The sequence below is a fragment of the Pseudonaja textilis genome, chromosome 1 (genome assembly GCF_049901715.1).
Source record: "Pseudonaja textilis isolate UNSWEBS1 chromosome 1, rPseTex1.2, whole genome shotgun sequence".
Taxonomy (NCBI): domain Eukaryota; kingdom Metazoa; phylum Chordata; class Lepidosauria; order Squamata; family Elapidae; genus Pseudonaja; species Pseudonaja textilis.
The window spans coordinates 7,256,060-7,524,021 of record NC_141990.1 but is presented as its reverse complement, the minus strand read 5'-3'; the positions used below and the strand labels follow the sequence as shown (position 1 = coordinate 7,524,021).

Below are 267,962 nucleotides of genomic sequence, written 5' to 3'. Positions count from 1 at the left end.
GCAACCTTCCAATATTTGAAGGGTTGCAACAGAGAAGAGAGGGTCAATCTATTCTCCAAAACATTGGTTGCCAACCAGTGGACCAGGGATCACTGATGGTCTGCAAGAAAATTTTGGGGGTCCTCAGAGAAATGTCACCCCCAATCCAGGCTGCGTGAGAACACAAGGCTGAGCCACCCACATGGCCCGTGGAAACACAAGGCTTGCGTTGCTTGCATTGTGAACAACATGAGGTAGTGAGGGAAGGGAGGAAAAGGTGGAGGGGGGGAACTTGCCCCCAGCACCCCACTGGCCACTTCTTTCTTCTGCTTTTGGCTGCACATAAGGAAAGCAGCAAAAGTCTTTCTTTCTCTCCCCCAAACTCCGCCAGAAATGAGTCTTTGGGACCCTGCAAGGCATTCTGCTCCAAGAGGCTGCGCCAGCGTGACAAGTCTCGCAAAGACTCATTTCTGGCAGAGTTTGGGGGAAGAGAAAGAAAGACTTCTGCTGCTTCTGCTGCTTTCCTTGAAGCCAAAAGTCTCCTGCCCCCTCACCCCACCCCCCCAAAGGAGCTGCAGACGGTATCCTGCGATCCCAAATAAAGAATGATTGATCGGTAGGAAAACAGGGTGGGAATTTTCCTGCAGACTTTTTGGGGGGATTTTCCCACGGCCTCTGCGCCTTGAGATTTAAAATTATGACTTTGATGGTCCCTGAGGTCCAAAAGGTTGGCGACCCCTGGTTTAAAACACCTGAAGGCAGGAAGCAATGGATAGAACCTAACCAAGGAGACAGCAAACCTAGAATTAAGGAGAAATTTCCTGACAGTGAGACCAATTTATCAGTGGAACGACTCGCCTCCAGAAATTGTGGGGGCTCCAACACTGGAAGTTTTTAAGATTGGACAATCTTTTGTCTTTAGTGGTAAAGTGGGCTGGACTAGAAGACCTCCAAAGTCCTTTCATTTATGAATAAAATAGCCAACTTTTCGTCCCACCCTCCCAGGGACTCTGAGTGAAATTTGGACTGAGCTGCCAGAAAATGTTCCCAAGTAACTGGCCAAATTTGAGATGAATTTATCCAGTTTAACATCAGTTCCAACTGTATTGATTCAGAAATATATTTTATAGTGTTCAAATTCCCCTCATTTGTGACTGTTTTGTGACTGCAAGTTATTTCATAAGACTTCCATAGACTGTCCGTTATCCAGGGTGCCTCGTCTTAACTTAACCTGGCCACTTTTATCCATGTTTACTCACAAGGAAGTTTCATGGTGTGAAATGTACTGGTGTGATTATGTTTGAAGATTGCAGCCTAAATTCCTGAGAAGTGTGTTTCGATTTTTTAAACAAAAAAAAAAGCTTATCTTGATATGCCAGTATTGTTTAGATAGTTAGAAGAAAGGCTTGGCTTGTATTCCTTGGATTGAGAAAAGTAATTCTTGAATAAATAATTAATCTTGTCAATAGTAACTTGGCAAAAACACAAAAGTATATTATAAGTATCTGCAAATATGTTTAAATTAGAAAGGAGGATGCAAAAATCTGGGCACAGAACTGGAGGAAGTTGAGAGTAAAAAGAGGAGAATTGAGTTAACTTCTGCCTTAATATGAATAGAAATGTTTCTTTCTTAGGGTTTAATACAATATATCATATAGCAATATCATGTCATCTTATATTATTTTGGGCCTCCTACTCAAGCAGGGGGTTGGACTAGATGACCCCCAAGACCCCTTCCAACTCTGTTATTCTATGATTCTATGTAAAGGTAGCCAATCGATATAGTATCACTTTATCTATTTGCCTAATTTATTTGCATTCTTGTTTGCTTTTTATTTTATTTTGTTCAAAGTAGCTCAAGAAAGTCCAGGAAATTAACAACAAAAACATTTCCAATTCAGCATAAAAATGCAAAAGGACAATATCGCAATTAGGACTTGAACTATGCACAATGCAGTAAAAGTCCTAGAACTGTATAAAACATTTGACATTGCCCCTAAGACAGTTTAAACTTAGCAAACCAAAATTAAGGAATGATAAGATGTCATATCATACGCCGTTGCCTCTGAGTCCCTTGTTGATATTTGTCAGGTAAACAGCAATTTGTCAATAATGTTAAGTTTAATGGTGAGGACTAGTTTCCAGTGAATGTGAAAGATTCATTTCTGGAGTCCTACCAGGCTTTTCAAACTAACAGAAGAGAGAGAGAAAAAACCACACCTTATCAACTTTTCCTCCTGGCTTATAAACTTTCTAAGGGCTGTAAAAACATTGTAAATGAACCTTGTCATTCAGATTCAGAGATCTAAACAAACATTAACTAGTGAAGATAAAAACGGAAAGATTATTAAAAGCCAATTAACAACTTAAGGACAGGTTCATAAACATGGAGATCAGAAAGTTTCCGTTTTGGAGAAAGACAAGACAACATTCAAATTAAAAATATTTTAAATAATGGCAAAAAGCAAGCAACGTTAAATAAAAATAGCATAGACCAAAGCTATCCTTAGTGTAGGATTTTGTTTTCATGGATACTCCTGACAGGCTTAAAGCAGTATTTCTTATTAAGATATTGTGTTTAGCTCCCAGAATTCCCCAGCCAGTAAGTGCACACATATTAGAATAGAATAGAATAGAATAGAATAGAATAGAATAACAGAGTTGGAAGGAACCTTGGAGGTCTTCTAGTCCAACCCCCTGCCTAGGCAGGAAACCCTACATCACTTCAGACAAATGGTTATCCATTATCTGGAGGCAAATTGTTCCATTGATTAATTGTTCTGTCAGGAAATTTCTCCTTAGTTCTGGGGAATTCTGGGAGTTGAAATATATGGACTTTAAATCATGCTGACTGGGGAATTCTGGGAATTGAAGTCCACACATCTTAAAGTGTGGTGCTTGGGGAATTCTGAGAGCTGAAGTCGAGCTGACATAACTTAAACATGCTTTCTGGGCAATTCTGGGAAATGAGGTTCACACAACTTAAACCATGCTGGCTGGGGAATTCTGGGAGTTGAAGTTTACATACTGATAGCTTAAACCATGCTGGCTGGGGAATTCTGGGAGCTGAAGTCTACATAACTTAAATATGCTTGCTGGGCAATTCTGGGGCTTGAAGTCCACATAATTTAAACCTGCTTGCTGAGGAATTCTGGGAGTTGAAGTCTACATAACTTAAAAATCTCAAGGCTAAGAATGGAGTATCCAGCCACGATTCCCTCACTGACATTATTAACAGCTTTTCCTTCTATGGATTTACCATTTTTTTAAAAAAACAGGGGGGGGGGGGCTGTTAAATGTTGCAAATTCCATGTCTTAATAAAGGACCACACTTTTCTTTTTAATCCACTCCAAAGCTCCAGCTATTTCCATTCTTCCGGTGAACGGTAATAAAATCTCCCCTTTCATTTGTCCAACATTTTCTCCCTCCTGAGAAAGAAGCTTCATTTTTTTTTCTACTCTGCCCCTGCAAAACCATTTCTAATTCTTCTTCTTAAGGTATTAAGATTCAGAAACTGACCAGCAGTGAGTAGCTGCACAATGCTGTGAAGCTGATGAAAGTCTGGCTGATATAACAAGAGTGATTCAGAAGAGTTATGGGTATTTCTCTTTAAGGCTGGAGGGTAAAGTTCCCTTTAAGAGGTGTGTATATAAAGGCAGCCGTTAGAGGGTATGGTTCTCTTTCCTTGTAGCCAGTATTCAGTGCAGAAGCTCTCCGTGTTATCGGAAGAAGAAAGCCTGCTTGTAAAGGTATTTTGCTACCACGAGTATATTGTCTGTATCTACCTGTTTGTATATTAAACCACTGTTAACATCTAACAGTGTGTGCTGTGTGTTGCTCCTTGGTTGTCTGTGTGCTGTGTGTTGTTCCTTGGTTGTCTCATAAAGGTTGTCAAACTGCCAAACACTCTGACATTTCTCTTGCTGATGTTTCGGAGCTGACGTTCTTTGTGACGTGGTGAAGAAATAAAATAATACTTGATGTCTTTCTTCCTCCATCCTTCTAGAGCCAATCTGAAAAACCCGCTTGGGAAGCGATACAGAAAGTCCTCAACCTATTTAATCATTCATTTAGTGACCGTTCAAAGTTACAACAGCACTGAAAAAAAGTGACTTGTGACCGTTTTTCACACTTAGAACCACTGTAGCATCCCCACGGTAACGTGATCGAAAGTCAGACTCTTGGCAACTGACTTGTATTTATAACGGTCGTAGTGTCCCGTGATCCCTTTTTGCGACCTTCTGACAATCAGAGTTCAATGGGGAAGTCAGATTTGCTTAACAACCCTGTGACTAACTTCACTACTGCCATGATACACTTCACAGCTGTCTCGCTTAGCAACCAAAAGGGCATAAAAGGAATCCAAATTCACCTCACAGCTGTCTTGCTTAGCAACGAAAAGGGCATAAAAGGAGGCAAAATTCACTTAACTGTCTTGCTTAGCAACTGAAAGGGCGTAAAAGGAGGCAAAAATCACCTCACAGCTGTCTCACTTAGCGACCAAAAGGGTGTAAAGGAGGCAAAATTCACTTCACAGCTGTCTTGCATAGCAACCGAAATTTTGGGCTCCATTGTGTCATAAGTCAAGAATGACCTGTCTTTCGTAGTTTCTTTTTCTTTTAAAAATATTTTTTTACTAGACATGTTAAAGAAACCACCTAAACAAATGAAAAGGGAGGGGGGGAAAGATAAAAGAGTAACACATACGAATAAACCAGGGCTTAAGAGAGTTCATGGTTTATACGTATATCATTAATTGATTGTGAATAACTGAATATTGGTTTAAAAGAGAGAAAATTGCTCTTAGCAAAGCATAAATCTCAGGAACTAGGATTAACATGGTTACAAAATGTGGAAGACCAAAAAAGAACCACGCTCTGCTCAAGGGACTATAATTCGACAAAATACAAAACATCTGCACACACAATTGGCTATCTTGATCTTAAATTAGGGCAACACCAGCCTTATCCCTCTTGGGAATTGCATTGAATATCTCTTGCCTCTCAGGAAGTCTTGAAAGTCTATTTCCGTTTATCAAACTGAGTTGGAACAGCGGCTAAAAATACAGAAGAAAAATTTGGCCTGGAACTCATCCGAGCCACTTAGCTTTTATTCAAAGCACATGAGTGTTCTTGTCCCTTTGCCTGGGTGTCTGTAATGACTCAGGAATTATATCCCAGAACTGCCCTTCATTTTATATTTGGAAGATTTGCATCTAAATTCATCCTGCTCCCCCCATTCTTTAGCAACCTGGGTCCTCAGCTCCATAAACCTGGAAGGTAACCTTGACAAGTTAAGATCACTTTAGAATTAGAATAACAGAGTTGGAAGGGACCTTGGAGGTCTTCTAGTCCAACCCCCTTCCTAGGCAGGAAAACCCTACACCACTTCAGACAAATGGATATATCCAATCTCTTCCTAAAAGTGTCCAGTGTTGGAGCATTCACAAGGTCTGGAGGCAAGTTGTTCCACTGATTAATTGTTCTCACTGTCAGTAATTTTCTCCTTAGTTTTAGGTTGCTTCTCTCCTTGATTAGTTTCTACCCATTGCTTCTTGTCCTGCCTTCAAGGTCGTTGGAGAATAGGTTGACTCCCTCTCCTTTGTGGCAGCCCCACAAATATTGGAAGACTGCTATCATGTCACCCCCAGTTCTTCTTTTCATTGTCTAGACATACCCAATTCCAGCAACTGTTCTTTATATGTTTTAGCCTCCAGTCCCCAAATCCTCTTTGTTGCTCTTATCTGCACTCTTTCCAGAGTCTCAACATCTTTTTTATACTGTGGTGACCAAAACTGGATGCATTATTCCACGTGTGGCCTTACCAAAGCATTATAAAGGGGTTTTAACACTTCACGTGATCTTGATTCTATCCCTCTGCTAATGCCCTTTAAAAGGTATGGATTTCAACTTACTGAAATAGTGAGAATTTCCCACTATTCTGATTGCATACTTTAAATACTGATTACAGATTACATACTGATAAATGCCTTAAGCGCAATCCCAAAACAACCGGAGCAAAGGTGGTATTCAGCAGGTTCTGACCAGTTCTGGAGAACCGGTAGCGGAAAATTGGAGTAGTTCGGAGAACCGGCAAATCCCACCTCTGACTGGAGATTTTACAGTATCCTTCCCCTGCCATGCCCATGAAGTCACGCCCACAGAACCAGTAGTAAAAAGATTTGAATCCCACCACTGAAGTGGAGCAACACTTAAACGCCATCGGCATGGACAAAATCACCCCCAAAATCGTCTTTTTGCAATTGCAAAAGGCAGGACTACTTAGAACAGCTTACAACCTGCGACAATATCTTTAACACATCGAACAACATTCGCTTATCTCAGTGAGGACCTCGCTTAGGTGGATGAAAATGCCAGATCCAGACTAAACATCTGGCCGACTGTGTTATCAACCATAATAATAATAAAATATGCTACCCAACTCCCAATAACTGTTGGAAGACCCTCAAATTCCCGGGAATAATTCATGAAACCTATGAACTCAACTTCCACTACTTTTCCTTCCCAATAACCCTGTGAAGTAGGTTGAGGGGGAAATGAGCGATCCATGATTCCTCTGGAAAACGTTTTGATCCTGTAACTAGAAGCCTCCAACTGAAATCACCCTTGACATTTGAAGCCAGGTCTCCTTCATCATTCACCTCAGTTATGTGGTACTCGTAACTTTGGCATATATTCCCTTCCACATTCTCAATGTAGAAGTTTGAAGATTTTCAGACTCTGTATTCCTACAAAAACCAGGATGGTGGGTTGAGCTCTGACCTCAGTGTCTGTCTAGTTATATGAGAGAGAGAGAGAGAGAGAGAGAGAGAGAGAGAGAGAGAGAGAGAGAGAGAGAGAGAGAGAGAGAGAGAGTTCAAACTTCTTCTCAATCCAAGAAAAAGAAGCAATGGATGGAAACTAATCAAGGAGAGAAGCAACCTAGAACTAAGGAGGAATTTCCTGGCGGTGATAACAATGGATCAGTGGGACCACTTGCCTCCAGAGGTTGTAAATGCTCCAACACTGGAAGTTTTAAAGAAGAGATTGGATAACTGTTTGTCTGAAGTGGTGTAGGGTTTCCTGCCTAAGCAGGGGGTTGGACTAGAAGATCTCCAGGGTCCCTCCCAACTCTATTTTTCTGTTATCCACTCTTTGCCAAGGATGTTAAGCTACGATTCCTACTGTTCCTAGCCTATCTTGACTAGAAGTGCAGAAAGTTTGGTGGCCTTCAGGTGCAGATGCGACTGAGTCAGCCTAAGACGGAAGAAAGAACTACTTGAGGATTAAAAATTATCTAACCAGGTTGCGGGTGCAAAGGTCGCCCACTCTTCTCATGGTGTTTACATGCTGCACGTAGTAATTTGAGTTAATGTGTGAGTGAGGGGTTGCCCCTCCCATCAACCTTTCCCCTATGCTGTATCGAGCATGACCTTGAACTCTGGTTGGAATCTTTCCATGAATTAGATGCTTCCAGCAAAGGGCTAAGCTGGGTCACCATGACATAAAGAAGATATTGAGACTCTAGAACAGGGGACTTCAAACTTGACAGCTTTAAGACTTGTGGACTTCAACTCCCAGAATTCCTCCTCCAGTCATGTTAGCTCAGGAATTCTGGGAGTTGAAGCCCATGAGTCTTAAACTTGCCAAGTTTGAAGACTCCCACTCTAGAAAGAGTGCAGAGAAGAGCAACAAAGACGATTAGAGGACTGGAAGCTAAAATCTATGAGGAATGGCTGCAGGAAATGGGCATGTGTAGTTTCATGAATAAAGGATTAGAGGTGATATGATAATAGTGTTCCAATATTTGAGGGGTTGCCACAAAGAAGAGGGGATCAAACTATTCTCCAAAGCCCCAAAGGCAGGACAAGAAGTAATGGATGGAGTCTAATCAAGGAGAAAAGCAACCTAGAACTAAGGAGAAATTTCCTGACAGCGCGAATAATTAACCATTGGACCTTATACTATTCTGAAGAAATGAGTGTCCAATCTTTTCTTGAAAACCATCAGTGATGGGGCACCCACAACTTCTGCAGGCAAGCTATTCCATTATTTAATATTCCATTATTTAATATTCCATTATTATTTAATATTCCAATATTCCATTCTTTAATAAATTTCTCCTTAGTTCCAGGTTGCTTCTCTCCTTGATTAGTTTCCACCCGTTGCTTCTTTTTTCTGCCTTCAGGTGCTTTGGAGAATAGCTTGACTCCCTCTTCTTTGGGGCAGCCCCTGAGAGATTGGAAGACTGCTATCATGTCACCCCTGATCCTTCCTTTCATCATACTAGACATGCCCAATTCCTGCTCATCATGTTTTAGCCTCCAGTCCCCTAATCCTCTTTGTTGCTCTTCTCTGCACTCTTTCCAGAGTCTCAACATCTTTTTTACATTGTGGTGAGCAGAACTGGATGCAGTATTCCAAGTGTGGCCTTCCCAAGGCCTTATAAAGCGGTACTAACACATGATCTTGATTCTATCCCTCCGTTAATGCAGTCTAGAACTGCGTTGGCTTTTTTCTCAGCTGCAGCACACGGCTGGCTCCTATTCAAGGGATTGTCCACTAGGACTCCGAGATCCCTTTCCCAGTTACTATTATTGAGCAAGGTACCACATATACACAGGGGTGGGCCTCTGTGGGTTTGCAGGGGTCCGGGAGAGCCTCCAGCTAAGATTCTGTGCAGTTTGGAGAATCTCCAAATCCCACTCATGGCTGACCTCGCCCGTCCCTCCCCTCCCTGGAGTCCCAAGCAGCCCGTTTTAGATGCAAGTAAGTGCAGGGCGCACGTGGAGGCTCAGGGATGGTGAAAAACAGGCCTCCCGGAAGTTTAACAAGGGCGGAAATGGGCCCGTTTCCAGCTTCCAGAGAGCCTGGACCCCAGGGAGGCCATTTTCGCCCTCCCAGAGGCTTGAGAAAAACCTCCGGAGCCCGGGAAGGGCAAAAACACCCCCCACACCATGGTGCAGGAGGCTGACTAGGCCATGCCCACCATGGCCACACCCACCCATCATCTGGGCAGAGAACCCATTGCTAACATTTTGGGAGCCCACCCCTGCCTGTGCATTTGGTTAATGTTTTGTTAATGTTAAAGTCAGCTTTGCTTAACCCCCATGCGACTAACTTAATCCCTGCGGCGATTCCTTTAACAACCGTAGCCAGGAAGGTTGTAAAATGGGGGCAAAGCTCACTTAACGACGGTCTCATTCTGCAAGAGAATTTGGGGGTTCAATCGGGGTCGAAGGCTATCCGTGCAGGACCACGTTTCACCGGATTTGCATGCCTGTGAAATCCCGCTTGCAGAGGTTCACGTTCGCGGAGTTGGCTGCCAAAAACCAAGAGAAGCTCATTTTGTAACGTGACCTTGCAACGGGGCAGCCGATTCCAGCCCAGCTGTGCTGGGACGCTGCAAGGAAGGGGTCAGTAAACATACAGAACAAGATTTATTGCCTTAGCAGGTTGCTGTAAACAGAGCCAGGCGCTCTCCACCTTTCCCGAGGCGTCTTTTGTTTCTTAAAGACACCCCATTGTGGAGTACAAAGGACATCCCACATCCAGCACGAAGCTTCTCTCGCCCCCCCCCCCTCCAAATGCACGTGGGGCATTTTTTAAGCAGCAAGCAGGGGTCTGCAGCTGAATTTAGGAGCCTGGAGGCTAAAACATATAAAGAACGGTTGCAGGAATGGGGCATGTCTTCTAGTTTAATGAAAAGAAAGACTAAGGTGGGACATGATAGGAGTCTTCCAATATCTCAGGGGCTGCCACAAAAAAAAAGGGAGTCAAATCACCATGTTTCCCCCCAAATAAGACCCTGTCTTATATTTTTTTTTCCACCAAAAAAGGCACCAGGTTTTATTTTCGGGGGATGTCATCCACTGACTAACCTTACATGCGCCGGTCACCCTTGGCCTCCTTTTCGCTGTCAGAGGCCTTCAGGAAGTTTCTCTTCTCATGTAAACACCATGAGAAGAAATGGGCTGGCAAGGGAGGTGTCAGGGTGTGCGAGGCCTAACTAACAACTCTGCAAAGGTAAGTAGTAGGGCAGCTCCAACCCCCATCCCCACCCAAGCTTAATTTTTACCCGTGCACCCTGGAGTGGGTGGGATCTTAATCAGGTCTTATTTTGGGGAGTAGGGCTTATATTGGGCACAAGTGTAAAAATCAAGCTAGGACTTACTTACAGGGTAGCTCGTATTTTGGGGGAAACGGGTATTCTCCAAAGCACCTGAAGGCAGGACAAGAAACAATGGATGGAAACTAACCAAGGAGAGAAGCAAGCTAAAACTCAGGAGAAATTTCCTGACAGTGAGAACAATAAACCAATGGAACAGCTGGCCTCCAGAGGTTGCAGATGCTCCAACACTGGAATTCTTTAAGAAGAGATTAGACAACCATCTGCCTGTTTTCCTGCTTGAGCAAGTTGTTGGATCAGAAGACCTCCAAAGTCCCTTCCACCTCTCTTATGCCGAATGGTTAGAAATCAACCAAATACAAGATAATGTAAAGGAACAAGGAATTAATTTGACTCTCTGTGTTGGAACGGAACAATACAGGTAGTCCTTGACGTACAACCATATTGGGGATTGGAACTTCAGTGACCAAAGTGAGGTGGTTGTTAAACAGCCTGATTTCATGATGGTTTTTTTTTTGCCATGATTGCTAAACCAGTCTAGCTTTGACCTTGCTTGTTAGAAGTCCTGTGTGAAGGCCATCTATGAACACAGCTTAGCCCAATGATTTTCAAAGTTGGCAACTTTAAGAAGTCCCGAAAGTGCTTTTTCAGGAGGCAACTGGACTTCCTTGTTTTTCTTTGAAGACATTTTACTTCTCATCCAAGAGGCTTCTTCAGCTCTGACTGGATGGTGGGGAATGGAAGGATTTATATTCCTTGCAGACAGCTGGTCATTTGCATCCTTTTTAGAGAGACTTTGAGGCCACTTGGAGGTTTATTTGTGTCCTCAGGGACACCTGAGCAAATGGTTCCTGAAGTGTGCCATTTTTTTCTCTGGAGTAGCATTATGCTATTGTAAATGCAACTTGCATTATTATTATTTTTAAATAAAGATTTATTATACATTTTGTATTACAGCTTCAATTTTACAACCACAATATACCGGTTCTATCAACATTGTACATTATGCATTCTATTATAGGTCCTATGTTCAACCATTTAACATTTCTTTATACAATACCATATTTATCTTTCTTATTCCTATAGTTTTAACCAGAGTTTCTATATATTTCTAACTATCATTTATACTCATATTGTTTCTAGTACTTTGATCGTCTTTCATTGTAGTTTTCTAATCTTTGCAACTCTTATCTAACCAATTGAACCACAGGTCCCGAATGGAATAATATTCTGATTCTCCTTTATCTTTAATGTCCAACGTCAACCTGTCCGTTTCAGTGCCGCTTACATTATTAAGCACTTAAAAACTGAATATATTTTTTTAATAAAGAGTTTTATAAATGACCTTTTTCCTCCTCTAACCTTATGCCAAATCCCTGATAGAATTGCACGTGGGCTTTGTGCCTAATTTAAATAACATCCCTCCCTGCATTGTATTCTCCAGGAGGAACCTGGGAAGGGAAGGTTATTCTAGGAAATGGCTTGTGGGGCCAGGACAGGGACTCTAGCTGCAATTCAAGGCTTGTGGCTTGCCATGGTTCCCTCAAGGTTAATAGGAGGAAGGAAACTCGGGTGGGGGGGAGGGAACTCCCTAGAGTCCCTGGGATATTCTTGGGGAATCCGATCTCATGTGATGATTTCCACAGAAAGCCACCAAATGGCTGATATATAAATATTTGATGGCCATTCAGAAAGGCCTTATCTCGAAGCCCAGATTGTAATCAAACTGGGGGGGGGGAGGGGGGGGAAGTCTGCAAAACTGGAAGGTGTAGGGATGCAAGAATTGAAACATATACAGTGAAGCAGAGTTGGCCAACCTTGGCAAATGGAAGAGGTTGAAGAGGTATAGTCTACCGAAGAGAAGGACTAAGGGTGACATGATAGCAGTCTTCCAGTACTTGAGGGGCTGTCACAGAGAAGAGGGGGTGTCAACCAATTCTCCAAAGCACCTGAGCGCAGGACAAGAAACCATGGGTAGAAGACTATGAAAGGAAGAAGCAACCTAGAAATAAGGAGAAATTTGCCGTGAGAGCAATTAACCAGTAGAACGACTTGCCACCAGAACTTGTGAATGCTCCAACACTGGAAGTTTTCCAAAAGATGTTGGATAACTATTTGTCTGAAGTGGTATAGGATTTCCTGCCTGAGCAGGAGGCTGGATTAGAAGACCTTCAATCAGGGGTGGGATTCAACCGGTTCAGTCCAGTTTGGGGCAAACCAGATGTTAAATTTACATTTGGCTCATCAAACTGGTAGCCATGCCCACCCTGCTCCTTCCTTCCCAGGAGTTTCCACACAGTCCGTTTTGGATGCAGGTAAGTGCAGGATCCGCACGGAGGTTCTGGGAGGGTAAAAAATGGACCAAACCAGAAGTTCTGGAAGTCCAGAAACCGGCCTGTTTCTGGAGGCCCTCCAGAGATCATCTGGAGCCCAGGGGAGGCTGTTTTTGCCTTCCCAGAGGCCCGAGAGAAGCCTCCGGACTCTGGGAAAGGTGAAAAACAGCCCTTCTGGAAATTCCAATAGGCCACACCCACTCAGCAACTGGGCAGAATACAGCTCATCAGTCTGGAACCCACATTACATATCTGATATTAACACAGTAGAGAAAGTCGAGAAATATTTCACAAGAAGAGTTCTCCACTCCTCCATTCGTTGCAGAATACCTTATGCCACCAGATTTGAAATTCTAGACCTAGAAAACCTAGAACTAGGCCACCTTGGGTCCGATCTAAGTATAGTATATAAAATCATACATTGCAATGTCCTGTCAATGAATACTTTAGCTTCAACCATAACAACACAAGAGCAAACAATAGAGGCAAACTCAAGATTGATCGCACCAAACTTGATTGCAGGATATACGACTTCAGCAACAGAGTGGTCAATGTCTGGAATACTCTACGTGACTCTGTGGTTTCTTCCCCAAACCCCAAAAACTTTAACCTTAGACTGTCTACTATTGATCTCACCCCTTTCCTAAGAGGTCTGTAGGGGGAGTGCATAAGCGCACCAAGGTGTCTACCGTCCCTGTCTTATTTTCAGGGAAACACAGTAGGTTGAATCTCTCAATCAGTTTCCATCCATTAGCAATAGCACTTAGATTTATATACCGCTTTATACTGCTTTCCAGCCCTCTCTAAGCGGTTTACAGAGTCAGCCTATTGCCCCTAGCAACTTGTGTTCTCCTTTTACCCACCTCGGAAGGATGGAAAGCTGAGTCAGCCTTGAACCTAGTGGGATTCGATCTGCCAAATTGCAGTGGGAGTAGCTTGCGGTACTGCACTCTAACCACTGAGCCACCAAGTCTCTCAGTTTCCATCCATTGTTCTTCATCTGACCTTTTCAGGGGCTGACCTTGGGGTGATTTAAAAAAAAAAATCCATCTGAGCTGATGGCTTGTGGCCAAAGACTCCTCTCGGTCTGGCCTGGCTGAGGGAAAGCATCCTTCATCCTGTTCGCTCACCGAGCCAGCCCAGACGTCTCAGTATTCCACTTGATCTTCCATTGTTACCATGTTCACTGACAGGGACACACACACACACACACCCCTTGGGGGTGGGAATGGAGGAGCCAGGGAAGTTTCCTTGCATTGTTGCAGTGCGACAACAAAGAACAGATAGTCCAACTCAACGAACGGAGTCTCCAAGTGGGAATCCATCCCTCCGTGCTTGCTCTCAGTGACCTTGGCTTTAGTTTTTGGTCATAATTCGAGAACTACAGATAGTCCTTAACTTACATTAACCCCCTCACATCCTGGACATAAACTGTTTCAACTCCTACCCTCAAAACGATGCTATAGAGCAGTGGTTGCCAACCAGTGGGCCAGGGACCACTAGTGGTCCACGAGAAAATTTTGGTGGTCCACAGAGAAATGTCACCCCCAAAGCAATTAATCCAGGCTATGCAGGAATACAAGTCTGCGCCGTCCACATGGCCCGCGGGAACATAAGGCTTGCGTCGTTTGCATTGTGAACAACACAAAGCAGTGAAGGGAGGGGGGAAGGGTGGATTTGCCCCACGTGCCCCACATGCCTGTCCTGGCCACTGGGCTCCTTTTTTCCTCTTCTTTCTTCTTCTGCTTTTGGCTGCACACAAGGAAAGCAGCAAAAGTCTTTCTTTCTCTTCCCCAAACTCCACCAGAAATGAGTCTTTGGGAGCGTGCAAGACAACCTGCTCCAAGAGGCTGTGCTGGCATGACAAGACTCACAAAGACTCATTTCTGGTGGAGTTTGGGGAGAGAAAGAAAGACTTCTGCTGCTTCTGATGCTTTCCTTGCATTAAGCTAAAAGTCAGTCAGTCTCTCTCTCTCTCTCTCTCTCTCTCTCTCCCTCCCTGAGAACAGAGCTGGAGATGGTATCCTGTGATCCCAAATAAAGAACGATCAATCAGTAAGAAAACAGGGTGGGGGATTTTCCTGCAGACTTTTGGGGGGATTTTCCCAGGTTGTCTGGTCTGTGGGGTTTAAAATTATGAGTTTGGTGGTCCCTGAGGTCCAAAAGGTTGGCGACCCCCGCTATAGAGCACTGCACACCAGACAACTAGAAACAAGGACAGTTTTTTTCCTGAACAACACTCTGCTAAACAAATAATTCCCTCAACACTGTCCACTGTCCAAAGTCTGCAGTACTATTACTATTAATCTTCTCATCACTCCTTATCAACCATCCCCTCCCACTTGTGATTGTAGGACTGTAACTTTGTCGCTTGTATCCTTACGATTTATATTGACTGTATGATTTGATTGCTTATTGTACCCTATGACTATTATTAAGTGTTGTACCTGATGATTCTTGACTCTTGTTGAATGTATCTTTTCTTTTATGTATACTGAGAGTGTTTGCACCAAGACAAATTCCTTGTGTATCCAATCACACTTGGCCAGTAAAGAATTCTATCAATCTATCTACCATTCGTTTAGTGGCCAAACTTACATTGGCACTGTAAAAAGTAGCTTAATTTGTGACTTGTTCTGAATTTCGTTAATATCAGTGGCAACAGTTTATAAAGATTTTCGTTAATATCAATGGCAATCTGCAATCAGATAAAATATATATTATTTCCACAGCAAGGAAGGTAAAGCAGAAATGGTTAAATTGATTGCTTTATTCAAAGAGGAGAATATATTGTAATAGTTTTTTTATTTGGATTTTGTGCTTGGGATGGGGAAAAAAAAAGAAACTTTGACTTTGGTTTTGCCGATTAGATAGCTTTGTTGTTATAGAAATGGCTAGCTAGGTACTCATGTGTAAAAGTAAAAAATATTGAGATTGTAATGTTATCTTGTACTGTGCCAAAAAGAGTCTGAAGTCAATACTCCCCCTCCCCCATACCTTATATATTCCCCTCTTTCTTTCTTTCCCTTAATTTCCTGTTTTCTTTGTCTTTGAATTTATACATTGATAAAACTTGTACATTGAAGTAGTATTTCCTGCCTAAGCAGGAGGTTGGACTAGATAGAAACACTCCAAGGTCCCTTCCAACTCCAATAACATTCTCTTCTCTTCTCTTCTCTTCTCTTCTCTTCTCTTCTCTTCTCTTCTCTTCTCTTCTCTTCTCTTCTCTTCTCTTCTCTTCTCTTCTCTTCCATTCTTCTCTTCCATTCCATTCCATTCCATTCCATTCCATATCTTCTCTTCCTTCTCTTCCATATCTTCTCTTCTCTTCTCTTCTCTTCTCTTCTCTTCTCTTCTCTTCTCTTCTCTTCTCTTCCTTCCTTCCCTTCCCTTCCTTCCTTTCCTTCAATTCCATATCTTCTCTTCTCTTCTCTTCTCTTCTCTTCTCTTCTCTTCTCTTCTCTTCTCTTCTCTTCTCTTCTCTTCTCTTCCTTCCCCTTCCCTTCCCTTCCTTTCCTTCAATTCCATATCTTCTCTTCTCTTCTCTTCTCTTCTCTTCTCTTCTCTTCTCTCTCTTCTCTTCTCTTCTCTTCTCTTCTCTTCTCTTCCTCTTCTCTTCCATTCCATTCCATTCCATTCCATATCTTGTCTTCCCTTCCCTTCCCTTCCCTTCCATATCTTCTCTTCTCTTCTCTTCTCTTCTCTTCTCTTCTCTTCTCTTCTCTTCTCTTCTCTTCCCCTCCCATTCCATTCCTTTCCAATAATAGAAATGAATCTGAAAAAAAGTGCCCTATGTTATGACCATTTTCCACATTTACAACTGTTGCAGCATCCCCATAGTTACATGATCAAAATTCAGATGCTTGGCAACTGACCCATACTTATGACAGTTGCAGAGTCCCAGGGTCATGTGTTCCTCTTTTGCGACCTTCTGCCAAGCAAAGTCAATGGGGAAACCAGATTCACTTAACAACCATGTTACTAAATTAACAACTGCCACAACAAAAGGTGATAAAACGGGGCAAAACTCACTTCACAGCTATCTCACTTAGCAACAGAAATTTTGGGCTCAATTGTGGTCATAAGTCGAGGACTACCTGTTGTGGGTGCTTCATCACTGAAGGTTTTTAAGAAGAGACTGAAGAGCCACTTGTCTGAAATGGTGTAGGATTTCCTGCCAGAGCAGAGGGCTGGACTAGAAGACCTTCAGGGTCCCTTCCAGCTCTATTATATTCTAAATTCTAAACCTTTTCTTTTAAACCCGTATGCTTCAAACATAGCATTCTTTTTCTTCCAATTTTGATCACATTTCATAATATAAAATGCAATTAAAAATAAAGATAGTAGGGAAATCGGGAAAGTAAAAAAGGGGAAAGAGAAGTATGGGTTAAGGGGGAGGAAAGAAGGAAAGAGAGTTAACTTCCAACTTTTTTCAACGTCATACAATAAAAATAGCACGGTACAGTTTCAACTTTCTAGTTTTATGTACTTAGTGTCCTAGCCATTTCTAGAACAATGGGCTTATCTAATCGGCAAATCCCAAAGTCAAACTTTCTTTTTTTTTTTCTGTCTCCAGCACAAAGACTAGAAGTGGCTTCCAAATAGCAAACTTTGCAACTTTAAGATGGATGGATTTCAACTCTCAGAATTCCTTACCCAGCGTGCTTTAGGATGGGTGAATCAGCATGAATTCAGATCTGTGGGGTTACTGCCTTGGGAATTCTGGGAGTTGAAGTCTACCCACCTTGACGCATGCTGGTTGGGGAATTCTGGGAGTGGAAGTCCATCCATCTTAAAGCGTGCAGGTTGGGGAATTCTGGGAGTGAAAGTTTATCCATCTTGAAGCACGCTGGTTGGAGAATTCTGGGAGTGGAAATGCACCCCTTTAAAGCATGCGGGTTGAGGAATTCTGGGAGTGGAAATCCACCCATCTTAAAGCATGCTGGTTGGGGAATCCTTGGAGTGGAAATCCACCCCTCTTAAAGCATGTTGGTTGGGGAATCCTGGGTGTTATATATTTGCATACTTACCTAGGATGGGTTGGTCCATGGCGGCGGGAGATTTGAAGAGCCATCATTGGCCACGAGCCGCGAGCAGCCGGCTATAAAAAAGGCTGCTGCGGTTTCTCTGCATTCAGATCTTAAAAGAAAATAAAAAGAGAAAAAAGTCAACTGCGTCTCGAGTCTCTTTTCTCACAATGCAACACTGGCGACGAAGGTGGGATACTGAGACCAAGGAGCCCAGTTGAGCACGTAGCAACGAGGACCAAGTGAGACGAAATGGCCGGGAACAACTCGCCATCCACTCCATTCAACCCAACAACCGAGGACTGGGAATCCTACATCGACTGATTCCTCATGTTCCTATAAGGGAGCGACCTCCAAGGAGTATCCGAAAATAGAGAGCCGTTTTCCTCAACCATTGCGGTCCCGCAGTATTCAAAATGGCAAAGGCATTAGTGGCACCCACCGATGTAAACACGATGGCGTGGACGGACCTAGAGAAATTACTGCGAGCCCACTAAGTACCTACCATTTCGTGACTCATAAAAAGACACAAATTTTATTGGTGCGATCAAAAGGAAGATGAGAGCATCGGAGATTTTGTTGCAGCACAAAGAGACATTGGCGGAGCATGCAAATTTCTAAACATGGATGAAGCCATGAGGGACCGTGTGGTCCTCGGATTAAAGGACCGTACACTACAGGGTCGACTACTAAAAAGACCTAAGATAACACTGAAGGAGGCAATAGAAGAAGCCACCGCACCGGAAGTCACACAGAAATCGGCAGCCACCATGTGACAAATGAATAAATTACCAAAGGAAACCCAAAAAGACACTAGTCAAACACACAATAAGACACCAGAGGAAACAAAAAACACACCACCACAATGCACCATGAGGACACCAAATCCCTATCAGAAGATGAAGAGGAAGAAGAAGAGGTAAATCAACTCTGGTCAGAAAAAGGTAGGCGGGAGCGAAATGAAAGAAGGTCAGAATTCCGTTGTGCCGGGTGTGGAGGAAACCATTCACGTTCCAAATGCCGTTTCTTCGATGCTGTTTGCAGATATTGTGAATGGCAGGGACACATAGCTAGGCCATGCACGTTCAGAACAGGGGACCTAGTATATGCAAAGAACCTCACGGGTTCCACCCCTCTTAAAGCATGCAGGTTGGGGAATCCTGGGAGTGGAAACGCAAAGCATCACCATTCAACAAACCAAGGTGGTATTCAGCAGGTTCTGACCAATTCTGGACAACCAGCAGTGGAAATTCTGAGTAGTTCGGAGAACCAGCCAATCCACCTCTGACTGGCCCCGCCCCCATCTATTCTCTGCCTCCCAAGTCCCAGCTGATCGGCTGGGTCTTCTTTGGTTGCCCTGCACAGGAGAACGGAGCTGGAAAGCAGGTTAGTGGGGTAGGGAGGAAAGGGGGATTTTGCAAAATCCTTCCCCTGCCACGCCCACCAAGCCACACCACGCCCACCAAGCCACGCCCACAGAACCAGTAGTAAAAAAAAAAAAATGAATACCACCACTGAAAAAGACAATGTTGAGATTCTGGAAAGAGTGCAGAGAAAAGCAACAAGGATGATAAAAGGAGCCTAGAAGCTAAAACAAGAAGAATGGTTGCAGGAATTGGGTGTGTCTAGTTTAATGAAAAGAAGGACTAGGGGAGACATGATAGCAGCCTTCCAATATCTCAGGGGCTGCCCCAAAGAAGAGGAAGGCAAGCTGTTCTCCAAAGCACCTGAGGGCAGGACAAGAAGCAACGGAGGGAAACCAATCAAGGAGAGAAGCAACCTAGAACTAGGGAGACATTTCCTGAAAGTGAGAACAATTAATCAGTGGAACAGCTTCCCTCCAGAAGTTATGGCTGCTCCAACACTGGAAATTTTAAAGAAGAGATTGGACAACCATTTGTCTGGAATGACATAGAGCGTCCTGCTTGAGCAGGGGTTGGACTAGAAGACCTTCAATGTCCCTTCCAACTCTGTTATTCTGTATTCTTCCCAGCCCAAACCTCTTGACGTGATGCTCCATTAATCCAAAGGGAGATGTTTGAAAAATATCCATTTCTGAGCTGAGTAGATCTGGAAACTTTTACAACTGAAGAACTAACAGCAGGGGAGGGGAAAAAAACAAATTTGCCCTTGTCAATATGATTTTTTTCCCCCCCCCAAGCCATCCTCTGAAATTTGCAACTCTCAGCACAAGTTGACACCAGCCTCAAAACCTCTTCGAATGTCACAAGCTCTGGAAAAGAAACTCCTCCTGTTCACCTTAGATTTCCACCTGCCTGGGTGCTGACGCGGCAGGAAAAAGGTTACAGGAGGGGAATGGAGATTTAGAATTTCTGCTGACGGGGGAAAAAGTTTTGCTTGCTGGCTTTAATGATCTCCAGCAAGCTTTCCAAGACAGAAGGAAGACAAGAATTCACTGAATTTGCACACAGGCCTGCACAGATAAATGGACTGTCTGTGGAGATTCTCAGTCGTCCGGGACATGGTTGTCCCAAAGGTGCTTTTTCAAGAGGCAACTGAACTTTCTGGTTATCCTTTGAAGATATTTTACTTCTCATCCAAGAAGCTTCAGCTCTGACCGGATGGTGGGGAATGGAAGGATTTATATTCCTTGCAGACAGCTGGACATTTGCATCCTTTTTAGAGAGTCCTTGAGGCCACTTGGAGGTTTATCTGTGTCCTTAGGGTCACCTGAGTAGTGCAAATAAATATGGAACCTCCTTGGAACTGTTGATAGGACTGTGTTGTGGATTGGAGTTAGATGATGTCGTATCCCTCTCCCTCTGTTCAATTTGGGCATAGATGGCCTCTTTGACCCTCTTTCAAACCAGCGGTCCCCTCTGCCCAAAATGTGGACTTTGCTGTCCTCAAAAGAGTGGCCTTTGTCTTTTAAATGCAGATGGTCTGTTGAATCTTGCCCTGATGCGTTTCTTCTTCTATATCACACACAAACCTCCAAGCGGTCTCAACGACTCACTAAAAAGACGTTGCAAATGACCTGCTGTTTGCAAGGAGTAAAAATCCTTCCATTCCCCACCATCCAGTCAGAGCTGAAGAAGCTTCTTGGAGGAGAAGCAAAACATCTTCAAAGGATAACAAGAAAGCCCAGTGGCTTCTCGAAAAAACTAACCACCTTTAAGACAGACAAATGAACTGTTTCCTGCCAAAGAAGAAGAAAGGTGTGTTTTTTCGGGGGATGTACAGGTAGACCTCAACTTACGACCACAGTTGAGCCCAAAATTTCTGTTACTAAGTGAAACATTTGTTAAATGAGTTTTGCCTCATTTTATGACTTTTCTTGCCACAGTTGTGAAGTGAATCACTGCACTTGTTAAGTTAGGAAATCAGCTGTTAAGTGTAACTGTCTTCCTGATTGACTTTGCTTGTTTACTTTAGTTTACTTTATTGTCATTGCACCTCGTACAATTAAATTAAATACCATCTTCATTGTACATTATAACTATGAAAATAAACACAAACACGCATCCTTCACCTTCTGTACATTGAATTGAAAATGCTTGATATTGGATTAATGTTGCCCTGTACAGTAGAATTCAATGTAGTTACTGCCCTGGGATAAAAGCTGTTTTTCAGCCTATTTGTCCTTGTTTTTATTATTATCCTGTACCGGCTGCCGGATGGTAATAGTTCAAAAAAAGGGTTCCCAGGATGAGATGGATCTTTAAGGATGTTTTGAACTTCCTTAAGGCAGCGGGAGCTATGAAGCTCTTCCAAAGAGGGGAGAGGGCAACCAATGATCTTCTGGGCAATGACATTAACCCTCTTGAGTACTATCCTAATGATGAATGAATGAATGAATGAATGAATGAATGAATTCTTTATTGGCCAAGTGTGATTAGACCCACAAGGAATTTATCTTGGTGCATGTGGTCTCAGTATACATAAAAAGAAAAGATACATTCATCAAGAATCATCAGATACAACACTTAATATAGTCATAGAGTACAAATAGGCAATCAAATATATTAGGAAATGGTCAATTTTGTTTCCGATCTGCCACTGTGCAATTGGCAAACCATACAGAGGTGCAGTATGTTAAAATGCTCTCTATGGTGCAGCGGTAGAAGGTCACCAGCAGTTTTTCATTCAGTTGTTGTTTCCTGAGAAGTCTAGGGTAGTATAATCTCTGCTGAGCCCTTTTGACCAGGGCTGCAATGTGAGCACCCCAGGTCAGCTCTTCTTTTAGGGTAACACCATAAAAGAAGCTTGCAAAAGGGCATCCTGTGACCCCAGGGACACTGTGACCATCAAAACTATGAATCATATGCCAAGCGCCTGAATTTTGACCATGTAACCATGAAGATGCTGCAATAGTGTTCTAAGTGTGAAAAACCCATCATACGACGCTTTATTCAGGGTCAATTGTAACTTCAAACCAGGGGTGAGATGCTACCGGTTCAGCCCGGTTCTATAGAACCGGTAGCTCTGAAGAGCAGCAGACACCAAACTGGTTCGGTGTCTGCTGCTCTGTTTGGCCCGCCTGTTCGCCTGGGCTCTTGGCTGTTCTTTATTTCCTGTTTTTTCAACCTCAGCTGGTATTTGCGGCACAGCTGAGGTTGAAAAAGCAGGAAAGAGGAGGAGTTTGAAATGCTGCTCACCCATGCGCAGTGCTTGTCAGCTGTCCAGGCGGCACCGCTGAGGTTTTTTGGAAATGGTCTACACATGCGTGTAAAGCGCACTCTCACCAGGGGTGGGATTCTACCTGCCAGAGGACCAGCAAATCGCACCACTGGCTGAGCCCGCCGCGCCCTGTCCACTCACTCCTTACCTGGCATGCGAGCCATCAAACTTGCCTGCTTCCATTTTTCCCCCTGACCATCAGCTGTTATGCTGTGCTGGGAGATTTAGATTAGCTAGAAAGCAGGAAATCATTGGATTTCTTGCTTTCTAGCTAATCTAAAAGCAGAGCTGAACCTTCCTTAGGACCAAAGCTTCTATTTTTCAGTGCAGACTCAGGTAGCCGATGGCAGGTAGATAGATCTCTAAGTGAATCTGTGATTCTGTGGGCAACTCAATCTGCCTGCCTGCTTTTCCTGCTTTTGGGTAAAAGTTGCTCTTTTTAAATAAAACATTCAATATTTACATACATAGTGTGTTGTGAATTAATTTTGTGAGTTTGCTTTCTAGCAAATTATATGAGTTTGCTTGCAAGCAAATTTTATGTGACAGACTCAGGTAGCTGACTGCAGAAAGATAGATCTCTGAATGAATTTGTGATTCTGTGAGCAACTCAATCTACCTGCCTACTTTGCCTGATTTTGGGTAAAAGTTGCTCTTTTTTTAATAAAAAATTCAATATTTACATAAATATTTATATTTTCATACAAGCCATGCCCAGCCAGTCACATGATCACCAAGCCACACCCACAAATTAGGCCACACCCACAGAGCCAGTTGCTAATAAATTTGAATCCCACCCCTGCTTCAAATTATCACTAAACAAACTAGGTCAAGAACTACCTCTACTAGCCATTTCTATAACAACAAAGACATTTAATCACCTCATCTCAGCAGTTTTGCAATTTCCCAAGGATTTTGTGATGTTTTTTTCATCCCGGTTCAAATTTGCTCAGTTGTTTGAGTTCAGGGCTGGCCAGCTGCTACCTGATAATGTTCCCCAGGATGTTTTAATTTCTTTCCTAGTTCCTTCCTGGTTTATATATTGGCAGATATCTTTTTAGTTATTAACGTATTCTTTCTGAGCAAAGTGGCCTCAGGCTGTCAGGATTATGGTTAAGAGTCACTGGTATTTATTTAAACTTTGCAATTGGCTAATCGTGTAGTTAAGGAAGCAGTTTGACTGCTTCCTGTAATAATAGAGGAAAAGCCTGCAATTTGATTTTATGCTATTAAATCAGTGTTGATGCTCAGCAATCACAAGAACAGATTTTCTGCAGGAGGATCTGTCCTGCAATCCATTTTTTTTCAGATATTGCAACAGTGCCCCCATCACTGTTGGGTCCATCCACCTCTCAGCTAGTCATCCTCTTAACTATTGTTGGAAGAAATTATCCTTCTAGGTTCAGTTCCAAGTGGGGAAGAAACATGGAGGCTGTTTGGAAAGATGGTTTAATGGTGGACAGGATCACATGCCTTGGAGCTCCTGAGTGAAAAAGACGATCACATGCTTCAAGATGTTGGGTGAAGGAAAAGAAGGGCCAAGATGCTGAGAGACCCTTAGTTATATACCCTCTGCTGGGATTTGAATTTGAGCTTGTATTCTGATTGGTTGTCAGACTCCCATGGGGCCACGCAGGGGCAACTCTGTAGGCTGTCCTGAGTCCCAGGCTTGGTTGAGTCTTGCTGGATGATGATGTAATGAAAGGGCTTTGGGCAATTCCTATTATAGCTCTACCTGGAGTAGATTTTTGTTATGTAAAATAGGCTGGCCAGGCCAGAGTAATGGCCCATTAGCCAAGGTGGGGGGAGAGGCTGAGTTTCTGCCGCTTTGGTGAGTTTCTGCTTCTGAGTTTCTACTCTTTTTAGGGGAAATATTCTGCCTTTTTAATATTTCCTAGGATATTTTATTTTTCTAGGAGAGGGGTGGGTGATAACTTCCTACACTATCTTCAACTTTGCAAATTGCCAGTCCATGACTTTAGAGAAACTATTCCTTAATTCCTATAATTCTTTCTTTCTTTTTCTTTCTCTTTCTTTCTTTCTTTCTTTCTTTCTTTCTTTCTTTCTTTCTTTCTTTCTTCCTTCCTTCCTTCCTTCCTTCCTTTCTCCCTCTGTCCCACCCTTCTTCCTTCCTTCCTTACTCCCTCTGTCCCTCCTTCCTTCTTTCTTCCTTTCTTACTCGTCCTTCCTTTCCTTCCTTCCTTTCTCCTTCTGTCCCACCTTTCTTTCTTTCTTTCTTTCTTTCTTTCTTTCTTTCTTTCTTTCTTTCTTTCTTTCTTTCTTTCTTTCTTTCTTTCTTCCTTCCTTCCTTCCTTCCTTCCTTCCTTCCTTCCTCTTCCTTCCTCTTCCTTCCTTCCTTTTCCCCCTCTGTCCCTCCCTCTTACTTTTTCTTTTTCTCTTTCTTCTTTCCTTCTTTCCTTTCACCCTCTGTCCCTCCCTCCTTTTTCTGTTCTTTTCTTTCCCTCTTTTCTTCCTTCCTTTTTTCTTTCTTTTCTCTCTCTCTCTCTCTCTCTTTCTTTCTTTCTTTCTTCTCTTTCAAATATCATTTTACTGCAGCAATCATTTAGATTGTAATTTCAGACTGCTTTCCAGGGACTTTTTTCAACATTAAAAAAAAAAATTTCCAAAGTGAAACTGCACAATAAAGGGGGGGAAAAGAAACAAATCAACAGTGTGAACACCCCAATACTTTATGAAGAGATTGGACAACGATTTGTCTGAAATGGTTCAGGGTTTCTGCTTGAGCAAGAGGTTGGATTAGAAGGCCTACCCTGTTTCTTCCAATTCTATTATTCTCTCCTAGCATTCTGTTATTTTTACTGTTTTTCCCTTATTGTTTTATTTCTCATTTCATTTCATATTGTATATTTTGTCTGAATTTGATGTTTCCTCTTAATTTATGCTGTTCCATTTTTATAACTACAGAGGGTGAATTTTTGCATCCCTAAGAGCAGGGGTGGGATTCAAACACTTTAACAACCGGTTCTGTGGGCGTGGCTTAGGTGGTGGGCGTGGCTTGGTGGTCATGTTATTGGCTGAGAATGGCCAACTCAATATCACTCACATCGAGGCACGCATCTCCTCGCCTGGCCTCTCATGACTGTGGGGATGCTGCAACAGTCGTAAGTGTGAAAAACGGTCATAAGTCACTTTTTTCAGTGCCATTGTAACTTTGAATGATCACTTGACACAAGCAAAGTACCAACAAAGGAGGGGGAAAAAACTTCCTGAGACAGGAAGTCTAGTCCTGCCAAGAATGTAATAAGGGTTAACGGAGAGGCAGTTTCTGTAAGCAACACCAGAATGTTTCCTTCCTGCCTTCCTTACAGGATTAGGCCAGTAATTTCTTCTAACAACCGGTTCTCCGAACTGCTTAGAATGTTAACAACTGGTTCTAGCGAACAGGTGCGAACCGGTAGAATCCCACCCCTGCCTAGGAGGGATGATAGCATTCTAAATCAATTAGTACATTGTTTCAAAACATTGTGTTTTGAAAATGATACCTGTTCTCTGTTATCACTCATTTTAGGAATAATATGATTAAACTAATGAAGGCTATTTGTCTTTTGCAGAAGGGAAAAACTGGTGTTATGCCTCACAACTGTGTAAAGTCCCGGACTGCAAAGGTAACTTTACAAACCAACAGTTCACTGTTCACTGTAAAACAAGAACTAGGGGCAAAGTGTGGAGAAAAAATGCCGTTCATTATATTTCCTATTCTGTAGTGTCACTATTATGGGAAGCTATGCAAAGAAACGCTGATTGCAACTAATGGTAATAAAAAACACAGAAATCTTGGAGAGCTTCTGGCCTGCTTTGCTGCCATGCCAGTCTTGCCCTGAAAGGACCCTCTGATTGCAAAGTTAAATAGCTTTCATACTTTTTCCCAATAGCCTGACTATAAGGTAAAAGGTAAAGGAGTCCCTGTGAATTTTACTCTGCTAGTGATTGCTGGAGGGCTCTGCTTCAAGGCCATTGAATCAGCACTGTCCGAAGACAATTCTGTGATCATGTGACCAGCATGACATCACCGGAGTGCTGTTCCCTTCCCACCAAAGTGGTACCTATTTATCTACTCACATTTGCATGCTTTCGAATTGCTAGGTTGGCAGGAGCTGAGGTGAGGATGGGAGCTCACCCCATCGTGTGGTGCTTGGGTCTCAAACCTGGGTTGCCAGCTCTCCAGCCCAAAAGCCCAGACCTTAACCTGCTTAAACCCCCACACACACACTTGAGCAAGGGTTGAATTAGAAGAAAACTAAAAAAAAAAAAGATGTTGAGACTTTAGAAAAAGTGCAGAGAAGAGCAACGAAGATGATTTGGGGACTGGAGATTAAAACATATGAAGAACAGTTGCAGGAACTGGGCTTGGCTAATCTAGTAAAGAGAAGGACCAGGGGAGAAACGATAGCAGTGTTCCAATATTTGAGGGGCTTCCCCAGAGAGAAAGGGGTCAAGCTATTTTCCAAAGCACCCAAAGGCCAGACAAGGAACAATGGATGGAAACTGATCAAGGAGAGATGAATGGATAACTGTAAAGGAACAGACAAAAAAATGTTAAGTACTATGAATTGTATTGAGATAAGATAAACAAAATATAATTAAGAAAGATAAAAGAGGGAAGAAGTTATACAGAAAATTGAAAATGGTAATAAGATATGGATTGACATATAAAGTAAATATTGTTTTTGAATTTGTGTCTGTGCGAAGAGTTTTAACCCGGGATTAAGCAGCTTTCAGAAATGAGGTTTTTATGTTCTATATTATGTATGTTTTGTCTATTGTTTTTTTTTTAAGGCAAAAATTTTGATTAGTAAGAAATAGGGATAGGATATGAAGATGAGCAGATAATGTAAATGCACATATTACATTTGGCACGGTTTATTGGTTCTTCCAGAAAGATTTTTTATGTCAATATGCCTTGACTGTTTGTATGTTTTGTAAAGTTAACAAAATTTGTTTTTTAAAAAAATGAATAGCAGATAAACTAGAAAAGTAACGTTATTGAATAAGAGTAAATGAGATAAATTAGAAAAATGTGATATAAAATAATGTTTTACCTGCTTTGTAAAGATCTATGATGGAAAGCGGGTTTTTTTTTTTAGTGTTTAATGATGTTTTGTCTTGTTTGTTTCTTGTTAAAATTAATAAAATTTGTTTCAAAAAAAAAAAGGAGAGATTCAACCTGGAAATGAGGAGAAATTTTCTGACAGTGAGAACAATCAACCAATGGAACAAAAGTTGTCTTCAGAATTGCGGGAGCTTCATTACTGGAGGCTTTTAAGAAGAGACTGGACAGCCATCTGTCAGAAATGATGTAGGGTCCCCTGCTTGGGCGGGGAGGTTGGACTAGATGACCTACAAGGTCCCTTCCAACTCTGTTAATTTGGAAAAAAAAGACCTCCAAGATCCCTTTCAATTCTGTTATTGGGTTTTCCCAATGCCTTTTTTAAGGGTGTTTTAGATTATAGCTCAGGAAGTCCTAAAGACTTTAACTGTAAACCATAGTTTGCAGAAATCATGGTTATATTGGTCTTGATCCAATTTCTGTCCCATTCTAAAGCTTTTTTTCTCCTCTCTCTCCTGCAGAGCCTCGTCTATGGGCAAAGGTAGACTCAGAATGTGGGAATGACAAACAATCTCCGATTAATATTCTCACCCGGCAGGTAACCTACAACGAATCTCTGAAAGCGTTTAACTTTATAAACTACAACGTCAAATCCAATGGCAAATGGACCATGGAAAACAATGGACACACAGGTGAGGAGCAGGAATCACTCATACAAGTCATACAAGTATCCCTCACAATGGGAGAATAAGTGGATGAAAGGTCTAAAATTTACACAAAATTATAAATTAAAAGAAAACTTTTATAATATAATGTATTGTTGGTATTTAACACCAGGCCTCATCAGGGTTGTGTTTGACCTTGTGGGGGTCTGGGATGGGTGTGGCCAATTGGGTGGGTGCAGGGTTGGGATTCAAAATTTTTAACAACCGGTTCTATGGGTGTGGCTTAGTTGGTGGGTGTGGCTTGGTGGTCATGTTATTGGGTAGGCGTGGCCAACTCAATATCACTCACATCGAGGAACACATCTCCTCACCTGGCCTCTCATGACTGTGGGGATGCTGTAACAGTCGTAAGTGTGAAAAATGGTCATGTCATTTTTTTCAGTGCCATTGTAACTTTGAATGGTCACTCCACACAAGCAAAGGTCACTCCACACAATGGTCACTCCACACAAGCAAAGTACTAGCAAAGGAGGGGGGGAAAACTCCAGAGACAGGAAGTCTAGTCCTGCCAAGAATGTAATAAGAGTTAACAGAGAGGCAGTTTCTGTAAGCAACACCAGAATGTTTCCTTCCTGCCTTCCTTACAGGATTAGGCCACTATTTTCTTCTAACAGCCGATTCTCCGAACTGCTTAGAATGTTAACAACCAGTTCTAGCGAGTAGGTGCAAACTGGTAGAATCCCACCCCTGGGTGGGCTGGCCAGTTTGACGTCACTCATGTTAGGACTCTGAGCTCCGTTTCCGGCTGCAACGGCCTCCTGCAACTCTCTGCCAACAAAATGGAGCTAGTAAGGGCCGCTGGCAGAGGCACTGAGGACCGGTCCTTCACTGTTTTCAGAGTGGCCGCATGGGAGAGATCCAGGGGTGGGATTCTACCGGTTCGGACCGGTTCAGGTGAACTGGATGTTAAATTTGCATCTGGTTCACCAAACCAATATTTGAACTGACCGGCTGGCCTTGCCCACCTCTCCCCTCTCCTCCCAGGAGTCTCCATGCAGTCCATTTTCGATGGAGGTAAGTGCAGAGTCCACGTGGAGGCTCTGAGAGGGGGAAAACGGGCCTTCCGGGAGTCCAGAAACAAGCCTGTTTCTGGCTTCCAGAAGACCCTCAGAGCCTGAGGGAGGCCGTTTTGCCCTCCCAGAGGCCTGAAGGAAGCTTCTGGATCCTTGGGAAGGCAAAAGATGGCCGTCCCGGATGTTCCAGTAAGCCATGCCACCATGGCCACACCCACCCAACAACTGGGCAGCGAACCAGTTACTGGGATTTTTGAATCCCACCCCTGTGCAAGACCCCCCCAGCAGTTTTACTTCCCAATGACCCTCAATTGACATTACCTCCTCATCACAACCCATCACAAGATGTTCAGGGTCGGCATGGAGGCTCTGGGAAGGGGAAAAATGACCCTGCTGGAAGTACCAGAAGTCCAGTAAAGGCCTGTTTCCAGCTTCTGCAGGGTCTCCAGAGCCCAGGGGAGGCCATTTTTGCCCTCCCAGAGGTCTGAGGGAAGCCTCCGGAGCCTGGGGAGGGCGAAAAATGGCCCTCTCAGAGGTTCCAATATGGCCACGCCCACTCAGCAAAACGGTTGCTGGGATTTTTGAATTCCACCCCTGGCCAGATCTAAGCACCTTGCAGGCCAAATCCAGCCCGACACCCCTGAGATAAGTTGTCCAGAATGTATACAGGTATTTCAAATGACTGTTGGAAATGCAAATGTAAAGAAGGGACTTTTAATCATTTATGGTGGACATGTGACAAAGCAAAGAAATATTGGAGTAGGAGGATTCATAGTAGTGGTGGGATTCAAATTTCTTTACTACCAGTTCCATGGGCGTGGCTTGGTGGGCGTATCAGGGGAAGGATACTGTAAAATCTCTAGTCAGAGGTGGTATTTGCCAGTTCTCCGAACTACTCAAAATTTCTGCTACCAGTTCTCCAGAACTGGTCAGAACCTTCTGAATACCACTTCTGGTTCATAGTCTAATATACAAGATACTTAAAGTGAATATAAAGATAAAACTAGAAACTTTTCTTTCGGGTCTAATGGAAAAAAGACTAGGAGAAATTTTGGGGGGAACTTTGATATGTTGATGGCAGCGAGATTACTTTTTTGCACAAAAATGGAAGCACACTTCATGGATGAATAGTTGCCAAAGTTAATGGAATTAGCAGAGATAGCCAAATTGGTTGCTTTGATCCCAGAAAAAAATACAATTGCTATTGTTTCTACTTGGAAACCGCTTCTGGGCTTTATGCTCGAGGTGGGGGGAAAAAATGTAACTTTGATTTTGGGTTTTCCGATGGGATAGGTTTGTCATTGTAGAAATGGCTAGCTTATATTATTATGTAAAAGTAAAAATGTTGAGGTTTGATGCTATTATTTTATTCTATTGCCCCAAAGTCAATGCCTTTTTAAAATATTTTTTTCTCCTCTTTTCTATGCTTTTTCCTTCCCTTTCCCTTCCCCTCATTTTCCTATTATTTTCTTTTGTATTTTTGCATTTTCTAACTTATGAAATATGTGGACAAGTAAGTACAGATAGTTTCTCTACCTACAACCATTTGTTTACTTGTTCAAAGCTACAACAGCACCAGTTGTGGGATTCAAAATTTTTTTTACTACCGGTTCTGTGGAAGTGGCTTGGTGGGCGTGGCAGGGGAAGGATACTGTAAAATCCCCGTGTGGCAAGAAAATCCACGGAACCAATGTTTTGCTTGGCAACAAAAAATGGGGAGGGCTCCATTTTTGTGGAGGATTTGAGGACTACGCTGTACTGAATCTATTTTTTTTCGCCCTTGGCAGTCATCGTCCAGCTGGATCCATCGAGGAAGGTAGAACTTGGGGGTCTGAACGGAAGATACAAGGTGGTGCAGTTTCATTTCCACTGGGGCAGCGAGGTAGGGAAGACGCAGAGTCCTGGATCCGAACACAGCATTGACGGAGAGAGGTACCCCATGGAGGTAAAAGCACTCAGGAACATCCCATCCCCAAACTCTGGCATCAGGAAACATGTGTTTAAAATATATAAGGTGAAGGTAAAGGTAAAGGTAAAGGTAAAGGTTCCCCTTGCACATATGTGCTAGTTATTTCCGGCTCTAGCGGGCGGTGTGTTCATCTCCGTTACAAAGCTGAAGAGCCAGCGCTGTCCGAAGACGTCTCTGTGGTCATGTGGCCGACATGACTAAACACCCGAAAGCGCACGGAACGCTGTTCCCTTCCCACCAAAGCTGGTCCCTATTTTTCTACTTGCATTTTTATATGCTTCAGATCTGCAAGGTTGATGAAAGCTGGGACCAGTAACGGGAGCTCACTCCGTTACGTGGCGCTAGGGATTCGAACTGCCGAACTTTTCTGATTGACAAGCTCAGTGTTTTAGCCACTGAGCAATTGTCAACGTATGACTACAATAAGAACCAGAATTTCCCATTGCTAGACAAGATGATTGCTACTTGAGCTGTTCCTGATTTTACAACCTTTTCCCCCCATGGTTCTTAAGGGAAATACTGCAGTCATTAAGTGAATCATGCAGTCGTTAAATGCATCCATCTTCCCGTGTTGACATTGACTGGTGGAAAACAGCTGGGAGAGTCGGAAATGAGGATGGTGTGACCCCGGGGTGCTTCAACTGTTGTAAATTCAGGCCAGTTGCCAAGTGCCCAAATTTGATTGTGGGGATGCTACAAACCTCACTCCCTCTAGCACTGACGATGTTACCTAGTTGGGTAATGAAACATCTGCAAGAAAACAGACAAGCTCAGAGAGCACCAAGGACCCCACATCATTCTTCTTCTTCTTCTTCTTCTTCTTCTTCTTCTTCTTCTTCTTCTTCTTCTTCTTCTTCTTCTTCTTCTTCTTCTTCTTCTTCTTCTTCTTCTTCTTCTTCTTCTTCTTCTTCTCCTCCTCCTCCTCCTCCTCCTCCTCCTCCTCCTCCGTTCCACAAACCCCATTCCCTTCTATCACTTCTTGATGTTACCCTAGTTGAGTAAAACATCTGCAAGAAAACAACCAAATTCAGATCCTAATCCACATCAATGCTAATCTACAAATGTTCTCTTTTATTATTAAAAAAAAGTGTCTTTTAACCCACTGTGACTTGAGTAATAAAGGGACTCTTGAGTCAATCCAGCCTGTGACTTTCTTACAGCTTCACATTGTCCACATTAAGGAGGAATTTGGCAACATAGAATCAGCGAGCGAAGAAAAAGGCGTAGCAGTGTTGGGATTTTTTATAAAGGTATGGAATAGATTTGAGTTCCATTTCATTTTTTTTTTTTACCAAACTTCAAAATTGAGAACAAACTCACTTGGGCCAGTCTCGTCCAGTGCCTTCCCACTGTATTGAAGGATAAGACCCATAATCCACACCCATCGTGGTTTTGCTGAGCCATCTTCCTACATAGGGCAGGTTGCATCTATAGATCAGACCTCTTTGGAGACCCCTGTGGTGGATGAGACCCCCATTACCTCTGAAAGCCCTCTTTCAATTTGGTCTCAGAGCACAGTTTTTTAACCTTGGCAATTTTGAGCTATGAAAACTTCAGCTCCCAGAACTCCCCAGCCCGCTAAGGAATTCTGGGAGTTGAAGTCCACACAGCTCAAAAGCTACCGAAGTTTGAAGCACTGTTCTAGAGTCCTTTCTCCTGGACAACCAAATGTTTCGGCTCCTCTTTTTTGCAATGTTTAACAGCTGTTTTTCATTGTGTTCTCCCAAAGGAGGAGGGGAAAAGAACAGCAGGACATAGAAAGACAGAGGAGGAGGAAAGAAGGAAGAGAGGGAGGGAGGGAGGAGGGAGGAGGGAGGGAGGAAGGAAGAAGGAAGGAAGGAAGGAAGGAAGGAAGGAAGGAAGGAAGGAAGGAAGGAAGGAAGGAAGGAAAGCTTTTCTTAAACTGGACACACACCTTTTTGTATTTGCTTCAAACAACAAATAGAGCTAGTAATAGCACTTAGATTTATATACCGCTTCATAGAACTTTTACAGCCCTCTCTGAACCATTTTACAAAGTAAGTCAGCAACTTTCTCCCAACAATCTGAGTCCTCATTTTTCCCACCTTGGAAGGATGAGTCGACCTTCAGCCGGTCACGTTTGAACTCCTGACAGTGGGTAGAGTTTGCCTACAATAGCAATAGCACTTATATACCGCTTCACAGTGCTTTACAGCCCACTCTAAGCAGTTTATAGAATCAGTATATTGCCATCAACAATCTGGGTCCTCATTTTACTGACCTCAGAAGGATGGAAGGCTGAGTCAACCTTGAGCTGGTCAAAAATGTTCCAGGTTCGATTCTTAATATGACTTTGCTCTGTTACAGGCTGGCAAAACGAACCCAAACTATGAACCGCTCATTTCAAATTTAGAAAAGATTGGGGCTAAAGGTAAGGAGATGAGACCTAATGCAACTGTGAATTTATTTCAGTTTAATCATTGGATGTAATTCATTGGATTTTAAAGGCCACTCAGCTCCAGATGAGACTCTGAGCAGCTTACAATTAAAATTTCTGTCGTGCCCCTGGTGGAGACTGACTCTGAGGAAGAGGAGGAACAGCCAACAGGGAGTGGGAGTGTGGCTCCGGAGGTGGTGGAGGAGGCTGGGGAAGGGCAGAGGCCGGCTGGGCAATCAGAGGAGGATCCAGGCCCATCCCCTATCCATCCTAGGGCACGCAGGGAGGAGAGGATCAGGGAAAAGCGAGGTCTACTCAGGAGGAGATTACCATGATCCTCCTCCTAGCTTGCAGGTGGGAGCCATGTATATAAGTTTGCAACTGCGCAGTCAGAATTGCTGGAGTCAAAGTTTAGTGTTCACCTTGAAAGAGGCTTATCTTTGCTGGCGTTCTTCCCATGGACTCTCCTCGGTTATCTTCCTGGAATGTATGATTAATTATCTTGGCTTGCTTCAGAACTCTCGTCAATGCGGTTTGTTTTGGTTTTCTGTTTGCCCCATTATTTACTTTTGTGACTTTAAACTGTGCCTAATAAAACAATGAAGTTAAGTTGAAGGCTTTACCGGACTTTAATATATGTTTTGGGTTTGGGGTTATTTTGAGAGACTACGGGTCATCACAATTTTTGTTGCTAAGCAAGACAGTTAGTGAAGTGAGTTTTGCCCCATTTTATGACCTTTCTTGTCACAGTTAAGTGAATCACTGCCAGTTGTTAAGTTAGTAACATGGTTGTTAAGTGAATCAGGCTTTGCTTTGTCAGAAGGTTGCAAAGGGGGATCACGCAACTGTCATAAATAGGAGTCAGTTGCCAAGCATCTGAATTTGGATCATGTGACCACAGGGATGTTGCAATGGTTGTGAGTGTGAAAAATGATCATGTCATCTTTTTCAATGCTCTTGTAACTTTTTTAAAAAAATTATTTATTATTTAATTAATTAATTAATTTTTATTTGTCAATTGCTTACAAGATAATAGGTATAAGTAAAAACATAGTTATGAATACATGGATACATATAAGAAAAATAAAAATAAATAAAAGAAACAATAGGACAGGGACGGTAGGCACATTGGTGCGCTTATGCACACCCCCTACAGACCTCTTAGGAAAGGGGTGAGGTCAATAGTAGACAGTCTAAGGTTAAAGTTTTTGGGGTTTGGGAAAACCCCAGACAGAGTCAGATAGAATATTCCAGATATTGACCACTTTCAAACGGTTCACCAAACAAAATGTTGTTAGTGAAGGATTACCTGTAACTCATCGTATCAACTTGTAAAGCATCCCTATGACTGTTATCGAAGTTGCCATCAATGGGGAGGGTGGGGAGGAAATTTGGAGGAGCAATGTGGCAATGTTAAAACCAGAAGGACATCCCAGCACTTATCTTACAAAGATTGTTCTGTGTGTGAAAATCTTTAATTGGAGAACATGATTGATGACACCCAGCCTCTGAATGTTCTTAATTGAAGAATATGATTTATGACACACCCAGGGGGGATGGGGGGACAGTCACAGGGGACTGTAAATTATGTATGCCAGAGTTGGCTTAATACAGGTTAATGCTGGACATGTTACTCCTAATAAATCTTTTGGTTTCTTTTGAAGCTTGGTTTGAGGTTCATGATTCAATGAGGGCAATCCCCGGAATCCTGACACAAAGAATATCTGATATACAAATCATTCTCTTCATTAAGCTGTTGCTTTGAGCTCTGAGCTTGGCGATTTGGTTGCAAACGTTTCATCACCGTTCGAGGCGACGACGTCCATGCGTTTTGAGTCGTGCTCGTCGGTCATCTGTCTAAATACCTTATATGAGATACAAATTAGTCTGAATGTTGCCAGCCAACAGCCAGACAATCAAACCATCCGAAATCAGATTCAGAAATACCTGAAAAAAACAAGGTTCAGACTAATTCGCATCTCACGCAAAGGTATTTAAAGACCTGTGCTCTGACAGACGAGCACAACTCAAAGTGCACGGACAACGTCTCCTCGAATGGTGACGAAACATTTGCAACCAAATCGCCCAGCTCGGAGCTCAAAGCAACAGCCGAACTAACCCACCCGAGCTACTAATATATTCAAACACATTTCAATTGTCTCCATCATTTATTCAGGGGGAAAAGTTGACATTCCAGCTTTGGCCCTGGAATCCCTGATCCCGGACAAGAAGGATCTCACCAACTTCTATCGCTACACCGGCTCTCTGACCACCCCCGGTTGCAATGAGGAGGTGGTCTGGACCTTGTTTGAGAAACCCATTGAACTTGGGGGGGAACAGGTAGGTGACACGGGATAAGAAACACCTGGGGAGTCCTCAAAGTGGACTCCAAACAAAGCAACGGGGCCAAACAAAGCAACAGGGTGCAGCCGTGTGTGTGGGCCTCCTTGCTTTGTTGCATCATAACTTCTGCCTCTTTTGGGCTGTGCTTGTGTTAGCTCAGTGCATGCACCAATGAGGTTGGCTTGGATAGGGTAGGTTCTACTCAGGGGTAGGATGCAAAAGTTTCTAACAACTGGTTCTGTGGGCGAGGCTTAGTTGGTGGGCGTGACTTGGTGGTCATGTTATTGGCTGGGTGTGGCCAACTCAATATCACTCACATCGAGGCACGCATCTCCTCGCCTGGCCTCTCATGACTGTGGGGATGCTGCAACAGCCGTGAAAAACGGTCATAAGTCACTTTTTTCAGTGCCATTGTAATTTTGAATGGTCACTCCACACAAGCAAAGTACCAGCAAAGGAGGAAAAGAAACTCCAGAGAAGTTCCAGAGAGAGGAAGTCTAGTCCTGCCAAGAATGTAATAAGGGTTAACGGAGAGGCAGTTTCTGTAAGCAACTCCAGAATGTTTCCTTCCTGCCTTCCTTACAGGATTAGGCCAGTAATTTCTTCTAACAACTGGTTCTCCGAACTGCTTAGAATGTTAACAACCGTTTGTAGTGAATAGGTGCGAACTGATAGAATCCCACCCCTGGTTCTACTATGTAGGATCCTGATGGGGCAATGCTGTTTAGGGCTCTGTCCACCCTACAGATACCGTGGTCTCAGGTTTTCAGCTGTGGGTTCATTTTTGTGTCAGTAATTTTTTGCCTCTATGTTTTGGACAATGCTGTGGGTTTTGAAAGGTTGTTAACTTCCTTGAATGCTGGCAGAGAACAGGAAGGAAGGAAGAGGAAAGGAATGTGTGTATGTGTGAAAGAGAGAAAGAATGGAGAAGGGAAAGGAGGGAGGGAGGGAAGGAAGGAAGGAAGGGAGGGAGGGAAAGAAAGGAAAGGAAAGGAAAAGGAAGGAAGGAAGGAGGGAGGGAAGAAGGAATGAAAGAGGAAGGAGGGAGGGAGGGAGGAAGGAAATAGAGGAAAGAAAAAGGAAGGAAGGAGGGGAAGGGAGTGAGGAAGGAAGGAAGGAAGGAAGGAAGGAAGGAAGGAAGGAAGGAAAAGGAAGGAAGGGAAAGGAAGGAGGAAGGAAGGAAGGAAGAAGGGAGGAGAGAAGGAAGAAAAAGGAAGGAAGTAGGAAGGAAGGAAGGAAGGAGGAAGGAAGAGGAGTGAGGAAGGAAGGAGGAAGGAAGGAAGGAAGGAAGGAAAGAAAGGAAAGGAAAGGGGAGGAAGGAAGGAAGAAGGGAGGAGGGAGAGAAGGAAGAAAAAAGGAAGGAAGTAGAGGGAAGGAGTGAGGGAGAGGGAGGGAGGAGGAAGGAAATAGAGGAAGAGAAAAGGAAGGAAGGAGGGGGAGGGAGGGAGGAAGGAAGGAAGGAAGGAAGAGAAAGAAAGGAAAGGGGGAGGAAGGGAGGAAGAAGGGAAGGAGGAGGGAGGGAGGAAGAAGGAAAAGGAAGGAGGAGGGGAGGAGGGAGGGAGGGAGGGGAGGGAGGGAGAGGAAGGAAGGGAGGAGGAAAATAGAGGAAAGAAAAAGGAAGGAAGGAGGAGGGGAGGGAAGGGAGGGAGTGGAGGGAGGGAGAGGAAGGAAGGGAAAGAAAGGAAAGGAAAGGGAGGGGAGGAGGAAGGGAGGAAGGGAGGGAGGGAGGAAGGAGGAGGAAAAGGAAAAAAGGGAAGGAAGGAAGAGGGAGGGAGGGAGAGGGAGAGGGAGAGGAAGGAAGGGAAAGAAAGGAAAGGGGGAGGGAGGAAGGGAGGGAGGGAGAGGAAGGGAGGGAGGGAGGAAATAGAGGAAAGAAAAAGGAAGGAAGGAAGAGGGAGGGAGGGAAAGAAAGGAAAGGGGGAGAAAGGAAGGAAGGGAGGGAGGGAGAGGAAGGGAGGAAGGGAGGGAGGAAATAGAGGAAAGAAAAGGAAGGAAGGAGGAGGGAGGGAGGGAGAGGGAGAGGAAGGAAGGAAGGAATAAAAGAAAGAAAGAAGGCATATTAATAGTTTGGCACCTTATTGTTCACTCAACAGAAGCTCCTCTATTTATATTGACTTGGAAAGATAGAAAATTAATACTTGTCTGTCTTACTGGTTCATAGATCCAAAAGTTCTGGGAAAAGGTGTATTTCGACAGTGAGAAGAAACTTCCCATGGTGGACAATTTTCGACCAGTTCAGCCTCTAGGCGCCCGAATTGTCGAAAAATCAAACTCAAACCTCCTCCTGCCTCTGAGGAAGGCGCTCTTGCTGGTCCCAACCGCCGCGTTGCTGGCCTTCGCTTGGATCTCCTGAAGAGCCAGAGCTGGAACATTCGAACCGTTCGCATTGAACGGCCCTTGGCATCTCAGCAGCCGCAGTCTGGAATCTCTTTCACAGGGACGGCCAGGATTTCATAGCAGAGACAGATTTTGGGATGATGCTCTGCTGCGTTAGGTCGATCCAATGTGCCGTGCATGAATTATTCTCGTGCAAAAATCAGGCCATGCGAAGGATGCATGCTTCTTCACAATAATTTTAAGCGACCGAACTTAAGAATATTCTTCTCACCTTGTTCCCATTCTCCAATTATAAATCTCTGTTGGGGTAGAAAGTTGGTTTCTTTTTCTCCTCCATATTTTCTCCTCCTCTCTCTTCTCACCCTTCTCAATCTTCTCCTTTCCTCTTCCTTCTTCCTTTCCTCCTCCTCCTCCATTTTCTCCTTCTCTCTCTTTTCCCCCTGCTCAATTTTTTCTCCTTCTCCTTCTCTCCTCCTCCTTCCTCTTCTCTTCCTCCATATTTTCTCCTTCTTTCTCTTCTCCCCCTGTTCAATTTTTCCTCCTTCTCCTTCCCTCCTCCTTCCTCCTCCTCCTTTCTTCTCTCTCTCCTTCTTTTTCTCTTTCTTCTCCATCTCTTATTCTGTCTCTTCTCCCCTTCTCTGTCTTTTCCTCCTCTTTCTCCTCCTTTCTTCCTTCTCTTCTCTTTTCCTTCTTTTCTTTCTCCTTTCTTTTGCCACTGGATCTCGGAGAAATTTTGTCCGTGCGTAGATTTGTATTATTTAGAGAATACCCTCTATTAACCAATATTCACACGCTTGTTTCAAGTCATAAGCCTGCCAGCAGTGGTAGCCATGAGAAGCATTAATTCAGCCTCATGATTTTGCACCTTGACATTTGAAAACCAAAGTGTGAGTATTTTTACAAATTACCATCAGAGGCAAAAACCGGATTTTTCAGGCAGGCCAAAACTGGCACCCTTCTCAACTGGAATGCCAACTTCAAATTGCCATGACTTCCTCATGAGAACTAGTTCCTTAGCCCAAAGGCTGCAATGTTGAAAGCTTTTCCAACAGTGATACAAAAAATTCTCATGGGTTTAAAATCAAATACAACACAGTTCGCCGATCGTCATCAATAGATTTAAATTAAAAATGCTGCAAAAACAACTTAGTCTCCAAGTAGACAGGAATAAGAATATTAAACTTAAATTATTATAAAGATTGGTTGCATGGTCAACCAGGCGTTCAGACTAGAACAGGGGTCTCCAACCTTGGCAACTTTAAGCCTGGTGGACTTCAACTCCCAGAATTCTGCAACCAGCAAAGCATAGGTAGTCCTCTGGGAGTTGAAGTCCTCCAGGCTTAAAGTTGCCAAGGTTGGAGACCCCTGGACTAGAATGTTTATCCATCTACCAGTCCTAACTAATATTATTTTCATTTTGGTCAGTTTGCTGGCTCAACCTGGATACCATTATACCTGGGTTTTATTACTGGATTCATAATGGAATAGTTTCTACAAGATCTGTATTTACAAAGTATTTTTCCAGGGTGATATGGGTGTCCTTTGTGTACCTGTCTCGCTGTGTATCTGTTTGTTTGTGTTTATGTGTGCATGTCCATGGATATGTGCCAGAAATGACTTGGGGGGCTGCATATGTTCTATGAGACCCCCTGGCCTCTATGTTGATTCCTGCATGCCAGAATTTTATTCTTTCAGGATTTCTGCAATGCAGTTAAGCTTTTTTTCCTTACTGGAAGACAAAAATGGTTACATGGGAAGTAAACATTGAACGTAGAATAGAATAACAGAGTTGGAAGGGACCAGGGGTGGGATTCAAATTTTTAAACAACCGGTTCTGTGGGTGTGGGTTAATTGGTGGGCGTGATTTGATGGTCATGTTCTTGGCTGGGCGTGGCCAACTCAACATCACTCACATCGAGGCACGCATCTCCTCGCCTGGCCTCGCATGACTGTGGGGATGCTACAACAGTCGTAAGTGTGAAAAAGGGTCATAAGTCACTTTTTTCAGTGCCATTGTAACTTTGAATGGCCACTCCACACAAACAAAGTACCAGCAAAGGAGGGGGAAAAAAGCTCCAGAGAAGTTCCTGAGACAGGAAGTCTAGTCCTGCCAAGAATGTAATCAGGGTTAACGGAGAGGCAGTTTCTGTAAGCAACACCAGAATGTTTCCTTCCTGCCTTCCTTACAGGATTAGGCCAGTCATTTCTTCTAACAACCGGTTCTCCGAACTGCTTAGAATGTTAACAACCGGTTCTAGCGAATAGGTGCGAACCGGTAGAATCCCACCCCTGAAGGGACCTTGGAGGTCTTCCAGTCCAACCCCCTGCTTAGGCAGGAAACCCTATACCACTTCAGACAAATGGTTATCCAATCTCTTCCTAAAAACCTCCAGTGTTGGAGCATCCACAACTTCTGGAGGCAAAGTTGTTCCACTGGTTAATTGTTCTCACTGTCAGGAAATTTCTCACTAGTTCTAGGCTGCTTCTCTCCTTGATTAGTTTCCACCCATCACTTCTTGTTCTGCCTTCTGGTGCTTTGGAAAGTAGGTTGACTCCCTCTTCTTTGTGGCAACCCCTCAGATATTGGAAGGCTGCTATCATGTCACCCCTAATCCTTCTCTTCATCAAACTAGATATACCCAATTCCAGCAACTGTTCTTTCTATGTTTTGGCTTCCAGTCCCCTAATCATCTTTGTTGCTGTTTTCTGTATTCTTTCCGGAATCTCAACCTCTTTTTTACATCATGGCAACCCAAACTGGATGCAGTATTCCAAGTGCGGCCTTCCCGAGGCATTATAATCTTCACGTGATCTTTGGAGAAAACTTCCAAGCAGAGCATGGCTGAGAAAGTTAAAATGGCACCTATGACAGTGTGTGATTGAACAGCTGCCTTTTTTTATATATCAATCAATCAATCAGAGCTGAAAAGGACCTTGGAGGTCTTCTAGTCCAACCCCCTGCTCAAGCAGGAGACCCTATACCCATTCAGACAAGTGATATTTTTTTTTCAGTGGTATTGAGCTAGACTGGGCTTTTATGTCCGTCATCTTGAAATTCCTGAGAATATTCCTGCTTCTAATCAATACAGGTAGTCCCCACCTTATGACCACAACTGAGCCCAAATTTTCTTGTTGCAAAGTGAGACGTTGATAAAACCTATTTTGCTCCATTTGATGACCTTCCTTGCCATAACTGTTAAATGAATGGCTGCAGTTGGTAAGCTAGGAACGTGGTTATTAAGGGAATCTGGCTTCCTTTGCTTATTAGACTGTCGCAAAAAGTCACATGACCCCGAGACCCTGCAATATGAGTCAATTCCCAAGCGTCTGAATTTTGGTCACATGACTGGGGGATGCTGTGTGACCCCTATGGCAGCATAGAAGGGCAAAACATCACCATCTAGCGGACATCGAGATGTTTGCAGCCCAAATCTCTTGGCCCTACTTATGAAAACTTTCAAGATATTTCTGTTCTAGCCCAAAACCCTGAGAATGTTGCTAAAATGGCATTCCGAAAGCAAGTGAGGAAGACTCTCACCCCATTCCTAGGGAGGAGGACAAAGTTAAAATTCATCACTAACAGGATGTCTCTTTTTTTTTTGTAAAAAAATTATTTGGGTTTTTTAAAAAAATATATTAAAAAATAAAACATCGTTTTTTTAGAGAACAACATGTTTCCAGGTTGTCACATCTCCATACAGATATAATCTTAATTACATACTCATCTTTCTATATTCAATTTCATATCTTATCATTACTTTATAGATTGCATTATTTTTTTTCTTCATTTACTTTCCTCCGCTTTATTTAACAACTTCTCGTTCATTTCTAATTTTATGACATATCCTTTTCCAAATTTCCATATCTTCATAGTAATTATACTTGTACTTTTATCTGTCCTGTTTACAATTTCATTGTATATTCTTTTTTTCCCATCATCATCCCGAAAAGAGAAAGAAAAAAATTCCCTCCCCTTCTGGAAGTAATGGGATATCTCTAAACAGGAGAATTAAGCCTCCGCAAATATTTTGATTGCAAACATGATCGCCAACATCCGATGACAGTTATGGCCCAAGAAGAAGAAGATATTTTGAAGCCACGTTCTCACCCAACTTCCAAAGAGGCTGAAAATCCAAACATTTTCCACTTCTATGTTCCCTCTTGAAGAAATGATACTCCTTGGATTCTTGTCTGAAGTGAAGGACTCAATAAATCTTTATTTTCTAGCATCCTAGAGAGCAAATACAAGGACTTCCATCTTTCACACATGTAGAAGAGAGATGTTTTATCAAAACCCACCTGCTACTTGTTCTGGAACCAAAACAATCCACTGTGGAGATAAAAGCATCCCTGAAGTTTTGACCATAGTCTCACAGCCATCACCATTTCCAAGGAGGCATTCCTTATAAAATGAGATATAGGAAGACATTTTTTCCAAAGATGGCTTGGAAGTATCTCCATGAAGAAAATAGTTCTTCTTACCGTTTCTTCTTCTTTTGTTGTTTAATCACTAAATTGCGTCTGACTCTTTGTAATCCCACGGACTGTGGGATGCTGGGCCCTTCTATCCTCCACTGTCTTCTAGGCTTTGTCCAAATTCATGTTCATTGAATGGATGACACCATCTAACCATCTCATCCTCTGCCCTCTCCTCCTTCTTCTACCTTCCATCTTTCCCAACCTCACGGTCTTCTCTGATGAGTCCTCTCTTCTCATTAGGTGGACAAAATATTTGAGCTTCAGCTTCAAGATCTGCCCTTCCCAGAGGTGGGTATTCAGCAGGTTCTGACCAGTTCTGGAGAACCGGTAGTGGAAATTTTGAGTAGTTTGGAGAAATGGCCAATCCCACCTCTGACTGGCCCCGCCCCCATCTCTTGTCTGCCTCCTGAGTCCCAGCTGATTGGCTGGGTCTTCTTTGTTTGCCCTGCACAGGAAGATGGAGCTGGAAAGCAGGTTAGTGGGGTGGGGAGGGAATGGGGATTTTGCAGTATCCTTCCCCTGCCAAACCCACTAAGCCACACCCACAAAACCGGTAGTAAAAAAATTTGAATCCCACCACTGGGCCCTTCTGAAGGACAGTCAGTGTTGGTTTCCTTTAGGATTGACTGCCGTCCAAGGGACTCACGAGAGTGTTCTCCAGCACCACAATTTGAAAGTATCAATTCTTCAGCTCTCAGAGTGGTGCAGTGGCCTAAACATGGAGCTCTCGTCTCACAATCAGGAGGCTGTGAGTTCGATCCCAGGTAGAGGCAGATATTTCTCTCTCTGGGCACACTGAGAATGCATCTGCTGAACAAAACTCTGCATTGGCAACAGGAAGGGCATCTGGCCAGTAAATATTCAGCTCCATTCAGTTACCCAGAGTCCACCCCGCAAGGGATTATAGGATCATTAAAAGAAGATGATGAATTCTTTGGCTCTCAGCCTTCCTTATGATCTGACTCTCACAGCTGCACATGATTCCTGGGAAAACCATAGCTCTGACATTTCTTCTTTAGACATTTTTTTAACCAACTGAAACATTCCTGAGCTTAACTGACTAAAAGTTTGCTGGAGTCCAGTTGCTAAATTACTAGTGATGGTTTCTTGGCCCTTCTGATTGCTGTTATAATTTTTTTATTATATTTTTTAATTGATATTTAGCTGGCATTCATTAACACACGCTTTTAATGGAAATAATTTGGGGTGACCCGTGTTGAATGCAAAGATTGCCAGCCTCTCTTTGCACTAACCATGGGCAGCTTTGGGCCTCTCAGTGCATTTTCTGTAGCCAGAAATTAACATTTCTCTCCTGTGTCCCAGAAATGCCAATTGGGGATTGACACGGAATGGTTGATGACAGTTATGACCTGAATATTTTATATACAGTATGCTGTCTCCTTCTCTAGAGATTTAAAAAACACTGCAACTGAATTATTTTCTTACTTGCAATAAATTGAATCGCAAAGAGCTTATGGAAAAATGCAAAAGTAAAATAAGGGAAAGAAGCAACATGTATGTTTAGAGTTTATATATTGTGGATGAATATACAAAACCTCACATGTATTTTTATATTATTTAAGAGCTTTTCTTCTGGGATGAGCATTCAAATGAATTTTAAAAAATGCAAGAGAATTTTGCTGTCTGTATTTTTATTTTTGGAACTATTTAAATTGTACGCAATATATATATTCTTAAATGCCCAAAATATATGGTGAGAGAGAGAGAAAAGAGAAAATAGATAAATAGATAGATAGATAGAAGATAGATAGATAGATAGATAGATGGATGGATGGATGGATGGATGGATGGATGGATAGATAGATAGATAGATAGATAGAGAGAGAGATAGGTAGATAGATAGATGATAGGATGGATGGATGGATGGATGGATGGATGGATGGATGGATGGATGGACAGATGGATAGATGGATAGATAGATAGATAGATAGATAGATAGATAGATAGATGATAGATAGAAAGATAGATGATAGATTGATAGATTGATAGATTGATAGATTGATTGATAGATAGATAGATAGAGATGATAGATAGATAGATAGATAGATGATAGATAGATAATAGATAGATAGATAGATAGATAGATAGATAGATACATGAAAGATAGATGAGCGATAAGAGACAGAGAGACACAGACAGAGAGAGAAACAGAGACACAGAGAAACAGAGAGAGAGATAAAGAGCGCCTGATTGGCTGGGGAATTCTGGGAGCTGAAGTCCACACAGCTTAGAGTCCCTAAGGTTGAGAAACACAGTCCAGCACAGAGACCCCCAACCTTTTGGGCATCAGGGACTGGTTCTGTGGAGAGAGGTTGTTTCGCAGACCCGAGGAGATGTGGCTTTGTGTGCTACCTGTATCCTGCGGATGGAGCTTCACTTGTTTGTCCGGTGGCTTGGTTTCTGGCATGCTGCAGACTAGTGCCAGTCCACAGACCAGAATCTGGGGACCCCTGACTTAGTAGATAGAGATAGAATAAGTTCAGAAAATGACACTACCATTTTTTTCTATCCAACTTTGCATACCCAACTACATCCAATTGTTGGAAGAAATATCCTTCTGGGTTCAGTTCCAAGTGGGGAAGAAAGACACTGGAAACATGGAGGCTGTTTGGAAAGATGGTTTAATGGTGGTCAGGATCAAATGCCTTGGAGCTCCTGAGCGAAGAAATGGGGAGGAGATACTGAGAGTCCCTGGGTTGTATGCCCTCTCTGAGCTTTGGACTTCCTGGGATACAGGAAGAGTATCCTGATTGGTTGCTGTCAGAGGTCCTAGCTAGCTTTGTAGGTTGTCCGTGTGCTAAGTTTGGTTGAAATTTGATGGGTGGTTGCAATGAAGGGCAATGAAATGGCTCTGCCTAAAGGAGGTTGACCTTTGTTATGTAGAATAACCTTAATGGCCCATTGACAAAGGTGCAGGGGGGCTGAGTTTCTGCCTCTCTGAGTTTCTACTTCTCTTTTAGGGAAAATATTCTGCCTTTTTAGTATATCCTAAAATATTTCATTTTTCTAGGAGAGGGATGGGTTATAACATCCAACACCAGATACAACTAGAGACCTGGGACTATGGAAAACCTCTCAGCTGAAAAAAATGGGTCAGCAAAGTTGATGCTGCCTGTGGACTTTTGGCTCAAGGCAGCCACAAACATATGCAACTCTTTGGCGAGAGGTTGTGTTTAGACAGAGCGCCATGGGCAGCCAAAGGATGGCAGATGGTCTGTTTATTTTATCAGAAATAAACTTCCTTTTCTGGGTCCTTCAAACAGCGCCAACACAAGTCTTTGGAGACATCAGAGAGTGGTATGTGTGCAAGGGAGTGTGCATCCATTTCCTGTAGGTGTTCCCTCAAAGGATTTCCACATTGATATAGAAGATATAGAAGATAATTTGTCTCATCTGCCATCATCAGAATTTCATCTGCCATCATCAGGCTTCTGTATTGTGTTCATCTGTGAGTCAGACTTTCACAGCTGTTTATGTGAAATGGCTGTGAAAGTCTGACTCACGGACGAACACAATACAGAAGCCTGATACCCAAACAAAGCTGAATACCACACACACACACAAACACACACATATATATAGGAGATATATATATATAGGAGAAGCACCAAGCCGAAGACACAAGCCTGAAGATGATGAATGAGGCTTCATCAAAACGTCGCCTAGATACTTCCAATTTTATGCAGGAGAAAACCCGAATAACCAAAGAACCACATACAAATACCCGCGAAAACCTCAGAAAACAAATTATATATATCCCAGATATGAATCAAGTCCAAAATCCAGGGATGAAAAGCACATTGTGATTTGATTCATGGCTGTTCAGAATAAAAATCCATCAAGCTGAGTTTTGTTTGGCTGAGAGGACCAAGCCCATGGGAGCATGGCAAAGATTTCACAATGCCAATGCTGCTTTTTTTTGCTGTTGCAGCTCTTCAATCCAGAACTCAGGTGGTCCTCGTCTTACGACTACAACCGAGGCCAACATTTCCGTCGCTGAGTGAGGCCTTTGTTAAGTGGGCTATATGCCCCATTTTACAACCAAGCTCAGTGAGCACCAAGAACAATTCAGTTCAACCCTAACCTACAAACATTGGAAGTTATTGGAAGTTCCTGAATTCTTGGGTACCGTGATGGAGAATTTTCATCACTTAGATCCATATTTCTCAACCTTAGCAACTTTAAGAGGTGTGGCCTTCAACTCCCAGAATTCCCCAGCCAGCCGGCTGGTTGGGGAATTCTGGGATTTGAAGGCCACACCTCTTAAAGTGATGGGGAATGGGAGGATTTATACTCCTTGCAGACAGCTGGTCATTTGTGTCCTTTTAGAGTGTCATTGAGGCTGCTTGGACGTTTACCTGTGCCCTCAGGGTCACCTGAGTGGTGCAAAAGGTAGCACACAAGTGAGCCTGAAGACACAGGTAAACCTCCAGGTGGCCTCAATGACTCTCTAAAAAGAATGCAAATGACCTGTAAGGAATATAAATCCTTCCATTCCCCACCATCCAGTCAGAGCTGAAGAAGCTTCTTGGATGAGAAGCGAAATGTCTTCAAAGCAAAACCAGAAAGTCCAGTTGCCTCTTGAATAAAAAAAAAAACACCTTTGGGACAACCCTGACCTGGAGGACTGAGAATCTCCACAGACATCTCTTGGATGAGAACTGAAATGTTTTCAAAGAAAACAAGAAGAAGAAGAAGTTCCATGCCAGCGTTCCAGGGAACATCCATTCCGATCAGTAACTTCAAGCCAAGCATTATCTCAAAAGTATTTTTATTAGAATAGCACCTGGCACACCTGTGGAATTCCAAAATAAAAGTTTCCTGGACTTCCCACAATTTCCCAACCTACAAACCACCCCCTTTTTACTCATCATCACATCATGTGCACCAATCCCAAAGTAAGTTCCAATTCTCTCTGCGCCACACTCTTTGACCTTGAACTATCAAAAGAATTCTATTTTGTCTACTAAGAGCTACTCAATTAATATCAACCCCGCCCTCCCACTTTTTTTTTTGAACAAATTTTATTGATTTTCCAAAACAATACACAGACAAACAAAACATAAAATATAATGACATAGGAATTTTTTTTTCTTAAAAAGCCAATACAACAACTTATTTAAAGACAGAATTATTCCAAGATCACATTTCCAAACAAGCACAATTTGATATATATATTTACCTTATCTGTTCATCTTCATATCTTATCCCAAACTTCTCTTTATTACTTCTTTTCCTTCTATTTATTCAAATTATATCTCTTTAACTTTAGATTGTATACATTTTTTATATCCATCTGTCTTATACATTTTCATTATTCTCTTCCAATAAAAAAAAACAAAAACAAACAAGACATAAAACATAAAAACATAAACATCTTTTCTGAAAGTTGCTTGATCCCGGGTTAAAACTCATCATACAGACGCCCCTTCAAAAATCATGTTCCTTTTATATATCATTCCATATCTTATTACCGTTTTCCATTTTCTATATAGCTTCTTCCTTTTTTTAACTCTCTTAATTTTATTCTACTCATCTCAGTTCCCACCCTCCTACTTTCTCAAACTAGGTGGCAAAGATGAATAAGGATTCCACAGCTGACATTCCCATTGCACTTGTGGGAAAATCACTTGTGGGCTTTAAAAAGAGTTAGACCAATTTATGGAAGTTATGGGTACCAGTGGCTATTAGTCTTGATGATTGTTGACCGCCTCTCAAGGCCATCTGCTGGGCTTCCCTGGGCAGTTGGTTAGCTGCGCCCATCTGTTCTGACAAGGGACAACCATTGCACAAAGAAGCCCATTCATATCTCAGCAGGTGGCCTTCAGAGTTAATCCAACGGCCATCAAGGCTGACAGTCTTTGATCCCAACACCTTCCATCACTTGGGTCCAATTCTTATTTTGAAACCAACCAAGTTAGTAGTTGGTCTCACGTTTCATGGTGCCGGTAGCAAATTCCAAAGCTTAATTACACATTGGATTAATATACATATTTATATCTCCTTGGTTTTGTTTTTGTTCTTACTCTAAGGAAGTTAACTTCTAACATCTAGATGCAATCTGTGCCGTTGTTTGCACAGATGTTTCCTACAAAATCTCCCATCTGATTCTGGAGATGTGAGCTCGTTTGAGATCAGAAGGAATCCCCTGACTGTGTTTCCATCAAACTCAAGTTTCTTCAGCAGGGTTTATACAATTATTGGGTGGGACATGTGCCTTGTTTGAGAGCCTAAGCTAAAATAGGAACTGAACTGTTTCTTCCCTACTAGCATTTTTGCTGTCCGCACAATATCTACATACGGAATCTTCTCTTGCCTTTATTTTGAAGGCATCTGAGGAAACCTTTGCTGGGTTGATGCTTTTAGTAACCTTTGTGAAAGTCTGTAAAGATTCTCAGTCATCCAGGTCATGGTTGTCCAAGAGCCAACTGGACTTTCTGGTTTTTCTTTGAAGATCTGGGTCACCTGAATGGTGACAAATGGGTGTGGAGCCTTCTTGGAACTGTTGAAAGGGTTGTGTTTTAGATTGCAGTCCTTTCAACAGTTCCAAAAAAGGCTCCACACCCAGTTGCACCACTCAGGTGATGCTGGGGATACAGATAAACTTCCTAGTGGCCTCAATGATGCTCGAAAAGGATGCAAATGACCAGCTGACTGCAAGGAATATAAATCCTTCCATTCCCCACCATCCAAGTCAGAACTGAAGAAGCTTCTTGGATGAGAAGTTAAACATCTTCAAAAGACCTGAGGATACAGATAAACCTCCTAGTGGCCCCAATGACTGTCTAAAAGGATGCAAATGACCAATGGAAGAATATAAATCCTTCCATTCCCCACCATCCAAGTCAGAACTGAAGAAGCTTCTTGGATGAGAAGCGAAACATCTTCAAAAGACCTCCTAGTGGCCTCAATGACTGTCTAAAAGGATGCAAATGACCAATGGAAGAATATAAATCCTTCCATTCCCCACTATCCAAGTCAGAACTGAAGATGCTTCTTGTATGAGAAGCGAAACATCTTCAAATGACCTGAGGATACAGATAATCCTCCTAGTGGCCTCAATGACCGTCTAAAAGGATGCAAATGACCAATGGAAGGAATATAAAATCCTTCCATCCCCCACCCTCAGAATGAGAGCTGAAGAAGCTTGTTGGGAGGAGAAGCAGGAGTGGGCTTCAAAAATTTTAGCAAAGGGTCCTCTGCCTGGTTGCTGGGTGGGCGTGGCCATGGTGGGTGTGGCCTAGTCAGCCTCTTGCACCATGGTGAGGGGGGGAGTGGTGTTTTCGCCCTCCCCGGGCTCCAAAGACTTTTTTCGAGCCTCCAGGAGGGTGAAAATAGCCTCCTGGGGCTCTGGAGGTTCTTGGGAAGCTGGAAACGAACCAATTTCTGGCTTTCCTGAACTTCCGGGAGGCCCATATTTATCCTCCCCAAGCCTCAGCACGCGCCCTACGCTTACCTGCCTCCAAAACAGGTTGCATGGGGACTCCTGGGGGGGGGTGAGAGGGGGCGGGATCAGCCAGGAGTGAGATTTGGGGGTTCTCCAAACTCCACAGAATCTTAGTTAGGGGCTCTCCCAAAGCTCCCCAGTGGCCCCACCCCTGAGGAGTGAAACGTCTTCAAAGCGAAACCAGAAAGTCCAGTTGCCTCTTGAGGGGAAAAACGCACTTTTGGGGCAACCATGGCCTGGAGGACTAAGCATCTCCATAGACATTTATCTGAAGACGTTTCGCTTCTCCTCCAAGAAGCCTCTTCAGCTCTGACCGGATGGTGGGGAATGGAAGGATTTATATTCCTTGCAGACAGCTGGTCATTTGCATCCTTTTTAGAGGGTCGTTGAAGCCACTTGGAAGGTTTCTCTGCGTCCTCGGGGTCGCCCGAGTAGCACTCCTGGTCCCTGTAGTCTGCAATTCTTCCTCTGGAAATCCATTCCTACTCCCACACCGTTCCAAGGACGTTCATTCCCAAATTGTATAACTCCAAAGTCTGTAGAGATTCTCCGTCATCCTGGTCGTGGCTGGTCATTTGCATCCTTTTCGAGTGTCATTGAGGCCACTTGGAGTCCCAAAGGTGCTTTTTCAGGAGGCAACAGGACTTCTTTGGTTTTTCTTTGAAGACGTTTCACTATCCAGTCAGAGCTGAAGAAGCTTCTTGGATGGGAAGCGAAACGTCTTCAAAGAAAAACCAGAAGGTCCAGTTGCCTCTTGAAAATGCACCTTTGGGACTCCAAGTGGCCTCAATGACGCTCGAAAAGGACGCAAATAACCAGCTGCCTGCAAGGAATATAAATCCTTCCATTTCCCCACCATCCCTCCAGAACTGAAGAAGCTTCTTGGATGAGAAGCAAAATGTCTTCAAAGAAAAAAAAAACAGAAAGTCCAGTAATTTCTTGAAAATGCACCTTTGCAAACTTCCTCGCTTACAGGTAGTCCTCGATTTATGACCATTTGTTGAGCGACTGGTTGAAGTTACAAGGGCACCGAAAAAAGTGACAGGACCTATCCTCATGCTTATGACCCCCAGGACATCCTCACGTATGTTTTTTATATATTTTTCTTGAGGTTTATATTTTCAACAAGTTGTTTCTGCAGCCATTCCAGCTCTAATGTCTGTGTACATTTACCCATGTTATACGGTTGTAGCATTATTATCATTATCCTTCTTATCTTACTATCCCCTCTTATTGATATCATTATGGTTATTACTCAGTTGCTTTGCGTGTACACTCTGTCTGAGCTTCTGCACCAGAGACAAACCTCTTGTGTATCCAATCACACTCGACCAAAGATTCCATTCTATTCTATTCCATTGTTTTGGAATGGGGCAGTGGCCTAGAGGTAGAGCTCTCGTCTCACAATCAGGAGACTGTGAGTTCCATCCTAGGTAGAGGCACATATTTCTCTCTGGGCACAATGAGAATATATCTATTGAACAAAACTCCACATTGGTGACAGGAAGGGCATCCGGCAATGAAACATTCTGCTAGCTCCATTCAGTTGCCCAGACTCCACCGCACAAAGGGTTAAAAGATGATTATATTTCATTGTTTCTGTTCTATTCTGTTCTACTCTACTCTGTTCTTTTCTATTCAATATTTTCTATTCTATTCTATTCTATTCTATTCTATTCTATTCTATTCTATTCTATTCCATTCCATTCCATTCCATTTTCTATTATATTTTCTATTCTATTCTAATTGCTATTCTATTCTATTCCATTCCATTTTCTATTATATTTTCTATTCTATTCTAATTTCTATTCTATTCTATTCTATTCTATTCTATTCTATTCCTATATTCTGTTCTGTTCCATTCTATTCAATCCTATCCTATCCCATTCCATTCTTCTATTCTATTCTATTCTATTCTATTCTATTCTATTCTATTCTATTCTAATTCGATTCCACTCCATTCCATTTTCTATTATATTTTCTATTCTATTCTAATTGCTATTCTATTCTATTCTATTCTATTCTATTCTATTCTATTCTATTCTATTCTATTCTATTCTATTCTATTCTATTCCTATATTCTGTTCTGTTCCATTCTATTCAATCCTATCCTGTTCCATTCCATTCCATATTCTATTCTATTCTATTCTATTCTATTCTATTCTATTCTATTCTATTCTATTCTATTCTATTCTATTCTATTCTTTTCCATTCCATTCCAATTTTTCTCCTCTTTTCTTCTCTATTCCATTCCATTCCATTCCATTTTCTCTTTTCTTCTCTTTCTCCTCCATTTTAAAGAATTTCTTAGAAGAATCTTCTCGCATTGGTTTTCCTGTTAGATCAGTGATGACAAATATATGACCTATGCGTCAAAGGTAACATGCCGTGGAGGTTTTGGGTTGATGTGCCAGGGTTCACCAACACCTGACAGCTATTCTCAAAAGCATGGCCCATTCTCGTGGGGGCTCCCTGATAATCAGATGTGGGGCCCCTGCACAAGACAGCTATGCTGTTGTGCAGCCTCTGAAAAGCAGGGGACCATTGGGAGGCCGCAAAGGGTTGTTGTGAAGTGTGAAAAATGGTCGTCAGTCACTTTTTTCAGTGCCGTGGAAACTTCGAATGGTTACTAAATGAACTGTGGTAAGTCGAGGACTACCTATGGTGAGGAAGCCACAGATCACCTAACTCTCACCTGGAATTACTCTCTAAATGTAAATAAATGTGCAACATCGTTTTCCTTATTTTTATTTATTTTTCATTTATTTGTAAGGAAAAAAATTCCAGGAGTCAAGAAACAACAGAGTGAAACCAGAGATGTCATTGAAACGAACCACAAACTTTTGGGAAGTTTGGAAGAATTTGGAAGCAAATGCCGCCACCTGATGGCTGCAGAGTTCATAAATGAAATTAAGTACACCCAGACTTTTATTCCTAGGATCACCATTTGTTAACATTTATTATACTGTACTTTTTAACCATACTTACTCTTGTGGTTTGTTACTGTTCTGTCATTTTAACGTCTACCGGTTTTAATGTTTGCAAGCCGCCCAAAACTGCCTCTAGCCTAGAGTTTTGGCAGTACGGTACAGACAGTCCTCAACTTACAATCATTTGTTTAGTGACCGAAGTTACAACGGCATTGAAAAAAGTGACTTGTGAATTTTTTTTTTCACACTTACAACTGTTGTAGCAATCCCGTGGTCACATGACCACCTTTTTTATGACAGTTGCCGTGTCCCAGGGATCATGTGATCACCTTTTGTGACCTCCTGACAAGTAAAGTTAGAATAGAATAGAATAACAGAGTCGGAAGGGACTTGGGAGGTCTTCTAGTCCAACCCCCTGCCTAGGCAGGAAACTCTATACCACATCAGACAAACGGTTGTCCAATCTCTTCTTAAAAACTCCCAGTGTTGGAGCTTTCACAACTTCTAGAGGCAAGTTGTTCCACTGTTTAATTGTTCTAACTGTCGGTAAATTTCTCCTCAGTTCTAAGTTGCTTCTCTCCTTGATTAGTTTCCACCCGTTGCTTCTTGTCCTGCCCTTAGGTGCTTTGTTAAGAGGGGAAGCCAAGTTTGTTTTAACGACGGTGTAACTAGCTTAACACCTGCAGTGATTCATTTAACAACTGTGGCAAGACAAGTCATAAAATGGGGCAAAACTCACTCTACAACAATCTTGCTTAGCAGTGGAAATATTGGGCTCAATTGTGATCATAAGTTGAGAACCACCTGTACTTAAATTCAATGCATGGATGAGTGAGTGAATGAATGACAATATTTGTTTTTCAGGTAACGCATAACCCAGGAGAAAGGTCACGTCATGGCGTTATTTCCCTATCAAAACTGACTGAGTAATTTAATTTTTATGGAAGCTGCCCCTTTAAATTTTCCAATGATGAATCGGTCGACAGAGTTGAGTTGCATCCACAGTATTTAATTTGCTTGAATAATATACTTACAGATAGACAAGTTCACTCCATATACAGTTACTTGGACTTGCTTTTTTTTTTTAATACAGGTCATATCCCAATACATTAATACTTTGTTTTTTCCCCTTTGAATTATTTACACAGTACTTATGTACACAGTCTTTCTAAATTCAGTGCATTGTCAATAGGTTTTATACAATAATTTACAGAGCAAATATAGTTAAACAGTTAACTTAAATCGTTTGTTTTGCTTTTCCTATTAAATTTAGGAATTAATTTAAACCTTTTTTCTTAAAAAAAAAATATTAATCATTACAACCAATGTAACAAAGCATGGCAGATTAAAGACGAGGTGAGCGGATCATGCTGGGCTGGAACTTAAAAACCCAAACTGTTTCCCAAAGAAACGAAGAGATGAAGAGCGACGTGGAAGGGATCTTCAAAGAAGGAGTATTTTTAAAGTAGGGACTTTCTCCATGCTCAAAGAGGTCAAGAAAATGGACAATTAGGGGCCAAGGCATTGTTCAAATCTCTCCCCACCCCCAGGATTTGGCTACATCGCAGATTGATAGGCATCGCACGATGCGTTCAACAAGATGCTGGCTTGTTTTTTAGGCAAAAGGGGGAACGTCACGCTATTAATCACACGACTGAGTGGTGGCACCCATTAGAACTGATGTTGGGAAGCTGGTTTTCAGGAGCTACTCTGGACTACACAGCACAGTCAAGGATTATGGGACTTTATAGACGATGGTGGTTTGATCTTGCACGGCAAGCTAAGAGACACTACCTAGGTCCTTCTTCTCCTTAGGTTGCGCCCTAACCTTCTGCCCTGGGTCCAGCTGAAGATCTGGGTTTGAAGTAACCCCGTCTGCAACTTTCACACACATGCGCACGCTAATGGAAGTGACAAAGGGCCCCAACACAAGCGACCGCTGGATGATGGTGCCACATCACTTGGATGGGTTAAGTTCCACAGTGCATGGCTGAGTTGCTTGGACGCAAATCGTTTCAAGGAGACCGTCAAAAGACTTAGCAACTGTCAACTGTTGGGTTCTCCGGCAGTGTTTCTCAACCTTGGTGCCTTGGACTTCAACTCCCCAAAATTCCTCAGCCAGCATGTTTTACATTGGGTGGACTTTTAACGCCCACTCGGGGTGAATTAAGATCTGTGTTGCTTACTGGCTGGGGAATTCTGGGGAGTTAAAGTCCGCCAATTTGAAAGCAGTCCGGATGGGGATATTCTGAGAGTGGAGAAAGACCTACCAAAGAGCAGGCTCAAATGTTAAGGTCCACCTGACCCCTGCAATCCTTCCCCATGTTTGCCAAGCTTCAACACTAATCCTCGTTTCTAATGTGAGGTTAGACGAAGCCACAATGCCCTGGAACTGCCAGAAAAGGGTACCAGGAACGAAAAAGGGAGTTTTTAAAAAAAAGTGTTCTGAGAACACCGCAGTTGGAAGAAGATAGCCTGATGCCAACAAAATCTAAGTGATTTTGCTTTGTGGGGGGGAATGAGGGAACGACGGGGAAATTAGCTGAAAGAAATCCCGTGGATTTTTGTCAGGTTCTCAGTAAGAGAAGGATTGACAGGAGCAGTTCAAAGAACAGTGGAAGGCTGAGATAGTCCTCCATGCTATAGATTTCCAGATTAGGAGCAAAACTCACCTTCGCCGCTCTTTGAAAATCTCACTGTGTTACTAAGAGCTGATTCAGAGGCTTCGTTTGTGAAGAAATGACGGTTTATCCTAACCTCTGATCAACCTTATTTCATCATCTGATTGGAATGAGGAGGGTGTGTGTGTGTCTGATTTAGGGCTTGGCTCAACAAATGCAGAGGTAAGGAAGGATTTTCAAATCGAAGGATTTTCAGCTCACCTGAAAATGGGAACATTTGCCGTAGCTCCCTCATTATTCTGCTCTCTCAATCCATTTCCATTCATAGAAGCTGGACATGGCTGCCAATTTAATTCCTTCTTTCATTTAATTATTACATTTATGCAGCCACCCACCTCACTGCTCTGCTTTGACTCTGGCTGACCTACAAGAACAGATAAAGGGGAATCACCATCGAGAGATGGTTAAAAGCCACAATATGCTTGAAGTGGGTTTGAAGTATTAATATTCCTTCCGGGGACAAGGTTGGCTACCCCAAAAGGATAGCCTGTTGGGTGGTAGAACGGACAACCTCTCCGTCGCTGATGGTCATCCTTCAGACATGTTAACGTTGCTTTTCGAAAGAAAAAGGAATGGAAAGGACACACACCCAAGCACGCACACAGCTATCCCCAAAGCACTGAAAAATGAACTCTGTTATGTTTTTATTATTATTTTTAAAGTGCAAATAATTTTTTTTAAAAAAACACGACTGGCACTCCCTCCAATGAAGGAAGAGAGAACAATATGTGTGAGGACTCTCTCCTTTCAAAAGGTCTACCACAAATGAAGGATTGGTGCTAGGAGTGCGGTAGAAGAGGCTGTTAGCCTTGTAGTCCATCTCCATTGTGAGGGGCGGCTACTTGGGGGAGGGGGTCCTAAAAATCAAGATGGCGGCTGTCACTGCCCTTCTGAAGCCCCGCCCATCTCCTGCACGCGTGACACAAGTATAAAAAGGTGGGTAGAATTTTGATTATAGTCACCGACTCCATCTTGAACTTTTTGACCCCTCCCTGCCTATAGTCCTCCTTTGGGTACACATTTCCCATCAGCCATCACTGACACACTGTTGGCTCAAAGCACTCAACCAGGCTCCCTTGTTTCTGGGATTTAAAGGTTGGGTTGAATTAGGTTGAGTTGCATTGGGTTGGGTTGGGTAGAGTTGCATCAGGTTGGGTTGGGTTGAGTTAAATTGCATTGAGTTGGGTTGACTTGGGTTGGGTAGAGTTGCATTAAGTTGGGTTGGTTAAGTTGCAGTGGGCTGGGTTGAGTTGCATTGGGTTGGGTTGAGTTGGGGAACAGATTCCTGATTTGACTTTCCCATTCTCAAGAGCGATCAGATCAATACACCAAAAAAATCAGGAACTAGCTTCTTCTGAATGAAAGTTGTAAGTTGAGGGGACAGGGTAACCACAATGGCAAAATATTTTCACAACCAGAGCAGGTTTCTTACCCAAGTACCCTCTTGTACACAGAGAAACGCTTGGCTCCTAGAACACCCCAATCCATCCAAAGTGGAGATGAATACAAATAATTAGCCTACTCACTGCCCCCAGGAACAGCCTGGAGCTGCCTCAGTTTCCAGATCTCCAGCCCTTTCAAGCGCCAAAAGGCTGCTGGAGCTGCTCTGGAACCTCTCTGAAAGCCAAAAGGGTTGGAACAATTCCACAAGGTCAAAAAAAAATAAAAAAGAGAGGAAACTTTATTCTTAAGGCGACGGAAAGGAACTGCTAACAAATACATCAAGTGAGAGAAAATGAACAGCAGGGAAAGTTTGCAGGAATTTTCTGCGGCTTGTGCCTGCCGTCTCTGCGTGTGCCTCTTCTCCTCGCAGACATGGAATCAAACTTCAGAAAAAGGAGGTAGAAATTTCATGTTGTCAGGACAACACTACAAGTGAATCATTAGCAACAATTGGAAGAGAGCTTTCCCAAATGTCATTTCTTTCCCCAACCCCAACTTACTTCAGACGTCTCTAAGAGCAAATTGGTCAAAGGGACGAACAGACTACGGTTATTCTGCCTCTTCGCTGGATTACCTTTCTCAAATTTTAAATGCATCTAGTCTTTAGTTTGCTGAGGTTAAAGGCTGAAGGCAAAATAAAACAGTTTAACCAACGGGTCTTCTTCCCCCACCCTCTGGGCATGAAGCAACAAAGATGGGAAACCAAAGCAAATGCCACCTGATAAATGCTCACTTTAATTAGAGTTTCTCTTTCTCCCCCTGCTATTTTTTTTTTAATTTTGTTTTTTTCTTTAGTTGTGCTTTCCGGTCACAGGAGGAAAATTAAAAATAAAATAAAAAATAAAAAAATAAAAACTACACCTAGCTCTTCTGCTCAGTTAAAACCGTATTTCCTTTTGTTCTCTTTTGTTGCCAGCCTTGTGATGCAATCTCCTCGGACTAACCTTTACGAAACCCGTTTTGCTCATTGCAAGACACAGTACTTTTTGTAATCGGACTCAAAATCTTCATCCATGCTACTGGTATCCGCCATATTCTTGCCCTCAATCTTTGGCAAAAACTGTGCATAGTCCACTCCTTGCTGTTCGTAGAAAAGGATGTAGGCAGAATCTGTGTCGATTTCATCAGGATGCAATTCCTGAATGATGGACGAGGAGGAGGAGGAGGAGGAGGAGGAAAAGAAGAGGTGCTTATTAGGGAACAGCTGTCAAAATAATTCATGTTTTTTAATCTTTTAATGACCCTGTAATCCCTTGCATCAGGGTGGAGTCGGAGCAACTCAATGGAGCCGAGTGCTTACTGGCCAGACGCTCCTCCTGTCACCAATGCAGAGTTCGCAGGTGATATTTACTCATTGTAGCCAGAGAGAGAAATATCTGTCGCTACCTAGGATCGAACTCAGAGCCTCCTGATCGTGAGGCGAGAGCTCCCCCTCTAGTATCACTCTCTTGAAAGAATACAATATTACTTCAACATTTTTAAATGTACAAAATACTGAAAACTCCTGAAAACTCTTGTCCTAATATTACTGGAGATTGTTTGGGATCAGGGAGGCTGGTATAGCAGCTTATTGTAAGGACACTGCAGGAAATGGCAACTTTAGTCTAGCGCAGTGATGGGTAACCTATGACACGCGTGTCACTCGTGACACGCCGAGGCACTTTGACTGACACGCCTGTTGGTGTGGGGAAAACCTGCACATTTAGAGGCTGCCTGTGCTCTGCTCCAATCCCTGCTCCCTGCTTGTTGCATGGAGGCGTGGTGTCACCGCTGCCGCAAGATCTTTGCAGCAGAGAACCAGTTTTAACCGTCATAAACTGAGGTTTGTCAGTTTCATTACCTCAGGAACGCTACAGGAGGAAAGGTTGAGGTTCACAGCCCTGTAAGGTGGCCTTCCGATCCCCACATCCTGCACCTGCAGCCCTGAGACCAGGGAGACTAGTTTCACAGCCCTGCGTGATCACCCCAGCCCAGTCCGTCATAAATCAAATTATTGATATTTCTTGAAGTGACACATGACCCGAGGAAGGCTCCACTTTTTCCCGATTTTCGACACACCAAGCTGAAAAGGTTAGCCATCACTGGTCTAGAGGCTAAGGCACCAGGCTTAGGATACCATGAGTTCTACTCCAACCTTAGATGCTGGGTGACTCTGAGCCAATGAGCAGGAGATGGTGGGGTCGTCCTGCCTTAGCCATGTAAATCAGTTGGGTGACTTTGGGTCAATGACCAGGCAACGGTGAGTTCTAGTCCCACATTAGCAGAGGTGGGTATTCAGCAGCTTCTGACCAGTTCTGGAGAACCGGTAGCGGAAATTTTGAGTACTCTGGAGAATCAGCAAATACTACCTCTGACTGGAGATTTTACAGTATCCTTCCCCTGCCACGCCCACCACAGTACTGGTAGTAAAAAAATTTGAATCCCACCACTGCACCTTAGGTATGAAAGCTGGTGACTTTGGGCTAATCGCCAGGAGACAATGAATTCTAATCCCACCTTAGACATGTTTCTAATCCTGCCTTAGACATGAAAGCCAGCTGGGTGACTTTTGAGCCAGCCCTTCCCTCTCAGTCCAACTCACCTAACAGGGTTGCCGTTGTGGGGAAAATAAGAGGGGGAAGGTGTGTGTTGCATGTGTTCATCGCTTTGAATTATTTGTAAGAAAATAATAAAGATGGGATAAGGTAAAAATCTGTGCTAGTTGTTTCCGGTTCTAGCGGGGCGGTGCTCATCTCCATTTCAAAGCCGAAGAAGAGCCAGCGCTGTCCAAAGACGTCTCCGTGGTCATGCAGCCGGCATGACTAAACATCTGAAGGCGCACGGAAGGCTGTTACCTTCCCACCAAAGGCGGTCCTTATTTTTCTACTTGCACTTTTCTTACATGCTTTCAAACTGTTGGCTTGGCAGAAGCTGGGACAAGTAACGAGAGCTCACTCCGTTACGTGGCGCTAGGGATTCAAACTGCCAAACTGCCGACCTTTCTGACAAGCTCAGCGTCTTAGCCCCTGAGCCACCCCTTTTCAAGATGGGATATAAACAAACAAATCCTGTTGGAAACTTTGGAAAATGGTAGAACGCAGTAAAAGACACCGATGCATCCCCAGGAAGAATGCCCAGACCTAGTTAAGCGATCTGAAGTTTCCTTATAAGGGCAACAAATATCCTGTGGCTTATTACCACAGGACTCTCTAGGACAGGACAATTTAAACCAGAGGTGGGGAAGCCATGCTGGCTTCGGAATTCTGGGAGTTGAAGTCCAGAAGTCCTAAAAGAGCCATCAGTCTCTACTCCTGGCCTAGAGACTAACATGTCTCGAATCCCCAAGGGGCCACCGCCAATTTTCAAAATGGAGCAACACAAGTGGAAGAGAACCTCATCTGCCTCAAGGTCTCCTGAGACAGACAATTGATGGGCACCAGAGGTGGTCCTCAGCCGGTTCTGACCAGTTCTGGAGAACCGGTAGTGGAAATTTTGAGTAGTTCGGAGAACCAGCCAATCCCACCTTTGACTGGCCCCGCCCCCATCTATTCTCTGCCTCCCATTAAGTCCCAGCTGATCGGCTCGGTCTTCTTTGGTTGCCCTGCATAGGAGGACGGAGATGGAAAGCAGGTTAGTGGGCTGGGATGGGGAGGGAATGGGGATTTTGCACTATCCTTCCCCTGCCGTGCCCACCAAACCATGCCACGCCCACCAAGCCACACCCACAGACCTAGTATTAAAAAAAATTGAATCCCGCCACTGATGGACACCCAGAAAGAGGTTGCTGCAATACAGGTGGGCCAAAAGTCAACCGTGTTATGTCCTGAAATCCCGGTGACTCACTTCAGGGCACAGAGGTTCCTATGTAATGGAAGCTCTTCTTAGCAGCTTTTAGGTCCTTCCCCTTTAAGCCTGCAAAATGGCTTACCTTACAGCTGCTGTCGTTGTAACAGTACCATTTGTCGTTGGGGTTTTTGGCATAGGTGACATAATGACCTCCTCCCATAATTCCTGAATGGCACTGGAAGAGAAGAGAGCCAAGACACCAAGGTTATCCGCGGATTGAAAAGTCCTCCATCCTTTCCTTTCCTGCTAGAGGAAAAGGGGAATTAACGTGGCGCGATGGAGATGCCATTTTAGAAGGAGGTATCTTCTCAAAAGTGCTTTTCCCAAAAGGCAATTGGATTTTCTTGGTTGGTTTTATTTTTTCCTTTGAAGACATTTCGCTTCCCATCCAAGAAGCTGCTTCAGTTGTTAGATGAGAAGCGAAAAGTTTTCAAGGAACCTCCCCCTCCGCCCCCCAAGAAAGTCCAGTTGCCTCTTGGAAAGTGCCTTTAGGACAAACGCGTCCTGGATGATTGAGAATCTCCACAGACATTGTGTCTTCTCACGTTTATGCCTGTCAAAGGCTCCTCAAGAGCCAGCAGCCTCTCACCAGTAGGCGATGAATGGCCCTGAGGAGCAAGTAGGTTCAGGGAGATGGTCTTAGAAGACAATCAATGAAATATGAGCTAACAGGGTGCGGTGGCAGTGAAAAAGCCAATGCAATCCTAAACTGCATTAACAGAGGGATTGAATCAATAACATGTGAGGTACTAATGTTGTTGTTGTTAGTTGCGAAGTGGTGTCCAACCCATTGCGACCCCATGGACAACATTCCTCCAGGCCTTCCTGTCCTCTACCATCTCCTGGAGTCCATTTAAGCTCACGCCGACTGCTTCAGCGGCTCCAGGCAGCCACCTCCTGCTTTGCCATCCCCTTCTTCTATTCCTCAATCTTTCTAGGTACTAATTCCACTCTATAAAGCCTTAGTAAGGACACACCTAGAATATATCCAGTTTTGGTCACCACGTTATAAAAAAGATGTTGAGACTCTAGAAAGAGTACAGAGAAGAGCAACAAAGAATTAGAGGGTTGGAGACTAAAACGTATGAAGAACGGTTACAGGAACTGGGCCTGGCTAGTCTAGGGAAGAGAAGGACCAGGGGAGACAGGATAGCAGCCTTCCAATATTTGAGGGGCTGCCACAGAGAGGAGGAAGGGGTTAAGCTATTCTCCAAGGCACCCGAAGGCCAGACAAGGAATAATGGATGGAAGCTGATCAAGGAAAGATTCAACCTAGAAATAAGGAGAAATTTTCTGGCAGTGAGAACAATCGATCCATGGAAGAGACGTTGCCTTTGGAAGTTGCGGGAGCTTTGTCACTGGAAGCTTTCAAGAAGAGACTGGACTGCCATCTGTCAAAAATGGGGTAGGCCCACCTGCTTGGGCAGGGGGGTTGGACTAGATGACCTACAAGGTTCCTTCCAACTCTGTTATTCTGGCATTCTGTCTTCCAGCAGCTGAGCAATGCTGAAGAAGACTTTGTGAGGGAAGCGAAAATCCAAGATGGTGATGGTATGGATTTTTTCCCCCCTTCCAAGGGAATAAAGATAGTTTTTGACTTACAACCAGTCATTTAGTGACCATCCGAAGTTATAAAGGCAGTGAAAAAACTGGGTTATGATTGAATTTACGACTGTTCCAACACTCCCAGAGTCAATGGGGGAAGCCAGACTCACTTAACAATGGTGTTACTAACTTAACAACTGCGGTGATTCACTGAACATCTGTGGCAAGAGAGGTGATAAAATAGGGCAAAGCTCTTTTAACAACTTCTTGTGGCCTGTTGTGTGCTGCCCCCCCTCCAGCAGCCAAACCAGAGGAGGCAGCGGCGTGGGAGTCAGGGTCAGCATCAGGGCAACCTGAGAACTCTGAGGGGGAAGAGGAAATGGAGCTGGCAGAGAGAGAGAGACAGAGGTGGAGTCGGGGCCGCCCGTCAGACCTCAGATGGAGAGTCAACAGCCCTCCAGGTCTGCAGGTGGCTGATGAGGAAGAGGAGGAACAACTGGGTCCAGTGCCTGACATGCAGATGCACAGAAGGCAGAGTAGAGGAGAGCAGTGGAAATCTATGGGCTGGTCCTTGGGACGGAAGGCAGAGGAGAGGAGAGCAGTGGAAATCTATGGTCCGGTCCTTGGGATAGAAGAGCCCCCACTGCTAGCAAAGCCCCCACTCTAGCTCTGGGGATAAAAGGCAGGGGGCGGAGATGAATAGATGTGGCAGACAACTATCCATCTTCTGGCCAGACAGCAAATAGAAATTTTGGGCTCAATTGTGGCCGTACGTCGAGGACTACCTGTAATTCAGGTGATTAAGCCTGGATAGACACTGTGGGACCCTCCTTCCGCTCTTCCCTTTGGTATGGTTTACGTGGACCTCTCCGGGCCTTTCCTGCAACGGGTCAGCCGTAATTTGAGCTGGGGAAACCCCCCCCCCCACCAAGCTTTCAACCCAGACGGCCATCGGACACCTACCGAAATTGCATATAAGTTATAAATAGGATTAATACAGATTTCTCCTCTTTGGTCATCCGCCAGTTCCTCTTCCCGGCGGGCTTCCAGGAGACCGTTGAGACTGTGGTTGCTGGAGGAGCTGAGCTTGCAAAGGTATCCGTTGGTGAGCTGCCCCTCACTGTCCTGAGTGACCACCGGTTCTCCTGAACCATCCCCCAATTTTTGCTGCTCCCTGCCCGGAGAGTCCAATGTGGCCTTTGGATCTGGCTGGGTACCGTTCTCTCGACTCGTGTCCAGGTTCTCTTTGCTGCTCGAGAGTTTGTTTTTGCAGAGCTGGGGGAGACGAAGGCGCCCCTTGCTTCTGCCCATAGTCCTGGGGCTACTGGTGGGGCTAAGGTTTTTACTGGTCGAAGAGCCTGATGGGCACTTCCTGGCGGAGGACGGCGATGCTGGAAAGAAAGAGATGGGTGAGCGCTTTGCAGGTGAATCGGTGTTTTTTCAACCTACTCTCAAAGAGGTGTGGACTTCAACTCCCAGAATTCCTCAGCCAGCCATGCTGGCTGAGGAATTCTGGGAGTTGAAGTCCACACCTCAGAAATTGGCCAAGGTTGAGAAACACTGAAATAAATCAATCCTTCTCGCCTTGATAACAAGCAGCAACAACTTATTAGGTAAGGTTTAGGTTATTCTTCAAAACAAAAACCCACAAAAAACCACCCCAAACTTTCTCCGATCTGAAGCTACCTCGCAGGATTGTAGTAGAGAAAAAGGAACACCTGGAGGTATTTTTATACCCTGCCTTTTATTATTTTTACAAATAATTCCAAGCTGAGAACATATCCAACATACCTTACTCCTCCTATTTTCCTCACAAGAAGAACCCTGTGAGGTGGACTGGGCTGAGAGAGTGACTGTCCCAAGGTCACCTAGCTGGCTTTCATAGTAAAGGCAGGACTAGAACTCGCAATCTCCTGGTGACTGGCCCAGTCAGCCAGCTGGCTTTCAGGCCTAAGGTTGGACTAGAACTCACTGTCTCCTGGGGATTGGCCCAGTCAGCCAGCTGGTTTCCATAGCAAAGGACTGGCTTTCATGCCTAAGGTTAGACTAGAACTCACTGTCTCCTGGGATTGGCCCAGTCAGCCAGCTGGTTTCCATAGCAAAGGACTGGCTTTCATGCCTAAGGTTAGACTAGAACTCACTGTCTCTTGGGATTGGCCCAGTCAGCCAGCTGGTTTCCATAGCAAAGGACTGGCTTTCATGCCTAAGGTTAGACTAGAACTCACTGTCTCTTGGGGATTGGCCCAGTCAGCCAGCTGGTTTCCATAGCAAAGGACTGGCTTTCATGCCTAAGGTTAGACTAGAACTCACTGTCTCCTGGGATTGGCCCAGTCAGCCAGCTGGTTTCCATAGCAAAGGACTGGCTTTCATGCCTAAGGTTGACTAGAACTCACTGTCTCCTGGGGATTGGCCCAGTCAGCCAGCTGGTTTCCATAGCAAAGGACTGGCTTTCATGCCTAAGGTTAGACTAGAACTCACTGTCTCCTGGGGATTGGCCCAGTCAGCCAGCTGGTTTCCATAGCAAAGGACTGGCTTTCAGGCCTAAGGTTGGACTAGAACTCACTGTCTCCTGGGATTGGCCCAGTCAGCCAGCTGGTTTCCATAGCAAAGGACTGGCTTTCATGCCTAAGGTTAGACTAGAACTCACTGTCTCCTGGGGATTGGCCCAGTCAGCCAGCTGGTTTCCATAGCAAAGGACTGGCTTTCATGCCTAAGGTTAGACTAGAACTCACTGTCTCTTGGGGATTGGCCCAGTCAGCCAGCTGGTTTCCATAGCAAAGGACTGGCTTTCATGCCTAAGGTTAGACTAGAACTCACTGTCTCTTGGGGATTGGCCCAGTCAGCCAGCTGGTTTCCATAGCAAAGGACTGGCTTTCATGCCTAAGGTTAGACTAGAACTCACTGTCTCCTGGGGATTGGCCCAGTCAGCCAGCTGGTTTCCATAGCAAAGGACTGGCTTTCATGCCTAAGGTTAGACTAGAACTCACTGTCTCTTGGGATTGGCCCAGTCAGCCAGCTGGTTTCCATAGCAAAGGACTGGCTTTCATGCCTAAGGTTAGACTAGAACTCACTGTCTCTTGGGGATTGGCCCAGTCAGCCAGCTGGTTTCCATAGCAAAGGACTGGCTTTCATGCCTAAGGTTAGACTAGAACTCACTGTCTCCTGGGATTGGCCCAGTCAGCCAGCTGGTTTCCATAGCAAAGGACTGGCTTTCATGCCTAAGGTTAGACTAGAACTCACTGTCTCCTGGGATTGGCCCAGTCAGCCAGCTGGTTTCCATAGCAAAGGACTGGCTTTCATGCCTAAGGTTAGACTAGAACTCACTGTCTCCTGGGGATTGGCCCAGTCAGCCAGCTGGTTTCCATAGCAAAGGACTGGCTTTCATGCCTAAGGTTAGACTAGAACTCACTGTCTCCTGGGGATTGGCCCAGTCAGCCAGCTGGTTTCCATAGCAAAGGACTGGCTTTCATGCCTAAGGTTAGACTAGAACTCACTGTCTCCTGGGGATTGGCCCAGTCAGCCAGCTGGTTTCCATAGCAAAGGACTGGCTTTCATACCTAAGACTGGACTACAACTCACAGTCTCCTGGTGATTGGCTCAAAGCTGGTTTCATGGCAAAGGTGGGACTAGAATTTACAATCACTGGAACTAGAGAACATACTAGAACTGACTTGAACTTTCCGGCCTGGTGCCTTAACCACTAGGTCAAACTGGCTCTCCTAGATTATCTTGAGTGCCCAGAAGAAAAATGAAGTGTTTATCAGATAGATAGATAGGTAGAGAGCAGGTAGAGAGTAAGGAAGACGATGCTGTCAGAGATATGCAGCATCAGTCGCATAAGCAAAACAGGTTGAAACATTTTCTTAAACCCAGAATGTCCAGATAACGTGTGGAAATGGTTCCGACAGACACCTCCTTAATTCACTGCGGTATTGGGGGGGGGGAGCACCTTCAGATCTGCAAGATTCTGTTATTATTATAGTTAAATTTCCCGTAAAAAGCAGTTTTAGCTTCCCTGTGGAATGGATGTCCTGGGATTTCTAAAGAGATCTTTAATATCCTGAGTGGGGCTGACAAGGATGGATTGATGGATGGAGAGATGGGAATTGGCTTGCTGCATGGTCTCCCCTCCCTCTGGTCTCCTTGGGGTTCCTTCGATGGGACCTTTGGAGATCGTGTGGCTCCTTTCAGCATAGGGAAACGGACAGGGATGGGCTTCAGAAATGTTCGTAAAGGTGGGACTACTGGCTTGCAGGGCTTCGGCGACAGGCAGGAATCCGCGATTGTGCGTGGTTTCTGCCTGGGCTCGCTGCTGGAGCGTCCCGAGCCAGCTGGCTTCGGGGCTAAGCCACCCCATAGAGGTGGTGAAGAGTGGGGAGATCCCAGCAGGGTCGAGGAAAGCCGCATCTTTCCTCCCCAGCTGGCTAAACTCCCTTTCCCGAAGGTGGTAAGAGCGGCGGTCAGAAATGGCCGCCTCAAAGAAGCCCTCATCCGGAAAAGAAAGTGCAGGAGGAAGTTAAGAAGTGAAAGTTTTGGCTGACCGGGATAAGAAGCAACAACTAAGGTATCTTGGAATTTAAATTTTATAAAAGATACATTGCTCCCAGAAATGTTAGTAAAGGTTCTCTGCCTGGTTGCTGGGTAGGCGTGGCCATGATGGGCGTGGCCTAGTTGGCCTGTTGCACCACAGCAGGTGTATTTACCCGAACTTCCGGGAGGCCCATTTTTCACCACCCTTGAGCCTCTGCATGCGCTTACCTGCACCCGACTCACTTAACGACCGACTTGTTTAGCCATTGAAATGGTCGTAAGTCGAGGACTTCTTGAGGATCCCTTGCCAATAAAGGACCAAGCAACTCTTGTTCTGACGCCCACCAGGATAAGACCCCAGTCTCCTACCTCTAATATTATTTAAGATGCCCGAAGTGTTGAGAGAAGAAGGGCTCCGGGTGAGGACGTCGCCTTCTCCAGCCACCGTGCCGCTCCGTGGCTCCGTCCTCCGGCACTCCTCCGGCAGAATCAGGGGCTCGGCGGGATCGTCCGCCTGTGGTGTCAGCAGCTTTGGCGGCCAGCAGCTCGGGTCTCGTGGCATGAGGAAGGCACTTGGGTCAAAGCTCTCACGAGGAAACTTGACGATTTTTTGGGATTTTATCCAGCGGCCATTGACGAACTGGAAGCGCTTTAAGTGGATGATCTGGAGCGAGACAAGCAAGAGAGGAGTTGGGTGAGGGCTTCCTTGTTGGAAGGAAGGAAGGAAGGAAGGAAGGAAGGAAGGAAGGAAGGAAGGAAGGAAGGAAGGAAGGAAGGAAGGGAGGGAGAGGGAAGGGAAGGGAAGGGAAGGAAGGGAAGGGAAGGGAAGGGAAGAGAAGAGAAGAGAAGAGAAGAGAAGAGAAGAGAAGAGAAGAGAAGAGAAGAGAAGAGAAGAGAAGAGGAAGAGGGGAAGGGAAGCCAAGGGAAGGAAGGGAAGGGAAGGGAAAGGAAGGGGAGGGGAAGGAAAGAGAAGGAGGAGGAGAGGAAGGGGAAGAAAGGAAAGGAACAAGGAAATCCTTGTCAGAAACTATGCTTGGCCTGGCTGAAGGCAGAAATGAGGCGGTCTGCCGGCCTACCAGGATCGGGGGCAGCCTCCACAGGTCCAGCTTCTTGGTGGCCAGGCAGTGGGTCCTGCACTTGGAACAATAGTACATTTCATCTTCACCCAGCTCCTCCTCACTGGTGAAGGCCCTCAAGCAGCTATCCAGGTTGATGGGCTCGGCCTGAGCACGCTGGCTCTGCTCCACGCTTCTGTGCTCCTCCGCTATCTGGAGACAGGAAGGGAACCGAAGGGTGAGGGAGAGTTTTCTGGAGGGGCTTCCTCTGTGGGATAAAGCAACCCTCCCCCACTCCCCTTTCTTCTCATTCATGCTCAGAATCCCTCAGTCCCTCTCAAGGAAGAAATTCTCCAGCACTAATGCATTGAGTCCTTTGCGTAAAAGTAAAGGCTCCCCTCACACATACACGCTACGCATTTCTGGCTCTAGGGGGCGGTGTGCTCATCTCCATTACAAAGCCGAAGAAGAGCCAGCGTTGTCCAATGACGTCTCCGTGGTCACGTGGCCGACATGACTAAACGCTGAAGGCACACAGAACGCTGTTCCCTTCCCACCAAAGGGGTCCCTATTTTTTCTACTTGCATTTTTTTTACGTGCTTTCGAACTGCTAGGTCGGCAGAAGCTGGGGCAAGTCATGAGAGCTCACTCCGTTACGCGGCGCGAGGGATTAGAACCACCGAACGGCCGACGTTTCTGATCGACAAGCTCAGCGTGTTAGCCACCGAGCCTCCATGTCCTTTTGTGAGGAAAACCTTATTTTGGAGGTCCCTAACTTTGGCCACTTGACAACTCGTGGACTTCAATTCCATGCTGGCTGAGGAATCCTGGGAGTTGAAGTCCACAAGTCATGAAGTTGCCCAGGTTGGAGAGAGAACCTCTCAGGGTATACAGGTAACCCTTGACTTACAACCGCAATGGAGCCCAGCATTTCTGTTGCTAAGTGAGACGTTTGGGAAGTGAATTTGGCCCCCTCTTACAACCTTTTCTTGCCACAGTTGTTAAGGGAATCGCTGCAATTGTGAAGCTCGTAACGCGGTTGTTGAAAGTGAATTTGGTTTTTCTATCGACTTTGCCTGTCGGAAGGTCGCAAAAGGTGACCCTGGCAATATTGCCACCGTCACAAACATGAGTCAGTTGTCAAGCATCTGAATGTAAATCATGGGACCATGGGGGACGCTGCAACGGTCCTAAGGGTGAAAAAAATGGTCGTAAGTCCCATTTTTCAGTGCCATTGTAATGTTAAACGGTCACTAAATGAAGTGTCGAGGACTACCTCTATCTAGCAGGTTATAGCAAGAGTCCGTGAGTTAGGTGTAAGGAAATAAAGGATTGGATGCAATTGGATCTCACTTTTTGGTCTGTAAAACTATACAAGTAGTCCTCGACTTACAACCACTTGTTTAGTGACCATTCAAAGTTCCAATGGAACTGAAGAAAAGTGACCGATGATGACCGCTTTTCACACTTATGACTGTCGCGGCATTCCTAGGATCACATGATCAGAATTCAGACGCTTGGCAACTGGCATGCATTTATGACGGTTGCAGTGTCCTGGGGTTGTGTGATCTCCTCTTGGCGACCTTCTGACATGAGAAGTCAATAAGTGCCCATGATTCACTTAACAACCTCTGTTACTAATTTAACAGCTGCAGTGATTTCACTTAAAGAACTGTGGTGAGAATGGCCGTAAAGCGGGGCAAAACTCACTTGACGACTCTCTTGTGCGGCAAGGGGAAATCCTGGGCTCAATTGTAGTCATAAGTTGAGGATGATCTGTATGCGGACATAAGAAGGGACAGGGTTAGGGTTAGGATTATCCCGTAGGTTTTGGTTTCTTTACCCGTTCTTGTGAGGTCTGGTAGCGGAGGTGCAGGGCGGTGGGATCCCAGTCGACAGCCAGGTTTGCGTTCCCCATCAGAGCTCTTTCTTCTGTGCAATCGATTTTACACCCGTAGCAAAACCTACATGGGAGGCAGATGGCAAGATATGGTGAACCGTATCACTTCAGAAGGATTCGGCCCTTGACAAACTCTCTTGCGTGGCAAAGGGAAATTCTGGGCTCAATTGTGGTCATAAGTCGAGGATGATCTGTATGCGGACATAAGGGTAGAAGGTGCAAACTCTGGGTCCCATCAGTCAAGGAATACCGGCTGGTGGGGTCCAAGAGAAGAGCCTTTTCTGCTGTGGCTCCCACTCCTCAGGGCGAGATCTCCCCCCCGCTTTTCCGGAAAGGCCCGTAAACCTGGCTCTGCCGATTGGCCTGGAGCCCTGACTGGTCCGTTCAATACTGGAGGTGGTTAGTGGATTAAAAGAGGACTCCATCTCCCCCCTGTTATGTATTGATTCTTTCCTTAGCTATATTTTTGTTAATTTTAATATTTAATAGACAGTGTTCTAATGTTTTATATTTTATATTGTTGAGGTTTTTTTCATGTGGGGTAAGACACACTGAGTCATCTGATATACAGATGGGTGGCATATACATTTAATGCAAGGATGGGTGAGATAGATAAATAAATAGATGGATGGATGGATGGATGGATGGATGGTAGGGATAGACAGACAGACAGACAGATGATGGATGGATGATAGGGATAGATGGATGGATGGATGGATGGATGGATGGTAGGGATAGACAAGACAGTCAGATGGATGATGGATGGATGATAGGAATAGATAGATGATAGATGGATGGATGGGTGGGTGGGTGGATAACTAGCTAGATGGGTGGGTGGGTGGATAGATGGATGGTAGGGATAGATAGATAGTCAGATAGATGATGGGTGAATGATAGGGATAGATGGTAGATAGATAGATAGATAGATAGATAGATAGATAGATAGATAGATAGATAGATAGATAGATAGATAGACAGACAGATAGATAGATAGATGGTAGGGATAGACAGACAGACAGACAGATGATGGAGGGATGATAGGGATAGATAGATGGATGGATGGATGGATGGATGGATGGATGGATGGATGGATGGATGGATGGTAGGGACAGACAGACAGAGTCAGATGGATGATGGATGGATGATAGGGATAGATAGATGATTGATAGATAGATAGACAGATAGACAGATAGATAGATAGATAGATAGATAGATAGACAGACAGACAGACAGACAGACAGACAGACAGGTATGGGTGATATGGATAGATGGAGATAGATAGATGGGTGGGTGGGTGATACAGATAGAAAGACAGACTGACAGATGATGGATGGATGATAGGGATAGATAAACAGACAGACAGACAGACAGAGGGCTGAAAGACAGAGCATAGGAGAGGGAGAACTCACCTGTACCAGGGGCACCAGGCACAGGAGTTGCCATCTTTCTGAACCACCCGAAGGGTGAAAGGGTACTGATATCCCAAGCTGTCGTCGCTAAGGAAAACACACAGACACGCACATCGTTATTTCTAATGTGCTAAGACTCTTCGGATTTAATTTCTGTCATTGCTCACTGATCTTTTAAGCCGGGCTGGGAAATTGGCAATCCTTGGACTCGGTTCAAGAATCGCTAAACAGGGCAGGGCCAGCATGTGACGCATCTGGCACCTGGGACGTTTGACCTTCCTGCTCTAGATGGATGTAAACCAAGATATTTTCACATTTCTCTTTTCTGCCAAGATAGCCCTTGAATAGGGTACATGTGGTCCTCAATTTACAGCCATTCATTTCGCAACTGTTTTGAAGTTACGATGGTACTGAAAAAGAATTGATTTACAACCAGTTCTTGCATTTAGGATCATCACAGAATCCCTACAGTCAAACTTTGGGCATTTGGCAATTGGCACGGGTTTACAATGATCACAGCCTCCCAGGGCTACATAATTCCCGTTTGTGACTTTCCCAGCCGGCTTCTGACAAAGCAGTCAATGGGGGAAGCCAGATTCGCTTAATGGCCACATGTTTCGCTTAACAACTGCAGAGATTCACTTAACAAGTGTGGGGAAAAAAAGGTCAGGTGTGATTCAATGAACAGATGACGCCTTGATTAGCGATGGAAATTCCAATCGTGGATGACAATTGAGGACTACTTGCAAACCACCAGTTAAATTTTATCCTGGACTAACTCGATACCCATAAAACTATGTGGTCGGGCTTAGTTTTTGGGGAGGAAAATAAGGGTGGGGAGGAATTCTGCCTCTGCCTACCAGCATCCATCGGTATTCACCTGGCTAGCATCCTGTCAGTGTGTGAGAGAGTTGAGGGCTGTTCGGAAAGTGAAACAGTATTTGCTGTGTGAGCAAGAATGAGACAGCAAGGAGCCTGGGCGTGGCTTAGCTCAACTGTTCTGTACTAAAGCTGCTTGGTGCTGTGAAACCGAAACCGAAACGCCTCTCCTCTGCTGGTGTTTTGCATTTGGAAGAGATTTCTTTTCAGGTGGGGAGGCGGAGTAGAACTCCATAGCATCAGAGCATGTTAATAATACTAATGTTCGAAATACTAATAGCTCTGATGGTCATTTCGAAAAATCCTTTCTGAGTGAGCACCTAGAAGCCAAGAGGAACATATGTGCCAAATTTCAAGTTTGTAGGCTTTACGGTTCTGGAGATTTTGTGATGATGTGTGAATGGTATTTCGCTTATATATATATAGATTATCTGATTTTCCCCTACATGCCTTTCTGAGTTAAAAGGCCTGATTGGAGAGACATTCCTCTGATTGTCCCAAGGTACTTTCTCTCTCACCCACTCCTACTTTAAATAAAGATTGAAAATGACTTAACCAGCCCAAAGCCATCTAGTGAGCTGAAAGACTGAGAATTTGGATTTGTCAGCTGAAGGCCAATATAGTGGCACCTTGGTAATCATCTTAACTGGTTCTGGAAGGTACGATGAGTATCAAAAATGATAAGTATCAAACACATTTTTCCCATAAAGAATAATGCAGTGAATCATAAGATAGCCGATACTGACATGTGCTAGCTTGTCCATCAAGTATCAAACAAACAATGAGGACCGGGACAAAACTTTCAAGGGAAAATATGCTGAGTATCAAAGCCGACAATAACAGATAACAGATAATCAGAGTTGGACGGGGCCTGATAGGTCATCTAGTCCAACCTCCCCGCATAAGTTGGAGACCCTACACCATTTCTGACAAATGGCAGTCCAATCTCTTGGATGAGTGTCAAAGCAGTTGAGTACCAAGGCACCACTGCACTCCAATAAGCCAAATGGGCTCTTCTTGCCATTTGTGCAGCTTGGCTCGCTTCTTGAGATGTTCAAAATTACCACACTGCAGCCATATTAGTGCAGTGAGCCCTTGGTGCTCTATAAACTCAGTTGTCTTGCAGACATTTCATTACCCAACTAGGTAACATTATCCATGCTAAAAGGCAAAATACCACTCTCTTGTTATCAGGGTTCTGGCAGTCACCCTAATAAAATCATGAGCCTCGAGCCAAACTTCAAAAACTATAAAGACTTTATTAGGAGCGAACATGTTGGCCGATTCTGAGACACATAACTCAATGTCACCCTTGACCCTGGTTTCCCCACACCTCTTTGGGTGCAATCATAATTCATGTTCTCCAACGAAACATGTTCATAGCCAAGAGTCATCAATCATGTTCTCCAATTAGAGATTTGCGTGCAGAAACTCCAGCCGCTTAGTTACAATCTTTGCAAGATATGAATGGAATGCATTTTTGGTTCCAAACTGCTACTGAGTATCAAAGTCGACAATAACAGATAACAGATAACCAGAGTTGGACGGGGCCTTATAGGTCATCTAGTCCAACCCCCCTGCATAAGTTGGAGACCCTAAATTTTTGGAGAACCAAAAATCTTTCAAATTTCCTCCCCACCCCCGCTTCTGTTCGTGGCAACCCTAGAACAGGCATAGAAATGTTTTATGAGTTGACATTCTAGCACTGATGATGTTACCTAGTTGGGTAATGAAACGTTTGCGAGAAATCAAACCAACCTCAAGAGAGCGCCAAGGACTCCAACCCTGAGCTACAAATATTCCCTTCTATCATCTCTATTAGGAGCTCAGCAGTTCCTCATTCCAGCACTGGACTCACCAATCCTGAGCATGGTTACTTGCTTCCTGGGGAGGGAGGGGGCTTGCAAGCCGAGACACCTGAATCCAGACAGCATCATACAGGTCTTTCTTCCTTGTGTGAACTGTGCAGGGAACAATCAGAGGCATTCCAAACAGGCTTGGCCGGTTCTTTTGAGACGAGAGGAAGTACATTTCGGCCCGCATCTGCATTCAAGGGGAGAGGGAACAAAACCCACATGTATTTTGAAAGTTAGGAACAATTCGTAGACTTTCCTTTTGTAACAATCATGGATGGACTCTCTCTCTCAAGCAGTGTCTAAAAGCGTAACAACAAAATAGTAAAATGGCCCCAGCGTAATTAACAGCTACTCTTTGCCTGACGTTTTTATACTTTTTATAATTTCGAAGCTTTTAATAATAATAATAATAATAATAATAAAAAAAAAAAAATCACAAAACACAAAACCTGCCAATAGACATAGAGTGACTGTGGCAATGATAACAAAGATGAGAACCAATAGCGATAAGCAGCTTGGGTGTAATCCAAAACATCTGGAGCGTTATTTGAACACCGTCGGCATTGACAAAAATCTCCATCCGTCAACTGCAAAGGGCAGCTTTATTGCAACGGCTTGCATCCCGCAAGATTCTTTTAACACCATATAGCCATAACACTTTTCACAGCAGAAAAAGGGTGCAATGCAGTGGAGATTTCCAAAACCTCTTACATGAAGGTTTGGGTAAAACATCTGGCTTCAGTCAGGCCTGCTGTGCTTCTCCTGTGCACCCCCCATCCTTTCAAGGATAAGCCCTATCCTCAACCTTATGGCTGCCCATTTAGCACTCTGGAGATGCAGGTTAGATTGAAGAAACAGTTTCTTGCTACAAAAGATCCTTTCTTGGAATACAAGAATACCCTTGACTCAAACAATTCTTGTGGTAAGATGGGCAGCTAATAAATTTAATAAATAAATAAAAACAAATAATCAATCAATCAATCACAAGGCAACTGGATCCATGGGTCAGTATTTTGGCTAAGAGGTCTGGAAATAAGTATCTCAACAGCTTTGGACAAAGTCACTCAGCCAAACTGTGATCGCAACCAAGGGTCGTTGACTATTCCTGCCTTTAATGCAGTGGTCCCCAACTTTTATGGCCTGGTAGCCCAGTGGGAAGGGTGCCAACCCACTGCTTGTGCGCACGCCTACACACCAGCCCACTGCAAATGCAAATTGAGCTGTGTGTGTGTGTGTGCCGGCCTCCTGCTTGTGTGATCTGGTTCCGAACAAGCAGCCCGGGAGTTGGGGATCCCTGCTTTAGTGACAAAGGTTCTAGATAGGAATTATTGAGTCTGTCATCTGCACCTCTCTAACTGTCTGCTTTGGTTCTCCAACAGGACAGATACAGACGATAATTAGGACTGCAGAAAAAACGATTATTACCAACCTGACTTCCATTGAGGACCTGTATATTGCACGAGTCAAAAAGAGGGCTGTGAAAATATTTACAGACCCCTCACATCCCGGACATAAACTGTTTCAACTCATTCCCTCAAAACGACTCTATAGAGCACTGCACACCAGAACAACTAGACACAAGGACAGTTTTTTCCCGAATGCCATCACTCTGCTAAATAAATAATTCCCTCAACACTGTCCAATTATTTACAAAGTCTGCATTATTATTACTATTAAACTTCTCATTACTCCTTATCACCCATCCCCTCCCACTTGTGACTGTATGACTGTAACTTTGTCACTTGTATCCTTACAATTTATATTCCTAGTATGATTTGATTGCTTATTTGTACCCTATGAATATCATTAAGTGCTGTACCTTATGATTCTTGATGAATGTATCTTTTCTTTTTATGTACACTGAGAGCATTTGCACCAAGACAAAGTCCTCGTGTGTCCATCATACTTGGTCAATAAAGAATTCTATTTTATTCTGTTCTATTCTATTCTGTTCCGTTCTGTTCCATTCCATTCCTATTCCCTTCTGTTCTATTTCATTCCATTCCATTTTTCTAATTGCTATTCTATTGTGTATTCCATTCCACTCCATATATTCTATTCTGTTCTGTTCTGTTCTATTCCTATTCCATTCTATCAAACAGAGGGATTTTTTTGAAGTCCACCCCATAGATGGGCGCAAATGGTCCCAGCATGGGTACAGTTCACGTCTGAACCCCAGATATATTTTCCAAATAGCTGGTGGCCCTTTGCAAAGTTTGACTGTAGCTGCTTCATGTTAAACAGACAAAAGCATCTTACTGGTTTGGGCAAGGCTTGTTCTCCACTCACCATTTTCCTGTGGACCGCAATGATGTAGCCTATGAAGGGGCTGTCGGAAGGTGAGGTCACATGACCATTCATCGTCACGCCATTCTCCACCCTGCAGGGCACCACTGTGTTTGGCATTCCATTTGGGATCAAGGTTGACCGTGGGAGGTCCCCGTTCATCAGGCAGCTGATCACCCCATTGGTTGACTGTCCACGGTAAAAATCTAAAACTCAAGCACAAAGAGGCTGTCGTCAAAATATGTCCTGGTATGAAGATCTTCACGTAAGGGTCGTTTTCGATCCTTAGCTGGGCAAAAAAATTTGCGCCTTCGTAAGGAGATCCATTTTCTTTAACTAGGCTGTAAAACGAGAACAAACTATTTCAATCTTCCTCACATATTGTTTTATCCTATGCTGGGCTTCTCCAGCATAGAATAAAACAGTATGTGAGGAAGACTGAGTTAGTTCTCCAGATTCTGCAGCAAGTATTTGTTGAACGTTTTAGAATTTGAATTTAGAATTTAGAATAACAGAGTTGGAAGGGACCTTGGAGGTCTTCTAGTCTAACCCTCTGCCTAGGCAGGAAACCCTACACCACTTCAGACAAATGGTTATCCAATCTCTTCTTTTAAAACCTCCAGTGTTGGAGCATTCACAAGGTCTGGAGGCAAGTTGTTCCACTGATTAATTGTTCTGTCTGTCAGGAAATTCCTCCTTAGTTCTAAGTTGCTTCTCTCCTTGATTAGTTTCTACCCATTGCTTCTTGTCCTGCTTTGGAGAATAACTTGACTCCCTCTACTTTGGGGCAGCCCCTCAGATATTGGAACATTGCTATCATGTCACCCCTTCTTTTCATAAGACTAGACGCATCCAGTTCCAGCAACCGTTCTTCGTATGTTTCAACCTCCAGTCCTCTAATCATCTTTGTTGCTCTTGTCTGTACTCTTTCTAGAATCTCAACATCTTTTTTTACATGTTCCTCCTTCGCAAACTGTATACTGGTTGTGCCAATTCCAAGGGGGGTTAAAATGGAGGAGGAAGGAGAGAAGGAGGAAGAGGAGGGTAAGAAGGGATAGGAGGAGGAGAGGAAGAGGAGGAGGACGTGGAGGAGGAGGAAGAGGAGGGTAAGAAGGGATAGGAGGAGGAGAGGAAGAGGAAGAGGAAGTGGAGGAGGAGAGGAGAAGGAAGAGGAGAAAGAGCTTGAGAGAAAGATGGAGAAAAAGGAGGAGGAAGGGGGGAAAGGGAGAAGAAGGAAGGGGAGGAGGAGGAGATGGGAGAGAAAAAGATGGAGTAAAAGGAGGAGCAGATGGGAAAGGAGAAGGGGAAGGGAAAGGGAAAAGTTGGCTTTCGACGGCAGGGCCATCGGTTGAGAGAAACATGAAGAGGATATCAGGAACTTTTATGCCAATCAGTTCACATCCTTCCTGCGTTTTACTCAGCATTAAGCAATTCAGTAGGGAGTGAAAGTTAAGAGCGCTCACTTTCACTCCCAGGGCCAAGCAACAGTAAAAGCAACGTTGCCAATTTGTCAGACAAAACTCCCAGCTTTTGAGAGACCGGGGGGAGGAGGGGGCGGGGGGAGAGGAATCAGGGCCTTTCCTCCTTACCTGTTTGCAAGGGGCTTGAAGAAGCCGAAGTGGGAGAGCCGGGAATCGGTACTTCGAAGGCGCACAAAGAAGCTGTCGTTGAATGCCGGACTTTTTGGCTGTCTTGTGGGAAGTTCTTTGGAAAACAGGGAGGAGGCGGAGGGAGAAAGAACAGCAGCAGCAACAAACAAAAAAAAAACAAAGATTAAAGCCGGGAGCGATTAATAATTAAGGTGACACTTCAGAGAGCCGTAGAGGAAGCTGAGGGATTCGGCGCTCCGACCGACAGCAAAAGAGAACATTTTTCCGTCGGCATCTGAAACCCAGGGGAGAAAGGAAAGCTGTTTTCAAAACAGCAGAAGCAGCTGACGGGAGAATTGCAAACTTGAATTTAAAGAGAGACGTCTGCCTCGATGTGCCCAGCCTGTCTTTAGATCTGACGGGTTGTATCAAGGAGTGTTATCCTGGGAGCTCATTACACACTCGCCTGTCGAGACAACAGATGTGGCTGTGCCAGATGGGCTCCCCTGTCCTTCTGCAATTCTCCCGTCCGCTGGATCTTCCTGTAAACTGCAGGATAGTGAAATCCTGTGGTTAGAATCCCTATGTTAAGGCACCAAGCTGGAAAGCAGGAGATGGTGAGTTCTAGTTCTGCCTTGGACATCAAAATCCAGCTTTAGGCCAATCCCCAGGAGTCTGTGAGTTCTAGTCCTGCCTTAGACATGAAAGCCAGCTGGGTGACTTGGAATCGATCACTGGGAGACAATGAGTTCTAATCTTGCCCTAGCCATGGACCCAGCTGAGTGACTCTGAGCCAATCACCAGGCAACTGGGAGTTCTAGCCCTGCCTTAGGCGTGAAAGCTGGATAGGTAACTTTGGGCCGGCCACTCTCTTTCTCAGACAACAACCCAGCTCACAGGGATGTTGTTGTGGAAAAAAATAGGAGGAGGAAGGCTTCAAGGTTTGTAGGAGACAAATATATTTTCAGTCCCCCCCTCCCTTCATACAGGAGCTGTGTCCCCTTCTGTCTCCTTAGGGTTTCATTGAAATATACATTTGATTGAGGAAGGTCAATTTTTACATTCAGCTGCAGATGCATGATCACCTTTATGTTCGAGCTGTGTACTTCCGCAAGCAGGATCTGGTCGGGCTTCAGGGCACAAAGGTCACTCAGGTGCTTCTTCAAGTCAGAGTATTTCTCGTCCATATTCAGCCTGAGTCCGTATCGGACGGGAGTTGTGCCGTCTAGCTTAGTTACTTGAAGAAGAAAAGGAAAAAAAAAAAAAGGAAAGGAAAGGAGGGGCAGAGACAAAGAGAGAAAAGGGCGTGTTTTTAGAAGCTTTTTCACTTTATTTATTTAGTTTTATTGATTGATCGCGTTTTGGAACCGCCCATCTTCTCTCGCAGACCCTGGGTAGCCTACGGTAAAAAATTAAAAGAGGGACAAAAAAAAACCAGTAAATAAAAATAAATAAATAAACAATAATAAATGACAGGATAGAAAAGTTAAATTTTAAAAAAGTGGCAAGATGGTTTAAAGGCAATGTTAAAAATCAATTGAGAGGCAAAAAGAGGCCTTTGGGGGTTCCAACCAGCCCATGGCTCTGTGTTTTTCGGCATTCCCCATACAAGGCCACAGAACCATGTTTTCACGCCTTTCTGGAAGGCCGGGGGGAATGGGGTCCTGCCTCCTCGGAGCACTGGGGGAAATATTCCACAGGGAAGAGACAACAGCAATGGAGGCTCTCTCCCTGGGCCCCTCCGTCCGAATTCCTAAACTGACAGGGTCTGCAACATACCTTCCCTGCCTGATCAGGTGAGATGGGCTGATATAAAGAAGTTTCCATAGGGACCTTTTCTATCAATGGTTGGATGATAAAATACAATAATAGAATATTTAGAATGTTAGATAATAAGGAATATTTTTGTTTTTTTCTTTCTTTTGTTATTTGACATCATATCTATAAAGTGTTTTTTAGGATGGATTTGGTATGATTATATGATTTGTTATAGAATAAATTACCTAAATTATAGTTATCTCATAAAGTATGAATGAATAAAATTATAGTCAAATGATTTTTTTAATAATGATATGAGGACATATAAGCTTGGATTGATAATAAGAGTTATTATGTAACATAACCGTAATTGAGACTACGAAATGAATGCACAAAACTGATGAACCTACCGACACACTGTTTGTATATATGTAAGGAAGAGAGCTGATGTTTTTATGTTTCGTTTGTTTTGTTTGTTTTTAAAAAAACCAATAAAATTGTTTTTTTTTTTTAAAAAGTTTCCATAAGTTTTCAGTGTTTAAGTACCTTTCAAAAATATGAGCCAATAGCGCGCGGCGGCAGCCAAAAAAAAGCCAATGCAATCCTAAATTGCATTAACAGAGATCAAGTGCGATGCTAAGACCACTCTACAAAAGCCTTAGTAAGACCACACCTGCATCCAGTTTTGATCACCACACTATAAAAAACATTGAAACTCTAGAAAGAGTGCAGAGAAGAGCAACCCAGGATGATGAGGGGACTGGAGGTGAAAACATACGATGAACAGTTGCAGGAACCGGGCCTGGCTAGTTTAGGGAAGAGAAGGACCAGGGGAGACAGGATAGCGGTCTTCCAATATTTGAGGGGCTGCCAAAGAGAGGAGGGAGGGGTCAGGCTATTTTCCAAAGCACCAGAAGGCTGGATAAGAAGCAACAAATGGAAACTAACCAAAGAGAGAAGCAACCTGGAATTAAGGAGAAACAGCCGAACAGTGAGGACAATTAACCAGTGTGGGTGCTCCATCACTGGAGGATCTTAAGAAGAGACTGGACAGAGACTTGTCTGAAATGGTATAGGTTTTCCTGCTTGAGCAGGGGGTTGGACTAGAAGACCTCCAAGGTCCCTTCCAGCTCTATTCTGGTTGAATTGAATTTGGAACATCCCAGCTGGAAAGAGCTGCTATTTTCCAACTTCCAAAATGGAGCCCATTTCCCTCCCCCCACACCAAACAACTACACCAAGGACAGCGACTCAGGATTCCTCACTCACCTATTATTTCTATGTGCATGTAACTGTCCATTGGAAGAGGCAGCGATAAGAAATTAAAAGGGTCGAAACGGACACTGATGTGTCCACAGGTCTTGCATTTCACCTGGGACCTCAGCTGCCCGTGGAAGAGGTCGACCACAATCGAGCGGTTCCTTCTCAAGTGGTTCTCCCAGGCCTGAAACAAAAGGAAAGGGAGATCAAATCAAATCAAACACAACCTTTGCAGAAAACTGAGCGGCCTGAACAAAAAGGTGCAGCTGAATACTTTAGAACAGGGGTGTCGAACTCAAGGCCTGCGGGCCGGATGCGGCCAGGGGTGGGATTCAAATTTTTAACAACCGGTTCTGTGAGTGGTGGGCGGTGGGCGTGGCTTGGTGGTCATGTGACTGGGTGGACGTGGCTTGGTGGTCATGTTATTGGCTGGGCGTGGCCAACTCAACATCACTCACATCGAGGCACCATCTCCTCGCCTGGCCTCTCATGAGTGTGGGGATGCTGCAACAGTCGTAAGTGTGAAAAACGGTCATAAGTCACTTTTTTCAGTGTTATTGTAACTTTAAATGATCACTCCACACAAGCAAAGTACTAGCAAAGGAGGGAAAAAAACTCCAGAGAAGTTCCTGAGACAGGAAGTCTAGTCCTGCCAAGAATCTAATAAGGGTTAATGGAAAGGCAGTTTCTGTAAGCAAGACCAGAATGTTTCCTTCCTGCCTTTCTTACAGGATTAGGCCAGTAATTTTTTCTAACAATCAGTTCTCCAAACTGCTTAGAATGTTAACAACCGGTTCTAGCGAATAGGTGCAAATCTGTAGAATCCCACCCCTGGATGCGGCCCACTCAGCTGGCCTGGAAATAGCAAAGGACTGGCCTGCGGTGCCTCTGGCAGCCAAAACAGGGCGGGGTGGGCTGCACATGTCCTCCTGCACCCCGTTTTGGCTGGCAAAGTGCTGCAGGAGGCCATCCAGGCTGAAAATGGGGCACACACACACCACCACCCGTTTTGGCAAGCAGAGTGCTGCAGGACGCATCCATCCCTTCCTCCTTCCCCAGTGGTGGTATTCAGCTGGTTCTGCCCAGTCCTGGCAGAGCGGTTGGGAAAATTTTGACTGGTTTGGAGAACTGGTAGGGAAAATTTTGACTGGCCCTGCCCACCTGCCCCTGCTCTTACCTCTCACCTCTCGTATATTCTGCTGTTTATTAGCTCAGCTGATTCGCCTGGCAGAAGGGATTGCCACGCCTCAGCTGAGCTAAAAAAATAGCACAGCTCACCAGGGAAGGGCAGTCTTTGAGTCCTGCACACATGCAGTTTGCACACCTGGCATGCGCGCAATAGGCGCGCCTGCACAGCTCACCAGCTTTGATTCAGAGGGTTTGAGCACTGCCCATGTGTGTGCAAAGTGAGCAATTGGCACATGCGCATGCAAAGCAAGCTCCAAACCGGTAGGAAAAACTTTTGAAACACACCACTGCCCCCCCACTCCCCCGGGGTCGATCTGCGGAAGAGAATTACAACGCTGATCCAGTCCTCGAAGAAATCCAATTTGACACCCCTGCTTTAGAACAGGGGTCTCCAACCTTGACAACTTTAAGACTTGTGGACTTCAACTCCCAGAATTCCCCAGCCAGAACAGCTTTAGAAGACAGCATGAGATTGGGTGCTATCAGATGTTCATCTGTTTGGAAAACCTCTCCTCAGTGAAGAGGGCCAATTGCTCAGGCTTAGGTTGCTTCGGATTGCAGAGGGGTGGCCGTTGTGATGGAAGACCATTTCGTAGAGTATGGAAAATAAAGAGGGATATTGCCACCAGCAGTAGCCTGTCCTTACTTGTAGGAAACCGGCATGTCAGTGACAAAGGGAACATTTCGTGACAGGCTTAATTTTTTTAGGTGCAAAATTTTGGTGTTTTTATTTTTAACTCGGCCACATGATGTTCATACTTGAAGAAGCTATCTTCCTCTGGGCTATCATTCTCTGTAGGGAATCCTGCTGTTTTTTGATGATTAGTGGACCTACTGGTTGACCATGTGAGCTTGAGGCTTTCATTCTTTGAGATAATGAAAGTTACTCTTCTCTTTCTTTTCTTTCTTTCTTTCTTTCTTTCTTTCTTTCTTTCTTTCTTTCTTTCTTTCTTTCTTTCTTTTTTTTCTTTCTTTCCTTTCTTTTTCTCTCTTTCCTTTGCTTTCCTCTCCTCTCCTTCTTTCCTTTCCTTTCCCTTCCTTTCCTTCCCATATTTGCCTTTTCTTTCCCTTCTGTTCCTTCCTATATTTTCCTTTCCTTCTTTCCTTTCCTTTCCTTTCCTTTCCTTTCCTTTCCTTTCCTTTCCTTTCCTTTCCATTCCATTCCATTCCATTCCATATACAAAACAACGTATAGAATAAGAATAAAGTCCTATAAAAATAGTATTTCAGAGAATCCTCAACAGGAAGAAGAACAAAATTTGCATTCAAAATCAGAGAGAGAGAGAGAGCCATGCATTGGCCCAAAGTCACTCACCTCTGCCGCTACCTCCCAATCCGGCCGGCCATCGCTGTCCTTCAGCTCAACGTACGGCTTATCATGGACTCGATTCAGGTCCTCGTGGAGCCCATCCAGGAGAAAAGCTAAGAGTTCCTGAGAATCTTGCTGCTGGAAGCCATTAAACCTCGGGGCATATTTAGCTATAGTCCACTGTAACAAAGCAAAGCGGGCCCAATGGGTGTTAAGAACAGTGAGGGAATTCTCACCTTGGCCGAGTTAATGGCACAACGCTGATGGTGCATGCAAACACAAGGCACTACCCTTGAGTAAATCACGGCTTAACATTATGGGTGAAATCAACCAGCTGTGCCTTATTCAAAGGTAAAGAGAAGGGTAAAGGTTTTCCCTTGTCCAGTCTAAGGGGCAGTCTTCATCTCTGATTCAGAGCCAAGGGAGCTACAGTTGTCCGAAGATGCTTCCATGGTTATGTGACTATGCGCCAAGGCACACGGAACGCTGTTACCTTCCCTACGGAAGTGGTGTTGCAGCAGATCTCGCATTCAAATCAGGACACAAGACCACGAAGGGTGAGAGAATACAGGTTTATTTGCGCAAAAGGTTCAGAGCATTAGCATGACAAATTCTGAACCCCCGGCTATTCCTGAGGGGTTGCTTTTATGAAGCTCACAATCTCAGCTTTTCCCAGGACGTTTTTTCTTCTCAGGCTATACCATAACATATGTACTACAAAAGGGGGAAGTAAATCTAATCAGTCATTTTGCACAATTCAGCCAAGAGCAAGCACGAGGCAGAAACCCATGCTGGAGATTTGGCTGACATCTAGCATCCTAACCGTTAGACCCCTCTTCTCCCTTAGACTTATTCAATGTCACATTTAAAAAAAAAAACATTTAATAGTGCCATATGTGATTGCTGTGACACAATCAATCGGTGGAATGACTTCAAGGAAGCCGTTACCACGTCTGTGTGCTCCCCCATCTACTAAGGTAAAATCATTTCAGGAAGGTAGACTTTGTAGCCCAGGTTTCACCTGGATGCTAATTACTCTTCCCTGCTGCTCAGATCCATGGGAAATGAATATCTAGCAAAGCTTGTCCCATACCGCCTCCCAGGAAATGGGGGACTTTTGAAATTGATTGGAAATTCCATTCTAAGGTGACTCACTTTCAGGCCTGTATATGTCAAGAAATACGCGGTTTTTCTAAAATTCCCCATTTCAGAATGAAGCTGCAATGGAATAAGAAACGTGGCAGGGGCTTACCCTCAACTTGAGAGGAGCAATGTTCTTTTGGGTTCCGCTCCACAGTTCTTGAATCAAATCCCCGTAGCATTTAGCCATATGTCCCTTCATTCCTATTGGATTTGTCCTGGAATTTAGAACATAATTCGTTCCATCGATTACCTGTTTGGCTACTGAGGAATGAGTTGATGGGATTTTGAAAAGAGGTAGACCTTGTCTTACAAACCCAATGGGAACTAGAACTTCCATCGTGAAATGATATGGCCGTTAAGTGAGTCACACCAGGGTTTAAGACCTTTTTCCCCCCATGTCATTAATCAAATCATTGTGACTGTTATGTAAATCCAGCTTCTCCATTGAGACTGGTCGTTAGAAGCCCTCTGAGAAGGTGGCAAAGGGTGATCCATTATGATGGGGCAAACTTGTCATAAATACATGTGGTTGCAAAAGGCACCCACATTAATGACCGTGTGTCCATGAGGATAGTGTGAGAGTCCTGAGTGCAAGAACTAGTCTTTTCAATGCTGCTGTAAGTTTGAACCATCATTATCCAACGGTCGTAAATCAAGGACTATCTGTATATAACCTCAGATGGCAGAGGGTGTTCTGACCTAGGCTTCCTTAGAAAACAATCAGTTCTGGCAAAATCTCTTTTATTTCCACGGCTGTGAATTACGTTCATTCACAGCCTGCAAGGCTTCACAAACAGTCTTTCAGGCAGGGGCGGGAGTCAAATTTGTTAACAACCGGTTCTGTGGGTGTGGCTTAGTTGGTGGGCATGGCTTGGTGGTCATGTGACCGGCTGGGCATGGCCAACTCAACATCACTCACATCAAGGTATGCATTTCCTCGCCTGGCCTCTTATGACTGTGGGGAATGCTGCAACAGTCGTAAGTGTGAAAAAGGGTCATAAGTCACTTTTTTCAGTGCCATTGTAACTTGGAATGGTCACTCCACACAAGCAAAGTACCAGCAAAGGAAGGGAAAAAAACTCCAGAGAAGTTCCAGAGACAGGAAGTCTAGTCCTGCCAAGAATGTAATAATGGTTAACCGAGAGGCAGTTTCTGTAAGCAACACCAGAATGTTTCCTTCCTGCCTTCCTTACAGGATTAGGCCAGTAATTTCTTCTAGCAACCGGTTCTCTGAACTGCTTAGAATGTTAACAACCGGTTCTAGCAAATGGGTGTGAACTGGTAGAATCCCACCCCTGCTTTCAGGGGAACGTTTATAAACACCCACCTTATCGCACTTGGAATGCTGCCAGAGAACTAATTGCCAAACGCAGAGCAAGGCCAAACTTGCCACAGAGTCAAACAGAACTTTTCAAAGCTTGAATTGACCAGAGAAACTAATTGCTTCCTGCAAAAGCTCACATTCCGTTTGCTCCTCTTTTATGTCCTATGGGAGGGGCTGATCATCTCCAAGGTGTGGCCCTACTCCGGAGTCGACCCTGCTTTCTCAACTGTTCTTGTCTTCTGATAGCCCTGCACATGCGCAGGATGGGAAACATTTCCAGAAACTCTTCCACCTCACCGCTGTCTGAGTCTGTCTGAGGCCGCTAATGGTTGCCAGCCTGCCCTGGCCCCATCCCTGCCTCCGATGCAGAGCCCTTGTCTGAGTCCTCCTCAGCCTCCAAGACTGGCCTAGGTTCCTCCCCAAACTCCTCGCTACTGTCCGACTTTGCTTCTGGCTCCGTCAGTTGCTGGCGGGCCACTAAATTGCTCCCTAAATGTAGGCAGGACAAAGGTTCCACCGAATCTCCTCCTATAAAGGCTAGATGTAATGAACTTATTAAAAAGTCCTTTCATCATTTCTATCTGAATTCGTATAAAAGACAGGAGATAGATGGGTTAAAATAGATGAATATCTTTTAAGGCAACACAGTGTAATAAGATTGGGACTGGGTTAGGGACTTTTGTCCTCACTGTGAGTCGTGTTGGGAGGGGTGCACAAAGAGAGACTCCAGCCAAGCTCACTGTACGCATGTTGTACTCTGACAATAAAGGTAATAATAAAAGTTGCCTAAACTATCACAAACCCAGATACAACTTATGAACGATCCGATAACTGCCTTTGAGATATCAGAAGCCATTAAAAAAATGAGGCCAGGCAAAGCCCCAGGCCCAGGTGGTCTCACAAGCCAATACTGTAAGTGCTTCAAGGAGGAACTTCTTCAACCACTAAAGGACACAATGAATGATATACTACAGCAGGGAAATGTACCCCAGACGTGGAAAAAGCCAACACTGTGTCACTCCCAAAGGAGGGTCAAGATGTTACAAAGAATTATAGGCCAATTTCATTATTAAACAAAGGTTAGAAACTCTTCACTGCCATTCTGACAAAAAGATTTTATACGCATGAAGTCCAAGCAGGCTTTCTGCCGAAAAGACAGCTAAGAGATAATGTGAGGGCTTGTCTTAAATATTATGGAATACTTACAATATCATAATGAGAAACAGGCTGCCTTAATATTTTTAGATGCAGAGAAGGCCTTCTCTTCCTCCCTATTTATTTTTGTATTTTGTATCTTATTTTATTTGATAATTCAATAAAAATATTAAATGAGATAAAGGCTAGACGTCTACCTGCAGGGATAATATTTTTAATTTGTTTGTTTAAGTGATTTGCCAGCCTCTCAGGCAGAGAACCTGCAATCCTTCCCAGTGTGCATAAAAACTAAGCAAGCAATAATGTTGTTATTAGAACCAGGGAATCAGTAGGAAACAGTGGCAGCCCTTTCTATTTCTAGTGTGTTTGTTCTCACTATTTGGATCGCTTTACAATACAGGTAGTCCTCGGCTTACGACCAGCCACTTAGCAAACGGTTTGAACTTATGACGGATCCCTGCAAAAGGTACCTATGACCGGTTTTGACAGCCCCTCCCCCCCATAATCATATGACCACATTTTGGGCACCCAACCCGCATTTATGGCCGATTGCAGGGTCCCACAGTGATGGGACTGTGATTTCTGCTGAAAATTGGCATTTATTTCCAGTTTCTGGCAAAAAAACCCCGGCCCATAATGAACAGTAGCTTTGCTTCACAACGTGGCTTTGCTTAATGACCATGGTGATTCATTTAATGACATCACAAAAGTAGGTCGTAAAATCAGTTCGGTCACGGGATGATCTGCTTGACAGCCATCCCAACTTACGACCGTAATGGGCAGTCTCCATTACAGTTGTAAGTCAAGGACTACCTGTAAGCACACACACACACACGCACACCATCACAACCACTTCTGTTCATATTTCAATTCCTCTTTGAGTCACGGGTGAGAACTACCTGTTCAGCTCGTACAGATGTCGGCCGGAGATGAAATACTGGGTAAGAGGTTGTGTGTTACTGACACACTGGATGCTTGAATTCATGAAGCACGTGTTCCCCAAGTTGCTTAAGCCCGTGGCCCCTTTTTCTGTCGGAACTGGAAGGAAAAAATTATGGAAATCAGCAAGACATTCATTATGAATAATGATAATAGCAATAGTGCTTAGATTTCTCTAAGAGGTTTGCAGAGTCCATCTATTGCCCCCAACAATCTGGGTCCTCATTTTATCGACCTTGGAAGGATGGAGTCAACCTTGGATTCGGTCAGGAATGAACTCCTGGCAGTGGGCAGAGTTTGCCTGCAATAGCAATAGCGCTTAGACTTATATACAGGGGTGGGATTCAACCTGGTCAGACCAGTTCTATAGAACCAGTTGTTACAATTCTGCACAGTTCGGAGAACCGGCAAATCGCACCACTGGCTGGCCCCGCCCCATCCACTTACTCCTTACCTGGTATGCATGCCATCAAACTTGCCTGCTAAGTTGCTATTTTTCCTTTTTTCCCCACTGACCATCAGCTGTTCTGCTGTGCAGGGAGATTTAGATTAGCTAGAAAGCAGGAAATCATTGGATTTCTTGCTTTCTAGCTAATCTAAAAACAGAGCTGAACCTTCCTTAGGACTGAAGCTTCTATTTTTTCAGTGCAGACTCAGGTAGAAGATTGCAGAAAGATAGACCTTTGAATGAATCTGTGATTCTGTGAGCAACTCAATCTGCCTGCCTGCTTTGCCTGCTTTTGGGTAAAAGTTGCTCTTTTTTAAATAAAAAAAATCAATATTTATATACATGGTGTGTTGTGAGTTAATTTTGTGAATTTGCTTGCAAGCAAATTCTATGGGACAGACTCAGCTAGCAGATTGCAGAAAGATAGATCTCTGAGTGAATCTGTGCTTCTGCAAGCAACTCAATCTGCCTGCCTGCTTTGTCTGATTTTGGGTAAAAGTTGCTCTTTCTTTAATAAAAAAATTCAATACTTACATAAATATTTATAATATTTATATACAAGCCATGCCCAGCCAGTCACATGACCACCGAGCCACACCCACAAATTAAGCCATGCCTACAGAACTGGTTGTTAAGAAATTTGAATCCCACCCCTGCTTATATACCACTTCAGAGTTCTTTCCAGCCCTCTCTAAGTGGTTTATGGAGTCAACACATTGCCCCCCCTAACAATCTGGGTCCTCATTTGACAGACCTTGGAAGGATGGAAGGCTGAGTCAAACCTTGAGCTAATAAGAATTGAATTGCTGAATTGCTGATAGCCTGCAGTCAGCAGAATTAGCTGCAGTACCGCATTCCAATCGCTGCACCACCACAGCTCTTTTATTACAAATTATAAACGTATAATTATAAATAATGATAATAAACAGTATATTATCTATTCTGGGGTAGGTTCCTGGATTGATGGCAGACTCCATCTCCCCACCTGTCCATCATTTTGGTTATCATATTGATAAATTCTCGTTGTGTTCTTTTTTTCATTGCTTATTTTATAATTCTATAATTTTACTTCTGTTTAAACACCTTTCATTTTCTTCCTTTTTATTATGGTAAGCTGCCTAGAGTAGATGGCATGGGGAGACAGATGGCAAAAAATTTTTAACTGACAAACAAACAATATTAAGCTATGCAACACGTGCATACAGGGAAAAAGGGAGAAGAAGGGGACAAATTTACCTCCAGTGTCCTGATCCCTTTTTGTGGGAAATTTAAAGTGGCAACCCCAAGAAGAATGGTAATATCCCACCATGTGTTAAGAACGATGGAGAATTGAAATGGTACCCAGTACTAAAAAAAATACTTTTCAGACAGGAGCAAGCTAGGAAGGTTTCAGTTATAAGCCCGGCTGGGCATTAGTATGTATCAATGGCTGCTACGCATCGCCTTCCCTGTGAGCCTGAAAAAAGATGCTACAACTTTAAGCATCTGCTCAGGACAACTTTCAAACCCCTGAAAAAAGGCTGGGCTGCTTTAAAGGCAAGATGCTGCACTTGACCATAATACCTTTCCCTGAATCATTTTCGAAACAGGTGACAGCTTGATAAGTTAAGCCCTCCCAAATCAGATAGAAAGAAATGAAAGCAAACTTTCAAAACAGTGTGCGGCATTACTTGCAGCCAGAGTTAATCCAGTTTGATCTTCAGAATAACCGAAGAGTTAGAAGGGATTTTTTGGGGGGTGGGGAGGTCTTCTAGTCTAACTGCTGTCCAATTTCTTTTTAAAAACCTCCAGTGATGGAGCATCCACAACTTCTGGAGGCAAAGTTGTTCCACTGGTTAATTGTTCTCACTGTCAGGAAATTTCTCCTTAATTCTAGGTTGCTTCTCTCCTGGATTAGTTTCCATCCGTTGCTTCTTGTTCTGCCTTCAGGGGCTTCGGAGAAGAAGCTGACCCCTCTTCTTTGGGGCAGCCCCTCAAATATTGGAAGGCTGCTATCTTGTCACCTCTAGTCCTTCTCTTTGTTAGCCTAGACATATCCAGTTTTTCAAGTGTTCATTTTTTCTTTTAACCTTCAGACCCTTAATCATTTTTGTTACTCTTCTCTGTCCTCTTTCTAGAGCAGGCGGTGTCAAACTCACATTGTCACGGTGGCGTCATGTGACGAAGTGCAACTTTCCCCCTAAACTGGGTGGCATGGCCAATACGTGATGCATCTGGCCTGTGGTCCATGAGTTTGACAGCCCTGTTCTAGAATCCCAACATCGCTTTTGTGTTGTGATGACCAAAACTGGATAGGAACTACTAGTTTGAATTTACCATCTTACTAGAATCATCCAGCAACCTACTAGCGGGATCTATCTGCTTGGAATTCCCAACAGCTCACTCTATTAATTTGTCAAGGGAATAAGAAAGCAACACTTACCTTTATGCCTGTCAATTTTACTGCTGTTTGCTATAAATGACATCTCTTCCGGCCAACTCATGTCTTTATTGCGAACTGCAACAAGAAGAGATCAAAGCTTAGCTGGCACCAACTCCATTGCATTTAGAATGCAACTGACTCCAATAACATGAGATTGAAAGGCCAGCCTCTTTACAAAGACAGAAGGATCCTTATATTTACAAAAACCACAATGTGGTTTGAAGCCAGAGAGCCGCCCATTGGGGCTGCTGCCATCAAGGATCCCAACAAAATGATTAAAAGTTCTCAGCCCGGAAAGAAATCCTCAGATGTTCGCAGGTGAGAAATTTCTGAACAGAAACACAGTTTCCATGTATTGTGCATCGGATTTGGCCTCCAGCTCTCCGGAAAGGTCATCGTATTAAAAAATACAATATGAACTTCCAATGATAAATGAATGGGAAAAAATAACAATAGAGGGGGAAAGAAGAATTCTTAAGTTAATTAACCAAGGCTCATATTAAACTTTTTAAGAATGAGTGTGTCAACTCTGAAGTGAACCCGGCTGAAGCCATCTTTTGCTGCCTCTTAGTTGCCACCAACTCTGAAGCGGGGAAGGGAGGGGAAAGTATATAGACTGGCTAGCAGTCAAAACAAACAGTTTTCTTGTGGGAACCAAGGTCATCCCAGCTGCCAGTTAAAAGAGAGGAAAGACCAAGCAGTCCACCAACTACTTTAATTGGACAATGTGACCTCTGACATTTGGGAGGGAAACAATTGCTCTTTTAGTTAGGCTGAAACTGAGGGAAACTTTAGAGTTGGTTTTCACTAGCTTGTGCCAATATGATGTATCCAATAAACATGTTCTTTGAGGAATCTACTTGCCTCGGGGTACTGCTTTTGGCGGATGTGTTACTTGGAGTGATTAGGAACAATATAGGAACTTTTGGGAATTGTAGCAAAGGGAGTTTGACCTTTCTTTTCCTTCTGTTGCTCCAGGCAAAACCTCGCTATATTGCTCCCCTGGTCATGCAGTGACTGAGTGGTTAGAGCAGTATTTCTCAAACATAGCAACTTGAATAGAATAGAATAACAGAGTTGGAAGGGACCTTGGAGGTCTTCTAGTCCAACCTCCTGCCTAGGCAGGAAAACCTACACCACTTCAGACAAATGGTTATCCAATCTCTTCTTAAAAACTTCCAGTTTTGGAGCATTCACAAGTTCTAGAGGCAAGTTGTTCCACTGATTAATTATTCTGTCAGGAAATTTCTCCTTAGTTCTAAGTTGCTTCTCTCCTTGATTAATTTCCACCCACTGCTTCTTCTCCTGCTTTGGAGAATAGCTTGACTCCCTCTTCTTTGTGGCGGCCCCTGAGATATTGGAACACTGCTATCATGTTTCCCCAGTCCTTCTTTTAATTAAAACTTGAAGATGTGTGGACTTCAACTCCCAGAATTCCCCATTGCCAGCCAAGAATATTAGGTTAAAACCCCGATTATTTTATACCTTCTATAATTAAGTGCTGTTCATCTTGAATATTCAGGTATTCCAGTGTATGATCCTCATCGTCTAGAAGAGTAAGATAGTTCTGTAGAGAGAGAGAAAAAAAAACTGCAAGTGAGTTTTCCTATCCTTACAACAGCAAAATCTGATGATCAGGTAGAGCTGATCTTCCCTTGTTAATTCAGAAATTTTGCTAATCCTGAGCTACACTGACTTAACACGCAGCTAATGTGTGTATTTCCAAATAGCCCTGAGAGAGAGAGAAAGAGAGAGAGAGACAGAGAGACAGACAGAGACAGAGAGAGGCGGAGCCTGGGCCATCCGTCAGCCTTCAATGGAGACTCAACAGCCCCCAGGTGTGGAGATGGCTGGTGAGGAAGAGGAGGAACAGCTGGGTCCAGTGCCGGATGCATGGAGGTGCAGAAGGCAGAGAGAAGAGGAGAGCAGTGGAAATCTATGGGCTGATCTTTGGGATGGAAGAGCCACTGCTGCTAGTGAAGCTCCACCCCAGCTCTGGGAATAAAAGGCAGGAGGTGGAGACGAACGGGTGTGGCAGACACTATTCATCTTCCGGCTGGCCGGACTTGTTAGCCTGTGGCGAGAGAGAAACTACTGGCACTCCTAATTAAAGGAACCTTTTGAGTTCACTTCAGAGGGTTTGCTATGTTTGTGGAGCTGGGTCAGAACACAAACGGTTGTAAGCTGAGGACTATCTGTATGCTGGCTCTGCATATCCCAAGAGGGCTAGCTTAGCATGTCTGAACTAAGCTGCAATCAAAGGAGAAGTAACTAACCACTAATACCAAAGCCATCTGCTTTGGACCCCACCAATCAGATCAGGTGTTTCAACTTCCAACGACCACGCACGGGCTGGCAGCCCAACAGTTCCGTAGCCGTGATTCCGCCATTACCTCGCTGTTGTACAGCCACAGGCGCATGTCCTCCTCTTTCATCCTCAGCCGCTGCGACAGGTATTCGTGGATCTCCTTGATGGTCTGGGTGCGGCTAAAGCAGCCGGTGTAGGCCAATACCCTCTTCAAGGGGGCGCTGGGAGATGGGACGTTCCCTAAGTTCACAAGCAGACAGAAATGGAAGTTAAGAGCCAAAGGGACAAGATACAGTGGGGAGGGGGTGGGGGTTTGTCGCGATGCTGGCTGAGGAATTCTGGGAGTTGAAGTCCTCCAGCCTTAAAAGTCGCCAGGTTTGGAGACCCCCCTGTGCTCACAACAGCATGCAAATCAATGTGTTTGGGTCGATCTGGACTTGCTGGTGTTTTTAGGAGTTGGCTGGCTGGCCCCTCTTGCTTACTTACAAGAGGTCCAAAGCAAAAACAGGCAGGAAACACAAGAGACAGAATGGCTAAGTCAGGGGTCTGCAACCTGCGGCTCTGGAGCCACATGCTGCTCTTTTGGCCCTCTGCTGCGGCTCCCTGTCGGCTGATCCCAACCTCCCCTCCCTGTCACTTCTCGCCTGGCCTGAGAAGGTAAGGGTGATGGCAAGGGATGGAGACTCCCTCCATATTCCAGAGCATCAGGTGTCTGGGTGGGAGTGAGTGACATCGAGTTGGCCACCACCACCCAGTCACACCAGTTGTTAAAATTATTGGCTCCCTGTGTTTTCTTTTCTGTGGGAAACGGGTCCAAATGACTCTTTTGAGTGTTTAAGGTTGCAAACCCCTGGGCAAAAAGTGAACACGCAGTTTGGCTCTTGAGTAAATTTGCAGGCCTCTCCAACTCTCAACAGAGGCAAAATCGGGGAGGTGAAAATACTGGGCTGATACCTCTTTCTCCGGGAAGACCAAATAAATGGAGATGGTAAAATGGGATCAAACATTTCCAGGTATCAAGACAACAGGTGTACAAGGGGTTAGGTTGGTTCCTATCTTGTGGAGCTGTGCTTTCTGCAGGATGTTTTTCTATGGCCTATGTCCCTTCTCTGTAGAAGACAGGCACAGGCTGTTGGGGACGAATCTATGTTGTCTGCATTTCAAACTGAAGCGCAAATGGTTCCTGTAGTCTGCACTTTTTTTGTGGTAATTCTGTTCCTACTCCCACACCATTCGAAGGAGGTTCGTCCCAAAGCGCATAGCTCAAATCTATGGAGATTCTGTGTTGGAGCATCCACAATTTCTGGAGGGAAGTTGTTCCACGGATTAATTGTTCTTACTGACGGAAAATTTCTCCTCAGTTCTGGATTGCTTAGTCATGAAAGCCAGACTTTGGAATAGTCAATCCCCCTCTCTCAGCCCAACCCACCTCACAGGGTTGTTGTTGTGGGGAGAATGGGAGGAAGGTTTGTTGGATATGTTGTCCAGCTTGAATTGTTAAAAACAATAAAACGTCGAATGCAAATAAATAAATAATAAAGTTTACTGAACTATTCTGTCTGAGAGTTTTCTTTGGGTCAATGAATAAGTAGGTCCTGTTTGATGGGGTGGGGGAATATGCCTGCTCTTGTAATAACCGATATTTAAAACTTTAAAACATCCAGCTTGTTCCAAACAAGGCCAGAGCCCCAATTTATTTGCATGCAGGTTAACGAAAAACAGCAAAATTTTGAATTTTTCAATTTCTTTGTAAAGCAGGAAGCGTCTGGTCCCTTTCACACCCTGGTATTTCCCTCCCACCTTCACCATCCAGCAAAGCATCGTCTCTGTATATAACACAAAGCCATTTCCCTCCCCACCTCACAATCGAAAAGCGAGAGATTAAGAATAAGATTACAGCAAGAAAGCATGTTGGGATGGAGGGCAGGCTCACGATTCCTGATTGATTTCACCGTTAGTGCCGAGCGAACAAATGCCAAATCACATTCAGATACACAAGTCCCTCCTCCTCCTCCCAATCGGGGGACATTGATGTGTTGAAGGCAAAGCAGCTCCCACCGCAGGATATTCAATCAAGTTTTTGATGAGCAGCTGGCTGGATTTGGTTATATTCGGATTAATATGAGCCACTGATTTTCACCAATCGGGGGGAGGAGGGCTTTCCTGAGACCCCCCCTCTTTTTTACAGGGGTGGGGTGGGGGCAGAAGCAGTAAAAATAAAACCCAACCACACACACCCAGAGTTGAAGGTTTAGAATGAGCGTTCAAGCAAACTCTTATTAAAGGTCAACACAGCATCCTGCTTTTTCTTCCAGAAATCTGGCTTACTCAGCTAATACCATTTTGATTGCAGGAATTCACCTACTATCTAGGACTAAGGCCAGCTGGTAAGGTCAGAGATCTTGAAAACCACTTTTTGTGAGCTTCTCATCGAAGGGAAAGGGCACTCACTGAGCCTCAGTGGTGCAGTGGTTAGAGTGCAGTGTCGCAAGCTACTCCTACTGCAATGGGGCAGAACGAATCCCACCAGGCTCAAGGTTGACTCAGCCTTCCATCCTTCCGAGGTGGGTAAAACGAGGACTCAAAATTGTTGGGGGGAAATAGGCTGGCTCTGTAAACCACTTTGAGAGGGCTGTAAAGCACTATAAAGCGGTATATAAGCCTAAGTGCTATTGTTATTTTCTCCCACCCCAAGGAAGACTGTTGCCAGGAGAGGAACACTGTGGTAAGGAGACAGCTTTGGCAGCCAAGTTTCTACGAGGCCAGGAAGGAGAACCATGATTCCTTCCCCACCGCCCCTTTTCTTTTCCTCACAGGAAACGATTCTTCTTTGATTAGGTAAAGGTAAAGGTTCCCCTCACCCATGCGTGCTAGTCGTTTCCGGCTCTAGGGGGCAGTGCTCACCTACGTTACAAAGCCGAAGAGCCAGCACTGTCCGAAGACGTCTCCGTGGTTATGTGGCTGGCATGACTAAACGCCAAACGCGCATGGAATGCCACCAAAGGTGGTCCCTATTTTTCTACTTGCATTTTTACGTTCTTTCGAACTGCTAGGTTGGCAGAAGCTGGGACAAGGAAAAGGAACTCGCTCCATTATGCGGCCCTAGGGATTCGAACCGCCGACCTTTCTGATCGACAAGTTCAGCATCTTAGCCACTGAGCCACCACATCCCCTTCTTTGATTGGCCCTCCACAAATACCTTTTATTTTTTTTAAAAAAACTCTTGTAATTTTAAATTATTTTCATATTTATACATTTTTTAAATTGCATTGCCAGCCGCCCAGAGTTGCTTGGAATAGTAAGCCATTTCTACGTCCTATGAAAGTTGGGATGCATTTGTAGAAAGAAAGCTGATGAAGAAAGGTGAAGGGCCAATGGACCAGGAGATTCCTAGAAAGGCTTCTACAGGTACACCTTTGTTATCCCAGGCACCATGCTATATATCCCAGAACATCAGTATCAAATTATGTTCACTTTTCTGTTAGAACAGAAGTCTCCAAACTTGTTAACTTTAAGACTTGTGGACTTCAACTCCCAGAATTCTCCAGCTATGCTGGCTGGAGAATTCTGGGAGTTGAAGTCCACAAGTCTTAAAGTTGACAAGTTTGGGGACCCTTCCATTAGAACATAGAACCATAGAGCTGGAAGGACCTTGGAGGTCTTCTAGTCCAACCCCTTGTTCAAGGCAAGAAACCTTATAATATCCTGGTCGAATGGTTGTCCGGTCTATTTGTGAAAACCTCCAGTGATGGAGCAGTCACAACTACATTCATAAAATAATTGGTTGGAGACTCAGCAATGTGCAGCTTCATCAGCAAACTGAAAAACTTTTGCTTTTTTTTTTTTTTACGGTGGGAGAGGACAGAATCATAGAATCACAGGGCCGGAAGGGACCTTGGAGGTCTTCTAGTCCAGCCCCTGCTCAAGCAGGAGACCCTATACCATAATAGACAAGTGGTTGTCCAGTCTCTTCTTGAAAGCCTCCAGTGATGGAGAGCCCACAATGACTAGAGGTAAATAGTTCCACCGATTAATTTGTTCTCACTTGCCAGGAAAGTTCTTCTTAGTTCTAAGCTGGATCTCTCTTTGACAAGCTTCCACCCTTCACTTCTTGGCTTGCCTTCTTCTACCTTAGAGCAACGGCCTCAACCTTCTGAGCACCAGGGGTCAGTTTCAGGCAGAAAGGTTTTTCCACGGAGAGGAGGGGGCATGGTTTCGTGCGCTGCCTGCATGCCGTGGATAGGGGCTTCGTTTGTTTGCACGGCCCAGTTGCTGGCGTGGTGCAGCCCAGTGCCGGTCCGCAGATTGGGGGGTCGGGGACCCCTGCTTTAGAGAACAAGTCAATTCCCTTGTCTTTGCGACATGTGATGGAAGACAGTGATCACGTCCCCCTTAATCCTTCGATAGGGTGGACCAGGGGGTGTCCAACTCAATTTCATTGAGGGCCGCATCAGGATTGTGTTTGACCTCAAGGGGCTAGTCAGCTTGACATCGCTCATGTCGGGGGCGCAGATGGTGGCCCAAGCGCTCTGCCAGCAAAAACAGGCTCCTGAGCTCCGTTTTTGGCTGTGACAGCTTCCTGCAACCCTCTGCCAGCGAAAATGAAGCTCAGATGGTCCTCCCAAGCTCCGTTTTCAGCTGCGATGGCCTCCTGCAACACTCTGTCAGCAAAAATGGAGCTCGGGAGGACCCAAGCTCCATTTTCGCGGGCAGAGGCACCATGGACCGGTCATTTCTTGTTTCCAGTGCGACCCCGTGGACCAGATCTAAGCTCCGTAGAGGCTGCTTCTGGCCCATGGGCCTTGAGTGTGGCACCCCTGGGGTAGACATACCTCACTCCCTCAACTTGTTGATCGCCCAGATTTAGCCTCCGGACCCCTTCACCCTCTTTCGTTTGCTCTTCTCTCTGCACTCTTTCCGGAACCTCAACCTCTATTTTGTATCGTGTTGAACCAGAACTGGGCGCCCTGTTCCAAGCGCGGCCTCACCAAGGGGTTCGAAATGAGGAAAAGAAAAACGGCCGAATGCTTCCGTGACCTTTGATAAAGAGTTTTGGATCCCTTTGAAAGGGGAGAAGAGAGGGGACAACCATCACCAACCGTGTTTTTAAGGGGTTCATTAGTGTCATTTACAAGCACTGTGGCAGCACAGGCGGCGAAGTCTGGGCGGTGGAGCCGGCCTCCCCTCGAGAACTACTGCGCAGCTGGGTTCTTGCTGTAGTCTTACGTTACCTCTCGGCCAATGTTGAGGAAACAGCCTCAGGCTCATCATACCCATGTTCACCCAGACATTGGACTGCTGGGTCCGGGTAGCTGGCTGCTGTCTCAGGAAGAGCAGGTAACGGGGAAATAGCTCCAGTTCGGGCAGGCCCATCGCGCTGTTTCTGATCACCTGCAAGAGGGAATGGAAGCAGAGTCAGGGACCCAACTAACACCTCCCTCCCGAACGAAAGAACTCAGAGGCACAAGGTCTCTTCAAAGAACATTTTATCAGGGCGTGTCATATTGGCACAATGCTGGTGAAAACCGGATCTAAAGCCCCCGCCACTTTTCCCCCTTAATTAAAAAGTAAAAGTTTGTTGCTTCCCCAGAGGCGTCAGTCACATCGTCCAATCAGCACATGGGACAGAGTTGGCTTGATGTCAGGGTTCCGGCGATTGCCCTAATTAAATCATGAGCCTCGAGCCAAGCTTCAAAAGAATCCAAAAGTAGGAGCAACACGTCGGCATTATCCCAGTTTAAAGCCAACTCTGATATATGTGATTTACGGTCATCGGTGACCTTGTTTTCCCCCCTCCCCCTGGGTGTATCATCAATCAGATTCTCCAACAAAGCACATTTACGGGCTGGGCGTCATCAATCACATTCTCCAATGAAGGATTTTCATGGGCAGAAGATCTAATAGCCTAGCTACAAATCTTTGTGAGATATATGTGGAATGTACTTCTGGGTCCACCTGTCCCCTGTCCCCCCACATACACTTATGGCAACTTGAAAACAAGCATAGGAATGTTTTACTAGTTGATACACAGTCCAGACATTGGATGACCTCAGTCTCCACCTCCCAACCTCCTGCACACATGACCTTGGTTCCCAGGGGAAAGAATGTTGTTTTGTTTATAGCGCCTCAGCCTTTCTCTACAACTCCACCCCTCCCTATCCCTCATCCTCAGTCTCTGTCAGCACTAAAGCTTTGAAGAAAGGAAAAACCCCAGTGTAACAGGAAGTTGGCCACCGTCCAGCCAGCTTCTGGGTTGACAAGCAGATTTTAACAGATTAACAGAGTTGGAAGGGACACTAAACAAACTGTTGTAAGTCAAGGACTACCTGTAACGTGGTTAATAAATGAATCTGGTTTCCCCACTGATTTTATAGTGTTGCAAAAGGTGATTACGTGACCCTAGGACACTGCAACCATCATAAATACATTGGCCAGTCGCCGAACCTCTGAATTTTGATCACGTGACCAAGAAGATGCTGCAATGGACATGTGAAAAATGGTCTTAAGTCAGCTTTCAGTGCCATTGTAATTTCAAATGGTCACTAAATGAATGGTTGTAAGTCAAGGACTATATTCCTATAATAATGAGTGCTTCTTATAGAGATGTCCCCTCCCTTCCTTATATTCCAAAGGTCTGCCCAAAGAAGGGGGAAAATGATCCTGCTTTTTGGACCATGAAAATTGCTAGCTTCCATGGAGAATATGTGGAGAAACGTAATAATAAATCGGAGTTTCTGGATGCTTCCTCTAGGAAGGGAGAACAGGCAGTGTGCCATCCTTGAAGGATGGATATGTAAAAATTTTTATCTGAAGCTACGAAGGAGGAAAACTTTGTCACGTACACAATGATGACTGAAGTTTTAAAAACAGAACGATTTCCCCAGATTCTGAATAATTCTGCTCGCGGGAGGGTGACCATAGGGGCGCTTGACGTTTTTGGAAAGTTCAATGAATATGCAGAGCAACAATGGAAGAGCGTAGCAACATGTACAAAAAAAATCCCTTCAATTTAGAAAATCATTTGGAGAGAGGTGTGTCCGTTAATCCTGTCTGTCCGTTAAATCCAAAAGACATGTTCGTGTTCATGTACTTTTTGCTGGGTGTATAAAGCCTGCCAGCTATTATTGCACCTTTGTCTTTCAAATGCAGGTGGGCGGCTGAATGGGCACCAAACTTGATTGCAGGAAATACGACTTCAGCTACAGAGTAGTCAATGTCTGGAATACTCTACCTGACTCTGGTTTCTTCCCCAAAAACCTTAACCTTAGACTGTCTACTATTGACCTCACCCCTTTCCTAAGAGGTCTGGAGAGGACGTGCATAAGCGCACCAACGTGCCTACCGTCCCTGTCCTATTGTTTCTTTTTCTTTTTCTTATATGTACCCATTTCATGTGTTCATAACTATGTATATACTTATACCTATTATCTTGTAAGCGGTTGACAAATCAAATAAATAAATAAATGAATGAATGAATGAATGAATGAATGAATCAATCAATCAATCAATCAATCAATCAATCAATCAATCAATCTTGTCCCACATTGTGCCACGTGTTTGTGAAGTGGTTGTTTTGTTTCTCCAAAGTACAGATCTGTACATTGGTGATGGTTTCACCAATTCTCTTTTGCGAGCGATCCAAATTTCAGAGAAGTGGTGGCAGGGTCAAACCCATGCTGCAGATCTAGCTATACAGTGTGGCTCATGAAACTTAGCAAGATCTCACATGGCCATCACATTGAATGCCACAATGTCACGCTGTTTATTTCTCTTTACTTCCATCCTGTGCCCCTGGGCTTAAGTTGCCGATAGGTGACAATCAAGCAGCCAGCTCTAATCCATTAAAACCGTGTGCCGGTAGATGGACATTCTTAACAGATAAAAGATAACAGATAATCAGAGTAGGAAGGGACCTTGTACGTCATCTAGTCCAACCCCCCGCCCAAGCGGGAGACCCTATACCATTACTGACAAATGGCAGTCCAATCTCTTCTTGAAAGTCTCAACTTCTGAGGGCAACTTCTGTTCCATTGGTTGATTATTCTCACTGTCAGAAAGTTTCTCCTTATTTCCAGGTTGAATCTCTCCTTGTTCAGTTCCCATCCATTGTTCCTTGTCTGGCCTTCGGGTGCTTTAGAAAATAGCTTGACCCCTTCCTCCTCTCTGTGGCAGCCCCTCAAATATTGGAAGACCGCTGTCCTGTCTCCCCTGGTCCTTCTCATCACTAGACTAGCCAGGCCCAGTTCCTGTAACCGTTCTTCATATGTTTCAGCCTCCAGTCCCCTAATCAACCTGGTTGCTCATCTCTGTACTTTTTCTAGTCTTTCAACACCGTTTTTATAATGTGGTGACCAAAACTGGATGAGGTACTCTAGGTGTGGTCTTACTAAGGCTTTATAGAGTGGTATTAGTACCTCACTTATTTTTTATCACATTACTTCCCCACCTCTGCTTTAAGATGCCACTATACTTGTGGAGAAATTAAAAAAAAACCCAATTCCCTCACAACCTAATCTCTTAAAAATGCACATTTAGCACCGTAATATCCATTTTGGCACAGAGCTAACTTACCAAGTCAAAAAGATATCCAATTTTGTGCGTGGGTGTATTTTTTTGTAAAGCTCAACACTCTAGGGTTATGAATAAAAGCAGAATATGAGTTGGAGGGGATATTTTAATGGAAAACATATGCTGGGAGATATCAGAAATCCCAAATCAGGTTCTTTTTTTTTCTACCTGATGCATGCTGCTGTAGCACTTCCATCTAGCCAAATACATTTATCTTGGCTAGAGAGTCCCACAAACCACAATTAGAGACGTTTGCCCTCAATGTCTCGGACAGGGTGGGTTTTTTTTTTTGCCTCCCACTAAACTGAGATAAACTGCAAGTTCATCTGACTTTTTAAAAACTCTGAGCATCGAATTACAAGGTAGCCCTTGATTTACGAACATAACGGAACCTACCAAATATGGTCGTAAGTTCTGATAGTTGTAAAGCAGATCATCATGTGACCTGCCCCATTTGAGCGTTTTTTTTTGCAGTAGTCATTAAGTAAGCCCATTGTTCCTTATGAGTCGCAATGGCGCAGTGGTTAGAGTGCAGTACTTGCAGGCTACTTCTGCTGACAGCCAGCTGCCTGCAATTTGGCCGTTCGAATCTCACCAGGCTCAAGGTTGACTCAGCCTTCCACCCTCCCGAAGTGGGTAAAATTAAACCACTTAGAGAGGACTATAAAACACTGGGAACTGGTACGTAAGTCTTAAGTGCTATTGCTGTTGCTATGGGCAGAAGTAAACAGTGATTTTGAGGAAAAACATTGCAAATTGTAGTTACGTTAACTGCAGGATGACACCAACAACAGTAAATGTGCGACCGGTCTTGAGTGACTGAAATGTGGTCATGTGACTTCAGGGGGGGCATCAGAACATTGGAACTGGCTCTAAATACCTTTGTGGGAGTCATTGTAACGTTGAACAGTCACTAAGCGACCGGTTGTAAGTCAAGGACTACCTGTAGCAAATTACTTGTTATTAGCAAAGAAAGGTGAGGGTTTTTTTTAACCATTAGAGAATTGAAAAAGCTTCTTGGATGAAAAGCAAAACATCTTCAAAGAAAAACTATGCCACAATTTGTTTGGTACTCCTCGTTTCTGACACTCATGGCACCTCCCAGAACCTATTAATAATGAGTACCCAGGTACCACTGTACAGGTAGGCCTCGGCTTACAACAGTTCGCTTAGTGATCATTCGAAGTCACAACGGCACTGAAAAAAGCGACTTATGGCCATTTTTCACACTTGCGACTGCTGCGGCATCCCTGTCGCCATGTGATTTATATTCAGACGATTGACAATTGGCTGACATGTACGACGGTTGCAATGCCCCGGGGTCGTGTGATCCCCTTTTGCAACCTTCTGACAAGCGAAGTCAATGGGGAAACCAGATTCACTTAAACAACTGTGGCAAGAAAGTCATAAAATGGGACAAAACTCACTTTAAAAAAATTCCCACTTAGCAACATACATTTTGGGCTCCATTGTGGCCGTAGGCTGAGGATTACCTGTGTCTACATCTTTAGTCAACCAATTTACAATCCGCAAGGGCTTTGGTGATCATTAGGAATATTAAAGAATTCAGTTCGAATGTTTTGAAGAGCCCGGTTGAAGGTAACAACCTAAAGCAGGGGTCACCAACCTTTTGGACCTCAAGGACCACCAAATTCATAATTTTAAATCCCATGGACCAGAAACCCTGGGAAAATCCCCAAAAAACTCTACAGGGAAAATTCCCCACCCTGTTTTCCTACTGATCGATCGTTCTTTATTTGGGATCACAGGATACCATCTCCAGCCCCGTTCTCAGAGAGAGAGAGAGAGAGAAAGAGAGAGAGACTTTTGACTTCATGCAAGGAAAGCAGCAGAAGCAGCAGAAATCTTTCTTTCTCTCTCCCAAACTCTGCCAGAAATGAGTCTTTGCTGGTGTAGCCTCTTGGAGCAGGATGCCTTGCAGGGTCCCAAAGACTCATTTCAGGCGGAGTTTGGGGGGGAAGAAAGAAAGACTTTTGCTGCTTTCCTTGCATGCTGCCAAAAGCAGAAGAAAGAAGCAGAAAGAAGCAGCCCAGTGGCCAGGCCAGGCCAGGCGCATGTGCGGCAAGTTCCCCCTCCCCCCTTTCCCCCTCCCTTCACTACCTTGTGTTGTTCACAATGCAAGCGACGCAAGCCTTGTGTTCCCGCGGGCCATATGGGTGGCACAGCCTTGTGTTCCCATGCAGCCTGACTTAATTACTTGGGGGGCGGGCGGGGGGACATTTCTCTGCGGACCACCAAAAATTTTCTCACAGACTACTACCGGTGGTCTCCGGCCCTCTGGTTGGTGACCACTGACCTAAAAGGATCATCGCCCATTTTCAGTACTTACCGGTCTGGGCAAAGACAGGTTTGCTCCGTACCAATGGTAGAGGGCTCTCCACACCGGTTCTGGGACCATTTCGTAATTTTTCCCTTGGATTAATTGGGGCGATGGTTTTAATCGCCCGCCTTCCAAAGTCAATGATGGCGCCTTCAAAAAAATAAAAAGAAGAAGATTCTGATTTTTGTCTTTTATCAAATTTCTTCAAACTGCCCCATGCAGGAAGATTTAAAATCCCAAACCAAATAAAAAAAATTAATGCAGATGAATAGAATAGGCTGAGCAATATTAGGGAGGCCGTCCCATTTCCCAAAATGGATTTGGTCATTAAAAAGGTTTGGGATTTTTTTTTTTTTTTTGAGCCCCGAAAAAATGGCTAGGTCATCTTTTCGGGGGTGACTTAATCCCCCCCCCCCACTTGCATCTTCGGGCGGGCGGACGGCGACGGCTTGGATGTTGACCTCGGCGTTGGTGGGGCACTTTGTATCGGGGTCAACGCAGGCAGCACCATATCTGGGTGTGCAACAAAAGTACTTCCTAACGGCAAGCCCCCCCCCCCCGCCATTCCCCCCCCATTTTGCATGTTTTAATATAGGCCTTAATTTGGGGGGAGGGGCTTAATTTCATTTCATGCCTATAAAACATGCTGGGACTTCCTATTGGGGGAGGCCGTATTGTTGGAGAAACAGGGTATTTGCATGCTTGTTCAACATGGTCATTCTGTGGTTTCTTCTGGCAATGAACCACTTCTCTTTTTTCTAACCCTGGAGATGACAGCATTAGTAAGAGACCCTGACCCATGAAGAAATGGTCCCTGTGCCGACTTTTCCCCTTTTCCCTCCTTGTCTCTTTTCCTTGATTATTATAACTAATTATAATAACGAATTATACAACTACTTCCCACAACACTGTCAAAACTACTTAGAAAGGCAGTTGTACAGGTCCCGAGTAATACATCCATTAAGCAAACAGAACTCCAAGGCATGCAGTTTCCTCAAGAACAAGTTAATTGGATCTATCATTTTGGCACAGACTGGTGAAAACCGACTCTTAAAGGTTCCCACAGTTTTCACCTAATTCAAAGTAAAAGTTTTCCCCCTTTCCCAAATAATCCATCACAGGTTCCAATCAAAGTGCCATACGGTTGCTTGGAAACTTCACTCCTCCTCTCTTCAGCCACCTGTCCTTGGTTCTCCAGGGGAACTATTTTATTTTGGCTACAAAACCCCCAGCTATCTCTACTCCCCCCCCAATCCCTCAGCCCCATTGTGGCAACACTGAAGCCTCCATGATGGCCTCACGTCAGGCTAGCTTCAGAGTTGACAGCAGTATTACCATCATTATTCTCATCTTCCCCATTACTTCTCTCCTTATCTTCTTATAACTATTACTTTGTTGCTTGTATCTTATGATTTACATTGTTTACTTAGTATCTTAGTATAAGTTATGTTGATTGCTTATATAGTACAGTGGAGCCTCGGGTTGCGACCATAATCCGTTCCCGGACTCTGGTCATGACCCAATTTGGTTGTGTCCGGAAGCACAAATGACTGTGCGTGTGCGCAGTAAAAAAAAAAAATTGGTGCCGAAGGGGAAATTGGTGCAGAAAGGGAATCTTTTCACACTGATTTTGTTCGCCACCCAATTTTTGAATCGTGACCCGATTGTCTAATCACACTTGGTCAATTAAGAATTCTCATTCTAATTCTGTCTCCAGATTGCAAATCCGTTTCACTGCTTAGCCTTTGGCTAAAGAGCAGAGTTTAAATTAATTAAATAAGCCAAAAGTAAGTTTTGCAAATATCTTCAGCACAACCTGAATAGGGCAGCTGCCCAAATTTAAAGGGTACCTGACAGCTCTCATCACTCCAATCATACCGATTGATTCAGTTCCAAGCCTTTTTATGGAGGTGTCGTATTTTGTTAAAGCACAAAATACTTGAAAAAGATGGTTTTTTAAAACCCCAATCCACCCCTGCCTTGAAACAGAAGCTAAAAAAAAATGCAGCCTGCTTATAACACCCAACAGGTCAGGCTGTTGAGGACTACCTGCATTACAGGGGCCCCTAACCAGGGGTAGGCTGCTACGGGTTGGCCCGGGTTCAGGAGAATCTGTAGCTAATATTATGGGCAGTTTGGAGAACTGCCAAATCCCACCTCTGGCTGGCCCCGCCCACACCATTCTGTCCCTCCCACCCCACCCCGCCCTCCCAAGAGTCTCCACCTGGCCCGTTTTGGATATGAAATAGGTGCAGATCCCGCATAGAGGCTCGGGGAGGGCGAAAAAAGGGCGTCCCGGAAGTTCCGGAAGGCCAGAAATGGGCCTGTTTCCAGCCCCTGGAGGGCCTCTGGAGCCTGGGGGAAGCCATCTTTGCCCTCCCAGAGGCTCAAGGAAAGCCTCCGGAGCCAGGGAAGGGCAAAAATGCCCCCCCCCTTCGATGCAGGAGGCTGATATGACCACGCCCACCATGGCTACGCCCCCGATGCAGGAGGCTGACATGGCCACGCCCACCCACCAACCAGGCAGAGAACTGGTTGCTGAAATTTTTGAAGCCCACCCCTGCTCCTAATGTTTTGGGTACCTGGGACTGGTTCCACGGAGGAAAGTTTTTTCCGTGGACTGGAAGGGGCATGGTTTTACCTCCTCATCTGTAGGTTGGGGCTTCATTTGTTTGCGCGGGCCAGTTGCTGGCATGCCACAGACCGGTGCCGGTCCACCGACCAGGGGTTGAGAGCCCCTGCTGTATTGTTTTTATACTTATAAGACGCTTACCTTCACGGGCTCTTGCGTTACAAGTGGCTGATTATCGATTGCTCCGGGCCGCTGTGGATTCAGCAGCTGCAGTAAGATATTCCCATTAGAGGCAAGGAGGCACTGATTGTTGTTGTCCGAAGAATTGAGCTGTCGAGCCAAAGACATCTCGGTATTGGGAGTGGTGGCATGAACAAAATCTGGAAGGTAAAGCAGGACGAAGCAAAAATAAGCCCGAAGGGTGCAAAGTTACGGCGGAATATCAGTAAGGAACAAACCAGTGGCCCCGAAGGTATGGCTGAATTATAACTCCCTTCAAATGTCACCTTCTGTGTGCTGACTTGAAAATTGTATGAATTATGAGCTTCCCGACATCTGGAAAGCTGCTTTTTATGATCCCTCAACCTCTTATAACAGGATCTTGGCACCTCCTTCGTTTTCTCAGGAGGCCATATAGGTAGTCCTCACCTTACAACAGTTTGTTTAGTGGCTGTTCAAAGTTACAAAGGCACTGAAACAAATGATTTATTACCGTTTTTGACCCTTACAACCGGCGCAGCATCCTTTGATCTGAATTCGGATACTTGGCAATTGACTCGTAGTTATGAGACAGTGTTGTGGTTCGCCGGCAGCAGTGCGGACGGCTGAGATCTCTGACAGCGAGGACTCAAATGAGGGGCCTGCGTGTGATGCAGGAATGGGGCCAGGGCGATTGGAGAGTGGGGCGCTGCCTTCGGAGGTTGTGGAGTCTGGCAGCCGTGACGAAGGGGGACCTGCGGAGCCTGTGCTCAGTGCACGTGTGCACAGGGCTGCTCGAAGGAAAGAGCAGCTGAAGCTGCACAGGCAACTCGGGAGTAAGGCTGGAAGGTGATGGCCCCTCCCATTAGGGATAAAAAGCTAGCCTTCGGGGTTGGCTTCTTTGCAGGAAGCAAGTAAGTTCATTATGCTCAGAGTTCTCGTCGAAGTTTGTTTTTTGAAACTTTTGGCTTGGGATATTTATCTGCAATTTGTCTTTTGCTCTCGGCAGCCTTTTGCAACCTTCAAAGGGTTTGCTCTTATCTGGGACAATTAGTTTGAAATGACTCTTGGTCGTGAATGCACAGCATTCGCAGCGCCCCATTAAAAGAGGTTTTATGAAAAAATTGTGTTTGTTTGATTTGAACAAGGCTTGGGACAGTTGCAGTGTCCCAGGGTCATGTGATCCTCTTTTGCAAGCAAACTCAATTCACTTACTAACCTAACAACTACAGGAATTAACTGGTTTGGCAACTGACTCGTATTTATGACGGTGGCAGTGCCCCAGGGTCACGAGATCGGCTTTTGCAACCTTCTAACAAGCAAACTCAGTGGGGAAGTTGGATTGACCTAAACAACCGTGTCATTAACTTAACAAATGCAGGGATTCACTTAACAACTGTGTCAAGGAAGGTCGTAACAAATGTCTCACTTAATCACAGAAATGTTGGGCTCAATTGTGGTCATTAAGTCGAGGACTACCGGTATTCTTTTCCTATTGTTTCACATGTCCACATAATGTTTCTGTTTGAATAAGTGAATCATTCGTAAATTTAGCCAAACCTCTTACCTGGTTCGACCATTTTCACACATTCGGTTTACCTTCCAAGCTCTTTAGAAATAAAACAGTTTGTCAGGCTGTTGTTGCTTTCGGGGGTTAATGCTTACTGCTGTTAGTTGTCTCCGATGCTTCTGACGCGCTGGAAATATCATCTGAAAACTTTTCTTCTGCGGCATTGATGTTATTCAAAGCACCCGTTCGGTCATCTCCCAGCTCGGATGTGGGTGTCCCAGGACTCAGGAGGGAAGTCTTACCTCCATTTGAAGCAGACACAGGCTCTATCATAACAGGGGGAGCATCCTAAATTGGAAAAGAAAGTCAGAACTCAATTCCTATGGAGATTCTCAATCATCCAGGTCGTAGCTGTCCCAAAGGGCAATTGAACTTTGGATTTTCTTTGAAGATGTTTTGCTTCTCATCCCAAAAGCTTCTTCAGCTCTGACTTCCCCACCGTCCAGTCAGAGCTGAAGAAACTTCTTGGAGAAGCAAAACATCTTCAAAGAAACAACCAGAAAGTCCAGTTGCCTCTTGAAAACCACACACCCATTTGCACTACTCAGGTGACCCTGGGAACACAGATAAACCTCCAAGAGGCCTCAACGACGAGCTAAAAGAATGCAAATGACCAGCTGTCTGCAAGGGGAATAAATCCTTCTATTCTTCACCATCCAGTCAGAACTGAAGAAGCTTCTTGGATGAGAAGTAAAACGCCTTCAAAGAAAAACCAGAAAGTCCAGTTGCCTCTTGGAAAAAAAAAAAGCACCTTTGGGTCAGAGCTCAATTGTAGAGCAAGACGGTAGCTCAGAAAGGCCCAAGTACTTCCAATTGTGGTTTTCTTGGCCTGGAAGGCGGTGTATGGGTTTGTCCATCACAGTGATACCTCAGTAACTGTTGGTAATTTGTTCGTGGGAAAGATACAACAAATACTAAAACTGACACGTAAGGAGGAAACCACTTGACCTGCTATTTTGGCTGGAAGAAATAGCGAGTCACGAGGCAGCTGACGTCAGCAAGTTCGTCCTTGCGTATCAACTACCAGGAGAAAGACGAGTGCCGGGAAAAAGGTTTCTGCTTCAAAACACATTGAGTACCGACTTTGACAAGTTTTGAAGCAGTCAAAATTATGACTGTATACAAATTCCATCCTGTAAATTTGCCAGAGACCTCCAGTTTTCATTAGCCGAGGGGGACAAGAGGAGAGCAAAAGAGACTTGAATGTTCCAAAGGCGCTTTTTCCAATAGGCAACTGGACTTTCTTGTTTTTTTTTTTTTCTTCGAAAATATTTCACTTTCCATCCAAGAAACTTCTTCTTCAGAACAGAAGAAGGTTCTTAGGATGAGAAGCCAACATGGCTGGCAGGGAGATTCTAGGACAGGGGTGTCAAACTCACGTCGTCATGGTGGCGTCACATGAGGTATCGGGGAATTCCCCCCCCCTTCGCTAAACCGGGCGTGGGCATAGCCAGTGCCGTGACGCATCCGGTCCGCAGGCCGGGAGTTTGACAGCCCCTGTTCTAGGAGTTGAAATCCACCCATCTTTATGATACCAAGGTTGGGGAGACACTGTCCTAAAGGGTGAGGGAAGTTCATCCGCCATCTGATTCTGGTACACGGACACTGACACGCTATTTATTCACCCGCTTCTCGATCCAGCCACTCTCTCTCCCGGGTCCGGTTTGCGACTTACGTATTTGACGTATTCTTTCCACTGCTGCCACCACTGCATTGCGATGAGAAACCAGTTGTGTCCTTGTTGAAGGCCATGTCTACTCTCACGTTCTAGCCAGCCTCTGCGCCAAGAAAACAAAAAGGAAGAGATCAGTGGTGCAATACTTAACAGCACTTGTGCTTCAATATCTCCACGTGTATTTCTTGACTTTGGCAGCGTTGCGATGGGTGGACTTCAACTCCCAGAACTGAGCCAGCCTGGGGAAATTCATCCCTACCTGGCTGGGGAATTCTGGGAGTTGAAGTCCACCCATCTTAATGTTGCCAAGGTTGAGAAATAGTCTCAGGGGTGCGGTGATGCAGGGGCTTAATGAGGCTGGAACTGCTGGCCAGAAATGGTCTGCATGCCAATGGTTCGAGCTCAGCTCCACAAGATGGGGCGAGCTCCTAACGTTTGCTCCCCAGCCTCCTGCCAACCTAGCAGTTCGAAAGCACGCAATACTGCAAGTAGATAAATGGGTAGCAATAGAACTTAGACTTATATACTGCTTCACAGTGCTTTACAGCCTTCTCTAAGCGGTTTACAGAGTCAGCGTATTGCCCCCTCCCTGCAACAATCTGGGTCCTCATTTTACCGACCTCGGAAGGACGGAAGGCTGAGTCAACCTTGAGCCTGGTGGTATTTGCATTGCCAAATTGCAGGCAGCCGGCAGGCAGCAGAAGTAGCCTGTAGTACTGGACTCTAACCACTGCACCACCAAGGCTTCACCACCAAGGCTTCACCACTGCTCCACCAAGGGTACCAGCTCAATAGGAAAAACCTAGCCATGTTTGTGTGCGGGGTGGGGGGGAGCGGAAGCTGGTGCTGGACCTGGCTGAATGCAAGGCAATGCGACATGCGCTGAGGTGAGACTGGCAGAGGAGCCCGGAAGAGCCAACAACCCAAGGACCACTAGTCAGCTGGTGTGAGCTAGCCCATTGCGGTGCACCAAGTATAGGTGTGCAAATGCTGAACACAAGGAACTAGAAATATAGGATGTCAGGACTGCATTGAGTCTAGCATTTGTAGATTTTCCTGACGTTGTATGCCACGGGCTAAATAAATAATATGAGAAACACCGGTCTACAAAGAGTCTAATGTCTTCTAGGTTGCCTTATCAAATGTATCTGGAGGAAGGCTAGTTTAAGAAACCAAGTTTTTTGGGCGTTCATAACAATTTGAAAACCACTGTCAGAATGAAGGTGTCAAATGATTAACTTCTGGAAGGGCAACCATGTTAAGCATCTTCAACCTCAAAGCCTTCCTTACAAATGCATTACTTTCACATTACCATTATTTCACATTGGATTGAATACTTCATTGGCCAAATGTGATTAGACAGATAAGGAATTTGTCTCTGGTGCCGCAGCTATCAGTGTACATGCAAAGCAACAGAATAATGATAAACATCATAATAATGCCAATATGAGGAGGGTAGTAAAAAAGATGCTAAGAAGGGTAAATAAATAATAATAACCCTATTGCAATAGGATTGTATTATCCTACAGCCATATTACATGATATCCAGTGGTACCTCAATACTCATCATTAATTGGCTCCGGGTGGGGCAATGAGCATCAAAAACGATGAGTAACACACCATTTTTCCCATAAGGAACAATGTAGAAAGTTCTAGCTTGTACGTTGAGTACCCAACAAATGATGATTCCCGGGGACAAAAGGTTTGTGTCAAAATGCGTTGAGGACCCAATTCGATGAGTTTCACAGCAGTTGAGCACCAAGGTACCACTGTACACACAGACATTGGACATAATTCGCCAGGCCAATTTCATCAAAACTGACAATATTATCCATTGCATCAAAACTAACAATATTATCAAGAATCACAGGACTGTATCTATAGTTTGGGGAGAGAGGGGCAGGAACGTAAGCAGAAGAAAACAAAATTCATAGGGTACAGAAAGTGGTATTTATGTTGTTCACAGTGGCCATTTGCGAGACAGTGATTACAAAGGCATCCGGCACTGACGAGATAATTAGCATATACAGCCAGATAAAATCTTACTCCTGGCTTCAGGAACTAATAATCTGACTGAATTTCTTGACAATTGTGCTCTTTTAATTACAATAGGTTGGTGGCTGAAGTAGAGACAAAGGGATTTTTTTTATCACATATCTCTGCCCATTAATTTGATAGTGCCGGAATGCCATTGTTAGATCCTTTAACAACTCATTGTTGAAAGTGTACCTTGACAATGGAATTAATTCTAGCTGCCCTTTGTGTATTTCATTTCAGTTCTGACCTCACTGTTCCCAGTCCCCGTTTATCATTGTTTGTGTGTATGTGAGAGAGAGAGAGAGAGATGGGGGGGGAGAGAGACAGAGAGAGGAAAGGGGGAGGAGAGAGAGGGGAAAGGGAGAGAGAGGGAGGGAGAGGGAGAGAGAGAGAGAGATTGGGAGGGGGGAGGAATCCTCAGGGACCTCAACGTTATTTTGTTGCATGACATCCTGACATCTCCACTTGGCTTTTAAAGACATTCAGTGTTTCACATATACAGGTAGTCCTCAACTTACAACCAAATGTTTTAGCAACCATTAGAAGCTACATTAGTAGTGAAAAAGTGGCTTGCAATAGGTCCTTGCACTTACAATTTGGACGCTTGGCAACAAGGCATCTATTTATGATGGTGGCAACCTCCCAGAACCTTCCCAGCTGGCTTCCAATAAGAAAAGCCAATGGAGGAAGCTGGATTTGCCTAACAACCATGTGGTTCACTTAACAATGGAGGCGATTCGCTTAACAACCACGGCAAAAAGAGACCATAAAATTGGGCGCAACTCACTTAGCGAATGCCTTGCTTAGCGATGGGATTTCTGGTTTCGATTGTGGTGGTAAGTTGAGGACTGCCTGTGTTACAGAGCGTCATAATATTCTATGGTGTGTGTATATATGTATATGTATATGTATATGTATATGTATATGTATATGTATATGTATATGTATATGTATATGTAATTCAGTTTTGTTCGGGTATTTTCCCACGTCATTATAGTTGTGCTTTTAAAGTTGTAGCAATGTTTCAGCAGAACCTCATCTGCCATCATCAGGCTTCTGTATTGTGTTTGTCTGTGAGTCAGACTTTCACAGCCGTTTCTGTTTTAAATCTGGTGCTAGCCTATTGCTACGCCAGAATGGTTTTTTCTTCATCCTGTTTAGTTGGGAGTTTTGGTCTCTGTTTATTGGTCTTGGAGTTTGCTGTGTTCTGCTTGATTGGTGTTTCTAATATCTTCTGTCTGTTCTGTAGCATTTTTTGTCTTGATTGGCTGGCATTGTGTTTCCTGTATTGGAGGCTTTTAGTGCAGCTTGGCTCCGAGTGAATGGACGGCTATCATTTATTAGGAAGCTAGGTTTCATCTGGGTGCCTGGTTGGGGTGTGTTTGAGCTGGAGGCATCAGGGGGGGATCTGTTTGTGCCCAGGTGTTTGCCTGGGTTGTGGTATGGAGATTTTTTTGTTTGAGAGAGGGAAATACCCGAACAAAGCTGAATACCATATCATTATCTATCTATCTATCTATCTATCTATCTATCTATCTATCTATCTATCTATCTATCTATCTTTGGTTATTCAGGTTTTCTCCCGAGACTGAGTATCTAGGCAACATTTGATGAAGTCTCATTCATCATCTCAGGCTTGTGTCTTCGGCTCTGTGCTTCTCAGAGTGACAACTTCACTCTGAGAAGCACAGAGCAAGACACAAGCCTGAAGATGATGAATGAGACTTCACCGAAACGTTGCCTAGATACTTCCAATCTTACGCGGGAGAAAACCGAATAACTAAAGATCCACATACAAATACCCATGAGAACCTCAGAAAACATATATATATGTATGTATGTATGTATGTATGTAATATAGGCATGTTCACCAAAGATGAGATAAAAGCATCATGCTAGTCACTTACAGAGCAATTCTATATGACATAAACTCCACTGAGTGGGGCCTAAGCAGAGGTGGGATTCTTCCAGTTTGGCCCGGTTCTACCGAACCAGTAGCTCCAAAGATCAACTTAAGGGGAACCTGACTGCTCTGACGATCTTTTGTTCTACTGTTTGGCACACCCCACCCTCCGCCCGGGCTCTAGGCTGTCCTTTATTTCCTGCTTTTTCCAACTCAGCTGCTTAGGCCCCATTTTACAACCTTTTTTGCCAGTTGTTAAGAGAACCACTGCAGTTGTTAAGTGGATCTGACTTCCCCCACTGCCTTTGCTTGTTGCAAGTGGGCTGGCAAGATTACAAATGGTGATCACGTGACCCCAGGACGAAGCAACCATCCTAAATACACGCCAGTTGCCAGCATCTGAATTTTGTCCATGTATAGGAGGATGCTGTGACAAGTGAGGATGCTGCGACAGTCATAAGTGTGAGGATCAATCGTAAGTTACTTGTTCAGTGCTGCTGTTAACTTCAAACAGTCACTAAAGGAATGATTATTAAGTCGAGGACGTCCTGTAATCCAGTGGCCCCCAACCTTTTTTGTGCCACAGCCCGGTACCGGCATCACAAAATGATCCGTGGCCCAGTACAGGCATCAGCACGCATGACAAGGCAAGGAGAGCTGAGCGACCGGCCAGCCAGCCGTCCCCAGCTTCTCCCCGCCACCTTCAACTCCTCCTTTTGTACCTTTGTTGATGGGCTTCGCTTCGGGACGGCTTCGGGACGGTCGCTCGGCTCGCCTTGCCTTGGGTGCTGAAAGAATCCTCGCGCCTTAGTTTCGTTCGAAGCCACCCCCCTTGGATGAAACTAAGGCACGAGGATTCCTTCAGGACCCAAACGCCGCTTTCCAACCAGAAAAACTCACCCGGAAGCACTTTCTTGTCAAACAAGATGGCGGCGCCCAGCAAACCGGCAGCCCAGTAGGAAATGTTCCACGGACTGGTACCGGTCTGCGGCCACCTTCTACAACTTTTTCCCAACGAAACAGTGTTAAAGCAAACCGGGGCATAGAATTCACGAATCCAGCTGCTGGCCTGGAAATAGCGAAGGACTGGCCTGCAGTGTTTCTGCCAGCGAAAATGGGCTCCCGATCTCAGTTTTTGGCTGGGATGGCCTCCTGCAACGGGCCATGCGTGGCCCTCCCAAGCTCCATTTTCATCGGCAGAAGCACCACCGGCCACCATAGGTGCCGCTGATATGAGTGACATCAAGTTGGCCACGCCCACCCTGGCCACGCCCATCCAGCCCCCCCGAGGTCAAACACAACCCTGATGTGGCCCTCAATGAAATCGAGTTTGACACCCCTGATCTAGTTGAACCCCTTTCTCTTGGTCCCAATCTGGAGATCAAGTCCTGATGCGTCTTATTTCTTCCATGGCCTTGATTGGTGGAAACCAAAGACGTTACCTTGCTTACGTTCTTTGGTCCACAACGCACATCTTATTTTAAGCTAGGAAAGAGTCTCTGAAATTCATTTGAAAGGTGATGTCAGAAGATCAAAACCTACCTAATGATTTGTCCTTCATCTCCTGGAGTGGCAGGTCTTAAACCTAAGACTATATGGCACACCTAGAAAAAAAAAAGAGAGAAGGTAAGAAAATGTACTTGCGCCCCCCCTAAAAGGACACTAAGTTAATAAGTTATTCCTCTTGGTCTGATAACGTTTGAACATCTATTCTGTTTAGGTAGTCCTCGACTTACGACCACCATTGAGCCCACCGTTTCTGTTGCTGAGCAAGTTTTACCCCGTTTTACCACTTTTCCTGCCACTGTTAAGTGAATCACTGTGGTTGTTAAGTTAGTAACACGGCTGTGAAGTGAATCTGGTTTCCCCACCGACTTGGCCTTTCAGAGGGCCGCAAAAGATGAATCACAAGACACCGCAACTGTCATAAATACTGTAATGAGCCAGTCGCCAAGCATCTGAATTTTAATCGTGTGACCATAAGCGCATGGCACAACATAGGAGAACAAGCCCATCAGGACAAGATTCAGCAGTCGATCTGCATTTAAAAGACAGAGGCCGCTCTTTGGAAGGCAGCAAAGTCCAAACATTTTGGGCAGAGAGGACCGCTGGCTTGAAAGAGGAGTCAAAGAGGCCACCTGTGTCGACACTGAACATCCCTCTCTCAAGAGGGGGTGTGGGGCGGGGAGAATACAACATCATCTATCTCCAAAATACTACAGCAGTTCCAAGAAGGCTCCACACCCGTTTGCACCATTTAGGTGACCCTGAGGATCAACCTCCAAGTGACCTCAACAACCCACTAAAAGGATGCAAATGAGCAGCCCAGCTGTCTGCAAGGAGTATAAATCTTTCCATTCCCCACCATCCAGTCAGAGCTAAAGAAGCTTCTTGGGTGAGAAGCGAAACGTCTTCAAAGAAAAACAAGAAAGTCCAGTTGCCCTCTTGAAAAAAGCACCTTTGGGACTCCAAGTTGCCTTAACAACTCTAAAAGGATGCAAACGACCAGCTGTGTGCAAGGATTATAAATCCTCCCATTCCTCACCATCCAGCCAGAGCTGAGGAAAGCTTCTTGGGTGAGAAGCGAAACATCTTCAAAGAAAAACCAAGAAAGTCCAGGTGCCTCTTGGGAAAAAAAAGAAAAGCTCCTTTGGGACATGAGACTGTCATAAATGTCAGTGGCCAAGTGTCTGAATTTTGATCATTGGACCACGGGGATGCTACAGTGGTCCTACGTGTGAAAATCAGTCTTAAGTCGCTTTTTTCAGCGTCATCGTAACTTCAAGCGGTCCTTAAACGAACTATTGTTAAGTCGAAGACTACCTGTACGAGACATTTTCCTATTCAAGATAAGCAACTGAGCCCACTGGAAACATTTGTCCAGGGCTGACTGTAGATATCATGGATAACTCAATTCAGACATTGCGCCAAACCACCATTTCTGCTTCCAGGATCGAATCATCATTTCAGAGCAGGCTTCATTTTCCCATCCTCATCAGTATGCTAAATGTCTCTTATATTGCAGCCTTTTGTGAAAAAGGAGGCCCTCCCCTGGCTGGGACACTGGATTCTATCTTTATCCCCTGCCAACTTCCCTGAGTACACTAAGTGCGTACACGGGCTATGGTTGGCAAGAATTCTGGCATTGAAAGCTGCAGCTCAGCACTTTAGTACATGCGTAAACCTTGTTCTACGGGACAGAATGTAACGCTTGCCAAATGGGCTGCCCAGCCCAGTTTGAAGAGCAGGTAGGCGTTATGCCGCGGATCACCTCCGCATACCTGTTTATCTTGCCAAATATCCTTTTCCCCGTTCAAAATGAAATGATCAATTTTGCTTGATAAGGTCTTGCAAAACACCACAACGTGAGCGAACTATGCCGGGCATTGGTATTATTTTGAACGGTCACTAAATGCATGTTTGTAAGTCGAGAGTACTTGTATTATTTTATTCCTCCCTCCCTCTCTCCCTTTCACTTACTCTTATTCCCCACCTCCCTCTCTACCTGTAGTAAGTACATATAGTACCTACTTCAAAATAGCAAACACACCTAACACTTCTGCCTATTTTCCCTGAAACAACAACCCTGTGAAGTGGGATGAGAGATAGTAACTGGCTGAAAGTTCCCAAGCTGGCTTGGATGCCTGAGTAGGACTTGAACTCACCATCTCCTGTTTTCCGGACTACCATCTTAACTACTCCACCAAGTTGGGCTGATATGACTCAGGCAAAAGAGGAACATCTCGGCCAAGCTCACATTTCCAAAAACAACAACAACAAAACCCAGAGATCTCCAGGAATGCAACTGACACAAGAGCTGACGCAGCACTTGGCAACCCATGATTGCACAGAAAGCAGGAAGGCAAATCCAAGGCTTGCCTTCCAACTGGAGGTTCGGGCTTGCAGGAAACGTACCTGAAAAAGCAGGTTCAAAAATTCGTTGGCCAGGGCACTCTTCACACTCCAGATCTGATAATCCTCGAGGGTGAGATGACCAAGCTGCAGGGAGGAGGAAGGAAGGAAAATCAATGAGGGTTTTTCCCCCAAAGTGTTTGCTCAATGGGGTCTCTCCCTCTCTCTCCCCTCCCTCTCTTCTCCCCCTCTCTCCCTTTTCCCACCTCTTCCCCCCCCTTTTCTCCTTTCCTCCCTTCTCTCTCTTTTCCCCTCTCTCCATCTCCCTCTCTCTCCCCTCCCTCTTCCTCTTCCCCTCTCCTCCTCTCCCTCTTCCCCTTCTCTTCCCTCTCCTCTCTCTTTCCCCCTCTCTCCTCTCCTTCTCCCCTTCCCCTCTTCCTCCTCTCCCTCTCCTCTCTCTTTCCCCTTCCTTCTCTCTCCCTCCCTCCTCTTCCTCTCCCCTCTCCTCTTCTCTTCCTCCCTTCTCTTCCCCCTCTCTCCCTCTCCCTTCCCACTTCTCTTCTCCTCTCTCTCCCCCTCTCTCCTTCCCCCTCTCCCTTCCCTCTTCCTTTCTTCCTTCCTCCCTCTCCTCTCCCTTCTCTTCCCCTTCTCCTCCCTCCTCTCCTTTCTTTCCCTCTCTCTCCTCTCCTCCTCCCCTCCTCCCTCCTCTTCCCCTCTCCTTCCCCCCTCCTTCCCCCTCTCCTCTCTCTCCTCTCTCCTCCTCTCCTCCCTCTTCTTCCCCCTCTTCCCCCTCCTCCTCTCCCCTTCTCTTCCTCCTCTCTCCTCCTCCCTCTCCTCTCCCTTTCCCCACTTTTCCCTCCTCTTCTCCTCCCTCTCTTCCTCCTCTCTCCCTCTTCCCCTCTCTCTCCCTCTCCCTTCTCTTCCAACTTCTTCCTCCTCCTCCTCTCCCTCTTCCCTTCCCCTCCCTCCTCTTTCCTCTCCCTCTCCCTTTCCCCCTCTCTCTCTTCCCCTCTCTCTCTCTCCTCTCCACTCCTCTTCCCTCCTCTCCCTCCCTCTTCCCTCTTTCCCTTTCCTCCCTCTCCTTTCTTTCCAACTTCTCTTCCTCTCTCCTCTTCCTCCTCTTCTCTCTCCTCTCTCCTCCCCTCTTCCCTCCTCTCCCTTTCCTCCCTCTCCCTTTCTTCCAACTTCTCTCCTCCTCCTCTCCTCCTTCCTCCTCCCCCTCTTCTCCCTCTCTCTCCCTCTTCTTCTTCCCCTCCTCCTCTCCCTCTCCCCCACTCTCTTTCCCTCCTTTCCCCTCCCTTCTCTCTCTCTCTCTCCCCTCCCTCTTCCTCTTCCTCTCCTCCTCTCCCTCTTTCCCCTTTTTCTCCCTCTCTCCTTTCTTCCAACTTCTCTTCCTCCTCCTCTCCCTCTCCCCACTTTCCCCCTCTCCTCTTTCCCCTCTCCCTTCTCCCCTCTCTCCCCTCCTCCCCTCTTCCTCTTCCCCCTCTCCTCTCCTCTTCCCTTTTCCTCCTCTCTCCCTTTCTTCCAACTTCTCTTCCCTCCTCCTCTCCCTCTCCCCACTTCTCTTCCCTCTCCTCTTTCCCCCTCTCCCTTTCCCCCCCCTCTCTCTCCCCTCCCTCTTCCTCTTCCCCCTCTCCTCCTCTCCCTCTTTCCCCCTTTTCCTCCCTCTCTCCCTTTCTTCCAACTTCTCTTCCCCTCCTCCTCTCCCTCTCCCCACTTCTCTTCCCCTCTCCTCTTTCCCCTCTCCCTTCCTCCCTCTCTCCCTTCCCTTCCTCTTCCCCCTCCTCTCCTCTCCTCTTTCCCCCTTTCCTCCCTCTCTCCCTTTCTTCCAACTTCTCCCTCCTCCTCCTCTCTCCCTCTTCCCACTTCCTTCCCTCTCTTTCCCCCTCTCCCTCCTCCCTCTCTCCCTCCCTCTCTCCTCTTCCTTCCCTTCTCTCCTCCTCTCCCCTCTTTCCCCCTTTTCCTCCCTCTCTCCCTTTCTTCCAACTCTCCTCCCCCTCCTCTCTCTCCTCTTCCCACTTCTCTTCTCCCTCTCTCTCTCTCTTCCCCTCTCTTCTCTCTCTTCCCACTTCTCTTCCCCCCTCTCCTCTCCTTCTCCCTCCCTCTCTTCCACTTCTCTTCCCCCCTCTTCTCCTTCTCTCTCTTCTTCCACTCCTTCTTCTCTCCTCCTCTTCCTCTGTCACCCCCACCCCCGACTCATACTATCTCTCTCATGCAAACTGAAATGGACATTTTAAGGAAAATAAAGAAAAGCTTTGACCAAAAAAAATCAATCTGTTCTATCTGTAGATCTGAAGCTGGTTTTGATCAATTCATAGTCATGACTCCCCCGGAGAATCACAGATCTGCAACTACTCTCAATAATTTTGATTTTTCTCAGGGAAACTATCCATCTAGGTTTTTCTAGCTGGAAGCCATGTCAGTTAAACAAGATTTTTTTTAATAATAACGTTTTTTATTTTTTTTCCTGAAAATAAAATACAAAATGCAAATAAAAAAAAAAATTACAAAGAAGACACAAAAAGGAGAAGAAAAAAAGGGTATATCACAGATATAAAATCAATAGTAAACACATAACCTCCATCCTGATTGAATGCTGACACCTGTATCTCAAACAAACCTAATTGGTTTCCCCTCCCTGCATTGCAGGTCTGCAAATAGTTATACATTTCCATCCTGCGTTTGCTAAATTATTCACATCACATTCTCTTAACAAATATTGCAAATATAAAAATCTATTGTCTCTTAACAAATATTGCAAATATACAAATCCATTGTCCGTCAATCAAGTTGACCCAATTCCAGTCAAAAAGGTTTTATGGAGATTGGCCATCACACTGGAGGTAAGTTCCACTGAACTATGATCAAGACTAGATTTTATGGATGATGAGTTTCAGGGCAAATATTCCCGCTGAAATTTTGGGGTAGTTTTCTAGAGGTACATAATAGCCAGAACAAAGGTAACTGGTTGACTATCATCTGAAACTGTGAAAAATAGGAGAATAAAAAGCGGGGGGCGGGGGGGGGGATGGGGATACTTTGATACTTTAATATCTCAAATAGATCTCCATCAGCAATAGCCATAGCGCTTAAACTTATATACCATTTCACGGTGCTTTACAGCCCTCTCTAAGCATTTTTACAGAGTCAGCCTGTTGCCCCCAACAATCTGGGTCCTCATTTTACTGACCTCAGAAAGATGGAAGGCTGAGTCAACCTTGAGCCAGTCAGGATCAAACTCCTGGAGTGAGCAGTGAGTAAGCCCTGCAGTTCTGCATTCTAACCACTGCGCCACCAGGGCTTGCTTCTCCTTCCTTCCTTCCTTCCTTCCTTCCTTCCTTCCTTCCTTCCTTCCTTCCTTCCTTCCTCCCTCCCTCCCTCCTTCCTTCTTTCCTTCCTTCCTTCCTTCCTCCCTCCCTCCCTCCTTCCTTCCTTCCCTTCCTTTCTTTTCCTGTCACCTACCTTCCTTCCTTCCTTCCTTCCTTCCTTCCTTCCTTCCTTCCTTCCTTCTCAAGCAACAGCACTTCCACAGTGTTTTGCAACCCTCTCTAAGCAGTTTACAGAGTCAGCCATCTTGCCCCCGACAATCTGGGTCCTCATTTTACCCACCTCAGAAAGATGGAAGGCTGAGTCAACCTTGAGCCAGTCGGGATCAAACTACTGGAGTGAGCAGTGAGTAAGCCCTGCAGTTCTGCATTCTAACCACTGCGCCACCAGGGCTTGCTTCTCCTTCCCTTCCTTCCTTCCTTCCCTTCCTTCCTTCCTTCCTTCCTTCCTTCCTTCCTTCCTTCCTTCCTTCCTTCTTCCTTCCTTCCTTCCTTCCTCCCTCCCTCCTCCTCCTTCCTTCCTTCCTTCCTTCCTTCCTTCCTTCCTCCCTCCCTCCTTCCTTCCTTCCCTTCCTTTCCCTTTTTCCTGTCACCTTCCTTCCTTCCTTCCTTTCCTTCCTTCTCAAGCAACAGCACTTCCACAGTGTTTTGCAACCCTCTCTAAGCAGTTTACAGAGTCAGCATATTGCCCTCAACAATCTGGGTCCTCATTTGACCCACCTCGGAAAGATGGGAGGCAGAGTCAAGCTTGAACCGATCAGGATCGAACTGCTGGCGGTGAGCTGAATTAGCCTGCAATGTTGAATTCTAACCACTGTGCCATCATTGCTCCTAACCTTTCCCATATTTCAGGAGCTTAGGAGAATGTTAGCGGAACAGCGAAAGCCCAGCAGATGGGATAGACCAATTTTTAAAACATATTTAACAATAATTTTTCTATAATTTTACTATCTGTGAAAACAGTGAGTGTAATTGCATCTGTTAGCTTAGTGGATTTCTGCCACCATATATGGTAAGTAATGATGAATAAATGAAAGTAAATAAATTATCTCCTTTGATGCTTTTTATCCTCTTTGGCTTCTTTCACAGTAAACAGACTTTCCACGAGTTAACTCAGCAGCTTGGCTCAGCCTCACTGTGCTCCAATTCAGAGTATCAACTCGTAAAGCGTTCCTGGCCTACTCTCGAGTTACTATGGGGTGGGGGTGGGGACTGACGGAGCAGGAGCCACAACCAGAAGCACATCCCACGCATACCTTCTTCAAGACTGTATCCCAGGCTACCGGGACCAACCGGAGAGGCATGATTTCTACAGCCCACAAAGTGCTCCGTTGGAGAATGTGATTTATGACACACTCTGGGGGAGTGGGGGGGAACAGGATCATAGGTGGGCCGTAAATTACCTCAGGCAGAGCTGACTTCATTTGGGTATGTGTCAACATGTTGTTCCTAATAAATAACTGGATTTCTTTTGAAACTTGGCTCGAGGCTCATGGTTTAATTAGGGCATCCTTGGGAACCCTGACACAGAGGCCATTTCAAGTTTCTTGAAGCTATTTCTGCACTGCTATTTCTCAAATCACACAATAAGGGATAATGAGATACAGCTGCCCTTTCTTACCTTGGTAGTGTCGTGTGACTTTAGAATATCTTCTACAATATCAGGCAAATTCATGTGCAGCTCCTTGTGGGGGAAAAAAAGAACAGGAAGATCCCATGAAAGTTAAGAACCTTATTTCGAGGGTTATTTTGGTCGACGTACATAGACCCCAAAAGTAAGAATGCTGGGTTGAATCCACAGTGTGCAGATCTGCTAAAATCAATGAGCTTTAAATGAGCAGCAAATGACCTGCCCCTTATTTTAGCTGGTCTGATCCATGACAGATCGAATCTGGATTCAGACTATTTTGTCTGATTTTTATGAATCTTCCTGATAAATCGGTTTATAGAATGTGAAAGTTTCTGATCAAAGTCCTGTCAATCATTATTAAAAGTAGCACTCACATTTCTACAGTGAGAGAGGCGACATATAAATCTAATAGATCATTAGATTGATAGATCGATAAATGATAGACGACGATGAAGATAGCTATAGATAGATGCATAGATAACTAGATAGTTAGATAGCTAGACAGACAATAAAGACAGACATCGATTGATAGACAGACACAGACTGACAGACAGGTGGATTCATAGGTAGGCAGACTGATAGACAAGCAATATATTTTAAAACACTCTGTGCAAGTTAAGGCACTGAGGGATTAGTATGAAACACTCAAACTAGCCAGATGGTTAAGCAGAAGACAAGTCTACTTTATTTTCAATTTCAGACTCAGCAAGCAAGTGCCTCCTGATTTTTGGCTACCATAGACTACAGCTTTGAGGATCTTTGCCTGCCCTATCCCATCTGGTGGGACTCAGGAGAAGGGCCTTCTTCGTGGTGGCTCCCTCTCTCTGGAACATCATCCCCCTGGAGGTTAGACTGGCCCCCACTCTAATACTCTTTCAGAAGGCCCTGAAGACGTGGTTCTGCCAAGCGGGCCTGGGGAACCCAGAGCAGGATGGAGCCCATTAAATGGTTAGTGTGAGGGTGTGCTGTCACCAGGGTGAGAGCTTATTATTTTATTATTTTTCTTCTTATTTTTAAATTTTCTTTTATATACTGTTGTTATATCCGTGTAGGCCACCTTGAGTCACCATGTGTGAGTAGACAGTGATATAAATTTCTAAATAAATAAAATACACAAATAAACAAACCAGACCGTTACAATGTCCAATCCACAAGAGAATCAATCAGCTGCTCAGAATTTAAATATCGCTCCAAACGAACAACCAATCACCCAACCACCCAACCACATGGGCAAATGAGACATTTATAAGCTAAAGAGGAATCGGACGACACAATCCTGCTGATGACATTACCTAGTGTGGTAACAAAACGTTCGGAAAGTAAGTTGAAAGAAGCTTGCAGAGCAAAACCACTGCCCAAATAGGCAGTCCTTGTTTAATTAATATCAATGTTGAATGCAACTTACTGGAATGTTATCAATACGATTATCTTTCCAAACTTCCAGAAGAGCCACAACCATTTCTTCGAGTTCAACCTTGGACAAAACCCCGTCTCGATCAACGTCGAAAACCTTGAAGCAAACTGAAAGAGACAGAAGTGGTTATTCTAACAGTCAGAACAGAACAGCCGATAGCGACTCAAAAGATTTTGAAGACTGAGATGAAACCAGAACTGGGTGGGTTTGGTTTTTTTTTAACTTATGGATAGCGGATTAGAAAAGATGTGAAAGACCGGTTTTATATGCGGGAACTGCAACCAGATTCTCGTACGCACAAAGATGTGCAAAAGCTGAAAATGCCCGTAATTAAGGAATGGATTGTGAAGATGACAGAATTAGCGGAGAAGGAAACGGTGAGCTCTAGTTCTGCCTCAGGCTTGAAAGCTGCTGGGTAACTTTGGGCCAGTCCTTCTCTCTCAGCCCAGCGACCTAGAGATGAAATTGGGTTGTAGTTATGGGGAAAATAGAAGAAGGGGGTGTTATGGATGCTATCTTGAGTTTAATGCAGACACATGCAGATACATGGGAGGGAATAGCTGCAAACAGGGCATAGTTAAAAGGACTCACAAGAGACCTTTTTGAAGAGTGGCCTCCATTAGAGAGAGGAAATCTATTTCAGAGAGCGAAGGGACAGCAATACACCAGCACCAGAGATGCAATAAACAGTATAATCTGTTTACTCTTCTTTTTCCAAAGAGCAAATATTGGCATTTGCAACACACAGGCTCTCCACATACTCCATCCACGTATACACAAATGTCAGTACCATACACAGAGCTAACTGTTTGTGCTTATGAATATTTTATTAAAGAGAAATTAAAATCCAGCCAAAACAAAAAAAAACAAAAAATGGGGGGGGGGGGGTTATCGACTACCAATGAACCAGACAACCTCTTCCAGAAAATTGATTGTAATTGACGTCAAATGAGAGTAACTCACAATAATATACGGAATTAATAGAGCCGGGAGATGATTAGGAATTAGCTTTTAAAAGCCCTCATTTTCAAAACCATCATGGGAGATTATATTTCCTTAATGTGTGCATGCACCCATAGAGGAAAGAATAATAATAAAGGGAGGAGGGAGAATACAGGAGCCTTAAAAATGCAGATTAGGGAGGCAGATGTGGAAAGGTTCTTTTTTTCCTGAAAAAAGGAGGAAAAAAAGTGCAGGCAATAAACTGAGCTCTGTTTTTGCATATTATCCCTAAAGAGGGAGATCTGATCAACCTCTACATCACCGTGTTTCTCAACCTAAACAACGCTGAGATGAGTGGACTACAACTCCCAGAATTCTCCAGCCAGCATGATCCCAAGAATGCCTGCTGGCTAGGGAATTCTGGGAGTTGAAGTCCTCTCAGTGTAAAGTTGGCTGAAGTTGAGAAACACTGTTCTACGTACCCAGGAGGAAACAGCAGCAAATGTCAAATCTTGGGGGGGAAGGGTATACCACATGTTTATGTCTGCGTCTGTGTGTGTCATTCAGATACTTTGACATTTCCAAGGAGTAAAAGCAATAAAATCACAGAAGAAGCAAGACAAGCTTAGAGCCCATCAATAAATTCCACTCATGTTATATTCGAAAGATGGTTTCCCAAAAGACACGAGCTTTAAAATGCCTCTCAAAGGCTCTGCCGTAATTCCAGCATGGGTATTGGGAAAATTTCTCACTTAGAAATAAGGAATTTTTTTTTTCTTTGCCAGTGAGAACAGAATAGAATTCTTTATTCGCCAAGCGTGATTGGACACACAAGGAATTTGTCTTGGTGCAAATGCTCTCAGTGCACATAAAAGAAAAGAGACATTCGTCAAGAGCCAAGAATCATCAGGTACAACACTTAATAATAGTCACAGGGTAAAATAAGCAATAAAATCATACTAGGAAACAGTCAGTATAAATCGTAAGGATACAAGCGACAAAGTTACAGTCCTACAGTCACAAGTGGGAAGGAATGGGTGATAAGGAGTGATGAGAAGGTTAATAGTAATAGTAGTGCAGACTTTGTAAATGGTTGGACAGTGCTGAGGGAATTATTTGTTTAGCAGAGTGATGGCATTCGGGAAAAAACTGTCCTTGTGTCTAGTTGTTCTGGTGTGCAGCGCTCTATAGCATCGTTTTGAGGGGAGGAGTTGAAACAGTTTATGTCCGGGATGTGAGGGGACTGTAAATATTTTCACAACCCTCTTTTTGACTCGTGCAGTATGGAATAGCTTGCCTCCTGGGCTTGTGGGTGCTTCATCACTGGAGGGTTTCAAAAATAGGTTGGACAACCATTTAGCTAGGAGCCATTTGGAACCAGGCCGCGGAAGTGGATGGTAAGACAACACAAGCACATCCCCAGTTGTGTGAGCAGTGGACTAACACATATGCATGCTCTATTTGCGTGAGTGACAGGCGCTCACAGCTCGTGTGGAACCAGCCCCTCTCCCCACCGGAGGAACTCTGGAGTAGAAGATGTCCAAGGTCCCTTCCATCCCTATGATACTATGAGTCTATAAGTGTGTGTGTGTGAGAGAGAGAGAGAGAGACAGAACGAGAGGAGACAGAGAAAGTGAAGAGAGACAGAGAGAGGAGAGAGAGAAAGAGAGACGGCTGGGGCAGAGAGGGGAACTGGGATGTGCAAGAAGCGGGCCAGCGCACACACAGCCCTTGTGCAAATGGTGGGCTGGCACGCACGTGCATGAGTGCCTCCTGGCCCACCCCTGCCGGCCCATCACTCATACATGTTGAGTTGCGCATGCACATTCGCTTGATCTGGCCAGCCACTCGCATAGTTCGAATAAGACACACCCCGGAGGTTGGGACCCCTGTAGTACCCAGTAAACCAGTAACCAGAAAAGACTAGTTTGGGTAATAAAACACCTACAAGAAAAATAACCAAGCTCAGAGGGTACCAAGGACCTCTCAGTAACCTGGAAAATTTTGCTGTGATTTTAAATTCCCCAGGTCTCCATGTAGGCCAAAAAAGCGGTTATGCCTCTGCATACCAGTGAAAATGATTTGTATGGCTATTTTCTGGGGCTAAGACTGTGTGAGTGATCCATCCTAAGTGGAACCTGGGAACACCTGTAACACCCGAAGGGGTGCCTGGGAAGCCTCCTAGCCAGAGGTGGTGTTCGGCAGGTTCTGACCGGTTCTGGAGAACCAATAGTGGAAATCTTGAGTAGTTCGGAGAACTGGCAAATCCCGCCTCTGACTGGCCCCGCCCCCATCTCTTCTCTGCTTCCCATTGAGTCCCAGCTGATCAGCTGAGTCTTCTTTAGTTGCCCTGCACAGGAGAACGGAGCTGGAAAGCAGGTTAGTGGGGTGAAGAGGGAATGGGGTTTTACAGTACCCTTCCCCTGCCATGCCCACCAAGCCACGGCCACAGAACTGGTAGTAAAAATATTTGAATCCCACCACTGGAGGGAGGGAGGGAGGGAGGGTGGGAGGGAGGGAGGAAGGAAGGAAGGAAGGAAGGAAGGAAGGAAGGAAGGAAGCAAACAGAGGTGGGATTCAGCAGGTTCTGACAGTTTCGAGAGAATCGGTAGCAAAAATTTTGAGTAGTTGGGAGAACCAGCAAATCCCACCCGTGACTGGCCCCGCCAACCCCATCTCTTCTCTGCCTCCCACTGAGTCCCAGCTGATTGGCTGGGTCTCCTTTGGTTGCCCTGCACAGGAGAACGGAGCTGGAAAGCAGGTTAGTGGGGTTGGGAGGGAATGGGGATTTTACAGTATCCTTCCCCTGCCACGCCCACCAAGCCACGCCCACGGAACTGGTAGTAAAACATTTTCAATCCCACCACTGCTCCTAGCCATACTCACACTTCTGCCGTTCTGCCAGTGGCCCCCTGCAGCAAGCCGAGAGCCCACACGAGATTTCCTTGAAGTCTATGTGATTGTCGCGGTTTTCATCAAAGGCGTTAAACAGGCCTGCAAAAGGTCCCAAAGCAGTTATAGGTAGCGACCAATTTGCCAATCAAATCATATGGTTTCATTAGCTGAGATACCAATAGCACTTAAGACTTCTATACTGCTTCACAGTGCTTTATAGCCCCCTCTAAGTGGTTTTACAGAGTCAGCAAATGGCCCCCGAAAATCTGGGTCCACATTTTACCAACCTCGAAGGGACAGAAGGCTGAATTAACCTTGAGCCGGTCAGGATCGAACTCCTGGCAGTGAGCAGTGAGTTAGCCTGCAATACTGCATTCTAACCACTGTTAAGATATTCGTGATATGATAATCATTTCAATCTTGAACTAATTGCTTAACATTAAAACAAACCTATAACTGTATATTTGATGTTGTAAGTCCCCCAGAGTCTTTTGGATGGCCATAATAACATCATCCAATACTAGCAATAGCCCTTAGACTTATATACCGCTTTAGACTGCTTTACAGCCTTCTCTAAGCAGTTTACAGAGTCAGCACAATGCCCCCCAAATCTGGGTCCTCGTTTTACCGATCTCAAAAGGATTGAAGGCTGAGTCAACCTTGAGACAGTCAAGATCGAACTGCTGGCAGTGGGCAGTGCAATACTGCCTTCTAACCACTGCACCACCACGGGATGAGACCCAGGTAGTCTTCAGCTTACATTTGTGTAGCAACCGTTTCAAATTACAATGGCTGTAAAAAAAAAAGTAACTTTTATGACTTGGTCTTTGTACTTATGACCATCACTGCATCCCCACAGGCATCGGATCAAAATTCAGGCGCTCGGCAACTCCATGTATTCAGGATGGTTGCAACATCCTGGAGTCAGGTCATCACCATTTGCAACCTTCCCAGCGGACTTCTGGCAAGCAAAGTCAACGGAGGTAGCCGGATTCGCTTAACAACTATATCATTCACTTAACAACTGCAGTGATTCACTTAACCACCTGGCAAAGAAAGGTTGTAAAATTGGGTGTGGTTCACTGAACAGCTGCCGTGCTTAGCAATGGAAGTTCTGGTCCCAATTGTGGTCCTAAGGAGAGAACTACCTGTACTGAGTAGCCTACACACTACTCACGTGCACCCGAAGATGGAAATCTCTAGCCAGGCACCTATTCCAGGGAATCATGGTTTAATATACTGGACTTTTTCCCCCCCTGTTCATTTCTTAGTCTAGTATTTGACTGGCATCTTACAAAAGGAGAAACGCAGGTGCCATATGGTCAGCCTTAACGGTTTCTCCATCGTTTTTATTGATTTATTTTAATCATTGCAATTACTGAGTTTCTGATTGAATAATTTACAAAATGGGGCTCCTTCTGAGATTCTTTCCAGAGGGCAGCTGGTAAAAAATAACTCTCTAGTCTAGAAGGAGAGCAGGAATCCAGATGGAGCCAGCTACCCCAACTGCTCCTTGCTGGTTTTCCATTCTCTTTCCCACCATTCATATGTCACCATTCATATGTCAATTTTGTTTCCATGTTTTTACTTCCATCATCCCAACTTTGGAACGCTTAGAAAGAAGAAGGATGTCAGGCCTAGACCAGACCAGAAAACCAACTCCACAGGAAAACTTCAACTGTGCTTTACTGAGGTTGGTTATAATTGAATTTTACCAGTCTGATGGTAATTGTTGTGGCCTGCCAGCACCCAGCGGAGCTGGCGGCAGACTTGGACAGTAAGGAAGTTGTGGGGGAACATGGGCCAGTCCTGGAGTCTGGGGAAGGCTCTGACGAGGGCTCTGCACCGGAGGCAGACACAGGGCCAGGGCTGTCTGACAGTTATCAGCGGCATCCTGAATTGGAAATCAGTGGGGCAGAACAACAGCTGGAGCCTGTTCCCAGTTTGCGCATGCACAGAGCTGCCAGGAGAAGGGAAACAGTTAAGGAACAAGGATAGACTCTGGAGTAAAGGCTCAGATGGATGGTAAATGGCCCCTCCCATAGGGCAGGGGTCTCCAACCTTGGCAACTTTAAGACTTGTGGACTTCAACTCCCAGAGTTCTTCAGCCAGCTTTGCTGGCTGAGGAATCCTGGGAGTTGAAGTCCACAAGTTGCCAAGGTTGAAGACCCCTGCCATAGGGAATAAAGAGGAGCAAAAGGAGAGTGGTGCTTGCACGAGACAATTCGTTCAACTCATTAGAGTGAAGACCTGTTCCTGACTTCTTACCAAGTAATTGCTGCTACAGTGTGGCATTTGGGAGATATCAGCCTGGCAACTCTCCAAGCCTTGATAAAGCTCTGTAGTTGTGAAATCTCATGAAAGATTGCATGGACTTTGCTGGAGAGGAATTCCCTTTAACCTAAATAAAAGGGGTTTTATCGGACGAGGAGTCTGCTTCATGATCTTGGTCAGAACAGTAATGTCCCTTCCTTCCTTCATATACAGCAGGGTTCTTCAATTTTTCCGGGTTGATGGACCAGCGCAGGGAGGAAAGTGGGGAAGAGGGGATGGTTTTGTGTGAGGGGCAGGCATGGTCTGGTTGCGAATAGGCCACGGCCTACAGGTTGTGGATCCCCGAGGTACAAGTAATCCTTGACTTACAACGGTTCATTTATTGACCATTCAAAGTTACCATACTTAAAGAACGGTCGTTCCTTTCTGTCTAGTTCGGGGGTTCCCAAACTTGACAATGGGCTGGGGAATTCTGGAAGTTGAAGTCCACAAGTCTTGAAGTTGGCCAGTTTGGAGACCCCTGGGTCTTGGTGACAATTAACAATTCTTGTCTATTTCTGCTATGGTTGCCTCCCTTATCCACCACAAGGGGGAATGGAATAGTCTTCCATTCGGTCGTCTCCAGGTGGCTTATAACTACAATTCCCAGAATTCAAAGCAGGCAAATCTAGAAGGGATTACAGGCTCAAGATTTGCCTCCTGTTAAGCGCTTATCTCTTCATGGCTTCCTTTTCTATGGGGCAAACTGTGTCCCTCTCCTTTAGGCCCTTATGAAGTGGGTCAACTACATAAACTTTTAATGCAGTTGTTACAAGTTCAGTATTTGTTGCCTGTACAGAGATGAATTCTGAGATGGGACCAACCTCTAGGAGCGTGCGTATTGGGACTGCTGTGAAACCTACACAATTTCGCTAAATACAGGTAGTCCTTGACTTACAGCAGTTCATGTAGTGACCATTCAAAGTTACAACGGATCTGAAAAAAATGACTTATACGACCCTTTTCACACTTACGGTCGTTGCAGCATCCTTGGGGGCGGGGTCAAATGATCAAAATCCAGACACTTGGCAACTGATTCATATTTATGACGGTTGCAGAGTCCTGGAATCATGTGATCTCCTTTTGCGACCTTCCGACAACTGGGAAGCCGGATTCACTTAACAACGGGGTTACTAATAACAACTGCCGGGATTCCCTTAACAACTGTGGTGAGAAAGGTCGTACAACAGGGGCAAAACAGAATTAGCATCTCTCTCACTCCCCAACAGGAGTTTTGGGCTGCGCAGTGGCCGTACGTCGAGGGATCCCCGCACTGAAAGAAAACCAAGAAGAGCTGGATTGTCAACGAAATTTACATACCTTCGCTCAGGGATGGATGGATCGGAGGGGAAACCAGGAGGCCAAACGTTTCCAGATCAAAACGGCCTGTTCTTGATTGAGCTTTCAGGAGCCAGTAGCGTTTCTCGAGGTCGATGATATCCGATTCTTCCACTGCGTAAAAGCCAAGGCGATCAAAGTCAAGACAAATGAAAGCGGTGCCTTTAAAAGGGTGCCGTGTCAGCCACTTTACGCAGGCAACAAAGCTCAGAGGAGAATTCCAGGAACGCGGATTGCTTTTGTGGAACAAAAAACCCTTAATGGGAGGTTTGCAGCGCAGAGCAACCCAGGTTTACTTAGCACCATTCAATATATTGAACAGGAAAAGAGGCTAGGGCAGTGACGGTGAACCTAGGATGCCCAGGTCAAAGGTGACACACAACAACATTTTTGTGCCGGTGTTCACTAAGGTCTGGCAGCAGCTATTCTCGAAAACACAACCCATTCTCATGTGATTTGAGGGGGCTCTGCAAGAAGTGCTCTTTGGATGTCCCACAAGAAGGATGTGTTCTCGTGCATAGTCCGGAGCCTTGGAAAATTACACAAGAACAGGGTGGACTTTTGGTGGTTTTCAAAGACTACAGGGGCTGTGAGAAAGAGCATTCTCCCACAACTTCTGGAAGAAGCCATTTCACTGATTAATTGTTCTCACTGTCAGGAAATTTCGCCTTAGTTCTAGGTTGGATCTCTCTTTGATATGTTTGCATTCGTTACTCCCTGTCCTGCCCTCAGGTCAGAGGTGGGATTCGGCAGGTTCTGATCAGTTCTGGAGAACCGGTAGCGGAAATTTTGAGTAGTTCAGAGAACCGGCAAATACCCACTCTGACGCCCACCAAGCCACGTCCACAGAACCGGTAGTAAAAAAAAATTGAATCCCATCATCGCCTCAGGTGCTTTGGAGAATAAATCGACCCCCTCTTCTCTGTGACAGCCCCTTAAATAGCCATAGCAATAGCACTTAGACTTATATACAGCTTCACAGGGGTTTTACAGCCCTCTAAGTAGTTTACAGAGTCAGCATATTGCTCCCCAATAATCTGGGTCCTCGACTATGTATCAGAATGGTCAAACAAATGGCAACTTCAAATCTCAACAAATAAATGCTCTGTCCTACATATTGGCAAAAAATAATAATAATCAGAAAATAAAATACAGGCTGAGTAGTCAAGACCTTGTTGATGATCCAAACTTTGTCAAGGATCTTGGAGTACTTATCTCTAATGACCTAAGTGCTGGAGCCCATTGTAACTACATAGCCCAAAAGGCCTTAAGAGTTGTTAACCTAATCTTACGTAGCTTTTTCTCTGGTAATATTACACTACTAACTACTAGAGCATACAAAACATTTGCTAGACCAATACTCGAATACAGCTCATCAGTCTGGAACCCACATTATGTATCTGATATTAACACAGTTGCGAAAGTCCAGAAATATTTCACAAGGAAGAATTCTCCACTCCTCTACCCGTTGCAGAATACTTTATGCCACCAGACTTCAACGTGCCTACCAAATTTTTTATTTTTCTTATATGTATCCATGTATTCATAACTATGTTTTTACTTATACTTATTATCTTGTAGGTAATTGACAAATAAAAATAAAATAAAAATAAAATAAAATTTAACCGTCATCGGAAGGGTGGAAGGCTGAGTCAACCTTGAACCACTCAGAATTGAACTCCTGGAGTGAGCAGTGAGTTAGCCCTGCATTACTGCATTCTAACCACTGTGCCACCATGGCTCTAAATATTGGAAGACTGCTATCATGTCACCCCTAGTCCTTCATTAGATATGGCCAGGAGTTGGTAACCTTAAACAATCAAAGAGCCATTTGGACCCGCTTTCCACAGTAAAGGAAACACCGGGAGCCACCAAACCATTTTGACTCTGCCGACCTACCATTAAATGTTCTGTTTTCTTCTGAAACTTTTCTTGGATTTATCCATAGTTGGCCTACCAGGGATTGAAAAGCTGAATAAATTGTGGCTGTGACGCATATTTTGAGCGACAGGGAGCTGTAGCAGAGGGATGAAAGAGCCACATGTGGCTCCAGAGCTGTGGGTTGCCGACTCTTGGACTAGACTTACCCAGTTCCTGCAACCGTCTCTTTTGTTCCGGGGGAGGAGACACACCAGCAGTGTCATTAGGCATTTTCTGAACATTTGAAACGTGGAGTCTAGAACATTTTCCACCACTGACCTAATCCATAAAAACCATCAAATTGGAAGGCATCACTGAAGCTCTCAGATCTAATCCCCTTACTCAGTGAAGGAATCCAGGTTAAAGCACTCATGATACATAAATGGCCATCCAGCCAGTGTTTGGAAACATCCAGTGAAGGGATGCCCCAACTGTCTGGGTCAATTGCTTCTGCCGTCAGAGGCATGTAAGTCAGAGGACTTTCAGAGACATCTGTATATACTTGCAGTATGTCAAGTCACCAAACAAGGCAATTCAGGAAAAAAATATGTATGCACATGAATAATGACGGCTTTATTGATTCAAAGCACTGTGCATTTATCATTCAAAGGATCGTAAAAAAGGGCTGTAAATATTTACTTTCAGAAGGGTATCCAAGGGAATACTGTTCAGAATACAGAATATGGAATAACACAGTTGGAAGGGACTTTGGAGGTCTTCTAGTCCAACCCCCCGTTTGAGCAGGAGACCGTACACCATTCTGGACAAATGGCTGTCCAGCCTCTTCTTAAAAACCTCCAGTGATGGAGCACCCACAAGTTCTGGAGGAAAGATGTTCTATCCATTGATTACTCCCACTGTCAGGAAATTTCTCCTTAGTTCTAGGTTGGATGATAAACTTCCATCCGTTACTTCTTGCCCTGCCCTCAGGTGCTTTGGAGAATACGTCGATTTCTTATTTTCTCTGCAGTCCCTCAAGTACTGGAAGACGGCTATCATGTCACCCCTAGTCCTTCCCTTCACCCCTATTCCTTCTTCTATAGGAGAACTATACGCCTCCTCTTCCTTTTTCAAACCCTGAAGAACTTGCTATGGGAAGAGGAAAATCTCTTGCACAAGGAATAGGGAGAAATGGATTTGGAACTCCTTTTATCTCGTTCAACCACTAATTCATGTGCTAACACAGGGGCGTCCAACCTTGGCAACTTTAAGACTTGTGGACTTCAACTCCCAGAGTTCCTCAGCCAGCTCTGCTGGCTGAGGAACTCTGGGAGTTGAAGTCCACAAGTCTTAAAGTTGCCAAGGTTGGACGCCCCTGTGCTAACATAATACAATTTTCACACCACTTCAATTCTGTACAGCATCAGTGTGCTTAGAATAGCAGGCCTATGGAGATTCTCAGTCTCACCCAGGTCCTGGTTGTCCCAAAGGTGTTTTTTTTTTTCAAGAGGCAAATGGAACTTTCTGGGTTTTGTTTTTTTTTGAAGATGTTTTGCTTCTTATCCAAGAAGCTTCTTCAGCTCTGATTGGATGGCAGGAAAAGGATGGATTTATATTCCTTGCAGGCAGATGGTCATTTGCATAACAACCTGCTAAAAGGATGCAGATGACCAGCTGTCTGCAAGGAATATAAATCCTTCTATTCCCCACCATCCAGTCAGAGCTGAAGAAGCTTCTTGGATGAGAAGCGAAACATCTTCAAAGCGAAACTGGAAAGTCCAGTTGCCTCTTTGAAAAAAAAGCACCTTTGGGACTTAGAATACCATGTTTCTTCCCAGAACTATAGAAATTGTGTCTGTGTTTAGTTGCATTTCATTGGTTGTTTTTTTTTTAAAGGCCCGATAGTGTCAGAAAATAGCTCTTATCATTTCTGCTGATGCAGGCAAATAAAGCAGCATTTAACATACATTAGATACACAGGTGTGACCTTGAGAAATTAGGTAGCACAGATTGCACTGTGGCCTTCAGCATCTGGTACACCATTCCAAAAATGATGCATTTGCCTTCAAGGAACTGCCAACAAGTGCCACCTGTGCATACAAAAGGCATTTTTGGCCGTACAGCTTTTGTGCGCATAGAATTAAAGGAGCATCTTTTTAACTGGAGCTAAAATTTTCAAAGGCTTAAAATCCAAAGTTATAGCAATTCTTGATAATGCAGAGAGCCCCTGACTTATAACCACTTGTTTAGTGACTGTTTAAAGTTGAAACGGCATTGGAAAAAAGTTACTTCTGACAGTTCACGCTTATAAACATTACAGCATCCCCCATGGTCACGTGATCAAAATTCAGATGCTTGGCAACCGACTCATATTTATGACCGTTGCTAAGAGATCCCCTTTTGTGACCATCTGATAAGCAAAGTCAAAGGGGGAAGCCAGAATTCACTTAAGCAAACCGTGTTACTAACTTAACAACTGCCCTGATTCACTTAACAACGGGAGCAGGAAAGGTCGTAAAAGGGGGCAAAATTCATTCAACAACTGTCTCACTTAGCAACATAAATTTTGGGCTCAATTGTGGTCATAAGTTGAGGACTACCTGTATCTCAAACCTGTCCTGTTTTTTCCAAACATTCACAGATAGTAGAACGTAAGTGAATAGGTCTAAACCTGAGGACACAGCTGGCTAATATTTGGATAGGTAACTTCAAGCAAATCTTAGGGATATAAGAATTTGTAAAAAGGATCAAAAGCCGCACCATTTCCACAGGGCTGCCAAGAAAATGTCAAATGAAATGAAGTTACAGGGAATTTCAGCTCTACTTGATAAGACTTGAGCTTTTTATGGGGCTTATAGATTTACTAGAGTGCTTTGGGCAAAATGACTTCCTGAAATATTTAAAATGAAAATAATCACCTTTAAAAAAAGACAACAACTATAAACCTCTGTCTTTTGTTATTAGGTAGATGCATAACTGCCCAGTCAGAACTACCCTAAAATATTTTCTCCCACAACAGGAACCCCCTTCCCATTTGAGAAGATTAAGAAGAAGAACCTTAAACGCTTTCCAGACAATATTTTGTCAGACTTTATGCCAATAAACGCTAGTATTGCTAATCTCTTGGCCAAGTATGTTGAGAGCTTACTTAACAAACAGGCAGGAAAGTCGCTGTATTTTTCAGGTTTTAGAATGGTTAAATCATACAGGTAGTCCTTGACTTACAACCATTCGTGTAGCGACTATTCGAAGTTACAACGGCACTGAAAAAAAGTGATTTACGACCGTTTTCACACTTTATGACCACAGAAGCACCCCCATGATCAGGTGATTCAAATTCAGATGCTTGGCAACCGACTCATATTTATGATGCTGGCTGTGTCCTGGCTCACACAAATCCCCTTTTGTGACCTTTTGACTTGCAAAGAGAATGGGGAAGCCAGATTCACTTAACAACCGAGTGACTAACTTAACAACCGCAGTGATTCACTTGACGGCTGTGGCAAGAAAAGGTTGGAAAACAGGGTAAAATTCAATGAAACATTTAGCTTAGCTGCATAAACTTTGGGCTCAATTGTCATCGTAAGTCGAGGACTACCTGTAGCTTGTCTTTAAAAACAACAACAACTGGGAATCTGGGCAGTATGACTTACAGGGAAAAAAACCTGGTACCCTTTTGTAGAATTTGGGATTTATCCCAAAATGAGAGGTGCCATGGCGTTTTCCTCTCACTGCCTTATAACAACACTGAAGACTGGTACAGATGAAAGATTCCTCAATGCTTCGGAACAAAGTGGGGTATATTTAGCACGGCCATTCGTGATCTCATTACCAGATGGCCTGAGTCCTTAAATCAACGCCAGTTTCGTGATAGGATTTGACTTCAGCTCGTTGGAATGGTTAGCGCCACAAAACAAACATGTGCAGAGGATCGAGTGACAAACTGAGAAGCAGTCTCAAAGTCTTGCTCTCTGAGACTTTGTGGTCTTCGTTCCCTGGACAACAATTTATTTGTTAGTTGATTAAATTTATTTACTGCTTATCTGACTGTGGGGGCTGGTCTAGGCGGCTTACAATGATAAAAATTGAGAAATGAAGAGGGACGTTGATAAATTTACAGAATAACCGAGTGGGAAGGGAGGTCTTGGGAGGTCTTCTAGTCCGATTCCTTGCTTAAGCAAGAGACTCCATATCATTCTGCCTACGGTTGGACCTAAGTGTAGTACCCAAAATTATCTGCTACAATGTCCTACCAGTCAATGACTACTTCAGCTTCAATCGCAACAATACAAGAGCACACAACAGATGCAAACTCAATGTCAACCGCTCCGAACTTGATTGCAGAAAGTACAACTTCAGCAACAATGCCTGGAGTGCACTACCTGACTCTATTATTACATCCTCTAACCCACCACTCCTTTAACCTTAAACTATCCACTATTGACCTCACCCCATTCCTAAGAGGTCTGTAAGGGGCATGCATAAGTGCACAATTGTGCCTAGGGTCCCTATCCTATTGCCCCCATTTATTCGTACCTATTTCCTGTATTTATACTCATATCTATTCTTATACCTATTATCTTGTGAGCGATTGACCAATTAGATAAATAAAATAAATTCCAAACAAGTGGTTGTCCAATTTCTTCTTAAAAACCTCCAGTGATGAAGATGTGCCCAAATGAGGAATATCTTCAAACAAAACTGACCTAGAGCACTGCATGTGTCACAACCATGTCCATGGGAGAAACTGCAGTAAAGGAAGACCCAAATGACTGGCAAGCCACTAATATGTAAAAAGACAACAAACCCCACTCCCTTCTAGCACTGATGATGTTACTGAGCTGGGTAATGAAACGTCTGCAAGAAAACAACCATGCTCAGAGAGCACCAAGGACCACATCTCTCTCTCTTCCTTTATGTCTGTCTGTCTGTCTGTCTGTCTGTCTGTCTGTCTGTCTGTCTGTCTATCTATCTATCTATCTATCTATCTTCTATCTATATCATAATCTATCATTTGCCTGCCTAATCAAAGAACCACCAAAAACACTCTCCACCAACACTGACAGGGCAAACCACTGGTATGTAAAAAGACAGCAAATCCACTCCCTTTTAGCACTGATGATGTTATCTAGTTGGGTAATAAAACATCTGCAAAAAAAACACCAAGCCAGGGAGCACCAAGGACTCCACCAAAGACCAAAATATAAAACTAGGGACAAAGATTAGGAAGGGCTATATGATTAGGGCAAAAATTACAATTGCATTTCCTCCTTTCCCAAATCGCTAAGATTTCGACCTTCTTGTGAAAAATCTCTCAAGCTCTTCCAGACATCTTTAATTTTTGTTCCTTTTTAAATGCTTGAGAGTCCTTCGGGGGGGGACCTTCCTAATGTCATAACATCCATCTTTGCCCTTGGACTAATGGAGCTTCAGCTGAAAAACAAGCTCAGCCAATAATCTCAGTGGGTTACCTTGGTGATTGACCACAGGAAGTCTTTGACTTAGGACCACAATTGAGTCCAAAATTTCATTCGCTAAGCGAGGCGGCTGTTAGGGGAGTCACACCCCATTTCACAACCATTTTTGCTACGGTTGTTAAGTGAATCACTGCAATTCAGCGAATCAGGCAGTCGTTAAGCAAACCTAGTTTCCTCTATTGACGTTGCTTGTCAGAAACTCCCTGGGAAGGTTGCAAGCGACAATCCCAGGATCTCAAGATGCTACACTCATCGTAAATATTGTACATGCTATTTTCTAAGCTCCGGAATTTCGATCCCGTGACTATGGGGATGCTGCAAGAGTTATAAGTCACTTTTTTCAGTGCCATTGTAACTTCGAACAGTTGGTAAATGAACGGTTGTAAGTTGAGGCCTATCTATCTTCAACGCTTCATACCTGCTCGTTGCCTGCATGTCAGTGGCACATTAGGTGCAATTAAAAAAAAGAAAGAAAGAAACTGGCTCAACTTGTCTTCCTCTGGTTTTATGAATGGTTTAAAGCAGTTCTCTAGCAACATCTCCATACATCAGCTTTGGGGTTTCCTTTTATTGGCTTTTCCCTTTAAGACGGGGTTTCCTAACCTTAGCGATTTTAAGACTGTGGACGTCAACTCTCAGAATTCCCCAGACCAGGATGGTTGGTTGGGGAATTCTGGGAACTGAAGTCCACATATGTTAAAGTTGCCACGGTTTGGAAACCACACTTTAAGACAGGAGTGTCAAACTCGATTTCATTGAGGGCTGCATCAGGGTTGTGTTTGACCTTGAGGGGCCGGGGTGTGTGTGGGTGTCTGGCCAGGGTGGGTGTGGCCAGCTTGATGTCACTCATGTCAGAGACGCCTGTGGTGGCCCAAGCACTCTGCCAGAGAAAATGGGCTCCCGATCTCTGTTTTCGGCTGCAATGGCCTCCTGCAACCCTCTCCCAGAGAAAATGGAGCTTGGGAGGTCTGCGCTGGCAGCGGCACTGCGGGCCAGTCTTTAACTACTTCCAGGGCAACCCTGCAGCCTGGATCCCAGCATTCCATGGGCTAGATACAGCCACGGGTGGGAATCTACCAGTTCGCACCTATTTGCTAGAACCAGTTGTTAACATTCTAAGCAGTTCAGAGAACTGGTTGTTAGAAGAAATTACTGGGCTAATCCTGTAAGGAAGGCAGGAAGGAAACATTCTGGTGTTGCTTACAGAAACTGCCTCTCCGTTAACCCTTGTTACATTCTTGGCAGAACTAGACTTCCTGTCTCTGGAACTTCTCTGGAGTTTTTCCCCCCTCCTTTGCTGGTACTTTGCTTGTGTGGATGACCATTCAAAGTTACAATGGCAGTGAAAAAAGTAACTTATGACCATTTTTCACACTTACAATTGTTCCCCATAGTCATAAGAGGCCAGGTGAGGAGATGCGTGCCTCGATGTGAGTGATATTGAGTTGGCCACACCAAGCCAATAACATGACCAACAAGCCATGTCCACCCAGTCACATGACCACCCAGCCACGCCCACAGAACCCGTTGTTAAAAAATTTGAATCCCATCCCTGGATACAGACCACAGGACTTAAGTCTGACACTCCCTATTGTTAGGAATGTAAGTCACCTAACAGCTATTTGGGTTGAAAATATATAAACCAGGATAAACATTTTAATACTGTAGCTTTAAGAAAATCCTAAAACTGTAATTGGGTGTGGTTTCTCAAATGGCCATAAGATGGAGCCAGAAACCTGGGTTGTTTTAGTCTTAGTCTCAGAAGAGAGTGTGTCTCAGTAAGTCTCTGTTTCCTTCTGTTGGAGAGTATTGCCGTTCCTCCTAAACGGACTGTTATTCTTGGATTTGATGTAAGTCTGTTACTGAACTGTTTTTGATACTGGACTTTGTTATTGGATTATTCCTGGACTAAAAACTGACTGATCTTACCTGTGAATGACTTTGGATTGTGTTTGAACTTTGCTATTGAAAGTAAAAACCTACATTTACTGTACAGTGTATCTGTGTGCTGTGTGTGTATTATTCAACACTTCTCTCACTATGTCTCCCTGTATGCACCCATTCTCCTAATGGGGAATTACCTCAACACCTATTTTAAGACATTTAGGAGGCTTTAGACCCCTCTTCCCCTTTGTTTTGAGTTCAAATTGTGGTGCTGCAAATCCTGACTGTTTTTGGGAAGGACAGATCCTGAAGCTGAAGCTCAAATATTTTGGCCGCCAAATGAGAAGAAAGGACTCATTGGAGAAGACCCTGATGTTGGGAATGATGGAAGGCAGAAGGAGAAGGCAGAGGATGAGATGGGTAGTGTCCATTGATGCAACGAACCTGGATTTTGGCAAAGTCTGGGAGACAGTAAGAGGATGGGGGGGACTGGTGTGCTGTGGTCCAGTGAAGAGTTGGCAACTTCACGAATGAATGACAACAACAGCACCTCTGCTTGTCAAGCAATAGGGATATCAATGAAATGGGATGTGTGTTTTGCTATTTTCGGTGGTGAGGCCACGTTTGCTAGCATCGGTCAGAACAGGATGTGAAAAGTTTTAGAGTTTTATTCCAGCCTTGAATAGGGAGTTTATTTGAACTGTGTTTTGAAACAATGCATTTCAAGGTTGACTGGCCTGGTGTGAGGTTGTAGCATCCATGTGTGGCATCCATAAAGCAACCCAGCTCTGGAAACACAGGTTGTGTTTTGACTTTCCAACTCTGCAAACAGCCACCTTGAACTTGAAAAAGGCTCAGTGGGGGAAAAAAGAAATCTACTAATCATAGTGATTGATGGTTTATCTCTGAAGAGAATAGAGTAATTAGCATGATTGTACCAACCAGAGATGGTAACTCAAAATACTAAATTTTAAAAAATCGAAGGACGGATTGCATGCTGTGGTGGGCTACGTTCATCCACTGTTGCATAAAGCTGTTTTGTTTAATGCTACTTTAATTCATCTTAATATAACCCAATCTTAGGGAAGAAAATAAGGTTTTATCGCTGTCTCTTATCAGGCAGAGTGCAAAAAAGTAAGGTCAAAGAAACCAACTTGGAGTCAAGCTGTCGTCTTCAGAGGAATTACTAATAAGTGTGAATATTTGCCACTTTCTGACAATGACAGCCGAAGAGCTCCGCTTTTTGGATCAAACTCCAATTCATGTAAGTGAAATCGGCTGTTCCCACAAGGCAAAAATCTGCAACTAAGTGGAAAAGAACATTCAGCTGATTGCACAAAATTGCCCGTCAGCGCTTGTCATATTCAGAGTATTGATTATAAATTAAGCAAGCAGTCATTTCCAACAGTGGTAACTGACGGCTAGGTGCTTTTCAGATCTAAAATGGGAAATCTTCCAAATAAAAAATACAGACAGTCCTTGACTTATGAGATTCTCAGTCATCCAGATCATGGTTGTCCCAAAGGTGTTTTTTCAAGAGGCAACTGGGCTTCGTTTTTGCTTGAAGAGGTTTTGCTTCTCATCCAAGAAGCTTCTTCAGTTCTGACTGAATGGTATGGAAAGGAAGGATTTATTGAGCAGCCTTCTCTCAACAGAAGGGGAGGGATACGACACCACTTGTCTCCTGTCTACAACACAATTCTTTCAGCAGTCCCTAAAAGGCCCCACACCCATTTGCACTCTGATTCAGGTGACCCTGAGGACACAGATAAACCTCCAAGTGGCCTCAATGACTCTCAGAGAGAGTGCTAACAACCAGATGACTCCAAGGAATATAAATCCTTCCATTCCCCACCATTCAGTCAGAACTGAAGAAGCTTCTGGATGAGATGAAAAAACAAAGAAAGTCCAGTGCCTCTTGAAAAAAGCACATTTGGGATTATGACTGGTTTGTTTTGCGACCATTTGAAGTTATGACTGACCGTCCAAAAGGTATTTAGGACCAGTTTTGAACTTCCAATACCCTCCCCACAGTCATATGGCTGCATTTGGGGTACATCCCATGGTCACATGACTGTGATTTACAACATTTTTGCCAGAAACGGGGGTTTATTTCCTGTTTCTGGCAAAAAAAAAAAACCATCCAAAAAAACCAGCAAAAAATTACTTAATAAGCATTTCCAAAAATTTTTGTAAAAATTGGATTGGTCGTGCAATGATCTGCTATTGTTTCTTTTTGTTTTTCTTATATGTATCCATTTCATGCATTCATAACTATGTTATACATATACCTGTTATCTTATAATCGTTTGACAAAATAAAATAAAATAAATAAATAAATATATGACTATTACGGCTTATGTCAGTAATTGCCAGGCTCAGTTAGGGTCAAGAGTCAACGACTATCTATAAATATTTAAGGTGGTAACTCCATTAATGTCTAGGAAATTCTGAATCCAGGCAATCCAAAATCTACAGTAAGGAGGGAAAAAAAAAAACATTTCAGCTTGCAGAATCTTTGCAAACTAATCAAGTCTACATCGGTGCTTACTTTGAATAATTCATCCAGTATTTATGTGAAGAGCCAACAAATCGCACAAATTTACTGCAAGTGGTTCAATGCTCCCCTGGGGTTCCTGAGATTTAAACAGGTCTCACATTCCCAAACATTGTTCTTTTTTTGGCTAGTTCTAACAGCTGGACGACAAAGCTTCAAATCGGGGTAAAGGGGGGTGAGGCGAGGAGAGCTAAGAACCTTAGCAAACTAAAATTATTATCACCAAAAGAATCGTTTACACATTTTCATGAAATCGCAGCGCATAAGATTTCTGAAAATACCAACCACTGTTGAAAAATAATGTATTTATTTAGCAGGAAACATTTCGGATGAAGACGAGAATCCACCCACTCCCTTTCCTGCAATTAGATGAGCTTCTTACACAAATCTAGATTCTAGGAAGACAAGACTCTTGTTTAAAAAAAGAAAGAAAGAGGATAAGCAGGAGCTACCAATGGTTGCAGGCTTCTCTCCCTCAGCTGCTCTCCTTCATCCCAGCTGCTGCCCTGGTTAACTTTAACTCTTTATATACCAGTTTACAGTATAGAATACAGAGTAAGAGTTGGAAGGGACCTTGGAGGTTTTCTAGTCTAACCCCTTGCTCAGGAAGGAGACCCTATATCAGGTCAGACAAATAAACGGTTGTCCAATCTCTTCTTAAAAACTTCAGCGTGAAGCATTCATAACTTCTGGAGTCAAGTCGTTCCATTGATTAATTGTTCTCACAGTCAGGAAATTCCTCCTTGGTTCTAGGTTGAGTCTCCCCCTGGATTAGTTTCCATCCGTTGCTTCTTGTCCTGCCTTCAGGTGCTTTGGAGAATGACCCCATCTTCTTTGTGGAAGCCCCTCAAATATGGGAACATTGCTTATTATGTCACCTCTAGTTCTTCTTCTCATTTAAACTCAGGAAAACCCAATTCCTGAGACCGTTCGTTCTTCGTATATTTTATCCTCCAGTCCCCTAATCATTTTGATTGCTCTTTCTAGAATCTCAACCTCTTTTTTATATCACGGCGGCCAAAACTGGGTGCAATATTCCAAGGATGGTCTTACCAAGGCCTTATAAAGTGGGATTAACACTTCACATGAACTTGATTCCGTGCCTTTGTTTATGCAGCCAAGGATTGTATTGGCTTTTTTGGCTGCTGCCGCACACTGCTGGCTTATACTTAAGTGATTGTCTCCAAGAACCCTCTCACAGTTACTACTATTGAGCCAAGTACCACCTATTCTATACCTTTAATACGATTCCTATCCTTTCCCTCCTCTCCCCACTTCTCCTTCCCCTGTCTTCCCTTCCTCTTCTCCTTCCTTATGACTTCTTTCTGCTGCATTATCAACCAGTTTCATAACCCATTTTCTCTTCCCTTCTCAAATTTTCCCTGTCCCCAAACTATTTCCAAAACTCTACCCTATTCTCTTAATTTTTTGCTGAAGGAATGGAGAGAAATTTTATGCATTCATACATATGAGTGAGTTTGCATGTAAATGAGTACGTGAACGTAGTTATTATGCTTCTATCCATATATATAAAAGCAAAATACCACTCAAGCATCATCACAAAATCTCCAGAACCGTAAAGCCTACAAACTTGAAATTTGGCACGTATATTCCTCTTGGCTTCTAGGGGCTCACTAAGAAAGGATTTTTCGAAATGACCATCAGAGCTATTAATATTCCCTATATTATTATTATTAACAGGCTCTGATGCTAAGGAGTTCTACTCCCCCTCCCCACCTTAAAAGAAATCTCTTCCAAATGCAAAACACCAGCAGAGGAAAGAAGTTTCATTTTCAGTTTTAGTTTCACAGCACCAAGCAGCTTTAGTATAGAACAGTTGAGCTAAGCCACGCCCAGGTTCCTTGCTATCTCCTTCTTGCTCACACAGCAAATACTGTTTCACTTTCCAAACAGCCCTCAACTCTCTCACACACTGACAGGACGCTAGCCAGATGAATACCGATGGATGCTGGTAGGCAGAGGCAGAATTTTGCCCCCTTTATTTTCCTCCAAAAAAACTACGCCCGACCACATAGTTTCGTAGCGAAGCACGGATATTGAGACAGTCCTTGATATGGATTGATCTGTCTGAAAGTGAGTAGTGACACATTCGAGGGCTCAGTTTTATAAACTGGATTCCTTTGTAATAGAGGCTTTGATTTAATCCCACATTGAACACTTTACATTCTTCTTGCCGTGTTATCAGTGCTGTATTTATCTAATCCCTGTTATCCAGTGGTTACTGATATGCATATACAAACAAAAAAATTGTCATTTTTGCATGTTTATGCAAGGGACTGGAGAAATCTCCTGGTTCAATGTAGATTTGCAAACCTTAGGTTGATACAGAGAGAGGAAGCCGGGCACTGCAAAAAAATTATGTCTCTCTCTATATATATTATTCTTTCTTTTATGGGAGTTATCATCTTAAATTTATTTTCCTTTAGGGTAACTGTTGTATCCAGTTCTCAGTAGTTCTAAGATAAAATAGATCTCATTCAAAGGATCGGAATCCTCACCAGCCTCTTGCAATGTTCATCCAGCGGGTGATAACGTTCCTTAATTTTAAAACAGGCTACTTCTGAGAAGCCCACCGTCTCAGCCATATCTCATGCAGATATGTGTAACATGGGGTAACATAAATTCTGCATTCTTTTGAGCATCAAGTCAAAATATATTGGGCTTTTTTCTATTGGCCATGGCATTTTAAATGGATTACTTACTTCGCTGGTTGAACAGTCGTAACTCCCCATTGCACTGATTTAATTTTTATGGCCAAAATATGTTATCTGCTTCAGAAGGGTATATATGCATATATGTGTGTGTGTGTGTGTGTCGAGAGGGAGGGAGGGAGGGAGAGAGAGAGAGAGGGAGATCCCTGAAATGCCTCACAGTTGAAGATGCTTAAATGGGAAATGTTAAAATAAGTAAATAAGACACAGTCGGCGGCAGGTTCTAAAACTAACTTTGCAGTGGTCCATCCAACTCTCCTGCTTGAGCAGGGGGTTGGACTAGAAGACCTCTCAGGTCCCTTCCAACTCTTATTCTGTTATTCAATATTTATCTGTATTTCACTTGGATTTGTCTTCAGAACAGACAACAACATAAGAATCTCTCTTCATCATATACCCATAGCAATAGGCCCGTGAGGTACGTTAGAATGGGAAATAAGTCCAAAGTCACTTCATGAGTTTTCACCAATTAAAAATGGAAGCAGTGAATTAAAAACAAAGCAAAGCAAATGCAATTACAGTCCAAAAGCATGACTAGATAGCCAAGGAATCATACTGACATCCAGATAGGAAATTCCACCCGACCTGCAAAGTTAAGCGATCGATTTAAAATGCCCCAATCTGATGAACCAGCCCCAAAACTAATGAGGAAACAGGTTTTTGCTACTTTTCTGAAGGCCAAAGAGAAGGATTCTAGGAAAGTAAGGGAAGGAGAACCTTTCAAAGGTAACAAAGTTGAAATGACACACCTCCTGATTCCATCAGATGACAATGTTTTAGAGAAGGCACCTAAAATGTTTGCCTATCCTATGACAGAACCACCCAATGGCACCATCTCAGCTAGAGATTTCCAAAGGGAAGTATTTAAACCTTTTCCTCCTTTCTGGTTCTCCACGCTAACTCTAACTCTGAAATCCTTCCCAACTGACTTTCAATTACTTCTGAACAGCGCTTTGAATCCCGCTGGCCTCTTTTTAAAACTTTTACACATTGCTTTTCCGTTTTAATATTTCATTATGCACCACCCAGAGTCCCTCAGTGAGAAAAAATGGGCACTTCCAAAACGTGATGAATAAATCAATAAAATAAATCAATGCATGCGCACTTGTGACAAAAATCAAACTAAAGTTGTTTAAACCAGCTAAATATTTCCAAAAGGTGTTTTTTTCAAAAGTCGACTGGACCTTCAATTGTTTTGGCTTGAAGAGGTTTTGCTTCTCATCGAAGAAGCTTCTTCCGTTCTGACTGAATGGTGGGGAATGGAAGGATACATATTCCTTGCGGTCATCCTTCCGTTCCCCAAAATTCAATCCGAACAGAAGAAGCTTCTTAGATGAGAAGCGAAACCTCTTCAGGCAAAAACAAAGCCCAGATGCCTTTGGAAAAATACCTTTGGAACTAACCATTGTTTCCCTTGTCCGACATTACTGTATGCCCTCATTTCAAAAATTACCCAGATACCCTGTAGAGAGCATCCAGTCCTTTTTTCACCTGCTCCTGGTTCAGAGACAATACGGTAACTTTGCATTTCCAGGCAATTCACATACAATCCATCTGTGATAAGTTGATTGGTCCTCTCCCATTTCAACTCTCCCCTCCTGCTTTACCTCCCCCTCTCCTTCACACTCATCCACACTCCCGTTTCATGCTCAGTCGTTCTACCCACCTAAGGGCACAATTCTCTTTGGTGTGCAACAGTAGCAGCATACCATATTCCTGACATTTTTTCCAGCTCCGGCTTGTACCACCAACACTCAACCGGGTACGGATTCCCAGCCGAGTCCAGTTCTCCACCTTTCTCTTGGCCCATCAGGCAGTCTGGATCCGCTCCCCAACTAGCTCTGCCATTTGTTCGCTTTTCAAAGAACCAGCTCATTAAAGGATCCAGGCAATCAGTCCGTCTTAAAGGGGCACGCTCTGTCCCCGAAGGTAAGAGGATAGGATCAGATTAAATCCCGTAAGAAGGGTTTGGCTGAGTCGGAAAGCGTCCTGGAATACAGGTAGTCCTCGACTTACAGCCAGTTCCTGTTGTCGAGCCACACCTCTGTTAAGTGAGTTTTGCCCCATGTTACCACCTTGTTGTTAAGTGAAGAGACTGTAATGCAATCTGCACAAGAACTGGAGGTCCTCCGTGACTTTGTGTACCTTGGCTCAACTTATCTCCAACAACCTCTCTTTAGACACTGAGCTGAATAAACGTATTGATAAAGCGGCCGCCACATTTTCCACACTTACAAAGAGAGTACGGCTTAGTAAGAATCTGATGAACATGCAAAGATTCAGGTCTACAGAGCTTGTGTCTTGAGCACACTCTTGTGTACTGCAGCGAGTCTTGGACCCTTTACGCACGGCAGGAGAAAAAGCTGCACACCTTTCATATGCGCTGTCTCCGACGTATTCTTGGCATCCCCTGGCATGACAAAGTTCCAAACAGCACAGTCTTGGAACATGCTGGAATTCCTAGCGTGGATGCACTATTGAAACAGCGACGTCTAAACTGGCTTGGGCATGTCGTGAGGATGGCTAATGGGTGGATTCCGAAAGACCTCTTGTATGGGAGAATTAGTGCAAGGAAAGCGCCCTAGAGGGAGACCCCAGCTGCGATATAAGGATATCTGCAGGAGGGATCTAAAGGCCCAGGAGAGACATGAGAGCAGTCTTCCAATATTTGAGGGGCTGAGAGGAAGAGGTCAAGCTATTTTCTAAAGGACCTGGAGGCCAGACAAGAAATAATGGATGGATACTGAACAAGGAGATAGATTCAACCTGGAAATAAGGAGAAACTTTCTGACAGGGAGAACAATCAACCTGTGGAACAGACGTTGCCTTTGGAAGCGCCATCACTTGAGACTTTCAAAAGGAGACTGGACTGCCATCTGTCAGAAATGGTGTAGGGTCTCCCGCTTGGGTCAGGGGTTGGACTAGATGACCTGTAAGGTCCCTTCCAACTCTGATTATCTGTTATCTGGCCTTGGGAATGGACACCAACAGCTGGGAAACCTTGACCTCTGATCGTTCAGCTTGGAGGATAAAGATGTAGCAAGACCATCTTCCATTCGAAGAGACACTCGTTCGGCAGGCGGAGGCAGAGAGGCCGTCCCATAACCAGCAAAATCCGGGGGCTGGACAGGGGACAGACTGTATCTGTCCTCAGTGTGGAAGGGATTGCCACTCTCGAATTGGCCTTTTTAGCCACACCAGATGCTGTTTTAGGACTTCTTTTCAGAGCACAATCCCACAGTCCAGTGGTGGCTAACCTTTTTCGGCTCCCGTGCTGAAAATTGTGCATGTGCAATCGCGTGCCAACACCCAGAAGTCAATGAGTGCTGGGCCCCTCACGACCCTGCGCATGTGTGCGCCCCCTGTGCACACACGATCCCCCCACAACTTCCGAGGGCAAGCTGTTCCATTGGTTGATTATTCTCCCTGTCAGTAAGTTTCTCCTTATTTCCAGGTTAAATCTCTTCTTGTTCAGTTTCCATCTATTATTCCTTGTCTGGCCTACAGGCGCTTTAGAAAATAGCTTGACCCCTTCCTCCTCTCTGTGGCAGCCCCTCAAATATTGGAAGGCCGCTGTCCTGTCTCCCTTGGTCCTTCTCTTTACTAGACTAGCCAAGCCCAGTTCCTGCAACCGTTCGTTGTATGTTTTAGCCTCCAGTCCGCTAATCATCCTGGTTGCTCTTCTCTGTACTTTTTCTCGAGTCTCAACATCTTTCTTATAATGTGGTGACCAAAACTGGATGTAGTACTCTAGGTGTGGTCTTACTAAGGCTTTATAGAGTGGTATTAGTGCCTCCCTTGATCTTGATTGTATCCCTCTGTTAATGCAACTTAGAATTGCATTAACTTTTTTGGCTGCTGCTGCACTCTGCTGGCTCCTATTTAGCTGATTGTCGACTAAGACTCCAAGGTCCCTCTCACAGTTACTGCTATTGAGCCTGGTTTCACCCAGTCTATATGTGTACTTTTGGTTTTTCTTGCCTAAATGTAGGACTTTACTTTTCTCTACACTGAATTTCATTTTGTTAGATACGGCCCAGTGTTCTAAGTTGCCAAGAGTCCAAATGTGATTCTACCAGTTCGCACCTATTCGCTAGAACTGGTTGTTAACATTCTAAGCAGTTCAGAGAACCGGTTGTTAGAAGAAGTTACTGGCCTAATCCTGTAAGGAAGGCAGGAAGGAAACATTCCTGGTCTCCCGCGCAGCCCCCACACTCCACGCATGCGCGCCAGATACCCGACAATCAGCTGTCGGGCAGTGGCGTGCACACCCATGCGCAGTGAGGCTCTTTCGCGCGACCTCTCACCTGCCAGCAGAAGTGCCTCTGTATGCCACTTCCGGCACGCATGTGATAGATTCGCCATCACGGCCATAGTCTCTTGAGACTGAAGGACGCCAATTCATTCAATTCTTAAGTGAAAGTCAGCAGTTGTTAAATTCGTAGCAAGGTTGTTAAAGTGAATCTGGCCTCCCCAGTGACTTTTTTGTCAGAAGGTCGCAAAAGAGGATCACATCACATGACCCCGGGACACTGTGCCTGTCATAAATCATCCCAGTTGACACACCTGGGACTGACCTCAAAAGAAGGAAGAGAACTGGCAAACCACTTTAACCTAACCGCTAACCTTCCAAACCAGTCCAGAGAGCTGAAAGTACTGAAAGCTGCTCCAAGATCAAAGAGATGAATTTTAGTCAGTCCTTGACTTATAAAATATTCTTTTAAAGACCCTTCAAAATTACAACAGCACTGAAAAAAGTGACTTACAACCATTTTTCACACTTACAACCATTGCAGAATCCAGGGTCACATGATCAAGATTCAGAGGCTTGGCAACTTACTTGTATTTATGATGGTTCCAGCACCCCGGGATCATTCGATCCCTTTTTGTGACCTTCTGACCAGCAAAGCCAATGGGGAATTCATTTAACAACCATGTTACTAACTTAACAAATGCAACGATTCACTTAACACCTGTGGCAAGAAAAGCCGTACAATGGGGCAAAACAAAGTTAACGAATCTTTCACTTACCAACATCAATGTTGGGCTCCATTGTGGTTGTAACTCAAGGACTCCCTGCATTGCCTCTAACTGTGGCTGGAAGAATACTTACAGAGGAAATGCAACGGAACAAAATTTGATTAAAAGTAGCAAACACGGGCAACTCGCTGTGACTTTTTCAAAATCCCTCTTTGTAATTTTGGGCCAGGGAGGGACCTAATTAAAGTCGCCTGCCTTCCAACATGAATGTTATTTACAAGCGCAAGCTCCTATATTTATTTTCAGTGAGTGTCCTCCATATCTCGGCTCATTAAGTAGATTTAAATACAGCCACTGGAGCTTCAACCATAAACGCTTTCTGTCTTCGCTGGGCCTCCCCCACAGCCTCTGCAATCAAATCAAACTCCTTCCCCCTAGTTTTAATCAAGGCTATTTTTCATGCCTTTACCAATATTATTCAAAGAGGCGCAGCGCACAAAGCAGCAGGGAAGCAGCGAAAGCCGCAGCTAAAATGCCATCTGGGAAGGCTGCATTATTTTAGACTTATCAACTATCATAAGCACAAGCTAAGTCCCCACCTATAATTTAAAGCAGCCTTCCCAAATCCGGTGCTCTCCAGCTGCAACAGACATCATTCCCAGATAACGGGGGCAGCAAGTGAAGGTCAGAGATGGTTCAAAGAATAAAAAAGGAAACAAAACATTTTAAAAGAAAAATATTGGACGGAAGGTCAGTTGAAACATCCCTATAATTCTAAATCACATCCTCCGAAATGTTTCTAGAAAAAGGTCCGTGGTGCCCCTTGGTTGCCACTCTACGGGTAATCCTTGACTTACAGTAGTTCGTTTAGTGGCCATTCAAAGTTACAACAGCAATGGAAAAAGTGACTTATGTTACCACATCACCTCGTGGTCGTGGCACCATGAGCAACCGAATGAAATGCGGCTAGCTGGCTGTGCAGGCTCTTAAGTGGGGCTTATTTTGGGGATAGGGCTTATATTAGAGGCACAAGTAAAACATGCTAGGTCTTATTTTGGGGGAAAAAAGGTTGCAGTTCATAGGGTCACGTGATCACCTTTTGCAACCTTCTGACAAGCAAAATCCACGGAGAAGCCAAATCCACTGTCAGGATTCCGGCAGTTACTCCAATTAAATCATGAGCCTTGAGCCACACTCCCAAAACTAAAAAGAATTTATTAGAAGTTAACATTTGGGCGTAGCCAACTCTGAGATACATAATTCACTGTTACCCTTGATCCTGATTCCGCCCCCCCCGCTCCCCATCCCTCTGGGTGTATCATCCAACGAAACACGTCCATAGCCCAGAGTAATCAATCATGCTCTCTAATTAGATTTTTGCCCAGCAGAAGCTTCAGCCATCTAATCAGTCTCTGAAGAAAATATGAATGGAATGTACTTTCGATTCCACACTGCTGCCTTAACAGTAGTGTCTCTTTGAAACACCCCCCTTCTTTCTGTTGACAACTATAAAACGTGTATACAAAATGTTTTATGAGTTGACATTCATTTAACAACCGTGATACTAACTTAACTGCAACGGTTCACTTAACAACGGTGGCACGAAAGGTCTTAAAAAGGGGCAAGTCTCCCTGAACAACTGTCTTGCTTAACAGTGGAAATGTTGAGGGTCAGTTGTGGTTGTAAGTCGAGGACTACCTGTCTTAACTGAACGCCTTTTGTGACCTTCTGTTAGGCAAACTCAATGGGGAACCAGGTTCACTTAACAGACATTAAGAAACCAAAAATATTGTTTCTTAATATTGTTTCTTAAAGTGTGTTTATACCAAAACCAAAGCACCCATGTGTGTCGGCCCACCATTCGCGCAAGGGCTCTGTGTGCACACCAGCCCACCACTCATCCCCTCTCACCCCTCAGCTGGACGGCCAAGGCGCAAACGTTGAGGACTCCTGGTATAGAGTCTCCTGCCTGAGCTGGGGGTTGGACTAGAAGACCTCTAAGGTCCCTTCCAAGTCTATTATTCTGTAAGTCTGTAAAGTAGGTACTGATGAGTCAATACAAAATGCCCTGCATCTACCTCCGTTCTTCTTTTGGTGTATTGTTTAAATTATTACTACCAACCTGCCTTCAATCGAGGACCTGTACATTGCACAGGTCAAAAAGAGGCCTGTGAAAATATTTACTGACCCCTCACATCCCGGACATAAACTGTTTCAACTCCTACCCTCAAAACGACACTACAGAGCCCTGCACACCAGAACAATAAGACACAAGGACAGTTTTTTCCCCAACGCCATCCCACTGCTAAACAAATAATTCCCTCAACACTGTTCAACTATTACAAAGTCTGCACTACTATTACTGTTAACCTTCTCATCACTCCTTATCACCCATCCCCTCCCACTTGTGACTGTAGGACTGTAACCTTGTCGCTTGTATCCTTACGATTTTTACTATTTCCTAGTGTGACTTGATTGCTTATTGTACCCTGTGACTATCATTAAGTGTTGTACCTGATGATTCTTGACGAATGTCTCTTTTCTTTTATGTGCACTGAGAGCATTTGCACCAAGACAAATTCTTTGGGTGTCCAACCACGCTTGGCCAATAAAAGAATTCTATTGTATTCTATTACAAGGGGTTAATTGTTTTCAATTCTAGAGGAGCTTGTTTTAACAGATGTACTTCACTGTGTGTTTCGAACAACTGCAGGTTTTCCATCAACAGGAAATGAGAAAACCCCAAAAAACTAACACTAACCCAAATTTTCCACAGCCCATTTTTCCAGGGTTGGGAGGATTCTCTTAAATCTGTTGCACACCTGGCAGATGTTGTGTCCTAACAGTTCTTTTCCTGGCCTCCTCTGGGAATCCCGTTACTAGGTTTGCACTCGTGTGATTTCCTGCTTCGGACTAGCTTGATTAATTTCATGCTCCCTATCCCCCGATATCTCGGATTATTCCAATTTTCTGTTCCAGTGCAGTTTCGAGTGCCAGGTGGAGCAAAGCGACATTTTTATCATCCTCCCCCCTGAGGGAAATCAGGAGTACAATAATAGAGATAAGCACCACACAAACAGGATAAGGAATGGAGGGCCCATGGCTTCTTAATGCTGTCTTAAGCCTCCAATTTGCAGGCAGATAAGCACCTAACCCCGGAAGCTTGACTTTTGAGGCTGTGAAAAAGAAAGAGGCAATACACTAAACGGCAGTCCCTTAACAGCTTTCCACCAATCACAAAGAGGGAGGGGAACAATATTTGAGGGAGGGGGTGTTTTAATCATTTCTTTGTTTGCTGGGCTGGGGTGGTCAACGTAAAACACAGAATATAGGATCTTGGAGCCGGAAGTCTCGGGAGATTCTCACTCATCCAGATCATGATTGTCCCAAAGGTGCCTTTTTTTCAAGAGGCAACCAGATTTTCTTGTTTTTTTCTTTGAAGACCTTTCGCTTTCTCACCCAAGAAGCTTCTTCAGCTCTGACAGGATCTGAATTCCTTTCCTCACCGTCCAAGTCAAGAGCTGAAGAAGCTTCTTGGATGAGACAGCAAAACATCTCCAGAGAAAAACTAGAAAGTCCAGTTGCCTCTTGAAAAAGCATCTTTGGGACGTAGGGCTGGAAGGGACCTTAGAGGTCTTCTATTCCAACCTCCCTGCTCATGGCAGGAAATGTTATATCGTCCCTTATATCAACCAGTCAGTCTGTTTTTGAAAACCAGCCCCTTTTTTTCAATGTCACTGTCACTTTGAAGGGTCACAAAACAAACAGCCGTAAGTTAAGGACAGCCTCTACTGGCACGATTAGTTCCTTAATTAATTCTTGCCCGACCATACCCAGGTTGGTGCATTGGTGAAAGAAAAGAGAGAAATCAAATACATTCGCTTGGGGCCCTCGTAGGCAAACAGGATATAAACAAAAGACATGAATGAATAATTCTACCTGCTGAGCACCCAAGGATGCCACCCACTATCATTGATCACAGCGAGGAAATGCTGCAGAGAAAAAAAGCAAGGACACGGGGGTGACAATCCAACGTGGATTCACAACCACATTCGGTTCGCAAGTTGTGATGGGCCCCTTGCTTCAAAACCACAGCTGTGGTGCAGCACAAATCACGACTCCAAAAGGCCATAGGAAATCAATGCCTTTTCTTCCACCAAACCGAGGTATTATGAACAAGTTACAGACTTACAGAATAATAAGAGTTGGAAGGGGACCTTGGAGGTCTTCTAGTCCAACCCCCAGCTCAGGCTGGAGATCCTCATCCCAGGAGTCCTTGACATCTGTGCCTTGGCAGTCCAACTGAGGGGCGAGAGGGGAACTGGGCCTCACGAGCAGTGTGGGGCTGGTGCGCACGCAGAGCCCTTGCAGGGGTGGTGGGCCGACACACATGCACACAACTCGGCAAGCCGCTCACACAAATTGAGCCGCACGTGCTTTTGGCCAGCTGACTCACACAGTCCAATTCCAAATAAGCCACGGCCTGGTAGTGGATTGTGGCCCAGATGTTGGGGACCCCCTGCCCTATATTCATTTCAGACAAATGGCTCTCTATCTCTTCTTGAAAGCCTCAGTGATGGCACACTCACTACTACTGGCGGGGAAGCTGTTCCACTGATAAATTGTTCCAAATCTCAGGAATTTTCTTCTGATTTCTAGGCTGGTTCTTTTCTCCATTAGCTTCCATTCATTGCTTCTTGATCATAGCTAGTTGCACATGTAGCGAAACCAGAGGTGGTATTCAACTGGCTTTGACCAGTTCTGGAGAACCGGGAGTGGGAATTTTGAGTAGTACGGAGAACTAGCAAATCCCATCTCTGACTGGCCCCACCGACCCGCTCTATTCTCCGCCTCCCATTGAGTCCCAGCTGATTGGCTGGGTCTTCTTTGGTTGCCCTGCACAGGAGAACGGAGCTGGAAAGCAGGTTAGTGGGGTGGGGAGGGAAGGGGGATTTTGCAGTAACCTTCCCCTGCCACGCCCACCAAGGCACGCCCACCAAGCTAAGCCACATCCACCAAGCCACACCCACAGAACTGGTACTAAAAAAAATTGACTCCCACCACTGAGCTAAACCTATAACTCCAGAATGTTAAAGGCACATGCTTTACAGCAGTGGTCCCCAACCTTTTTTGTGCCGCGGCCCGGTACCGGCATCACAAAATCATCCGTGGCCCGGTACCGGCATCAGCATGCATGGCAAGGCGAGCCGAGCGACTGGCCAGCCAGCCATCCCCCGCTTCTCCCCGCCACCTTCAACTCCTCCTTTGTACCTTTGTCGATGGGCTTCGTTTCGGGACGGCTTCGGGACGGTCACTCGGCTCGCCTTGCCATGCCTGCTGAAAGAATCCTCTCGCCTTAGTTTTGTTCGAAGCCGCCCCCACCCTTCAATGAAACTAAGGTGCGAGGATTCCTTCAGGACCCAAACGCCGCTTTCTACCCGGAAAAGCTCACCCGGAAGCACTTTCTCATCAAACAAGATGGCAGCGCCCAGCAAACCGGCGGCGCAGTAGAAATTGTTCCACGGACCGGTACCGGTCCTGGGACCGGTGGTTGGGGACCCCTGCTTTACAGGCAGACAAGCACAAAAGGTCCTAGGGAACAGGGCAGAATAACCACAGAGAAAGCATCCATTTTTGTCCCCAAGAAGGCTGATCCTTGAACAATCTCAAAGAGGAACCGCACATTCATTAATTGAGGCTTGTTTGGCTCAGTGGTCCAAAAAAAAAAAAAACCAAAGCCATCAGTTCTTACACAAGATAGCTACTTACAGTGTGTGACTCCAGCCAGAGTCTGATAGAAGGTGGGAGTGTCACTGTCATCTGTGAGCGTGACATACACGCCTCCGGAGAGGAGCCAGCGGGAAAATGTGAACGCTTCTTTGTTCTGCAACAGCCAGGATCTGAATTTTTCATAGTTTACTTTTTCGCCCTACAATAAAAGCAAAGGGGAAAGGGAGACGTGAATTGTGAAGCTTGGTTCCATTTGGGTTTTTTTAGTCAAATTAGAGCTATGGACGGAAGATAAAACAGTCTTACTCAGGCCAGGGTATCCTCCAGATATATGGGACATAATAGATATCATCCTTAGGCAGGGGAGGGCCAGTTTGATCTAGTGGATAATATGCTGGCCTAGAAACCAGGAAGCTGTGAGTTCTAGTTCCTCCTCAGGCACGGAAGCCAGCTCAGTGACTTTGGGCCAATCACCAGGAGACTGGGAATTCTAGTCCCGCCTTAAACATGAAAGCTCGCTAGGTGATCTTGGGCCTGTCAGTCTCCCTCAGTACAATCCACCTCACAGGGTTGTTGAATGACAGCTAAGAATAGAAGCTGAAAAGCTCACAACATGACATGAGTTGGGTTATAAAAATCATTGAAACCAAACCTTTTTGTGAATGATGCCCCTAATTGGTCAACCCCTCCCCTATAGGTAGACTCACTACTTACGTATAACTCTGGAGCAAACAGCCAGAGATATGTCCTAGCTACTCCTGTATCTGCATTTTCTTAAAATAAAGGTAAGATTCATGAACAACTTTCATCTATCAGCACCCGTGCACCCACCTTTCTATCTACTATCATCACCCATCCATCTACCCACCCACCCACCCGTCTATCTATTTACCATCATTATCTGTCTATCTATCTATCTATCTATCTATCTATCTATCTATCTATCTATCCTATCTATAATCTATCTATCTATCATCTATCTCTACCAATGATCAATCAACTAATCTATATCTATCTATCATCTATCTCTGTACCAATCATCTATCAATCAATCATCTAATCTATATCTCTTTACCAATCATCTATCAATCAATCATAATCTATCTATCTATCTATCTATCTATCTATCTATCTCTACCAATCATCAATCAACTAATCTATATCTATCATCTATCTCTGTACCAATCATCTATCAATCAATCATCTAATCTATATCTCTTTACCAATCATCTATCAATCAATCATATCTATCTATCTATCTATCTATCTATCTATCTATCTATCTATCTATGATCTATCTCTACTAGTCATCAATCAACTAATCTATATCTATCTATCATCTATCTCTGTACCAATCATCTATCAATCAATCATCTAATCTATCTATCTATCTATCTATCTATCTATGATCTATCTCTACTAGTCATCAATCAACTAATCTATATCTATCTATCATCTATCTCTGTACCAATCATCTATCTATCAATCATCTAATCTATCTATCTATCTATCTATCTATCTATCTATCTATCTATCTATCTATGATCTATCTCTACTAGTCATCAATCAACTAATCTATATCTATCTATCATCTATCTCTGTACCAATCATCTATCAATCAATCATCTAATCTATCTATCTATCTATCTATCTATCTATCTATCTATCTATCTATCTATCCATCCATCCATCCATCTATCTTTCAACCTCCCATTTCTCTCCCTAATAGCTGTCAGCCATTAAAAACAAAACAAGGCAATGTACAGGTAACAGGTGGGCCTACACCTCACAGCCATAATTCTTGATGGTAAAGTGGATTGGTCTCAGATGACTGACTTGATTTTCTGACTCTTTTTTTGCAGCAGATATTAAAGGAATTGCAAGCCAGGAGACAAGAAAGAAATATGGGTAGTTCTTGATTTATGACCACAATCAAAGCAAAAATATTGGTTGCTGAGACAGTTGTTAAGTGAGTTTTGTTAAGTGAGTTTTACAAGCTTTCTTGCCACAGTTGTTGAGTGAATCACTGTGGTGGTTAAGTTAGTCACACAGTTGTTAACTGAATCCGGCTTTTCCATTGACTTTGCTTGTCAGAAGGTCGCAAAAGGGGATCACATGAACCCGGGACACTGCAACCATCATAAAGGTGAGCTAGTTGCCAAGTGTCTGGATTTTGATCATGTGACCGTGGAGATGCTGCAATGGTCATAAGTGTGAACAATGGTCATAAGTCACTTTTTCCAGTGCTGTTGTAACTTCAAACGGTCACTAAATGAATGATTGTAAATTGAGGGCTACCTGTAGGCAGGAAGTCCAAGAGCCCTCTGCATTTATACGCCTGCCTATTAATTGCAATAGAATCTTAAACTACATTTTCCTCAATCTCTGCTCTTGATAAGCTTGAGAGGAATATCCATTCAAGTCGTCTCTCGCTTAAAATGACTGCTGTTGTTTTCTGATTCTTTGTAATGGCAGGTGGAAAACCTGGTTTAAAAAAATAAAATATTCCTCCCAATTCCTTTGCCGGCACATCAGAAAGCTGACTTTTTTTTTTTTGTTCAACCCCAGAGCCTGCTGTTGCATTCAAAAACCACCCTGAAAGAAAACTATGATTAACTTCAGGAGCCCTGTACTGGCGTGCCTGTATTTTTAACCCCTTTGGCAAAAAATGGGATTAGATTCCGCCTCCAGCAAGCTTATCAGGAATAGACAGCTTGGTAAAAGAGAATACATTTCGGCGTGGAGATAGCTAGCAAGACAACGTCTCCGGTACAATTTTGCAAAAATGCATCACTAAGGCTGTGGGGGGACGGGTGCTGGGGGGAAACAGACCGTGGTTATGCCTAAGGGCAAAATTGAAATCTTTTCTATTAGAGTGTCACCTAGCTCTTACCAAGAGGTGTTCTGCAGGTAACGTGTTCCAGGTTTTTTGATATCTGTAATAGGTTGTTTTTTTTTACCTACAGGCAGTCCTCAACTTGTGACCACAACTGAGCCCAATTATTTATGTTGCTAAGTGAGAAATTTGTTAAGTGAGGTCTGCCCCATTTTACGACTTTTCTTGTCACGTTTTAATTTTGTTTAAAGTTTAATGAAAAAGAATGACTAAGGGGTGACATGATAGCAGTCTTCCGATATCTCAGGGGCTGCCCCAAAGAAGAGGGAGTCAAGCTATTCTCCAAAGCACCTGAAGGCAGAACAAGAAGCGACGGGTGGAAACTCATCAAGGAGAAAAGGAACCTGGAATTAAGGAGGACTTTCCTGGCATTTCCTGGAACAATTAATCAGTGGAACAACTTGCCTCCAGAAGCTGTGAATGCTCCAGCACTGGAGGCTTTTAAGAAAAGATTGGGAAACATTTGTCTGGAATGGTATAACGTCTCCTTCCTAAGCAGAGGGCTAGAATAGATCAGGGCATCACCAATCTTTTGTAACTTAGGGACCATTAAATTCATAATTTTAAATCCCGTGGACCGCTAATATGATCTGCCTAATGACCGGCTGGGTGGGCGTGGCTAGAGATGGTCATGTGACTGGGTGGGCATGGCCAACTCAATGTCACCGGCCTCTTGCTCACCCTTCCCTTCCCAGCCGCTCCTCGCCTGCCCACTCGGGACCCCCTTAGGGTCCCCCAACAGGAAGCAGCCATCGCGAGAAAGAGAGTGGGCAAAATAGCTGGCTCCGTTCAAATTGGATCTGACGGAGGAGGAGACTCAGCAGAAGCAACTCACTGAGGACTAGGAGCAGCACAGGCTTTCCAAGCAGAGGGAAGATCTGCAGGAGTTCACAGCGGGCTGAGATGGCCAGCCAGTTCCAGGCCATGATGCAGTCCCACTGGAACGAGGCCCTCCAAGCTCTTCGCCACCAGTTGGTGACCACTGGAACAGGAAGAACTTCCAGGGTTCCTTCCAACTCTTGTTATTCTGTTGTTGTTTTTTTGTTAAGTGAATCACTGAAATTGTTAAATGAATCACACGGTTGTTAAGTGAATCTGGTTTTCCCCATTGCTTGCCAGAAGGTTGCGAAAGGAGATCACGTGACCCTGCCAACTGTCGTAAAAGTGAGTCAGTTGTCAAGCCTCCGAATGTAAATCACGGGACCACGGGGATGCCACAACAGTTGCAAGGGTGAAAAAAAGACCGTACGTCACTTTTTCCAGTGCCATTGTTACGTCGAGCAGTCACTACGCGAACTTTTTATAAGTCAAGGACGACTGTACTGAGCAGTGTCATTGTCTGGAAGGAGACGGAAAGAACTGGGGATAAGCTGTATTGGGATTAATACTTAACCAAGAAGGAAGAAACGGTGGAGGAAGCAAAAGCTGTAAGAACCACGGGAAGAGAGCGACTCTATTATCTTAGGCCCGCAGGCAGTGAGAGCTGGAAAACAGCCAATTAGTGTTCTACATTCAAGAGAGCTAAGATCAAACATCTAACGGGGGGGAAAAAAAGAAGAAGAATTCCACCGATAAAAATCCTGAGGGGGGACAAAAACAGTACAAGGGTGGGTTGAGAAATTCTGGGGTATGGGGGTGGGGGGGGAAATAAGATAGCTCAGTCCCAAACCCAAAACATACCAAAGAGGGGAAAAAGAAAACAACAAAAAACAACAACAAGAGGAGAATATTGATGGGATCAACAAAGAGCTCTCGGAGAAATTGAGAAACAAAAAAGGACAAGGGGTTGGGGGTTTTTTTTTTAGAAAAGAAAAGAAGGGTGTATTTTTTTTGAAAAAAGCAGGGCATGTGAAGATGGGAGCAAGAAAGTTAATGCTCGAAATGATCTGGAGCAATCAATACTAAAAATAATAAATAAAGTGGGGTTTTGGCTATTCACAGAACGAGAGGAAAGCACTGATGATATCACCTAAGAAAGGAAGAAAGGTCTGCAGGAAAACCACCAAGCTTAGAGAGCACCAAGGACTCCAGAGCCTTCCTGCTCCTCCTCCTCCTCCACTCTGCAATCCCCTACTCCCTTCTAGCACTGATGATGTTACCAAGTTGGGTCATGCCGGCAATCAGAAGAAGTAGCACGCTAACCACTGTGCCTCCAAGGCTCATAATACTCCTTCCTCCTCCTATTTTCCCTTATAACATCCTCGTGAAGTGAGTTAGGTTGAGAGGGAGGGAGTGGCCCCAAGACACCCAGCCGGCTTTCATGCCTAGGGCGGGACTAGAACTCACCATCTCCTGATGACTGGCTCAAAGTCACCTAGCTGCTGCTAGAACTCGCAGCCTCCTGGTTTCTAAGCCAGGGCCTTAACCACTACCCCAAACTGACTGCAATTTCACCATCATGCCGATGTGCAAAATTCCACTTGAAATTGAAATCTGGATTGCTGCCTGTCTAGGATGTGATGGGCCGGGAGTTGATCTGGAAGGTCAACTCTATGATTCCTCACCTGGCACTGGTATGCTTTGAGAACATCTGACATTCCCAAGGAGATGAAGCCCTCACTGAAGGTGTCCAGGGACTCGGACTGAACCTTCTCGAGGCATGAGAAGAAAACTGCCATGCACAAGGCAGCTGTGACTGCAGCTGGCAAGTCGTCAGCTGGCTTAGTTGCCTTGCCAAGTATCGAAAGCACAACTGGCTGCCAAATGCACATCTGGTGCCAGCAGCCTCTCTCACCCCACCCATAAAGCAAAATCCAAATGCCAATAACCATGTATGGCAACTGATCACAAATACCGGCTGCTCTTAGAAGTATTTTCCATATATTATTAGCTAGTTGCAATATGGGGAGTCCTTTGAGGTACAACAGTTCATTTAGTGACCACCCGAAGTTACTACAGCACTGAAAAAAAGGGGCCATTTTTTTCACACTCCTGACCGTTGCAGCATCCCCAGGGTCACGTGACTTACATTCGGATGCTTGATAACCGATGCACATTTATGACGGTTGCAGTGTCCCAGGGTATGAGATTCATCTTTTGCGACCTTTAGACGAGCAAAGTCAATGGGGAAACCAGATTCGCTTAACAAACATGGCGAGGAAAGTCGTCAAATGGGACCAAAACTCACTGTAACAAATGTTTCACTTAGCAACCTAAATTCTGGGCTCAATTGTGGTCGTAAAATGAGGACTCCCTGTAGTCTAGGTCCAAGGTGTCCAACCTTGGCAACTGTAAGCAGTGGACTTCAACTCCCAAGAATTCTTCAGCCAACCATGCTGACATCCACTGGTCTTAACATTGCCAAGATTGGACATGTCTGACCTAGAGTTAAGCTTTGCTTAATAGTCATGGCAAAAAGTGCGTAAAACAGGGGATTAGCAATAGCAAGAGCCCTTAGACTTATATACTGCTTTAGAGTGCTTTGTTACCCTTTCTAAGTGGTTTTACAGAGTCAGCCTCTTGCCCACAACGATTTGGGTCCTCATTTTACCCACCTCAGGATGAAAGGTTTAGTCAACCTTCAGCCTGGTGGGATTAACGTCCATCTTGCTTACCAACAGAAATTCTGGTCCAATTTTAGTCTAAAATCGAGGACTATCTGTATTCAAATGTTCCAGTTGTGATTGGGTAATGAATTTGTGTTATTACAAAAAAAAAAACCCCTCCATTTATCCAATTCTGGGTGATTTACCCAGATATGGAAAGCAATAGACTCATCTAGTCTTTTTCTGATCAAAACAAGCTAACCCACACTATGCAGAACACTAGAATTATTCTTTGTTTTCCCCTCAAAAACACCACAACAAAGAGACACTCTCTTCTCAGGGTCCAGGTAGCATCCTACTTTCTGGGAGAAAACTTACCTGATTCTAATCTTTGGTACTTACATAACTATCCTCCTAGCAGTGAGAAAGTCACAAACAGCCCATCAGAGATGCTTATCTGTTTCGCCCACACACAGAAGAGGAAGGGGGGGGGAAATCTGCCATCGTAAATGGCCTTATTTGACACTGGAAAAGCAGCCATCTTGACTGACACACAGAGAGGGGACACACAATGGATCCTTTATATAAGCATATATAAGGAGCAGAACTGCCAAGTTTATGCTAAGGCAGATGATCTAAGAATCCGTTATATCAAACAGATTGTGTGTGTGTGTGTGTGTGTGTGTGTATGTACAATGTATTTACCCGGATACTGATTTATTTATTTATTTTGTACCACGTACATATTTTATTACTGAATTTTCCTTTTATCTCTTTTAGCCTGGACTTATATCCTGTACAAATGAAGGCAAATATACGTGCCCTGGGATTTTTTTGAGGGGGGCTTTAATGGTCTCTGAGCTTGCCTGTTTTCTTGCAGATGTTTTATTACCCGAACATCAAGATTACTGGTACATATTTGCTAGCCCTGATGATGTTACCTAGTTGGGTCATGAAACGTCTGCAAGAAACTAAGCAAACTCAGGGAGTACCAAGGACTCCTCATGTCAACTCTGAGCTACAGGTATTCTCCTTTATTGGCAGATATTTTTAAAAAATATACATATCTCTCCATGACTCCATTACCACAGTAACAGACTATCATGTTTACCGATCAGATCGTAAAATCCATAGAGGAGGTGGTGTTGCTATCTTCTACAAAAAGTCCCTACATCTAAAAAACATCCAAGTTACCCAGGAGCTTGCTCTTCCTGAGACCATCGTCTGTGAACTGTCCTTAAATATCACATTTCGGTTCTTACTATGTTACAGGGCCCATGATTATGACATTGAACATGCAAACAAGCTAAATACACTACTAACATGGGCAACATCCTCTCTACACACTTTTATCTTCCTTGGTGACTTCAATCTACCTCATATTAACTGGATCGTTAATGAATGTACAACTGAACCCACACACGCAACCTTCTACAATGCAGTAACAAATCTGGGACTAGAACAACTAGTAACCAACAACATTCAACTTAACAACTGCCTCGATCTCATCTTCTGCAATAATTTGAATTCAATTTATGGAATACAAATTAAAGAACCCTTTTCCAACAGTGACCACAACGTGATTGACTTTTGTCTCAACATACATCCACACAAAAATCATCACAACGATGGAATCCCCAATTATAACTTCAAAAAAGGCAACTATGATCTTATAAACAACAATCTCTCATCCCTTGATTGACAATTTCTATTCTCTGGATGCAATACTGTAGAAGACCATTAGAACATATTTTTACTTGAAGTCAAAAGAGTCATCGAACTATATGTACCATTAACAACTCCCAAAACCAGAATAAAACGAGTTACCCATGACAATAAGGAAACTTCAATCCAAAAAGAAATCACTTTGGTGGAAAAACAAATCTGGTCACGTTGCCAACTTCAAAAGCCGATACAAAAATTTATGCCACCAGATAAAAACTGAATGCACCAATTATCACATTAAACAAGAGGAAAACCTTCTACGCACCAATTCCACCTGCGCTTTCTACAATTTTGTAAACAACAAACTAAAAGACTCAAGGTCCATCCCACCCCTGAAAGGACCTAATGGTAAAGACTGCAACATTCTTTGGCTCAGTATTTGCAAACAGCAATGGATCATGCCCAGTATTTCCTAGTCGAACAACAGACAACTACAATGATCTAATACATATTAATTTTACAGAAGACAATGTTGAAAAAGCACTATGCAATCCAAAACCATCTCTATCTATTGGACTGGATGGAATATGTGCCTACTTCTTAAAAACGCTATCCACTGCCATAGCCGAACCTCTAAGCATAATCTTTGAAAAATCTTTCAGGACCAGCTCCTTGCCTAACCTATGGTCACAAGCCATGGCCTAATTGAAAATTACAGTCCAATCTCCTTATGCTGCGTCACCTGTAAAGTCATGGAATCAATTATTAACCAATCCATTATCCTCCACTTAGAGACAAACAACCTACTCTCTAATAAACAATTTCATTTCAGAAAAAAACTATCCTGCAATCTGCAACTCTTGCACTGCAAAAACATATGGACTACACAACTCGATCAGGGCAAAACAATAGACGCAATCTACATAGACTTCTGTAAAGCCTTTGATTCAGTGGTACATGACAAACTACTCCTAAAATTAAAATCTTATGGTATCTCTGGACAACTGCATAATTGGATAGAAGCATTTCTGTCAAACAGACAACAAATGGTCAAAATTGGGAGTGTCCTATCAAATTCTGTACCTGTCAATAGTGGTGTCCCCCAAGGCAGTGTTTTAGGACCAACTCTCTTCACAGTCTACATAAATGACCTCTGTGATCATATCAAGAGCAACTGCGTTCTCTTCACTGATGATGTACAGCTATTCAACACCACAGAAAATACTACTACCTTTCAAAAAGACCTTGACTATGTATCAGGATGGTCAAACAAATGGCAACTTCAAATCTCAACAAATAAATGCTCTGTCCTACATATTGGCAAAAAAAGTCAGAAAATAAAATACAGGCTGAATAGTCAAGACCTTGTTGATGATCCAAACTCCGCCAAGGACCTTGGAATACTCATCTCAAATGACCTAAGTACTGGAGCCCACTGTAACTACATAGCCAAAAAGGCATTAAGAGTTGTTAACCTAATCTTACATAGCTTTTTCTCTGGTAATATTACACTAATAATTAGAACGTACAAAACATTTGCTAGACCAATATTCAAATACAGCTCATCAGTCTGGAACCCACATTACGTATCTGATATTAACACTGTTGAGAAAGTCCAGAAATATTTCACAAAAAGAGTTCTCCACTCCTCTACTCGTTGCAGAATATCTTTATGCCACCAGACTCAAAATTCTAGACCTAGAAAACCTTCGGTCTGATCTAAGTATGGTATATAAAATCATACATTGCAATGACTTACCTGTCAATGAATACTTCAGCTTCAACCATAACAACACAAGAGCAAATAATAGAGGCAAACTCAAGGTTGATCGCACCAAACTTGATTGCAGGAAATACAACTTCAGCAACAGAGTGGTCAATGCCTGGAAGACTCTACCTGACTCTGTGGTTTCTTCCCCAAACCCCAAAAACTTTAACCTTAGACTGTCTACTACTCACCTCACCCCTTTCCTAAGAGGTCTGTAGGGGGTGTGCATAAGCGCACCAATGTGCCTACCCTCCCTGTCCTATTGTTTCTTTTATATTTTTTTATTTTTCTTATATGTATCCGTGTATTCATAACTATGTTTTTACTTATACCTATTATCTTGTAAGCAACTGACAAAAATAAATAAACAAATAAATAAAATAATAAAATAATCTTGAGAGGTTGTTGAAACATCTGGATGGTATAACAGTGGTTGTTGTTTTTTTTTAAATTTGTTTTAAATAAAAACCCCTGAAGAACAACAGCAGCATGATCCTGACTGAACCTTTCCCAAGGGCTGAGGGAAGAGTATTTGTTTCCGACCAGCTTTCAACACACATCGCATCAAATTAGATTGACGATACGAGGGGAGAGACTGACAGGCTTCGCAGGATTTTAATCCTCAGGTACGCCAACTCCCCCCTGCTGCTTTTTTACAGACAGAATTTTAATGAGCCCCAAGTCCAGAGGGTGTGCAAAGGACGTCCAGCAGAAACCCAACAACTTCACTCCAGGACTTATTTATTAAATTTGAATGGGGAAGTGAGCTGGGGAGGTGAGATCCCATGTGAACTGAAAGGGAGGCTTGCTCTCAAGAATAACTGTGCTGCCGAGTGGAGTTGTTTACACCCTGTCAAGGCCAACCCGCCTCGGACTCCAGATGGGCAAAATACCTGAAGATGAGCTTCACACAACATTATACTGGGCATCGTTTGGACCCTCAGCACTGGACCCTCTGGGGGGGGGAGGGGTTTGGGGAAACTTTCAATCTGTAACTTTCACGCCTTTTGAATCAGATCTTGCCTTGCCTGCGCTGCAATCATTTCCAACTCAGTCAGAGCACCTCTTCTCTATCCCGTTGGAGTTGGGGAATTTTCTTCCTTGGGCAGACCTGACACCACAGTTGTTAAGTGAATAAACTGCAGTTGTCAAGTGAGTAACACAGTTGTTAAGTGGATCTGGCTTCCCCACTGACTTTGCTGGTCAGAAGATCGCAAAGATCGATCACATGACCCTGGGATACGGTCGCCATCATAAATACATGTTGGTTGCCAAGCTACAATGGGCGTGAGCCACTTTTTTCACTGCCGTTGCAAATTTCAACAGTCACTAAATGAATGGCTGTAAATTGAGAACTACCTGTATCCCATAACTGTTGGCAGAAACATACGATCTGGGTCTTCCTTTTGGGGTGGTGTTTTGAAATTACAGGCGTTCTCTGTTGAAATTACAGTAAGCAAAAATCTGGGGCTCAGTTGTGTTCAGTGAGGACGACCTGCATAATTTCTCCCTTACTTCTTTGCTGCTTTTTTATGACTTATAAAACTAGGTAGATCCCCAACCTCCTAGCTCTTTCCCTCCTGTCCTTGCCACTTCAAACCCTTATGACACATATTTAACCTCTTAAAAACAAGGAGCATTAAACCAACGCCTGTTAAATCAAAGGCAAACTCTACAATACATGAAGCACGGCCAAAGTAAATATTTATTTAAAAATGGGACAAGGGATATGTTGGCCAGGTGACAGCAGGGCCTGCTTCAGTTAGACTGTCTCTCAAGCTATTACGAACTGATTTTCAGGAGCAGTATTTAAAATTAGTATGTGATACGATATTAATACAGTGATATGATTTAATACATTGCATTTTTTAAAACAAATTAATACAGCATTACCAAAATTAGCATCATTAAAAAGAGACTGATACCAAGGCAGAATAATGATACTTTTGAGAGGGGGGAAAAAGGAATGCAGTATTAAACAGAAAGTGGATAATCGTCAGGAATTACCTCAGAGAAGCATTTTTTTAGACATTCAGGGACTTTTCCATCAATTATGAGAAGCATCCTCTCCATCTCTTCACGGGCAACATGGCTCCCAGATTCATTGGAAAATAGGCTGAAAATATCTAAGAGAGAAGACAAAGCAATGTACAACAGAGCAAAATAAGTATTTCTGTGCAAGTCAGAAATCGTGATCGAGCTGGTGATGTCCATTATTTCACATCGTTTTAAGAAACAGGAATGGTTATACTCCTAAAATCATTTTTTTACAAAACATCTATACAATTGTTCTTAAAATCATCCGATATTTCCACTGCAAAGGGCATGGGTCTTTATGTAAAATAAGTATCACGAGCAATGTCTAGATCAGGGGTGTCCAACCTTGACAACTTTAAGACTTGTGGACTTCAACTCCCAGAATTCTTCAGCCAGCTTTGCTGGCTGAGGAATTCTGGGAGTTGAAGTCCACAAGTCTTAAAGTTGCCAAGGTTGGACATCCCTGGTCTAGATCTTTCGGTTTCTTTGATCTGCCCCTCTTCATCCTACCCCACAGGTCCCTCCTCCCCCTCTCCTTTACTCAGGACAGCCTGGCATCTAGCTAAGCAGTGCTGGAGCAGTTGGGATGGCAGGTTTGACCAGGATTCACTTTGGTGTCAGAAGTCTAAGGTGGTGATGCTTTTCAACCAGACTCTAAACTGAAATTAAGAATAGGAATAAGACTAGGGAATAGGGAATAGAGAATAGGAATATAGAATAAGAAGAATGGAATGAAGTGGAGTGGAATAAGAATAGAATGGAATGGAATGGAATGGAGTGGAATGGAATGGAATAGAATAGGAATAGAATAGAATAGAATAGAATAGAATAGAATAGAATAGAATAGAATAGGAAGGACCCTGGAGGTCTTCTAGTCCAACCCACCACGAAGACAGGAAACCCTATACCTTTTCAGGCAAATTCAGCTACACAATTGTGAAAATTCCAGCTGAGCTGGGCCACCCATCTCCCTGTGCCTTCTCTCTCTTCCAAACATGACTGATACTTATCCCAAAAGTGCTTTTTTCAAAAGTCAACTGGACTTCCTTGGGTTTTTTTTTTTTCCCCCTTTGAAAACATTTCCCTTCTCATCTAAAAAGCTGCTTTGGTTCTTCTTTTCTCAGTTCTTCTTCAGTTCGGAACTGAGGAAGCTTCTCGGATGAGAAGGGGAAATGTTTTCACAGGAAAAAATGCAAGAAAATCCAGCTGCCTTTTGGGAAAAGCCACCATGGGACAGCCATGAGCTGCTTGAGCAATAACTTCATACTTACATTTGGCTTTCTCTTCATCTCGGCCCCTTGTCAGCAGGACTAAGCCTACTATCAGGTTATTGAAATGTAGACCTTTCGATGTGCCACCAAAAGAACAGTATATGACCTGAAAGGAAATAGGGAGAAAAATGTCAAACTGGGTGATCAGAAGAGGAAATTCTCTGGGCCCTCCTGTACCTCCGGCTGCGGAGAAGCGAAGAGAGTTTAGAAGTCATTATGCCAAATCTATTGTTTACGGTTTTAAAGTGGGGGGGGGATTTGCAAATCAAGATGACTCCATTTCAAACCAGGGCCAACAGTCATGAACTCACCAGGTGGGCTTCGTCAAAGAGCTTCTTCCTCTTTGTAATTTGGGTGAGCGATGATGAGCTCATAACTTCATAAATGCACGCGAAGCATTTTGTATATTCAAAAGTGTTAGGCCAGCGTTAACTTTGATGAGCGACTGGCCCCAAGTTCAGTGGCCTCTGGTGCTCAGGAAGGTGCTGTCTACTTTGAAACGCATCTAGGCTGCTGCAGCCATCTTTTTGTTTCTCAGCTTGCCACAGTGTGTGTGTGTGTGTGTGTGTGTGTGTGTGTGCGTGTTTGTGTAGAGCAAGGTGTCAAACTCAAGGTCCACGGGCCAGATCCGGCCCGTGGGATGCTTCAATCTGGCCCGTGGGCCCACCCCTGGAAACAGTGAAGGACTAGCTTGCGGTGGCTCTGCCAGCAAAAATGGAGCCCAAGCGGGCCGCGCACAGCCTCCCAGAGCTCCGTTTTTGCTGGCAGAGGGCCTCAGGAGGCCATCGCGGGCCGAAAACGGAGCCTCAATTAGTGATATTGAGCTGGCCACACCTCCCCTGGCCACGCCCTCCCCCCCAGGTCAAACACAACCCATCCATGTATTCATAACTATGTTTTTACTTATACCTATTATCTTGTAAGCAATTGACAAAATAAATAAATAAATAAATAACCCCGGTGTGGCCCTCAATGTAATCGAGCTTGACACCCCTGGTGTAGAGGCTTGGAGTGTCAGACCAGACAATAACAACAGTTGGGAACCCAGGTCTTCTCAACAGGGGCTGTTTGGAGACTACAGAAGGAGTTGTCGGGGCGGATGGATGCCAGGACACCTGATTGGACAATGTGACCTGTGACAAAGAGGGAGGGGAACATCCAATTCTTTCAATTTGACAAAAACCGCGGGACATATTTAGAGTTGGTTGTGCTTTCAGGCGTTCCAAAAATGATGTACTGAATAAAACAGTTGAGAAATCTGATCGTCTCGGAGTGCTGACTTGGTTGGGTTCATCAGTCGTAACCTGGGCAGGTGTTTTTTACGGCTATGCGCACCTATGCGGAGGACCCAGCATCCACCCTAGACCCGATACAGGTAGTCCTTGGCTTACAACAATTGAGCCCAAAATCTATGTGGCTAAGGGAGACAGTTGTTAAGTCAATTTTGCCCAACTTTACCACTCTTCTGGCCACAGTTAAGTGAATCAATTAGTCAGTCACACGTGTCAGAAGGTTGCAAAAGGGGAATCACGTGACCCCAGGGCACTGCAAATCGTCATAAATGTGAGTCAGACGGCAAGTGGTTTGAATTTTGACCATGTGACCATGGGGATGTGGGTGATAAATGGTTGCAAGTCACTTTTTTTTTCAGTGCCACTGTAACTTTGAACGGTCACTAAGCGTACTGTTGTAAGTCAAGGACTAGCTATGTTTTACAGCCCTTAGGCCACATCCAGGCTTTTGGCTGTCCCTCTCTGGCCCATGTGAGTCAATTGGAAACTAGAAATCAAATCGATTTTGGGTTTTGCTGATTAATAGGTTTTCCCAAAGGTGCTTTTTCGGGAGGCAACTGAACTTTCTTGTTTTTTCTTCAAGGACATTTGTTCAGAAGTCCTTTAGCTTTTAGCTATGCACTTTGGGACGAACACCCTTTGAATGTTCTGGAGGTATGAATGGATTTCCACAAAAATTGCAGATTACAGGAACCATTAGCACTACTCAGGTGTCCCTGAGGACACATATAAACCTCCAAGTGCTTCAACAACCCTCTAAAATAGAGGTTTCCAAACTTGGCAACTTTAAGACTTGTGGACTTCAACTTCCAGAATTCTCCAGCCAGCAGAGCTACTTGGATGAGAAGCGAAATGTCTTCAAAAGAAAAAACAAGAAAGTCCAATGGCCTCCTGAAAAAAAAGCACCTTTGGGACAACCATCACCTGGATGACTGAGAATCATTACAGAGGATTAATAGGTTTGTTATTATAGAAATTATGTAAAAATAAAAAGTTGAGGTTTGATGCTATTATCTTATTCGACGGCACCAAAGGGAGGTCAACACCTTTTCTTTCTTTGTCCCCTTTGCCCTACACCAGGGTGTCCAACCTTGGCAACTTTAAGACTTGTGGACTTCAACTCCCAGAATTCCTCAGCCAGCTTTGCTGGCTGAGGAATTCTGGGAGTTGAAGTCCACAAGTCTTAAAGTTGCCAAGGTTGGACACCCCTGCCCTACACTATTCCCTTCCCTTTTTCCTCCCTTGTTTTCCTTCTATTTTCTTTTGTATTTTTGTATTGTATATTATAAACTAATAAACAAAACCTTTTTTTAAAAAAAGAGGGAAATTAGAAATCGAATGTAAATAAGTACGCCGTGGGAGTGGATGGAAGGAGAAGCCAAGTCCGGTCCAGCTCGGCACATTTGCCACATGCTCCTTCGGTCAGCTGGAAGCTGCAGGAGGATGAGGAGAAAAGGTCATTTCTGTCCTGGGCAGCACTTGTCCCTTGTCTGGCGCAGCCTGAGGAGGCAGCGGTCATGGCGTGAGGGGACCTGGGCTCAGCCACCCACTGCCACCACAGTTGAAGTGCGGCCTTCCAGGTGGAATGGACCTGGGAGATATTGGTTTGGCCCCTCAGTTTTTTCTCTCTCTCTCTGTCTCTGTCTCTGTCTCTCTCTGTCTCTCTCTCTCTCTTAATAAATTTATTTTATTTTATGCAAACAATCCCTCTTCTGTTTAAACAGTGCGTCGTTTGGGTACAAATATCTTGTGCAATAACAATTACAATGAACACATGCTCATTAGTATAATATCAGTACTCTATTCTTACTTTATATTACTAACGCATAAGATACCTAATTATTATAACAATCCCCTTCTTAGCATATTTAATTCTTATTCACGTTTTTTGCTCGTCTTCTTTAATTTCTAGTTTCCGTTTTTATTCTCCAGCCATTGATAAAATAATTCCCGTGTCATATAATATTCCGTTTGTTCCTTTTCTTTAATTGCAAGGGTTAACCTATTCATTTCTGCACGTTCTAATATTTTGACATTCTCATCTGTCGGAATCTTTTCACTTTTCCAGTTTTGTTCCTCTCCGTTTCTCATGTGGCCCTTTGAGAAAATTAATTGCCCGTTCTTGATCCCTTCTTAGCCCACAAGCACGGTACCTGGAGGATCCAATCTGGGTCGGTCACCGGGGTCAGAGGTATAGTCTTCCGAGATTCCGAGCCTACCCTCAGGGGATGTCTCTCTTCTACCAGAATATGTGCTTTGGGCTTTTCTATGCGTCGTATTTGTGTGGTGCCTGTTTTAGTAGCTGAACAGCTAAAAAGCTATACAGGCACCATATAAATGCCACACAAGAGAATAGCCCAAAGCACACACTCTTACTAGAGAGAAGTTCCCTGAGGATGGGCTCCAGAATGATTCCGAAAGCTCAGAAGACTGGGAAGCTGCCTCCCACCCACATCCCCAGAAGAATGAAACATTTGGGAAACATTAAAAAAAGGCTGAATGTTACATTTCCCCTAAAGGAGAAATGTAAAAATAATCTTAAGGGAGGCAGAAACCAGCCCTAGTTTTCCTGCCCCGAGCAGAAACTGAGGAGGCCAGCTTTTAGAAATGCAGATTGGGTAATCCATTCAGAAAGACCGGGTCAAGTCAGAAACTCAGATAAGCAACAAACAAAAGGTTGGCAAAATTAGTTCAGACAGACACCTAGGATTTGCATTTCCTCTTTTGCCTATAGAGCCAGCTATGACCCCTACATGACTCCCAGAGGAATCCAGAAGGTATAAAAATCCACCCACTCTAAACTCCATTTTGTCAGCTATCTCAGAATCATATGTGGTTGGTGGTTCTGCTTCATCAGTTAAGAGAACCTTTCTTTCCAATAAGCCTCCAGCCTCCATTTTATTTCCAGTGCCTTTCTCCCAGCTTGGAACTGAACCCAGATGGATTTTTCTCCCAACAAGACTGACTGACCCAGATTGGATCCTGCAACATTATCCTGGGACGCCTTTGCATCCCTAAGCCTCTTTTACTCGTTTATTCTGATCACACATGTATCATATCACTTATTAGTTCCTGTCCAGGTTGAAGTGCAAAGTGATTATTTATAGGCTCCAGCAGTCATGTGAGAAGTCACCCTGGAACAAACCACCCTTCGCTTTTAAAATAAAAATAACGTAGCCTGTCCTGTAGCTCCAACCACAAGCCTTAGCAATGACATGATGGGCCAATTCCGAAGCACAGAAGCAACTGGGAAAACGTGACCATCCTAGACCAGGCCAAATCCCAAAACACCAAGGAATTTCTAGAAGCCTGGCACTCTGACCGATCAGCCTTCCATAGACACATAGACATGAACAACATGTTAGTTAGGCTCAAGAGCCCGATGGATCTTGACAGAATAGAACACTGGGCCGTATCTAACAAAATGAAATTCAGTGTAGAGAAAAGTAAAGTCCTACACTTAGGCAAGAAAAATCAAAAGTACACATATAGACTGGGTGAAACCAGGCTCAATAGCAGTAACTGGGAGAGGGATCTTGGAGTCTTAGTGGACAACCAGCTAAATATGAGCCAGCAGTGTGCAGCAGCCGCCAAAAAAACTAATGCAATCCTAAGTTGTATTAACAGAAGGATACAGTCAAAATCAAGGGAAGTACTAATACCACTCTATAAAGCCTTAGTAAGACCACACCTAGAGTACTGCATCCAGTTTTGTTCACCACATTATAAAAAAGATGTTGAGACGCTAGAAAAAGTGCAGAGAAGAGCAACCAGGATGATTAGGGGACTGGAGGCTAAAACATACAACGAACGGTTGCAGGAACTGGGCTTGGCTAGTCTGGTGAAGAGAAGGACCAGGGGAGACAGGAGAGCATCTTCCAATATTTGAGGGGCTGCCACAGAGAGGAAGGGGTCAAGCTATTTTCTAAAGAACCTGTAGGCCAGACAAGGAATAATGGATGGAAACTGAACAAGAAGAGATTTAACTTGGAAACAAGGAGAAACTTTCTGACAGTGAGAACAATCAACCAATGGAACAGCTTGCCCTTGGATGTTGTGGGAGCGCCATCACTTGAGACCTTCAAGAAGAGATTGGGCTGCCATTTGTCAGAAATGGTATAGGACGGGGGGTTGGACTAGATGACCTATAAGGTCCCTTCCAACTCTGATTATCTGTTCTCTGTTAACAACTATAGACTATTCAAAAGAGACAATCAACCTGCCCAAAAGAGAACAAAAAGATTCCATCAATAATCAGCACCCAGATCAGCCTATCTTAACTCCAAGGTCAACTTCAGACCAACAATCAAGTAAGCAATACCCTAATCAAGAAACTGCCAAAAAGCCATCAGTAAACAGCCCAACCAAAGAATCTCATAAGACTACCCCCACACAGATAGGCAAGTCACCAGAATATAAACTGACAGCAAACAGCACTCCTTACTAGCACTGGTGATGTTACCTAGTTGGGTAATGAAATGTCTGCAAGAAAACAAGCAAGCTGTCAGGATTCCAGCGGTCGCCCTAATTAAATCATGAGCCTTGACGAAAACTGTAAAAACCTTCAAAGAATTCATTAGGAGCAACATACCGGCATGACCTGTAAGAAGCCGATTCTGGTAAAACATTCCTGCACTTGTTTCCAAGTTACCACAAGCTCAGAGAACACTATGGACCCCTCCTTTCAACCCTGAGCTACAAATATTCCCTTTTTTGGCGCTCCATCATGGCTAGTACTGATATCCACCTATATACAGAGGGTTCTCCACGTATGCACATCAGTTGAGCAACTATTTAAAGTTACAAATGGCACTGAAAAAAGTGACATAGGCGTTTTTCACACTTAAGACCGTTGGAGCATCCGCATGGTCACGTGATCAAAATTCAGAGGTTTGGCGACTCATGTTTATGACGGTTGAAGTGTCTGGGGTCATGTGATCACTTTTGAGACCTTCTGACCAGCGAAGACATTGGGGGAGCCCAATTCACTGAGTAACTTCAAGACTGCAGGGATTCACTTTATCAACTGTGGCAAGAAAGGTCGTAACACAGGGCAAAATTCACTCAAAAAGTATCTCACTTAGTAACAGAAATTTTGAGCTCAATCGTAGATGTAAGTCGAGGACTACGTGCATGTATATCCACCCATATAGAGACAGTTCTTGACTTAAGCCATTCATTTAGTGACCTTAAAAACTTACAACAGCACTGAAAAGAAGTGACTTTATGACTAGCCCTCGTATTTATGACCACTGTGGTATCCCCACGGCCATATGATCAAAAACTGGGCACTCAATACCAGCAATTGTTCAACAATTGTGTAGCTCCCTTAACAACTGCAATGATTGGCTCAACCATTGCCCAGAGCCATTGAACAAGAGGCGGGCAGCAAATATATTTCATGAATGAATAAATCATGGCAAAAGTCATAAAACTGAGCACCATTCACTTAACTACTGCCTTGCTTAGCAACAGACGTTCCCACTTCTGTTATTCTGTTATTTTTACATTTATTTATTCATTTACATATTGATTTATATATTTATTTCTATCCCATCTTTTATTATTTTCACAAATAGCTCAAGGCGGCAAGAACTCAAGGCGGTGTATATTTAACACACATTCCTCCTACTATTTTTTCCACAACAACCCTGTGAGGTGGATTGGACTGAGAGAGAGGGATTGGTCCAAAGTCACCCGGTTGGCTTTCAGGGCTAAGGCAGGACCAGAACTCACCATCCCCTGGTGATTGGCCCAGAATCACCCAACCAGCTTTCATGCCTAAGGCGGGACTAGAACTCACTGTCTCCTGGTGATTGGCTCAAAGTTATCTAGTTGGCTTTCAGGGCTCATGTGGTAAGATGTTGGGCTTGTGCACTGCTGAGGTCGGCAGCTCAGTGGTTCGATTCCCGTGAGCAAATAAATCTCACAGGGACTAAGAAAGGATCCTCCCCCAAATGCCTACCATATCTGTAGAGATTACACCACCTGAAAAAATTCCTTTCACACAGGCAGGCAGCCACCTCGGTGCTCCCTGGCTAGCACATGCCACACACTAAATAAATCAATCAGGGCTATGGCCGGATTAGAATTCTCCTGGTGATTGGTCCAAAGTCACCCGGTTGGCTTTCATATTAAGGAGGAACTAGAACTTTCCATCTCCCTCTTTAACTAGACCAAACTAGGCAAAATCACCAGATCACACTTACTTAAATTATTCATAACCTAATAATTTACTGTTTCTTGAAATATAATGAAATACGTGACATTTATTTATTCAAAATACAGGTTAACAAGATAGTTTTGTAAATGTATTATTAGTATATATAGTATGTACTTGAATAGTAATTGCAGTAGAGCACTATATAAAGAATTGTAACTATTTACAGCTAAAGTGATATATTGTACCTTTTATATATTTTTTCACTTGTTTTTAATCAACACGTTCTGTGTGGGCTTTTTTTTTCTTCCTTTTTTTTGACAATGAAGGAATTTTATCTGTGTGAGGCATGGTTCGGTTTCTCTGTCATTACAAAGGCAAAAAAAGTACTATTTTTAAATACTTTTCTGAGTAGATTTATTTATTTGGTTTGTCAATTGCTTACAAGATAATAGGTATAAGTAAAAACATAGTTATGAATACATGGATAGATATAAGAAAAATAAAAGAAACAATAAGGACAGGGACGGTAGGCACGTTGGTGCATTTTTGCATGCCCCTACAGACCTCTTAGAAAAGGGGTGAGGTGAATAGTAGACAGTCTAAGGTTAAAGTTTTTGGGGTCTGGGGAAGAAACCACAGAGTCAGATAGAGTATTCCAGACATGGACCACTCTGTTCCTGAAGTCGCATTTCTTGCAATCAAGTTTGGTGCAATTAACCTTGAGTTTGTATCTATTGTTTGCTCTTGTATTGTTAAGGTTGAAGCTGAAGTATTCATTGACATGTAGGACACTGCAATGTACGATTTTATATAACTATACTTAGATCGGACCGAAGTCAGCGTAGTTCTACGAAGCAACGAATAGAGGAGTAAAGAACTCTTCTTGTGAAATATTTCTGGATTTTCTCAACTGTGTTAATATCAGATACATAATGTGGGTTCCAGACTGATGAGCTTATTATTCATAACCTTGGTCTAGCAAATGTTTTGTATGCTCTAGTAGTTAGTAGTGTAATATTACCAAAGAAAAAGCTACGTAAGATTAGGTTAACAACTCTTAATGCCTTTTTGGCTATGTAGTTACAGTGGGGTCTAGCACTTAGGTCATTAGAGATGACAACTCCAAGGTCCTTGACAGAGTTTGGATCATCAACAAAGTCTTGACTATTCAGCCTGTATTTTATTTTCTGATTTTTTCTGCCAACATGTAGGACAGAGCATTTATTTGTTGAGATTTGAAGTTGCCATTTGTTTGACCATCCTGATACATAGTCAAGGTCTTTTTGAAGGGTAGTAGTATTTTCTGTGGTGTTGAATAGCTTTACATCATCAGTGAAGAGAACGCAGTTGCTCTTGATATGATCACAGAGGTCATTTATGTAGAGTATGAAGAGAGTTGGTCCTAAAATACTGCCTTGGGGGACACCACTATTGACAGGTAGAGAATTTGATAGGACACTCCCAATTTTGACCATTTGTTGTCTGTTTGACAGGAATGCTTCTATCCAGTTATGCGAGTGTCCAGAGATACCATAAGATTTTAGTTTTAGTAGTTTTCAGAGATGGGTTTCCACGTTGATACATTGTGCAAAATAAAGTGTCCAAAGGACTGCAAATACAGGTAGTCCTCAACTTACAACCACTTGTTTAGTGACTGTTCAAAGTGACAATGGCACTGAAAAATGTGATGATTTATGATCAGTACTTGCACTTATGACCATCACAGTGTATTCATAGCAGTATTTCAGTATTTAAGGGGCTGCCACAAAGAAGATGGGGGTCACATTATTTTTCAAAGTACCAGAAGGCAAGACAAGAAAGAATGGATGGAAACTAATCAAGGAGAGAAACAATCTGGAATTAAGGAGAAACTTCCTAACAATGAGGACAATTAACCAATGGAACGGCTTGCCACCAGAAATCAAACAAAGAGGATTAGGGGACTGGAGGCTAAAACATAGACTGTTGCTGAACGGTTGCTGAAATTGGGTATGTCTAGTTTGAGGAAAAGAAGGACCGAGGGGTGACATGATAGCAGTCTTCCAATATCTCAGGGGCTCCCCCAAAGAAGAAGGAGTCAAGCTATTCTCCAAAGCACCAGAAGGCAGGAAAAGAAGCAACGGATGGAAACTAATCAAGGACAGAAGCAACCTGGGACTAAGGAGAAATTTCCTGACAGTGAGAACAATTAACCAGTGGGATGATTTGCCCCCAAAAGTTGTAAATGCTCCAACACTGGAGGTTTTTAAGAAGAGACTGGACAGTCACTTGTCTGAAATGGTATAGGGTCTCTTGCTTGAGCAGGGGGTTGGACTAGAAGACCTCCAAGGTCCCTTCCAGCTCTGTTCTGATTGATTGAAAGAGAGGTGCAATTTAGAACGGAGGAGAAATTTCCTGACAGTGAAACAATCAACCAATGGAACACCTTGCCTCCAGAATTTGTGGGTGCTTCAACACTGGAAGTCACTTGACTGTAATGTTATGGGGCAGGGGTGTCAAACTGTCAAATTGTCGTCCTGTGACATATTGTAATTCGTCCCCCCCTTCGCTAAACCAGGGGTGGGAGTGGCCAGCGCATGACGCATCTGGCCTGTGGGCCGTAAGTTTGACACCCCTGGTATAGGGTCTGCTACTTGAGCAGGGGGCTGGACTAGAAGAGGTCCCTTCCAGCTCTATTCTGATTGAAATTATTGGTCAAATCATGGGATCAAAATCCAGGCACTTGGCAACTGGAAGGTATTTACGACAGTTGCAAAGTCCCAGGGTCACAAGATCATCATTTCCGACCTTCCCAGTCAGGTTCTGACAAGCAAAGTCAATGGGGGAATTCTCTTAACAACCGCATAATTCATTTAACAATTGTGTCAGTGTATAAGTAATTATGAGCTAGAATAGACATGGCAACAGGTCAGCCAATGGGGACCGTTTGAATAGACATGGCAACAGGTCAGCCAATGGGGACTGTGTAAATAGACATGGCAATAGGTCAGCCAATGGGGACTGTGTGAATAGACATGGCAACAGGTCAGCCAATGGGGACTGTGTAGATAGATAGACATGGCAATAGGTCAGCCAATGGGGACTGTGTGAATAGACATGGCAACAGGTCAGCCAATGGGGACTGTGTAAATAGACATGGCAATAGGTCAGCCAATGGGGACTGTGTGAATAGACATGGCAATAGGTCAGCCAATGGGGACTGTGTGGATAGACATGGCAACAGGTCAGTCAATGGGGACTGTGTGGATAGACATGGCAACAGGTCAGTCAATGGGGACCGTTTGAATAGACATGGCAACAGGTCAGCCAGTGGGGACTGTGTAAATAGACATGGCAATAGGTCAGCCAATGGGGGCTATGTTGATAGACATGGCAACAAGTCAGCCAATGGGGACTGGCTGGATAGACATGGCAACAGGTCAGCCAATGGGGCTATGTGGATAGACATGGCAACAGCTGGATAGTGGCAGTCCATGGGGATGGGACATGGCAACAGGTCAGCCAATGGGGCTATGTGATAGACATGGCAACAGGTCAGTCAATGGGGATGGATAGGGAGGTCCAATGGGGACTGTGTGGATAGACATGGCAACAGGTCAGCCAATGGGGGCTATGTGGATAGACATGGCAACAGGTCAGCCAATGGGGACTGTGTGGATAGACATGGCAACAGGTCAGCCAATGGGGCTATGTGAATAGACTGGCAACAGGTCAGTCAATGGGGACTGTGTGGATAGACATGGCAACAGGTCAGCAATGGGGACTGTGTGGATAGACATGGCAACAGGTCAGCCAATGGGGGCTATGTGGATAGACATGGCAACAGGTCAGCCAATGGGGACTGGCTGGATAGACATGGCAACAGGTCAGCCAATGGGGGCTATGTGGATAGACATGGCAACAGGTCAGTCAATGGGGACTGTGTGAATAGACATGGCAACAGGTCAGTCAATGGGGACTGTGTGGATAGACATGGCAACAGGTCAGTCAATGGGGACTGTGTGGATAGACATGGCAACAGGTCAGCCAATGGGGACTGTGTGGATAGACATGGCAACAGGTCAGCCAATGGGGACTGTGTGGATAGACATGGCAACGGGTCAGCCAACTGGGACTGTTTGGAAACTGAAACATATTATTTGTTTGTATGGGGCCATAAGAGACAGTTTGGAGTCTGGGCGTGGCTTTGACTTGCCGGACTATATATGAAAGTTGGTTTGATCTCTGTAACTCTTGCACTCTGTAATGACTTGCTTCTGTAAATGTTGCTTCTGTGTCCCTGATTTTGTATGCTGACTTCCGCTGTATGGTATTGTATATAAAGAAGTTTCTTATGTAAATGAATCCAGCAGAAATATTTACTTGCATGCTGGTTGGATGTGCTGCAAACTCTGACAAACTGCAGTGATTTGCTTAACAGCTGTAGCAAAAAAAGGTTGTAAAATGGGGCAAAACTCATGTAACAACAGCCTTACTTAGCAACCGAAATCTTGTGCTCAATTGTGGTCATCAAGTTGAAGACGACCTGTAATAAGACAGGGGTGTCAAACTTGCATCGTCACGGTGTCATCACGTGATGTAATGTAACTTTTGTCCCCTTCGCTAAACCAGGCGTGGGTGTGGCCAGTGCGTGACACATCTGACCCGTGGGCCTTGAGTTTGACACCGCTGATCTAGATGCTTTGAATGAAGGAGAGTTCAGGTTAATTCTGTCAACTCATAAAATATTTCTGTGGTTTTTTTAGAGTTGCCAAAAGAAAGGGAGGAGGGGGAAAGGGGTCTGAAAGAGCAGTGCGGCAGCTTGGAAATTGAAAGTGCATTCCATAAATAGTTTTCAAAGATAGTAACGAGATGACTGAAGTTTCTGCCACGCAAATATCTAACTGGAGAAACATGATTGATGACTCTTGTCTATGGATGTGTCTCATTGGAGAATATGAATTATGATACACCCAGGGGGTGGGGGGAGAAACCCAGGTCAAGGGTGACAATGTGTCTCAGAGTCTGCTACACCCAGGCAGTGCCGGACATGTTAACTCCCAATAAATCCTTTTGAAGTTTTGGATGTTTGACCCTAGACTCATAATTTAATTGGGGTAACTGCTGACAAATCCACTTAACAATCATGTTACTAACTTACCGTATTTTTTGGAGTATAAGATGCTCCAAAGTATAAGATGCACCTAGCTTTTGGGGAGGAAAACTAGAAAAAAAAATCTGCCTCTGCCTCCCAGCAATTTGCCTCCTTGCAGCGAACAGCCTGTTTCAGTTTCAGTTTCAGCACAGCCTGATTAGCACAAGCAACTGATTGTCCGTTGGATCGGCCTCCCGACAATCAGCGGTTTCAGGGATTGCCATTACCTATTGCCACCTCCACGCCCCCCATTTTTGGCCTCTGCATCCAGTTTTCAGCCTCTGTGTGCCCCCATTTCCGGCCCACTCCAGGCGGCGGGTATTGGAACGGGCAGAAAATGGGGCATGCAGAAGTCGAAAATGGGGCGCACGGAGGCGGCAATAAGCAATGGCAATCCCTGAAGCCTGAAACAGCTGATCGTCGGGAAGCCGATCCAACCAACAATCAGCTGCTTGTGCTAGTCAGGCTGTGCTGAAGCCGAAACTGAAACTAAAACAGGCTGTTTGCTGCAAGGAGGCAAATTGCTGGAAGGCAGAGGCCAAAGGGTGGGGGTCGGTGGGGGTTCAGCAACATTTGCTGTATAAGATGCATAGACATTCCCACCCACTTTGTGGGGTGGAAAAAGTGCATCGTATACTCCAAAAAATACAGTAACGACAGTCATTTCTTAAAACAATTGTGGCAGAAAAGGACGTATAATCTCCCATGACTCACTTAGAAATTTCAGTCCCAATTGTAGTTGTATATTGAGGACCACCTGTATAGATTAATTTCTCCTGTACAGGGAGTCCTCAACTTATGAGCACATCTGAGCCCAAAATTGATGCTACTGCTAGGTGAAACATTTGTTAAGTGATCTTTGCCCCATTTTTTGACCTTTCTTGCCACAGTGGTTAAGTGAATCGTTGCAGTTGTCTATGTAAAAACATGGTTGTTAAGGGAATCTTGGTTTCCCCCACTGACTTCACTTGTCGGAAGGTCGCAAAAGGTGGTCATGTGACTTTGGGAGGCCGCAACCTTCATAAATATGAACCAATTGCCCAGGATCTGAATTTTGATCATAGGGATGCTGCAATGGTAGTAAATGTGAAAAACAGTCGTAAGTCACTTTTTTCAGTGATGTTCTAACTTCAAACGGTCATTAAATGAACTGCTGTAAGTCAAGGACTGTCTGTATTCAGTCTTCTGAGGCTTAACTTCTTCTAAGGAACCTGCATAACAGATCTTTGCTACCGCCTTCAAGTTATCCCTACAATGGCGCTTTTTAAATTGCTAGGATTTCAAGGCTGCAAGCATACAGCTTTACCTGATTAGCATCTCTGCAGTACCATCAAAGCTTTGACTAATCCTTTGTGGAGAACTCCAGCTAAGGACCTTAATAGCAAGGCAACTACAGAGACACCTGGCTGATTGGATTAAGGGGGACTACAATGAATAGAAAACTTGGTCTTTAAAGCAGGGGATGTTTTCATTACTTTACAAGATTAATGCAGTTCAGCTCAGCTTTTTAACAAAGTTGAAAAATCAAAGCACTAGAGAGAGCAAAGAGATTTAAGCCTGGTTGGCTAGAGAAACATCACCCACCGTACAAAATAATCCTCTACGTTTATTTTGGCTCTAGGAACAGCCGTTGGGTTCCAAAGGATCTGTCAAATTTATTTCCCTCCGCTTTGAAAAAAGAAAAAAAGAAAAACCTGGCAAAATACCACAGCGAATGTAAATGACCTTCTTTCCTCGCCGAATTCAGCTTCTGGGTGGAAAGAATTTTGCTGGGTGGAAAGAATATTTTTGCAGATTGTCAGGGATGTCTGCACGTGTTATTTGTACCATGCTGCAATTTTTAAAAAGTCAGGATTTAGTTGTGATTCCCCTCCCCCCTCATTTCAGAACAGAAGTAGACTTCAAAATGAGGCTGAATGGGAAAAGCAACCCCCCCCCCCCCCCCCCCCCCCCACACTTTTTAGAGATAATATATTATTTGAGATACATAATACATATGTTAAAAGCCATTTAACGACTTACAGTATATATACTGTAAATGAAAAAAAAAAGCCAGGCTTCCTTACAAATGGCAATCTATACAGGGCTTGAATTAAGCCCATTTCCAAGACTGGTGACTTTGCAAATGAGATTTGCAGGTATAGAAGAAAAAGAAAAAAAACCCAACATCAGTCCTCTGGACTGACAAGGGAGTACAGGTAGTCCTTACGACCACAATTAAGCCCAAAATTTATGTTGCTAAGTGAGACAGTGGTTAAGTGAGTTTTACCCCATTTTGCGACCTTTTCTGCCATAGTCCTTAGGTGAATCACTGAAACTGTTAAATTAGTAACACCGTTGTTAAGTGAATCTGGCTTCCCCGTTGACTTTGCTTGTCAGAAGGTGGCAAAAGGGGATCACGTGATCATCAGGAAGCCAAGTTTAGGCATGATTGACAGATGGCTGCCTTGGCTTTAATGAACGAACGAATGAATGAACGAACGAATTCTTTATTGGCCAAGTATGATTAGACACATAAGGAATGGTGCATAGCAAAGATAACCAAAAACATAACCAAACACACCCAGAAAATGGGAGTCCATACAAGTAATCCTCAACTTACAACCAACCGTTCAAAGTGATTTATGACCTGTCCTCACTGTTATGACCATTGCAGCATCCTCATGGTTATTCGATCAAAATTTGGCATCTGTCATGTATTTATAACAACCTCCCTAGCCAGCATTCGTCAAGCAAAGTCGAAGTAAGCCACATTTGCTTAATGTCATTCAATTACCTGCTGTGATTCGCTTAACAAGCATGACAAAGAAAGGTTGTAAAATCAGGTGAGACTCATTTAACAACTGCCTGGTTTAGCAATGGGACTTTTGATCCCAACTGTGGTTGTAAGTTGAGGATTACAGAGCCATGGTAGCGCAGTGGCGAGAACGTGGTATTGCAGGGCTAATGCCCTATTCACTCCAGGAGTTCAATTCTGACCGGCTCACGGTTGACTCAGCATTCCGTCCATCCGAGATCGGTAAAATGAGGACCCAGATTGTTGCGGGAAAGATGCTGACTGTATAAGCTGCTTACAGAGGGCTGTAAAGCACTGTAAAGTGGTAAATAAGTCTAAGTGCAATTAATCTTCCAAAGTACCTGAAGGCAGGACAACAAACAATAGATGGAAACTGATCAAGGACAAAAACAACCTGGAATTAAGGAGAAACTTCTTAACAGTGAGGGCAATCTTTTCTGCATCATTGGTCCAACCAGTGAAATGTTCTTCCTTATGTCCAATGCTAATCCTCTTTCCTGTGACTTCACACCAATTTCCTGCACTCTGGAATGACAACAACCAGGTGTTGACCTTTCCAAACAGATGTTGATCTTTCCCAGAGATACCTTCCTCTGCCTTCTCTATGGACCACTTAAATTTTCCAAAGAAGGTGTGGGTGGAGGATATATAATCTCAGAGTGTCAATTTCAAGCTTCTCCTGGGAGAACAGAAAGTGCTTCAGAAAATGCAGAAAAAAAATGAAACCATTCGTGGAGTTTCTGGGAATTAAATATAACAATGGGCTCTTAACAAGGTTTTTGAAGTTTAATTAATTTAAGAGGGGGTATGAGCAGTTCCTTACTGTAAACAAGTATTGGGTCGACTTCCGGGACAAGACAATAAATTTGATATATGTGGAGCATTTGTTAAGAGAATGTGATATAAAATACTACAGAGAATGTTGATTTGTGACAACTGAGCCCAACATTTCTGAGGCTAAGTGAGACATTTGAGAAGTTCAGTTTTGCCCCATTATACGACCTCTCTTGCCACATTTGTCAAGGGAATTGTTTTGTTAGTAACCTGGTTGTTAAGTGAATCTGGCTTCCCGGTTGACTTTGCTTGTCAGAAGGTTGCAAAAGCGGATCATACAACCCCAGGACACTGCAACCGTCATAAATATGAGTCAGTTGCCAAGCGTCTGAGTTTTGATCACATGGCCATGGGGAATGCTGCAAAGGTCTTAACTGTGAAAAATGGTCATAAGTCGCTTTTTTCAGTGCTGTTGTAACTTTGAATGGTCACTAAACTGTTGCAAGTTGAGGACTACCTGTAGGCGAGGGAGGAGGATATTTAATCCGAGAGTCTCAACTTCGCTGCTTTACTGAGATTCCCTTGAAAGAACAAAAATTATTTCAGAAAACGCCAGGCCTTCAAACTGTTGGTAGAGTTTCTGTGAGGTAAATATAGTAACAGAGGGCTTCAAAGTTTAATTTCTTTTGGGGGGCGCGGTTTAACAGTTAACAGCTTTCTTACAGCAACAGGTATTGGGTTGACTTGATTGACAATAGATTTGTACAAAGGTAGACCTCGACTTACAACAGTTCGTTTAGTGACCGTTCAAAGTTACAACGCTGAAAAAAGTGACTCATGACCGTTTTCCACACTTATGACCATTTCAGCATCCCTGTGGTCACATGATCAAAATTCAGACGCTTGGCAACCGGCTCATATTTATGACGGTTTGAAGTGTCTCGAGGTCACGTGATTCCTTTTTGTGACCTTCTGACACCGAAATTCAACTAACTTAACAACTGTAGATCCTCAAAAGGATCTTCAAAAAAAAAATATGAAAGAGAACAAAATATTTATTATGACACATATTGATTGTGGCCAGGATTGCCTTTGCCCAATGTTGGAAACAGTGATATATATACCTGCAGAGAAACTAGTTATACAAAAAGTTATGAATTGTACTGAAATGGATCAATTATCACTGAGTTTAAAAGATAAAGAAGCTTCAATATTTTATAAGGTGTGGGAACAATGGTATAGCTGGATAGATCGGAGATAGATTAGGGATAGGTAATTATTAAATATAGAATATAGATAGAATAGTGTAATTATGCACAAATTAATACCTGTATTGCACAAATTATTGTCATACGATAAGCACCACAAATAGCTGTTACTGAGTGATATATTTTTTTATGTTTTTAATGTAATAAAAATTCAATAAAGTTTATTTTAAAAAACAACTAACGATTCACTTGACAACTTTGGCAAGCAAGGTCGTAAAATGGGGCAAATGTCTCATTTAGTAACAGAAATTTTGGGCTCAGTTGTGGTCGTGAGTCGAGGACTACCTGTATCATGTGACATCAAGAAGGGTCAGTGGCCCAACCTCTTGACACAACCTTCAGTTTCCAAAAGAGAGGTGTCCGAGGACCATCAAAGATGTGGTTATGTGGTTTCTTTTGACAAGCTAAGCTTCCTCTATGGGACAAGAGTAGAAGCCCGTCCTAAAATTGCGGCCTCTTTGTGCCCACGTCCATGTTGTTTGGTATCTGAGGGAAAGAATGCAAACCAAAAACCCTATGAAAGCATTATTGTCTTGCCTTCAAAGCCGGCATACACTGGTGGTCCTTGAAGTGTGTGATTTGTCTGCCGTAATGCACAGGTTGCTTTTATTTTCTTGGATCAACCACTAAATCACTGTTTCGGCTTTTTCTTCACTCCTGGTATCACAATAATGAGTTTTTAAGCCACCGTAGATGGATCAATACCAAATGGATGCCCCAAACAGTAGAAACAGAAGGATTGAGATGAAATGCTAAGGCAAGAGAGCCTCTCATTTTTCACACCCTGGCAACCGTGGGGCTCGGGGGGCCTCCAAACTCTGTTCCCCCACCCGCTTGAACTAAAGCTCTTCAATCTACAGCTCACCCTCTCTGCAAGATTCAATGTCGAAGAATCATCTTCTCCTATCTTTCTCCTTTCTCCTAACAAATCACTGTGCCTACGATGGGATTCAAGTATTTGAGGCATACCGGGCTGGGCCACAGTAAGGTTGATCACCTCTCAAACCCGTAGCTCAGGTTTTGCAGACCTCATATATTACAATCCTTGTTTTGTCTACCTTGAAAATACCCAGGGCAACTACGAGCCGCTTTCAAAGCTAAGCAGGCAGATGTGGTATTTTTTTAAGTGTTACATAGCTGACTCCTTTATAATACTCAAAACCCCTTCTATTAATATTTCTCCATGCCAGAGAAGAGGCTTGACGCCTTCTAAACAGATCTGCTTATGTTGCAATTAATAGTGGTGGCTGGAAGGAAGGAAAAGCATTCTCTGGTGGAGCTGATGAGTTTCGTTTGAAGTGGGGTTTAACCGAGCTGTGAACTATGTATCCTGGTGTGATTTGAGAAGTTTATTTATTAATTTTATTTGTAGCCCACCTTTATTAGTTTCATCAATAAGGCAGAGAACATATCCAACACATCTTCCTCCTCCTATTGTCCCTACAACAACCACCCGATTAGGTGGGTTGGGCTGAGAGAGAGGGCCCACAATCACTCAGCTGGTTTTCATGGCTAAGGCAGGTCTAGAACTCACAGACTCCTGGTGATTGGCCCAAAGTCACCCAATTGGTTTCATTGCTAAGGTGGGACTAGAACGCACAGTCTTCTGGTGATTGGCTCAAAGTTGCCCAATTGGCTTTTAAGGTTAAGCTGGAACTAGAACTCACAGTCTCCTGGTGATTGGCTCAAATTGCCTAACTGGCTTTCATTGCTAAGGCGGGACTAGAACACAGTCTTCTGGCAATTTGTCCAAAGTCGTTCAACTAGCTTTCATTACTGAGGTGGGACTAGAACTGGTGATTGATTCAAAGTTGCCCAATTAGCTTTCAGGGCTAAACTGGGACTAGAACTCACAGTCTTCTGGCAATTGGTCCAAAGTCGCCCAATTGGCTTTCAGGGCTAAACTGGGACTAGAACTCACAGTCTCCTGGTGGTTGGCTCCAAGTCGCCCAATTGGCTTTCATGCCCAAAGTGGGACTAGAATTCCCAGTCTCCCAGTTTCTAGCCTGGTGCCTTAATCGCTAAACTGGCTCTCAGATGAAAATGATTCTTTATATTAAAGACAGTTTAACTGCTGCTGCAAGGATCCCAGATTTTATCTTACCTTTACATGCATTGATTTATGATGCAGTAATAAGCTTTCAGAGTAAAAACCCGGCTAATCCTCAGACATACAACTTGTGAAACATTGTATTTATTTCTTGTAGTTTGAGGAACAACAGGTATGGCTGCATGAGGACCATAAAACTATAAAAACGTTTTTTCCTAACACTTTCAGCCCCATCAGATAATATCTGTGTGTTTTTCAAAGCTCATTCCCAAATCCTGAGGTCTGCAAATTTAATTGGGCCTATGAAATTTGAACACCTGTGCTGTTCACAAGGACTTATGTGCAACTTACTACTGTATATTCCCTGCTTTGCAACTTCCCAATTTATATATTACACTCTTCCCACTTCCAATCTTTACTGCTGCACATGTACACAGTAGAATCTGCAAGTAATGTCGGCATATTAATCAATAATAGTTTCTACAGTGACAGAAAAAAAATAACTATTTTATCAGAAATAAATAAGGCCATATCTAGATCTGAATTCACTTAATGGGAGATGCTGAGATATTTAATCATTCATACCAGAAAAATCAATACTTTCATATATACACATTCCCCTCTTCCCCAGTGAAATAGCTTTCAAAATTACACAATACAACCTTTCAACTATTTCTCACACCTTTTTTTTGAACATCGTCCATTCTGTCAAGTTTTTCCCCCCCTACAGGACCATGAGAGAGTTAGTAAGTTGCTTTAGACTAAGGGTCTCCAACCCTGGCAACTTTAAGACTTGTGGACTTCAACTCCCAAAATTCCCCAGCTAGCATGGTGGGATGAGCTGAGAGTAACTGACTGAGCCAAAGTCACCCAGCTGGCTTTCTTTACTAAGGTAGAATTTGAACTCACGGTCTCCTGCTGTCTAGCCTGTTGCTGGCTGGGGAATTCTGGGAGTTGAAATCCGCCAGGCTTAAAGTTGCCAAGGTTGGAGACCCCTGCTTTGGAGAATAGCTTGACTCCCCCTTCTTTGGGGCAGTCCCTGATTGAACATCAGTGATTCGCTTAGCAAAACAGTGTCAAGAAAAGTCGTAACGTGGGGCAAAACTCAACAAACTTCCCGCTCAACATCATAAATTTTGGGCTCAACCGTGGTTGCAAGTTGAGGACTACCTGTACTCTCTCTATTTATAGATTGATTGATTGATTTGATTTGAATTGTCACCCATTTCCCTTTGAAGCAACCCTGGGTGGCTTATAAAATTAAAAGCCAATAAAAACACGAACAGTAAATATACCTTTTAGCAATAAGAAGTTACAATTTAAAAGATGGGGAGGAAGGGAGCAAGATGAGCAGGGTTGAGTGAGAGATGGGAGCCTTCTCTTAATCCGTCAACCCCTTCCAGCTTGATATACCCCAGTTGGGTTAGGGAAGGTCAGTAGAATGTCTTGGTATTTGGGGGGGGCAGGGGGTGGGGGAGAAGGGAGGCAGAGAGAAGCAGGTTTCTCCAAATTTGGCTCTAGAACAAAAATTGCACCTGTCCCTTCCTGCTACATCCAACCATCAAGAGAAGGGGGAAAAAAAAGAATTTTCTCAACAGGAATAGAATGGGAGGACTGGAGGGGTGGGAAACAGCTGTGCTCTCTTGTCTGTCTTTAGTGGGCTGTTCCCCAAAATGGGAGAATTAGTCAGAATTGGGGAGGGGGAGGAAGAGAGACTGTTGCAGGCAAGTGGCTCAGTCAGCAAGTTAGCAGGTGCCACAAGGTTTATTTTTAAAGCATCCCTTCTCATGGTGCCAATAGTGGATCTCTCTGGATTTAGGCAGGCCATTTTTTTTCCCCTTCCCCTGTTTGTGGCCCTCAAGGCGGCATGGGGAAACATAGTGCGCGACTAGCATCGGCCACGCTAAAAAAAAAAAATTGCGATTCTTTTTAAAGAAATCCATCATAAAATTTAAGAACTTAAAAGAACATTTGTATGCCCCCCCCGACTCCCTCAGGGTGACTCAGATAACAGATAATCAAGAGTTGGAAGGGACCTTGTAGGTCATCTAGTCCCACCCAAGCAGGAAACCCTACAGCATTTCTGACAGATGGGAGTCCAATCACTTCTGAGCAAAATTTCTGTTGCTCAGTGAGATGGTTGGTCAGTGAGTTGTGCCTCATTTTATGACCTTTCTTGCCACAGTTGTTAAATGAAACACTGAAGTGGCTCAGGAATTCTGGGAGCTAAAGTCCACAAAAGAGGCCACAGTTGCTCACCCCTGCTCTCAGGTAGCGGTTCCTAAACCTTGGGTCTCGGGACCCCTTAAGGTTCTTAAGCTTTGGCTTATGCAGATGAAATCTACTGATGTTTACCGGGTTAGAAAGAAACCCTGAGGAACTTTCAAATTACTTATTTATTTAACTTCACAGAAAGGTCTTGAGGCCGCCATGGGTTCCCAGATCACATTGCTGTTCTTAAGGGCAAGATTTTTTTTTTTTTAAAAAGTAGTTTTGCCATGAGCATCCGTATCTGATCATGAGAAGAATTAACATCCCTTAGACAAAGAGCAATTTCGTGAATCAACAGTGCTGGTCAGTCTGATCTGCAACAATCTGAAATGTGCTCTAAAACAGAGTGAAAACAAGTAACAGCCCTTGTTAACAATTCTCTAGACAGACTTCTGAGCCGCTGACCCAGCTCTTAAAAGCTCTTGCGAACCGGCACCAGGGGAAAAAAATGGAAAGATTAATGGAAAAGCGCAATTTAAAAAGAGGCGAGACAGAAGGTTTCCATTTAGATGGCACACCCTGAAATAATCACGTTCCCTTCCCTAAAATATGAGTGACTTTTCTGCTCCAACAGGACAGTCAGGAGAAAGAAATGGAAGCCGAGGTGTCTACGGATTAAAAACAAATCCAGGGACTTCTCCTTCATCATGGTGGGGCAATGGTTTGAATGCAACATTGCAGGCTAACTCGATGCAGTTCGATCCTGACTGGCTCAAGATTGACTCATCCTTCCATCCTTCCGAAGTTGGTAAAATGAGGACCCAGATTGTTAGGGGCAATATGCTGAGTCTGTAAACCACGTAGAGAAGGCTATAAAGCACTATGAAGTGGGAAATAAATCTAAGTGCTATTGCTATAAGTACTATTTATGTTTTCAAGGCACAAGTGTTATATCCAAACATCCAAAACAGTCTGGAGAAAGCTAGAGATGAGTAAATAAGGCAGACATGCCACAAGAATGCACTGATCGGCATGGATAGTCGGTCCAGTATTGATCTTGGTGTTAATTTCTGCTTATCTGGAAATTGATTGCTGGTGAGGGAGTCTTTTGGTCCTCTGGTTTCCTTTTTGGCTTTTTGATGATCTGTTTTGAATGGTGTGTAGATGTTGTTTATCTCTATGTGCCTGCTGATAGCTGGGAGGGACCACCAAGAACATTCCACCAACACCGACAGGGCAAGACGCTATATATATAAAAAGAACAAACCCCACTCTCTTCTAGCACTGATGATATTACCTAGTTTGGATAATGAAACGTCTTCAAGAAAACAACCAAGCTCAGTGAACACCAAAAACCCCTCATTCAATATGTACAATCAGACTTGCAAATTTTACTCTTCCTGTTGAGTTGATTTCCTGGTCTGGGCTATTTAGTGGGGCTGTGACACTATATAATAGTAGACAACAGAGGAAAAAAATGGGATTGGAAATAATTAGCTGCTTTATCAAAGAAATGTTGTACAGCGGAAACCTGAGAATGAGGGTGGAGAATTAAGTGAATGCAACAGGAATAAAGGGGTAATTAATGAAGAAAAATATGATTACAGTAGCCATTGAGAGCAAATGAAAAGTAAGGCAGATTCTGGGAATCAAGTTCACGTAAATTAGCTTTGGTCTATATCCCACAGCCACTTAGTAACACGAGTACCCTTCCAGCCTCTGCTGAGCTAGTATTGACCAACAATTAAGAAGCAAACAATACCCCAATTAAGGACTAGCAATTCAGACAAATAAGTTAACAATAAGCAATAGCCTAATCAAGGAACCACCAAGAAAACTCCTACCAACAGTGACAGGGCAAGCCACTTGTATATTAACAAAGAGCAAACCTCACTTCTTTCTAGCACTGATGATGTTACCAAGTTGGGTAATGAAATGTCTGCCAGAAAGCAGCCAAGTTCAGAGAGCACCAAGGACCCAAGTATTCAACCCTAACCTACAAATATTCTATTGATATTGAATGATAACATCTATAGACCTGTGGCCAAAATGACTCACATAGAATCCGGAAGTTTAGATTATGTATCAAGTTGGGGTCAACCTTTAGTGATTACATATGTAGACCTTCTCTAGGATAATCTGTCCCTAACCTGGCCCTTTAGAACTGCTGGAGTGTCAAACTCAAGGCCCGCAGGCTGAATCCGGCCCATGGGGTGCTTAAATCGGGCCCATACTGGAAACAGCAAAGGACCAGCCAGCGGTGCCTCTGGCAGTGAAAAACGGAAGTGGGGGGGTCCCCACACAGCCGTTTTCACTGGCAGAGTGCTCGGCCCACCACAGGCTCCCCCGACATGAGTGACATCAAGCTGGCCACGTCCCACCCACCCCGCAAAGAACCACAACTTTTGTGTTCGCCGGCAGCCTGTGTAGACAGCAGTAAGGCTGGGAGGTGATTGCCCTCCCTAAGGTATAAAGGACAGGTAAAGATGACGAAACCTTTGCAGAAAGCAAAGTCGTTCATTTGGTTCAGATTCATTCTTGAAACTCTTTGTACTTTGGTTGGTTTTTGTTCTGGTTCATTGGACACTTCTGTTGTTGGCAGCACTTCGCAGGAAGAAAGGTGGGTGCTTATCTCAGGGGACTGTTTGAGATTCATTACCGGCTGGGAATGAAAGTAATTCCCAGTATTGCAATAAAACAAGACTTGTTTTTAAAATAAGCATGTGCGTAATGACGATCTCGGAAGCCTTGGTCAGAACAACAACCCTGATGCGGCCCTCAATGAAATCGAGTTTGACACCCCTGCTTTAGAACATATCTTTAAAGCCTCTGCAGCCCTAAACCTGGAGGATTTAATATTCCCCAACAACAAGCTGAGTATATAAGAAAATATATCCATCATGATATTGAAAAGCCTTCCCTGACAGTCAGATAATACAAAAAAAGAAATCCCAAAGGCACCAAATACATAAGGCTATAATTGACCCTTGACACTTAAAGCAGCGAGCTTGCATGAGATCACATTTTTGACTTGACAGAAATATCCTTTCAAGTAGCAGGTAAAGAACTAACTGGTCAATCAAATGTTAAGCTTTGCCAGTCACATAGCGCTCCCTAAAGCCAAGACACAAAAGGCCAAATAAAGGATCAATTCATATTCTCTATGCTGTGCCAGCACAGCAAATCCAGGACAAAGCTGACACAGTTAAGCAACAACCCACTGTAATAACCCTCCCCTCTCTTAGCTTAATAGCTAAATAGACTGCATGCCAGGGGAGGGAGATCAAAGGACAATCTAAGAAAATGGGGCTTCCTTATAGAAGACTCGGTATGAATGTAGAGAAGAACAATGCACCTCACATATACTATGGTGCATACAATGTCCTTCAACATGTGTGAAGGAAGACCTCATGCTGGCGAGAGAAACAGCAACAGCACTTAGACTTACCATATATACCACTTCACAGTGCTTTTACAGCCCTGTCTAAGCGGCTTACAGAGTCAGCCTCTTGCCCGCAACAATCTTTTTTTACCCACCTCGGAAGGACGGAAGGCTGAGTCAACCTTGAGCCTGGTGAGATTTGAACTGGCAAATTGCAGGGAGTCGGCAGTCCGCAGAAATAGACTACAGTACTGCATTCTAATCACTGCGCCAATTCGGCTCTGTCAGTGTGGCCCGATGCCCAGTAAATGTTATTTAGTTTTAATACTATTTATTCTATATAGAGGGCACAATGGCTCGTTGGCTAAAGATGCTGAGTTTGTCAGCTGGAGAGTTGACAGCCCAGGTTTGAGACCCGAGCTCTGAGCAACAGGTTGGGCTCCCGTCACTTGCTCCAGCTCCTGGCTATCTAGCAATTAGAAAACATGTGAGTCGATTAATAGGTACCACTTCAGTGGGAAAGTAACAGCATTCCATGTGCCCCGACATATAATCAGGCTGGCCACATGGAAAATGTTTTCAGACAATGCTGGCTCCCTCAGCCAAGAAACAGAGGTGGACACGACTGACGGGGAAACCTTTACCTTTTTATATTCCTATGACCTGTTTTATACCTCTTTTATTCGCTCAGTGTTGAATGTTGTACGTCTATAATTTCTAAGTGCTTCTGACACCAATAAAGAAAGACCTCCAAAGATCCAAACTTACTGGTTCTGACCCCACCTGTAACCTGCATACCTGGCAATAAAGTTCAATGAATATTTCAAATTCAGCCAGGTTGCCAGTTGGCAGGCAAACGTGAATGACAAATTATTTTTATGTACAAGAAGGCAAGGGGATCTGTTTTGTCCTTGAGCTGAAAAATGCCCAGCGGCATCGAAAAAAAGAGGGAGCTTATCCCTGTGCAGAAAAAAAACCTAATTATCTCCTCCGTGAAATGCTTCTTCACTTGGTATTGTTCACTTGAAATGTTTTAAAACACCGCTTTCTGCACTGGTGTGTGTGTGTGTGTGTGTGTGTGTGTGTGTGTGTAGGAGACAGACGGCGGGAAGAGAAATTACCTCTGCAACCTTTGGAGGAACTCCATCTCCGAGAACTTCCCGAATGAAGCATTGTTGGCTCATGTAACACGAGAGTCCGCAGGTCCTCTTGAAGGCATCTTTCAGCCGTTTTAGCTCTACGTCCGTCACTGTATTGAACAGAAGAAAAGGGAGAGGGAGGGAGGGGAGAGGAATTAGGCACATTTGTTTTAAATAAGGACTCTTTGCACTCCTTAACTCAGGGGTGTCAAACTCAAGGCCCGCGGGCCAAATCTGGCCCCTGGGGCGCTTAGATCTGGCCCATGGGGCCACCCTGGAAACAGCGAAGGAGTGGCCGGCGGAGCCTCTGCCAGCAAATAAACAGCTCCATTTTCATTGGTAGAGGGTTGCAGGAGGCCGTCGCGACTGAAAATGGAGCTCGTGAGCCTGTTTTCAGTGGCAGAGCACTCGGGCCGCCACAGGCGCCCCCGATACAAGGGACGCCAAGCTGGCCACGCCTCCCGCCTACCCGAGGTCAAACACAATCCCACATTTCAATGAAATCGAGTTTGACAACCCTGCCTCAACTATTCAAAAAAGGAAAAAAAAGAGAGAGTGAGATTAAGACATCTATAGACCATTTGTCTCATAAGGCAAACTCAACCACACGTCCATCTTAGAGACAGTTTTCTATATAGGAGGTTGACCACTTTTGAACGTACTGCTGGGTCTTCCTCAAAAGTCTGAATGAAGAGATGCAAGAATAAGCTACAGTAGTCCTTGACGTACAATGATTCAACTAGAGACCGTTCAAAGTTACAATAGCACTTATATAAGGTCAGTCCCTGCACTTATGACCGTTGTAGCATCCCCACCGTCATATGATCAAAATTTGGGTGCTTGGCAACTGGCATGCATTTATATATCTATTTATTTATTATTTAATATATAAAATACAAAGAAAAATAGAAATGGGAAATTAAGGGAAGGAAAAGGAGAGGGGGAAAACATGATGTGAGGTACAAAGGAAAAAAGAAGAAGAAAAAGGTGTTGACTTCCATTTTTTTTTTAGCACAGTGCAAGATAAAAACACTTCAGCCTCGACTTTTTGCTTTTACCTATTAGTATGTAAGTAGAGTTCTAGAGTATTTCTCTTGGTAAGGTCAAAGAATTTGAAAGAATATAGTGAACTTTTGTTAATAAAAATGGTGATGGTTCACAAAGATTATTAGGTGCCAATAGAAATACATACTATTTCCATAGCAAGGAAGATAAAGCAGGAATGGTTAGATTGATTATTTTATTTAAAGAGGAGAATATATTTAAGTACATTTTTCACTTAAATATGACCTCTAGATTTTCTGCTTCTGATGAAAAAATATATATGAAATTTTGACTTTGCTTTTGCCAATTAGATAAATTTGTCGTTTTAGAAATGGCAATTGGCATATATTATGCACCATCCTGGGGTCATGTGATCACCATTTGTGATTTTTCCCAGCCAGCTTCCAACCCAGCAAACTCAATGGGGGAAATCAGATCTGCTTAATGACGGCATGATTCATTTAACAACTGCAGTGATTTGCTTAACAACCATGGCAAAAAGGTCATGAAATCAGATAGGATTCACTAAACCACTGCCTTGCCTAACAACAAAAATTCTGGTCCCTATTGTGGTCATAAGCTGAGAACTATTTTTTTATTCCCAGCACAATCTTTCACTTCCAATCCAATTCATACATGTACAGTATATTGTGCCTAATGGTCAGCACCTAAAATTTTCTCCTTATACAGCTCTTCTGTTGCAACTCAGCATTTCAAAAACTGACTCAATTCAGAATTTTGAACCAAGTAGATCCGTGATGACAAACCTGTGGCACGCAGAGCCATTTGTGTGGGCACGCAAGCCCCAGCCAAACTTACCTGCACTGCCTCCCAGCTGATTTTCGGTCCATTTGAGGCAGTTTTAGCCCTCCTGGAGGCTTGAGGGAAGCCTCTACAGCCTCAGGAGGCCAAGAAACGGGCCTTCCGGAAAAACCGGAAGTGCCAAAATGGGCCCATTTTCAGCCTCCTGAGGATTCCCTCAAGCCTCCGGGAGGCGAAAACAGCCTCAAATGGGCCAAAAATCAGCTGGGAGGCGTGTGCATGTGCAGTGCAGGTAAGGTGGCAGAGTGGGGTTGTTGTGCACACATGCACAGGGTGGGTGGGGCGCATTGCATTGTGGGTGCTGGTGCATGTGCTTTCAGCACACCACAGCAAAAAGGGTTGCCATCACTGGAGTAGATGGACAGAGGAATAAAACAGGATTTTTTTTTAAGAAAACCAGAATACTCATTTTTCAGTTTCACTGCTAAAATATTTACTGTGTTTTTCTTAGCTCCGTAGGAACTTTGCTATTTGTACTATGATGTGAATCTGAAGTAGGGGAATTCTCGACTGTGAGAAGAATCCTTCTCGGTCCCCAATTTTCTTGGATATAAAGCACTAATGCTCCCAAACAAACACCCGCTGGACTGCCAAGCACTGTTATTATCTTTGCTTATTCACAGAAGGAAAAAAAGAGTTGTCACCAAGATGGTTGACAACCATTATCAGCGGCACAAAAGCACTGCGGGACTCAAATTGACAGGGGGGAAACAACAAAATCTAAGAAAGGTAGAACCATCAGCCGAGGCCAGGTGGGTTGCATATGCCCCGTGGTTGACCCTTAGCAAGAAACTGTGAAATACTATGCTAATACCTCATTTACATGCCACCTACAGTCGCTAATGGTGAGAGGGCTGGCCGATAAATTTAATAGATAAATCTAAAAAAATGATGCAAGTGGAAGCCTTTGAATCAGAATCAGAATAGAGCTGGAAGTGAGTAGAGTAGAGTAGAGTAGAGTAAACAGAATTGGAAGGGACCTTGGAAGTCTTCTAATCTAGCCGCCTGCTCAAGTAGGAGGCCCTATACCATTTCAGACAAGTGGCTGTCCAGTCTCTTCTTAGAAACCTCCAGTGATGAAGCACCTACAACTTCTGGTGGCAAGCCGTTCCATGGGTTAATTGTCCTCACTATTAGGAAGTTTCTCCTTAATTCCAGGTTGCTTCTCTCCTTGGTTCATTTCCATCCATTGTTTCTTGTCTTGCCTTCTGCTGCTTCAGTGAATAAATTGACCCCCTCTCTTCTTTGTGGCAGCCCCTCAAATACTGGAATCCTGCTATCGTGTCCCCCCGTGACAAACCACTGTCGATCAAAGATGGAGTCTTTGCCATCCATCAGCCAATCAAGTTCTCCTGAAATATCTCCAAATGTCTTTGCTCAGCACTGGGAGACCTAAATTAGCATACAGATAGTCTTTGACTTACAACAGTTCATTTAGTGACACTTCAAAGTTACAACGGCACTGAAAAAAGCGACTTATAACAATTTTTCATGACAACCTTTGCAGCATCCCCATGATCATGTGATCAAAATCCAGAGGCTTGGTTCCTACTTATGACCGCTGCAGCATACCACGGGATTGTGTGACCATTTTTCGCAATCTTCTGATAAGCCAAGTCAATGGGGAAGCGAGGTTAACTTTGACAACCAGGTGACTAACTTATCAACTGCAGTGATTCACTTAGCAACTGTGGCAAGAAAGGCCATAAAAAGGGGCAAGACTCATTGAACCAATTCTCACTTAACAACAGAAATTTGGGGCTCAATTGGGGGTCGTACATCAAGGACTACCTGTAGAGGTAGACTCTGACTTACAACCGTCTGAAGTTACAATGGCACTGAAAAAAAATGACGTATAACCAGTCCTCGCATCCCTACAGTCAGGTGATCAAAATTGAGGCACTTGGAAACCAGCATTTTATCATTCATTTATTTATTCCACAAAAATATACAGCTGCCCAACTCACATATTTATGATGGGCGCAGTGTCCCAGGTTCATACGATCCCTGTTTTCAACCTTCCCAGTTGGCTTCTGGCAAGTCAAATCAATGGAGAAAGTCGGAATTCGCTTAATGACTGCGCAATTCACTTAACAATCACAGCGATTCACTTAACAACTGTGGCAAAAAAAAACAGTTGTAAAATGGGGTGCAATTCATTTAACCAGCTACCTTGCTCAGCAACAAAAGATAATCTGGCCTCAGTTTTGGCTGTTAGTCAAGGACTACCTGTAATAATATTGAAATTAATTTAATAAAAATTGAATTAGCTGAAGTTAAATATTATTTCCTCTTAAGTGTATTTAATATTTTATTGTCTCATTGATTTTTCCTGAGATGGGCATGATTGGCTTCTTTTGATTTCAGCCACTTTCTCTCTAAGAGCTCATTTAAAAAAATATCAGGAGGGTGTTTTTAAAAAAAACATGTCGGTGGAAATAGCAGTATCACAGGGTATTTTTAAAATACACGTCAGGAGAAAGAGCAGTAAGTGCCTTAGAACCAGCAAAATCAGAATCAGAATAGAGCTGAAAGGGACCTTGGAGGTCTTCTAGTCCAGCCCCCTGTTTAAGCAGAAGACCCTATATACCATTTCAGACAAGTAACTAGTCTCTTCTTGAAAGCCTCCAGGGATGAAGCACCCACAACTTCTGGAGGCAAGCTGTTCCACTGGTTAATTGTCCCCACTGTGAGTTTCTCTATTTAATTCCATGTTGTTTCTCTCCTTGATGAGTTTCCACCCATTGTTTCTTGTCCTGCCTTCAGGTGCTTTGGAGAATTAATTGCACTGAAGACTTATATTATCACTTCACGGTGCTTTGCAGCCCTCTGTAAACAGTTTACGGAGTCAGCATCTTGTCAACAAGATTTTACCGACCTCAGAAGGACGGAAAGCTGAGTCAACCGTGAGCTGGCCAGAATCGAATTCCTGGTGTGAGCAGTGAGTTAACCCATCCATTGTTAGTTAGCTTAGTTAGTGAGTTAGTTTCCATCCATTGTTTCTTGCCTTGCCTTCTGGTGCTTTGGGAAATTGACCGCCCCGCTCCTCTTTGTGGCAGGCCGTCAAAGACTGGAACACCGCCCTCATGTCCCCTCCAGTCCTTCTTTTCTCTAGAGCAGGGGTCTCCAACCTTGGCAACTTTAAGACGAGCGGACTTCAACTCCCAGAGTTCCTCAGCCAGCTTTGCTGGGAGTTGAAGTCCGCTCGTCTTAAAGTTGCCAAGGTTGGAGACCCCTGCTCTAGACTAGCCAAACCCAAATCCAGCAGCTACTGTCTAGCCTCAGACATAACTTATGAAAATGATACGCAGCCTGGAGCTAGTTCTTAAACTTAAAACATGCGGTCAGCTGTTTCTCTTCCAACTCATTCGCATCCGTGTTGCCTTTCAAGTGTGGAATGAGCTGCCCGGCCTTTAGCGACGGAGATGGATGAGGGATAGACTCCTTTCCCAGAAGGAGGCTCTTACATAGAATTAAATATTGAAGCTTCATAAATATTGTGGAAGGGAGGAAATAGCCGGGGTTATTTAGCAGATTCTTGAAAAGCAGCAGCATTTCTGAAGCTGGACAACTTTTAAGAGGTTGGACTTCAACTCCCAGAATTCCCTGGGGCTCTTGAAATCAATTTAGTGATGAATTAATTTACTGATTGACTTTTTGATTCGGACTCGCAACAAGGCTAGCTGTCAAAAAGGAGCTAAACAATACAGGTACTCCTCGACTTAGAAGGGACTGTTCCAAGTTGCAACCATGCTGAAAAAAGTGGCTTATGATCATTTTTCACACTTATGACTGTTGCAACATCTCCATGGTCACCTGATCAAAATCTGGACCCTGGGCAACCGACTCACAGTAATGACAGCTGCGGTGTCCTTGGGGTCATGCGATCTCCTTTTTTGCAACCTTCTGACCAGCCAAGTCAATGGGGAAGCCAGGTTCGCTTAACAACCGTGTGACTCAGAGGTGGGATTCAGCAGGTTCTGACCAGTTCTGGAGAACCGGTAACGGAAATTTTGAGTAGTTCGGAGAACCGGCAAATCCCGCCTCTGACTGGCCATGCCCCCATCTCTTCTCCGCCTCCCACTGAGTCCCAGCTGATTGGCTGGGTCTTCTTTGGTTGCCCTGCACAGGAGAACAGAGCTGGAAAGCAGGTTAGTGGGGTGGGGAGGGAATGGGGATTTTGCAGTATCCTTCCCCTGCTACGCCCACCAAGCCACACCCACCAAGCCACACCACGTCCACCAAACCACGCCTACAGAACTGGTAGTAAAAAAAATTTGAATCCCACCACTGGTGTGACTAATTTAACAACTGCAGCGATTCATTTAACAAATGTGGCAAGGAAAGTCGTAAAATGGGGGCAAAACTCACTTAACAAACATCTCACTTAGCAACATAAATTCTGGGCTCAATTGCTATTGTAGATTGAGGGCTACTTGTAGAGCCGTCTAATTTTTTTTCCCCTGTGCCTTTTTCAGCAACATGTATTTCTCCTTCTTCAATTCACACTTCTTTGCTGTCTTATTTTTGGAATTATTTCTGTCCTTAGGTTAGCTATTGCTCTTTCCCTTCTTCCTACCGTCCACCAAGCCCGAGAGGTCGTTACATCCCTCTAAATGTTCGAGGAAATGGCATTTCAGACCTTGAAGTTCATATACAGGTAGTCCTCCAACATACAACCGTTTGTTAGTGATCGTTAGAAATTACAAAGCCACCGAAAAAAGTGGCTGATGACCGTTTTTCACACTTAGGACCTCTCTGCAGCCTCCCTGTGAATCCAGACCCTTGGCAACTGGCTCATATTTATGACGGTTGCCGTGTCCCGGGGTCATGTGATCCCCTTTTGTGACGCCCTGACAAGCCAACTCCAGGGGGAAGCCAGATTCGCTTAACGACCCTGTTACGTTATTAACTGCAGTGATTTGCTTGAACAAACTGTTGGCGAGAAAGGTCATAAAATGGGGCCACACCTCATTTAAACAATCGTCTCCCTTAGCAACAGATATTTTGGTCTGAAGGCTGGTCATAAGAGGAGGACTTACTTGCACCCCAGTCTGGTTTCTGAAGGACAGACCGCGAACAGAATGAAAGGGTACCAACTCCTGAGGGGAAAATTCTCACCGGTTACAAGGACCGATGGTGTAGATGAAGCCTTCGGGATAAATTTGATCCTTTTCCCAGAAGGCCAACTGCACTCCTAACACCTGAAGGTCTGCACCAATAATAAATATAAATATATTGTGAGTTGAACACCCACAAGGAAAAAAAAAAAGAGGTGTTTTTTTTTTTTCTTTTGAGGCACAGCCAAAACCTAGAACTCGATCCTGATTGCCAGCAGCTACATGATTTGCAAATAATTATTTCTCTTTCAGCCCACCATGTGCTGGCACAGATGAAAAGACTTGTAGTTCCAAGCTCTATTTCAGAATGTTAAACAATTTAAAAAAAAAAAAATCCTTAACTGAGATGGAGCAGAATTAGACCTTCTTCTCCTAATGCCTGCTCCGCTTGTCGGAGATGCCAGGTTTAATCTTCTTAAGATTTACTGTCCTTAATAATTAATGGAATGCATACTGCTACGGCCATTTTCCGGCTTGCAATCCCAGCAATAATAAAAACTGCCATGTCTTGGGCCATAAAGACTTTACAAATTATCCATACCCCCTGCCTCAAAATGAAAAGAGAGGGGGGAGGAGAGAGAGAGAGAGAGGGAGGGAGGGAGGAACGAAATTCTACAGCAGCGGATAACTGCAGGGAGAGCACAAATATTATCTTTTTGAACAACAAACCTGGTTTTGTTCTGTTCGTAAAAGCACCCGAGACTTAAATGAAAGAAGCAACTACCCTTGGTCTGGAGATCGTGGGCATGTGACTTTCTCATTCCTAGTGGTCTCTTTCTTGGGGCTTATCAGGTATAAGTCCTCAACTTACAACGGTTTGTTTAGTGACCGTTTGAAGTTACGTCACTGAAAAAAGGGACTTATGACCATTTTTCACACGTATGGCCGTTTGCAGCATCTCCAGGGTCACATGGTCCAAATTCATATTTATGACGGGCGCAGAGTCCCCAGATCACGCGTTCACCTTTTGACAAGCAAAGTCAATGGGGAAGCCAGATTCACTTCAGTAACTTGGTGATTGGCTTAACAACTGCAGTGATTCACTTAACAACTGTGGCAAGAAAGGTCGCTGCTGACCTGAGGCTGGTATTCCAGAACTACATCTTGTGATGCTTCTCATCTTGGAATCTTTCTGATGATGTTACCTAGTTGGGTAATGAAACGTCTGCGGGAAAAGCAGCCGGTTCTGAGAGCACCAAGGACCCCCGTTTCAACCCTACAAAATGTTCTTTTCTTGTCAGTATCTTCCTGAATTTGTCCTCCTTGTTTTTCCATTAGGAAAAACAGCTTTGGAGACATTGCTTCCAACAAGGATGAAAACGCCTAGATGGAAGAGTGTTTGATACAAAGCAGCTTTCAAATGCAGGTGTTCAGCTCCTTTCATCACAATAGGACTGATTCATTGGCAAATTTTTTTAAAAAAAACTTCCTGGCATGCAAATCTCTTATTAGGAAAAAAAACACATTTTCATTGTACATGATTGCTTAGGAGTGGAAGCCATTGTAGCAAATGTTTAAGTAGCTTTCTTTAGTAGATAGATAGGAACCAAGAAATTACATCCAGAGAAGCCTGCAAATGCCAGCTGAAATGGTTTTGTTTCAGCGTTAACACATTCACTTGAAATATTTCCAATTTACAAGGACACCTCAGCCCTAAAGGAAGACAGGGAAAAAAACCCATAAACACAATTGAAAACCTCGTACGGCTCGCAGCTCTTTTGGCATAACAAGTTGCCAATTCTAAAGACAGAGGTATAAAGGTTTCCCTTAACTTGTCGTGTCTGACTCCAGGGTGGCAATGCTCATCTCCATTTCTTAGCCAGGAGAGCCAGAGTTTTCCAAAGACATTTCTATGCTGAGGTGGCTAGTGTCAACCCTAAAGCTGACCTGACCGGAGCCATATGGAAGCTTCAGTGTTGCCACACTGGACTTGAAGGAAAAGGAGGGGGGAATTAGAGATAGTGTCAGGATTCCAGCAATCGCCCTAATAAAATCATGATTCTCGAGCCAAACTTCAAAAAACGTCAAAGGATTCACTGGAGGAGACATACTGGCACTGCTGTCGGCCTCCATGTTCAACTACGCCCGCCAGTAATAAAAGGCGTTAATCGTGGATCCCTCCCATCAGCAGTGAAGTGGATTCCCAATGAATCTGGCTCGCACTGCTACCTGGGAGTGGGAGGCTGAATGGGAATTCCCACGTGATGTGGCTGCGGCGCTCCGATTTATGAGTCTTTAGTGAACGGAGGGAGATTTATACATTGAGTGTCAGGGAAATCGAGGGGATCAGTGATAGGGGAGGGTGCAGCGCGTTCTAGGCTATGGTATGGGAGTACAGCTTAAGTAATTAATTAGCCATATTAGGAAACGTTGAATACGTGGGTAATTAGCATAAGGCGGTCTACAGGAGGTAGCTGCGATTAGAGCGGTGGGGTTATGCTATAAAGAGCGCTGGAAGGCAAACACTCCCAGCGCTAACCTAGATTGGAATTCAAGCCGTTGTCGCCGGATGGGATGTGTATTACTTGTACAAATAAATGACTGCATACTTCAATGTTTGCTGGTTTGTATCTTGGGAATGCAAACATCTGGAAGACCAGCTAACAACTGCCCTGGATGAAACCAACTCCAGCGTATGTAATTTACAGTCCCTGTGACCCCGTTTCCCCCTGGATGTCTCATAGACCAGATTCTCCAATTGAGCCCATTTCTGGGCTGGGTGTCATCATTAAATATATTCGTGGACAAAAGCTCTGGTATTTTAGTTACAGTCTTTTTAAAGAGAAGAGTTGGAATGTACTTTTGCTTTCAACTGCTCTTCCAGATTTCCTTCCTCCCCCCTCCCCTTTTTTTTATGGCAACTACTAAAACAGGCATAGGAATGTTTTATGAGTTGACAGGTAGAGGGATTTGTGTAGCCAAAACAAAATACTTTCTCTTGAGAACCAAGGACATTCTCACACCTGGACTGTAGAAAAAGGAGGGAGGTCTCCAGACGACTAGACAGCATTTTGATTGGACCATGTGACTGATGGTTTGGGGTTTGAGGAAAAACATTCTCTTCTAATTGGGTGAAAACCGCGGAAACCTTTAGAGTCGGTTTTCACCAGATCTGTGCCAATATGATATATCTAGTAAAGCTATTCTTTGAAGAACTTACCTGCCTCAAAGTTTTGCTTGCTGTGGATCTATTACTTGGAACCCTGACATTTAGCATGACTATCCAGGTAGTCCTTGACTTACAACAGTTCATTTAGTGACCGTTCAAAGTTACATCATCACTGAAAAAAGTGACTTACGACACTAACACCTGGCAGCATCCCCTGGTCATGTGATTTACATTTGGATGCTTGACAATTGACTCACATTTGTGATGATTGCAGTGTCCCAGGATCATATGATCCTCTTTTGGTGACCTCCTGACAAGCAAAGTCAATGGGGAAACCAGATTCACTTTCACAACTGCAGTGATTCATTTAGCAAATGTGGCAAGAAAAGTCATAGAATGGGGCAAAACTCACTGAACAAATTTCTCACTTAACAATGGAAATTTTGGACTCAATTGTGGTCATAAGTTGAGGATTACCTGTACACCGAGCACATGGACCACTGTTACCTTCTCACCAAAGTGGTACCTATTTATCTACTTGCATTTGCATGCTTTTTGAATTGCTAGGTGGGCAGGGGCTAAGGTGGGGACCGGTGCTCACCTCGTCACGCAGGTCTCAGATCTCAAACCCAGGCTGTCAGCCTGTAAGTGCTATGCCAATTCTAGCTGTGACCCATCCTGGGGATACCTCACCCACAAGTGAGATAAACATACCTTCTGACAAGCGAAGTCAAGAAGGAAACCAGATTCACTTAACATCCGTGCTACTAACTTAACAATTGCAGTGAGCCATATCACAATTGTGGCAAGAAAAGTGGTACAATAGGGCAAAACTCACTTAACTGTCTTGTTTAACAACAGAAATTTTGGGCTCGGTTGTGGCCGCAAGTCGAGAACTACCTGTATTGTATTGCATTGGCACATACCTCTGTGAGGAGGTATGTGAGGAGCCTCTGTGGTGCACTCGTTAGAGTGCAGTACTGCAAGTTACTTCTGCAGCCAGCTGCCTACTATTTGGCAGTTCAAATCCCACCGGGTTCAAGGTTGACTCAGCCTTCCATCCTTCCGAGGTGGGTAAAATGAGGACCCAGAGTGTTGGAGGCAATAATGCTGATTCTGTAAACAGCTTAGAGAGGGCTAGAAAGCACTATAAAGCAGTATATAAGTCTAAGTGCTATTGCTATTGCTATACCTGGAAGAGTGGTCCAGCCCTAATTTTTCCCTAAGCTGCATTCCCCAAACAGCCACTCTCCCCTCCTTCTCCCACCCCCTTTTCAAATCCGCAAAGCTGGCCTGATTTAGAAAGTATGCAAAGAATGAAGACGGGGAAATGGACTAGTCTAAGCCAAGTTACGTGGTTGCTAAGTGAATCAGGCTTCCCTCCATTGACTTTGCATGTCAGATTGCTGCAAAAGGGATCGCATGACCCCGAGACGTTGCAACCATCATAAATACATGCCAGTTGCCAAGCACCCCAATTTTGATTGCATGACCATGGGGATGCTGCATTGGTCACAAACGTGAAAAGTTAGCTTTTTTTCGGTGCTGTTGTAACTTCAAAGGATCATGAAATGGCTGTTAAGTCGAGGACTACCCCCTGCACCTTCAAGGCCTTGGGAGTTAACACAAAAAATCAATGCCTGACCAGTTTTACGGAACAGGTTTGGGCTTAAAGCAACAGAAACCCTGAACCTCCATGATTAGGAGCTAAAGGGTTGTCCTGGGATAACGAACTTGGCATGCTAAACTCTTATCTGCATAGTGTCCAATCATACTTGCATCTAGCCCATTGTTTATCAACCTCAGCCATTTTAAAAGGTGTGGACTTCAACTCCCAGAAATCCCCAGCAAGCATGATGACCCGGGTTGAAAAATTATTGATCTGATCTCTTCTGCTCAATTTCATAAAGGGCCTCTTGAGAAGCTGTCTCACCTTCCTCGGCTTACAACATTTAACTTTTCCCAGAGCTAATCCTTTTGGAAAAATCCTTTGCCACTTAAGATATTTCCCCAAACTCATTTATTTAGGAGTGATAGGAATCTGAGGGTAATATTCAACAATGTATAATGAAAAGCAAAACATAGAAACCATAGAGTTATCTTGATGCAAGGAAGGCCCTGAGAATATAGTATAAGCTTCAATATCTAATTAGTAAATTCTACTTTTGCTGGGCTGCTAAGAATCAAACCAGGCTGGAAGCCAGGAGGCTCTGAGTTCTAGCCCTGCCTTAGGCATGAAAGCTGCTTGGGTGATTCTGGGCCAATCACTAGGAGACAGTAAGTTCCAGTACCGCTTTAGACACGAAAGCCATCTGGGTGCCTTTGAGCCAGTCATTCAATCTCAGCCCAACCCACCTCACAGGACTGTTGTGGGAAAATAGGAGGAGGAAAGAGTATTAGCTATGTTTGAGTTATTTATAATGTAAGAAAGATGTAATAAAATGTTAATAAAAAAAAACCAAAATAAAACAGAAAAATACAATAGCATTTCCAACAAGCACCAGGTATAGAGCTGAATTTAGGATGCTAAATTCTACGACCTAAGAATCTTCCTTCTGTGTTACTGTGTTTCCTCGAAAATAAGACCCTGTCTTATATTTTTTTTCCACCAAAAAAGGCACCAGGTCTTATTTTCGGGGGATGTCATCCACTGACTAACCTGACTTGCGCATGTTGCCCCTGGCCTCCTTTTCGCTGTCAGAGGCCTTCAGGAACTACTTCTGCAGCTGGCAAGGTTTTCCTGAGGGCCTCTGCAGCCGGTAACAGAGCTCTGGATCGATCCGGACCTTTGTTATCAGCTACAGGGGCCTTCAGGAAAGCCTTGCCAGCCTTGCCGGCTACAGAAAAAATAGGATGGCGAGGCAGGTGTCGGGGTGTGCAAGGACTGGCTACAACTGTCCAAAAGTAAGTAGTAGGGCAGCTCCACACACACACACCTATCCCCACCCTAGCTTAATTTTTACCCTGTGCATTCTGGAGTGGGCAAGATCTTAATTAGGGCTTATTTTGAGGGGTAGGTCTTATATTGGGCGCATGTGTAAAAATCAAGCTAGGACTTACTTTCAAGATATGTCATATTTTCTGGGTAGTACCGCTTTATAAATCCTTAGTAAGACCACACTGGAATACTGCATACAGTTTTGGTCCCCACACTACAAAAAAGTTGTTGAAGCTTTGGAAAAAGTGCAAAGAAGAGCATCTAAGATGATTAAGGGGCTGATGACTAAAGGGGCTGGTGACTAAAACACCTGAAGAATGGTTGCAAGAAGTGAGTAGGGCCAGTGTAGAGAAAAGAAGGACTAGGGGTGACATGATGGCAGTATTCCAGTATCTGAGGGGCTGCCACAAAGAAGAAGGAGTCAAGCTATTTTTCCAATGCACCAGAAGGCAAAACAAGAAACAATGGATGGAAACTAACCAAGGAGAGAAGCAACCTGGAACTAAGGAGAAATTCCCTGACAGCGAGAACAATTAACCAGTGGAATGACTTGCCTCCAGACCTTGTGAATGCTCCAACATTGGAGGCTTTTAAGAAGAGACTGGACAAGCCATCTATTGCTTGAGCAAGGGATTGGACTAGAAGAGCTCCAAGGGGCCCTATTCTGATTCTGAAATTCCTCTGTGTCTTTTTGAAAGCTGTATTACAGATGGAAAAATGATTCAGAAATATGAACTATCTCTAGGATGGATCCTAGGACAACTCGCCAGAGCTAACTTGCCAAGGCCATCTCACTGTAGCCAACCCGCCCCAGCTATCTTGCCGCAACCAACTCACCATGGGATAACTCAATGCAACAGCAATAATACTTAGACCTATATACTACTTGCCCCCAATAATCTGGGTCCTCATTTTACCGACCTTGGAAGGATGGAAAGCTGAGTCAACTTTGAGCCGGTGAGGATCGAACTCCTGGCAATGAGTAGAGTTCGCCAGCAATCCTCCGTTCTAACTCCTGCATCACCATGGCTCATGTTTCATGTCAAATGTTATCCGCCGCTGTTTCTTCTTCGTTATTTCCATTTTTGTCAATGGCAATAATGTCAAAGAAACAGTGGCAGATATTTATCATGTTGATTTATCCCGTGTAGAGTTATCCCGCGGTGAGCTCTCCGGTGGAGAGTTGGGCATGACGAGTTGGCCACAGTGAGTTGTCCCATTCCAATCTAGGACAACTGGCAGGCCAAAAGCTGGAAATTTTTTTTTACATTTTTGCATTTACACTACATCTATTTGTTACTTTAATTTTAAATGTTGCTTTCCGCCTTGTGTCAGTCACTGTGGCGAGAGAGGCATCCATGAACAAGCCAACCCATTTGCATATTCCAAAGCACCCTTTGGAACTGAACCTGAACTATTAAAACGCACTGCTGTACTAGATTTCAAGGGATTACAAGAACTTTATAATATCATTCTTAGCATCTGCTACACAACCCTGTGCACAGAAATGAAGTACATAAACTAAGCACCTGCAAATTTACTGACACGGTAATAATTCACAACTGCTGCAGCTTAAGCGCTGGAACATCTGTTTCCTCTAAAGAAAATCCCAGGTTCGGTTCTTGGAATTGCTGTACTGTAAAGTATGTCAGATATTAAGTAGAAAAGACAATTAGCTTAAAGCTCTGGCAGACGAGCACCAGTCGAAGCAGGCAATCTATTTATTTATTTATTTTATTTGTCAATTGCTTACAAGATAATAGGTATAAGTATATACATAATTATGAATACATGGATACATATAAGAAAAATAAAAAATATATAAAAGAAACGACAGGGCTGGTAGGCACGTTGGTGCGCTTATGCACGCCCCCTACAGAGGGGGGTAGAGAGTCAGGTAGAGTATTCCAAACATTCCAAACATTGACCCCTCTGTTGCTGAAGTCGTATTTCCTGCAATCAAGTTTGGCGTGGTTAACCTTGAGTTTGCCTCTATTGTTAGCTCTTGTGTTGTTATGGTTGAAGCCAAAGTATTCATTGACTGGTAGGACATTGCAATGTATAATTTTATATACTATACTTAGATCTAATCTAATCTAATCTAGGAAAACTTGCTTTATGGATCTTCGTTTTGGAGCCAAAGGACAACATTTGCCTTTCTGGAAGTTTTTAAGAAGAGATAAAACAGCCATTTGTCTGGAATGTATAGGGCAGTAATGGCTAACCTTTTTGGCACCGAGTCCCCAAACTGCATGCGTACTTCCCCAAAATGTGCGTGCGTCCCCCATGCATAAGCCCCGCCCAACGCATGCCCGCACGTCCCCTGCGCACATGCCCTGCCTCCATGCCTGCGTGGCAGAGACCTGAAGACCAGCGGGAGGCACACGTGCGCATGCGTGGCGGAGCTGAGGCGTGCCCACAGAGAGGGCTCTGCATGACACCTCCGGCATGTGTGCCATAGGTTCGCCATCACGGTTATAGAGTCTCCTGCACGAGCCGGGAGTTTGACCTAAGGAGTTGCCAGAGAAAAGAGAGGGTCAACCTATTCTCCACAGCCCTTGAAGGCAGGACAAGAAGCAGTGGATGGAAACTAATCAAGGAGAGAAGAAATCTGGAAATAAAGAGGAATTTCCTGACAGTGAGGACAATTAATCAGTGGAACAACTTGCCTACTGAAGTTGTAAATGCTCCAACACTGGAAGTTTTTAAGAAGTGATAGGATAGCAATTTGTCTGGAATGGTATAGGATCTCCTGCCTGAGTCCCAGGGGGTTGGACTAGAAGACCTCCAAGGTCCTTCCAACTCTATTCTATCCTATTTTCAACTGTAAAAAATAATAGCTGAAGACAAGTTCACCTTTATAAATCTAAATATTAATGAAAAGAAGGACTAGGGGTGACATGATAGCAGTGCTCCAATATCTCAGGGGCTGCCCCAAAGAAGAGGGAGTCAAGCTATTCTCCAAAGCACCTGGGGACAGGATAAGAACTAACCAAGGAGAGAAGCAACTTAGAACTAAGGAGAAATTTCCTGACAGTGAGAACAATTAATCAGTGGAATGACTTTCCTCCAGAAGTTGTGAGTGCTCCAACACTGGAGGTTTTTAAGAAGAGATTGGACAGCCATTTGCCTGGAATGGTACAGTTTTTCCTGCCTGAGCAGGGGGCTGGACTAGAAGACCTCTAAGGGCCCTTCCAATCCTGTTATATTCTATATTCTAAATACAGGTAGTCCTCAACTTATAACAGTTCCTTTAGTGACCATTCAAAGTTACAACAGCATTGAAAAAACATGACTTATGATCAGTTTTCACACTTATGACCTTTGCAGCATCCTCATTGTCACATGATCAAAATTCAGATGCTTGGCAACTGGCTCATATTTATGACCGTCGCTGTGTCCTGAGATCATGTGACCCCCTTTTCTGACCTTCTGACAAGCAAAGTCAATGGGGAAGCCAGATTCACTTAACAACTGTGTCACTAACTTAACCATTGCCATGATTCACTTAGCAACCATGGCAAAAAGGTCATAAAATGGGGCAAAACTCACTTAACAAATGCTTCACTTAGCAACAGGAATTTGGGGCTCAATTGTGGTCGTAAGTGGAGGACTACTTGTAAAAGACAAAATCTGTTATTTCGGAAGCAGTCCTCATGCCATCTGCATTATTCATACAGTAATGTAAATAACAGGGTTTACTGTGCTTGGTAAATAGTTAAATAATATTTATTTATTAGCAGGACTCGTATCCCAACCAACTTAACGTAAATTTACATAAAACTTCATAAATATCACAAAGCAACTGGGGTTCTCGGTGCTCTCTGGGCTGAGTTGTTTTCTTGCAGACGTTTCATTATCTAAACTAGGTAACATCCTTATGTTACCTAGTTTGGGTAATGAAAGATCTGCAAGGAAACAACCCAGCTCAGAGAGCACCAAGGACCTCTCATTTCAACAAGCGACAAATATTCTCCTTGATCAGTACAAAGCAATTGATTATTGATTTTGTAGGCAACTTCCTAGAAATGAAGTCACCAAAATTCCCCAGCTTTTGTTAGCACAGAAATGAAGTCACCTTGGCAAAGAGCGTGCCCAGGTAGGAAAAAAAAAACCACGAGCCAACCTTAACCTATTCCCTGGACAATTCACTAGCTAGGTTATGGGCAATACTGCAAAATAACATGTGGCCAGCTTGGTTTGTGGTTTGGTGTATTGCGCAAACGCAGCCCACACGTTTTTCTGTGATTCAATGTGAACTGAAGCAACCGCGTTGAGATAAGAGGAGACGGAAGCGCAGAGATTGTAATTGTTGATGGTTGGGAAGCACCATTTTTAAAGCACCAGGAACTGTTTTGGCTTTTATTGTTTTTTTTATCGGTCTTTTTTATCTGTCATCCGCCATGGGTGGCAACATGTGAGATGAGTACAGATCTTTCAAATAAATAAAAAGTTAGAGTCATTAAATAACGAATGGAACTAATCACATAGATTAGCAGTATGTTCTGTAAACCAGGGGTCCCTAACCCACCCACCCCCGGATTGATGGGTCCATCAATCGGCACCAGTCTGTGGGATGACAGTAACCGGGGGGGTGTAAACAAGCAAAGGCCCTGTCGACTCTGAAATTGGTCTGAGCGAGGCCATTTTCGAGCTTCAGCGTTGCCCCACTGGAGCTGAAGGTTAAGGAGGATGGAGGAGAAATAGAGGAGGGGTTGTAGCCAAAACAAAGTATTTCTTCTTGGGAACCAAGGACATTCCCACAGGTGGTCGGAGAGAGGCGGAGTGATGTTACCAGGCAACCGGACAACATGATGATTGGACCATGTGACTGTTTGGGAAAGGGGAGAAATGTTTACTTTTAACTTGGTGAAAACCGTGGGAATATTCAGAGTCGGTTTTCACCAGCCTGTGCTCATATGATATTTCCAACAAAACAATCCTTTCAGGAATCTAATTGCCTTGGAGTTCTATTTATCATGGGAGTATTACTTGGAAACCCTGGCAGAATTGCAGGCACCATGCGAAACCACGGCCCTTCCAGTCCACGGAAAAACCGCTTTCCATGGAACCAGTCCCTGGTACCCAAAAGATTGGGAGCCACTGGTGTAAACACAATCACTAGCTCCAACCAACAGTGAAGCAAAGAGGACAGGCCTGTTGTCCATCACTTCCTAATGTCAGGCGAAGAATCAGGACCATGGGTCAAAATCCAGTTAAAACTAATTTTATTGCTCATGCCTATACTTCTTTTGATTTGTTTTTTTAGCATTTATCATTTTTATTATATAAAATACCAAAAATAAAAGAAAATAGGAAATTAAAGGAGGGAACGGGAAAAAGGGAGTGTGAGATACAGGGGGAAGAGAAAAAGAAAGAAAAGGGGGCATTGATTTCCAACTCTTCTTAGCACAGTACAAGATAAACAAACTCCAACCTCAACTTTTTGCTTTTACACATTCATATAGCCATTCCTATAACCCCAAATCTTTCTAATCAACAAAACCAAGGTCAAAGTTTTATTTTTTGTTCTTCACAAGCACAAATTCCAGAAGTGATATCCAAATAAGAACATATTGTTCTCTTTAAATAAAGTAATCAATTTAACCATTCCTGCTTTACCTTCCTTGCTATGGAAATAATGTGTATTTCTATTTGCACCTAGTCATCTCTGTGAGCTGTCACCATTTTTTATTTCCAAAATTTACTGTATTCTTTCAAATTGTTTGGCTTTACTGAAAAAGAAGGGGGAGAACCTATTTTTCCCTTTCTTTCACCCTCCTTTTTCCTTCAAAGTACTAAACTTAAAAAAAAAACACTTTTTTTAAATTGAAACTTTCTAATATTGCATTTAGCTCCCTTCCTCCAAACTACTCTTATAGAATTTATAAGAGTTAATAAACATTTAATAAACATCCTACTGACAGTGCTCAACTTACAATCATTCTTTTAATGACCACTTGAAGTTACAACAGTATTGAAAAAAGTGATTTATGACCGGTTCTCAACTTACAACCATCCTGTGATTCACTTAAGAAATGCAGGGTTCAAAAATTCATGCACTCAGTAACCAGCATGGACAGGGAGTCCTCAACTTACAACAGTTCGCTTAAGTGACTGTTCAAAGTTACAACAGCACTGAAAAAAGGGACTTACAACTTTTGACGGGGACAGCATATCTGTAGTCACGTGATTTACATTCGGATGCTTGACAACTGACTCACATTTATGACGGTTGCAGTGTCCTGGAATCATGTGGTCCCCTTTTGCGACTTTTTGAGGAGCAAAGTCAAAAGGGGAAGTCAGATCTCTCTTAACAACCTTGTTACTAATTTAACACTCCAGCGATTCACTTAACAACAGAGACCAGAAAGGTTGGGAAATGGGGCGAAACTCACTTAACAAATATCTCGCTGAACAACAGAAATTGTGGGCTCCATTGCGTTCGTAAGTTGAGGACTACCAGTACTAGTTTGGTAATGAAACATCTATTTAAAAAACCACCAAACTCAGAGAGCACTTACAGCATCTCTGCCTCCTATTGAAATTCTATCAGGCCATTTGATCTGATCCCAATTTACATATTTATGGCAAACAGGCCCAGAACGAATGCATATGAATTTTTAATGCTTTTTTTTTCTTGTTTCTTTCATCTGATCTTTTCATGGTGCTTTTTTAAAAAAAAAAAGAACAAGAAGGGATTGTTCCAATACTAGCATTTGGAAAGAAGCCAAGACAGTTGTGTAGGCCAAAGAATTTGACAGAAATGCCTACGGGAAAGGGCTCCTATTCTTCAACTAATGTGTTAGTTAGATTCCCAACACAGATACCAGCCAAGCACAGAAGAAAGCAACGGGATAGTAAAGAAAGGTTGACCCCCCCACAAAAAAGAGAGAGAGAGAAATTGAAGAGGAGCATTTGATCACGAGAAGTATTAGTACCGCTTTATAAAGCCCTAGTTAAGACCACACCTGCAATATGGCAACCAGTTTTGGTCACCACATTCCAAAAAAGACGTTGAGATCTTGGTAAACATTCAGAGAAGATGATTAAAGGCCTGGAAACTAAAACACATGAAAAAAAGGCTGCAGGATCTGGGGTTTGGCTAGTCTAGAGAAAAGAAGGACTTGGGGGGGGACATGAGAGCAATATCCCAATATTTGAGGGGCTGCCGCAGAGAGGAGGGAGTCAAGCTATTCTCCAAAGGACCTGAGGGCAGGACAAGAAGCAATGGGTGGAAACTCATCAAGGAGAGAAGCAACCTGGAATTAAGAAGAAACTTCCTGAGGACAGTTAAGCGGTGCAACAGCTGGTCTTCAGAAGTTGTGGGTGCTTCATCACTGGCAGTTTTTAAAAAGAGCCTGGACAGCCACTTGTCCTGAATGGTGTAGCCTCTCCTGCTTGAGCAGGGGGCTGGACTAGAAGACCTCCAAGGTCCCTTCCAGTTCTACACTATGCTACGCTACGCTATGCTGTGTTGAGCTATGCTGAGGTGGGATTCAGCAGGTTCTGGCTAGTTCTGGAGAACCAGGAGTGGAAATTTTGAGTAGTTTGGAGAACCAGCAAATACCGCCTCTGACTGGCCCCACCCCCATCTATTCCCTGCCTCCCATTGAGTCCCAGCTGATTGGCTGGATCTTCTTTGGTTGCCCTGCACAGGAGAACGGAGCTGGAAAGCAGGTTAGTGGGGTGGGGAGGGAATGGGGATTTTGCAGTATATCCTTCCCCTGCCACGCCCACCAAGTCACACCCACAGAATCAGTAATAAAAAAATTTGATCCCATCACTGATGCTATGCTATTCTATACTATTCTATGCTATTCCTATCCCTATTCTTATTCATCAAAAAAAACCTGCAAGCTTTTTTGCCACAGATAAGTGAACCGATAAAGACCTACGTATTTTATGGTGGAAGTTAAAAGCGGTTTCCCCACTATGAAACATGTAGGAAGTTATCAGTTCATTTTTAAATTGAAAGTACCAGAAGAACGAACTGCATCTTATGAACAAAATGCAGGTAGTCCTCATCTTACAACTACCTACAACTGGGACCAGAATTTCTCTCATAAAAACAAAGCGGTTATTAAGTGAGTCACGCTTGATTTTGCCAGCTCTCTTTTGCCACAGTTCTTAAGCAAATCATTGCAATGGTTAAAGTGAATCATGCAGTCAATAAACCAATCTGGCTTCTCCACAGACTTTGCTTGTCCGAAGGTCGCGAAGGAGGAATCACATGACCCCGGGGTAGTGCAACGGTTATAGATACATGCCAGTTGCCAAGCAACCAAATTGGGATCAGGTGATCGTGGGGATGCTGCAGCGGTTGTAAGTGTGAAAACCGATCATAAGTCACTTTTCCTAGTGCCACTGTCACGGCTAACAATCCCTAAACACATGGCAAGGACAATTTGTGTACATACCCATATATATCAGAGAAATGTCACAAAGGTGCTATTTTTTTCAAGAGGCAACTGGACTTTCTGGTTTTTTCCTTTGAAAACGTTTCGCTTCTCATCCAAGAAGCTTCTTCTGCTCTGACTGGATGGTGGGGAATGGAAGGATTTATACCCCTTGCAGACAGCTGGTCATTTTCATTCTTTTAGAGAGTCATTGAGGCCGCTTGGAGGTTTACCTGTGTCCTCAGGGTCACCTGAGTGGTGCAAATGGTAGCATACCCCTACTCAGGTGAGCCTGAAGACACAGGTAAACCTCCAGGTGGTCTCAATGACTCTCTAAAAAGAATGCAAATGACCTGTAGGGAATATAAATCCTTCCATCCCCCACCATCCAGTGAGCTGAGGACACAGATAAACCTCCAAGTGGCCTCAACAACTGTCTAAAAGGATGCAAATGACCAGCTGTCCGCAAGGAATATAAATCCTTCCATTCCCCACCATCCAGTCAGAGCTGAAGAAGCTTCTTGGAGGAGAAGCGAAACATTTTCAAAGAAAAAGCAAGAAAGTCCAGTTGCCTCTTGAAAAAAGCACCTTTGGGACAACCACAACCTGGATGACTGAGAATCTCCACGGACATATCAGAGAAGTGTTTGAAAATAACAAACCTTTTTATTGGTCCTGACTAAAATCACTTTGTAATTTTTATCTTACTTTTCCTCAAGGAGACGGGAGTGACAGGCAGAACTCAAGGACTTCTCGTATGATTCCAAAGGCCACTCACCTATCTGAGAAGTACGCAGCATTATTATTATTTTTAAAAAAAAACATGCAAAGCTGATTGAACTATGAAGCTCAGTCTCCATGGCGCTCTGGTCAAACATACAAAATTCAGTATTTCAGGGCAATAAAATACGAGATAGGGAGGACTTGAAGCAAGTTCGCCACGAGTTCAAGAGGGCCTAGAAATCAAGTTCACGGGAATATCGTGGGAGTTAAATATTCCCTTGACTTAGGAGAAGTCACCTGCTGAAATATGGCTTATGGTACTTTTAGATGACCTAGTGGTAACAACGTAATTTCTGGGTTTTTCAGGTTGCAAATCAAAGATGATATGGTTCACCCGTGAGACTAAATCAAGAAGGAAGGGAAAAAAAATAGTTTTGGCTGAGCGTGATTTGTGAGCTCAAGCCACACTGTGGTTTGCACAGAGCGTGATTTATGACTTGCAATATCGGTAAACAACTGCTCCGAGGTTTGCTTTATGTACTGCACGCGACTAAAATGTGGTTTATGTGTGCTTAGCGTGCCAAACGAACTTCCAAGCTGTTTGGATGTGCAATCCGTGGGTTAATGGTTTAACGGGCAAATTCGGACAGCGATTTGGTCAATAAGCCACGTCTTGAATATAAGAAGCAACACTAGCAGAGGAAAACAAGGCTGAAACAACGATGGGTGCGAAAAGGTATCTTTGCAAGCACTATGTGAACTCCCATCTGAACTTGAAATATTAAAGAAAAGCTTTCCCTCGGGCGGCCTTCCAGTTTGATCTTGAGCTTCTTTGTAGCTGAGGAGATTAATAGTTCCTGCATCCCAAATTCCGGTAACAAGTTAGCAACTGAATTTGTGTTATTTAAAGAGCAACAGCTTTGCAGGTTTGGTATCAATTTTGCAGGGTATAAATTAATCTCTGGTGACAGAATTATCTTCCCTATAATCAGAGGCTCAGCAATTTCCCCCCAGGATCCTCTGTCCTACTTAGACTTGGAAATTGCCACATTATACAGGATGCAACCGCCTACTGGTAACTGAAAATGGGAAATGCAAAGCACAACCATTACTATATTGCAGAAGAAGAAGAGGTGGAGCCTGGAGGGCGGAGTCAAGAGAGGAATCAGCCTGAAATCGTTAAGTTCCCACAAATGGTCTAAGTCTGTTAGTCTGTTGAATTCCATTAACTCTTAACCAGAGCCAATTTTGTGCTGTTAATTGACTAGATTCCCATGTACAGATAGTCCTCAACTTACAACAGTTCATTTAGTGACAGTTTGGAGTTACAATGGCACTCATGTGACTTATGACTGTTTTTCACACATACAACTGTTACAGCATTCCCCATGGTCACATGATCAAAATTCAGACACTTGGCAACTGATTCATATTTAAGAATAGAATGGAATGCAATAAGAATGGAATGGAATGGAATGGAATGCAATGCAATGGAATTGGTTTGGTTTATTGGCCAAGAATTTGTCTTTGTTACATATGCTCCCTTTGTCCATAAAGGGGAAAAAATTACATTCATCAAGAACCATAAGACACAACACTTAGTGATAGTCATAGGTTACTAATAAGCAATCAAATCATACTAGGAAACAAATAAAACAATATAAAATGTAAAGATACAAGCAACACGGTTATAGTCATAAGTAGGAAGAGATAGGTACTAGGAAGGATGAGAGGATAGCAGCATGGGTTCAATTCTGGGGAGAAAACAGAGAAGAACTCTCTGTTTTGCACATCTCTACAAATCATGATCAAGATTGGAAATGACATGCAAAGTTTTGTAAACACAAAACAGGTCTCACTGGTACAGCATGGGGTGTGTGCTTTTTTAAATTTATGCCTTTGTGTTAAGTGTTGCCTGGACTAGTCCCAGCTGCTTTTTTGGCAAGGTTTTCAGAAGTGGCGATGGATTTTGTACCCATCTTCTAAGGGCTAAGAGAGGGAGAGACTGGCTCAAGGTCACCCAGCTGGCTTTCAGGCTCAAGGTCTCTTCGTTTCTAGGCTTAATCACAGTACAAGAACTGCCTCTCAATAAAGAAACATTGCTTTGGCTTCTGCATACTTGTGGTAGACTTCCTACATATTTTATGGTGGAAGTTAAAAAGGGGTTTCCCACTGTAAAACATGTACAGTAGAAAGTCTATCAGTTCGTTTTTATACTGAAAGTACAGGAGGAACGAGCTGCATCTTATGAAGAAAATTTAGGCAGTCCTTGTCTTACAACTACAATTGGGACAACAATTTCTTTTGTTAAGTAAAGCAGTTGTTAAGTGGGTCACACTCCAGTTTACACACATACACGCACACATATATACAGACGAACACAATATAGATGAACACAAATACAGAAGCCTGATGATGGCAGATGAGATTCTGCCGAAACGTTGCTACAACTTTAAAAGCACAACTACAGTGACGTGGGAAAATACCCGAACAAAGCTGAATACCATACATGTAAGTACCCGTGAAAACTTAAGAAAACATATATATAGATGTGACCTCAAATTCCTACGCAGCTGCAGAGACAACAATGCAACACCAACCTGCTTCAAATTAACATTTCATCACAGCACAGCAGCTACTAAACGTATCCTGAAAAGAACTGAAATGGCTCTACGCAGGAACGAGATCCACAGAAAGAGATTCCAATTGGATCAGTTAAACAAAGATTTACTAGCACTACATCTGGAATTAAGCAGCAAAATCCACCCTCTACTTTGGGACAGGATAAAACAACTTACAACTTGGAGAGCTGAAACTGAAACCACTTACAAAAATGACAAACTCTTGAAGAAACTAAAGTAATTAGAACATGACAAGAAAGCCCCCAACAACTCACAATAACACCTGAAACAATTAGTATATAACGTTTCCACAGAGAATTCACCAAAACAGAAACAGATGTCCTAACCAAAGGATTCAATTATGCTATAGCACCAAAAAAGATCCCCACAGAATCCATCATATGTGCAGTAGAATCCAGCCTAACTAAATTAAATACAGATGAAGCTGATAGAATAAGACACCAAGTTACTAATATCCTACGCACAAGCAAACCACCCAAAAGCAACTTGCATAAAGAAGAACTAAAAGCACTGCAAGCCCTAAAAAAGGATAGCAGCATAATCATACTTCCAGCAGACAAAGGGAATGCCACAGTAATAATGGATAGAAAAGACTATGAAACAAAATTGACAGACCTACTCCAAGATTCCACATATAAACCCATAAACACGGACCTAACCACATATCTGGAAAAATTAACCAAGAAGAAAATTATAACCAGCCACACGAGCAAAGAGATCCAACAGACGATCATCCCAAGAGAAAAATCTTCCAGATGCCCCCAAACTATACGGCCTCCCAAAAATACACAAAGAAGGCATAACTCTCAGACCCATAGTCAGCTCCAGAGGGGCACCACTACAAAACCTAGCTAAACACTTAGCAAAACAGCTACAGCCCCATGCTGAAACAGCAGCTTTACATGTACAAAACTCATACCACTTCTTGGAAATGATCAAAGATCTACACTTGGAACAAGAAGATCTGCTTTTAAGTTTCGACGTGGTTTCACTATTCACTCAAGTTCCGATAAAAGAAACTCCTGAACTCATCAAAAATAAATACCAACCAGCTAAATACCTCATGGAACTAGCAGAACACTGCTTAACCAACACATATTTCATATACAAAGGACAAAGATACAAGCAAATTGAAGGAGCCCCTATGGGATCACCACTGTCACCCGTCATTGCAAACCTGTTCATGGAAGAATTCGAATCCAGAGCCCTGGCTAATGCCACCCACAGACCCAAACTATGGTTAAGATACATCGATGACACATTTGTGATTTGGCCACAGTTATTAAGCAAAACATTGCATTTGTTAAGTGAACCTTATGGTCGTCCCCATTGACTTGGCATGTTGGAAGCTGACCAGGAAGGTCGCAAATGGCGATCACATGACCCCGTCATAAATACATGCTGGTTGCCAAGTACCTAAATTCTGATTATGTGACTTGTGGGGATGCTGTCATGGTCATAAGTGTGAGGAATGGCTGTAAGTCAATGTTTTTTTTTCAGTCCTCAACTTACAACACTTCATTTAGTGAGTGTTCAAAGTTACAACTTTGAATTAAAGTCCACAAGTCTTAAAGTTGCCCAAGTTTGGAGACCTCTGTAGTAAATCATGGAAAATAAATTTTCTCTGCCCGAAAACTATGGATAACTATTAATCAGAGAAGATAATGACAGGTTAGATCAGTGGTGGCCAGGGGTGGGATTCAAATTTTTAACAATTGGTTCTGTGGGCGTGGCTTAGGTGGTGATCCTGGCTTGGTGGTCATGTGACTAGGTGGACATGGCTTGGTGGTCATGTTATTGGCTGGTGTGGCCAACTCAATATCACTCACATCGAGGCACGCATTTCCTCGCCTGGCCTCGCATGACTGTGGGGATGCTGCAACTTTCACACTTTCATAAGTGTGAAAAAGGGTCATAAGTCACTTTTTTCAGTGCCATTGTAACTTTGAATGGTCACTCCAAACAAGCAAAGTATCAGCAAAGGAGGGGAAAAAACTCCAGAGAAGTTCCTAAGATAGGAAGTCTAGTCCTGCCAAGAATGTAATAAGGGTTAACGGAGAGGCAGTTTCTGTAAGCAACACCAGAATGTTTCCTTCCTGCCTTCCTTACAGGATGAGGCCAGTAATTTCTTTAACAACCGGTTCTCCGAACTGCTTAGAATATTAACAACCAATTCTAGCGAATAGGTGCGAACTGGTAGAATCCCACCCCTGGTGGTGGCTAACCTTTTTCAGCTCCCATGCCGATAACTGCATGCGCCCTTGCTTGCGCTCGCTTGCGTGCGAGCACCCAGAAGGCAATGCGTGCTGCCCCCCCACTGTAAGGAAAGCAGGAAGGAAACATTCTTACCCACACCCACACTGGGCACACTGCTTTAATCTCAGATGACACAACACTGAAAGAGGATTGCAATTGCACAATGGAGGCCAGTTTTGCTTAAGGAGCATGAAACAAAGGGCAAAATCCAGTACCGGGTTGTCACCAATGTGACAATCCCTAGAAAAAAGGATTGTGGATTGACACCAAGGTGTGAGACCAGGTTGTGGAGCTTCCTACATCTAAGGCCAGAGAGAGCAATTCTGCAAAGGAAAGATGACAAATTCATTTCTTTAGCAGCGGTTACAGAAGAATTGCATGTAGTCCTTCACCTATGACCACACTTGAGCCCGAAATTACTGCTTCTAAGCATCTGAATTTTCATCAGGTGACCACGAAAAAGCTGCAACAGTCAAAAGTATGAAAAATTGTCATAAGTATTAGAATAAGAGTTGGAAGGGACCTTGGAGGTCTTCTATCCAACCACCTGCTTAGGCAGGAAACCTTATACCACTTCAGACAATTGCTTATCCAATCTCTTCTTAAAAACTTCCAGTGTTGGAGCATTTACAACTTCTGGATGAAAGTCGTTCCACTGGTTAATTGTTCTCACTGTCAGGAAATTTCTCCTTAGTTCCAGGTTGCTTCTCTCCTTGATTAGTTTCCACCCGTTGTTTCTTGTCCTTCTGTTGCTTTGGAGAATAGCTTGACTCCCTCTTCTTTGGGGCAGCCCCTGAGATATTGGAACATTGCTATCATGTCACCACTAGTCCTTCTTTTCATTAAACCAGACATAAGTCACTTTTGTCCTGGAGAGCGTGATTGATGTCTCTTGGCTATGGATGTGTCCCATTGGAGAATATGAATGATGATACACCTAGGATTGGGGGGAAAACCAGTGTCAAGGGGGACAATGAATTGTGTGTCTCAGAGTCAGCTACACCCAGGCAGTGCCGGCATGTTAACTCTCAATAAATCCTTTTTAAGTTTTGGAAGTTTGGCTTGAGACTCATGATTGAAAGGGTTGTATCTGCCGGAATCCTGACAGCACTGTTATAACTTTGAACAATCACTAAATGAACTGTTGTAAGTCAAGGACTACCTGTAATCCGAAAGAAGGAACTGTGGAAGTGAACAATACCTTTGCCGTCTTTATATCACAGTTGAATTATAGGTGGTCCTTGAATTATGACCACAATTGAGCCCGAAAGTTCCATTGCTAGTGTTCTTAAATGAGTTTTGCCCCATTTTATGACCTTTCTTGCCACAGTTGTTAAGTGAATCACTGCAGTTGGTAAACTAGTAACATAGGTTTAAGTGAATCTGGCTTCCCCACTGATTTTGCTTGTCAGAAGGTCGCAAAGCATGAGCCCAGGACATTTCAACTGTCAAAAAATGCATACCCATTGCCAGATGTCCAAATTTCGATCACAGGAGAGCTGCAATGGTCATATATTGAGCAGGGGATTGGACTAGAAGACCTCAAAGGTCCCTTCCAACTTGTGTTATTCTGTAACTCTGGAAGTGTGAAAAGTAGTCATAAGTCTTTTTTTTCCCAAGGGACGTTGTAACTGTGAGCAGTCACTAAATCAATGTTTGTAAGTCAAGACTACCTGTATCGATTAGGACATTTCTCCAAGCCTATATGTGTATCTTAAGTTAAGCATTGTTTCAAAATTTGCTAAAATATATATAGAAATTAAGAGCCCTTATTAAAATGAAGTCAACCTTGATCGTTGCTGTTCGAATGGAATTCCCTAAGTGTGCATGTGTGGGTGGCGGTCAGAGGAATGAGGTCATTTGGAAAACCGAAAATGAGGTTTTTACGGTATTGCAGGCAAAAATGCAAGATCACTCTCCCAAGGGCAAACATTCAACCCCGGTGGTCCAATCTTACAAGCCTCCTTGCACTAAAACCACTCATAAGAGAAGAAAAACTCGGCTTAGTGGCCCCGTTTGGAATGAAGCCAAAAGCACCGTCTGAATAAGAGAAACCACAGAGTAGGTATCAGCTTTACGAAGAAGACTAGACAGGAAACAAGACCGAGATGAGATGATTCTACTCTATTGCGAAGGCTGCATTAGCAGAATCTTCAGGAAAGGAAAATACTTGTAGCTCAGGGCTGACTAGCAAGGATGATGTTACCTAGTTTGGGCAATTAGTTTGGACAAGGAAGCGTTCTGCAAGAACACAACCAAGCTCAGAGAGCATCAACGACCATCCGTAGTCCTTCTCTTCTCTGCAAAGCCCCACTCCTTTCTGGCACTGATGATGTTACCTAGTTGGCTGATGAAATGTCTGCAAGAAAACAACCAAGCTCAGAGAACACTAAGGACGCCACGGTCCTTCTCCTCCTCTTCTTCTTCTTCTTCTTCTTCTTCTTCTTTTCCTCCACTTCCTCTTCACAAACCCCCACTCCCTTCTGGCACTGATGATGTTACCTAGTTGGGTAATAAAATATCTGCAAGAAAACAACCAAGCTCAGAGAGCATGAAGGACTTCTCACAATGTTACAAGCCTGAAAGGACAACACTCCCACATTTTCTTTTACAGGTTGTCCTTGACGTATGGCTACAACTGAGCCCAAAAGTTCTGTGGCTAACCAAGACAGTTGTTAAGTAACTTTTTGCCCCAGTTTATGGCATTTCTTGCCACAATCATAGCAGTTAAGTTAGTAACCACTGCTAAGTGAATCTGGCTTCCCCATTGATGTGTTTACAATATTTCTACATCTTATTCCATCTGCTCCCATACTTCTGCCAAGAAGAGCGAGTGAAACTAGAAAATATCTGTTAAGGTGCAAGTAGATATACTGAGTTGGTGCTTCATAAGTTGTTGTTTAGTCGCCAAGTTGCATCCGACTCTTCCCAATCCCACGTGGACCACATGCTGGCCCCCACCCGCCCCTCTTTCCAGGAGTTTGCCCAAATTCATATTCCTTGCGTCCATGACTCTAACCATCTCAGCCTCTACTGCCCCCATCTCCTTTTGCCTTCCATCTTTCCCAACCTCGGGTTCTTATCTAATGGAGGTCTAGTACAGGGTCTCCAACCTTGGCAACTTTAAGACTTGTGGACTTCAATTCCCAGAGTTCCTCAGCCAGCTGGCTGAGGAACTCTGGGAATTGAAGTCCACAAGTCTTAAAGTTGCCAAGGTTGGAGACCCTGGTCTAAGACAACTTAGTATGGCCAGCTCACTGCTGCCAACTTGCCGTCAATTTGCTGCAGCCAACTCGCTGCGGGATGACTCGCCATGGCCAACTCACCACGAGACAAGAACTACACTAATTTTGAAGAAACGGAGGAAGAGAATCATTAAAGGAAGGATGCTGAAGGAGGGACAAAATGAAATGTGAGTGATGACAATTAAAATAATTTTTAAAATTATTTTAAATACTTAAATTGTTGAATTGTCCTGCAGCAAGTTAGCCACACCAAGTTGTCCCATTCTACTTTCCAATGAGTTCTCTCTTCTCGTTAGGTGGCCAGAGTATTTGAGCTTCACTTCAGGATCTGTCCTTCCAAAGGACAATCAGTGTTGGTTTCCTTTAGGATTGACTGACTGGATCTCCTTGCAGTCCAAGGGACTCTCAAGAGCAGAGGTCTCCAAACTTGGCAACTTTAAGACTTGTGGATTTCAACTCCCAGAACCATCTATATACCACAAGGAATTTCTCTGTCCTTGTGAATACTCAAGATTTACACCTTTGCCAAGCACCCATGTCTGTAAACTCTGCAGTTGCTACAACTTGTTTTTTTTTTTCTCTCAATCCTCAGTTGAAAAACCCTGGCATTCCTATCATTCCCCTAAATTAAAATTTAAAACAACACCTAAATCTGATAGAAAGGCATCATACTCTGATTAGTGATTCCAGGGGAAACTATTCTTTTTTATATTGGAAATGAGACAGATGTAAATGGAGAAATGGACAAAAGATATAAAAATATTTTTCTTTAAAGCAAGATTAAATATATAAAACAGAATTAAGACGAGGGAAAAGTGGAGAGGAGTTATATAATAGATATAGAATGGTAAACAAGATAGGTAATGGTATATAAGAAGAGCATGAATTCAATTGAAGTCCATACAAAAAGAGACAATCTGGGGCCAAGTTACTTTCTAAAAGAAAGTTTTATGTTTTTATGTTTATGTCTTATGTGTGTGTGTGTTCAATTAAGAATTAAATAATAAAATCTCGGAGGAAGACTAGATGAGAACAATTATAAACAAGCCAGAGGAAAATATAAATGTGATGATTGAATAGCAGATAAATTAGAAAGGAAATATGATTGAATAATGATTAAAGAGAAACAATGTGGAATTTGGTAAAGGGAATTTACGTGTTTATATGGAAATGGGATAAATTATGAGTATGTGATATAAAGCAATGTGTTGCCTGCCTTGTAAAGATTTACAATGGAAAGAGGTTTTATGTTTTTAATGCTTAATGATGTTTTGTTTTGTTTGTTTGTTAAATCAATAAAACTTGTTTTTTTTTTAAAAAAAGAAAAACCCTGGCATACGTTTGCCCTTCGGCACTAGAGAACAAAAGATTTGGAAGCAAAAGGTAATTTCTTTGTCTTATATCTGAGGCATCTCCTTTCTATCAAAAAATCCTTTTGAAAAAAAAAAGCAGATTACATATAGCATTAGGATACGTCTGAAACACATTTATCGATGTGCTCCTTATCTCCTGGAACTGATCTTAATTTGTTTTAAAACTGTATATAAAACAGCCTAGATGTGGAAGGAAAGGATTATGACTTCAAGTATTCCTGCTGGATCAAAATGCAACCAAGCATGTGAAGGAGACGTTTAGCCTGACAGTGGTGAGATCCTTGTGAAAATGATGCAAATTAACAGCAATACTTCACATTAAAAACAACCACTGCTGGCAGGAAGACAGGTTATCATCTAGCCAACACCTGTTGGACTTTTACAAGCCAACTTTGCTCCACTCTGTGGAAAGAAGCAAACTGACTCTCCTCCAGCTGGGACATTTACAAATCTATAGGTTATATAACTAGAGAGTAGTGGTATTATTTTCACCAGATGTGTCAAGACTTTATTTTTGTTATTTATTTTGTTGTTTTAATTCCCACCTTTATTATTTTTACAAATAACTCAAGGGGGCAAACATGTGCAATACAGGCCCATCCCCGAGAATCTGTGAATTCTAGTTCTACCTTAAGCGTGAAAGCGGACTGTGTGACTTTGGGCCAATCACCAAGAGACGGTGAGTTCTAGTCCCGCCTTAGACAAGAAAACCAGCTGGGTGACTTTGGGCCAATCAGCAGGAAACAGTGAGTCCTAGCCCTACCTGAAACAAAAAAAACAGCTGGGTGATTTTGGGCCAATCAGCAGGAAACAGTGAGTTCTAGTCCCGCCTTAAACAAAAAAACCAGCTGGGTGACTTTGGGCCAATCTCTAGGAGACGGGGAGTTCTAGTCCCGCCTTAAACAAAAAAACCAGCTGGGAGACTTTGGGCCAATCAACAGGAAACAGTGAGTTCTAGTTCTACCTTAAACAAAAAAACCAGCTGGATGACTTTGGTCCAATCAGCAGGAGATGGTGAGTTCTAGCCTTACCTTAAGCCATGAAAGCCAGCTGGATGGCTTTGGGGGCAGTCCCTCTCTCTCAGCCCAACCCACTTTACAGGGTTGTTGTTGTGGGGGAAATAGGAAGAGGAAGGAGTGTTGTGTGTGTTCACCGCCTTGAGTTGTGTGGATACAAATAAATAAATAAATAAGGGAAAGCTCTTCTATATATTCATGCTCTCCTCGCAATGCATCATTCCACTCTGGAAAGATATCCCTCTCTGGCAAACGAGAAGGTTTCCTGTGTACCGAAAGCCTGGCAAAGGTTTTCAAGAGAACGTTGCCTACAGATATCAAAAATAGCAACTCCGAGACACTTCCTCACTTCCCGTGCTTAATACTATTTGTGTAACATCTGCTAGCTTCCACAAGTCTGGTTTTAATATAGCGCAAGGGACAGAAGGAACTTGTTCATCCAAGAAGCGGGACATTACGGCATGAAACTTATAAAACACCAACCATAAGAGACTGTATTTGGCTATGAAGATTCTCAGTCGTCCAGGTCGCGATTGTCCCAAAGGTGCTTTTTCAAGAGGCAACTGGATTTTCTTGGGTTTTTCTCTGAAGACGTTTCGCTCCTCATCCAAGAAGCTTCTTCAGCTCTGGCTGGATGGTGAGGAATATACTCCTTGCAGACAGCTGGACGTTTGCATTCTTTTAGCAAGTCATTACAGTCACCTGGAGGTTGATCTATGTCATCAGGGTCACCTGAGTGATGCAAATGGGTGTGGAGCCTTCTTGGAGGGATAAGACCTCTACTATCTCCAATCTACAACACAGTCCTTTCAGCAGTTCCAAGAAGGCTCCACACCCATTTCCTCAGGTGACTCTGAGGGCAAAGACAAACCTCCAAGTGGCCTCAAGGACTCTCTAAAAAGGATGCAAATGTCCAGCTGTCTGCAAGGAGTATAAATCCTTCCGTTCCCCACCATCCAGTCAGAGTGGAAGAAGTTTCGTGGATGAGAAGCGAAATATCTTCAAAGAAATATCCTAGTTGCCTCTTGAAAAAAGCACCTTGGGGACCTCCGCTGTCATGTTCTGCCAGCTTCCAGTGGGTCTGTGAGGCTCACATATTGCTGGAAAAATACACATTCTGACCCTTTTTGACTGGATTATGCAGCAAAGGGTAAGAGGTCAGCAAGGCAGCAGGCAGATATTTCGTTACTGAAGGCCTGAAATTATCTGGAGACGCCAACTGTGCAATTTTCTCTAATTCTGACAGTTGGAAGGGAAAAGAGGACATCCAGCAGCAAGGAGACACTTAGTTGCAGGTAATCTTTGACTTAGACCAGAATTCCCAATTCTGTGCAACGTGTTTGGTATGTGAGTCGTGACAGATTTTACAGCCTTTTTGCCACCGTTTATTCAGCAAATCCCTGTGAAGTTTTAAAGCAAAGCACACGGTTGTTTAAGTGAAACTTGCTTGTCGGAAGCTGGCTGGGATTAAGTTGCAAAGGTGATCGCGTGACCCCAGCACACTGCAATTGTTGTAAAGAGATGTCGGTTGCCAAACACGTCAATTTTGATCATGTGACTGTGAGGATGCTGCAAGGACCTAAGTCCAAGGACTAGTCATAAGTCACTTTTTCCCCCGGTGCCTCTGTAACTTCAGTCATAAAAGGACTACCTGTATAGCTATTATGGGTGCACTATTAGAAGATCTGAAGGACCAAACTGGAGACAGACTATTCTGGAGAAAATAACAGAATTAAAGGGTGAGAAGGGACCTTGGAGGTCTTCTAGACCAACCTCAAGCAGGAGACCCTATACCATTTCAGAGAAGTGGTTATCCACCCACAACTTCTTGAGGCAAGCTGTTCCACTAGTTAATTGTTCTCACTGTCAGGAAATTCCTCCTTAGTTCTAAGTTGCTTCTCTCCTTGATTGGTTTCCATCCGTTGCTTCTGGTCCTGCCTTCAGGGGCTTTGGAGAAGAGGTTGAGCCCCTCTCCTTTGTGGCTGCCCCTCAAATATTCGAAGACTGCTATCATATCAACTATAAGTAAAACATGGCCCCTAATGGAAACGGGCTGGTCACATAGCAAGAAGGACTGAGGGCAGGTGGACCATGGCAGTCATAGAATGGATCCCATTGGATAAAAAGTGCCCACCAAAGAGACCTAAAACAAGATGGAGCGACGACATCACCAAATGTAGAGGGCCCAAGTGGCAAAAGACAGCTCAGGACCATATAGTTTGGAAACAGGCAGGAGACGCCTTCATCCTGCAGTGGATAGACCATGGCTACAATGATGATAAGATGCAAGGTATAAGAGATATGATATATGGAGTATGATATATGATATGATATATAATATACATACATACACACACACACACATACAAGCTTGATACCTGTGCTTCACTTCGAAACTATGTCATCGGGCTTAGATTTTGGGGAGGAAAATAAGGGAGGGAAAATTCTGCCTCTGCCTACCAGCAACCATCGGTATTCATCTGGCTAGCATCCTGTCAGTGTGTGAGAGAGTTTGGAAAGTGAAACAGTATTTGCTATGTGAGCAAGAAGGAGACAGCAAGGAGCCTAGGCGTGGCTTAGCTCAACTGTTCTGTACTAAAGCTGCTTGGTGCTGTGAAACTGAAACCGAAACTCCTCTCCTCTGCTGGTGTTTTGCATTTGGAACAGATTTCTTTTCAGGTGGGGAGGGGGAGTAGAACTCCTTAGCATCAGAGCATGTTAATAATAATAATATAGGAAATACTAATAGCTCTGGTGGTCATTTCGAAAAATCCTTTCTGAGTGAGCCCCTAGAAGCCAAGAGGAACATACGTGCCAAATTTCAGGCTTGTAGGCTTTATGGTTCTGGAGATTTTGTGATGATGCGTGAGTGATATTTCATTTTGAGATAGATAGATAGATGATAGATAGATAGATAGATAGATAGATAGATAGATAGATAGATAGATAGATAGACAGACAGACAGATTATATATATGTGTGTGTGTGTGTGTATGTGTTTTCATAGATTTTCACAGGTACAGGTATGTAGGTCTAGGTGTGTTCGGGTCTTTTCCCATGTAAGATTAAGAGTATCTTGGGGACGTTTCGGCAAGGTCCCACTCGCCATCCTCAGGCTGGTGCTTTCGGCTTCGTGCCAGTGCAAGCAGTGCAAACTGGCATGGTTGATGGAGTTGAACCAATCAAGAAATGACAACACAGCCAACCTCCCCACCAGTATATATAGGGAGACGGCAGCTCCAATCACACTTTGCTCGCACAAGCACGAAGCCGAAAACACCAGCCTGAGATGACAAGTGGGACCTCGTCGAAACGTTGCCAAGATGCTCTCAATCTTACACGGGAAAAGACCCGAACACGCCAAGACCTGCATACCTGTACCCCTGAAAATCTACGAAAACATATATACTGGCTGTGTTGCAACATCCTGAGGTTTTGTGGCGTAACCTCCTGAGTTCTGTGATGTGATACTCGGAGCCAAACCAAAACCTGGAATGTCACATCACAACCACCCTCTCAGGATATCACATCACAGAACTCAGGAGGTTACACCACAAAACCTCAGGATGTTGCATCAGAGCCAATGACCCAGGAGATTACAGCACAAGACCCAGGATGTCAAAACAATAGAACTCAGAAGGTGATCACACAGCCCATTACCTAGGTCGTTACAACACAGGAGGCTGATGGACACACAACCAATACCTCAGCCACACATGTTCTTATGAAAAAGCCTGCCATTCTGCAAACATCAACTCCATCAACCAATCAAGAAATGACAACACAGCCAACCTCCCCACCAGTATATATAGGGAGACGGCAGCTCCGATCACATTTTGCTCGCACAAGCACGAAGCCGAAAGCACCAGCCTGAAGATGGCGAGTGGGACCTTGTCGAAACATTGCCAAGATGCTCTCAATCTTACACGGGAAAAGACCTGAACACGCCAAGACCTATGAAATATATACAAACTCAAGGTTAATCGCACCAAACTTGATTGCAGGAAATACGACTTCAGCAACAGAGTGGTCAATGTCTGGAAGACTCTAGCTGACTCTGTGGTTTCTTCCCCAAACCCCAAAAACTTTAACCTTAGACTGTCTACTATTGACCTCACCCCTTTCCTAAGAGGTCTGTAGGGGACGTGCATAAGTGCACCAACGTGCCTACCGTCCCTGTCTTATTGTTTCTTTTATATATTTTTTATTTTTCTTATATGTATCCATGTATTCATAACTATGTTTTTACTTATACCTATCATCTTGTAAGCAATTGACAAATAAAATAAATAAATATTTAATATAGATACAATCTGACTCAATGGCTCCTAATCAACCAATCTGTTTTGAAGTGTTGATATTAATTCATTTCACTGTACTAATATTTTGCTCCAATCACAACAGTCTCTAGCTGGCAGCAATATTCCAAACAATTCAAAAAAAAGAAGTCAAAATACAAAAATATCTACACAAGCCAAAGCCGAACTCAATGAACTCAACACACCCACAGCTAATCAACTGGGGAAAAAGACTACTTCTTCAAGGCTGAGTTGACTAACAGATAAATAAATCTTATTAAATAACCCTGCAGAAGTTATGAGGGTGGGGAAGAAAACAAATTACTGTATTAGTTCGATGGGGACGGTCCAAAAGGACTATAAAAGGCGGGAGAAACACGTTATTCTGTTATTTTTTTGCTTGGAATGGCTTACTCTCGGCACCCGTGCCCACATTTATCACGAGGGTCAGGCACTGTGTGACCTGCCCCCGCAACAGGACTTGCACACAAATGTTTGTGTCTGAGGGCAGCTAAACTAAAGCGTTACTAAACCGCAGATGTTGTAATCTGAATTCCAGCACAGAGTTATCCTTCCTTCCCACACTAGAATTCCACTGGGCTGCAACACCCGCCCTCAACAACATTTGCTAAGAAGGTTGAGAAAGATAGAGGTAGTCCTCGACTTCTGACCACAAGGGAGCCCAAAATCTCCAATGCTAAGCAAGTTAAAACATTTTTTACAAACTTTCTTGCCACTGTTGTTAAGTGAATCCCTGCAGCGGTTAATAAACACCATTCCTAAGTGTACATACAGGTAGTTCTCGACTTAACGACCACAATTGGGCCCAAAATGTCTGTTGTTAGGTGAGACATTTGCTAAGTGAGCTTTGCTCCATTTTGCGACTTTTTTTGGGCCACAGCTGTTAAGTGAATCACTGCAGTTAATTATACAATTGTTAAGTGTACTTACAGGTAATCTTTCCATGTCTGAGCAGGGGGTTAGACTAGATCAGAGGTGGTATTCAGCAGGTTCTGACCAGTTCTGGAGAACCGGTAGCAGACATTTTGAGTAGTTCAGAGAACCAGCAAATCCCACCTCGGACTGGCCCTGCCCCCATCTCTTCTCTGCCTCCCATTGAGTCCCAGCTAATCGGCTGGGTCTCCTTTGGTTGCCCTGCACAGGAGAACGGAGCTGGAAAGCAGGTTACTGGGGTAGGGAGGGAAGGGGGATTTTGCTTCCCCTGCTATGCCCACCAAGCCACCTCACACCCACTAAGCCACGCCCAGAGAACCAGTAGTAAAAAAAAAATTGAATCCCAACGCTGGACTAGATACAGGGGCCTTCAAGCTTGACAGCTTTAAGACTTGTGGACTTCCAACTCCCAAAATTCCTCCTCTAGTCATGTTATTTATTTATTATTTAGATAGTTTATTTATTTATTTTGTTTGTCAAGCATGTATGAGAAAACGAGTATAAGTACGAACATAACATATAAACATATAAGTATAAACAGGTATAATTATATACATAATAAATTTCAAGAAGAGATTGGACTGTCATCTGTCAGAAATGGTGTAGGGTCTCCCGATTGGGCGGGGGGTGGTGGGTTGGACTAGATGACCTACAAGGTCCCTTCCAACTCTGATTATCTGTTATCTGTTAAATGAGTACAAACAAATGGGTAAATGGGAACAGGTAGGACAGGAATTCTGGGAACTGAAATCCACAGGTCTTAGACTTGCCAAGTTTTGAGATCCTTGGCACTCGAAGACCTTCTAACTTATTCCGCTCTATTTCTATCATCAGCCAGGAAGCAAATTTGGAGGATTTGCTGGGGAGAGGGAATTCCTTTCCACCCGCAAAGAAACCTGGCTTAAAGATGGGGAAATAAAATTACCTGTCATAAATCATCAATGCGAGGTGAAACGGAACCAAGCACATTCCAGGATCCTTCCAGCTGGACGGGATCAAGTGACTCCCTAGCGGAATGCATGCATACCTGCTTCCAAGATCTGGTGGTTTTTCTCACCGGTGGGGGAGCGGGGGAACTCCCCGAAAGGCAGGAGATTAAAAGTCCCCCCCCCCCCGAACTTGGCAAGCCTCCAAAGGGCTCTAGAGCAAAGAGCAAAATGGAGGGTGTTAACAGGGCACCCATCCAGGTTGTGACGCTGGAATGAATCACGCTAATCAATTCAACCAGGGCAGCATCAGATGTCGGGAGTCCACTTGATAAGATAGCTGGGTTGTTTCCAGCCTCCCGAGATTGACCAACGGAAGGCTCGCCCAGGACGACCATTTGATGGTCAAAGTCTGCAGCAAAAGCGGCACGCAGGGAGGCTCAACAGACTGAGAATCACGGAATTAGGAGTTGGAAGGATTGCAGAGCTGTGCTGGAGCAGTGGTTAGAGTGCGGTACTGCAGGCTACTTCTGCTGACTGCCGGCTGTCTGCTATTGGGCAGTTCGAATCTCACCAGGCTCAAGGTGGATTCAGCCTTCCCTCCTTCCATAAAATGAGGACCCAGATTGCTGGGGGAAAGAGGCTGACTCTGTAAGTCGCTTAGAAGCACCGTGAAGCAGTATATAAGTCTAAGTGCTATTGCTACTTCAATTCCCAGCTGGGGACCCATGCTTCCCAAGCATGATGCTTCACTGAACAGGTGGTCCTCAACTTACAGCTGTTCATTTAGTGACAGCTCAGAGTTACAACAGCACCGAAAGAAGCAACTTACAACCATTTTTCAAACCCACTGCAGCATCCCCGTGGTCATGTGATCAAAATTCAGGTGCTAGGCAACTGATTCATACTTATGACTGTCGCAGTGTCCCTGGGAGGGGTCATGTCATCCTCTTTTGCGACCTCCTCACAAGCAAAATCACGGAGGAAGCCAGATTCACTTAACAACTAACTTAACAAATGCAGTGATTCACTTAACAAGGGTGGCAAGAGAGATGGTAAAAATGGGGAAAAAATTCATTTAACAAATGTTTCACTTAGCAAGAGGAATTTTGGGCTCAATTGCGGTCGTAAGTCAAGGACCACCTGTAATTCCTATCAGGGGAAATTGTATTTCGAAGAGTTAGTGGTAAAAGGAAAACAGGCCACCAAAGAACATGGTGGCGCTAGACGCCATCAAAACTGACACGAGGGATCTCCAAACTTGTCAACTTTAAGACTTGTGGACTTCAACTCCCAGAATTGCCCAGCATGGCTCGCTGAGGAATTCTGAGAGTTGAAGTCCACAAGTTAAAGTTGCCAAGTTTGGAGACCCCTGAATTAGAACATAGAACAGTGGTGGCTAATCTTTTTGGACTCCTGTGTCGAAAATTGTGCGCTTGCATGCATGTGCTCATGTGCCAACACCCAGAAGGCAATGTGTGTCCCTCACGCCCCCTGTGCATGCGCATGCAATTCCCCCACGCCGCCCCCTGTACTGTGCCTCCCAGCTGATTTTCGGCCCGTTTGAGGTCTTTTTCAGCCTCCCAGTGAGAAAAGCTTCTGCAATCTTTGCAGGTCAAAAATTGGGCCCGTTTCGTCACTTCCGGTATTTCTAGAAACACAGGAAGTGATGAAACAGGCCTATCTTTCGGCCTGCAAAGGGTTTCCTCAAGCCTCTGGGAGGCCGAAAAAGGCCTCAAGCAGGTCGAAAATCAGCCGTGAGGTGCGCGTATGCGCAGTGAGGTAAGTTTGCCTGCGGCTTGCGTGCCAGCGCAAATGGCTCTTCATGCCGCCTGTGGCACGCCTGCCATAGGTTCGCCATCATGGACATAGAACAACTCAAAGAAGTACTGCGGGACTGTAAGATGTGGAGAGACCTGGCCTCACCAAGAGTCAGACATACTGAATGGATAACATCATCATCATCATCAATTCCTATCACTGACATCCAGCAGTCTGTCCAAAGAACATAGTATCATAGGCCTGGAATAGTTCTCAGAGGTTTGTTTTCTAGTCCAGTGGTCACCAACCAGTGGGCCGAGGACCACCACTGGTGATCCATGAGAAAATTTTGGTAGTCCGCAGAGAAATGTCTCCCCCAAAGCACCCCCCCCCCAAAGCAATTAATCCAGGCTGCACAGGAACACAAGGCACATGGCCTGCCCACCCGCTGGCCCCCACCCTTCGGCCAAGCGCAAACCTTACTCGCGTGGAGTAGAGCCACGTGAGCTGGAACTGGAAGGTAAGATCAATGGCGAGGGAGGGAAATCCGCCCCGGAGTGGTTTGCTGACATTGGTGGGAAAGTCGGTCCCATATTCCAGAGCTGCAGCAGTAGTCACAGGACTGGCCCTTTGATCATCCTGGAGCAGCTCCTCCAGTCCATGGCAGGCCGGTGCACCCGGGTAGAGGAGCAGCTCCTCCAAGATGACCAAAGGGCCAGTCCTGTGACTACTGCAGCTCTGGAATATGGGATCGACTTTCCCACCAATGTCAGCAAGCCACCATCAGTCAAAATTCATATTAATGGTCTGCGGGATTTAAAATTATGAGTTTGGTGGCTCTTGGGGTCCCAAAAGTTGGCGACCCCTATTCTAGTCTAACCCCATTCAAGGCAGGAGACCCTTATACCATCCTGGTCAAATGGTTGTCCAGTCTATTTTTGAAACCCTCCAGTGATGGAGCAGCCACAATTCCAGGAGGCAAGTTCTTCCATTGATTAATTGTTCTCACTGTCAGAAAAATTCTCCTTACTTCTAGGTTGGGTCTCTCTTTAATGACCTTCCACCCATTGCAGGTAGTTCCTCGACTTACTAGTCCGTTTCGTGACCGTTCGAAGTTACGACGACACTGAAAAAGGTAACTTATGACCGTGGGTCGCAGTTACAACCTTTCCAGGATCATGTGATCAAAATTCAGACGCTTGGCAACTGGTTCATATCTACGACGGTTGCAGCGTCCTCGGGTTATGTGATCCTCCTTTTGCGACCTTCTGACAAGCAAAGTCACTGGGGAAGCCAGATTCACTTAACAACCAGGTTATTAATTTATCAACTGCAGTGATTCACTGTAAAATGGGGTAAAATTCACTTAACGAAGGTCTCACTTAACAACAGGAATTATGGGCTCAATTGTGGTCGTAAGTCAAGGACTATCTGTACTTCTTGTCCTGCCCTCTGGTACTTTGGAGAATTGATATCCAGATAAGAAGCCCAAAAATAAAGACAGCAGCACTTATTCCTGAGGGAATCAAATTGAGGAAGGCTGCAATTTTAAAACAACCGTGATGGATGCCTTCTTTAGTAAGGGATCTGCTAAACTGGTGCAATCTCCTGATTTTCTATTTTTATTTCCTTTTGCAAGCAGGTAAATACTTGGTAACAAGCTGTACCCCAGAGAACTGGAATTCAATAAGCAGGATTTCTAAACCCCCCCTTCCCACAACTGATGTGCAAAAATGATCTAGAGATGGTGGGATGTAGGAGAGTGGATTTTTTAAAAATAAATGCATGTGTAAAAACTTTTTTCTCTCCTACTTAAAATTGATATCCTTAAAATTACAGTAAATTTAAAGTGAAACACTAACTTCAACTGCGTGTTAAAATGCATGTTTGCATTTCCTTCTTTTAGATAAGGCAGAATTATAACATCATGTATGTTTTTGAAGGGAAATATTCCAAATGATACATGGATAATGTTTATTTATTATCCTTATCCTCCAGAACTCAGGGACAGAAAGATGGCACAAGAATTTCGATCTAGGAGAATCCATCTAGTATATTGGCAAGATTGGGTAGAGAGACTATTGGATAGAAAGCAGGAGACTGAATTCTGGTTCCACCAGAAAGCCAACTGGGTGATTTTGGCCAGCCCCAAAGGAGTATTGGAAGGAGTCTTGTGTGTAGGTAGTCCTCGACTTATGACAACAACTGAGCCCAAAATTTATGTTGCTAAATGAGAAATTCGTTAAGCGACGTTTTGCCCCATGTTATTAATTTTTTTTGCCACATTTGTCAAGTGAATCACTGCAGTTGTTATACTGTATTATGAACACGGTTGTTAAGTGAATTCTGCCTTCTCCATTGACCTTGCTTGCCAGAAGCCGCAAAATGGGTTCACATGACCCCGGGATACTGCGACCGTCATAAATGTGAACCAGCTGTCAAGCATCTGAATGTAAATCACATGACCGTGGGGATGCTGCAATGGTCGTAAGTGTGAAAAATGGTCAGAAGCCATTTTTTTTTCACGGTTGTTGTAACTTTGAATGGTCACTAAGTGAACTGTTTTAAGTCAAGGACTACCTGTATGTTGCCTGCCTTGAGTTATTTACAGTATATGAACAATAAAGGGGGAGATGAGTGCTACCGGTAATACTCATTGTTCGTTTGTTTTTATCGATCGTAAGCCACTTGGAGTTGCTTCTAGGAAAGATGGTTGGCTTACTTATTAGCTAGCTAGTCAATCAGTCAGTCTGTCAGTCAGAGATAGATGGATAGATGGATAGACAGACAGACAGGGTAGGGTAGGGTAGGTAGGTAGACAGATAGACAGACAGACAAGGTAGGTAGGTAGGGTGGGTAGATAGATAGATATGATAGATAGATAGATAGATAGATAGATAGATAGATAGATAGATAGATAGATAGATAGATAGATAGGTAGGTAGGTAGGTAGGTAGGTAGGTAGGTAGGTAGATAGATAGATAGATAGATAGATAGATAGATAGATAGATAGATAGATAGATAGATAGATAGATAGAGTAGGAGGGTAGGTAGGTAGGTAGATATTCACTTAACTGTTACTAAACTGCAATTATTCACTTAATTGCCGCAAGAAAGATTGTAAAATGGAGCAAAACACAACTGTCTTCACTTAGCAACATTTTGAACTCAATTATGGCCGTAAATTGAGAACTATCTATATTATAGTTTTTAGAGAAATTACTGAAAAAAAAATAGGTTCCCTTGATTCCATGTAATTACTAGAAAAAAAACCTATGTTTTCATATGAATGAAATAGAAACAGCTTGATCTGAAATAATTGTTCTACTTCCCTAACCAGGTCCACTGACCTTCTCTCAAAATGCTGACAAGCTTACACTGATTAGCCTGATTAGCCCTCTACTACAGTAAATTGTCTTTTCAGCCTGCTATTTCTAACAGAAACCCATTTAATAATAAGCGGAGAAAATTAGAAATAATATAAAATTAAGGTAACGCTCTATGATGCCATTTAAGAATATTCAGGAGACAAAACCAATTTTAAATAAGTACATATCTTGTATTTTTTTAAAAAACGTTTTGTTTCTTTAAAACAAAGACCTCTTCCCCAAAAATATAATACCAGTAAGTGGACAGAAAGTTATTAAAGTAATTCATTTCAATTAATGCTCAATATTAATAAAAATAACATCCAAGCACCCCTGAGTTGTTCTTACATAGACATAACAAAGAAGAATAAATTTCTGAGATCAGTGCCAAAATTGCCACTACATTATTTATAAATATTGAAAAAGAAAAGGATAATGGCTAAAAACAATATAAAGTGTTTGATTTCTGACTTTCCCTTTCTTTGTACTCAAACCAATTTATGGTGTTTATTGACAGAAACTTTAGAAACAATACTCTAAGGATTTTTTATTTGTCTTGCTGTGGGTAATATCATATCTATGGAAACCATTCTTGTTTAAATTTCTATTATGTATAGTGTGAATTTCATCATTGCTGCACACTCATGTTTTGCCTTTTTTATAAAAAAAAAATAGGTATTTATTTTAAGGGCTAACACCCTTTTCTGTGAAAGAGACACATACATTAAAAATAAACAAAGGAAGCTGTGGTTTATAACTAGTAATTTACCAAAAGCTAATCCTATTTCTTTTCCTGGGCAAGCCAACTTAGCAATAAGTTGTGACACACCAACAGTATTTCTCAGCAACTTGAAGACATGTGGACTTCAACTCCCAGGATTTCCCAGCTGGCTCTTATCTATGAGAATTCTGGGAATTGAAGTCCACACGTCTTCAAATAACCAGGTTGAGAAACATTGCACCAACAGATATGCTTCCTTTATAACCTTGCAAAGTTGCTTGAAAAGAAAAAAAAAATTAATACATTCACTAACACCAAACTTCAAGTTCGTTTTCTTTCCAACTTGGTCACCTGCCTGATTTTGTAACCTCCTCTTGTGCTTTCTACAGCTCCTTCCCTCAACTTCATGTTCTTAGGTAACCTCAATTGCCGGTTATTATCTCATCAACCATTACAACAGCCGCTATTACAGGAATGCCAACGAATCAAGTTTCTTCTCTTACCAACAAGGAACAATGTCCAAGGAAACCAGTAACCCTAGTAACAGGCAATTTATTGTATGCTGTTGTTGTTTTTTTAAAGTATTTTTAATATAAAACAGGAGAAATATATCATTAAGAACTATATTCTTTTTATTTTATTTTTTTAAGATAAATTATGTCATAAAATCATAACGTATCCTGCAGGCTGTCCTTAACTCCAAGTCCTCTTTAATGCATGTCTTTTTCAGAAGATAATGGGACTCAGGAATTTTTCCCCCAAGGTGCTATACCTTCAAAAAGATTGAGCAATAGGTTGAGATAAAATATTCACAGGAACAGAAGATAAGCTAATTAAAAAATTGTATTACTAGGTGTTAAATTAGAAGAGCAAGTAAAGGATGATAGCATGGGTGAAAATTTTTGGGTATACCATAGAATTAGATAAATGGCAGAAGTTACGGGTAAGAAATTATAAATTAACAATATCGACAGCACACAAAGAAAATCTGTATAAGATGTTTTATAGATGGCACTTTGCACCAGCAAAACTGGCAAAGATATTTAAAGATAAATCAGCAAAATGCTGGAAGTGCCACCAGACACCCGGATCATATTACCATATGTGTGGTGGACATGCGTAGAAGCTAAAATATATTGGACAAAAATACACACATGGTTGGAAAAAATGATAAAGCAACACATGGATTTGAAACCTGACTGACTTTTGAAACCTAATATTTTTATTAGGGATGGTACCTGACTGTTATAGCAAAGAAAAAACATACTCGATTATCCATGTATTAACAGCAGCTAAGATTGCATTTGCTCAGAACTGGAAAAGCGATAAAATCCTGGCAGAGGGAAAAGTGAGTGAGAAAATATTTGAATGTGTAGTGATGAATAAATTAACACTGGTAATTAAAGAAAAAGAAGAAACTGAATACAATAAGATATGGGATACATTTTACCAATGCTTGGAAAATAAAACAAGTTAAAATTGAGTAGATGACTATATAGAGAAATAAGTGAGAATATTGATATCGAGGTGATAAATGTAAGAGATAATGATTTATAAAGGAAATGTGATTATTATTATATTGGTAAGAAAAATACTAAACTACAATTGTTAGCACAAGATATATGTATTCAGTTGACATACTATTTAAAGGAAAGATGGATTTATTGTAAATATAAACTAAAAAAAACTTTTGGAAACAAAACAAAATAATGGCTGAGCATAATTTAATTAAATACTAGGAAATAAATAACATTATTTTAAAAATTTACATACCTAAAAGGTAAATATTTAATAAATTTATACGTGGTCCATCTCACTATCCAAGCAATTCTGAACAGCTATAGATACAGAATATAAAAATTTCAAATATTGAAAAAAATACATAAAGAAAAAAATATAGAAGTATATAAAAAGAAAGAAAAAGAGAAAAGGTACAGAATATACAGTGGTCTAAAAGAAAAAAGTTAAAGTAGCTATTTTTTACCTTTTTTTATAACAGTTACAAAGTCCTTCCTTCTTTCCTCCTTAACATTACAATAACCCCTTCAGCCCGATTCAATATTTTTCTAATCATCAAAAACAGAAAACACTATTTCACTTTTTTTCCATTTTCAGCAACAATCCATAGAAAGTTTGCAATCGTTTATAAACTACTTATTGTCTCATTTCTGACCATACAGGTCAGATTTGCTGTTTAGTTCTACCATCTTCATAATCTCATTTGTCCATTGTGGGTATTTTGATAGGTCGCCATCTTGGTGTATAAAATGTTGCCGTCAATAAGGCCCTAGGAAATCTATAGAATGCCAAAAATAAGACGTCAAAGTATGAAATGCTTAATATTTCACACACTTCCGAGATATTTTATGCAATGCCAAAGGGCAAACCCACAATGTAATAAAACACTCCCACTAAAATGCTTCTCTAACCTTCCTTGTTACAACAAGTAGGTCAACTGGTCTTTTTCTCTTGTCTTTTTTTTTTCCAGTAAGAAAGTCCTGTACTTTATTTTGCATTTCTTCTTTCATTTCCATATATATGGGGTTTTTTTTCATTCACTGTAGTGACCATTCAAGGTTACAACAGCACTGAAGAAAGTGACTTATGACCGTTTTTCACACTGCAGCATCCACAATGTGATCAAAATTTGGACACTTGACAACTGATTCTTATTTATGATGGCTGCAGTGTGTCCCGGGGTCGTGTGATCCTTTTTTGTTGCTCTCAAGTCAGTGGGGAAGCCGCATTCACTTAACATCTGTTACTAACTTAACAACTGCAGTGATTCACTGAACAACTGTGGCAAGAAAGTAAAACGGGGCAAAATTGACTTAACAACTGTCTCACTTAGCAACAGAAATGTTGGGCTCAATTTTTGTCGTAACCAGAGGACTACCCTCTTTGTGACTCTCTTTTCATACTTTGCCTTGTTATTCTGCCATCCATGGGATCGCGAAGAGTCGGACACGACTTAGCAACTGAAAACAACAATCATCAGAAAAGATGGAATTTCAAGTAAAAGCTGAAGTATTAGGATACAATGGCAAAAAAGTCATAAATCACTTAGTATGTAGAGAACAAAAAAAAATCTATACATAAATTCCCAAGATTTGAGCATTATCCTTTCAGTCAGGCAGCCAGGCTCATCTTAATCCGCTAGAACAGGGGCACCAAACTTACATCGTCATGGCTGTGTCACATGACATACCAGGACTTTTTTTCTCCTTTGCTAAACTGGGCGTGGGCATGGCCAGTGCGTGATGCATCCGGCCCTGCACTAAAAGGTCTAACCCAGCTCTCCTCCAACAATGTCTCAAGCCACCAGTTGCTAAGAACAACAGAGCAAAGTTGAGTCAAGTGGATCTGTTATATTGCTTGTAAAACCCTTTTTATCGCCAGCCAGTAGTTTTCACCCGAAGGACCCATCCTCTCAGGTACATAACCTTTCCATAAAATATTAAGATACTTAACACAAAAGTATCCTCGCAATGCCACAAACATCTCACAGATACCTGGCCCTACACTAAGACACGCCACTTTCAAGCCAAGGTCAATTTGCTTCAATAATTACAGCTCCACTAAAAAAAAAAAAATCATCTGAAACTCTGATGAAAGAAGCCAACTGCCACCTCAATGACAATTAACCACCAGCATTATGTTCTTGTCTTTATGTGACAGATATCAAGATCTTTTCAGTGTGGAAAATATTCTCTTTTCGAAAGCTGCTGGCTTTGAATGTGGGATGATTACATTAGAATATTCAGTCTTCGGGATCTCTTGAAGGAAGAGGATGGTCCCTCTAGGACTGTGTTTCTCAACTTCACCAACTTTTAAGACAGGTGAACTTCAACTCCCAGAATTCCTCAGCATGGAATTCTGGGAGTTGAAGTCCATTCTGTTGAAGTCCATGTTGCTGAAGTTGACAAACATAGTACTAAGGAAACCTTGAGAGCCAGAAAAAAGCCAAAACGTTTAAATTAAAAGAAGATTTCAGCTATCAGGAGGAACTTCATGAAGGTAGATGCATGAAGCAGTGAAATAGTTCTTATTTTTATTTATTTATTTTTGTCAATTGCTTACAAGATAATAGGTATAAGTAAAAACATAGTTATGAATACATGGATACATATAAGAAAAATAAAAAATATATATAAAAGAAACAATAGGACAGGGACGTTAGGCACGTTGGTGCGCTTATGCACACCCCCTACAGACCTCTTAGGAAAGGGGTGAGGTCAATAGTAGACAGTCTAAGGTTAAAGTTTTTGGGGTTTGGGGAAGAAACCAGAGTCAGGTAGAGTATTCCAGACATGGACCACCCTGTTGCTGAAGTTGTATGTCTGCAATCAAGTTTGGTACGATTAATCTTGAGTTTGTATCTATTGTTTGCTCTTGTATTGTTATGGTTGAAGCTGAAGTATTCACTGACAGGTAGTTTTCCTAGGACACCGATGGACTCCCCACTCTGAGGTTTTCCAACAGCAGCTTCGATGGCCATCTGCTGACAAAGCTTTAGCATTGAGCAAGCATCAGTCTAAATGACCCCTGTGGTCCCAATAAAACATTTGTAGCTTGGAGTTGAACTATGCCGGGTCTTTGGTGCTCTCTGAGCTAGGTTGTTTTCATGCAGACATTCACGATCAGACTAGATAACACCATCAGTGCTAGGTCGTTGAGGCTTTCCTGTAGACCAGGGGTGTCAAACTCAAGGCCTGGGGGCTGGATCTGTCTTGCAGGGTGTTAAGATCTGGCCTGTGGGGCTGCCCTGAAAACAGCAAAGGATCGAACCGCGGTGGCTCTGCCAGCAAAGGAATTCCATTTTTGCTGGCAGAGGGTTGCTGGAGGCCATCGCAGTCGAAAATGGAGCTCACGAGAGCCATGGGTGGCCCTCCCGAGCTCCATTTTCGCTGGCAGTAAGTTGCAGGAAGATGTCGCAGCCGAAAACGGAGCTTGGGAGCCCGTTTTCGCTAGCAGATCACTCGGGCCGCCACAGGCGCCCCTGCTATGAGTGACACTGAGCTGGCCACGCTCCTCCCTGAGGTCAAACACAACCCTGATGCAGCCCTCAATGAAATCGGGATAGACACCCCTGCTGTAGAATATTGTGTTCTGTGGTCAATAGCAATAGCACTTAAGACTTACACAGTACTTTAGAGCTCCCTCTAAGTGGTTTACAGAGTCAGCCTATTGCCCCCAACAATCTGGGTCCTCATTTTACCCACTTCAGAAGGATTGAAGGCTGAGTCAACCTTGCGCTGGTCACAATCGAACTCCTGGCAGTGGGCAGAATTAGCCTGCAATACTGCATTCCAACTACTGTGCCACCATGGTTCCTATGTAGATCATACCCACAGATAGGCTCTCTATGGTCTTTATTATCTCTATATGACCTCTGTGGTCTCTTCCTAGTCATCCATTATAAAATCCATGCCCTTTTATATAGGATTATGGGAAGTATCATAGCTCTAAATATATTGATGCCACGTCCAGGGCAATTTGCAACCTGGGTGAACACCAATAGTAAACTGCAAAAAAATAAAAAATAAAAAAAAATCCCTGATTCCAACGTCTTTCGGCCTCTCCCACTCACTCTCCCCAATTGCCGTTGGCTGCTGTGAGAGTTCCTAGCTCTCTGAGATTAACCGGATTACAGCAACCACATTGCGATGTGATGAATCAGCAGCGACAGCTGAAGGAAAACACAATTCGATTGCAGGTCTTGAAGGAGAGCAGTTGGATCCCTGATCTAGATCGTTCCTTTTTTAGGTGAGAACGTCATCTAAGGATTATCCCCCCCCCCAATATTGGTGATTTTATAGTCAATTCTTTTCCAAAAGGCAGTAGAGTCAGTCCTCAACGTACGATTCCAATTAAGTCCAAAATTTCTGTTGCTAAGCGACACAGTTCTTCAGTGATTGTCGCCCCGTTTTGCGACCTTTCTTGCCACAGTTGTTAAGTGAATCACTAGAGCTGCTAAGTGAATAATAGAAATACGTCATGTGAATCTGGTTTCTCCATTGATTTTGAAGGTTGTAAAAAGGGGATCATGTGATCCCAGGACACTGCGACCGCCATAAATAGAAGTCAGCTGCCAAGCAGCTGAGTTTTGATCATGTGATCATGAGGATGCTACAATGGTCGTAACTGCAGAAAACAGTCATAAGTCACTTTTTTCAGTGCCGTTAACTTTGAAAGATCACTAAGCGAACTGTTGCAAGTCAAGGACTGCCTATAAGTTTAGCAGAGTTCCATTTTGCCTGCAAGCAGCCACTGATTGTCCAGCATGATGACCATTAATTTCAAATGAATGTGTCTCTTCTGTTGCTCACCCATGGAGAGAAGCAAAGACCTTGTTAGATTGTCCAAGGAGAATGCCTAGAGGAAATTGAACAAGGCTTTCCACAAATCTGGGCCTTGTAACTCAAGGTTACCTTATACAGGGTTCTATGGTATATACAGTATTCTATGCTCTTTTGTTCGAAATAGTTTCCTGTTACAGTTAAACAGTTGAGCAGTAAAGCACATGGTGACTGTTTGCTCTGTGCTCAAAACAGAATTTCTAACACAAAGTCAACGAGGAAGCCAGATTTGCTTAACAACCATGTTACTAGACTTAAACTTAGAATAAATTTATTGTCACTTTAAATGTACGCTAATCAGCATATGTTAAAATGAAATTTTATTGCATATATCTCTCAAAGGGTCACTGCCTCCAGTATATACTACATGAACATGACAATTAAAAAATTATATATATACACCCATATATACTGTATATGACGCAGAGAAACAATAGAGTCTAGGTAAGTAAGATTAGCACGAAAGCTTGAAGATATTTTTTTCTTAATTTTGGCCCATCCTGAAGTGTTCTTCATATTACAGGTAGTCCTCAACTTATAACAGTTCATATAGTGATCATTTGAAATGACAATGGCATTGAAAAAAGTGACTTACTACCGTTTTTCACAATTATGACTATTGCATGGTCCCGTGATCCAAATTCGGATGCTTGGCAAGAGGCATGTATATTTATGACAGTTGCAGTGTGTCGGGGGGGAGAAGTCACATGATCCTCTTTTGTGTCTTTCTGACCAGCAAAGTCAATGGGGAAGCCAGATTCACTTAACAACCATGTTATCTAATGTAACACCAACAGTGATTCACTTCAACAACGGTGGCAAGGAAGGTCTAAAATGGAGCAAAATTCACACAACAACTATCACACTTAGCAATATAAATTTTTGAGCTCAATTGCGATCATAAGCAGAGGATTACCTGTACAGTACAACCAAACAAATTAGTAGGTAATAGAAGGGTAACCTTTAGAAATGTGAAGGCTGTGAGGCTACACAGGCTTTGGCAGCTAATGGAATAGCCCAAGTTATTAATATTTGAACAAGTATGACATTTCTAGAAGGAAAGAAGCTTAGCTGGCTCAGTCAATTACAGGACCCAGTGTCTGCTCTCCTGCAAGATGAAAAAGAACATAGAAGCCACAAAAGCCACCTTGCTCTTTCGATGTTTGAACTACGGCTTATTTTGTCTTCAACAGATCTGAGGAAGAAAGAACCTGTTTAAGGCCAAGCCTTCTAATAGCAGAAACAACGATAAACCACTGGCGAAACTGTCATGCCTGGGTTGCAAGTGATTCAAAAGTGCAGAGTGAGGAGAGAATATGAAATCAAATGCAATTATTTCTTTTCACTTACCCACGGTTCAGCAACTCAGCCTAATCAAGGAACCACCAAGACCACTGCCACGAACACTGACAGAGCAAGACACTTGTATATATACAGAGAGAAAACCTCACTCCCTTCTAGGGCTGATGACATTCCCTAGTTGGGTCATGAAATGTCTACAAGAAAAACAACCGAGCTCAGAGAGCAATTCTTTCCAACCATCAGAGCAACTCATATTCTTTCTCGACAGTATTTCTTTATTAGATTTATATACAGGTAGTCCTCGACTTACAACAGTTTATTTAGTGATCATTCAAAGTTACAACAGCACTGAAAAAAGCGAACTTATGACCAGGAAGCCAGGTTCGTTGAACAACAGTGTTACTAAACTGGAGTGATTCACTTAACAACCCTGGCGAGAAAGGCCGTGAACCGGGCAAAATTCACTTCACTGTCCTACTTGGCAATGGAAATTCTGAGCTCAGTTGTGATCGTAAGTTGAGGAGCATCTGTGAAATGCAGAAGTTCACTCCCCAAAACACCCCAACCAGCTCCATCCACAGGTACATGAGACTGCTTCTTTCCTAAAAGTTTCTGGTTTTGTGTACCGAAATACCTCTGGGAATGTGCACCGAAAGGCACGGCGAAGGATCTAAAGGTATATTTCGGCAATGCCTGTTGGCTGGCATGTTTCCACGACCGATTTATTACACTCGGTAGAAATGGAACCCTCCTCCCTTGTAACTGGGTACAGAAGTCAGATGGTGCTTGTTATGTTCATGTCTCCTGATTATGAGCTTCTCAGAGGCTTCTGGCTGATCGTTGCGGAACAGAATGCTAAACTAGTTATGCCTTTGGGCTAATCTAAGCATGTCTGTTTTTATTCCCCTGGAGAAGACATTTTTAAAAAAATCATTTTAAATATGCCTATTTATTCAGGCTGCAGCTTGCCCTCGGAAGTTGTGGGAGCGCCATCAGTTGAGGTTTTCAAGAAGAGATTGGACTGCCATTTGTCAGAAATGGTGTAGGATCTCCCGCTTGGGCGGGGGGTTGGACTAGATAACCTACAAGGTCCCTTCCAACTCTGATTATCTGCATCTGTATCAGAACAAAGTTAAGAGCCCTAGAATCATACAGTTGGAAGGGAGCACAGACATCACTGAATCTAACCGTCCACTAAAACATTTCTGACTGATGCCTGTTGCAATGTCCACTTCTAAGCACTTCTAAAGAACTTATCGCTTCATAGAGAAGTCTATTGTACCACCTGATGCCTAGTCTGAACCTTCCTCTTGTTTTCAACCCATTAGTTCTGGTCCCACCTGCTGGGGAAATAAAGGAGAAGTCCACCTCTACGTCAGTCACACCTGACCGGATAACAAACTCTACTCCACGGGAAGCCTAGAATTATTTCTACCATGATGGCCTATAACAGCGATGGCTAACCTTTTCGACATCGTATGCTGAAAGTGCGTGCGTGTGCCTGCACCCATAATGCAATGCACATGCTTGCTCCCCCACTCCCCCTCTGTGCATACACACACATCTCCCACATGCATCCCACCCCTCATGCATGCGCAGCAGATACCCGACAATCGGCTGGCTGGCGGGAGGTGTGCACGCATGTGTAGTGAAACTGTGCTGAGGCGACAGCTCGTGTGCCAGCAGAGATGGCTCTGCATGCCACTTCCGGCACGCGTGCTGTAGGTTCAACATCACAGGGCTATAATAGCAAACTATTGTGTTCCCCCAAAATAAGACCCTGTCTTATATTTTTTTGCCATCAAAAAAGGCACCAGGTCTTATTTTTGGGGGGGGGGATGTCATCCACTGACTCACCTCACTTGCATGCATCGCCCCCAGCCTGCTTTTCGCTGTCAGAGGCCTTCAGGAACTTATTCGGTTTCAGATAGTTGCAGCCACATTTTGCACACCTCAGCCCCTTTCTTCTGCAGCCAGCAAGGTTTTCCTGAAGGCCTCTAGAGCCGATAACAGAGCTCCGGATCGATCCAAAGCTCTGTTATCGGCTACAGAGGCCTTCAGGAAAGCCCTGCTGACTGCAGAAGAAATGGGCCAAGGTGTGTGAGGCTGGCTGCAACTATCCAAAGTTAAGTAGTAGGGCAGCTCCACCTCCCCATCCCCACCCTAGCCGTGCACCTTGGAGTGGGCGGGGTCTCAATTAGGGCTTATTTTGGGGGGTAGGGCTTATATTGGGCACAGATGTAAAAAAATCAAACTAGGACTTACTTTCTGAGTAGGTTGTATTTACGGGGAAACACGTTATTTCAAGTTTGTTTATGCTGGGCCTCCTCTTCCTTCTTAGGGCTTGGTGGATTAAGAAAGCGTCTCTCTGATCCACTTCCAAATGTTACCTGGCCATTATGAACTTAAAAAGTGTTCCTGCTCCTTAACACCTAGACATCGGCTTCTATATTAACTCCATCAAGATTGCTTTCTTGTTCTCTATACCATATCACACTCCTTTAGATATTTAAAACACCGCTAAGACGTTTCTTCTCTGTGATCTCTTCTGTAGGCTAAACTTATTTAGATCCTTTGACTTTTCCTCATAGGCTTAGCTTGCAGGCCATCTTGGTAGCCTTCGTCTGAATTTGCAGCAATTTACCCCTGTTCTTGTAGAGCTGGGGTGCCCAAAACTGGTCACAGAACTCCAAATGGGGTCTGACCAGGGCAGAATAGAGCAGGGAACAATTGAGGAGTTCTTGGTGCTAAGCTTGGATGCTTCCTTGCAGTCGTTTCATCACCCAACTCAAACAATCAATCAATAGCCTAATCAAGGAACCACCAAGAACACTCCTGCCAACACTAATGGTGCAAACCACTTGTATATAAATTTGGGGCAAATCTCATTCTCTTCTAGCACTGATGATGTTACCTAACTGGGTCATGAAACATCTGCAAACAAACAAAAAAACCCCACAAGCTCAGAGAACGCCAAGGACCCCTCATGTTAACCCTGAAGCTACAAATATTCTCTCTTTTATTGGGGAACAATGGCCTGGATTGTGTGTTCCTGTTAATGCACCCCCAAATGGCAATGGCCTTTTTAGCAGCTGCATGCTACTTCTGGCTCATGTTTCCCTTGCGATTGCCAAGGACACCAGATCCCTATCAAGCCAGGTCCTCGCTCCATCTTATATTCATGCCTTTTCAACCCCGATTCAGAAATTTACAGCGTTTCTCAAATTCCACCATATACTTTTCAATCCATGCTTAAGATGGCCCCAGATTTTTCTGAATCACTTTCATGTAACGGATTAGTTGTCCCTCCTAGTTATGCATCATCTGCAGGCTCACGTCATCTAAATCGTTGTGTCATCTCCGTAACCACGTCATCCAAATCATTTATACAAATGAGAGACTAGGATAGAGAGCCTGTGGAATACTCCCATTCAAAAAAAAAACCCAATAAAGATAACTCTTTTGTTGGTGGTCCAGCTAACTGTTCTTATCATCTAGCCAACAATTAAGTCCCAATTCAATGGGGTTTTGTTCCTGGTAGCCTACGGTGTGGCAGCATCTCACCAACTTTGACAGATCTTAAATCACTACACAGGCTCAGACCTGATAAGTACTTTAATGGAAGGCTGCCAGAAAATCCAGGGCTGTAAAATAAATTGCAAAGTCAAATAAACAAAGGAATTTTGTGCCAGGAAAACAAGCTGAAATTTTTCACGAAATCCCAAGCTTGACTCAAAGGTGATAGTATCTTTATAGAGCCAAATGAATTTTGTTATTGTTGCGTCTTACCATAAAAGTCAGTTTTCCAAGGTGATCGTAAGTTCAAATCAATAAATGGCCATAAGAGAAGGCCTACCTGTATAAGAATCCTTTTCATGAGAAAATGCCTTTTGTTTTCAATTCTTAAAAAAATGATAGGATGGGAATTTGAAGGTTGCACATAGAGGAAACCAAAAGGAACAGAAACTTACAATTAAAGGAGAAGAATACTTAAATTTATTAATAGCCATTGGAGCAAAATACCTTAACATTGGATGTAGGATAAGATATTTTTGAACAATGGATCAAGAAGTTAATTTTAAGAGTGCCTGCCTATATATACAAAGATGTTATATAAGTGGAACAAGTTTCACCAGGCAAAACTGAAACTGGATTTATAAATGATAAATTACAAGAATGATATGGAATAAGGTGCTACACAGGATCCTCAAATAAAACTGGCCAATGTCTTAATAATTAAATTATTAAATGTGACATACAATAATTAAATAATTAAGTGTGACAAACAAAAAAAACCCCAAATCTAAAGAGTGACCTGGATAACTTTCCTATATTGGATTTATAAAAGACACTTTTGTAAGCTTTGAGGAATTTTGAGAGATGCTACAAAGGGGGGAAAATATGAAAAGAAATCAACATCTTTGGATGTTAACATCATCTTATAGGAAGGAATATAAAGTTGCTGTGCTTAACGAAGATTAAAATAACAGATGTTATCTCAAGAAATTCTTAATGGACTTTGCCAATCAGGACTAAACAAGGCTTTAAGGAAACCTTTTACCTTTACCTTTTATAGATAAGAGGTGAGTTATGGGAAAAAGCGATCATTTCTTATATTAAAGAGAAAGTGATAAGTGGCTAAAATGGTTTATACTTGTTGTGATGAAGGGGAAAGCAAAGAACACGCTGGCTTGATAATGTCAAATCGGATGCAAAGTTGAACATCCAACAATGGAAAGAAGCTATGCTTGATGGGGCAGCATGGAGAGGACTTGCCTATAAATTAACCAAGAGTCAGATACGAGTTTAAGGGTTCAAAACAGACAAAACTTTGTTGCATTATCAGGCAGGACCATCGTAAAATGAATAAGGACCTAAAAGGAAAGACTGTTTATTTTTCACAAGCTGACATTGTCCCTTATGACACACTCATCCCGGAAGTCTCTTCCAAGAACCATCGCAATTTGATTTTTTGGTAAGAGGGTTGTTCTAAAAAGGGAAAGCTCCCCCCCCCCCCAAAATAGCCTTTAGAAGTAGATTGACACTAGTGTACACTACGCACAAAAGGTTTTATTTTGGTGCAATATGTAGACCTGCCACCACCTTCTCCTTACCTACAGAGCACAAGGCAACACAGCAGAAGTGAATGTTTTGATCACTGCCACCGGTGCCGTTTTTTTTTTTTTTGTACTCCCAAGAATGATTTACTGGCTAAGAAAGCACGTCTCGGCCAGCCTCCCAGCTGAGCAACTTACTGCTCTTTTCCGAGAACAATAATTCAGAAGGGGAGAAAAAGCCTCTTTGAAAAGGATGATCAAAGCCATTGGGTTAGGCTGCAGACACAGCCCACATAACTGAGGAATGAATGTGGACAGAAATACTTATAATAGCTAAAACCTGAATGGGTGGACACCATACTTTGAAATCATTGGCACAAACACACAAAGCCAGACACATACATTTATATCCACCCATAATCCTAATTCATTTATTTTTATTATTTTTATAAATACTCAAGGCGCGGAACACACATTCTCTATGCCTTCTTCCTTCTCCCTGTTTTCTCCACAACAACAACCTTGTGAAGTGGTTTGGGCAGAGAGAGAAGGACTGGCCCAAAATCACCCAGCCGCCTTTCATAGCTAAGGTGGGACTAGAACTCTTTATTTCCTGGTGATTGGCCCAAAGTCACCCAAGTGGCTTTCACGCCTTAAGGCAGGACTAGAACTCACCGTAACTCTTGGTGATTGATCCAAAGTCACCCAGGTGACTTTCATGCCTAAGGTGAGACTAGAACTCACCGTCTCCTGGTGATGGGCCCCAAAGTCATCTACCTGGCTTTCATGCCTAAAGCGGGACTAGAGCTCTCCATCTCCTGGTGATTGGGCCAGAGTCACCCAGCTGACTTTCATGCCTACAGCAGGACTAAGTTACAGTCCGCTGGTTTTTAGACTGGTGCCTTAAACCTCACTTCCAAACTTTACTTCCCAGTTTCAAACACCCAAGTCTGGTTTGTAAATAAAATGACAAAAGTGACTAATCTATCCAAAGAGTAAGTTAATCTCAAACACACTGGAGGGACATGTGTGATGCACACACACACACACACACACAAAAAGCACAACATCCACATCTGAAAAACTTCGCTATTTGGTTGCCTAGAAATTGGTCTCCCTTTGCCCAGGAGACCAGCTATTTACAAGTCTGAGAAAATTAGCATTGTGGTTTGGTTTGGTTTTCTTCCTGTTCCTTCTCCCCATGCAGTCTTGCCTGTAAACCTTCTGCCAATAAACATTATGACATCCTGGTTCCTCTTAAAGAAACAAGATATATACATTTCATAATGGAAATGAACTGGATTTCAACATAGGGAAGTCTACCCTGAAGTTCAGCTCCAAACTTTTAATTGCAACAACTATTCATTCAGGAATGTTGCTCATATTTGGCACAGCTGTGTATTTATACTTGGGAAAGAAAAACTTGGAAGCAATTAGCAACCACAAAAATGATTCAAACCATTGCAAACTATATTTCAATGAACTATCACGCTTCCCTGCTTAGCCTAGCATTTTCAAACCTGGCATCTTCCAGAATCCAGATGTACTGAGATTACAATTCCCAGAATCAATCCTGATTTTGAAAAGGGACAGAACAGATGCAAATATAAGCTGAAATTATGAACACGGTGGTTGCTTTTTGTCATCTCATCCCAAGGTCCTAGGCTGGCAGCTTCAGCTCAGATACAGAAGCAAGCAGCTATGATATGCCTGAGAAAGCAACAGGCAAAAGAAAGCAGCTTATATCATACAATTATATCTTATAGCTTATATCGATTTCAATTACTTCGTAAAAATGAAAGACGGCAGAAAAAGCCAGTATGGCTGCATATAAATTAGAAAATCTGGGTGGACATACATACATACATACATACATACATACACACACACACACACACACACACACAAATATCAAAGCTAAAAAAAACAGAGGATAGCTACTTCACAATAATACTTGTGAAATGATCTTGGAATATTAGTTGACTACAAATGGAGCATGAGTCAGCAACATGGCTGCAAAAAGATATGCAGATACCACAGAAATATAGGGTCTCAAATTATTGAAAGCAATGGTTCCAATTTGTGTTAAAAATCATTTAAAATATTGTGTCCAGTTCTTGGCACTAAACTGTAAGAAAGGTTTGGACAAACTGGAGTAGGTTCGACAAAGGCCAACAGGAATAAACAAGACTAGTTCTACAACAACAAAACCCAGTCAATTTTAAATCATCTTTTAGTACTACCGGTAATACCCATCATTTATTTTGCTTTTATTGATTGTAAGCCACCTAGAGTTGCTTCTTGTCAAGATGGTTGGCATCTTACTTATTAGCTAGTCAGTCAGTCAGTGAGAAAGAGGGAGGGAGGGAGGCAGACGGATGGACGGATGGACAGATATTGAAGGCCCTGACTATACTTAGCCTTGAGAAAGCTGAGAAGGGATAGGTTAGTTCTCTTCAGATTGCTCAAAGGATATTATTATACAGAAGCAGCCCAGGACTTCCTTAATTTCAGAATGCAGGTTACCAGGTCTGAAATAAGCCGGAGAAAGTCAGATTCCAACTGAATTTTTTATATAGGCAGCCATCCACGGAGGGTGCTTGGAACTGGAAGACCCGCACCATCAAAAGATTGGACCCAGTGGCCTAGAATGTTTCATGAGGAAGGAAAAGCTTTGCTAAGGCCTGAGATGCCTACTCCACCCAGGTCACATTCTGGCAGCATAAATCACTGGATAGAAGGTTTGCAGCAAAATGCAGCGGAGTTCACTGCCAAGCCTCTAACATCACAGCTCATCTGGTACCCATAAGCCCACCATCAGAATCACAGAGGCTTAATCGAAAAAAAGGCGGTAAGGATATAAAAGAGAAAAGTGTGTCCTAACCAAGATGGATGACGAACGGACCTATACCAGAGAACGCTTCAATCCAGAAGTCTGAAGCTGGTTGCTCTTTAATGCCCACGTACCAGGGTCTTCCAGAAAAGATCAAGGTGCCATCTTAAGGCACAAAGTCCCTCTTCCGGATCCCTGACAGTGGTGTTAAAAACAGAAAGACACTTCATGCTTCGTTGCTCCATGGCAGGGCTTTAAGGGGGATCACCAGCACCATGAGCTGTACCGGCAATCAGTGCACGGAAGAAGTGACACCTGGGCTGCTACTCAGGTGGGAAGCCGGGGTCCCATCAGTTAGCGATGGCCATCTGGCAGGACCACAACAAAAGGGCCTTCTCGGTGGTATGGAACGGCATTCTCTAGGGAACGGCATTCCCCACGGGATTCAGTTGCTCTCCACGCCGTTGCTCTTCCGGAAGGTCCTAAAAATGTGAGTGGGTCAGGGGGACTTCCAAATGGGCACAGAGCCCATCAAATGATTTCACTGTGTTGGTGCTGTCGTTTGGGGGGAGCGGGGGAAGTACTTGCATGCAGCTATGGGCTTTTATTCTACGGTGGATTTTTGAAAATGTCATCCGGAGTCATCTATGTGTGAGTTGGGCGGCTATAAAAGTTCGTTTGATAAATAAAAAATAAACCCAAGGCTGAACCTCCCCAGACTCTGGTGCCTGCAGTGGGGGCAGCCCAATGGCAATTTGCAGAGGGGTTTTGTCACTCTCTCTCCAACGAGCCAAGGCTCCAGAATTCAATTACAGGGACATCCTCGTAGGGTGAAAAAACTCTGTGTCCAGTCGTGTTCCTCCACTCCTCTTCACATCTCCTTCTCTCTCTCCCTCTCCCGCCCTCCCTCAACACACATTTATCTCCATCTCCAACATCCGCTTCACCCCACCTTCCTGCCAGTCCCCTTGCTTCCAGTAACTTCATCTCCATCGGGGAGGTCCAAAAGCCGTGCTTCTGCTTTTGATACAATGCCCACCGGAGCTTCCAACTTCCCCCAAAGCAGAATTAGCCCGTTCCCTCCAGCTGCTTAATAACTGCTATGGCTGTCAAGCTGGAACACGCCACCCTGGAGTGACACAACAGCCAGCCAGCCAGCCAGCCAGCCACCCACCTGGGCCAAGAGGGAGCTGGCCTGCTTCCTCTCAGTGGCAGCCATGATGTCGGCTGAGAGTCGATCCACTCCGCCTGCGGGCCTCATCGTGTCTCCCATGACTGGGATGATTTGGCACGGGGGGCCCTGAATGAAATCCACCATTCTGCCTGTTCTAACCTCGACTGACCTCTTGAACATTTTTTTAAAAAAGCACCCGCTGGAGGAAAAGCCATTTCTCTTCCTTTCAGCCAGGCCCTGAGTTGCATTGGACCAGAAGATCCCTTCCAACTCCGTGAATGCAATGGAATGGCTCGCGCTCCAGTGCCTCCTCTTCTCCAGGCTCAACGGCCATTTATCATCTCAAGGACCTCCAGACCCACTGCCACAACTTTGAGCCTTGGGAACCTCCACAGATCATCAGAGTTATCGTTTTTGATGGGCGTACTGAAAGCACTTCTATCCCCAGGGTTGGAAACCGGCTTCCAGAGGGGCTAAGAGATAAACAAAAGCAGACAGTCTGCGCCCGCAGGCTTTGGCTTGCGGCGTAAAAGGAGATGACACACAAGGAAAACAAGTGGGGAAGAAAAGAGGAAACAAGAACATTGAGCAGCTAGTTCTTAAGGTTATGTCGCTCTTATGCCTGTTATGAGGCACGTAGACTATTTTGTGCGCTTTTTAAATACTTTTTATTAGATCTCGTCGCTCAATATTCCACTTGACTAGATAGTAGCTAATAACACCGTTAACAAGCAACCGATAATAGCCACCAATAAAACAAACCAGCAAATATCAGATTAAAGAGATTTTCTTCCAAGGGACCTTACTATACAGCAATGGCTGTAAACACAGCAAGACCTGTTCTATATTCTCTAATACATGAAGCCTGTAATTCTCTCTCTCTCTCTCTCTCTCTCTTTCTCTCTCTCTCTCTCTCTCTCTCTCTTTTCTCTCTCTCACACACACACATGAATATCTAGCCCTTCCAAGTATATGTACAAGTATTTTATCTCAGTACTCATCTGAGCAATAAACCTTCCATTTCCTAAGATGTCATCAATCACAGTCTCTTCTCGGCCATGCAAGTTCATTCCAAGACCTAATCAACATCTATAGTCACTCCCGCACCCCATAAAAACCTGAAGAGGGGCACGTCCAAGCCCTCAACAGCCCTGCCATCTTAGCAACCTTAATCTTGGTCCCTGTATGGCTAGTTTCAAAGGCAACTTTTGAAGTTACATCCCTAAGACGTGTTAACCATTCTGTAAATAGTCCCAAAGGTGCTTTTCCAAAAGGCAACTGGACTTCCCTTCCCTCGAAAACCTTTCGTTTCTCTCCAAGAAGCTTCCGGAGAATGAACCGAAGAAGCTTCTTGGATGAGAAGCGAAACGTCTTCAAGGGAAAGAGCCTCGGTGGCGGCAGTGGTTGAAGTGCAGTACTGCAAGCCACTTCTGCTGACCATCGGCTGCCTGTAATTTGGCAGTTCAAATCCCACCAGGCTCAAGGTTGACTCAGCCTTCCATCCTTCCGAGGTGGGTAAAATGAGGAGCCAGATTGTTGGGGGGGTGATAGGCTGACTCTGTGAACCGTTTAGAGAGGGCTATAAAGCGGTATATAAATCCAAGTGCTATTGCTATAAAACAAAATCAAACAAGGAAGTCCAGCTGCCTTTGGAACAACCATGATGATTGAGCATGTCCAACCTTTTAACCACAAACTGGGATAACCTGTCTACTACCCCCCCATCCAACAAAACCTCCCTTTGCACAGCTGTGATGGTACCCCTGTCCCCCCCCCACAACATCCACCAAGGACCACAGGTTGGTCCACCCCCCACTATTCCACATCAGGAGACGCCAAACACTCCAGCCTATCTTCTCCTTCTCCAGCAATGCTGCCTTAGCCCTCCCCCCCCCCCGTCTTTCCCCACCGCTACCCCAGAGTCACGACCCCCCTCCAGCCACCTATCTCCATTGCCCCCGCTTCCCCACCTGGTGGACCCCAGAAAGGTTAATTTATCTCCACCTCCCATCATCTCATCTGCCATGTTAGCACTACCCTTGGAGAGCCCCCAATAAGACCCCCCAGCTAAGTTGGCCATGGATGATGGGATGTGTGCTCCCTCCCTGAGGGATAGAAGCAGCCCCTCCACCCCCCAAAGTTCCTCCCCTTTTCGCATGCCTTAGCTTAGCCCCGCCCACACGGAGGTCGCTGCTCCCTGCCCACCCGGCGCCCCTCCGTCTCTCTCTCTCTCTCTCTCATTTACATATTTTATTAGCATGCCCGCCGTCGGAGCCAATCAGGGCGCTCCGAACGCTCGTTTGCATACCCGCCTCCTCGGCGGTCCGCCCTCCCCACTCACCCCTCCGCAGGGCCTCGTCGTAGGTGAGGAAGCCGATGCGCGACTCCTTGTTGCCCATCGCGGTCTCCTCAGTCCATGGCGGGCGGCCGCCGCCGCCGCCGCCCGTGCCCCGCAACAGTCGCTCGCCTCAGGCGGCTGCCGCCGTCGCGGCCGCCGGTTCGCCTGGACTAGCAGCAGCCGCGGCAGCCGCAACAGCAGCGCCGCCCCCGCCGACTCCTGTGGAAGATGTTCGCCTCAGCTGCTGCCGCCGCCGCCACTACCTCCATTCCGAATCACGTGACGTCGCCAATTAACTGACCCCTCCTCTTCTTTCAAAGCTCGGCCCCGCCCCTTGGCTTGTCACTCGTCTCTCCTCCCCCTCTTCCCACCCCCACCCCCAGCTGGAGAACGCGAGCTGTTTGGCCAGCCCTCACTTCCGGTGCGAGGTCGGCCGCGCGCCGGCAGGAAGGCAGGCAATGCGCGTGCGCAGACTCGCACCAAATTCTCTTTTTTTCCGGGTTTTTTTTAATCTATAAGAATGTTTTAAAATATATAATGTTTTTATACTTTTTTTAATTGTTTTTTTTTCACAGAACTGTTGGTGGAAATCTTTCCTCCGTTCCTTTTTAAAGTTCTCTCACTTGGCAGTAAATATAGGGGTGAAAATAATGTACAGAATAGTATACAGATGTAAGGGACCTTGTAGGTCATCTAGTCCAGCCCAAGCTGGAGACTCTATTTCTGACAGGTGGCAGACGTAATAAATAGCACTGATTAGTTTTCTATAAGACTGGAAATTTACCTCATAATTTCCCAGAGCATTTCAGGAATAAATATATCCTGTGTGGCCCCTGTCAAATTATATAGGGACATCAACCAATAATAACAATTTGTGTGGAAGAGAGATGTAATTTGGATTATGTGATCTATGCATACAGGTAGTCCTTGACTTACAACAACGTGACTTATGAAAAAAGTGACTTATGACCGTTTTTCACACTTATGACTGTTGCAGCATCCCCACAGTCAAGGCATTAAAATTCAGACGCCTGGCAACCGACTCGTATTTATGACAGTTGCAATGTCCTGGGGTCATGTGATCCTCTTTGGCGATGTGACAAGCAAATTGCATGGGGAAGCCAGATTCACTTAACAACCATATCAATAACTTAACACCTCCTTAACAACTGTGGCAAGGAAGGTTGTAAAATGGGGCAAAACTCACTTAACAACTGTCTCACTTAGCAAGAGAAATTTTGGGGCTCAATTGTCATTGTAAAGTCAAGGACTACCTGTAACAGAGTTGGGAGGGACCTTAGAGGTCTTCTAGTCCAACCCCCTTCAGGCACTACCGTTTCAAACAAATGGTACGGTTCAAACATTGGGCTGTCCAATCACTTCTTAGAAGCCTCCAGTATTGGAGCATCCACAACTTCTGGAGACAAGCCATTCCACCCATTAATTGTTCTAACAGTGAAGACCAGTGGATTCTAACCAGTGGAACAGCTTGTCACTTAAAATTGTAGGGGCTTCATTCATCACTAGAAGCTTTTAAGAAGAGACTGGACAGTCGCTTGTCTGAAACAGCATAGGGTCTCCTGCTTGAGCAGGGGGTGGACTATAAGACCTCCAAGGTCCCAGCTTAATTCTGATTCTCACTGTCAGGAAATTTCTCCTTAAATTCTTGGATGCTTATCTCCTTGACTAGTTTCCATCCATTGCTTCTTGTCTTGCCTTCATCTGCTCTGGAGAACAGGGCAGCCCCTCAAATATTGGGAAACTGCTACTGCAATATATTTTCTGTTCTCTCTCGGAAGGGTGACAATGCTAGATTCAAACGACCTTCGGTTGGAAACCTGAAGTGTGCTCCTCTCGCTTTAATCTTCCCTTTGCACTGATCCAAAAATAGCCCCGCCCCTCCAATCTTGCTCTCCTCACGTGACATGAGGGAGGACAGCGGGTACTCTCTCTCCTTCTACAGAAATAATAATGTAGAGTTACCCGCAAGTGCCCAAACCAAAATATAATTTCCTTCTTGTCTTCTATAAAAAACATAGATATGCATCCCTGCCGTGGGGGGAACACATGACTCGCTGCCACCGTCTGAAACCATGCAGAGTTTTAATTGCAATTTTGAAGCCCACCAATCTAACCTCTATGACGTTTTCATGGCAGGTATTTGGCAGTAATTGAGAAGCATTTCGACCATCTATCTTATGTAGGGAGGAGCCCATAGAGATAAAAAATATTATAGGGGATGGAGAGTATCCAAATGTCCCCCTTTGAAGGATTTTTTTTGTACTAGAACTAATGGCAACTTGATCACTCTCTACATATGCCTGGAATGCACTACCTGACTCTGTTGTTACATCCTCTAATCCCCACTCCTTTAACCTCAAACTAACCACTATTGACCTCACCCCATTCTTAGGAGGTCTCTAAGGGACGTGCATGAGTACACTATCTTGCCTACTGTCCCTGTCCTTTTGTCTCCATTTATTCGTACCTATTCCCTGTATTCTTACTCATGTTTATACTTATACCTATTATCTTGTAAGCAATTGACCAATCAAATAAATAAATAAAATACTTTATTTTTTTATTTTATTATTTTTGTCAACCAATTATAAGAACAGGTATAGGTATAAACATAGTTATGGATACATGAAATGGATAGATATAAGAAAAAAAAATAGGACAGGGACGGTAGGCATGTTGGTGCACTTATGCACACCCCCTACAGACCTCTTAGGAAAGGAGTAAGGTCAATAGTAGACAGTCTAAGATTAAGGTTTTGGGGGTTTGGGGAAGAAACCACAGAGTCAGGTACAGTATTCCAGACATTGACCACTCTGTTGCTGAAGTCGTATTTCCTGCAATCAAGTTTGGTGCGATTAACCTTGAGTTTGCCTCTATTGTTTGCTCTTGTGTTGTTATGGTTGGAGCTAAAGTATTCATTGACAGGACATTGCAATGTATGATTTTATATATTATACTTAGATTGGACGGAAGGCGGCGTAGTTCTAGATTTTCTAGGTCTAGAGTTTCAAGTCTGGTGGCATAAGGTATTCTGCAACGAGTAGAGGAGTGGAGAACTCTTCTTGTGGAATATTTCTGGACTTTCTCAACTGTGTTAACATCAGATAGGTAATGTGGGTTCTAGACTGATAAGCTGTATTCAAGTATTGGTCTAGCAAATGTTTTGTATGCTCTCGTTAGTAGCATGATATTAACAGAGAAAAAGCTACGTAAGATTAGGTTAACAACTCTTAATGCCTTTTTGGCTATGTAGTTACAGTGGGGTCTAGCACTTAGATCATTAGAGATGAGTATTCCAAGGTGCTTTACAGAGGTCTTGACTATTGAGCTTGTATTTTATTTTCTGATTTTTTTTTGCCAATATGTAAAACAGATACATCAGTGTTTCTTGTAACTTGAGGCTGTGTGAACTTCAACTCTCAGAAGTCCCATAATACTAGGAGTCGAAGTCCCCATCTCTTAAAATTATCAAGTTCGAGAGATGCAGCTGTACATCTTACCATCTGTATTCTGAATATTGCAACTATTCTACCTGTGTGGTTCATAAGAGTTGACAACAACTGGATGGCATATGATCGGACCACCCCAAAAATTAAAATTATCATTAAACATACAACACATTTAATTTCGTTGTACAAAATGCAATGACAATAAGGTATAGTAAACTAAACATCCTATCATAGTCATTGGTCTTTGTATTATCTTGATAGATTGCCACTTTATTAATGAATATATTAGGGGACTGAAGTTTAAAACATGCAAAGAACGATTACAGGAATTGGGTAGGTCTGAAAAATGGTTACGGGAATTGGCTATGTCAAGTCTAGTAAAAACAAGGACCAGGGGAGACATGATAGCAGTCTTCCAAAATCTCAGGGGCTGCCCCAAAGAAGAGGGAGTCAAGCTATTCTCCAAAGCACCTGAAGGTAGACTAAGGAGGAATTTCCTGAAAGTGAGAACAATTAATAATGCTTTAATGGTCGTAGTATGAAAAATGGTCACTTTTTTCAGTGTCATTGTAACTCTGAATGGTTGCTAAATGTTTGTAAATTAAGGAGTACTGTATGGATTGAAAAACCATATGGGTATGTCTGTCCTCATCTATTGTCACTTCCAGCATAGTTGCAAACCATCATGATGAAAGGATGAGAAATGCTTGTGTCTCAACGCTGAACATGAGAACATAAATCATACGGTTTCCATCATAACGTTGCTAGGCAGGGTTCATCGTGCCCTCCTCCCTTCTCTTCCTTCCCCTCCCAGATACTCAGTAGCCCTCAAAAATGATATTTTATTGAAAGCTGGGATTTTCCCAACTACAAGGAAGCATTTTGTTTAAACCATGTGAATTGTATTTTAGCACCTCTGCTGGTTCTCACAGGCACCTCTGAGCAAACGGGAGAACTGAACTTGGGATAAGAGAGGAAATGCCTGAGGGGAGGCTTGCAGAAAAGATGACACAAACCAGAGAAACTGGGAAGAGTAAGAAAGAAACTCAAGAGAAGAAGACTTGCTTGATTTTGTACAGTATCAGAATTACGAGATCCAGAGTTATGACCACAAGTGGGACTAGAATGGCAAAGCAAGGTAGCTGTTAAGTGAGTCATACCTGACTTTATGACTCGTCTGCCATAACAAATCTGCGTGGTTAAGCGAATCATTGCAATCTCTCAACAAATCACACAGTCAGTAAGTTGACCTGGCCTCCCCTTCCGGCTTTGCTTGCCGGAAGTCTGCAGGGAAGGTCATAAATGATGTTGAGATGACTCCAGGATGCTGCAACTGTCATAAATACATGCCAGTTGCCAAGCCCCTGTATTTTAATCACATGACCATGGGGACAATTGTAAATGTGAGGACCAATTCACATAACAATTGCAATTGGCTTAACGACTATAGCAAAACAGGTCATAAAATAATTACAATCAATCCTTCAACTGATTGAAAGGTGAAAATTCAACCTTGTCCTTTTTTTATCACCGCAATTCGGAGCCTTTCCGTCACATGACAAAATTGCTTAGGCTCTGTGATGCTGTATAAATCTGGAGGGGAAAAAAAAAAAGAGAATTAATTTGCGAGAATGTACGGCCATGCTCCAAAATGTGTATTCAACTTGCACCTTTTCTTGCCCTTTGCCAGTATGTTTGCTCTGGAATCTAACCTTCTCATGTAATGGAAAGTGGTCATAAGGCAGAATTTGACTGTCATTTTTTAAGCAAACATTTTCACTGCAGACTGATAAGATTAATTCCAGGAAGTTTTAGCAGGGATAAAGGAAACTTGCAGATCAACAAGGAGGGGGAGGATTTTCTCTCCTTGTTTTTCTTTGGCAGTCATTTTCAAGCAAAGTTCACAACATGGGCTTTGGCACACAATATTTTTTGCTTAGGGCAGTGTTTCTCATCCTTGGAAACTTGAAGCTGTGTGGACTTCAACACCCAAGCTTCCCTAGGCAGCCATGGTTTGACCAAAAACGGACATATACTTTCAGATTTTGGCAAAATTGTGTCCACAATGAATCATTCATTCACTTAAGGACCGTGGATTCATGTAACAATGACTACAAAATGGCAGACTCCATCATGGTCATGATTTTAAGTCTACATTTAATGGCGAGGATGGCTTTTTAATTGGGAAATTCATTTATTTGCATCTTTTCTGCATCTGGAAAGCCAAACCAGACGTTTTGCATAACATTCTTCAGTGGGGGCCCGAAATTCCAAATATGTGACTAGTTGAAGTATTCTGCTCTTCAGATTCCTATCAGAGGTACCAGTCAAAAAAGTCAAGGTGGCAGCTGCGATGGCACAATTGAAGCGCCACATATTTTTTTGCACACATGCGAAAAGGGGTGTTGCTTTTACAACATAGTCCTCAACTTACAACAATTTACATTGCTAAGGGAGGCTGCCCAACATTGCCATAGCTAAGTGAGGCAGTTGTTGAGTTTTGCCCCATTTTGCAACCTTTTTACCACAGTTGTTAAGTGAATCACCACAGTGGTTATGTTAGTACAACAGTTGTTAAGCGAATCTGGCTTCCCCATTGACTTTGCATGTCAGATGGTCACAAAAAGAGGATAACACTATGACCGGGACATTATGACCGTCATAAATATGAAGCAGTTGCCATGCATCCAAATTTTGATCACATGACCATAGGGTTGCTGCAACGGTTATATATGAAAAAAAAACCCAGTCATAAACTACTTTTTTCAGTGTTGTTGTGTTGGAAGAATTATCCTTCTGGGTTCAGGTCCAAGTGGGGGAAAAATACTGGAAACTTGGAGGCTGTTTGGAAAGATGATTTAATGGTGGACAGGATCACATGCCTTGGAGCTCTTGGGCAAAAAAAAAAGGGAAGAGATGCTGAGAGTGCCTGGGTTTTATGTCCTCTGTTGGGCTTTGAATTTGAGCTTGGGTTCTGATTGGTTGTCAGACTCCCATGGCGCCATGCAGGGGCAACTTTGTAGGTTGTCTTTAGAGTCCCAGGCTTGGTTGACTCTTGCTGGGTGATGATGTAATGAAAGGGCTTTGGGCAATTCCTGGTATGGTTCTACCTGAAGGAGGGAGATCTTTGTTGTGTAGAATAGACTGGCCCAGGCCTTAATGACCCATTAATGAAGGTGTGTGTTTGGGGGGGTGAGTTTCTGCCTCTCTTGAGTATCTACTTTTTAGGGGAAATAGTCTGCTTTTTTAATATATCCTAAAATATTTCATTTTTCTGGGAGAGGGGTGGATTTTAACTTCCTACAGTTGTAAGTTCAAATTGTGACTAAAAAATGATTGTAAATCAAGGACTACCTCTGTTACCATGAATTAGCAATCTCCTTGGGCCTCTTTCCCTAAAGAACAATTTCCTCTCCATCGTTCAAACCAGAATCCCTTTTTTTCTCAAGGTCATGGAAAAAGCAATAAGATACTTCTGCATTCATCTTCTTCCAAGCCACTCTGACTGGACACATTTATTTTTCATCCCACCCAATTTTAGGCAGATAAAGGAATAAAGACCTTTCTCATTCCATACAGTTTCCTCCCCCAAATGTTTTTTGCCAAGCACTACAATCACCAGCTTTTAAAAACCGGAGTAATAAACCCTGTAGATCTTTCATGGTGGAAATATTATTTGACTGAGTCAGGATAGAGGATCTTATAAGACCGGAGTCTTCAAACTTGACAGCTTTAAGACTTGTGGACTTCAACTCCCAGAATTCCTCCTCCAGTCATGAGAGCTCAGGAATTCTGGGAGTTGAAGCCCACAAGTCTTAAAGCTGTCAAGTTTGAAGACCCTTGTTATAAGGCATACTATTGTTTATTCTTAGGCAGGGATGGGCAGCTACGGCAAATTTACAACCTGTGGACTTCAACTCCCAAAATTCCTGAACTAACCATGCTGGCTCCGGAATTTTGGGACTTGAAGTCCACAGGTTTTTAAGTCGCTATAGTTGCCTCACTCTCCCTAACGGTGCTCTCCCTAATCTGAACCCAGGCCATGGCTCAATTTCCGTGGCCGTGTGACTCATGCTTGGCTTACTGATATTTTTTGTAAAATCATCCACAACTGGCCCGGTTTGCTCAAACTTCAGTGAGTCCCTAGATCAGTATTTCTGGGAATTCTGGGAGTTGAAGTCCGCGAAGTTCAAGAGGCCAAGATGGAGAAACCCTGCCCTAAGTGTCAGCAAAGAATATCCTTTACTGCCCTCTAGTGGTCAGTCCATAATTTTACAGCCTTTATATGGCAGTCCTAGATTTCAGTTGCTAAGTTGTGTTTGAATCTTCACTTTCAACCTCACTGTTCTCCACTGTCTCAGAGTTTGCCCAAATTAATGTTCAACACCACAGACAATACTGATACCCTTCAAAAAGACCTTGACTATGTATCAGAATGGTCAAACAAATGGCAACTTCAAATCTCAACAAATAAATTATCTGTCCTACATATTGGCA

General features: G+C 43.6%; 2 protein-coding genes across 7 annotated transcripts in view; one reads left to right on the top strand and one right to left on the bottom strand.

The window, feature by feature from the left end:
• CA4 (carbonic anhydrase 4) overlaps nucleotides 1-39,183 on the top strand; it is a 41,552-nt gene extending 2,369 nt beyond the window's left edge. Inside the window, exons 2-8 of the mRNA XM_026710152.2 lie at nucleotides 25,682-25,735; nucleotides 27,699-27,869; nucleotides 30,703-30,860; nucleotides 32,045-32,134; nucleotides 33,213-33,276; nucleotides 35,459-35,622; nucleotides 37,787-39,183. Of these exons, the coding sequence (XP_026565937.2) occupies nucleotides 25,682-25,735; nucleotides 27,699-27,869; nucleotides 30,703-30,860; nucleotides 32,045-32,134; nucleotides 33,213-33,276; nucleotides 35,459-35,622; nucleotides 37,787-37,978 (893 nt within the window). The 3' untranslated portion in view covers nucleotides 37,979-39,183. The remainder of the gene's footprint in view (nucleotides 1-25,681; nucleotides 25,736-27,698; nucleotides 27,870-30,702; nucleotides 30,861-32,044; nucleotides 32,135-33,212; nucleotides 33,277-35,458; nucleotides 35,623-37,786) is intronic.
• Nucleotides 39,184-53,827: 14,644 nt separating this feature from the next.
• USP32 (ubiquitin specific peptidase 32) lies at nucleotides 53,828-260,293 on the bottom strand. 6 transcript variants are annotated; one of them, XM_087925228.1, is made up of 34 exons: nucleotides 259,999-260,293; nucleotides 196,200-196,327; nucleotides 170,008-170,113; nucleotides 168,707-168,825; nucleotides 156,925-157,084; nucleotides 131,648-131,779; nucleotides 128,006-128,113; nucleotides 124,169-124,284; nucleotides 122,755-122,817; nucleotides 117,871-117,954; nucleotides 115,498-115,559; nucleotides 110,016-110,118; nucleotides 108,436-108,628; nucleotides 106,774-106,952; nucleotides 104,010-104,150; nucleotides 98,224-98,482; nucleotides 93,177-93,331; nucleotides 92,269-92,350; nucleotides 90,784-90,858; nucleotides 87,874-88,012; nucleotides 84,605-84,710; nucleotides 83,359-83,532; nucleotides 80,865-81,039; nucleotides 78,923-79,074; nucleotides 77,838-77,952; nucleotides 76,252-76,454; nucleotides 73,965-74,149; nucleotides 71,228-71,314; nucleotides 69,762-69,882; nucleotides 67,940-68,131; nucleotides 67,233-67,527; nucleotides 63,297-63,724; nucleotides 60,871-60,963; nucleotides 53,828-58,101 (listed from the first exon to the last, which is right to left on the bottom strand). In XM_087925228.1, the coding sequence occupies exons 1-34, from the start codon at nucleotides 260,054-260,056 to the stop codon at nucleotides 57,928-57,930; spliced, it is 4,962 nt and encodes a 1,653-aa protein (XP_087781354.1). In that variant the 5' UTR covers nucleotides 260,057-260,293; the 3' UTR covers nucleotides 53,828-57,927. The 6 variants fall into 6 exon arrangements, with proteins under 6 accessions (XP_087781354.1, XP_087781358.1, XP_087781362.1 ...); XM_087925232.1 differs by having other exon boundaries at nucleotides 76,252-76,460; nucleotides 98,323-98,482; nucleotides 259,999-260,285; XM_087925236.1 differs by having other exon boundaries at nucleotides 98,323-98,482; nucleotides 259,999-260,285.
• Between the last annotated feature and the right edge of the window lie 7,669 nt (nucleotides 260,294-267,962).

Coding starts and splice junctions, on each gene's coding strand:
- USP32 (XM_087925221.1), bottom strand. CDS start 260,056: ATGGGCAACAAGGAGTCGCGCATCGGCTTCCTCACCTACGACGAGGCC. Junction 98,483..104,009: donor ACCTGTCTTTGCCCAGACCG/GTAAGTACTGAA, acceptor TCCCTCTTGCAG/GTGATCAGAAACAGCGCGAT. Junction 68,132..69,761: donor ACCAGACCTCACAAGAACGG/GTAAAGAAACCA, acceptor TCCTGTCTCCAG/ATAGCGGAGGAGCACAGAAG.